The sequence below is a fragment of the Elephas maximus genome, chromosome 1, assembly GCF_024166365.1.
Source record: "Elephas maximus indicus isolate mEleMax1 chromosome 1, mEleMax1 primary haplotype, whole genome shotgun sequence".
NCBI classification, from domain to species: domain Eukaryota; kingdom Metazoa; phylum Chordata; class Mammalia; order Proboscidea; family Elephantidae; genus Elephas; species Elephas maximus.
Genome location: NC_064819.1, coordinates 77,297,694 through 77,586,051, shown reverse-complemented (window position 1 = coordinate 77,586,051; position 288,358 = coordinate 77,297,694). Strand labels below are relative to the sequence as shown.

Genomic DNA, 288,358 nt, shown 5'->3' with positions numbered 1-288,358 from the left:
TTGTCAAGTTCCTGAGAGTCAACAAAAATGAATTGAGTTGGGTGCCATCCTAGCTGCAGCAAACAAAGCAGAGTCCCTCTCCTTCAAGAAGCTTACATTCTCAAGTGAGAAAGAGATATATAAATAACATAATTTCAAATACTTGTACTGATAAAAATTATGAAGAAAATAAAATAGGGTGGCAATAGAGAATGATTAATGGTGTGTGATTCTGGTGAGGGAGGTCAGGAAAGGCCCTTCTGATGTGACATCTGAACTGATTTCCAGTTACTATGGTTGTATAACAAATTAGCCCAAAACTTAGTGGCTTAAGACAATGATTTATGATGCTTATGGATTTTGTGGATCAGGAATTTTTAGAGGGGATAGCTAGTCTCTGTTCCACAATGTCTGGGGCTTAGCTGGAAGATTCAAAGACTGAGGTTGGAATCATCTCTAGGTTCACTCACTCACATATCTGGCAGTTGATGCTGGCTGTCTGCTGAAAGCTTAGTATTGCTATTGGCTAAAACACTCATAGGTTGGCACTCCAGGTGGCCTGAGCTTTCTCACAGTATGATGACTGGGTTCCTGAGCGAGCAAGAGCCAAGTACTGAATGACTTCTCACCTTTTAGTCTTGGAAGTCACACAGTAGCACTTCTGCCAAATTCTGTTCATAGAGACAGTAGTAAAATCCCACTTGAGTTGGGATTGGGCTGGGAGAATAGGCTCTGCCTCTTGAGGGAGAGTGACACAGTTCTGGGAGAACATTTGAAACTGGAGATAATGCCGTGGCCATTTTTTAAAAATAGGAGAGGTAACCCTAGAGAGATCTGGGAGGGGGGAAGAGCTTTCCAAGCAGAAGCCACAGAGGAGCCCTCTCTTGCTCCAGCCTCTACTTGCATAACAGAAACTGCCTGTCATCCTCACTCTTGATCCTTTGTTGCATGTGCCATAAAGCAGGGCTGCCTTCTTTACCTTCAAGGGCTAATAGAGATTTTTGTGGAAATATCTCTTTGAAGAATTTTACTTGATCTTTATTACTGTTCCTCTAAAATTCAGATAGCTGAGACAGAGGATTGTGTAAGTATCAGGCAGCACGTGGTACTCAAAATCATCCTTTACCTCAGCCACTGGCCCTCTGTCCTTGACACCTGATACGTATCCACCCTCACCTCCCTTAGGATGAAGTTCTTGACCCTTCATGCAGAAACCACTTAAAGAATCTGATATCATTTTTGATAGTTGACTGCTGACAGCTTTCAACCCTAATCACTCCTCTTCCTCTTTAGTCCTATATCTGGGCAAGCATATAAGAAAGGCTGGGTGACCCATTCTTTGGTGTTGGGGGGGTGGTGGTGTCAAACCATGCGAGCCCTGACTCGCACTCTGAAACTCTTATCCCAGTTGCTAACCATCATAAAATCCCAAGCTAAGAACCCCTCCTGGCTTGCATGCCATTTTCAGATCAGTTTGGGAGCCTGCCCTGGTCTCCCCAGAAGTCTCACCATGTGTGTAATAAGCCTTTTCATACCTTCGTGGTGCAAGTATGGTGTCATCAGTCTTGATACCTGTACCAAATTTTGGGTGAGGGATCCATTCTGCCTCTGTTGGGTGACCATACCACCACCCCAGTCTGACTTCTTGGGTGAACGCAGCTCAGGTTTTCAATCAGCAATCATCATGCACAGGGGTTAGGATTCAAATAGTTTCCCTGTAGAACTTCTGGCTCTACAACACAAACACACTTTAAAGTTAAAGCCAAGCCTGCTTGCTGGATTGTAGCAGCACAACTGTTAAGCCAAGCATAATTACATTGCTCCTTGTTCTTTTATTCTGTGGTCTGTCCGGGCTGGAAAGCATTAGCAGTTACCAAAGGTTTAAGAACAAATATGGAAGAACAAGTTAACACTGAGAAAAAAAATTTAGTCCATTAGTTTTTTTTCTCCTATAAATTGCAAATATTACATTTTAGTGGCAGTCCAGCCAGTGCTGGAGTATGGTTCCCAGGAAAAATAGTTTGACAAAATGAAAGTTTAGATAAACTGATCTCTCTCTGATTTGGTCCATGTAATGATGGTGTGTGTGGTGGGAGGAAGGAGGCAATGTGAATGACTTCACAATGGGACAGGAGCTATGTTCTAGAACGTGTTTTGGACATACTCTGCCTCAGGTGGGCTTCCACTGGATGGATCTATCCCTGGACAGAAGTGAGAGGATTCACCTTGATCTTGGACCAGCAAGAAAGCACTGGGGTTCAAGGACCACCAGGCCCAAGAGAATGTAACATTACCTAGGCCTCTGAGAACTGTAGTTCTGAGCAGGATACTGCAGGACAAAGGACATCTGGACAGTGGAACCCCAGCATCTAGTAATTGTAGAAAAACATTATCACCTGTGATGGTTAATTTTATGTGTAAACTTGGCTAGGCTGAGGTGCCTGGTTGTTTGGTAAAACACTAGTCTAGTTGTTTTACAAAGTAATCACATGTGATTAAATCAGCTAGCTTCAAGGAAAGCAGATTATCCTCCATAATGTGGGCTGTCCTCAATTAGTCAAAGCCATAAAAAAAAAAAGGAAGTTTCCCTAGGGTGTGTTCTGCCTCCAGACTATCAATAGACATTTTTCCAGAACACTCTCTTCACTCTTTTTCTCACCTCTCCTGCAGATTTGTGTTGCAAGCCTGTAGGAGTCTTCAGCCTGTCATCTGACCTACTTCTCAGCCCTCCACAATCACAGAAGCCTATTCCCAATCTTTCTCTTTCTCCTTGTCTCTCTCTCTCTATATATATCACTGGTTCTGCTTCTGTAGAGAACCCTAAAACATCTTGATCCTGAGGAAGCAAGGGAAGAAGAGTGTATTAGTTTCCCATGGTTTCTGTAATAAATTAGCACAGACTTGGTGGTTTAAAAAAAAAAAAGAAAGAAAAACATTTATTTTCTCTCAGTTCTGAAGGCCAGAAGTCCAAAATTGGTTTCATTGCATCAAAACCAAGGTGCTGGCAGAGCTGCACTTCTTCCGGAGGTTCTAGGGGAGAATCTTTTCCTTGTCTCCTCCAGTTTCTGGTGGCTGTCAGTATTTCTTGGCTTGCGGTTATTATCACTCTAATCTCTGCCACCATGGCCACATTCCCTTTTCATCTTCTATGTAGGTCATCAAATTTCCTTCTGCCCTCCTCTTTTAAGGATACATGTGATTATCCCAATAATCCATGCTAATCTCACCAACTCAAGAACTTTGATTTAATTACATCTGAAGTTCTTTTTTTTGTCATATAAGTTAACATTCATAGGTTCCAAGGATTAAGATATGGATATCTTTACCACAAAGAGGGACAGTGTGACCAGACCCAGCAAAGGAATAATACTCTGGCCTCTCTCTTCCTTCATCCTCTGATATTCTGCTGGCACCACACCCAAGCCAGAGGGCAAGACTGGGCTGGTGATGCAACCCATAGAGATCAGCCTTTTGGCGGGGCTCAGAAGAGGGTACAGAATGCACATGGAGGAACAAATCAAGGAGAAATAGTGCACAGCTGCAGCTGGGTATTAAGGAAATGCGGCATAGCAAGAGTGTCACTGAGGCAATCTATTGTCAGGCAGTCATTTACTTAATTTCTTAACATTTATTAAAACCTTAGTCTGACTGTACCAGACACCAGAGAGTTACTGACTGATGTGATTTCAGCACACAAGGAGCTTGCAGCACAGTATGGAAAAAATAAGCTCAAACATGGTACAATGTGACATCTCTACAGATTGTGGAAATGAGCACCAAGGTCAATGCTGCCAGACTCATAGGAGGAAGAAGAATTTGCAGCCAAGTTGAGAAACCCTGCCTTAGACCAGGTGAGTTCTACCATGACTTTCCAGCTCTGCCCAGTGCCTGTATGATGAATGCAATAAAGTGGATGCAAGTTAGTGGACTTCAGTTCCTCACAAAAGGGGAAGAGGCAAGGAACAAGATCTCTAACAAGTGTTTTAATTTTGGAGAGAAATTCTGACTGCATTTCTTTGGGTCCTCGTGTGTTTGTGTGTGTATGTGTGCACCTGTGCACATAACCACGACAATGCACTGGGTATTCAGTGCAAGTGATTCAAGAAAGAAAGCAAGGAGGAAATGGCAATGCCTTTTATGACCTAGCCTCTGAATTCACACTGTCACTTCCACTTTTTTCCAATTTATTAGAAACAAGTCACTAAGTCCACCCTAGACTTGTTTAAGATGATAACGGGATGAGCCACTAGAAAAGGTGAGACTGAAAATTGAAGAGTGTGAAAGCAAAGTCACAGAGCAGACAGAAATATTTCTGGCAAAATTGGGATGGATGGGCGCTAAGTAGTGGGTGTGAAAAGTGTGAAGGACAGAAGGTTGTGGGTGGGGAGCAGATGGCAGGTGGCTTTTAACAGCAGAGGAGGAGGAGAACTTTTGGATCAAGAATTTTAAAAGGATGGCTTTGATTCACCGGTGGGAGGAGAAAAACACAGGCAACAGATGCTGCATTACCCACAGGCCTTCTTGCTTGCCAGAGCCCAGGGTACCAGGTAAAAGGCAGAATGTTTGCAGGATGATTCATCCACGTGGATGTTGATTCATTCAACAAATACTATCTATCTTGTTAGGTACTGTCATGGATTGAATTGTGTCCCCCCAAAAAATGGGTATATCAATTTGGCTGGGCCATGATCCCCAATATTGTGTGACTGACCGCTATTTTGTCATCTGATATGATTTTCCTATGTGTTGTAAATCCTCCCTCCATGATGTTAATGCAGGGGGATTGTCGGCAGTTGTGATGAATGTTGTGATGAGGCGGGACCCATCTATGGGATTGGATTGTGTCTTGAGTCAGTTTCTTTTGAGATATAAAAGAGAGAAACAAGCACAGAGATAGGGGACCTCATACCACCAAGAAAACAGCACTGGGAGTACAACATCTTTGGACCTGGGGTTAATGCATGGAGAAGCTCATGGTCCAGATTGATGAGAAGGACCTTCCCCCAGAGCCAACAGAGAGAGAAAGCATTCCCCTGGAGCTGACGTCCTGAATTTGAACTTTCAGTCGACTTCATGTGAGGAAGTAACTTTCTCTTTGTTAAAGCCATCCACTTGTAGTATTTCTGTTATAGCAGCACTAGATAACTAAGACAGGTACATTAATGTCACCTAGGATGAACTGAGACATGAGGTAGAGTGGAAAGCCATAAGCCAGATGTCAAGGTCATGTTCTATGTGAGAGATCAGGAGGTGAATAGGTGATGGTGACAAGGGGTGATAAAGGAGGTGACAGCCAGATGGTTTACTCCTCCATGTGGCTTATGCCTTAAGGCTTATGGCAGTTTTAGAAAACTAGTAGAAAAAAAAAACAGTGTGTTTGAAACTGGTAAAGGTGACCAGTGCTGATCCCACCACAGGGTCTTTGGATTCAGGAGAATAAGAACACTGATCTTGTTAAGGACGCAGAACCTGAAGACAGCGAAATCTGGGGGGTGGCATGGAAGTAGAGGGGATATTCTAGGAATAGCTGATACGTACTTTAGTTTCAGCAGTGCTGTGGAAAACCTTAGAGTAATGAGAGGATAGAGCAGAAAAGGAATCACTGAGCAGTGTAGAGATGACACTGGAAAAGCATTTGAGCAGTGTCCAAGGATGACTTGAATATGAGGCAGGAATTTCTGACCTCACTGTTTCAAGAGGAATGCTGATATAAAGGTTTTTTTTTTTAGTTACAGAAAATTTCAAATAGACACAAAATAGTATAGTATAGTGAACTCCCATGTATCTACTTTTACCCAGCTTTAACAAGTATCAATAATTTTCCAATATAGCTCAGCAATCCTTCCACCTTTTATTTACTCCTGGATTATTTTAAAACAAATCCCAACCATCATATCATTTGATTTGTCAGTATGTATCTCTTAACCAATAAAGACTTTTTTGCTTTTTTAAACATAATCATAATGCCATTATCACAACTAATAAAATTAAAAATGATATTATAAAGTGTTTTGACAGTAGCAAACTGAAGCATTTTCCAGGGATTAAACAAACAAAACACTGGTGAGTAGTTAGGAAGCCTGCAAAGAAATACTGATACAGAAGACAGGATTAGTTCATTCCTTAGATGGTACTATTAAAAATTATAATATAAAATAATATTAGCAAGAGAAAATGTTCGTGATCAGTGTGTACAATAAACATTTTGTTAAGTATGAACTGTGTATAACATCTTTGTTCTGCATAAACATATTTGCATATAATCTATGCATGAAGCATAGTGACCCTACAAGACAGAGTAGAGCTGCCCCATAGAGTTCCCAAGAAGCACCTGGTGGATTTGAACCACCAACCTCTATGGTTAGCAGCCATAGTACTTAACCACTACACCACCAGAGTTTCCTGAAGCATATATAAGGACATGTACGGGGGAGTAGGGCTGAAGAACATACACTAATATGTGCAGGGATTATCTGGGTGGTGGGACAAGTATCTATTTTTTGCTTTTTATCAATTATGCTTTTCAGGGTGTATGTGGATGGATGTGGCAGAGTGTTGGGGAAGGGTCGTGGCCTCTCTGATGGGGCTGAATTAAAGCACTGATAGCGAAAATTTTTTTCTAGTCGTTCATCTTTCTTCAATTTCACTACCCACAAATCTGAAATTCCACAAATCAGAATACACAGTAGGCGCAGAAAATGCATGTTAAATGAATAAAATCTAACCAAAGACGATGAAAGCTTCATTCTGATTTATCACTTGGTTAGAAAAAGTCACAAGAGTTTCAGGCTAGTCTGGCTACCCTTAACAAGGACCACCTCCACCTCTAGAGCGTTCAGCACACCGCCGCCCAACCCACAGCTCTCAAGATTCCCAAGACCTTAGCCAATAACGTCACGTGGGGTTCTCAACCGCGGTAGGGAAATCTGCCCTAAAACCTCTAGGGAGTGGAATCTGGATGCTGCAATGCCTGCGCAGCTCGAAGGTTTCTAGGAATTGTAGTTCCCAGGCATAGGCTGCGTTTGGGACCAGCCACAGCAAGGCGCGGTTGCTGGGAGGATGCCCCGCATTGTCCTTCTGAGGACGCCTCTGCTTTTGGAGGAGGGAACTGAGGATTAACGCGCTGTCGCCTGGTACTAAAGGCAGTGAGGGGCCCAGGCCAGGGTTGCGATTATTAGCCCCATAAGGGCAGCGACTGAATTCAGAGGACTGGGAGAAAGCTCGATATACCCGGGTGTTGATAAAGTCCGGTATACTAAAGTTCTTGTGTCAAACTGTATCTAAAACTAGGTTTGGAGCCCTTGTTTGACAATAGCAACAAGCGCAGCCTGTTGTGAAGGGTCTGGGTAGCACTGTAGGGATGGGGGGTCGGGGGTAGGACCAAGGTGCTGGGACGACAGCATCCATGATACTCTGTAGTTTTTGGGAAACAAGAAACTCTACCAGGAAAAACACACCTATCCCGGAAGCTTTCAACCTGAGATTTTGAGAAGCAGCAGGAGAATCACATGACATCCTAAAGCTGCTGGGATTGAACCTTTCTGTGCCTACTGTTACTTGGTGAAAACTCCAGGTTCTGCTTGGCATGTCTTCTATTGGCCAATAAAGAGAGACCCAGATGGGAGAGAGGAAAGGTACCTTTATTTCGCTGTGCAAGGAAAGGAAGCAGTAGGGGCTGCTGCCTCCAAGACTTTTAAGGGGTTTACAAGTAGGGAGTTCACACAAGTTACACATCAGCAACATTCTTAATGATACTACACAGGCGCAACGGGGTTTACAAATAACTTCATGCATTGCCAGAATTTTAGTGTAAAGTTACCAGGCAGGCCAAGCAAAGGGACTAGGATTCTAATGCAGTTACGGGGCAGGCCAAGCAAAGGTACTAGGATTCTCATGCAAAGTTACAGGGCAGATCAAGCAAGCTGCCTGAGGCAGTAGGATTTTCTGCAGCCTTGGGACCTCTGTCTTATTACTAGGGAATACTGTTGTTAGGTGACATTGAGTTGCTTCTGACTCATAGCGCCCCATGTACAACAGAATGAAACACTGGCCAGTACTGCACCATCCTCACAATCACTACTGTTTGAGCCCTTTGTTGCAGCCACTATGTCAATCCATCTCATTGAGAGGCTTCTTCTTTTTCACTGACTCTCTACTTTACCAAGCATGATGTCCTTCTCCAGGAACTGGTCCCCCCTGATAACATGTCCAAAGTACATGAGATGAAGTCTCTGCATCCTCACTTCTAAGGAGCACTCTGGTTGTACTTCTTCCAAGACAGATTTGTTTGTTCTTTTGGCAGTGCATGGTATATTCGATATTCTTCGCCAACACCACAATTCAGTCTTTCTTATTCATTGTCCACCTCTTGCATGCATGTGAGGTGACTGAAAATACCATGGCTTGGGTCAGGCGCACCTTAGTCCTCAAAACGACATCTTTGCTTTTTTAACACTTTAAAGAGGTCTTTTGCAACAGATTTGCCCAATGCAATACGATGTTTGATTTCTTGACTACTCTTTCCATGGGGGTTGATTGTGAATCCAAGTAAAATGAAATCCTTAACAACTTCAACATGTTCTCCGTTTATCATGATGTTATTGGTCCAGTTGTGAGGATTTTTGTTTTCTTTATGTTGAGGTGTAATCCATACTAAAGGCTGTAGTCTTTGATCTTCATCAGAAAGTGCTTCAAGTCCTCTTCATTTTCATCAGGTGAGGTCATGTCGTCTACATATTGCAAGTTGTTAATAAGTTTTTCTCCAATCCTGATGCCACGTTCTTCTTCATATAGTCCAGCTTCTTGGATTTTTTCTCAGCATACAGGAAAGGTTAAGACTAAAGTAAAAATTCAAAATCCCCTGTGAATATCAAATAGGCAGTATTTTTTTTTCTAGTTTTAAAGCCTCAAAGAAGGATATGGATTACAGAAAGATTAGGTTCATGAGGAGACAAAATCAGTCTTCAAAGGGTGGAAAAGCAGAAGACAGACATCTCAGAAATGAACTCTTAGGCAGACAGCTGGGAAAAGGAACTCTCATCTCAGGCCACAGTGTCAGCCAAATGAGTGGGACTGCTATACTGTCACCCTCACATGAGGTCACCCAGACCACTTCTCTCATTTTGGCTCTGCTGTGTGGGTCAAAGTGATCACTGAAATTCGAGGGAAAACACTTGCATTTGCCTCCTCTGATGGTCCAAGGGAAAGGATCATGCAATTACCAAACCCATTTAGAGTCCACTTTCCAAAGGTTTGTGCTCTCTAAGGGCAGTAGCATAGAAAAATGTGTGCCCCAGACCCTGACTACCTAGGTTTAAGCCCAGCTCTGCCACTTACTTGCTGTGTGACCATGATAGAGATAATATCCCAGGCCTCTATCCCAGAGTTTTATAAGAATTAAATGAGTATGATGGTTAAGGTGGTATGTCAACTTGACTGGGCCGTGATTCTCAGTGGTTTGGCAGTTATGATGTAGTTTGGTAGCTGTGTAATGATTTAATCACCTCCATAATGAGATCTGATGTAATCACCTCCATGATGAGATCTGTTATAAGCAGTCAGTTGAAAGGATGCTTCCTTGGGGATGTGGCCTGCATCCAATATAGGTGGACTTTCTGGCAAAGCTCTTTGGCTTTTGCTCGCTCTGATCCTGCAGCTGGCTCTTGTTCATCTGACCTCTGGACTTCAGCTAGCAACTTACCTGCCAATCTTGGGATTCATCAGCCTCCACAGCCGATGAGCCAGAGGCCTGCTGTCTGACCTACTGATCTTGGGTTCACCAGTCCCCGTAGCTATGTGAGTCAGGAGAAGCCTCTAGCTTGACCTATGGACTTGGGACTTTCCAACCTCTACAACCGTGTGAGTTATTTCCTTGATATAAATCTCTCTATATATCCCTGGTTTTGCTTCCCTAGAGAACCCAGCCTAAAACAATGAGTTAATTCTTACAAGGCTTTACAACAGTACTCAATGTTAGCCATCAACTTTATTGTTATATTATTATTAAATTAGAGGTGCTGAGCATTTTTGCCCAAGTACATTCATGTGTTTTTAATTTCTTATCAGAGGAGTCCTGTGGGACAAGTAGAAATAATAGGGAAACTGAGAATTGTGCCAAATGACCGACTTAGTTTTGTCCAGGGAGTAAGTGACATTTTTGGGAACAACAGTCTCATCTAAGGGATAGTCCTTTTTACCATCACCAAGTCATCACCTGGTAATATACTTATAGCTTGTATCTATGAAGCTTTGTCAAACTTCCTGCCGGACAATTGTGTTCACACTTTAGAGTCAGGTGAGGGGCTGGGAATTCAGTCAGTCTTCAATTTATAAACAATCTATTTGACCTTTGTATGGGCAGCAGAGAAATTTGAGTCCCAGGTTGTTCTTTGTGTGTGTCAGAACATCTAAGGAGAAAGTTAACTTAAAATTTATTTTCATTTATATATGCATGGGATTACGGACAGACATTTCTATGGAAAGGTAGGATGTTGGCCTGGTATTCTTTCCCTGTACAACATTGAGCCTCAATCCAAACCCTTGCTGACTTAACTGCAGCTAAAGAAGCAGAATGCACTGAGAAAATGTTGAGGCCTCGTGTTCACATCTCAGAATACATTTTTCTCACATTGTTATAAATAATACTGATGTGTGAGCCAAACACATCAGGTATAGTATCCATTACATAATATTTTAGGATATGATGTAGCATCCTAGCTACCAAGCATTATTTCCTTGGAACACAGTTTATAAGTTGCTGACCTTTGGAATTTAACTTGTTGGTAAAAGAGAGATGCCTGTATTTTTTTTTTCTTTCAATTTGGTGTGACAGTGACTAAGGCTCAGAGAGATTCAATCATTCATTTATTCAGTAAGGTTTCCTTGAGTAACTATGTACCAAGCAGTTTTTGGAACTAGAGGAACAAAGTAAGCAGAACATCCAAATTATCTGCCCTCATATTTGATTTGGCTAGGATGTCTGGTTTAAAAGTTTGGTAAGGGAGACAGACATTAATTAAATAACCATAAAAGCTATAAATTGCAAAGGTTCTGTGAGGAAAAAGTGACCCACTCTGAGATCAAAGAAAGCTCTCCTGAGAAAGTGACACTTGAGCTGACATCTGAAGGATGAGAAGGGAGGACTTTGTAGGTATAGAAAACAAGGGAGTGTTTTTCAGATAAAAAGCCTGAGACAGGTGACTGCATGGTAACTCTGAAGAACCATGAGAAGGCCAGGGTAGCAAAAGCATGGAGGTCTGGGAAGGCAGGGAGAGGAGGCTGAAGAGGTTGGCAGAGACATTTACTGAATCTCATAGGCCATGTTAAGGATGCTGATCTTTATTCAGATTGAGAACTGTGATTTTAGTTCCAGTCCTACAAAAAATAGACAATAAGTGACAGAGGAATATGTGGCTTCTTTCTCTGATGTTGGTGGGGAGGACTGTTAGGGTGGGCATTTCCATTGGGTGAGTCTGGCAGCTGCATGGCATGGTATTTCCTTCATTTATTTTGTTTTTCCCTATTTTTGTCTCCTTGGAAATTTCTCCTTCTATCAAGTAGTATAAAGGGCAGGAAATGGTTAACATTCTTTTGCTGAGACCCAAATGCCATGTGGATTTCTGGAGTGGTCACACATTTCTTTCCCTTGTCCTGGACCATCTTTTCCTCATATATCCCCAACTAAGGACAGAATTTTTCAATGTAGAGTTGGGGTATTGGTAGAAGAAACAGTAGTAAAAGACAATGGTCAGTTTCAAGCTTGAGAAATGGCTGTACCATTAACAGAGAACAGAAATCGGGGGAGGGGGTTGATGGAAGAATCTAGATTATAAGACAGAAGAGAAAAAGTTTTCTTTTTTTATTCTTTTTATTGATATAAAAGAGAAAAAGGTTCTAAGAATAGAAGGAGTTACCAATAGTAAAAGTTATGAAGAGATGAAGAAGATAATGGAGAAAGGTTGTAGTCTGCCAATTTAGAGGTTATTTGTTGACACTGTTCTTTGGAAAGAACAGGAGGGATTAGACTGAGAAAAGATCAGGTGGTGAAAAGACCAGGTTACCTAGGAAGCTCTACATATTTGAAAACATGATTAGAGAGGGAGCAATTACATATTGGCGATAAAAGAAAATGAAATAATGGCCATGAATGAACTTAGAAATAAGGGAAAATTCTTATATATATATACTCTTATATATATTGAATAGGAGTTTGTCATGGATTGAATTGTGTCCCCCAAAAATATCTGTCAACTTGGCTAGGTCATGATTCCTTTGTATGATTGTATCATTGTCTACCATTTTATCTTCTGATGTGATTTCCCTATATGCTGTAAATCCTATCACTATGATGTAATAAGATGGGTTAGTGGCAGTTACATTGATGAGGTCTACAAGCTTAGGTAGTATCTTAAGCCAATCTCTTTTGAGATATAAATGAGAGAAGGGAGCAAAGACATGGGGACCTCATACCACAAAGAAAACAGCTGGGAGCATACCACATCATTTGGACCTGAGGTTCCTATGCTGAGATGCTCCCAGACCAAGGGAAGACTGATGCATCACAAGGACCTTCCTTCAGATCCAACAGAGAGAGAAACCCCTCCCCTGGAGCCAGTGCCCTGAATTTAGACTACTAGCCTACTGTGAGAGAATAAACTTCTCTTTGTTGAAGCCATCCGCTTCTGGTATTTCTGTTATAGCAGCACTAGATAACTAAGACAGAGTTGTTTACTTGGAATTCAAGGACCTCATGCAGTTGAAGGCACAATTTTGTATATATGTGCAATTTGTGCAAAAAGTTGGTGACTCCAAACAGGTTAAGAACCACTATAGATATGAGAAAAGTATCTATTTTAGAACTCACATCAGATGACCTTAATCTAAGTAAAACAGAAGGAATGAACAACTTGTTTTAAATTAGAGAAGGAGTTTAGCTGTTTAGGTATAAAAAATAGTCAAGATAAATTCTGGAGAAAAGGAAAAAGGGACTTCACCTGCACTGCTAACGCTGATTTCTTCAGCTAGATGGTGGATAACATGTGTTCATTCTGTTAACGTAATACTTTGAATGTCTTGGATATTTCCTAATAATTTTTTAAAGTGTACGTGGACCAACAAATTAGATAACTTGGAAGAAACGGACAAATCCCTTGAAACACACAGGCTCCCTACACTGACTCAAGAAGAAACAGTGAATCTCAACAGACTCATAACAAGTGAAGAGATTGAATCAGTCAGTAATCAAAAGCTTCCCAACAAAGAAAAGTCCTGGACTAGATAGCTCCACTGGGGAATTCTACCAAACATTTATAGAAGTACTCCAAACCTACTTAAACTTTTCCAAAAAATAGAAGAGGACGCACTACCTAACTCAATCTATGAGGTGAGTGTCACTTTGATACCAAAGTGAGACAATGAAAACTACAAACTAATATCCCTAATCAATATAAATGCAAAAATAGTCAACAAAATACTAGCAAACCAAATTCAAAAACATATTCTCCAGGACAGTCCTTCAGTTATGGACAATTGCCATCAAGTCCTAGGAACTGACTTGAAACTTCAAAATGAAGGACATAAATGTATTCACTCAGGAAAGTAACATGATATTTTTATGAAAATGTAATGAAATCTCGACTCACTGAGATCTGGATTTATTCATTCCTTTGGACACTATTTTCTCCTCTATGCTCCGTCTGAGAAATGGCAGATTCCTGAAAAGGCAAGGCTGGAGGAGAAAAGGACAAGCCACCTGGAAAATTCTCATACCCAACCTCCGTGTAAGCATTATTCTTCTGAGATAGCAAGAGACCAAATGGAATCCAGGTAAAGTCCCTCTCCCTCCCATAAAACAGTATTGTGAGGTGTGGAATCACCTTGCAATTTGGCCTTTGTTCTGGGTTCCCTAGAGCTGACCATGAGGTTAATGAATGGGGGCTGACCAAACCAAGAGGGACCACGGGTGGGCTTGATGTTGACTAAGCCTCATGCATGACTGTAATCAACTATGGCCATGTGGTGAGGTCAATAAAAGCCCTGCTTTTATTGAGCCCCAAGGCTCAGATGAGCTTCATTGCTAGTGACCTATAGGGTCGCTATGAGTTGGAATCGACTCGATGGCATTGGGAAAATTGGGAATGCAAAGGAAAGGATAGCATGTCTCTCTTTGGGACTTGGAAGATCTGCACTGTGATCCCTCACAGACCTTACTTTATGTGTCTTTTTGTGTCCTTTTTGGTTGTAATAAATCTGTAGCCGTAAGTACGGTATAATAAAAAAAAAATCACGGTATACTAAATTCTGTGAGTTGTTTCAGGGAATTAATAACCCACGGGGCAGTGAGGGCCTGTAGAGGCTGGCATCTATCTGCCTTTTTGGCAGTCTGAAAGAAGGTATCCTTTTAATGTGTGAGCTCTGACCTTGCTCTCGGGGTTAGGGTCTGAGAAATGCTGCATGAGCAGCTGCTCTGAAAGACTGTGTCCATCTAACTTGTGAGTTCTGAACTAGCTCTGTGTGGCTAGGGTCGGAGAGAGTATGCCATGGGAGCAGCTGGCAATGAGGATGAAGAAGTAGAAAGGTGACGACTGGATCCACCCCACATTTTGGAGATTGGATTCATGGTGATCCTCAAGATGCAGTTAGCAATACATGTGGGATGTACTCACTGTGCCCCTTGCTTAGTGCAAGTACCAAGGGTACAGCTGTCTAGGGCCTTATCTATGTCCTTCAAAAAATTCTAGATGTTTGTTCTAGAGATGAAGACCCACAATTTCACATGGTTTTCACCACAGGCTTCCTTGTGTTTACTCAGTAATCTGTAGTGCACAATTTCACATGGGTTTCATGTGGTGGTGAAATTGTGCACTACAAATTAGTAAGTAAACACAAGTAAGCATGTGTGTACACTGCTTACTGGGTAATCTGCCCCTGATTACTGTATTCCCATACTCTAGCCAAAGTGGTCCTAAGGTTTTCATGGACACAGTCAGCCCCAGTAGCTTAGGAAGGTCTTCTCTGACCAACTTCCACTCCAGGTTAGATCATTTTGTCATATTCTTCTTGGGCTCTGTACTTCTCTTGCATAGCATTTACCTCAATTGTACTTACATAATTAAAACAAATATAATATTTATATCTTCCTCTCTAGACTCAGTGGCAGTGGGTATATATATCAACTTGGTAATCCTGAGTTTCCCTCAACTCCTTTACTTCAATTTTTTCATTCTACAATTGTCTCTCCTTTCCACTGTCTTCCTTTCTTTTTTTTCATTTCCTTCAATTTTTAAAGATATCATGTGTTGGGAGAGAAAAGGAAAAAGGTGGTACGGAAAGATAGAAATGGCTTTATCCAAAATCAAACCAAACCCATTGTCGTTGAGTCAATTCCGACTCATAGTGACCCTACAGGACAGAGTAGAAGTTCCCCATGGGGCTTCCAAGGCTGTAATCTTTACAGAAGGAGGCTGCCACATCTTTCTCCCACAGAGAAGCTGGTAGGTTCAAACCACTGACCTTATGGTTAGCAGCCAAGCACTTAACCACTGTGCCACTAGGGCTTCTCTAGAAATGGCTTTAATGGGATGTAAAAGTTAAATTTACCACCAGCTGCTGCTTCCATCTCTCAAAACCTCATAAAGAGCCATCAACTAGAAATCAGGGCAAAGGGTTATTCTTCAGTAACTTCCAAGTACATGTTGACAACATTGCAGACACCCAGATTTCATAACTACCAATGGTCTTTTATCCATCTTTATTCCCTATGACTTCTCTGAAACATTTGGTTCTGTTCACCAGCCCTTGTTACTTAGATTCCTCAGTCCTCTCCTAAATGGAAACAAAGTCCTTAACTCTGTTCTGTCTTTTCTTGCTTGTCAATCACATCTCAGCCACCCTTGCTGCTTTAACTAGTACCTTTAATAAAATGATGCTGGAATCTTAGCCTCTCCAACTATCCACTCCTTTAAGCTCTAAAGCCACATTTCTAATTTCCTTTTGGATATGTCCTCCAGGATGTTTGCTATACTTTCAATTTAGGCTGACAATAACTGAACTCACCCCAAATGGTAACTAACAACTCCCCTGACTTCTCAGTTTCTATTAATGGAATGACTATCATTTTTCCTTGTTACTCATGTTGAAAATCACCCTCTCCTTTGTCCCACATATAGAAACAGTTGCTCAGTCCTACTGCCTCTGACTTCTTAACCTCATATTCATCCACGAGTCCTCTCTTAAAACATTAGCTCAAAGAGACTTGGTCAAAATCAAACTGGTTGAAAATAAATTGGTCCAAAGAATGAACTGGTTGAAAATGAGTGGCAGTCCCTGGAAACTCTGTCTATTATGGTTCTAAACCTGTTGCAGTTAACTCTGACTCATGGCAACCCCATGTGTGCCAGAGTAGAACAGTGCTCCAAAGGATTTTCATGTTTGCTTACTGTGTCATAGCTTCTTGCTTTGTTTTGTTTTGATATGCCCAAATCGGTTCCATGAGTGAGCTAGCTTGATTATTTTTGCCTTTGGAGCCCTGATATCCTGTCCCCAGATGGCTAGAGCTGTTATCAGGTATATCAGTCTAGGAGTCTATTCACTTTTCTTGTATGAATTCAGCTCAGGTGTCCAGGTGGCTGATCATCAAGTGTGTGGTACAGGCTCTGTCCTGCAGTCTTAGAGCAGCAGGGGTGATTGGTATAGGTACCGGTATCTGGTTGCAGCAGGGGGTCACACTCTAAACAAGGCAGGGGGCTGAGAATCATCCCCAACGTGTCTCTGAGGAAAGCGTGTCCCTGTTTCCTAGAATGTACAGGTGGGTGGGTTCTGCAGACAGACCATGGGCACCCAACGTTGTTGGTTGCAAGAGCTGGGAGGTACCAATTATCCTTGGACCCTTGTCATGGGTGGCTGGGTGACCTGAGTGGAGCTACCAGTCCTTAACCCCAGATGTGGGTAGGTGAGGCAAAGCAATGTCAAACATCAAACACCCACATCTCCACTGCACAGCTGAAACAGTTGGAATCTGCCAACAAGGGCCTATTCTCCTGAAATAGGCCCACACAGGTCCATGTAGAGGGGAAAGGTATTCAAAGTCCACAGACCATTTATGCCTGGACAGGAGCCGCTTCTGTCCTGAGCTCCCCCAGTTAGTGGAGCTGGCAAATAACTGCAAATTTATTCCTTCTCCAAAGCTGGCAGAATGGCTCTAGGCGCTCAACCAAGCCTATCTCAGGCCCAGGGGAATCAACAGCCGCTGAAGCAGGCTTGGGGGCAGGCTGGTAAAATATACGCAAGTACGTAGCTTTTGCCGAGAGCACCGTTATTCTCTGGTTCCGGAGGTGTGAGCAGGCTGTGTGGCTGGCTGCTTCTCCTTGAGGAAACTGCAGCCGAACACTAGTACCAGCCTGCCGCGGCGGCCTCTCTGGGAATGGTACCTGAGGGCTCCCTGCAATTCAGGCCCAATAACTCCTCTCCGCTTCTGAACTGTCTCTTCCTCCTCCTGCCCCTCAGTTCATTTTCTAAGCTTGCCTTTGATGTTCAGGGCTCCTAGCTTGTCATAAATATACTTGTTTCACTTGTTCAGGTCTTTGTTGTAAAGAGGGCTCACCTGAAGCGTATGTCTATTCCGCCATCTTGGCTCCGCCTCACAATTGCTCCAAAGAATTTTCAGTGGCTGCTTTTTTGGGAGTAGATCATCAGGCCTTCGTTCTGAAGTGCCTCTGGGTGGACTGGAACCCCCAACCTTTTGTTTAGCATCCCAGTGTGTTACCTGTTTGCACCACCTAGGGACTCCATTATAGTCCTACATATGTTACTTTAGTCACTGAAGCTGTTGCCCAGTCCTCACAGTTGGCAAGAGATTCTCATCTCCAAACTGTCACCTCATTTTTACCTTTTCTGGGGCACTTACCATTATGCCTCTTATTACAGTTATTTGTATATTTATTATCCTGAGATGAGAGGGAAAAGCAATTGGTAAGTTCTGTAACCAAATACTTTACTTCTTTTGTCTTTGTATTCCCATAGTGCCCTACATATAGAAGTTGCAAAAATAGTTGTTACATGCAGTAGTCTTCAAAACTTTTTTCAGTTGGGTCCTCCATGAGTAACAGAATTTTGAACAAGTCAGTTCGTTCTGTCATACATAAGGTTGCTATGAGTTGGAACCAACTAAATGTCACCTAACAACAAAAATGAATTAATAAATGTACTAGTGTATTATGGATATTTTAGTACATTTTATGTGTATAGTATTCTGTATGTTATAAAAATATACAAAATAGAAAATTTTAAAGTGTAATATAAAGACAAAATAAACCATATTTAAAATAGATATGAAAAGTGTTAGTGGTAAAATAAAACTTGACTATACCTATTTATTGTTTTTAATACTGTTTTAATGCTTTTTGATCGCTATGAGTCGGAATCGACTCGACAGCACTGGGTGGGCTGGGCAATGCTTTTTGAAACTGCAATTTGGAGGTCTGATTCCAAATTCAATTTATTTTGAAACGTGGTTTCAATTTAAAAAAGTGCATTGTTGCCTATACTTACCACATCAGTATGCTAATTTTCCAATTCCATTTGTAAGCAGAGATTTGTGTGGAGATTCTGCCAGTAAATTTCTCTTTCCTGGTGTGAATTAAGTTGCTCTTGCAAACCAATCAGAAGGTGTTGAATTTTAATAGTTTTTACAGATAGGTGCAGGCTCCGCAAAAATTCTTTATTTAGAAGTTAATTTTTGTTTTAATGTTTTTAAATTGCATAGAGTTTTTGTAGGTGACACAGTTTAATGGCTTTTGGCAACAAAGCTACCATATGTTTCCAAACATTTTGTTAAATAACCACTTTCTCAATCTTTGTTAAAACGTCACCTTTACGTTGTTTATTACTTTTTTAATCTTCTAAATAACATACCACCCTCAGCCACTTTTCATTCAGAAGTTAGTAAATCTGAAGGAATAGTTCTCTTGTAAAATAAAACCGCACAACTCACCTGCTATTCCCATAACTCTGTAGTAACTAAACATTTCCTCCTTCTCACAACAAGGTGGCGTACTATTCCGGGTCTCGCTTTACGGTTGCCCCAGCTGCATTCACGAATTAAGCCGTGTTCACACCCTTTCTCACGGAAGGTAAAGCCAGAACTAGAAGCCACATGTGCCGACCCCTAGTTCTGTACTCTCTTAAAAAAAATAGTAAGCTATTGGTTTAGAAAACAAAGCGAGTCCAGTGGTAGGCGAGGCACTCACCGGCCCGGCTCGGCCCTCAGCCGCGTGCACCCAGGGGGTGACCTCGCCGACTCTGGGTGACGCTTGTACTCCGGCGGTGCCGTAGACCGGCGGGCCAGTGGGCCGGCCGCCGCGTGGGGAACCTAGTTGGACCACGCTCCGCAGGCGACGCAGCACCGGTCCCCTCCGAGCTCTTTAGCGAATTTTGCTTCGGAGCACTCCCCCCAACTCCCAGGAAGCGGGAAAACGGAGTTTGGGAAGGCCGTCCGCCCACGTCCCAGTGGCTTCTAGCAGTAACCCTCGCGGCCATTGTGACTCGCGGCTGCACACGACAGTCTCCGTCTGCCTACGGCGGCCGTGAAAGGACAGGAGCACCTCCACGCGTCTCCTTACTCCATTGCGAATCCCGAAGGATGGGTGGGGCAGGTGGGTATCAGGCAGCAAAGAGGAACGGAGGCGGTGGGCCTCAACCAGTGTCTTTATCTGGCTACTCCCGAGGGCTCGCGGAAAAGCGCCTAGATGGGAGGCCTCTAATGTAGGGGATTATTTTGAAGAGGCCCTGCTTCAATGTGAGCTGCTTGTTGTTAGGGGCCGCGGAATGGATCCCCGACTCATAGCGACCCTATATACAACAGAAGGAAACACTGCCCGGTCTGGCGCTATTCTCACAATCGTTGCTATGTTTGAGCCCATTGTTGCAGCCACTGTCTGTGTCAATCCATCTCCTTCAGGGTCTTCCTCTTTTTTGCTGACCCTCTACCACGGATGATGTCCTTGTCCAGGGACTGGTCCCTCTTAAGCGTGAGCTTAATCACAGTGATTTTGGCTGCATCTGTTTCTCCTTAAAATAGGACCGCCCACTCCGCATCTCTCTTACCTTCTCACGGGACTCCATTACCAGAAATTCCATCATAAATTTTTGGTTCTCCTTGTTGACTTGTTAAAGGTGCAGGTAACCAGCCATTCAACCTGGACTTTTGTGTTTTTGACTAACTGGTGCGTGTATATCAGAAATCCCTCCCTGGCTGCACTAGTAATTTACATGAAAATTAAGTAACAATACCAAATAAGGAATGTAGCCACTGGTCCCTCTCCTTCATTATCCGTATTTAGTCACCAATTTCACTAGCTCTTTCCTTCATTGTTTCCTCATCTGTGGCTGCTCTCCATTCCCCAGTATATTCTAAAACTCTGCTTCCCACCTAGTTTCTGCCTACTATCTCTCACTTCTAAACCATCTTGTCTCCTGTACCAGATTTTTGCCAAACTTAATTACTGTGATTAAAAACCTCCTGTCATTCCCTCGTAGTTATCCAATTCCAAATCAACTTTCACACATTTAACATCGTTAACACCCTGCCTTAGGCAATTTAGTCTCTTCATCTACTGCAACACACCGAGGGCATTTTCTCATCTTTATGCCTTTTTTTTTTTAATGCCTTTACTGACACAGTTCCTTTTCTTTTCCAGCTCTTGCCCAGCTGCCAGGGTTCAGCTAAAGAGGTCCAGTACTTAAATCAGAAGAACTGGGGACAAATCCTGGCCCTTGGTGGGGCAGTGGTTAAGAGCTTGGCTGCTAACCAAAAGGTTCAAATCCACCAGCCGCTCCTTGGAAACCCTATGAGGCAGTTCTACTCTGTCCTATAGGGCGGCTATGAGTTGGAATCAGATGGCAATGGGTTTGGTTTTTTGGTTTTAAACTTCAAGTAAGAGCCCTGGTGGTGCAACAGTTAAGCTGTCAGCCACTAGCCAAAAGTTTGGTGGTTCAAACCCAATCAGTGGCTGTGCAGGAGAAAGAGCTGGCGATCTGCTTTGGTAAAGATGACAGCCTAGAAAACCCTATGGGGCGGTTCTACTGTATTATATGGTGTCGCTATGAGTTGAAAATCAACTCGATGGCAGCTAACAAAAACTGCAGTTTCCACATTCTAACCTGTGGTGACTCAAATATATGCAAAGAACTTATCTTCTGCCACCTGGTAACACTTGATTATCTGATATACTCTACAACCGCTGCTCCTTCTAACCTCTGGGCCTCTTTGGGCCTTCTACTATGAACTAAATATTTATTCACTGGAGAACCTACGGTTTCCTTGATGTTGTGGAGGATATATAATTTGTTTACTACTGAGGGCATTGTGTAATTACTGTATGAATATAAAGGCCAGTGGAGAAATTTATCTTAAATCTAAATATTAGAAAAAGTTATGCTTTCCTTGAGGAATGGACCCCCCCTTTTTTTTAACAACATAAATTATCTCCTGACTTTGGTTGCCAGAATGCTCAGCTTGTATCTCAAACTGAATAAATGCGTCAGATACCATAGCTTATCCTGATCTTGAGCTTCTTGGCATTTTCTGCCTTCTCTAATGCTGATTTGTATGTGTTTTTGGTTTTCTATCTTATTGTACTTATAAGCTGTCTTCTATAAATTTCAATACCGTTTAGTTATCAAAAAAAAAAAAGACAGCTATTACTTACTATGACAGTTAGGGGAGGTACCTTTTAATTTATTTCATTGGTCCTAGTTTCCAGTAATTACTGGTAATGGAGTCAAAGACCTGCAGACAAAGAGGTAAAAGGCTACTGGTAGATGTGAAACAGTGGAATCATAACAACTTAGCATTTATTGAGCACTTACTATATGCCAGGCACTGTTTTCATCACTTCACATGAATAAACTCACTTAATCCTTACAACCCCATGAAGAAAAAGCCAAGGGGTCAGCATCCCTTGAACTCTAAAGAAGAATCCGTCCCAAGAGTAAGTGTTGTTAGGTACCATTGAGTTGGTTCTGATTCATAGCATCCCTATGTACAACAGAAGGAAATTCTGCCTGGTCCTGTGTGATCCTCACAATTGTTGCTATATTTGAGCACACTGTTGGCAGCCAGTGTGTCAGTCCATCTTGTTGAGAATCTTTTTTTTTTTTTCATCCTCGTAAGTAATGTACATAATTCAAGGTAGGACAAAAGAGCCCAAAATATTTATGAGATTTTCTTGCCATTCAAAAGACAGAAGAAATAGCACTGTTAAATCAAACCTTCCTGGTTTAGATTAACATAAGAGTCCAAGTCTGCATGGTATTATGTATTTATTACTGGCACTTATATTTAAGACAGTTTCTAACTTCAAACCAGCTTATGGAATAGCACACCCGAAAGAACCTGAGAACAGAATAAGAAAATGTTGAATGAAGTAGAATAATGCAGAGCATCACTGCAAAGGATCTCTAAGAAGGTGTGAGACTGAAAGTATCACAAAGGAGTCAGGACTTGAGCAGGGCCTTTTAGAAAGGGTGAATAGGACTTCTGGAGGTACAAAGGAGAAAGTAGGACATGTAAAAGGGTGCCATGGAATAGTTTGAAAGAAAGCCAAGTGTAAGAAGAGGGACAAAGGATAGGCCTGACCACATGTGCAATGTTTTTGTTTTGAAGAGTAATGGAAAATAAAGGTAAATAGATCTAACTGTGGACGGCCTTGAAGATAAAGGAGTTTGAAGCTTTTCCTGAGGACACTGGGCAGCTGTGGACTATTTCTGAATAAAGTGGTAGCTTAGACAAGCGGTTAGATAAAGGCAGGGATATAAGGACAACAACAAATGCATTTACTGTAGTAATCTAGGCCCAAAGTCCTGAGGACTTGACAGCAGCAGTAGGAATAGAGAGAATGGAATCAGTTATTGAGCCATTTCAAATAAAGTCAAGCAAATTTATTACAGGAGATAAAGAGGAATCAGTAAACACTAATTACAGGGCATTTAGTGTCTACTCAGCACTCTGTGATATTTTATCCCATTGCCTGCTGAGTCAGTGGCAACTCACAGCGACCCTATAGGACAGAGTAGAACTGCCTCATGGGGTTTCTAAGGACAGGCTGGTGGATTTGAACTGCTGACCTTATGTTTAGCAGCCAAACTCTTGACCACTGCATCATGAGTGCTCCACTAATACAGCGGTGGTTCTCAAAATTTATTGTATCTAAAACAAGATTTCTGCCTTCAAGAAGGTTATAATCTAGTTGAATAACCTCAAGTATTATAACCTGGTAAAATGAGATTATTCTGGTCTAATCCTTGCCCAAAGTCACAGAGCTGATCATTTGTAATTATAGATGTGCTGGGAGGTAGAAAAAATGGTGGATACCAGGAAAAGATCAAGTTTTAAGGCATGTAAGAATAGCCAAGAAAAAAAAAAAAGTGGCCAAAAGTGCCATTTTTTTTTTTTACTTTTCAATAACAACTTCATTGAAATGTAATCCACATACTGTACAGTTTTACCCATTTCATATGTACAGTGAAGTAGTTTTTAGTATATTCACAAGATTGTGCAACCACCAGCACAATTTTTTTTCCTTATTTCTTTTTAACGAAAGTGCCGATTTTATTCAAGCTGGAAGAGGATTGAGAAATAGTCACTGAGTTTGTCTTTCAGAAATCAGCTTTACAAGATTAGTGAGGGTCAAAGCCAGAGGGTATATGTTTCATGAATTCTGTAAACAAAACCAAAAAGCCTGTCACCATCGATTCTGACTCATAGTGACCCTATAACAAAAGAGAGATTTAAAAAAATAAAGTAGCAATTGGAAGCATTTTTTTTTTTTCAAGATAATGGAGGAAATAAACATTGCTAAGATTTTTAGGACATACTTGATAATGATGTGATAAAATAACACTAGGATTAGTGTGAGTTATACTTTAATGAATATATGATATAGCAAAAAAAAAAAAAAAAGTGCGGTACAGAGGAAGAAGAGAAAAATTTGTCCTTATAAGTTTGGAAACTGAACTTGTCTCAACACTATTATCCCCAAATTGGTGATCCTGCGCTGAAGGCTACTCCTTTTCTTCTGCTACTGGGGTCAGCAAGTATGAAAACACACACACATACACATACAAGATTTAAGGGAAGGAGCTGATGTGGTTGGGATACAGAGGGTTCACTGGTTGTTTGGGGAACCAAACCAGACCAGTTTTTGTTGAGTTGATTCTGACTCAGCTATTCTACAGGACAGAGTAGAACTGCCCCATAGAGTTTCCAAGGCTGTAATTTTTACAGAAGTAGACTGCCACATCTTTCTCCTGTGGGAAGGCTGATAGATTTGGACCACTGACCTTTCAGTTAGCACTGAACCACTGTGCCACCAAGGCTCCTTTTGGGGAGCTAAGACCCAAGACAAGGTAAGGAACTGCAAGATACCTGTGAGGCAGTTCTATACTCTAAGGGTGGAGCCCTCCAGAATGTGACATTCAATATGTTAGGTTTTTAAAGTCATCCCCTTGATGTATTGATCACTCAGTTAAAAAAAAAAAAGTTTGAAACTGGCTTATACTTAGTAAAAAAGAAAAAAAAAATTTTTTTTTATAGTTAGTAGGAAAGGAAAATTCAAACAAGTTTTTTCCATCTGTGGGAGGCTATGGATATGTGCTCTTGTGCTAACATTAATAAAAGCTCAGGTATTATATTACTCTTTAGTGTGAAGTTGCTGATGTCTGATTAGAGTTGAACTCTGACTGAAGGCTTTCCCACAGTCATTACATTTGTAAGGTTTCTCTCCAGTATGAATTCTCTGGTGAATAATAAGGGATGAGCTTCGACTGAAGCCCTTTCCACACTCCCTGCACTCATGGGGCTTTTCTCCAGTGTGGATTCTCTGATGTTCAGTAAGTGATGAGCTTCTACTGAACACTTTCCCACAGTCACTGCACTCATATGGGTTCTCTCCAGTGTGCATCCTCTGATGTTCTATAAGAGATGAGATCCAACTGAAAGCTTTTCCACATTCACTGCATTCATAGGGATTCTCTCCAGTGTGTATTCGTTGATGCTGAATTATGGTTGAACGGTCACTGAAGGCTTTCCCACATTCACTACATTTGTAAGGTTTTTCTTGAGTATGAGTTCGCTGATGTTGATTAAGGTTTGTGCTCCGGCTAAAGGCTTTTCCACATTCACTACATTCATAAGGTTTCTCTCCAGTATGGATTCTCTTATGTAGACTAAGGTGTGTACTTCGGCTAAAAGCTTTTCCACATTCACTACATTCATAAGGTTTCTCTCCAGTGTGAGTTCTTTGATGTTCAATAAGGTGTGTACTTCGGCTGAAAGTTTTCCCACATTCGTTGCACTCAAAAGGCTTTTCTCCACCATGGATTCTACTGTGTACAATAAGGTCTGACTGGTAGTTAGCTTTTCTACATTGATCGCATTTACAAGGTTTCTTTTGTGGGAAGAGTTTCTGGTGTTTAATTGAGTCTGAATTATCTTTGGAGTTTTTCCTAGATATGTGGGATCTATCTCCCTTTGGAATTTTTTGTTGTGTATCTGTGTTTGAGCTCAGAATAAATTCACTGGACTCTGAGCCTCTCTCTCCAGTGGAAATTTCCTTGAGGGTCATTGATACTTTTTTGATCTCTGTTTTCTCAAAAGAGGACTTCATCTGTGCAGGACTTTGTGTATGCCTTGATAACTGGCCCTTAATTTTACAGGCTTCTTCATTCATATTCCCTCTGAGACTTTCTATTGCTGGCTGTGAAAACTTGAGTTCTTTAGGAATAGCCTGATTGGTGTCAATGCTTTGGTTTCAGTTCAAATCTCCCCTTCTGAAAGACATTTAAAGTGTAAAAATCACCTGTATCCACTGTGGAAAACAAGGGAAGCAAACTAGAATAAAAAGGACAACTAATTTGCAATTTATACACACTAGAAACTTTTATCTGGGGAGAAAATAAAAAGGGACAGTGGAAGAGACATGAACAAGGCCAGAAGAGATAAAAATACAGAGTTTTTGCAGTGGGTGAGCATAAACACATCAAGAAATATGGGAGGACTGGGTAATATGCTAAGCCCCTAACCCCCAAAATGGAAATGAGCAGATATACCATCTGATGAGCAAAGAGTAGGGGATGAAAAGTTAGAACAAGCTGTTATTGTACCCAATTCATCATAGGAAATGAGAGAAAGGAAAGGGATTAGAAAAGTAAAGACTCTGAAGTGCAGAAAAGATGACTCCTCAAAAAGCAAGTAGTGAAGATGTCTCTATCAAGCTTGAATGCAACCATTTTCTTGGCATGTCTGAGAGAGGACAAAATTTCATAAATGCTATTTACAACACTGTGACCCCCACCTACCCCTTAATCCTTCTTTTTACTAGTTCAGTTATTCTTCTAAACAAATTTATAATCATAGACCATCAGAGGTTTTACAGAACTTAGAGCTCATCTAGGCCAACTCCCACACTTGACAGACAGAAAACCAGTTGAGTAACTTGCCCAGGCCACAGCTAATTATAAGAGCTGAGACTAGAACTCAAGTCTCATAAATATCAATTTGGTGGTCTTTTTATGTCACAACTCACCTAGACAGGTATTTCTGGGCCCTGTCCTCTTCAGCTCCATGAAGATTCAGTATCCACCATTGTTCTCCCTCCAACTGGGTGATCATGTCCAATTCACGTGCTTGGATTCCTACTGATTGGAAATGATTTAACACAAGGCTGTTGCTGCTGGAGACACAAAGCTATTCTGAGCTCAGTCTCAATGCTTTGATATATAAAAAAGGTAGGGCGTAGTTTCCCAGGAGCTGCGGTAGGAAGGACTCAAGAAAGTGGGTATTTGAAAGGGGCTAAAATTGGATTCCAAAAGATAGGTTACATTCCCCACCCCCCACCCCAAATGAAAAACCACCTATAGAACTTGTTACTCCAGATATCTGGGCTTTACCTCAGACCTAGTAAATCTGATGGAGCCCAGGAAGCTGTGCCTTAAAAAGTTTGTGTGACTTGACAAGCTGAATTGTCCAAAAACAGCCTTAAAAACTTACTCTGGGTTGCCTAGACAATGTGCTAGCTGGGACCAGCCTCCCCACCGACATTCCTCTCCTAGCAGAAGAGTCTAAACACAAACTCAGCTTCCCATAGGCCCGGTGGATTCCCTCCTTGTCAAAGGGGCCAAAACTTCCCATGGATATTAAGATTCCCAGATACTAGACACATATGGTAGACACAGAGACTCCACTGAGAAAGTTTATACCTTCAAAAAAAAAATTTTTTTTTGAACCCTAACTCTGAAACTTGGAGGTGCAGTATCTGGAAAAAGCCCTTCTTTGGCCTGCCTGTAAGCATTTTATTTATTCATTTTCTATTGTGCTTCAGGTGAAAGTTTACAGAGCAAATAAATTTTCTCATTAAACAATACACAAACTGTTTTGTGACACTGGTTGCTGTTCTAAGAATTTATAAATATTAACTTATTAATTCCTCACAACAGCTTGGTGCCCCTTGGTTTGTCGTACTCTGGGGGCTTGTGTGTTGCTGTGATGCTGGAAGCTATGCCACTGGTATTCAGATACCAGCAGGGTCACCCATGGAGGACAGGTTTCAGCTGAGCTTCCAGACTAAGACAGACTAGGAAGAAGGACCCGGAAGTCTACTTCTGTAGAGTAATAGCCAGTGAAAACCTTATGAATAGCAGTGGAACATTGTCTGATATAGTGCTGGAAGATGAGCCCCCCAGGTTGAAAGGCACTCAAAAGATGACTGGGGAAGAGCTGCCCCCTCAAAGCAGAGTCGACCTTAATGACGTGGATAGAGTAAAGCTTTTGGGACCTTCATTTGCTGATGTGGCATGACTCAAAATGAGAAGAAACAGCTGCAAACATCCATTAATAATCGGAACCTGGAATGTACGAAGTGTGAATCCAGGAAAATTAGAAATCGTCAAAAATGAAATGGAATGCATAAACATCAATACTCTAGGCATTAGTGAACTGAAATGGACTGGTATTGGCCATTTTGAATCGGACAATCATATAGTCTACTATGCTGGGAATGACAGCTTGAAGATGGTGTTGCATTCATCGTCAAAAACATTTCAAGATACATCCTGAAGTATAACATTGTCAGTGATAGGATAATATCCATACGCCTACAAGGAAGACCAGTTAATACGACTATTATTCAAATATATGCACCAACCAATAGGGCCAAAGATGAAGAAATAGAAGATTTTTATCAGCTGCTGCAGTCTGAAATTGATGAACATGCAATCAAGATGCACTGATAATTACTGGTGATTTTAATGCGAAAGTTGGAAACAAAGAAGGATCAGTAGTTGGAAAATATGGCCATGGTGATAGAAACAATGCTGGAGATTGAATGATAGAATTTTGGAAGACCAACGACTTCTTCACTGCAAATACCTTCTTTCACCAACATAAACGGCGACTATACACATGGACCTCGCCAGATGGAACACACAGAAATCAAATTGACTACATCTGTGGAAAGAGATGATGGAAAAGCTCAATATCATCAGTCAGAACAAGGCCAGGGGCTGACTGTGGAACAGACCATCAGTTGCTCATATGCAAGTTCAAGCTGAAACTGAAGAAAATCTGAGCAAGTCCACGATAGCCAAAGTATGACCTTGAGTATAGCCCACCTGAATTTAGAGACCATCTCAAGAATAGATTTGACGCATCGAACACTGGTGACCAAAGACTGGACGAGTTGTGGAATGACATCAAGGACATCATCCATGAAGAAAGCAAGAGGTCACTGAAAAGATAGGAAAGAAAGAAAAGACCAAGATGGATGTCAGAGGAGACTCTGAAACTTGCTATCGAACGTCGAGCAGCTAAAGCAAAAAGAATTGGTGAAGTAAAAGAGCTGAACAGAACATTTCAAAGGGCAGCTCGAGAAGACAAAGTAAAGTATTATAATGACATGTGCAAAGAGCTGGAGATGGAAAACCAAAAGGGAAGAACATGCTTGGTGTTTCTCAAGCTGAAAGAACTGGAAAAAAAAAAAAATTCAAGCCTCAAGTTGCAATAGTGAAGGATTCTATGGGAAAAATATTAAATGATGCAGGAAGCATCAAAAGAAGATGGAAGGAATACACAGAGTCATTATACCAAGAAGAATTAGTCGATATTCAACCATTTCAAGAGGTAGTATATGATCAGGAACCAATGGTACTGAAGGAAGAAGTCCAAGCTGCTCTGAAGGCACTGGTGAAAAACAAGGCTCCAGGAATTGATGGAATATCAACTGAGATGCTTCAAGAAACGGATGCAGTGCTGGAGGTGCTCACCTGTCTATGCCAAGAAAGCTTCCTGGCCAACTGACTGGAAGAGATCCATATTTATGCCTATTTCCAAGAAAGGTGATCCAACCAAATGTGAAAATTATAGAACAATATCATTAATATCACATGGGAAAAAAATTTTGCTGAAGATCATTCAAAAACGGCTGCAGCAGTGTATCGACAGGGAACTGCCAGAAATTCAGGCCAGTTTCAGAAGAGGACATGGAACCAGGGATATCATTGCTGATGTCAGATGGATCCTGGCTGAAAGCAGAGAATACCAGAAGGATGTTTACCTGTGTTTTATTGACTATGCAAAGGCATTTGACTGTGTGGATCATAACAAACTATGGATAACATTGCAAGGAATGGGAATTCCAGAACACTTAATTGTGCTCATGAGGAACCTTTACATAGATCAAGAGACAGTTGTTCAGACAGAACAAGGGGATACTGATTGTTTTAAAGTCAGGAAAGGTGTGCGTCAGGGTTGTATTCTTTCACCATACCTATTTAATCTGTTTGCTGAACAAATAATCCAAGAAGCTCGACTATATGAAGAAGAACGGAGCTTCAGGACTGGAGGAAGACTCATTAACAACCTGTGTTACACAGATGACACAACCTTGCTTGCTGAAAGTGAAGAGGACTTGAAGCACTTACTAATGAAGATGAAAAACCACAGCCTTCAGTATGGATTGCACCTCTACATAAAGAAAACAAAAATCCTCACAACTGGACCAATGAGCAACATCATGATAAATGGAAAAAAGATTGAAGTTGTCAAGGATTTCATTTTACTCGGATCCACAATCAACAGCCACGGAAGCAGCAGTCAAGAAATCAAAAGACGCATTGCATTGGGCAAATCTGCTGCAAAGGACCTCTTCAAAGTGTTCAAGAGCAAAGATATCACCTTGAAGACTAAGGTGCGCCTGACCCAAGCCATGGTATTTTCAATCGCATCATATGCATGTGAAAGCTAAACAATGAATAAGGAAGACCAAAGAAGAATTGGTGCCTTTGAATTGTGGTGTTGGTGAAGAATATTGAATATACCATGGACTGCCAGAAGAACAAATAAATGTGTCTTGGAAGAAGTACAACCAGAATGCTCCTTAGAGGCAAGGATGGCGAGACTGCGTCTTACATACTTTGGACGTGTTGTCAGGAGGGATCAGTCCTTGAAGAAGGACATCATGCTTGGCAGAGTACAGGGTCAGCGGAAAAGAGGAAGACCCTTAATGAGGTAGACTGACACAGTGGCTGCAACGATGGGCTCAAGTATAACAACGATTTTAAAGATGGTCCAGGACCGGGCAGTGTTTCGTTCTGTTGTGCATAGGGTCGCTATGTGTCGGAACCGACTCGACAGCGCCTAACAACAACAAGAACTTGATGACAGGGTACTAGTATTATTCCTGTAATACAAATAAAGAACTTGAGACACAAAGAGGTTAAGTAATTTGGTCCAAGGCCAAGTGATAAATCTTGAACTGAAACTCACTACACTACACAGAATTGATTGCCTCTCAACAGGAAAAGAAAGAACACCTACATCACACTGTCCATTCCTGTTGCCCCTAAGTGGCCAAGAAACTAAACTCAACTGATTCCTGCAGGTAGCCCCTGGAAGGCTGCAGTAAGCACCCCTGTCTATATAGTCTAAGAATTAAATTCTCCAAGCCCCACTTAAGTGCCACCTCAGTGCAAGCGGCTTGCTAGCACAATTCAATGAACCATCAGATGAGGCCCCATGATATAAGCATTGATTTGAAAATCTGGATCTTGGTCATAGCTCTGTTGGTAGATATACAGAAACCAGGGAAAAACAACCAATCTGGGTTTCATGCCACCTCATTTGTAAAATGAGGAGACTGGACTTGATTGTTTAGTCCATAGCTATCTGATTCCTGTCAGTTTAATTTAAGATCCTAAACTCTGAGACACATGCCCATCTGGCTAGACTAGAATAAGGATAAGACTAGGGAATAAGGAATAGAATAGGGATAAGACTAGAATGAACCTACTGTTTTTCAGATCCCCAGAGACATGTGATAAACCTCCATGTTTCAAATGAAACCAAGAAATAGGTCAATAAGGCTGTTTTCTTCAATCGCCTAATGATGAAACAGAGCGAGGGAGGGTGGAGGAAGATACTAATAGCAGTCTGCAGGCAAATAGGAATAGCCCACACTGGAAAAAATTTGGCAGACTCACTGAAGAAGGGAAGTTTTAGGGAAAGAAAGAAATGTGTCTCAGCTTGGCAAGATGACACAAACTTTCAGAAAAGAGGGAAGAACCCTAAACTTGTGTGGGATGTATATCTTATAGTGAAGTAGACAGTGACCTTTCCCTCTTCAGCCTCCTCTTGGTCAAAGGCAGAGCTAGTGAAAGAGGAAAGACTGTCTTATCCTAAGACATTCAGAGTCACCAGTCTAGTAATTCCACTTTTGGCTAGCTGAATAAAACCTGAAGGATTAAGAGGTAAGATGAATACCTAAAAGTCCCATCCACTCCCATACACAAAGAAAAGGACAATGGACATTCATGTCTGGGTTTAAGTTCCTAGTTCTTTGATTATGAAAGGGAAAGGGGATGGTTTGGGGCCAAATCCCTCCAAACTCCTTAGGCGATCTGAGGCATATAATTAAGCCTATTTGTCAATTTCCTCACATGTGGTAAGAGTTCAGTGTATGACAGTAGTAGTCCCTTTACTTCCTCCTGAAGGTCAAAACACAAGGCAGCTGACACTGCTAGAAGGCAGGTGGTGACACTGCTCCACCACCATAGGGCTGTGCATCCTGGGGAAAGTCACTCGCCTTTCACAAAACTTGGCCCCACTTTGTAACGGTATTAGAGCCAAGAAAACCCTATGGAACAGTTCTACTCTGTAACACATGGGGTCAACATGAGTTGGAACTGACTTGATGGCAATGGATTTGTTTTTTTGTAAAATAGCCTTACTAGTACTTGTCTTTTCTCACAAAATTTTGTGAACACTACAAGTTAAAAGATGGCACAGCATTTCAAAAAAATGAGTATCATTTTTTGAAAATATAAGGAATATATTATTGCTGAGGTCACCTCAAAGCAATTAATTTGAAAATTGTGATGGTGTACATTTAAGGATGACCCCCTGTTTGTCATACTGTGATGGCTTGCATGTGGCTATGATGCTGGAAGCTATGCCACTGGTATTTCAAATACCAGCAGGGTCATCCATGGTGGACAGGTTTCAGTGGAGCTTCTAGACTAGGACAGATTAGGAAGAAAGGTCTGGCAAAATACTTCCAAAAATTAGCCAATGAAAACCCTATTGATCAAAACAGAATATTGTCTGATTTAGTGCTGGAAGATAAGCCCCCTAGGCTGGAAGGCACTCAAAATACACAGTGGCCACAAAAATGGATTTAAGCATACCAATGAATACGAAGATGGCTCAGGACAGGGCAACGTTTAGTACTATTGTACATGGGGTCACCATAAGTTGGAGCCAACTTGATGGCAACTAACAACATTTAAGGAAGGATGCCCTCAGAGAATTTGTGAAGTTGTCTTTAGTAGCTGCTGGACTAAAGCATGGGCAGATGCTTTCCTTTTCCTTGCTTTGGAGGATGCATATGAAATGGGGAAGGAAGGGCTGATGTATGTGACAGAAGTCTCAGGGAGAGCCCCCAGATACATATTGAAGAGGCCAGGAGGCCACTATCTCCACAAGGTCAGGGTCATTCCCTTATCCAGATTCCAGCCAAAGGGTTTATTCACCATGATGTGGAAAGTTTTCTTTCCTTTCTTCATCTTTTAGTTATTTGGGTCGCCACTTCCTTAATACTTTACAGATACTATATCCTCACCAAAGCATTACCGTCTAAGTAAAGTGATCACAAAGTGCTGCAACAACAGCAGACACTATCTGCTCCTTTATATGACTCTAACTTTCCAGCCCTGGCCACCTCCTGTTACCCTAACCATCTGAAATTCTTTTGATAGTGCCACTTCCTCCTATAATCAATTCTTGATCCAGGAAGAATTCTCCCTTATTTCCTGCCCTCTTCAGTCTGAAGAAATGACCTCAGTTGGAAGGAAACATGTTCTGAAGGCTCTGAAATAGCCCTTCTCCCCGTGCTTTGCTTTGTGGCACTGGGATGACTCCTTTCTGAGCCTTTGCCAACTTAAAAAAGAATCAGAAGGAGGCCTTGGTAGCCTCAGTTCAAACCCTACAACAGAGTTCCAGCTCTACCAAAAGGTTATCTTCAGGCAACAACGCTCACGAAAATTGGTTCAAAATAACAATAACATGCACCCACAGAGATCTACAGAATTTGCTAATGCATCCACCAACAAATAACACCTACAATATTTAAATGCCATCCTCCATCATCAGAACCATAAAATACAGACTACCACATAAAGTAAAGGCTGGGTAACTTCAAGGAAGGTATTTCATCTCTGTGTGCCTCAATTCCTTATCTGTAACTTGAGGATAATTACCCTACATTATCTCATAGGGTTGTTGCGAGGATTAAGTGAGTTAAATGAAGGTAAAAACTCTTGAGGCAGTGCCCAGCACACTGTAAGCACCTGGAAACACTCATCCTAACCCGGGGTACAGAAGCCTTTCCTCGACCAGCTAGAGGACGGCGGAACGCAGTCCCGCTCTTTTCCATCCACCAGGGGCACACCCGGGAAACACCACGGGCTGTCACAGCAGCGGAGAGACTAGACTGAGCCCGCCCGCGCGACTGGGGCTAGGCGCTGCCGGGAGGCGCTGAGCAGCGTCCCTGCTGGGGGAGGCGCCTCCCGGGGGGACCTACAACCCACACCTCCCGTGGCCCCCTCACCCGTCTCCTTCGAAGGAAAGGGTGCTTCTGCACGACCACTCCTCAGATCCTCTAGGTCCACCCGCCCGGGCGCCGGGTCCCCCGCGCGCGGCCTCTGGCCGTGCGCACGAAACTCCGAACACATCTCGGGCGGGACCCGCGCCCGGAGCGGAACCGGAGCGCGCAGCGTTTGTGGAAGCCGGAAGGATTAAAGGGAAACCCACGCGTCGACCCGCTGCTCGGTCTAAAGCCCACCAACAATCTCAGGGTCACAGACATTCAGGTCCCTGATCACCCCTGCTCCGTATGCGGGGCCAGTTATTGCCCGAGCAACGGCTGGGACCGGATAGTACTGGCGTAAAGGGTTGTAGAGCAGAGTTGATACCGAAGGTCCGCAACAGACCCGCAGCCGAGACTCTGCGCCTGCGCCTGCGCCTGCGCCGAAGAGCCCTTGTCCTGCTAGCAGTGCTCTGACTCGCTTTCCTGGAGGTCTTTGCAAATTGATTAAGTATACTATGGCTGTTAAAAAGTCAACAGTTCGAACCCACCAGGCACTTCTTGGAAACTCTATGGGACAATTCTACTCTGTCCTTTAGGGTCGCTATGAGTTGGAATCGACGGCAACGGGTTTGGTTTTTTTGGTTTAGTGTGTGAGAAGCTGAGAAGTTGGTTCTGGAGGCCTGAGAAAGCGAGTCTGCGAGAGCTTCTGAACACCTTAATAACGCTCTGCCAAATATCACCCGTAACAGTGGTTTGTAAAAAGGTTTTTTAAAAAATTAATAGGCTTTATTTTTTAGAGCAGTTTTACGTTTACAGAAAAATTGAGCAGAACATTCAGATTTTCCACATTACTCCCCTCTCCGTTTCCCCTATAGCTAAGATCTTGCATTGGTGTAGTGTATGAATAGTTTTAAATGGCCTACACAAATAAACCACCTAGAGAACTTATTAAAATACAGATCCCCAGGCTTCATATTCAGCGATTGACTCACTTACCTGAGAGGGTCCCAGGAACGCTGCGTTTTCAGTGGGCATCCCAGCTAATTCTGATGCAGGTGATCCCAGGCCATTCCTGGAGAAACAGATGCTTCTTTGCAGTCTAGGTGCTTAAATAAAAATTAAGTACAGGAGACTTCTCCAATTCCATCTGGAGACATAAAGATGAATAACATCAGGATTCTACCCTAATCTAGTAGATTAAAGAAAAAAAAAGACATTTCTACAGATATTAATATAAGATAGTGTAGTAACAACAAAAGCAATACAGTTTGCTCCGGGAGTTCAGAGGGGGAAAACCTATGGTATGAAGGACAATTGGAGTGGTTTGGTTTAGCGAAGGTTTAATGGAAAACATAACAAACTGCAACCCTAAAAAAAAGTAATGAACTTGAAGAGTGGAGGCCTGTGCAAAGCCGTGGGTCTGGATATGACAGCTGTGTTCAAGTAGGGTAGAATGATCCAGTTTTACAAAAACATGAGGTGAGTATAGAGGAGCAGGATCCAAAACATAAAGCTAGAAGGGACCCTGGATGCGATCTAATTTTATCATTTCCTTTTACAATTGATGAGGTGACACCCAGAAACAAGACTATTATTTAATCTTACGTTCTTTAAGGGAGAAGGAATTGCCTAGATGTAAGGAGTTTAGCAGCAAAAGGAGACCAATTAGTTGGAAGAAGAGGGACAATAAAAAGTTTTGTTTTAAAGACAGGAGATATGCTGTTTATGACACTTAAATTCCATCATTCTATGTGACCTCTAGCCTTGGTGGCACAGTGGGTAAGGCTTGACTGCCATCCAAAAGGTCGGCGGTTCAAATTCACCAGCTGCTCCTTGGAAACCCAATGGGGCAGTTCTATTCTGTCCTATAGGGCAGTTGTGGGTCGGAATTCACTCTACGGCAACGGATTTTATGTGACCTCTTGGAGTGTTTATTTATGTTTAAAATTTGGGGGCTGCAGAGAGAGACATTTGAAACTATTTGAAAGCAATTTCTGTGAATCGTAAAATGGAACTTTATGAACCTTTGTCAAACTTTAAGATTTGTCCTGTTAATCTGTTCCTTCACAGGAAAGAAAAAATTTGAAATTAAACTTAATATAATGGTTTTCACTCAACAATGGAGATGATAGATTGACAAATCTGCCTATTCTGTCTCTTGGAGATGAATATGCCACGAGGATCAATTTTGCTAGAAGACTGGAAAATAGAAGCTATTATGTCACTCTTCATTAACTGTGACAATAATATGTAGGTATACGGTTTTTTGTTTTGTCTTTTTTCAAAAATGCAGTACTGTGATTAAAAATATCAATCCATTATTTTTAAACTTTTTTGGACTACAATATTTATTTTAAAACTTTTACTGGCATAATTATATATACAAGAAGTTCAATTAAAGGACATTTCTATTATTTTTTCTGTTCCAGAATTATTACTGAAAACACTTTTCTTGTATAGAGGAGAAAAGTGTTAAAAATTATCCACTTTGTATGTCAAATGTGCTTGGTTGAGGGTACCCAGGTTATCTTCCTAATTAAAGTTAATGGAACCTGAGACTATTCTGTCTGATGCTAGTCGTTATCCCATGCGGCAGAGGCCAAAGGCATGATGGGGAGGATAACCCAAGACCCGCCGCTAGGAGAAAAAGGAGCTTCCCCAGTGTTCCCAGCGCTTCTCTCTGTTCCTGGGTCGCAGCCGCGGAGTCTCCCCGAGAGCTGAGAGACCCATCCTGGGAATGTCGCCAGGAGCGGTCGCCATGGAGACGCCCGCCCCGCCCCGTCCCCCAGATCCGCGGCGCAGATCCCGCCTTTTGGAGAGGATGAGGCGCACAGTCTTCCCCGCGCAGCGCCTCTTGTTGCGTCATTTCCCGTCGCCAGCCTCTATTTTCGGACGCGTCGGCCCGTGTTACCTGGAAGGGTATGTGTCCAGTGGTGGTCTGGTTAGTATCAGCCGGAGTCCTGGTTTACGGTCACCTTTTCCTACGTTAAAACGAATTTTCAATGGAGAATGTCCCACTGTTGGACTCGAGGTGGCGGCACTGCCGCACTCGGGACGGAGTGGCGGGAACGTCTGGATGGGTCACGACGCTCGAAGGCTTCCGCGCGCCTCCGTTTGTCGTCTCGGGTCCTTTCGCCAGTGTCCGGATTGGTTTGGGCCCGGTGTGCTAACTTGTTTCCTTATCAGTTGTCCACCTTTTCCTTTTTCTTTGTCGGTTTTCCTAGAGTGTGGGATCAAGTGCTTGAACCTCCGTCAGGAGTTTAGCACCGAAAGGTGGGCTCCATGTCGTTCTCTGATAAGGAGATCTGTTGGGAAAAACTAAGTGTGCCTCTTTCTCTTTGAGTGGTTTAGGGGAATCATGCTTATTCTTCAGTAACAACACCATGCACCTGCTTTGCGTCCTTAAAATGGGCTCAGCCATTATTACGTCCTGAAGTAGGAAGAACTTGAATCTTTTTTCTAGCCGCGAAGTGAAGATACTGGTTGGGCAATTTCTCATTGTTTCGAATCTCCAAATCCCAGTCAGGACCATGGGAATAAAACGGGTCCACAGAGTGAAGGCATGGAAACTATTTTCAAATAAAATAGGAAATATCACAGTAACATGTGTAGAAAGGGGATGTGTTGTTTCATAAAGCTTCTTTGTTTTTACTTGTGTGTACTGGGCTGTAAAATGTTTGTGGTGGTCAGAAGTTAAAAAGATGCTGGTGGTGTTTCCAGTGAATTACAGGAAGAGACACATAAGACCCGGAGACCACCCTTTGTCAGAGTTTCGGGAGATGTCCTTTGTAAAACAGAATTGAGTCATGGAATTACTGGCAGATGGACAAAATCAGCTGATGCTGAGGAACACTCTGTCTTCCCAGGGAAGATTAGCAATTGGATCGGGGCATAATACCCAGGGATTAGGGAAAATGCAGTGAGTAGTGTTTACAGACTTCGGGACCCCTGTGAAGTATGAAATCAGTTTAGTGGTTTGCAACAGTATTAAAAGAAATAGCAAATATGTCTGTTAGTAGCTAATACATACACATAATGAGAATAACACATACAGTAGCAAACATATACCTGTAGTAAAAATAACTATGTTTTTGTAAAACTTTTGTCCAGTTAGACATACAGACATGCACACAGACGAGTTTGTAGGAGGTATAAAGTAAAATGACTTCTTTCTGTATGGCAAAAAAGTACCTCACTAGTAGATGATTAAACTGAAATGCTTGAGGGAACAAGGTGAGGATAAATAAAACATGAGAGAAAGGGGCTGATGTTCTCGAAATGAGTAAGATGTGGACATTTTAGGGATTGTGGAAAAAAACAACTTATTGCTGTTGAGTCAATTCCTACTCATAACAGCACTATAGGACGGAGTGGAACTACCCCGTAGGGTTTCCAAGGCTGTTAATCTTTACTAACACTGCCACATCTCTACCACATCTTTCTTCCACAGAGTGGCTGACTCTTAAATTGAAAATCAGGGAAATAAAAGTAACCCTAGTCTTAGAATGTGTCTTTTGTCAGTAAGTATCGCACCTCCATATTTTTCAACATTTCTATATTAGCCACTCAGTCCCTTGGTTTAGAGAGGAAAACAGTAAATGAGAGGAGAGTTGGTAAAAATTATATACAATTTTTAGGTTCTCTCTCCCCCACCTCTCCTCTAGTAGTATGTCTTCTCCTGAGGAGGGAATTATCCTTTCATTAATCTTAATTAAGGTTTCAATTATTATGGAGAGTTTCCAATACACAAAAGTACAGAGCTTTGTTCAGTGAACCCCCTTATACCAGTCACTCAGCTCCAACAACCAACAACTTTTTGCCATTGATTTTTTTGTCTTCATAAGTGTTGCTGAGATTGGGTAAATCCTATAAAAGGAAATTGAGACATTATCATGTCTCATTTTAGAAAGATAGCCTGAAGTCAGAGGGGCAGAGATGAACCTATAATCTGGGTCTTGAGAGCCTTCTTCCAATCTTTCTATGGATCATATATCTGTGTTTGTATCATATTTTATCAGTCACTTTATTTAAAGAAGTCAGAAGTTTTGTTTCATTTCCCCATTTTCTTGTAGGGTTAGAATTGGAGTAGTAGACATGGGGAGAGAAAATATTCAGGGCCGTATTAAGTAAATTAAATGAGGCATAGAAAAATCTGTTCTTGCTATATGTGCTTGATTTCTTGTGTAGAGTAGGGAGGTCTCTCAGTATCACTGCTTCTTTGAGGTTATCACTTCTGATACTGTATACTTTCAGCCCCTTCCCTGAAGCCAGGGCCATTAACTACCAAGTCCCAGTCTGTGGTCAATGTTTTGGCATTTATAGTTTCATACTGATTTTGTCTGTGAAGGCCTCTTTTCCCCTCTGCATTTTCTTGAAGCCTTTTCAGCCTGGCCTCCTACTGCTTTCTGCATCCATAGGCTTGCAGTGGTAGTAGGTGGTCTTTGGGAACTCTCCTAGAATTTGTTTCTTATTTCTCCTCTCATTATTTCAAAGTTGGTAGTATAATGTTGAAGTCATGGGTCCTGAATGGTTTTTATTTGTTCTTGTTGACTTTGTGGTATTTTGGGAGGGTAACAGGGAGATTTGGGATTTGGCTACTGACCTTGTTCTCCAGACCCAGAAGTTCCAGAAAACGTTTTTGGTAAAATTTAATATACATTCATGACAAGAACACTTAGTAAGTTAGGATTACAAGGGCACATAGTTAATTGCATGATGGGTATTTACAAACAAAACAAAATCCACAACAAGCAATATACCTTGATGTTGAAATGTGTAAGATTTTCCTTTGAGTTCAGGAACAAGACAAAAATTGTTTCCTATAGCATCACTTCTATTCAGCCTTGTGCTGGTGGTCTTAGCTAGTATGCTAAGGCAAGAAAAAAATACAAACATTAGAAAAGAAGGGATAAAATTATTCGTGTATGATTAGATTGTATACATAGAAAATCCAAAAGAACAAATTATTAGCATTAATAATTGAGTTTAGCAAGGTTTCTGGACACATCATCAGTGTACAAAAATGAATTACACTTCTGTGTACCATCACCAAGAAATTACAAAATGAAATTAAAGGATGCTATTTGTAACCAGGAAAGTACTGAAAACCTGGTAATAAAGCTAATAGAAAATGTTTACGATCTCTGTTCAGAAAACCATACAATGTTATTGTGAATAATTAAAGAGGATTTAAAAATAGATGAGGGGTTATATTCATGGATTGGAAGTGTTAGTATTGTAAAAATATCACTTCTCCCCCAAATGACCCCAAACTGGAGTGCAAATCCAGTTTGAACCTTGGTGCAGTTTTATGGAAATTCCAAGATGATTATAAAATTCATATATGCCTGTTGCCATCAAATCAATTCTGACTCATAGCAACCCTTTAGGACAGTAGAACTGCCCCATAGGGTTTCCATGGCTGTAATCTTTATGGAAGCGAACTGCTACATCTTTTCTTCGCTGAGCGGCTAGTGGATTTGAATTGCTGACCTTTCAGTTAGCAGCCAAATGCTAAACCACTGAGCCACCAGGGTTCCTCTTAAATTTATATATAGATATGCAAAATCCAATAAATGCAAAAGTGAAGAAAATTGGGAGAACTTGCTCTACCATCCAACACGATTTGTTATAAAACTACATTAATTAAGGTGGTGTTGGCACAAGGATAGACAAATAGATCAATAATGTAGAGAGCCCAGAAATAAACCCATGTACATATGGCTACTTGATTTATGACCAAAGTGATACCACAAACAGAGGGAAAAGGCCACTCTTTTCAATAAATGGAGTAATTGGAGAGCTAAATGAGGATGAAAAAAGAAACTTACCATTTCACATCATAATCAGAAATCAATTCTAAGTGAATCGTTACACTAAATATGGGATGGAAAACAATGAAGTTTCTATTTCTAGTACATCAAATAGAATATCTTTATGACTTTCATACAGAGAAAAACTTAAACAGTACCGAAGAAATCACTAATAGTTAAATTGGACTGCCTTAAAATTAAGAACTTTTCTTTATCAAAAGACACCGTTACGAGGGTGTGAATACAAGTGCAGAGAAGATAATTTTGCAGCACATAGTACCACGAAAAGACCTATGCTCAGAACGTATAAAGAACTCTAACAAGTTAGATAACCCAGTAGAAAAACGGGCCAGAGAGTTGAATAGGTACTTTATTTAAAAAGATGCGCAAATAGTCAATAAACATGAAAAAGCTGTCAACCTCATTAGTGATCAAAGAAGTACTAGTTATAATCACAACAAAATACCACTACACATCCCCTTGGAATGCCTAAAAATAAAAATGCTAATTACCATTGGCAATGATATGAAGCAACTAGAACTCTGGTGAGATTTTAAGTTGGTACTGTGATTTTGGAGATACATTAGACGTTAACTTTGTTGAAGATACACATATTTTATGACCCCATGATTCCATTTCTAGGTAAATTCTCAACAGAAATACATGCACAAATGCACTAAGAGCCATATACACGATTATTCATAGCTGAATTATTCATACCAAAAAGCAAAACACAAACCAGACCAGTTGCCCGTCGAGTTGATTCTGACTCATAGCGACCCTATAGAACAGAGTAGACCTGGTATCCAAAACGTGGCTGGTGAATTCGAACTGACAACCTTTTGGTTAGCAGCTGAATTCATAGGAACCTAAAACCAGAAACAACTGTAATGGCCAAAAATGAGTAGAAGAGATAAATAGTGATGTAGAATACTACATCCACCTTTTTGTGTTTTATGACTAACAGTTTTGAAGAGTGTAGGTCAATTGCTTTGTAGAATGTTTTACGCTCAGGATTTGTCTATTTTCTTATAGTTAGAATCTAATTAAAGATTTTTGGCGGAAGTACCACACAGGTGATGTGTACCTTCCATTGCATCGCATGAGAAGGCACATAATTGCACTTTGTCTCATTATCTGTTATTTAAGTTTGATCCCTTAGGTTAAGGTGGTATGTATCAGATTTCTCTATTGTAAAGGTACTGATAGATAATACTTTTCATCAGTATTGTGAGCTACGTGCTCTTTTAAAAAATTCAACATGTTATTCACCATTACTGTTATCATTATTTTGATGCTCAAGTTGTCCTAAATTTTGCTAGTGCGAGATCTGCTTAGCCAGCTTCTGTGTCTTTTTGTTGTATCTTCATCAGTCTTTAAGACATTCCTTGCTTTTTGGTGTAACATGCTTTCTGCTCAATTCGTATATTCTTGGCCTGAGACTTGGAACCAGCCTTTTCTTGAAAGAGCCCTTTTTTTTTCAGTTGGTTTATTTGAACTAGGGAGTCCCTGGGTTGTGGAAAGGTTAAACCTTTGGCTGCTAAGGTGTAACCGAAAGAGTGGTGGTTCAAATCTACACAAAGACAGCTTTGAAGAAAGGCCTGGAGATCTACTTCCAAAAAATCACAGCCATTGAAAATCCTGTGGAGCATAGTTCTACTTTGACACACATGGGGTTACTATGGGTTGGAATCCACTTGATGGCAACTAGTTTTAGGTTATTTGAAGTAGAGCCAAATGAAGTCCACACATTACACTAAGCCTCTCACTTTTTTTTTTTTTTTTTATTATTAATTTTTATTGTGCTTTAAGTGAAAGTTTACAAATCAGGTCAGTCTCTCATACAAAAATTTACATATACCCTGCTATACACTCCTAATTGCTCTCCCCTTAATGAGATAGCACAGTCCTTCCCTCCACTGTCTCTCCTCATGTCCATTCAGGTAGCTTCTGGCCACCTCTGCCCTCTCATCTCCCCTCCAGACAGGAGATGGCAACATAGTCTTATGTGTCTACTTAATCCAAGAAGCTCGTCTTCACCAGTATCATTTTCCGTTCCATATTCCAGTCCAATCCCTGTCTGAAGAGTTGGCTTTGGGAATGGTTCCTGTCTTGGGCTAACAGAAGGTCTGGGGACTGTGGCCTCTGGGGCCCTTCTAGTCCCAGTCTAACCATTAAGTATGGTCTTTATACGAGAATTTGGGGTCTGCATCCCATTGCTCTCCTGCTCCCTCAGGGGTTCTCTGTTGTGGTCCCTGTCAGGGCAGTTATCAGTTGTGGCTGGACACCATCTAGTTATTCTGGTCTCAGGCTGATGTAGTCTCTGGTTTATGTGGTCCTTTCTGTCTCTTAGGCTCATAATTACCTCGTGTCTTTGGTGTTCTTCATTCTTCCTTGCCCCAGGTCAGTTGAGACCAATTGATGCATCTTAAATGGCCGCTTGCTAGCGTTTAAGACCCCAGTGCACTAAGTCTCTCTTAAATGAACTTTTTATTTTAGAATAGTTTCAGATTAACAGAAAAGCTGCAGAGATAGTACAGAAAATTTCCATATACTCCTCATCCAGTTTCCTCAACTACACCATCTTACATTACTGTGGTACATTTGTCACAACTAAGAAAAACAACATTTGTACATGTCGACTAAACTCTATACTTTATTCCCGCTAAAACCTGTCTACCATGGGTGGCCCTCCTGGTATTTGAAATACCAGTAGCGTAGCTTTCAGTATCAACAACACAGAAACCACAACAGTACAAAAGACTGACAGATGTATAGTGGTTTCAGCTGAGCTTTCAGACTAAGACAGACTTGTAGACTGGTGGTCTATTTCTGAAAAAACTGGCCAGTGAAAACATTATGAATAGCAGTGGAACATTGTGTGATGTAGAATTGGAAGATGAGCCCCTCAGGCTGGTAGGCTCCCAGTATATGACTGAGGAAGAGCTGCCTCCTCAAAGTAAAATCAACCTTAATGATGTGGATGGAACGAAGCTTTTAGGACCTTCATTTGCTGATGTGGCATGACTCAAAATAAGCACAGTTGCAAACATCCATTAATTGGGATGTGGAATGTATGAAGTATGAATCTAGGAAAACTGGAAGTTATCAAAAATGGAATGCAGAAAGATTGATCTCCTATGCATTAGTGAGCTGAAATGGACTCTAATTGACCGTTTTGAATTGGACAGTCATATGCCAGGAGTCACATTCATTGTCAAAAAGAACATTTCAAGATCTAGAAGTACAGTGCTGTCAATGATAGCATAATATCCATACACCTACAAGGAAGACCATTTAATAAGGTGATTATTCAAATTTACATGCCAAATACTAATGCCAAAGATGAGGAAATTGAAGATTCTTATCAACATCTGCGGTCTGAAATTGATCAGACGTGCAATCAAGATGCATTGATAATTACTGGTAGTTGGAATGCAAAAGTTGGAAATGAAGAAGGATCAATAGTTGGAAAATATGGCCTTGGTGATTGAAACGCCAGAGTTTGCACGATAGAATTTTGCAAGTTGAACGACTTCATCATTGTAAATTTCTTTTTTCGACAACATAAATGGCGACTATACACGTGGAGTTCCCCAGATGGAAAACACAGAAATCAAATCAGCTACAACTGTGGAAAGAGATGATGGAAAAGCTCAATGCCCTCAGTCAGAACAAGGCTAGGGGCCGACTGCGGAATAGACCATCATTTGCTCCTATGCAAGTTCAAGTTGAAGCTGAAGAAAAGTAAAACAAGCCTATGAGATCCAAGATATGATCCTGAGTATATCCCATCCCTTGGATACCATCGCAAGGATAGATTTAATGCATTGAACACTAATGACCAAAGGCCAGACGAGTTGTGGAATGACATCAAGGACATCACACACAAAGAAAGCAAAAGGTCATTAAAAAGACAGGAAAGAAAGAAAAGACCAAAATGAATGTCAGAAGAGACTCTAAAATTTGCTCTTGAATGTAGAGTAGCTAAAGAAATGATGAAGTAAAAGAGCTGAATAGAAGATTTCGAAGGAAGCCTCAAGAAGATAAAATATTACAATGAAATGTACTAAGACCTGGAGTTAGAAAACCAAAAGGGAAGAACACGATCAGCATTCTGAAAGTTGAAAGAAATGGAAAAAAAAAAAAAATGCAAGCCTTGAGTTGCAATAGTGAAGGATTCTATAGGCAAAATATTAAACGACACAGAAAGCATCAAAAGAAAATGGAAGGAATACTCATAGTCACTGTACCAAAAAGAATCAGTCGATGTTCAGCCATTTTTAGAGGTAGCATATGATCAAGACCCAATGGTATTGACAGGAGAAATCCAAGCTGCACCAAAAGCACTGGTGAAAAACAAGGCTCCAGGAATTGACGGAATACCGCTGGAGATGTTTCAACAAGTGAAAGCAGCGCTGGAAGTGCTTACTCACCTATGCCAAGAAATTTGGAAGACAGCTCCCTGGCCAACCAACTGGAAGAGATCCATATTTGTGCCCATTCCAAAGAAAAATGATCCAACCAAATGGGGAAATTATTGAACAATATTATTAATATCGAATGAAAGTAAAATTTGCTGAAGATAATTAAAAAACAGTTGCAGCAGTACATGGACAGGAAACTGCCAGAAATTCAAACCAGATTCAGAAGAGAACGTAGAATGAGGGGTATCATTGCTGATGTTAGATGGATCCTGGGTGAAAGCAGAGAATACCAGAGAGATGTTTACCTGTGTTTTATTGACTATGCAAAGACATTTGACTGTGTGGATCATGACAAATTATGGATAATATTGTGAAGGACCAGAATTCCAGAATGCTTAATTGTGCTCATGCAGAACCTGTACATAGACCAAGAGGCAGTTGTTTGAACAGAACAAGGGGATACTATATGGTTTAAAGTCAGGAAAGGTGTGTGTCAGGGTTGTAGCCTTTTACCATATTTATTCAATCTGTATGCTGAGCAAATAATCCAGGAAGCTGGACTATATGAAGAAGAACACAGCATCAGGGTTGGTAGAAGACTCATTTACAATATACAATATGCAGATGACACAACCTTGCTTGCTGAAAGTGAAGAGGACTTGAAGCACTTAACAGATGAAGATCAAAGACTGCAGCCTTTAGTATAGATTACAATTTAACATAAAACAATCCTCACAACTTTATCAATAAGCAACATCATGATAAACAGAAAAGACTGAAGTAGTGAAGAATTTCATTCTACTTGAATCCACAGTCAATGCCCACAGAAGCAGCAGTCAAAAAATCAAACGATGTGTTGCATTGGGCAGATCTGTTGCAAAAGACCTCTTTAAAGTGTTGAAAAGCAATGATGTCACTTTGGAGTTCACGGTGCACCTGGCTGAAGCCATGATATTTTCAATCACCTTATATGCATGTGAAAGCTGGGCAGTGAATAAGGAAAACCAAAGAATTGATGGCCTTGAAATTACAGTGTTGGCGAAGAATATTGAATCTACATACCATAGAGTGCCAGAAGAACAAACAAGTCTGTCTTGGAAGAAATACAGCCAGAATGCTCCTTGGAAGCCGGGATGGCAAGACTTCGTCTCACATACTTTGGACATGTTATCAGGAGAGCCATCATGCTTGGTAAAGTAGAGGGTCAATGAAAAAGAAGACTCTTGTCAAGATGGATTGACACAGTGGCTGCAACAGTGGGCTCAAACACAGCAGCAATTGTGAGGATGGTGCAGGACCAGGTAGTGTTTTGTTCTATTGTGCATAGGGTGGCTATGAGTTGGAACCGACTTGAGGGCACCTAACAATAACAACAACAACAGCACACTTTGTTCAGATTTCACTGGCTCTCCTCATGTTGTTTTTGTTTCAGAGTCACATTTAGATGTCGTGTCTCCTTCACCTGCTCTTGTCTATGACAGTTTCTTAGACTTTTGTTGTTTTTCATGACCTTGACGGTTTTAAGGAGTACTGACGGTTTCAGATATTTGTAGAATGTCCCTCAATTTGGGTTTGTCTGATGTTTTTCTCATGACTAGACTGGAGTTATGGATTTAAGGGTGGAAAAGTACAGATTTGAAGTCCCATTCTCATCACATATCAAGGGTACATGCTATTAATGTGACTAATTACTGATGATGTTAACCTTGATCACCTGGCTGAAGTAGTGTTGCCAGATTTTTCCCCTGTGAAGTTGTTACCCTTTCTCCCCCTCCCCATACTCTTTTCTTTGAAGTAAGTCCCTCAAGGAGTGGAGGGGAGGGGAAAATTTAGCTTCACCTCATGGATGAAGGAGTAGCTACATAAATTGTTTGGAATTCGGTAAGGTAGGTTTGTCCTTCTCCCTCATTTATTTATCCAGTTACTTTTTTATGTCAATATGTACTCATGGATACTTGTTTTATGCCTTGTGTTATAGTGGTATTTTGTTTTTCAAATTGTTCTAGCTTTGGCCATTGGGAGGTCTTGTATGTTGGCTTTGGTATTAGGGTAATAGTGACCTTATAGAATGAGTTAGGCAATGTTCCTCTTAATTTCTCTGAGCTTTTCTTCCATGGAGCCACTAGAGATTTCAAATCAAAAATAAAAAAATTTTGTAAATGAGGTCCATTCTTCTCCCTCCAGTACTGGCATCTGCACTAGGAGTAGGGGCTGTTATCTTTAAGGCCACTGCTAAACTGGGGAGCAGGGAATGGGACCAGGGTAAATTAAAAATATCACAAAGCTTGCCCTTCTTACCAATATTCAGGGTCTTTATTTCTTTGATTAAGCATTCCTCCGGTTGCTGCAAGCTTTTGGTTTGTTTCCACAGTTCCAAAAAAAAGTTTATTCTGACAGTTTTTGCCAGAGTTGCTTTTGTTGAGGGACAACTTGTGAATTTCCTTACTCCACTATTTTCACTGACAGCATTTAAGTCTTTTAGTCTATAATAGTCTCTTTTTTTCTGCCCGTGTCATGTATTTGTTGAAGAAACAAGGTCATTTGACTTGTAGAATTTCCTCTGTTCTGGAATTGAATAATTGTATCTTGGTGGTGTCATTTATTATGTTGTTCTGTCCTCTGTAATTTCTATAAACCAGTGTTTGTATCTAGAGACTGTATTAGATTCAGGTTCAATTTTCTGGCAAGAATATACCTACTGCTTTGTTCTTATTGCATCACATTGGGAAGCATATGATGGCTTGATGTTTCACTGTTATGATCAGTGAGTTCCAGTGTCATCAGTCTGATTTATACATTATAAAGATCCCCATCAATCTTCCCCCTAATATTTTATGTCTTTTAATTTTTTAATTTAATTTTGTTGTTGTTATTGAGAATATACACAGCAAAACATACAATTCCAACAGTTTCTACATGTACAATTCAGTGACATTGATTACATTATTTGAGTTGTGCAATCATTCTCACCCTCCTTTTTTGAGTTGTTCCTCCTCTGGTAACATAAGCTCACTGCCTCTAAGATTCCTATCTGTAGAGTTGCTGTTGTCAGTTCGATCCCATATAAATAGTTCTTAAAGGAGTATAATGCTCAAGGCAGACATATTTTACTAGTTAAGCTAAATAACGTCTTTTAATTTTGGAAACCTGGTGTCCTTTAAGGAGCCCTGGTGGCGCAGCTGTTAAAGTGGTTGACTGCTAACTGAACGGTCAGCGATTCAAAACTACTAGCAGTTCTTTGGGAGAAAGATGTGGCAGTCTACTTCCGTAGGTATATGCTGGAAAACCCTACAGGGTGGTTGAAATTGACTTGAAAGCAGTGGGTTTGGTTTTCTCGGTTTGGTTTTCTCGGTTTGGTGTCCTTTACAAATTACTCTTCAGTAAATGTTTGCCTGAATTAATAAGTATGAGGTTGAAACTTGGGCCCATTTATTGTGTTTCTGCCCGCAGGTTCTCTTGATAGAGGCCCCAGCTTGAGGCTCCAGAGTTTAAAAGAACAACCCAAATGCCAGGGATGGCTTCAACTTCCAAAGAAGTTGCATTTCTGAAGAGAAGCTGAAGTTTGAACAGAAGCTTTAGCCTCCAGCTCCTTTCAGATATCTTCTTAACAGCTATGTGGAAGAAAAGCCAGTCACAAGGGATCAGTCAACAGACAAATAGGAAAACCTGACCCAGAGGTTTTTTTCCATAGTATTGGCACTGACAAGATCAGAATATCCAAGAGATGGTGGAATTACTGGCACAAAAGCAGTATCAGACCTTCATGAACAAAGAGTTTAAAATTTGTCTCAAAACTCCGAAAATAATGAAGATGCCATAGTTCTGGAGGACTTAACCCAAATGAGGAGATAGTTACAACTTACAGACAGAACACACTAATGGCACTACGTTCAGAAGGAGGCAGTCTGAAAAGAAAAGTAGGAAAGGTAAGTTTTCGTTACTCCTCTCTGAAAACCCTGGTGATGTAGTGGTTAAGACCTATAGCTTCTAACCAGAAGGTTGGCAGTTTGAATCCACCAGGCACTCCTTGGAAACTCTATGGAGCAGTGCTACTCTGCTGTAGGGTCGCTATGAGTTGGTATTGACTCGATGGCTTTGGGTTTGGTTTTTGCTCTTTACGTGTAGGGTCAACCCAAGGTAATTTTATTTCTGTTATTACACAAATATAACAATAATGGCAAGGGGAAAAATCAACCAGAATCTCACTTTTATAACATATCAAACTGTATTTTTCACACTTCTTTCCAGTCCTTGCATAGATTAATGCATAATTTTTACTTAATTTTAAAATAGATGTCATTTTAAAAATGACATCTGGTTTTTTCATTCTGTCATAAGCATTTTATATGTTGGTTGTTGTGATGGTTAAGATTGTGTGTCAACTTGGCTTGGCCACAATTCTCAGTGTTTTGGCAGTGTAATGCTGTGATCACTTCACTGTTGACATTTGATATGTGATTATCCCCATGATGGGATCTGCTGTGAGTAACCAGTGAGTTGAAGGGGAGTTTTCCTTGGGCGTGTGGTCTGCATCAAGTGTGGGCGGACATTCTGGAAAGGCTCCGGGGCTTTTGCTTATTCTGGATTCTACAGCCGGCTGCTGTTGTCTGACCTCCAGTTCTTGGGACTTGAGCTAGCAGCTTACCTGTGGTCTTGCCTGCCGATCTTGGGATTCATCAATCTTCACAGCCTGTGAGCAACAGCCCTGCTCACCAGCCTGCTGATTTTGGGTTCACCAGACCCTGCGGCTGCGTGAATCAGGAGAAGCCTGTATCCTGACCCACGGACTTGATGTCACAGCCTCTACCAACCATATGAGCCACTTCGTGATACAAATCTCTCTCTCTCTATGTATGTATATTTGTATACTTCACTGGTTTTGCTTCTCTAGAGAAGTCAGCCTCAGACAGTTGTATAGTTGTCATAATTACTTCAGTAGTGGTGTGCTCTTCCCTCAGGTGTGCTGTAGGAATCATCATTTAGCATAAGCTGTTTTTCTGTTTTTGTTTTTAAAAAATGATTCCCTTGTAACTGATTGCTAAGGGTACTATTACTACAACAAAAAGCTGAAAATTTGTGTGATTTGAGTAACCCAGTTGCTTTCCAAAGAGGCGAGAACAATTTACACTGCTTGATTACCTTAAATGAAGTTTCTCCTTAATACTCTCATCTTCCTTTTTGTACATCATCACTACCTCCTAGTGTTCCCCAGCCCAGGCAGCCTACATCCTCGTGCTCCCCTCTCATTCCTGCCCCCAGCAGTATCTAGATATCTGTTCCCTGCAACCCACTCTGATCCCAGAGATCAGAATACCATCCTTCAGCCCTTCTTTGATTCTTGGGAACTGGGAATTAATATCTAATCTTATGCTTCCTTTGATGGCTTTCTTTGGAGAGCATTTGGGGGTGGGGTCATATCCATTGTTCTGAGGGGATGGCTGAACAGTGGATTTTTCTTCAGATTCTGTTCTTCTTATATTTCTGTCTTCCTAGGATCTCCCCTTCCTCAAAAAGGGACCCAAAGGAGAGAAGATGGCCACCGTGCCAGGTGAGTGTGAGTTTTATCCCACCAGAAATGCCATTCTGGTGTTCAAAGCATTAGCATGTTTTATTCTCTCACCTTGAAATTTATCTTCCCAGATATGTAATTCTGAAATCAAATCTTAAATTATTTGGCTTATTGTGGTAAATTCGATTCTGTAGAAAAAGCACCCTCACACTAGTATTGTTCCCTAATTTTCATACTCATTTGTTCATCTATTCATCAAACATTTTGTAGTGTCTTTCTGTTGCGTGTAAACAGAGAGTAGGGGTAATGTTTGACCTCTTCCAACCCCACAAGGGGAAAGGAGAACCAAGATCAACAGTGCAAGTCTGATGCACATGAGGCAGAGGCCAGACAAGCCTCCTCTCTCTGCCATCTTTACTAATTCTGATACCAGCCGTCCCTCGCACAGCACCCTCTGCTCTTCTGCTGGGTTTGATAATTCATTGCAATGGCCACATAGAACTCACAAATCATACTCATGATTATGGGGTTTATTAGGGAAGTAACAGTTATTTCAGGCTGAGGAACACTCATGATACAGTTCTTTAATCAGGACAGCCTCTTCCCAACTGTGCTCGTGGGCATGCCTCTCCTTGGCCCTAGGTCTCTCTCCAAAGGCACTCATTTTCTCTCTTTGTGGGCTAGGAAGCTCACTGCGCCCTCTCCTGCTGCCAGCTTTCTGCTGCCAGGTCTCTCCTGCCACCGTTTCTCACTGGCTTCAGGGTTACAGCTTGCTCTCTATCTCTCCCCAACCCCCCCGCCCCCCATCTCCTGCCACCAGGAGCTTCTCAGCACAGGGATCCCTGGTCCAAAGGACACACTCTTCACTCCTGGCTGTTCCTCCTTGGTGGTGGTAGGATCCCCATCTCTGCTCTGGAATTGGCTCTCTTTTAAGGCAAAACTGACCAGTCCCCTTGGTAGGCCACAATTACCCTATCATACAGTCCTGCCCAGTTACCTGGGTGGGAATTATAAGACCATGGCTAGAAAGGCCACACACAAAAGTAATTAATCCACTGTGCTGCATAACATAATACACAAACTTAGCAGCTTAAAAATACGTCTATTTATTATCTCACATTCCTGTAGGTCATAAGTAGAGCAGGACTCAACGGGGTTCTCTGCTTAGAGTCTCACTAGACTGAAATTAAGGTTTAACTGGGGAACATGATGTCATTGACGCTTGAGATCCTCTTCTAAACTCATTCTGTTTGTTGGCAGAATTTAGTTCTTTGTTGATTCTAGGACTGAAGTCCTGTTTTCTTGCTGGCTGTTGGCTGAATATTATTCTCAGCTCCTAGAGGCTATCTTTAGGTTCTAACCACATGGCCCATTCACAGCATGGCAACTCATTTATTCAAAGTCAGCAGGAGATTCTGCTACCATAGAGTCTTCTATAACATAACCTAACCAGGAGAATAGAAACCCCAGTGGCATAGTGGTTAAGAGTTCGGCTGCTATCCAAAAGTTCAGCAGTTCAAATCCACTAGGCACTCCTTGGAAACCCTGTGGGGCAGTTCTACTCTGTCCTGTAGGGTCACTATAAGTTGGAATCTACTCTATGGCAACGGGTTTTTTTTTTTATTTTAACCAAGAGAATGACTATCCCTTCATAGTCACAGGACCTGCCCACACTCAAAGGGAGGAGATTAAACAGGGTGTTTTTTATATACAAGAGGTCAGGAATCTTGAAGCCATCTTAGAATTCTGACAATCATATATTTATGGGGCACTTAGTAATTAATTCAAGCACTGTTTATTAAGTGTTCACTATATGTTTTCTTGAAGTTATTAGAGAAGTATGAAATAGGATTTCCATCTGAGAGCTTGGCATCTGAATGGACAAGCCAGATAAGTGAGTAACACCACTGTAACAGTGTTAGGTTACAAAATCATTAGTACTTTTGAAAGAAGTGGTTCAGAGAGGGAGTGCTTTGAAAACTCTGAGATAGAAGGTTATCAGTATGGGTATTAGTAGATTAGGGAAACCTTCAAGGGACAGATGGATTCATGTTGAGACATGAAAGATGCGTGTTGTTGTTGTTAAGTGCCATCAGGTGGGTTCTGACTCATAGTGACCCTACATACAACAGAACGAAACATTGCCCGGTTTTATGTCATCCTCATAATTGTTATGCTTGAGTGCATTGTTGAAGCCACTGTGTCGGTCCTTCTTGTTGAAGGTCTTCCTGCCTTACATTGACCCTCTACTTTACCAAGCATGATTTCATTCTCTAGGGACTGATCCATCCTGATAACATGTCCAAAGTATGTGAGACCTAGTCTTGCCATCCTTGCTTCTTCTAAGGAGCATTCTGATTGTACTTTTTCCAAGACAGATGTGTTCGTTCTTTTGGCAGTCCATGGAATATGCAATATATTTCCCCAACATCGCAATTCAAAGGTGTCAGTTCTTCTTTGGTTTTCCTTATTCATCGTCCAGGTTTCACATGCATATGAGGCAATTGAAAACACGATGGCTTGGTTCAGGTGCACCTTAGTCTTCAAGGTGACATCTTTGCTTTTCAGCACTTTAAAGAAGAGGTCTTTTGCTGCAGATTTGCCCGTGCAATATGTCTTTTTGGGTTTTTTTTTTTTCCTCTTTTCATTTCTAACTTTAGGTGGAGGTTTAAAGAACAAACTAGCTTCTCATTAAACAATTAGTACATGTATTGTTTTGTGACATTGGTACTAACCCCATGACATGTCAACACTCCCACCTTCTTGACCTTGGGTTCCCTGTTACACGTCTATTGATTTCTTGACTGCTGCATCCATGGGCGTTGATTATAGATCTAAGTAAAATGAAATTTTTGACAACTTCAGCCATATCTCAGTTTATCGTGATGTTGCTTATTGGTCCAGTTGTGAGGATTTTTGTTTTCTTTATGTTGAGGTGTAATTCAACTGAAGGCTATGGTCTTTGATTTTCACCAGTAAGTGCTTCAAGTCCTCTTTGCTTTCAGCAAGCAAGGCTGTGTTATCTGCATAATGCATGTTGTTAATGAGTCTTGATGCCCTGTTCTTCTTCATATAGTCCAGCTTCTCGGATTATTTGCTCAGCGTACAGATTGAATAGGTATGGTTAAAGGATACAGCCCTGACGCACACTTTTCTTGACTTTAAACCACCCAGTATCCCCTTGTTCTGTTTGAATGACTGCCTCTTGATCTATGTACAGGTTCCTCATGAGCATGACTAAGTGTTCTGGGATTCCTGTTCTTTGCAGTGTTATCCATAATTCGTTATGATCCACACAGTTGAATGTCTTTGCATAGTCAAAAAAACACAGGTAAACATCTTTCTGGTGTTCTCGGCTTTCAGCCAGGATCCATCTGACATCAGCAGTGATAATCCCTGCTTCCATGTCATCTTCTGAACCTGGCTTAAATTTCTGGCAGTTCCCTGTTGATATACCACTGCGTCCGCTTTTGAATGATCTTCAGCAAAATTTTACTTGGGTGTGATATTAATGATATGTTCGATAATTTCCATATTCGGTTGGATCACCTTTCTTGGGAATAGGCATAAATGTGGATCTCTTCCAGTCAGTTGACCAGGTAGTTTTCTTCTGATTTTCTTGGCATAGACGGGTGAGCACTCTCCGCACTGCATTCGTTTGTTGAAACATTGCAATTGATATTCCGTCAATTCCTGGAGCCTTGTTTTTCTCCAATGCCTTCCATCCAGCTTGGCCTTCTTCTTTCAGTACTTTTGGTTCCTGATCACATGCTACTTCCTGAAATGGTTGAACATCAAGCAATTCTTTTTGGTACAGTGATTCTCTATTCCTTCTATCTTCTTTTGATGCTTCCTGCATTGTTTAGTATTTTCCCCATAGAATCCTTCAACTGTTTCAATTTGAGACTTGAATTTTTTCTTCAGTACTTTCAGCTTGAGAAATGCCGAGCATGTTCTTCCCTTTTGATTTTCTATCTCCAGATGTTTTGCACATGTCATTATAATACTTTAATTTGTTTTCTCAAGCCACCTTTGAAATCTTCTGTTCAGCTCTTTTACTTCATCGTTTTGCTTTATCTATTCGATGTTCAAGAGCGAGTTTGAGAATCTCTTCTGACCTCTATTTCCTGTCTTTTTAGTGACCTCTTGCCTTCTTCATGTGTGATGTCTTTGTTGTCATTTCATAGCTCGTCTGGTCTTCAGTCACTGGTATTCACAGCATCAGATCTATTCTTGAGACAGTCTCTAAATTCAGGTGAGATATACTCAGGGTCGTACTTTGGCTCTCGTGAACTTGTTCTAATTTTCTTCAGTTTCAACTTGAACTTGCCTATGAGCAATTAATGATCTTTCCCGCAGTCGGCCCCTGAAAGATGCATAGAATTTGGCAAATTTGGAAAGTATGAGAAACAATATGGTGGAGACTGTTTGTCACCCAATACCCATATTCCTTTTCTTCCTCAGTAACAGATCCACATGGCCAGCAAGAATAAAGACATTTTCCTGTCTCTTGGTGGCGCAGTCCTTAAAGCACTTAGCTACTAACTGAAAGGTTGACGGTTTGAACCCACCAGCCACTCTGTGGGAGAAAGATGTGGGAGCCTGCTTCTGTAAAGATTTACAGCCTTGTAAACCCTATGGGGCAGTTCTACTCTGTCTTATAGGGTGGCTATGAGTTGGAATTAACTTGATAGTAGTGGGTTTGGGTTTTTGGTTTGTGTAGCCAAGTGTTCCATGTGAGTTCACTTCTTGTCAGTGGGATGTATACAGAAGTGTCAGATTGCAATTTCTGGAAAACTTTCTGAAAAAATGGCTGATATGCACCCTTCTTTTATCCCTTCTGCCATACTGCAGCTATCTTGAATTATGAAGTCAAGTCCATACATTGTGGGCTAATAAGATAGAAGCGCCTGGGTCTCTGACACTTTGGAACGTCCTAGCAGCCCTCACCATCTGTGTAGACTTTTGTGTGGTCCATGGTTAAGTCATGGTTATTTTGAGTTAGTTATAACCGAACTGAATCCTAATTAATAAATAAGTGTATCTCCAGCAAGCTGAATGGTACAATTAGATTCTGTCCTAACTACTCATCTCTGCCATCGTAGCACTATAGTAGCAATAGATAGTATATAAACAAATGAGTTTGACTGTTCCAGTGAAACTGTATTTACAAAAACAGGTGATGGGCTATATTTGGCCTGCAGGCTATAGTATGCCAGCTCCTGCCCTAGACTATGGTTTAAACTACTATTAGTTTAAGTGTTACTTTACGTGCAGTTGAGAGCATTCTTAGCTGATACACTGCCTTAATAAAAAAATAAATAAAATGTCTCTCTCACCAACTTCAATATATATCTCACTCTGTTAGATAACATTATTATTTTTGTTAAATGGATTCCCGAGATTATTCTCTTCTCTGGTGAATATTATTCAGATTTTTCCTCAGTCTCCTCCACACTTGTGTTAGGCTACGTTCTTTAGAGAAGCAAAACCACTGAAGTGTGTATACACACACACACACATATTTACATATATAGAGAGAGATTTATATCAAAGAAATGGCTTATGGAGTTTTAGAGGCTAGGAAGTCCCAAGTCCGTGGGTCAGGTGTCAGGCTGGAGGCTTCTTCTGACTCGTGTAGCTGCAGGGGCTGATGAACCCAAGATCGGCAGATCAGACGGCACTCAAGTCCCATGAACAGAATTTCAGATGATGGTGAGCCTAATGCAGGATCCAGAGCAGAGCAAAAGCCGGTGAGCTTTGCCAGAAAGTCCGTGTATATTGGATAGGCCATACACCCAACAAAGCTCCCTTTCAGCTGATTGGCTGCTCAAAACAAATCTCATCATGGAGGAGGTTACATTATATCAGATCTCATCACAGAGGTGATTATATCATCACATAACTACCCTAACTACCAAACCACTGAGAATCATGGTTCAGCCAAATTGACATAACAACCTTAACCATCACAACACTCTATACTCACTGCGAATATATAATAAATAAATGGTCTCATCTCCTACTACATAAATAAGCTTGGAACTGTATATCAAAAGCACCTAAAAGCACCTAAATATACTCTTATCTCTTCAACATACTTCAGCCTACTAGGAATTTTTTTTTTTTTTGGCAGACCAAAAGATTTATTCTTTGTAGAACTGGAAACGTATCACTTTCCCAGGCTACTTCTAAGGCTCATTCTCTGAGGTCACAATTTCTATCTATCTACACCCACTTCTTTGTCCTTATTCTTTTCTATTTCTCTGCTGAATTTGATGACATCCTTCATATCTTGAGACCCATTCATCTTCCAGGGACTCCTCTTCCCTTTAATTTGGCTCTTCTGTCTATCTGATTCCTCCATAATATCTTTTCCTTTTCGTGCTTTTTATGGGAGTGCTTCTCAAGGCTCAGGCCTTGGGCTTGGCAATTCTCCCTATATTCAACTTGTTTCAGCTATTAGCAATCTTCCCCTAAATAAAGAACTGACACCTTGAACTCTAGTTCTAAATATCCAGCTATCTGTAAACCAGCTCACTGCATGCTCTTATCTCAAGTACATCGTCAAAGCTAACTTTACCGCCCATTCTAAATATGTCCCTCGTTCCTCCATTTCTCAAGGGTGCCAGCACATTATTTTCATTTCTTTCCTTCACTTTATATACCCATTCATTTACAGTTTCAGTCACAAACATTATATACCCTGTAGACTTTTTCTCTTTAAAGAAAAAAACTCCACTGGCTCTCATTTGTATCTAGGATACATTTATACATTATTCATCTGGGCCATTATGCTCCATTGGCTCCAGTCTATACTGTGTGGTCGCTTAAAGTGCTTCTTTCCTCTTCATTAGGGAGCAAAAGCTTTCCTAGAAGCACCCATCAATGCCCTTAGCTTTTCATTGGCCAAAAGGATGATACACTTTGAAAAATATTGCTATATACAATACCCAAGTGGTGATAGTTCTCTCTCCCTAAGGTCCTAAAGTTCATATTTCCAGGATTTTGGGGGCAAGTAGAGGAAAAGGAACACACAGAGGCATAGGAAGAGCAGTCCTTCAGGTACAAAAAGTAGTGGAAGTGGGAGGTGTTGAGGAAGACAAGGGACTAGAGAGTTAGAAGAAAGAACTGCAACCTAGCAGAGATTTTGTAAGATAAGGACTGAAAAATGCCTGTGATATTTGGCAATCAAATGGCCATTAGTGACGTTAGTCTTTGCAGCAGGGCAACGAGATCAGAAACCAGACTGAAGTTGGAAGTGAGGAAGTCAAAAAGTAAGTAAGAGGAGGAAGAAAAAGATTGAATGAACGGTAACTGGAAGGGGGATATAGGTGAAGGTTAGGAAAGTTTAGGCTGGGAAATGACCTGAATATTTTCAAAGGACAAGGGGAAAGAGCTATTTGAATCAAAGTATTGAGGATATAAAGAAAAGAGTGGGACTGCTGAAGTGAGATTCCAAAGGAATCAAGAAGGGATGGGGTCAAAGATACAGAAGGCGATGTGTCATGGATTGAATTGTGTCTCCCCCAAAATATCTGTCAACTTAGCTGGCCCATGTTTCTCAGTATTGTGTGATTGTCCACCATTTTATGTGATTTTCTTATATGTTGTAGATCCTATCACTATGATGTAATAAAATGGATTAGCGGCAATTATGTTGATGAAGTCTACAAGATTAGTAGTGTCTTAAGCCAATCTCTTTTGAGATATAAAAGAGAGAAGCAAGCAGAGAGACAGGGGAACCTCATACCACCAAGAAAGCAGTGCTGGGAGGAAAGCAGGTTCTTTGGACCTGAGGTTCCTGTGCTGAGGTGCTCCCAGACCAAGGGAAGACTGATGACAAGGACCTTCCTCCAGAGCCGCCAGGGAGAGAAAGCCTTCCTCTGGAGCCGGCGCCCTGAATTCAGACTTCTAGCCTACTGGACTGTGAGAGAATAAACTTCTCTTTGTTAACGCCGTCCACTCGTGGTATTTCTGTTATAGCAGCACTAGATGACTAAGACTTGAGATTGAAGGGGTACTTTATTCACTGGGGTTGAAGGAAAACAGGTGAAGCTATATGTAGAAATAAGCAAAAGTACCAGTTTGTATGCTTTCACATGCTGGTAACAGAATACTAATGAATGGTGTCTTAAACAGGACATCTTTAATCACACACAAAAAATCAGAGGTAAGTAGTTTTGGGATTGATTAATTCAGCAACTAAAGATTGAATGTTCTAGAATGGTTTCTTTATGATTCTCTTAGCTTTTTCTTCTTGGTAACTCCAAGTACCATTTCCTCCCTTGACAATGTGCAAAGGTGGGTGGGTGGGAGTTTGTCTCTTTCCACGTCTTTTTTTTTTTTTAACTTTATTTGGATGTTCAAATCTACCGAAAAGTTGTGATAATAGTACAAATAACTCCCATACACTTTTATCCAGATTCAGCAATTGTTTATATTTTGTACCATTTGTTTTTTAACTTTGTGTGCATATAATTTTTCTGCATCATTTCTGTGCATGTTGATATGATGCTTTTTACCCTCAAATGTTGTTAACCGCTTGCTCCATAGGGTTTTCAAGGCTGTGACTTTTCAGAAGGTAACAGTAACAACAGCAGAACCACTTGCATTCATCTTGTTCATTTCTCTAAAACTTCTGGTGAGCAGGTATTTGTTTTTTTAGGAACTAGTGACTTTTCAAGATGTAGCTATGTACTTTACTTAGGAAGAGTAGAGGCACCTGGAGCCTGCTCAGAGGGACGTATATAGAGATGTGATGCTGGAGAACTACAGAAATGTGGTCTCTTTGGGTAAGCTCAGTTTCCTCTTGAGACTCAACATTGGTCTAGTAGAGTATCTTGGGTGGTTAATAGCTGTGGTATATAGAAATGGCCTATTTAAGCTGTGATTTGGAATTCATGCATCATAGATGCCATCTTTTTTTTAGGTTGAGTAATAGGGTATTTCTGTTCCTCATTCCCAGGTGAAAAGTGTACAGTTAGTAGAGTTGAAAATAGGCAGCAGGGCAGGTACCACCCATGTCCTTAGCTGCCCCAGGGATTCTCCCCCAAGCAGCCCAAGTAGATGGGGTGAGAGAGCCCTTTTCCAGTAGCAGGACAAGTGATAAATGAATCTTCCTGGGTCCAAATGACCTCTCCAACATAGTCCCCGTCCCTTCCTATGAACATAATGCTGGCTCCCTCCCTTCCCTTACTCTCTCTGCTACCTTCAAAAGAAATCCTATGAGCTTCCTTCCAAACCTCCCTGTATTTGTTCATGAAATAATCAATGGTTTCATATCTTATTATGTATACCGCTAACTGCCAGTTCACATGCCTTTTTTATTATGAGTAGGAATGCCGGTTTCCAAGCCTGACATGATTGCTTTCCTGCAATAAGAGAAAGAATCATGGCTACTGAAGAAAGAATTTCCTACAGATACCTGTTCAGGTGAGTGAGGCCCGTGGAAGTCGATGGAAGAAGCAACCAGTCCTTTGGTGAGGGGCAGCATTTCTGAGATACGTTGGGGCCACTCATGGCCTAGCAAATCCCTCTTTCCACGTGTTATCACACAAGTGTTTCTGGTCTCTGAGGGAGTCATGTTCTTCCTTAAAGCTAATTACCACCCCCCACCCCCACCCCGCTTAGTTCAGGATCCCACCTCTTACGTGTTTTCTTGGGACCTGTCTAGCGCCTTCCTGGGCACCCTCAGTGTTTCTTTTTTGTATGCTTCTATCCATGTGCCTTCAAATACATATTTGCCACTAATAGCTACTCTTCAACTTTTTTTCCTTTCTTCCCTTGACAATCTCCAGGTTTATGTGATATGTACATCGGTTACCTCCCTTCCTTATCAATCATTTTCCTCCTCCTTTGTAATTTGACTTTCATTCATTATACTAAAACTTAGCTTCAGAAAGGTGTCTGCTCACTTTTTTATTTCTACCTCTTGTGATTTTATTCATTTACTTATTACCTTTTATCCCCATTCCTCATTCCTATTTTCATCTTCCTCCACAGACAGCATTTTGTTTTTAAGGTTCATTCATGGTGTTGTGTGTATCAGCATTTGGTTCTTTTTTTTGCTGTGTAGTAATACATATTTTTTGTATGTATTGTTATAAAATGTGTATGGTTATTTTGTTTACGTGTACTTTTTATTTACCTAAATATCTTATAAAGCTCATTCTATTTTTTAATTTCTTTACTCAATACTGTGCCTCTGGAGGTTGCTCTGAATATATTTGTTGCTTCTACTTGCTGTGAACCCATCACATTTCCCCATGATGGACATTCAGATTGCCTCCAACATCCCACCAAAGTCACACTGCAATAAAATCATTTCGCTATTGACCTGTGTGAGAATTTCTTTACCGTGTACACCCACAACCTGTTCACATTCGTTCTACTCACATTCATGACCTTTTTTTCCTCTCTGTTTTTGACACAGTGGACCAAATCTGCTTACCTATCTCCATTTCCCCTGAGCTTTTTTCATCATTCTTCTTTCTAATAGTGTATCTGAATTATTCTTTTCTCACACCTTTGCTTCTCTGTGCCAGCAGTTTTCAACTAAGAGTGGTACTCTACTCTTAGGGACACTTAGAGGTCTTTGGAAATTTGTGGGGACGTTTTTGGGGTGGAGGCACTACTAGAATTTAGTGGGAAGTGCCTAGGGTTGTTAAGCATTCTGCAATGCATGGAACATCCCACACAATGAGGAATTGCCCACCCAACATGTCCATAGCGCCCCGTGGGAAACCCTGCATGCTGATAACTTGGCTTCGCCTCTCCGGCTCTAACCTCTCACCTTCTGCCCATCTTCTTTTATCATAGTCCCATGTGTGTGACTGTCTTAGTTATCTAGTGCTTCTATAACAGAAATACCACAAATGGATGGCTTTAACAAACCAGAAATTTATTTTCTCATTGTTTTAGGAGACTAGAAGTGTGAATTCTAAGTGCTGGCGCTAAGGGAAGGGTTTCTCTCTCTCTGTCCACTCTGGAGGAAGGTCCTTGTCTCTTTGAGCTTGGGCTCCTGGGTGATCCTCATGTGGCTTCCCCTCTCTGCTTGTTGACTTGCTTGTTTAACCTCTTTTATATTTCAAAAGAAACTGACTTAAGACACACCCTACACTAATACTGTCTCAGTAACATAACAAGGAAAACCCATTTCCAAGTGGGATTATAACCACAGGTCTGGGGGCTAGGATTTACAACACACATTTTGGAGAGGACACAGTTCAGTCCGTAACAATGACTGACCTTTCCCATAAGCTCCACTTTGCTAAAGTCTAGCTAATTTTTTAAAATCTCTTCTCTTTCCAACATCCCATTTCTTTGAATTTCCTTTTAATTTTTATTTAAAAAATTAATATGGAAAATTTCAAACATTCACAAAATTTAACAGGATAGTATAATAGAACCCCACGTGCCCATTATCTGGCTTCAACAATATTCAGCGTATGGCCAGTCTCATTTTATCTACACCTAACCCACTTCCCCACCATTTCCTTATTTTATTATCATTCAGGTTGAACACTATTGAATCATGATCCTTTACTATCTTATTCCTTTATTAAGGTTCCCGCCATGTCCTGTAGATTCTTTTAAAGTGTGTTAGATTAATCCCTAACTTCCAAGACATGTGGTAGTATTCATTGATTTGTCTGCTTAAAAATATTTTTTTGAGTGCCTAATGTATGTCAGGCACTCTTCTAAGTGCTGTGGTTGCAGTGGTGAACAAAACAGACAAAAATCTCTGCCCTGTTGAACAGAGTTTTTATAGTGGTGGGAGTCATTTAACAAAGAAGTCAACTATATAGTATGTTAGATTTTGATAAGTCTTATGGGAAAAAAAGCAGCAAACGGATAGGGAAGGCCAGGGTGGAGAAGCATAGGAATTTTAACTACAGTGGTTAGGGAAGGCTTCATTGAGAAGGTGATATTTAAGCAAAGACATAAAGGAAATGAGGTATAGGAATATTGGGGAAAAGAACAAATCAGACAGAACAATGTGCCTGGTGTGTTTAAGGAGAACCTAGGAGACCAGTATGCCTGGTGTATAGTGAGCAAATGAAAAAGAAGTAGAAATCAATGTCATAGAGTAATGGTGGGCAAGATCGTTAGGGCCTTGTAGGCCATTGTAAGGATCTTGGCTTCTACTCTGAAAAAAAAACTCTGAGGTAGGAGATATTTCAGAGTTTTGAGCAGAAGAGTGACATGACTTGTTTTTTAACCACACACTTTGCCTTCTGTGCTGAAACTGTGGAGAACAGATTGGGAGCATGTGCATGGTTGCAGTGAGATGCAGCCAGCCATGAGATTGGCCAGGAGACTCACGTAATTTTTGCACAAAGGCTTGGATTTTAAGATCAGATTATTTCCCATAATTATTGTACATCTGCATTTCAAGTAGGCTAGGGGATTGGTGGGAAGAGCTATCCCTCTCCTAAAAAAGACAAACCCTCAAAGTTTCTAAAATAATTAGCTAAATATCTCGAAAATTGGGGGGAATGTGGTGAACCCACAAAGCAGGAGCAGATGCAGCACATCTCACCATTCAGACATCCTATAGAGGCCAGGGACTTTGGTGACACTGTTTTGCACAGGGTGGGGTCTTCAGGTCACAGAAGTGTGGCTTTTTTATGTACCATGCAGTTTTAAATTTGGGGTATTCTTCACTATCCAGGATGCTTGGTGCTTTCATTTAAGGAAATATTTACTCAAATTGGATTTTCCTGGTTCTGGTATTGAACACACCAGCAGGGGTCATATTTTCACTTGAGGGTAAAAAACAGTCAATGGCCAAGCATCTCTGAACAATTGCTCTGCCTCTAGCTTTCCGGTACTGTCCGCCTCCCCAAAAGAAAAAAAAATTGTTTTTCTGCAAATCTCATGACTATTTTGTTTTTACCTAGTCTGTCTAGCTAATTTCCCATGATGCTTCCAACTGAACCATCTTCCTTTTTCTCTCACATTTTGAATTCTACATACAGATTGATGTGGCCCCCTTTCCCACAACTCTTGTCCCCGTCCACCTTTTTTCCTACCTCATATTTCAGAGTTAAAGAGCTTTGTGAACATACGTAGTTTCATGATTTCACTTTATCTTCACTAATTTCCTATCACCCAACACGAAAGAGATTTTAAAAATTTCTTTCAGCCTGGAAAAATAATCTGGAGACCAAGGAGTCGGTTGAAAATTAGGATGTTCCTGAAGAAGACTCAACCTTGGGTGCAATAATAGAAAGATTCTCCAAACATGGTCCTTGGGATTTAAACTTGGGAGAAGATGAGGAATGTGAGGGGAGGTTGGAGAGCCAAGAGCTAGAGCAGCAAAGAGTATGGAGCCAAATACTGGTTGCTAATAAGAAAATACCCAGTAAAGAGAAGGGCCAGGCAAATAGATATTTGCAGAAACATTTCTTGATACACAACAGAAAATTCCTATAGGAGAGAAACTGCTTAAATGTGATACTACCAAAAATATTTCCAAGCAGAATACAGAACTAAACAAACATAAAATATGCAGTATAGAAAAAGCATACAAATGTAAGGAATGTGGGGAAACTTTGAGTTGTTGTTCCTTTCTTAATCACCATCCAAAGATTCATCATTTATCATCTCATTCCAGAGTGAAATCTTCTGAATGTAATGGATGGGAAGTCTCCAGAGAGACTCTAACCTGTACTCAGAGTCAGAAAATCCATAGTGGAGAGAAGCACTTTAAATGCAATGACTGTATGAAAACTTTCAGCCAGAGTTCATGTCTTATTAAACATCAAAGAACTCATACTGGAGAAAAGCCCTATGAATTTAATGAGTGTGGAAAGTCCTTCAGCCAGAGCTCATCACTTCTTTATTAAACATCAAAGAATACACACTGGAGAGAAACCCTATGCATGTAAAGAATGTGAATAAGGCTTAGGAGACCTGTTAGCTTTTATTCAGCATCGGCGAATACATACCAGAGAGAAACCCTAAATGTGGAAAACCCCTTTGGCCAAAGATCATCCATTACTCATCATCAGAGAATTCATCATGGAGAAAAGCTCTATAATTGTGTTGAATGTGGGAGGCCACATGGAGACCATTCTGTTCTCAGAAGTCATTATAGAACTCACACTAGAGAGAAACCCTACCAGTCTAGTGAATGTGGGCAAGCCTTCAGTCAGAGTTCACACCTGACTATACATCAAGTAATCCACACTGGAGAGAAGCCTTACGAGTGAAATGAATGTGGGAAGGCCTTTAGTCAGAGTTCATACCTCCCCAAACATCAAAAAACTCACACTGGAGCGAGGCCCTATGAATGTAGCCAGTGTGGGAAGGCCTTCAGCCAGAGTTCACACCTTACCACATATCAGATAACCCACAGTAGAGAGAAGTCTTATGGGTGTAATGGATGTGGGAAAGTCTTTAGCCAGATTGCAAGTCTCACCGAGCATCATGAGAATGCACGCTGGAGAAAGACCCTATGAATGTAGTCAGCATGGGAAAGTGCACAAACATTTGCTATCACACTTTACCTAGAATCTGTGAATGTGAAGAATGTATTAATGACTCTGGTAAGATGAACCATTCCCAGAGATGCAAGATTTCACTGGTAACACAAGGAAAGTGTCATTAAGACTTGACATTTTATGAAAGGTAGGCAAGTTAATGTCATAAGCAAAAGACCACCAAATAAATTTTGTAAGATACTTAAAGACAGGTATTGTGTGATTCTGATACTCCTTAGTAACTTTTCCCCTCTTAGCAGTTTTTTATTAAGTCTTTGTACAGAGAGTTCATAGTAAATGCTTGTGTCATTCATTGATACATTTTTTTTTTTTTAATCAGATTTGTTACCCTCTCGTTCTCAGAAAATTTCTGAGGCTTTTTAAGATAGGAATGCAACAACTGAAAATAGATCCTCACCCCCCCACAAGAAAGAATTTTTTTTAATGTTTTTGATTGAGCAGTGCATCCCAAATTCTGTATAAGTTCTATTGAGAGAAGCCAGAAATCTAGGTTTTTATCACATAGGTCTTTTCAAGCATGATACAGACAGTATGAGAGGACCAGTAGGAGCAAAGGGTACCTTTTAAATAACTGATCCCTTTAAGAGAGAAATTCCGTCACCATTGTTTTTTTCACTTCCACATCCTCAACACCAAAAGATGTTTTTCTAAGGGAAAAAAGACACATGGAAAGAGAGTGATTTTCAAAATTTGTTTCCCAAGAATAAATTTCTGTGGGATGCAAACACATACTCTCTGAAGACTATTTCCTCTCCTTTGAACATACCAGGGAACAGTCAGGAAAAGATTACAGAAAACAGATATTTCAGAGCCTGTTTCTTATTACTTGACACTTGGTTTACAAAATGAATTAATCCTAGTTATCCATATTAAATGAGATCATGTCAAGAGATTGGGCCTTATGTCCAAAGTTGAGATTATGATAGAGTTTCCTAGAGATACTTACACCATAGTATGAAGCCATAAATGACCTAAACATGATGGAACTGGGAAACTTGACTTATTTTCCTGTCACAGAAATGTTCTGCCCCCCACCCTTTTTTATTTTATTTAGTTGTAGTTGACCCGTTAATCAATGTAAGTTTAAATCCAATTTAAAATATACTGTAAATTTTATGGCACTTTATTTACAACAGTTATAATACAGCCAAACATTGGTAATAGTTATAGCAACAGTATACTGAAATTATTTTGAAATCTTTAGATCAATATACAGTGATAATAAATGACAAATACAGATCAAACTTCAGTTAACTTCTAAGCCATCCATTCATGGGTTAATTTCATTTTGGTTCTTTTGGTACAACTCTTAACAGCTGGTGATCTGGGCAGCTGAAGTATATGAAAGTCAATGCTGGTTTTCATTTTCAGAATCAATTAAAGTTTGTTACAAATGCCAAGTTAGTTGTAAATAAAGTAATTATATACATTTTCATTATAGAATCTAGATTCAAAAATATTTTTCTTTAATAAAGTATTCCTTATTTCATATATGTAATGGGAAATCATGAAAATGTTATGTATAGGAATGTTGACTGCAAAAGAACACAAGAGCTTCCTGGGGAAATTTAAATGTTCTATATCATGCATGTGAAAACTGGGCAATGAATAAGGAAGGCTGAAAAAGAATTGATGCCTTTGAATTATGGTGTTGTCGAAGAATATCAAATATACCATGGCCTGCCAGAAGAACAAACGAATCTGTCTTGGAAGAAGTACAGCCAGCGTGTTCCTTAGAAGCAAGGATGGCGAGACTTTTTCTCACATATTTTGGTCATGTTATCAGGAGGGACTAGTCCGTGGAGAAGGACATCATGCTTGGTAGAGGGTCAGCAAAAAAGAGAAAGCTCCTCAAGGAGATGGATTGGCTCAGTGGCTGCAACAATGGGCTCAAGCATAGCAACAATGGTGAGGATGGTGCAGGACTGGATGGTGTTTTGTTTTCTTATACATAGGGTTGCTATGAGGTGGAACAGACACACAGCACCTAACAACAACAACAGTATCATAACTGGGGTTGGTGGTTATTCGGGTGTATACATTTGTCAAGTCATCTACCAGTATACCTAACACATATACAACAATAAAGTTAGTATTTGAAACAAATATAAATGGCCTGTTCAATAAGTTTCTATTATTTTTGAGATCATGTAATTTTTTTGGAATCTGTACACTTTGAGAAAGGTTTGAAAGTTTGAGTTCACCCAGAGGTGCCTGGGGAAGAAGGGCCTGGTGATTTACTTTTGAAAAATTGGTCATTGATAACCCTACGGAAAACAGTTCGACTTTGATACACATTAGGTCACCATGAGTCAGAGTCTACTGGATGGCAACTGGCTTTTTTAAACTCTATCTATTTGAAAATCTACAAGATCTAGATTCAAGTTCAGGAGCTGCATTTATTTCTTTCACCCCTGCACTCTTTATATACACATGTGTGCGTGTGCGTGCATACACACACACGTATATACGTTTTTCCAACTCTTGCTGCATCTTTGAAGGTTGTGAACTTAAAGCAGGAACCAATAACTTTCCTCTTGGATTAAGACGTCTATTAAGCACTAAACTGCTGATACTGTTTCCATCACCAGGTGGTGCCATATTGGTCTTGCAGTGAGAACCAGTGGCCATCCAGTAGACTCTGACTCATGGTGACCTAATGTGTATCAAAGTCGAACTGTGCTCCGTAGGGTTATCAATGACCAATTTGTCAGAAGTAAATCATCAGGCCTTTCTTCCCAGGCACTTTTGGGTGAACTAGGACTTCCAACCTTTTGGATAGCTGCTGAGTGTGTTAACTGTTTGCACCACTAGGGACTCCAAACAAGTTGCTAGTCAACTGTAACTCATGGCAATCCCTTATGTGTCAGAGTAGAACTGTGCTGCATAGGGTTTTCAATGGCTGATTTTTCAGAAGTCAATCAGAGTGCTGGGTAATTGTCATTGTTTCCACGTGAGGAGTTAGACAACCTGGCCACAGCTCTCTGCTAGTCTTTCATTAATCCTGCCGAGTTTATTTGACAATAATTTTCAGTTTTCTAATTTTTCCGGATAGAATTGCCTGGTTTTTTTTTTTTTTTTCTTTGATTCTGTTGTGTTTGAATTTTCATGGGAATTTTTCATATGGAACATTGAGATTCTAGATACTATTCTGAGTTCCATTTGACTCTTTTAACAATGTGTCAAATGTCAGGCTGTGTTCTCAACAGCATTACCTTATTAACTCATTTAATCTTTACAACCACCTGTGGAAGGAACCACTGAAGAACAATCTGAGATGCACTGAGGGAGATTAGGGGGCACCAGGCCCTCCCTGGTAGGTCTCAAATTCTGTCCCTTATTAACCAGAAGATTGTGAGGTGCTAGTTTAGATATAAGGATGGAGCAATGTAGAGAGCCATCCAGACAAATTTATTGATGTTAATTTTCTCAGGCTTGTCCATTTAGAGAGGGACTGAAGAGTTTAAGACATTTTAAGAGACGGAGATGCAACAGAACTTATTTAGCACCAAACAAAAAAAACCAAACCCATTGCCATTGATTCCGACTCATAGCAACCCTATAAGACAGAGTAGAGCTGCCCCATAGGGTTTCCAAGGAGTGGCTGGTGGATTTCAACTGCCAACCTTTTGGTTAGCAGCCAAACTCTTAACTGCTGTGCCACCAGGGTTCCAGGCACTTTTTCCATGCGCTACTGGCCTCACAACAGCTGATAGCTTCACAGTGCTAGACCCCTTGGTATTTTTCACTGTTAGAATCAACAACCATTAACATCAAGGCTGTATCTTACCAATGGATGAATCCTGATTTACTTTCCATTTTAAATACAAAAGTGCTGGATCTCAGAGATGCTGTCATTGGTAAATATATAGAAATGTGTACAAGGGCAGGTAGTTGAGGGAAATTGCACATATCTGTATGCATGTGCTCTAAAACCCAACTTCCCTCCCCCTCCCCCCAATTCTACAGTGAGGTAGTATAGGAAAGAACTGGACTGGGAATAGACAGGACTGTATTTCTAATTCAGCCATCTACTAGTTGTGAAACTTTAAGCAAGTAACATCTTGGTCCTGTTGCTTTTCATTTGGAAAGTACTAGCACATAGTACATAATTAAGAATGTGAGCTCCTATAGCCAAATCCTGTGCATCACCTTGGATGGGTTTCCTTTGTGCCTCAGTTTCCTCATCTGTCAAATGAAGTTCATAACAATTACTTCAATCACTCATTCAATAAATATTTGATTATCTACAATGTGCCAGTCTTTGTTGGAGCTTTAGTTTTGAGGTTATGTGTGTTAAAATACATTTGGTAAAGGCTACCAGGGATAAACTTGTAGGCCAACAAAACTAGGTTTATTAACTTGCTTTAACAAGGTAGACTATCACCAGTGGAAACATAAGGCATTTCACAAAGGACAAAACAGGCTTAAAGTTTTGAGGAAGAATGGAATCTGGGCAAAATTTAAAAGAAGCAATATTTTGATAGGATTAGGGCAAAGCAGACGTGCACTAAGACGTGGACTCAGGGTCCTATTTCCTTAGAAGTCTCAACATTAAGGTAAATGAGTCTGAAAACTATCTGAAGCTCTGCACCTGGGTTGGGCATAAAGATTGCATTTCTGTATCAAAGATGGCGCAGATCCTCTAGGCAAGAGTGAGGTGATGTTCCTTTTATTCTGATATGATTTCAAGTAACAAAGCTTCTGAGTCTATGATTTTAAAAAACAATATTTCGCAGTAACCTTTTTGAACGGGAGCAGAGGAATCCCACTGTGTCCACCTCACAGCGACCCGATAAGACAGAGTAGAAGTGCCCCATAGCGTTTCCAAGGAGTGACTGGTGGATTTGAACTGCTGACTTTTTGGTTGGCAGCCCAGCGTTTAATATCATCATGATAAACTAAAGAAATATTTAAGTTGGATTTCATTTTATTTGGATCCACAATTAACACCCATGGAAGCAGCAGTCAAAAAATCATTGCATTGGGCAAATCTGCTGCAAAAGATCTCTTTAAAGTGTTAAAAAGCAAAGATGTCACTGTAAGGAGTATGGTGCGCCTGACCCAGGCCATGGCGTTTTCGATTGCCTCATATGCATGTGAAAGCTGGATGATGAATAAGGAAGACCAAAGAAGAATCGATGTCTTTGAATTGTGGTGTTGGCAAAGAATATTGAATATACCATGAACTGCCAAAAGAATGAACAAATCTGTCTTAGAAGAGGTTCAGCCAGAATGCTCATTAGAAGTGAGGATGTAAAGACTTTGTCTCACATACTTTGGACATGTAATCAGGAGGGGCCAGTCCCTGGAGAAGGACATCACGTTTGGTAGAGTAGAGGGTCAGCGAGAAAGAGGAAGATCCTTGAAGAGATGGGTTCACACAGTGGCTGCAACAGTGGGTTCAAGCATAACAGCGATTGTAAGGATGGTGCAGGACCAGGCAGTGTTTCATTCTTTTGTACATAGGGTTGCTATGAGTCAAAACCAACTTGATGGCACCTAATAACAACAACAGCAGGGGAAAGGTGAGGATGTCATTCATAAGAAAGCAGGAATTATTTAAAGAGGGTCATTATAACACTTTACATCTGCAGCATGATCTTGGGAGAAATATTATTTACTATTAACTTTGCAGCAGGCTTAATAAGTGTCAATCAGAATCTGGTAATGGCAGGGCTAATTTTTGATTTCTCAAATGAGAATGAATGTAAAGTGCTTAGAGGAGTGCCGGGCACACAGTACGTGCTTATTTATTATTGGCTATAGAAAAAAAAAATTTTTTTTATAGACTATTGGCTATGTTATTATAATGAAATGTGTCTGATTTTCTTGTGGCCTTACGATTTTTTAGTTGTTTAATGCCTTAGTCTGGGTTCTTTAGAGGAGCAAAACCAGTGAAGCAAATATATATAGAGAGAAATATATATAGAGGAAATGGCTGATCTAATTGTGAGGGCTGTCAAGTCCCAAATCCATGGGTCAGGCAACAGGCTGAAGACCTCTGCTGACTTACAGATTGCAGGGTTGGTGAATCCAATCTGCAGGTCAGGTGGCAGGCAGGAGATTTCTGCAGGCTTAAAGGTTTCAAGAACCTGAGGTCAGGCCATGAGAAGAATGAAGAGTGGAGAAAGCAGGCTTTGCTATAACATCCATTATATATTGGAGGCAGACCACACCCCCCAAGGAAACCCCCCTTTCAACTGATTGGCTGCTTACATCAGATCACAAAATGGATGGTGATTAAAACCAAACCCTTGCCATCCAATTCCAACTCAGCAATCCTATAGGACAGAATAGAACTGCCGCACAGGATTTCCAGGAAGTGGCTGGTGGATTGGAACTGCAGACCTTTGGTTGGCAACTGAACTCTTAACCACTGTGCCACTAGGGGCTCCAGAAGATGATTAGGTACCAAAAACAAAAAGGAAACAAAGCACAACTAGCCATACTGTCGATTCTGACTCATTGCGACTCCACAGGACAGAGTAGAACTACCCCATAGGGTTTCCAAAGCTGTAATCTTTATGGAAGTCAACTGCCATATCTTTCTCCCACAGAGCTGCTGGTGGGTTTAGAACCACCAACCTTCTCTTTTGCAGCCAAGCACTATAACCACTGTACCACCAGGGCCCCTCAGTGATTACAGTGTCTTCCATACCACTGAGAATCATACCCTAGGCTGATACAGCATTAACCATCACAGTGTCTACATGTTCTTTTTAAAAAGAGATAATAGGAATTTGCTTTTGTCCTTACCGGAGAGCAGTCACTGTTCTAATAGAGAGGAACTTTGCTGCGTGCAAATTATACACATTCACCCCCATCACGGTGGAGGTGCCACATAATTCAAGACAGTGGGGAAGACTTCTAGGCTAGTTATGCTCTCCAGTGGCTATGCTTAGACCCAACTGGGATCACTTGGTCCGGCTTTAGCCCAGGCCCAGCCCCTGCCACTGTGGCGGCACAGCCCCCGGCGTTCCTGGGAAATACAGTCGGGTGGAGAGCGAGCCACGCCATAGCGCGGACAGAGCAGGCGTAGTTCCGCTGGGATTGGGTAACTCTTTGTCAGTGCGCTCCATGCGCGCGGGGTCTCAAGTGCGCCTGGATCCGGGCAGGTGAGTCAGGCCTGGCTGGTCGGAGAGCTTGAAGCTTCGCGGGGGCTGGGTCTTGCTCCTTGGGGAGGAGGCTGCCCAAAGGAGCGGGGTTACGGGAGCCCTGGAGAGATGGGGGCGCAGGCTCACCTTGATACCAAAGGCGGCCACTGCCCACGAGTGGCTCGGGGGAGTCCCGGGCGCGCCCTCTAGGCCAGTGAGCATCGAACTGTGTCTCCCCGAGTACCTGAGCCGGTGCTGGACGGTGCCTCGGAACCTCGAGGTCGGGGTGGTGTTTGAGCGCAGGAGCAGCGGCGATGAACGTGGCTGCTGTCGCTAGTAGACTCCCTGGGCGACTTGGGCTTTTGTGCGGGACGATCCAGCGGGTGACAGCAGCTAGTCGCTACCCTAGGAGCCCTGGTGCTATGATAGGAGGCCTAACCCAGTCCCCAGAGGTGCCCTCTCAGAAATAGGTGGGTGCCTGAAAGGGTGCGACGGAGGCGAGCTCCCTCAGTCCCACGTACCAGAAGAGACGCCACCTGGCTCGGGACCAGGGAATGGATCAGAGCGTCCGGGGGAGACCGAGCATCACCGAAGAAACAGAACCATCCTTGGTTCCAAGAACAGAGCCAGCATGATGTCACAAAGGCCAAAGAACAGCAAGGAGACGACGTCTTTGCCTGAAGAGAGAGGTAAGTAATAGACCAGGTCGATGAAGGGGCGACCTGGTATTGAAGTTGAAGGAGAGCTTTCCTTTCCTCAGCTTGAGGGGTGAGAAAAGAACACAGGGGAAAGCAGCTTTGGTGTGAGAAGGCATGAGGAAGGCTTCCATGCCTGTGATGGGGCTGCATGGAAAGGAATGTCTGGAGCCTGGACAAGACCTCTCCTTGTGTCGCCTTCTGTGTCACTTTTTGACCAGCCAGCCTTTTCTCCAGCATGGTACAATGGAAATGGCCTGGTTCTTTATTCTAAAATTATCATACTGTGAAATTAACTTTCTAAAAGGAGGGTGTATCCACCACATATCAGAAGAGTTGTGTATCCCTCCAAAAACCTTCCTTGTGCTATCCTTTATAGTCACCCTTTCCCCTCCCCTTCTTAACTCCTAGCAGCTACTGATTGTTGTCCATCTCTATATAGTTTTCTTTTTTCCAGAATGTCATATAAAGTGAATCATACAGTATGTAACATTTTGAGACTGGCTTCTATCAGCACAATGCCTTTGACATACATTCACGTTGTGTCTGTATCAGTTTTTTTCTAATTACTGAGTAATATTTCAGTGTATGAATAAACGATAATTTTTTTTTAATCCATTCACCTGTTGAAGGACATTTAGATTGTTTCCAGTTTGGGGTAATTATGAGTAATAAATACCTCAAATGTTCATGTAAAGATGTTCGTGTGTACATAAGTTTATGTTCAGCCGGGTTTTTAAAGGCAAAAGAGCCTGAATTTCAAACCTGACTTTGAGATGTATTGGCTCTATGACGACTTTGGGCAAGTTATTTAACCTTTTCGAATTATCATCATCAGGGGTTGTTATGAGGTAATAACCAAATGTATGTCAGTGGTTCTCAATTCATTCAGATCCAACAGGCCCTTTTTATAACAAATATTTTATAATGCCCCATTTCTATCCTGAAATGAAATTCATTAAATTGGTAATAAAACTAATGTGCATACAGAATTATTTTAAAGATGTACAGTGCCCTAAGCCATTATGAAGGAGCAATAAAAGGGAGGAGCAATATTTCAGTATATAAATACTTAGAAACGGTAGCAGTGAAGGGAAAATGAAAAGTCCAACACTTGTATTTATTTATAATGAATAAGTTTGAATTTAATAGAAGACAGTATTTAACTAAACATTATTGCTTTTCTATGATATGACATTTTGAAATAAGGGCCAAATAGAGTAATTATGTGTACGTATGTATAGTATATGTGTGTGTATGTGTGTGTATGTGTGTAATTAAAATCACAGTGCGCCAACTGAATTTAGGCTGATAAAATGACCAAATATTAGTAAAATTCAGAACAAAATACCTTGATTTAGACCATAGCTGCCTTTATAGAAAAATTTGTATATAATACTACCAAAAAAAAAAAAAAAACTAAACTAAGACTATGGTTGTAAAAGGAGTAGGTTCTAAGCTATGATAATTATCAACCGGCTTTTAACTCAGGCGAATGTTCTGCTGGACATTTAAAAGCTATGTAGGGCATCTAGCATCCCTGACCCCCATACATTAAATGCCAGTAGCACCCCATTCCTTCAGTCAGTATGAGGACCAGTTCCTGCCCATTGAGATCTTATGGCTTATGTGAAGCTTTCTGGGTATTTACTGGCTCATGGCAGCTGCAAACAACAGTCTGAACTTCCAAGAGGGAATTCTTCATCGCTTGCATGATTCAGGGACTGGCTCAGTCATTCCACCTTCATCTTAACAAGTGCTTCTCAAACTTGAGCGTGCATCAGAATCACCTGGAGGATTTGTTAAATCACAGATGCTGAGCTCTCGGCCAGAGTTTTTGATTCAGTAGGTCTAGGGTAGGATCTAAAAATAGGCATTTCTGGCAAGTTTCCAGGTGATGCTTATGATGCTGGTCTGGGGTCCGCATTTTGAGAACCAATGTTCTAAACTTCTCCCTTCAAATGTTTAAATTCAGTGGGTGTTTTTTAAATTTTACATCTGGCTTGATCTTCACAAAGTTCTATAAACCAAAGGGAGCAGGTACTCTTATTCCTATCATTTCCTTATTAAAGAAATGAAGACTCAGGGAGGTTAGTGACTTGCATAATTTTGCAATATTTTACTCACTCAGATATTATAATTCAGAGTTCTTTATCCCTGAGTTTTTTTCCAGAGGCAACACTACCTCTATAATAAAGGTAATATGACCCATGAAGCCATATTATTGAATTTGCCAAGCAACTTAAATCCTTGAAGAACCAAGGGAGATGGTATTATTTTGCATCACTCGATGATAAATTCGTGGTTTCTTACACTCTCTTCCTAGCTTACTATGCTTCAGCCACACTGGCTTCCTTGTTCTTCTCAGAGCATGACAAGGATATTCCCACCTCAGGATTTTGGTATGGAGACTTTACACTTGCTATTCTGTAGCTTTGCCCTCAGATACTTTATGTCACACTCCCTCCTTTTACGCAAATCCCTGATCAAATGTTTCCTCCCCAGAAAGGCTTCCCCTGGCCATTCTATCTAAAATAAAGTCTCCCTTATCCCCTTTCCCTACTCTTTTGATAGTATTTATCACTACCTGAGGTTATATTTGGAAACCCTGGTGGTGTAGAGGTTAAGTGCAGCTGCTAACCAAGAGCTTGGCAGATCAAATCTACCAGGTGCTCCTTGGAAACTCTATGAGACAGTTCTAGTCTGTCATATAGGGTCCTTTGAGTCAGAATCAACTCATTGGCAGTGGATTTGGTTTTTTGGTTTTTGCTTTGAGGTTATATGTGCTGGTGTGTATTTTTTTCTCTGCCCTTTATTCTGTCTTGTCATTGTTGCATCCCCGGTGCTTAAAAGAATCCTTAGCATAGAGCTGAATGAATGCATCACTCCAGTGTGTTAGAAACTAAATAACGAATCCAACACAAATTTCAGCCCGGTCTATTCAGTTCAGCAAACACATGTTGAGCAACTACCGTATGTCAGGTATAGGGTTGGTATTAGCAATGTAAAGACGGGTAAGACTTGATTCCTGCTGGTAGTGGCAAAAGGCACTCAACAAGATAATTTCAATATAGGCAGTAAGTGCTATGATGAAGATTAGGTTATTGCTGTTGTTCTTCATAACCTACTTTGGCTGGGGGTGCAACCCAGGACTAAGGCAACAATGCCTATGGCCCTTCCATGGTCATGGGATAGCAAAGAATTCTGGTGCCTTTATTCCTTGGAGCTGAAGATTGGGTTTGTTCTCACAAAATACCACATATGGTATTTCTAGATCAGTTTTATACAATAGAACTTTCTGTGGATATGTTTTATATCTGCACTATCCAATATACTAGCCACTAACCATTGGCTACTAAGTGCATAAAATGTGTCTAGTGAAAATGAGGTACTAACATTTTGATTTTATCTAATTTTAATTCACGTAAATATAAATTTAAACAGCTGCATATGGCTAGTGGCTACCGTATTGAACAGTTCAATTTTCAAGTGCCAAGTATGGTAGCTGTAGCCATGAACTGACTTCATCGTAGCTCCTCTCTCTTCCCTCAGCACCACTATGTCAAGACTCTGCCCTTCCTCAAGAGAAGAGCCTACAAGAGAAGGGAATAGCTTCTAGGTCCTCGATGGGCAGGTACAGGGTGAGTTGGATTTCCTTCCTGTTTCTTGAAATGTCATCTTACATTTCCTCCTGAGCTCTTCACAATCTGCTTAGAGATAATGTTGTGCCACGTCATATAAACTGTGGAAACTTTATAACCACATAGGTCCATTGTCATACCATATCCTGTTCTTCGTGTTCTAGTTGTTATATATATTACATCTACATGTGTTATAAATTGTACAAGACAGTGTTATAATTTTTTACTTTTAATAGTCACATATATTATAAAGAAATTATGACAATGAAAGCAAACATTTTAAAATAAATTTTAGTTTACCCAGATATTTACCATTTCTAATGTTCTTATTTCTTCTGTGGGACTTGAATTTCCATCTGGTATCATTTCCTTTCAGCTTGAAGAACTTTCTCAATCATTTCTGCAACAATAAAACAAAACAAAAAGCCTGATACACTCGGTTGTCTTGCTGAAGGGCAACCCAACTATTCAGTCAGTTATCTACCTTCACAATCCTCTCTCTCTTGTCTATTTAGTTTGTCACCAAGCCCTGTCAAATTTACCTCTTAAATCTATTACAAATCTATCACTTCTTTCTATCTCTACCACTTTCCAGTCCATTCCCCCATGTAAAAATGACACGGAGGAGGTGTCTGGCCTCCTCCAAACCCACAAGGGGGAAGGAGAACCAAGACCAAAAGCCCAAGGCTGATTCCTATGAAGCAGAAGTCAGACAAGCCTTCTCTGTCTACCATCATTACCAACCTTGACACCAATTGTCTCTCACATAGCTCCCTCTACTCCACCATAAAATTCATTGCAATGGCCACATAGAACTCACAGGCCATACTCACAATTATGGGGTTTATTGGGGAAGTAACAGTTAAAATTCAGGCTCAGGAATACTCGGGATACAGTTCTTCCATCATGATAGCCTCTTCCCATCCGTGCTCGCAGGCACACCTCTCCTTGGCCCTCAGTCTCTGCGCAAAGGCATTCACTTTTTTTTCTCCATGGGCCGGGAAGCCCACTGCACTGTTTCCTGCTGCTAGGTCTCTCTTGCTTGTCAGTCCTTCTTTGGTGGTGGTGGGCTCTTCTCCTCTGCTCTGGAATTGGCTCTCTTGTAAGGCAAAACTGATGAATCCCCTTGGTAGGCCACAATTACCCTATCACACAGTCCTACCCAGTCACTGGGGTGGGAGTCACAAGACCATGGCTAGAAAGGCCACACTGAAGCAATCAATCAATAATCAATCACACCACACCCCATCATTTATTTTTCCTTTCCTTTTTTTCTTTTTGAGCCCATTGTTGTAGCCACTGTATCAGTCCATCTCACTGAAGGTTTCCCTCATTTTTGCTGACTATCAAATGTGATATCTTTTTCTAATGATTGATCTTTCCTTTTTTTTTCTTCTGGAAGTCTTCACTGACCTCCCTTTCTATTAATTACGTAATTTTATTTGTTTTATTGTTTTTCTTAAGAATATACACAGCAAAACATATACCAGTGCAACAGTTTCTACATGTACCATTCAGTGACATTGATTATATTCTTTGAGTTGTATAACCACTTTTACCCTCCTTTTCTTAGTTGTTCCTCCACCATTAACGTAACTCTAAGGTTCCAATCCCCTACATGTCTGTCAGTTTGTTGTACTGTGGGGGCTTGCATGTTGCTGTGATGCTGGAAGCTATGTCACCAGTATTCAGACACCAGCAGGATCACCCATGGAGGACAGGTTTCAGCTGAGCTTCCAGACTAAGACAGACTAGGAAGAAGGACCCGGAAGTCTACTTCTGAAAAGCATTAGCCAGTGAAAACCTTATGAATAGCAGTGGAACATTGTCTGATATAGTGCTGGAAGATGAGACCCCCAGGTTGGAAGGCACTCAAAAGATGACTGGGGAAGAGCTGCCTCCTCAAAGTAGAGTTGACCTTAATGATGTGGACGGAGTAAAGCTTTCAGGACCTTCATTTGCTGATGTGGCATGACCCAAAATGAGAAGAAACAGCTGCAAACATCCATTAATAATTGGAACCTGCAATGTATGAAGTATGAATCTAGGAGAATTGGAAATTGTCAAAAATGAAACGAAACGCATAAACATCGATATCCTAGACATTAGTAAGCTGAAATGGACTGGTATTGGCCATTTTGAATTGGATGATCATATAGTCTACTATGCTGGGAATGACAACTTGAAGAGGAATGCTGTTGCATTCATCGTCAAAAAGAACGTTTCAAGATGCATCCTGAAGTATAACGCTGTCAGTGATAGGATAATATCCATATGCCTACAAGGAAGACCAGTTAATACGACTATTATTCAAATTTACGCACCAAACACTAGAGCCAAAGATGAAGAAATAGAAGATTTTTGTCAGCTGCTACAGTCTGAAATTGATCGAACATGCAATGAAGATGCATTGATAATTACTGGCGATTGGCATGCAAAAGTTGGAAACAAAGAAGAAGGATCAGTAGTTGGAAAATATGGCCTTGGTGATAGAAACAATGCCAGAGATCGAATGATAGAATTTTACAAGACCGATGACTTCTTCATTGCAAATACCTTCTTTCACCAACATAAACGGAGACTATACACATGGACCTCGCCAGATGGAACACACAGAAATCAAACTGACTACATCTGTCGAAAGAGATGATGGAAAAGCTTAGTATCATCAGTCAGAACAAGGCCAAGGGCCGACTGTGGAATGGACCATCAATTGTTCATATGCACGTTCAAGCTGAAACTGAAGAAAATCAGAGCAAGTCCATGAGAGCCAAAATATGACCTTGAGTATATCCCATCTGAATTTGGAGACCATCGCAAGAATAGATTTGATGCACTGAACACTAGTGACCAAAGACCGGATGAGTTGTCGAATGACATCAAGGACATCATCCATGAAGAAAGCAAGAGGTCACTGAAAAGACAGGAAAGAAAGAAAAGACCAAGATGGATGTCAGAGGAGACTCTGAAACTTGCTCACGAACGTCGACAGCTAAAGCAAAAGGAAGAATTGATGAAGTAAAAGAACTGAACCAAAGATTTCAAAGGGCCTCTCGAGAAGACAAAGTAAAGTATTATACTGACATGTGCACAGAGCTGGAAATGGAAAATCAAAAGGGAAGAACAAACTTGGTGTTTCTCAAGCTGAAAGAACTGAAGAAAAATTCAAGCCTCGAGTTGCAATAGTGAAGGATTCCATGGGGAAAATATTAAACGATGCAGAAAGCATCAAAAGAAGATGGAAGGAATACACAGAGTCATTATACCAAAAAGAATTAGTCGATATTCAACCATTTCAAGAGGTGGCATATGATCAGGAACTGATGGTACTGAAGGAAGAAGTCCAAGCTGCTGTAATGGCATTGGCGAAAAACAAGGCTCCAGGAATTGATGGAATATCAGTTGAGATGTTTCAACAAACAGATGCAGCGCTGGATGTGCTCATTCATCTATGCCAAGAAATATGGAAGACAGCTTCCTGGCCAACTGACTGGAAGAGATCCATGTTTATGCCTATTGTCAAGAAAGGTGATCCAACTGAATGTGGAAATTATAGAACGATATCACTAATATCACACGCAAGCAAAATTTTGCTGAAGATCATTCAAAAACGGCTGCAACAGGTAACTGCCAGAAATTCAGGCTGGTTTCAGAAGAGTACATGGAACCAGGGATGTCATTGCTGATGTCAGATGGATCCTAGCTGAAAGCAGAGAATACCAGAAGGATGTTTACCTGTGTTTTATTGACTATGCTAAGGCATACGACTGTGTGGATCATAACAAACTATGGATAACATTGTGAGGAATGGGAATTCCAGAACACTTAATTGTGCTCATGAGGAACCTTTACATAGATCAAGAGGCAGTTGTTCCGACAGAACAAGAGGATACTGATTGGTTTAAAGTCAGGAAAGGTGTGCGTCAGGATTGTATTCTTTTACCATACCTATTTAATCTGTACGCTGAACAAGTAATCCAAGAAGCTAGACTATATGAAGAAGAACGGGGCAACAGGATTGGAGGAAGACTCATTAGCAACCTGCGTTATGCAGATGACACAACCTTGCTTGCTGAAAGTGAAGAGGACTTGAAGCACTTACTAATGAAGATCAAAGACCATAGCCTTTAGTATGGATTACATCTCAACATAGGGAAAACAAAAATCCTCACAACTGGACCAATGAGCAACATCATGATAAACGGAGAGAAGATTGAAGTTGTCAAGGATTTCATTTTACTTGGATCCACAATCAACAACCATGGAAGCAGCAGTCAAGAAATCAAAAGACGCATTGGATTGGGTAAATCTGCTGCAAAGGACCTCTTCAAAGTGTTGAAGAGCAAAGATGTCACCCTGAAGACTAAGGTGCGCCTGACCCAAGCCATGGTATTTTCAATTGCATCATATGCATGTGAAAGCTGGACAATGAATAAGGAAGACTGAAGAAGAGTTGACGCCTTTGAATTGTGGTGTTGGCGAAGAATATTGAATATACCATGGACTGCCAAAAGAACGAACAAATCTGTCTTGGAAGAAGTGCAGCCAGAATGCTCCTTAGAGGCAAGGATGGCGAGACTGCGTCTTACATTTTTTGGACACGTTGTCAGGAGGGATCAGTCCCCAGAGAAGGACATCATGGTTGGCAGAGTACAGGGTCAGTGGAAAAGAGGAAGACCCTCAGCAAAGTGGACTGACACAGTGGCTGCAACAACGAGCTCAAGCATAACAAGGATTGTAAGGATGGCGCAGGACCGGTCAGTGTTTCGTTCTGCTGTGCATAGGGTCGCTATGAGTCGGAACCGACTCGACGGCACCTAACAACAACAACAAGGTTCCAATATAATCTTTTGAATTCCTGTTGTCAATTTGATCCCATATAGATAGTTCTTAAAAGTGCTTAATGCTCAAGGCAGACATTTTTCACTAGTTAAGCTAAATTATTTTTTGGTTTTAAGAAGACTTCAGGGGATATTTTTGATTTAAGGTTTAAAGATTATTTCAGGGCAGTGGTTTCAGGGGTTCATCTAACCTTTATGGCTTCAGAAGGTCTGGGGTCTTCAAGAATTTGAAATTCTGTTATGCATTTTCCCCCATGTGATCAGGATTCTTCTACGGAAACTTTGATCAAAATGTTCAGTAAAGGTATCCAGGCACCATCAAGTTCTTCTGGTCTCATGGCAAAGGAGGCATTCAATTGTTCATGGAGACAATTAACCACACATTCCATATCCTCCTCCTATTCCTGACTCTACTTCTTCCTCTGTTGTTCTGGGTGAATAGAGACCAATTCTTGTGCCTTGGATGGCTGCTTGCAAGCTTTTAAGACCCCAGGTATTATACATCAAGCAGGGAGGTAGAACAGAAGCACTAAACATGTTATTAGGCCAATTGACTGGGATGTCCCAGGAATCCATGACCCTAAACCTCCAAACTAAGAAAGTGATTTCCATGAGGCATTTGGTTGTACATAAGCAGCCTCAGCAGCTACTTTTTGTTGTTGTTATGTATATATCTATCACACAACTTTTGCCAGTTCAACTTTTTACAGGTGTACAACTTATTGACAGCAATTGCAATAATCAGTTGTGCAACCCCAGCCTTAATCCTTATGATATTTCCATCACCATTAACTCTCCTTTCCCCTTCCGTCCCACCCCTGGTAACCACTTACAAACTTTATTCTCTATACATTTGCCTTTTCTTGTCTTTTTATATAAGTGAAGTCATACAATATTTGTCGTTTTGTGATTGACTTATGTCACTCAGCATAATGTCTTCCAGCTCCATCCATATCGTAGCATGTTCCAAGACTTCATTTCACCTATTGGCAGAGTAGTATTCCACTGTATGTATGTATCACATTTTATTTATCCGTTCATCTGTTGATGGACATTTAGGTTGTTTCCACCTTCTGGTTATTCTGAATAAAGCTGCAATGAACATTGCTGTACAAGTTTCTTTGAGTCTCTTCTTTCAAGTCTTTTGGGTATATACCTAGGAGTGGAATTGCTGGGTCATAGGGTAGTTCTATTTTTCGTTTTTTGAGAACAAGTCACGCTGTTCTTCACAATGGCTGCACCAGTTTGCAATCCCACCAGTAATGGGTAAGGGTTCAAATTTCCCCACATCATTGCCAATATTTGTTATTTTCTTTTTTTTTAAATCTTAGCCATGCTAGTGGGAGTGAAATGGTATCTCATTGTGGCTTCAATTTGCATCTCTCTGATGGCTAATGATGCCAGGCATCTTTTCACATGTTTGGTGGCCATTTGAATGTCCTCCTTGGTGAAGTGTCTATTCAAGTCCTTTGCCCATTTTATGACTGGGTTATTTATCTTTTTGTTGTTAAGTTCTCAAATTTTCATATATATTTTAGTTATTTGATTCTTGTTGAATATATGGTTTCCAAAGATATTCTCCCAGTTGGTACTTGCCTTTTCACTTTTTTGGTAAAGTCTTTTAACGAACAAAACTTTTCGATTTTTATGAGGTCCATTCATTTTGTCTTTTGTTGTTTGTGCTTTTGTTATTATATTAAATAATCCACTGTCCAAAGCTAGGCCTGACAGCATTGCCCCTGTCTTTTTTTTTTTTTTAATTGTGCCTTAAGTGAAAGTTTACGAAACAGGTCAGTCTCTCATATTAAAACTTATATACACCTTGCTATATACTCCTAGTTGCTCTCCCTCTAATGAGACAGCATGCTCCTCTCCACTCTCTATTTTCGTGTCCATTCAGCCAGCTTCTGACCCCTCTGCCCTCTTAGCCCCCTCCAGACAGGTGCTGCCCACATAGTCTCATGTGTCTACTTGATCCAAGGAGTTCAGTCCTTACCAGTATCATTTTCTATCCCATAAAAAAAAAAAAAAAAAAAAATCCCATAGTCCAGTCTAATCCCTTTCTGAAGAGTTGGCGTTGGGAATGGTTCCTGTCTGGGGACCATGACCTCCAGGGTCCTACTAGTCTCAGTCAAACCATTAAGTCTGGTCTTTTCATGAGAATTTGAGGCCTGCATTCCACTGCTCTCCTGCTTCCTCAGGGATTCTCTGTTGTGTTCCCTGTAGACAGTCATTGGTTGTAGCCGGACACCATCTAGTTCTTCTGGTCTCAAGCTGATGTAGTCTCTGGTTTCTGTGGCCCTTTCTGTCTCTTGGGCTCATGATTACTTTGTGTCTTTGGTGTTCTTCATTCTCCTTTGCCCCAGGTGGGTTGAGACCAATTGACGCATCTTAGATGGCTGCTTGCTAGCATTTAAGACCCCAGACGCCACTCTCCGAAGTGGGATGCAGAATGTCTTCTTAATAGATTTTACTGTGCCAATGGATGTAGATGTCCCCTGAAACCATGGTCCCCAAATCCCTGGCCCTGCTATGCTGGCCTTCAAAGTGTTCAGCTTATTCAGGAAACTTCTTTGCTTTTGGTTTAGTCCACTTGTGCTGACCTCTCCTGTATTGTGTGTTGTCTTTCCCTTCACCTAAAATAGTTCTTGTCTACTACCTAATTAGTGAATACCCCTCTCCTTCCCTTATTCCCCACTCTGGTAACCATCAAAGAATATTTTCTCTTCTGTTTAAACTATTTCTCGAGTTCTTATACCAGTGGTCTCATACAATATTTGTCCTTTGCAACTGACTAATTTCACTCAGCAAAATACCTTTTGTATTCCTCCATGTTATAAAATGTTTCACGGATTCATCATTGTTCTTTATCTATGCGTAGTATTCCATTGTGTGAATATACCATAATTTATCTATCCATTCATCCGTTCATGGACACCTTGGTTGCTTCCATCTTTTTGCTGTTGTAAACAGTGCTGCAGTGAACGTGGGTGTGCATATATCTGTTCGCGTAAAGGCTCTTATTTTTCTAGGATATATTCCAAGGAGTGGGATTGCTGGATTGTATGGTAGTTCTATTTCTAACTTTTTAAGGAAGCGCCAAATCGATTTCCAAAGTGGTTGTACCAATTGACATTCCCACCAGCAGTGTAGAAGTGTTCCAATCTCTCCACAGCCTCTCCAACATTTATTATTTTGTGTGTTTTGGATTAATGCCAGCCTTGTTGGAGTGAGATGAAATCTCATTGTAGTTTTGATCTGCATTTCTCTAATGGCTAATGATCGTGAACATTTCCTCATATATCTGTTAGCTACCTGAATGTCTTCTTTAGTTAAGTGTCTATTCATATCTTTTGCCCATTTTTTAATTGAGTTGTCTTTTTGTAGTTGAGTTTTTGCAGTATCATGTAGATTTTAGAGATAAGGAGCTGATCAGAAATGTCATAGCTAAAAACTTTTTCCCAATCTGTAGGTAATCTTTTTACTCTTTTGGTGAAGTCTTTGGATGAGCATAGGTGTTTGATTTTTAGGAACTCCCAGTTATCTAATTTCTCTTCTGGTGTTTTTACATTTCTAGTAATGTTTTGTATACTGTTTATCCCATGTATTAGAGCTCCTACTGTTGTCCCTATTTTTTCTTCCATGATCTTTATTGTTTTGGATTTTATATTTAGGTCTTTGATCCATTTTGAGTTGGTTTTTGTGCATGGTGTGACATAGGGGTCTTGTTTCATTTTTTTGCAGATGGATATCCATCACCATTTGTTAAAGAGGCTGTCTTTTCCCCAATTAACAGACTTTGGGCCTTTGTCAAATAACAGCTGCTCCTATGTGGGTGGATTTATGTCTGGATTCTCAATTCTTTTCCACTGGTCTATGTATCTGTTGTACCAGTACCAGGCTGTTTTGACTACTGTGGTGGTATAATATGTTCTAAAATCAGGTAGTGTGAGGCCTCCCACTTTGTTCTTCTTTTTCAGTAATGCTTTACTTATCTGGGACCTCTTTCCCTTCCATGTGAAGTTGGTGATTTGTTTCGCCATCTTATCAAAAAATGTCATTGGAATTTGAACCAGAATTGCATTGTATCTATAGATGGCTTTTGGTAGAATAGACATTTTTACAATGTTAAGTCTTCCTATCCATGAGCAAGGTATGTTTTTCCACTTATGTAGGTCTCTTTTGGTTTACTGCAGTAGTGTCTTGTAGTCTTTGTATAAATCTTTTACATCTCTGGTAAGATTTATTCCTAAGTATTTTATCTTTTTGGGGGCTACTGTAAATGTATTGATTTGGTGGTTTCCTCTTCAATGTTCTTTTTGTTGGTGTAGAGGAATCCAACTGATTTTTGTATGTTTATCTTGTATCCCGATACTCTGCCGAACTCTTCTATTAGTTTCAGTAGTTTTCTGGAGGATTCCTTAGGGCTTTCTGTGTATAAGATCATTTCATCTGCAAATAGAGATGCTTTTACTTCTTCCTTGCCAATCTGGATGCCCTTTATTTCTTTATCTAGCCTGATTGCTGTGACTAGGACCTCCAGAACAATGTTGAATAAGAGTGGTGATAAAGGACGTCCTTGTCTGAATCCCGATCTCAAGGAGAATGCTTTCAGACTCTGTCCATTTAGGATGATGTTGGCTGCTGGCTTTGTTTAAATGCCCTTTATTATGTTGAGGAATTTTCCTTCTATTCCTATTTTGCTGAGAGTTTTTTTCATGAATGGGTGTTGAACTTTGTCACATGCCTTTTCTGCATCAATTGATAAGATCATGTGATTCTTGTCTTTTGTTTTATTTCTATGATGAATTACATTAATTGTTTTTTTAATGTTGAACCACCCCTGCATACCTCGTATGAATCCCACTTGGTCATGGTGAATTGTTTTTTTTATATGTTGTTGAATTCTATTGGCTGGAATTTTGTTGAGGATTTTTGCACCTAAGTTCATGAGGGATATAGGTCTGTAATTTTCTTTTTTTGTGATGTCTTTACCTGGTTTTGGTATCAGGGTTATTCTGGCTCCATAGAAGGAGTTTGGGAGCATTCCATCCTTTTCTACACTCTGAAATACCTTTAGTAGTAGCGGTGTTAACTCTGAAAGTTAGGTAAAACTCTCCAGTGAAGCCGTCCAGGCCAGGGCTTTTTTTGTTGTCGTTGGGTTTTTTTTTAATTACCTTTCCAATCTTTTGTTATGAGTGTATTTATTTGTTCTATCTCTGTTTGTGTTAGTTTAGGTAGGTAGTGTGTTTCTAGGAATTCATCCATTTCTTCTAGGTTTTCGAATTGGTAGGAGTACAATTTTCATAGTAATCTGATATGATTCTTTTAATTTCGTTTGGGTCTGTAGTGATATCACTTATCTCATTTCTTATTCGGATTATTTGGTTCCTCTCCTGTTTTTCTTTTGCCAGTTTGGCCAATGGTTTATCAATTTTGTTGATTTTTTCAAAGAACCAGCTTTTGGTCTTGTTATATCTTTCAATTGTTTTTCTGTTCTCTATTTTATTTAATTCTGCTCTAATTTTCATTATTTGCTTTCTTCTGGTGCCTGAGGGTTCCTTTTGTTGCTCTCTTTCTATTTGTTCAAGTTGTAGGGATAATTCTTTCATTTTGGCCCTTTCTTCTTTTTGCATGTGTGCATTTATTGATGTAAATTGACCTCTGAGCACTGCTTTCACTGTGTCCCAAAGGTTCTGATAGGAAGTGTTTTCATTCTCATTGGACTCTATGAATTTCTTTATTCCATCCTTAATGTCTTCTATAACCCAGTCATTTTTGAGCAGGGTATTGTTCAGTTTCCAAGCATTTGATTTCTTTTCCCTGCTTTTTCTGTTATTGATTTCTACTTTTATGGCCTTATGGTCAGAGAAGATGCTTTGTAATATCTTGATGTCTTGGATTCTGCTAAGGCTTGCTTTATGTCCTGATATATGATCAATTCTAGAGAATGTTCCATGGGCACCAGAAAAGAAAGTATATATGGCTCCTGTTGGATGGAGTGTTCGGTATATGTCTATGAGGTCAAGTTGGTTGATTGTGGCATTTAGATCTTTTGTGTCTTTATTGAGCTTGTTTCTGGATGTTCTGTCCTTCGCTGGATGTGGTATATTGAAGTCTCCTACTATAATTGTGGAGCTATCACACTTTTCAATGCTGTTAGAATTTGTTTTACTTATATCGGAGCCCTGTCATTGGGTACATAAATATTTAATATGGCTATATCCTCCTTTTATATTATCCCTTTAATCATTATATAGCGTCCTTCCTTATCCTTTTTGGTGGATTTAACTTTAAAGCCTATTTTGTCAGAAATTAATGTTGCCACTCCTGCTCTTTTTTGATTGTTGTTTGCTTGATATATTTGTTTCCATCCTTTGAGTTTTAGTTTGTGTCTCTAAGTCTAAGGTGTGTCTCTTTAGGCAGCATATAGACGGATAGTGTTTTTTTAAACCCATTCTGCCACTCTCTCTTTATTGGTGCATTTAGTCCGTTTACATTCAGCGTAATTATGGATAGGTATGAATTTAGTGCTCTCATTTTGATGTCTTTTTTAATGTATTGTTGACAGTTTCTTATTCCCCCTTATTTTTTGTGCTGAATGGTTTATTGTTGTTGATCTTTTTTCTGCTGTGTCTCTATTTTTTTCTTGTATTTTATTTTGATGAGTAGGATTATTAGTCTCCTTTGTGGTTACCTTAATACTTACCCCTATTTTTCTATGTGTAAACCTAACTTTTATTTCTTTATATCGCCTTGATTTCCTCGCCATATGAAAGATCTATGACTACTTTTCTTAGTCCCTCTTTATTGTTTTAATGTTGTCTTCTTTTGCATAATGACATTGCTGTTTCCCTGTTTTGAGTGTTTTTTTTTTTTTTTTAAATCTTGATTTATTTTTTTGATTTCCCTGTCTGGGTTGATATCTGGTTGCTCTGTCCTGTGTTCTAGTCTTGGATTGATATCTGATATTATTGATTTTCTAACCAAAGTACTCCCTTTAGTATGTCTTGTAGTTTTGGTTTGGTTTTTACAAATTTCCTAAACTTCCGTTTATCCAGAAATGTCCTAATTTCCACTTCATATCTGAGAGACAGTTTAGCTGGATATATGATTTTTGGCTCACAATTTTTTTCCTTCAATGCTTTATAATAGTCATCCCATTGCCTTCTTGCCTGCATGGTTTTTGCTGAGTAGTCTGAGCTTATTCTTATTGACTCTGCTTTGTAGGTGACTTTTCATTTATCCCTAGCTGCCCTTAAAATTCTCTCTTTATCTTTGGTTTTGGCAAGTTTGATTATAATATGTCTTGGTGACTTTCTTTTAAGAGCTACCTTATGTGGAGTTAGATGAGCATCTTGGATAGATATTTTCTCATCTTTCACGATATCAGGGAAGTTTTCTACCAACAAATCTTCAACAATTCTCTCTGTATTTTCTGTTCTCCCTCCCTGTTCTGGTACTCCAATCACTCATAGTTTATTTCTCCTCATAGAGTTCCATGTGATTCTTAGGGTTTTTTCATTTTTTTTAATTCTTTTATCTGATTTTTCTTCACATATATTGGTGACAACTGCTTTATTTTCAGTATCACTAATTCTGCTTTCCATGTCCTGAATTCTGGTCCTCTGACTTTCTATTATGTTGTCTAATTATATAATTTTATTGTTAATCTTCTGAATTTCTGATTTCTGTCTCTGTATGGATTCTTGCAGCTTATGAAATTTTTCATTAAGTTCTTAAATAACCTTTTTAATTTCTTCAACTGGTTTATCTGTGTGTTCATTGGCTTGTTCTGCATATTGCCTGATCTCCTTCCTGATCTTGTTCCTGATGTCTTGAAGAGTTCTGTATATTAATCTTTTGTATTCTGCATCTGGTAATTCCAGGAAGGCACCATCATCCAGAAAATCCATTGATTCTTTGTTTTGAGAGCTTATTGAAGTGATCATGGTCTGCTTCTTTATGTGATTTGATATTGACTATTGTCTCCGAGCCATCTATACATTATTGTATTAGTTTATTTTGTGTCTGCTTACTGTATCCTAGCTTCTTCCTTTGTTTTGTTTTGATATGCCCAAATAGGCAGCTTGAGTGAGATACCTTGATTATTTTCACCTTTGAAGCTCTAATGTCCTGTCGCCAGATGGCTAGAGCTGTTATCAGGTATATGAGCCATGGAGTCCATTCTTTTTTCTTGTGTGGATTCAGGTCAGGTGTCCAATTAGCTGGTCATCAAGTGTATGGTTCAGGCTCTGTCCTGCAGTCTTAGAGGGGCAGGGATGTTTGGTGTAGGTACCGGTATCTGGTTGCAGGAGGGGGTCACGCTCTGAACAAGGCAGTGGGCTAACAATCGTCTCCCGAGTGTCTGTGAGGATATTGCGTTCTTGTTCCCTAGAGCATACAGGTGGGTTGGGTCGTTTCTGCAGATGGACCATGGGCACCCAGTGCTTTTGGTTGTAAGGACTTGGAGGTACCAGTTATCCTTTGACCTATCTCATGGGCCAGGTGATGTGGGTGGAGCCACCAGTCCTTAGGCCCCTGATGTGGGTAGGTGAGGACCCTATTTAACAGGCAAAGCTGTGTCAAACATCAAACATCCATCTCTCCACCACATGGCTGAAACAGTTGCAGCCTCCCAACAAGGGTCTATTCTCCTGAAATAGGCCCACACAGGTCCGTGCGGGGGGGCAAGGTATTCAAACTCTATGGACCATTTATGCCTGGACAGGAGCAGCCTCTGTCATGAGCTCCCAAGCTTAGTGGAGATGCCAAATTATCTTTTCCCCCAGTTGTGAATGTGTTCCTTCTCCAAGGCCGGGAGAATGGCTCAGGATGCTCAGTAGGACCTATTTCAGGCCCAAGGAAATTGACAACTACTGAAGCCGGCTTGGGAGTAGGGGGGTGCAGGAAAATACATGTAATTGCTTAGCTTTTGCCGAGAGCACAGTTCTTCTTTGTTTCTGGAGGTGTGAGTAGGCTGTGCGGCTGGCTGTTTCTCTCTGAGGAAACTGCAGCCAAAGGCTACTACAAGCCCACTGCAGTCGCTCCCAGGAATGGTGCCTGAGGGTTCCTGGCAATTCAGGTCTGGCAAGTCCTCTCTGCTTCTGAGCTGTCTCTCCCTCCCCCTGCGGCTCTGTTCATTTTCTAACTTTGCCTTTCATGTTCGGGGCTCCTAGCTTGTCATAAATATGATCATTTCACTGGTTTTTCAGGTCATTGTTGTAAGAGAGATCACTGGAAGCATCTGGCTATTCTGCCATCTTGGCCCCACCTCCCTTTCTATTGTTTTTGTTTTCGATTTTATTTATTTATGCTCTTATCTTTTTTTATTTCCTGTCTTCTGGTAGGTTCAGGCTTAGTTTTCTCTTCTCTTTGTAGTTCCTGGAGTTGTCAAGTTAGGCTGCTAATTTGTGATCCTTATTCTTTTTTCGTGTAGGTATTTATTGCTATAAGTTTCCCTCTGTGTACCACCGTCACTGCATCCCATAAGTTTTGGTATGTTTTGCTTCCATTTCATTTGACTCTAAGAATTTTGTAATCTCTCTTTTGATTTCTTCCTTGACCCATTGGTAGTTTAATAGTGTATTGTTTAACTTCCATGTGTGTCTTATTTATCTAGTGCTGCTGTAACAGAAATACCACAAGTGGATGGCTTTAACAAACAGAAATTTGTTCTCTCACAGTCTAGGAGACTTGATGTCTGAATTTAGGATGCCAGCTCCAGGGACAGGTTTTCTGTGTTGGCTCCTGGGGAAAGTCTTTGTCATCAATCTTCCCCAGTTGAGGAGCTTCTCAGCACAGGGACTCCAGGTCCAAAGGATGTTCTGTTCTCTTGTCTCTTGTTTATTGGTGGTATCGTGTCCTCTTGTCTCTCTGCTCACTTTTCTTTTTATATCTCAAAATATATTGACTCAAGATACAGCCTAATCTTGTATATTGAGTCCTTCCTCATTAACATAACTGCCTCTAATCCTGCCTGATTAACATCATAGAGGTAGGATTTACAACATATAGGAAAAGCATATCCAATAACAAAATGGTGGACAGTCACACAATACTGGGAATCATGGCCGAGCCAAATTGACACACATTTTGGGGGGACACAATTCAATCCATAACAATATGTTCGTGTATTTTCCAGGTTTTTTTTTGTTGTTGTTGTTACTGTTTTCTAGCTTTACAATGTTGTGGCCAGAGAAAAATACTTTGTATGATTTAAGTCCTTTAAAATTTATTAAGACTTGCTTTTTGACCTAAAATATGGTCTATTCTGGAGAATGATCCATGTGCACTGGGATAGAATGTATATTGTACTGTTTTGGGTGGAGTGTTGTATATCTGTTAAGTCTAGTTTATAGTGTTCATTCACATCCTCTGTTTCCTTGTGGATCTTCTTTCTAGATGTTGTTTCCAATATTGAAAGTGGTATACTGATGTCTGTAATTATTATTGTAGTACTATTTATTTCTCCCTTCAGTCTTATCAGTGTTTGCTTTATATATTTAAGTGCCCCGATATTGGGTGCATTTTTTTTTTATATTTATGACTGCTAAATCTTCTTGATTTATGGATCCTTTTATCACTATATAATGTCCATCTTTATCTCGTCTAACAAATTTTGTCTTAAAGTCTACTTTGTCTGATGTTAAGTTTGCCACCCCAGCTGTCTTTTGGTTATTATTTACATGGAATTTTTTTTTCCACCCTTCCAGTTTCAACCTATTTGTTTCCTTGAATTTAAGGCATGTCTCTTGTAAACAGCATATAGTTGGATCATGTTTTTTGGAGCATTTAGTCCATTTATATCCACTGTAAGAAGTGCCTTCTACCATTTTGTTATTTGTTTTTTAAGCCTCTGTTGTCTTTGTCCTTTACTACTGCTTGCTTTTGTGTTTTGTTGGTTTATTGTAGTGAGCTTTTTGGTTCCTTTCTCCTTTTCTTTTGTGTATGTTTTTAATTTCTTAATTTTAAGAGCTTGTATTTATAACATTCTAGGGTAAGTTGGTACCAACTTAACTTCAGTAACATATAAGAAATTCTGTATCATTCCTTTCCCCTCTTTTGTTATCACTAATTATACGTTTATATTTCTTGTGCTGTGTAACATAATTTTATTCTTGCTTTTTGTATATTTGCTATTAGAAACATGAAGGTCCAACACATTTAGAATTACCAAGCATGAATACGTTATTACTAGTTCTTATACTTGCCCATGCATTTCACTTTATTTGGGATCTTTCTTTTTTATGTACATCTTTGAATTACTTTCCAGTGTCTTTTACCTTCCATCTACAGAACTCCCATTACTATTTTTCTGTAGGGCTGGTCTGGTGGATATGAACCCTCTCAGTGTCTGTTTGTCCGGAAAGGTTTTAATTTCACCCTCATTCTTGAAGGATAGTTTCCCTGGGTATAGTATTCTTGGCTGACAGTTTTTTTTTCTTTTGGCACTTTAAATATATCATTCCACTGGCTTCAGCATTGAGGAGAAATCGGTACTTAATCCTGGGTATCTTTTGTATGTGACTGCTTCTCTGTCACTGCTTTCAGGATTCTCTATCTTTACTTTTTGAGAGCCTAGCTATATGTCTTGGTGTAGATCTCTTTGGGTTTATCCTGCTCGGGGTTCTTTGAAATTCTTGGATTTTTAGATTCATGTCCTTTGTTAGGTTGGAGAAATTTTTTGTCATTATGTCTTCAAATATTTTTTTCTGTCACTTTCTCTCTCTCTCCTTCATCTCCTTCTGGAATTCCCATGATGCATATATTAGGTCTTTTGCTGTTGTCCTATAATTCTATTAAACTGTACTTGGCCTTCTTGAGCCTCTGTTCTTGTTGCTCTTCAGTGTTTGTAATTTTAACTATCTCATCCTCTAATTCATTGATTCTTTCTTCTGCCTAATTAATTCTGTTGGTAAGTGCTTCTGTTGTGTTTCTCATTTCAGTTATTGTCCCTTTCAGTTGCAATATCTCTTTTTTTAGATCCATATTTTGTTCATGTGTTGTTTTCCTCATTTCTTTAACTCTTTGTCTTTGTTTTCCCTTAGTTCTTTCATTATGTTTAGTGTTGTTATATTCTTCCATTTTAAAAATTATTGTCATTCCTAGATGTGCTTTCATTCCCTTTGTCATGTTCGTTTGCATGGACCGTTATTTTTCTATTCTTTGTGTGGCTTGTGATTTTTTGTAGGGCTACTGGAATTTTCGAGGGTGTTAACTTTCTCAGTTATCCCCAGTATTTGGTGTTTTTGCTTATACTACTTTATGCAAAAAACTCTTAGGCACACAGAGCCTTTGGCCTGTGCTTACCATTTCCTCTTCCTCTCTGTGACAGCTCCTTCTCCCTCCCTGGTTTAATTAGGATTCAAAATTTCCAGATCTCAGTTTTCAACTTTCAGACTTTCCCAAACACATCAGAGAACATGCTGGTCAATCTGTCCACCAGGGGACACTGCCAATCAGGTGAAATATAGCGTACTAACAAGTCTGACCATGGCGGGGGGGAATGCAGTCCTCTCTCTCTCTGGCTATTACTCCCTTTCCTTCTCTGTTTCTACAACCACATTTTTAATCAGAAAACTCACCCCCAGCGAGCCCCCTTTGGGGTTAGTGTCACCCTCCAGTTTTGCCTGAGGCTTCCTTCACTGTTCTGTGGGGGGTGCTTATATCTGAGCTGGAATTCAGGGGAAGCACAGGCAGACTTTCTTCCATTTCAGGAGGAGGAAGTTGTTGGTTACAGAGCCCCAGTTACCCTGTGGTGTTTGGGAGAGCAGTCTCCACTTAGGTGACCCACCTCCTGACTCCACTGTAAGGAACCTTCTGTAGTTTATATCAATCCAGCAGCCAACAGTTACTGGTTGGAGTGGGGTTGTCACACTCCAAATGGACCCTGAGAGAGGTCTGCCTTGTTCCTATCAGAGCCCCCACTGTAGTATGTTTGCTGTGGGTGTAGCCTCTACTAACGATGCCTGCTTCCTAGCACACAAAAGCCTCATTCAGCAGTCCTCAGTGCCAACTGGATGAGGAAGTACACAGAACCAAACTGATCCTCAGGGAAGTCTGCCCTCTTGGTTTCAGAGGCCTGAGCTATGGGGTGCACAGAGAAGCACAGAGTTCTGACTATGGGAGCAGACTCCACTTCAGGGACCTTCTGTATCAGCTTGCAACAGCCTGGCAACCAACAATTACCAGGTGGGGGAGGAGAGTGTCATGCTCTGGTCAGATCCCCATGGAGGTCTGCCTTGTTACTGTCACATTTCCCCTGGTAGATTGTTAGCTGTGTGTACAGCCTCCAATCAAGACTTCTGCTTCCTAGCACACAGCAGCCCCAGTCAGGAGTCCTCAGTGACAACTAGAAGTGGGGGCAGACTAATCCTAATTGATCCTCAGGGAGGTTTGTCCTATTGGTTTCAGTGGACAGAGCTATGGGATCCACAGGAAGGGAGATTGAGTGCTGACTATGAAAGCAGACTGCACTGCAGGAACATTCTGTAATAATTCACAGCCACCTTGCAGGTGACAGTATCTGGGTGGGGGGGTTGTCATGCTCTAAATAGATCCACAGGGAGGTTTGCTCTGTTGCAGTCAGAGCTTCCCACTACCCTGCCATAGTATGTTGGCTATGGGTATTGTTTTTAGTTGTTAAGTGCCATCTAGTTGGTTCCGACTCATAGCGACGCTATGTACAACAGAATGAAACACTGCCTGGTCCTGCGCCATCCTCACAATTGTTGTTATGCTTCAGCCCATTGTTGCAGCCACTGTGTCAGCCCATCTCATTGAAGGCCTTTCTCTTTTTTACCAAGCATGATGTCCTTCTCCAGGGACTGATCCCTTCTGACAACATGTCCAAATTATGTGATACATAGTCTCACCATCCTTGCGTCTAAGGAGCATTCTGGTTGTACTTCTTCCAAGACAGATTTGTTTGTTCATTTGGCAGTCCATAGTATATTCAATATTCTTCTCCAGCACCACAATTCAAAGGCCTCAATTCTTCTTCAGTCTTCTTTATTCATCATCCAGCTTTCACATGCATATGAGGCGATTGAAAACACCATGGCATGAGTCAGGCGCACCTTAGTCTTCAAGGTGATCGCCTTGCTTTTCAACACTTTAAAGAGGTCTTTTGCAGCAGGTTTGCCCAGCGCAATGCATCTTTTGATTTCTTGACTGCTGCTTCCACAGGTGTTGATTGTGAATCCAAGTAAAATGAAATCCTTGACAACTTCAATCTTTTCCCTGTTTATCATGATGTTGCTTATTGGTCCAGTTGTGAGGATTTTTGTTTTCTTTATGTTGAGATGTAGTCCATACTGATGGCTGTGGTCTTTGATCTTCATTAGGAAGTGCTTCAAGTCCTCTTCACTTACAGCAAGCAATTTTATGTCATCTGTATATCACAGGTTGTTAATGAGTCTTCCTCCAATCTTGATGCCTCGTTCTTCTTCATATAGTCCAGCTTCTCAGATTATTTGCTCAAAATACAGATTGAATACCTATGGTAAAAGGATATAATCCTGACACACACCTTTCCTGACTTTAAACCATGCAGTATCTGTTCTGTTCGAATGACTGCCTTGTTCTGTTTGAATGACTGCCACTTGACCTATGTACAGGTTCCTCATGAGCCCAATTAAGTGTTCTGGAATTCCTGTTCTTCTCAATGTTACCCATTATTTGTTATGATCCACACAGTCAAATGCCTTTGCATAGTCAATAAAACACAGGTAAACATCTTTCTGATATTCTCTGTGTGATGGTTAAGATTGTGCATCAATTTGGCTGGGCCAAGTATTTTGGCAGTTGTATAATGTTGTGATCACTTCCCTGTTGAAATTCGATATGTGCTCACCCCCATGATGGAATCTGCTGAGTGGTACTGGCAAGGGTGGGGTCTGTGGTGGCTTACCACCCCCTCAGCCTTTATCTTTTTGCATTCCGCCACCTATTCCTTCCTGCTCACCATGAAAAGGTTGTTGGCTTCTTCTGGATCCAGCGGCTGTCTCTTGTCTCACCTCTGGTTCTTGGGACTTAAGCTAGCAGCTTACCTGTCCATCTTGGGATCTGTCGATCTTCACAGCCTGTGAGCAAGAGTCCTGCTCTCCAACCTGTCTATCTTGGGTTTCCCAGCCCCTGCAGCTACATGAATCAGGAGAAACCTTGTGGTCTTGCCTGCCGACCTTGGGGATTCCTCGACCTTCACAGCCTGTGAGCGGGAGCCCTGCTCTCCAACCTGTGAATCTTGGGTTCACCAGCTTCTGTGGCTCCGTGAATTGGGGAAGTCCTCTATCCTGATCCAGGGACTTGGGATGTTCCAACCCCTACAATAGTGTGAGCTGTTTCCTTGATTTAACTCTCTCTCTATATATATATTTATATGCTTTACTTGTTTTGCTTCTCTAAGATACACTGCTTTCAGCCAGGATCCATCTGACATCAGTGATGATATCCTTGGTTCCACATCCTCTTCTGAATCTGACTTTAATTTCTGGTAGATTCCTTTTGATATACTGCTGCAGCCACTTTTGAATGATCTTCAGCAAAATTTTACTTGTGTGTGATATTAATGATATTGTTTGATAATTTTCACATTCAGTGGGATCACCTTTCTTGGGAATAGGCATAGATATAGATCTCTTCCAGCCAGTTGGCTAGGTAGCTGTCTTCCAAATTTCTTTGCATAGACAAGTGAGTACTTCCAGCACTGCATCCATTTGTTTAAACATTTCAATTGGTATTCATCAATTCATGGAACCTTCTTTTCCACCAATGCCTTCAGTGCAACTTGGACTTCTTCCTTCAGTACCATTGGCTCTTGCTCATGTGGTACCTCCTGAAATGGCTGAACATTGACCAATTCTTTTTGGTATAGTGACTCTGAGTATTTCTTCTGTCTTCTTTTGATGCCTCCTGAGTTGTTTAATATTTTCCCCATAGAATCCTTCAATATTGCAACTCGAGGTTTGAATTTTTTTCTTCAGTTCTTTCAGTTGAGAAATGCAGAGCATGTTCTTCCCTTTTGGTTTCCCACTTCCAGGTCTTTGCACATGTCATTATAATACTTTACTTTGTCTTCTCAAGCTGCCCTTTGAAATCTTCTGTTCGACTTGTTTACTTCATCACTTCATCCTTTTGCTTTAGCTAGTCAACATTCAATAGAAAGTCTTGGAGTCTCTTCTGACATCCATTTAGATCTTTTCTTCCTTTCCTGTCTTTTTAATGACCTCTTGCTTTCTTCATGTATGATGTCCTTGGTGTCGTTCCGCAACTCCTCTGGCCTTCTGTCATTAACGTTCAACATGTCAAGTCTATTCTTGAGATGGTCTCTAAATTCAGGTGGGATATACTCAAAGTTGTACTTTGGCTCCTGCGGACTTGTTCTAATTTTCTTCAGTTTCAACTTGAACTTGCATATGAACAATTGATAGTCTGTTACAAAGTTGGCCCCTGGCCTTGTTCTGACTGATGATATTGAGCTTTTCCATCGTCTCTTCCTACAGATGTAGTTGATTTGGTTCCTGTGTATTCCAGCTGGTGAGGTCCAAAAAAAAAAAAAACATATATAGTTGCCATTTATGTTGGTGAAAAAAGGTATTTGCAATGAAGAATTCACGGGTCTTGCCGAATTCTATCACATGATCTCCAGCATCGTTTCTATCACCAAGGCCATATTTTCCAACTACCAAACCTTCTTCATTGTTTCCAGCTTTCCCATTCCAATCTCCAGTAATTATTAATGCATCCTGATTGCATGTTCAATCAATTTCAGACTGCAGAAGTTGATAAAAATCTTCAGTTTCATCTTTGGCCTTTGTGGTTAGTGTCTAAACTTGAGTAATAGTCATATTAACTGGTCTTCCTTGTAGGTGTATGGGTATTATCTATCACTGACAACATTATTCTTCAGGATAGATCTTGAAATGTTCTTTTTGACAGTGAGTGCAACACTATTCCTCTTCGAGCTGTCGTTCCCGTCATAGTAGACCATGTGATTATCCAATTCAAAAATGGCTAGTATCAGTCCATTTCAGCTCACTAATGCCTAGGATATCAACGTTTATACATTCCATTTCATTTTTGACGACTTCTAATTTTCCAAGATTCATAGTTCGTACATTCCACATTCTGATTATTAATGGATGTTTGCAGCTGTTCTTCTAATTTCAATTCATGCCATATCAGCAAATGAAGGTCTCGAAAGCTTGACTTCATCCGTGTCATTAAGGTCCACTCTATTTTGAGGAGGCAGCTCTTCCCCAGTCATTTTTTGAGTACCTTCCAAGCTGAGGGGCTCATCTTTCAGCACTATATCAAACAATGTTCCTCTGCTTTTCATAAGGTTTTCACTGGCAAAATCTTTTCAGAAGTAGACTGCTGCGTCCTTCTTCCTAGTCTGTTTTAGTCTGAAACCTGTCCTCCATGGGTGACCCTGCTGGTACTTGAATACTGGTGTCATAGCTTCCAGCATCACAGCAATATGCAAACCCCTACAGTTCAACAAACTGACAGATGCGTGGGGGCTATGGGTATAGCCTCCACTAAAGATGCCTGCTTTCTAGCACACAGCATCTTCAGTCAGCAGTTCTTCAGCACTGACTGAAAGGGGGAGCATACGGACCTCAGTTGACTCTCTGTGAGGTCTGTCCTGTTGATTTCAGAGCCCTGAACTATAGGGTACACATGGAGGCAGGCAGTGCGTTGACTATAAGAGTAGACTTCACTGCATGGGCCTTCTGTAGCAATTCACAGTAGGCTTGCAGCCAACAGTTTCCAGGTGGCAGATGTGCTGGCGCACTCTGAAAAGGTCCCCAGGGAGATCTGCCTTGTTGATTTTAGAGTAGAAGCTTGGGGTCCTATATCTTTGTATAGGCTCCTTCTAACCTGTAGTGAATTGAATGGTGCCCCTCCTAACCCCCAAGAAAATGTGGATGTCCACTAGAAACCCATGACTCTGATGTTAGAAAGAGGGTTTTTGCAGATGTAATTAAGCCAGGATCTCTAAAAGTGATCATCCTGGATCACCCAAAAACTAAACCCGTTGCCACTGAGTCAGTTTTGACTCATAGTGACCATATGTTGTTGTTGTTGTTGTTAGGTGCCACTGAATCTACTATTCAGTATCAGCCATTCTCTTCTCCACATGTACATTCTGTGCTTTATCTACACTGGCCTCCTTTCAATGTCTCATCCTCCTCACTCCCCTGTAATGATGGTATCTTTGCACATGCTATGTCTTTGCTTGGTGTGCTTTTCTTTACCTTCATCACCAAGGCAACTCATAGTCGTCCTTCCAAAATTAGTTCAGGAGGTGGCTCCTCAAATAAGCCTCCACTTACTCCTTGAACAAATCAGATTACCTTATTAAAGGTTTTCAGAACACCATGTAAGTCTTCTTCATGGCACTTGTCAGTCACAGTTTTATATTTGTTTATGTGATTATTTGATTATTATTTTTAAAAATGACGTGATGGAGGCATCTGACCTGTAACTTCACAAGGGGGACAGAGAATCAAAATCAACAGCCCAAGCCTGATTACTATGAGGCGGACGTCATACATACTCCTGTCGACAGCCCTTTTACCAATTCTGACAAAAACCGCCCCTCCCACTGCACTTTCTCCTCCTCTGCTGAGTTCAGTAATTCGTTGCAATGGCCACACAGAACTTACAGACCATACTCACAGTTATGGGGATTATCAGGGAAGTAAGAGGTTACAATTCAGGTTCAGCAACACTTGGGATATAGTTCTTCAATCAGGACAGACTCTTCTCAGCTGTGCCCAAAGGCACACGTATTCTGGCCCTTCAGCCTCTCCCCTGCTCAGGCAAGTATTACAGAGCTCTTTTAGCTCTGCCAATAAGTGTAGTAAGCCTAGGCCTGAAGGTGCTCAGCTCTAGCTCCATGGGTCAGCAAACCTAGCTACACCAAGTGCTCAGAGGCACCCTACTCTGCTAGCAGACCTCCTGCCAGAACTCACTCAGGTTTCTCACTCCATGGGCCAGGCCATCTCCTGCTGGTCTTCTGGTTCTGCTGCCACTGTTTCTCTGCCACTGTTTCTTGCCATCTTCGGTGTTACACCTCTTTCTTTCACAGTTTCCTGGTTCCAGGAACTTCTCAGCACGGGGATCCTAGGTTCAAAAGACACACTTCACTTCTGTTTCTTCTTTCTTGGTGGTGGTGAGATCCTCTCCTCATGCCTCTGTGATGGCTCGTTTTAAGCATAACAGGGTGGAAAAACTAACCATTCCCTTTGTTAGCGTTCAATATACTTTACTTGCACAGTCCCACTCAATGATTGTATGTGACTCACAAAGACAATGACTAGGAGGGCCATATTAAGCAATTCATCACACTACATATTTATCTACTAGACCCTCAGCATCATGAGGTCAGGTACCTTGTCTGTTTTTGTTTATCACTTGCCTTAAGCTGGGTCCTCTTGAGAAGCAAAACCAGTAAAGTGTATAAATATATATATTGGCTCTTGCGATTGTAGAGGCTAGAATGTCCCAAGTCTGTGGATCAGGATAGAAGCTTCTCTTGACTCACGTACCTGCAGGGGCTGGCGAACCCAAGATTGACAGGTCAGATAGCAGGGCTGTGGCTTGCAGGCTGTGAAGATGACAAATCCCAAGATCAGCAGATAAGGTGAAAGCTCAAGTCCTAAGAACTGGAGGTCAGATGAACAGGAGGCAGCTACAGGATCCAGAATGAACAAAAAGTCAGAATGTCTGCTTATATTTGGATATAGGCCACACCCCCCAAGGAAACTTCACTTCAACTGATTGGCTACTCACAGTAAATTCCATCATAGGAGTGATCACATATAAATAAGCTAGAGTAGCACACCCAGATGAGGAATGTGTTGCCCCTGAAATCCAAAGAGGCCCACTAGGCATTGTGCCTCCTTTTTAGTTGCGGGAGCAGCCAGATGCAATAACTTTTCCTTCACTTTAGAAGAAATATTTTTGACACACCCCACACGAGTGGACCCCTTGAAATTTCACTGAGGTGGAAAGTGCCTGAATTTTTGTGGAATTAATTTTGCACCCTCTATTTTTTTTTTTTATCACACAAATGTTTTACCAATAAGTCCAAAGTCATTGATATATCTTCCTTACTATATCGAATCAGCATAATGTCATCAATGTAATGGACCAGTGCGACATCTTGTGGAAGGGAACAGCTATCAGGGTCCCTGCGGACTACATTATGACATAGGGCTGGAGAGTTGATGTAGCTCTGATGTAGGCAAGTGAAGGTGTATTGCTGGCCTTGCCAGCTGGAGGCAAACTGCTTCTGATGGTCCTTTGAAACAGGTATGGAATAAAAGGCATTAGCCAGATCAATAGCTGTATACCAGGTACCAGGAGATGTATTAATTTGCTCAACAATGAAACTACATCTGGATCAGCAGCTGCAATTGGGGTTACCACCTGGTTAAGTTTTCAATAATCTACTGTCATTCTCCAAGATCCACCTGTTTTTTTGCACAGGCCAAATAGGTTATTTGAATGGGGATGTGGTGGGAATCACCACCCCTGCATCCTTCAAGTCCTTGATGGGGGCAGTAATTTCTGCAGTCCCCAGGAATGCAGTATTGGTTTTGATTTACTATTTTCCTAGGTAGGGACAGTTCTAATGGCTTCCATTTGGCTTTTCCTACCATAATAGCTCTTGCTGTATTTGTCAAGGATCCAATGTGGGGGTTCTGCCAGTTGCTGAGTATATCTATTCCAATTATGCTTTCTGTAACTGGAGAAATTACTACAGGATGGGTTTGGGGACCCACTGGAGCTACTGTGAGATGAACATGATCCAAGACTCCATTAATAACCTGACCTCCATACGTCCGCACTCTGACTGGGGGGCCACAGTGATGTTTTAGGTCTCCTGGAATTAGTGTTATTTCAGAGCCATTATCCAGTAATCCCCAAGAAGTCTGATTATTTCCTTTTCCCCAGTGAACAGTCACTCTTGCAAAAGGCCATAGATCCCTTTGGAGAAGGCTGGGAGAAAGATTAACAGTAAAAATTTCTGGCAGTGTATTGGAGTCCTTCTTCAAGGGGACCCGGTCTCCCCTTTATTCAAGGGGTTGTAGGTCTGTAAACCAGCTCAACTCACTCAAATCTGATAATTAATTGAGGGCCCCTGACTCCCTATTCCAGCCATTCGAGTTAGACTGCTGTTCATCTGACCTAGAATTCATCCATTTGTAGAGATCAAGTAAATGTTTAGTAGATTTCCTATGTATTTTACTGCTAGGAACACCGTGACTAAGTAGCCAACACCGTGAGTCCATAGGAGTTAGGCTGTTTTAATTACTGCTTTGACTGCACTGTCCATTACTGTAACCACGCCCACCTTGTCTTTGTCAGTTGAGTGCAGCCAGTTGGCCCCTACTACCACAGGGTCCAATCAGCCCCATTGTAGTTAGTTGTCTTAATTCAGTTAGGGCAGTTCTCACTTACAAATCTGATTTACATAAAATAGCAATCACAGCAGTCTTCAGGGATGCTGGAGTTCCTTCAAAAATTTGTTTCTTACAGTTGTGGTAAAAGATGTGTCCCCTGGGCACTCCACGTGTGGCTCTGTGGATCTAATCTGATAAATCCACTCTAGCATGCCAATTTCCCTAGGCCTTTGGATACCTTCTTCTACAGTGTACCAAGGCAGGTCTGGTATTTCAACTTGATCTAGTGCAGGCCACTTCATAATCCATGCTTCAGCAACCCAACCAAATAAACTATTAGATCCTTTCCTAACTTCTCAAGCTGAAGCATTGAAGAATCTGTGCTTAGTGGACCCATATCAATAAAATCAGACTGATCCATCTTTATGTTCCTTGCACCATTATCCCACACCTTTAGTAGCCATTCCCACACATATTTTGCAGGTTTCTGTTTGTACATATTAGAAAAGTCAAAAAATTCTTTTGGAGTGTAGCATACCTCCTCCTGGGCCACACTTTGCACTTCACCTTTTGGGGCTTGCTGGGACTTAAAGTGTAGTAATAGGTCTAGAAGCCAGAATCCATAGTGTGGAATTGTTTTGAGAACGTTCAGCGTTGTCTTGTAAAGCATCTGCCTCAGGCAATGACTCAGGCAAGGGCTCTTTAGAGGCAGCTGGGCTAGGGCTAATCTCATTAGATGGGAGTGGAGGTTTTTCTGGGCAGAGTGGTTTAGCAGAGAAACATGAAGAAATCTCTTCAGATGGGAGTGGTTCTGCTGGCAGGAGTGGTTGAACAGAATTGAGGGGCTCAGTGTCGCCAGCTTCCTGATTATCTGTCCATATGTCCCCATCCCAAGTTTTAGTATCCATTTCTTTCCAATCAATGCCCTTACTTTAACTTCAGACACCTCTTGAGGTTGGTAATTGAGCTGGCATTTTAAGTCTGCCTCTTTTACAATAAGACTCTGGGTTTGGTTTTCAGCTATTTCAGCTCTGTGACTACAAGAAATAAGTCCTTCCTTCAAAGCAGAAGTGGAAGCCTTGAGGTCATTTGTGCAGCACTTGATCCTTGACTCTGAAGCCCTGAACATATCTCTTTTTTTCAGCACTTCGTCTAGCAAAAGTAGGACCAACCACCCAGATTTCTTATACTTCTCATTCTGACAAAACTCTAGAAAGATATCACACGTGTTCACCCAGCACCTCGCCTTTTGCCAATACGTGATCTACTGGTGGTGATATTTTGTGTATTTGTAACACCACCTCATGCCATGAATTAGTGGTGCCATTTTCACTGCTGGAAGCAGAGTCATCAGCATCTTTAAGACTAACCAGACTTGAGAACCAATTCATAAAACTTATCCTTACAATTTTGTTTCTTTAGAACCACTCTGGGTACCAAATATCTAGGCTGGGTTTTCTAGAGAAGCAAAACCAGTGGAATGTATAAATATATAGAGAGATTTATATCAAAGAAATGGCTCATGTGATTGTAAAGGCTGGAACATCCCAAGTCTGCGTATCAGGATAGACTTCTCTTGATTTATGTAGCTACAGGGGCTGGTGAACCCAAGATCGGTAGGTTCGGCAGGTTGGAGAGCAGGGCTCTCGCTCACAGGCTGTGAAGCTTGATGAATCCCAAGATCTCAGATAAGCTGATAGCTCAAATCCCAAGAACTGTAGGTTAGTCAAACAGGAGGTTGCTGCAGGATCCAGAGTGAGCAAAAAGCCAGAGTGTCTGCTTATAATTGGATGCCGGCCACACCCCAAGGAACCTCCCTGTCACCTGATTGGCTACTCACAGCAGATTCCATCATGGGAGTGATCACATATAAGCACTGAGAATTACATGTACGGCCCAGCCAAGTTGACACGCAATCTTAACCACCACAGCACTGTATCATCAGTGCCTAGCACAGTGCTCAGTAAATATATTGAATGAATAAATGTTTATTAAGTCATTTATTCAGAATAAAGATATCCTAAAAATACTTTGATAAAGATTATCAGTAGACATTGCTATAACTGCAAAATTTGCTTTTTCTTCATAAAATTGTTCAAATTTAAATACAAATGCTTGATTCTCTGTCACTCAGTGCTGTTTATAAACTCAAGAATGTTGCTGCCCAGGAAAATATTTTTCTCTGTGCTTCAAACTGGCAATTTGTGATTCTTTTTTTTTTTTTTTTTGGCAATAAAGATACCCATGTTGTTGATATATTTTCCTTTAACAAAACTTACATTTTCTTCATAATACTCAATGCGTTTGAGTACATAATACGTGTAATACCTGTTGTTGTTATGTGTCATCAAATCAGTTCTGACTCATGGTGACCCTGTATACAACAGAATGAAACACTGCCCGGTCCTGAGCCATCCTCAAAATCTTTGATATGTTTAAGCCTATCGTTGCAGCCACTGTGTCAGTCCATCTCTTTGAGGGTCTTCCTCTTTTTTGCTGACCCTCTATGTCCTACTCCAGGGACTGGTCTCTCCTGATAACATGTCTGTCATAGATTGAATTGTGCCCCCCACAAAAATATGTGTCTACTTGGTTAGGCCATGATTCTCAGTATTGTGTGGTTGTCCTCCATTTTGTGATTGTAATTTTAAATTGAGAGGATTAGGTGGGATTGTAGCACCACCCTTTCTCAGGTCACCTCCCTGATCGAAGGTAAAGAGAGTTTCCCTGGGGTGTGGCCTGCACCACCTTTTATCTCTCAAGAGATAAAAGGAAAGGGAAGCAAGCAGAGAGTTGGGGACCTCATACCACCAAGAAAGCAGCACCAGGAGCAGAGTGCGTCCTTTGGACATAGGATCCCTGTGCCTGAGAAGCTCCTCAACCAGGGGAAGATTGAGGACAAAGACCTTCCTCCAGAGAGGACAGAGAGAGAAAGGCTTCCCCTGGAGCTGATGCCCTGAATTTGGACTTGTAATCTACTAGACTGTGAGAGAATAAATTTTTCTTTGGTAAAGCCATCCACTTGTGGTATTTCTGTGGTGGCAGTACTAGATGACTAAGACAATGTCCAAAGTATGTGAGATGAAGTCTCGCTATCCTCCCTTCCAAGGAGCAGTCTGGCTGTACTTCTTCCAAGACATATTTGTTCGTTCTTGTGGCAGTCCATGGTATATTCAACATACTATGCCAACACCGTAATTCAAAGTTATCAATTCTTCTTCAGTCTTCCTTATTCATTGTCCAGCTTTTGCATGCATATGAGGTGATCGAAAATATCATTGCTTGGATCAGGTGCGCCTTGGTCCTCAAAGGCACATCTTTGCTATTAAACACTTCAAAGAAGTCTTTAGCAGCAGATTTTCCCAACACAATACGTCATTTGATTTCTTGACTGCTGCTGTTATGGGCATTGTTTGTGGATCCAAGTAAAATGAAATCCTTGACAACTTCAATCTTTTCTCCCTTTATCAGGATGTTGCTCATTGGTCCGGTTGTGAGGATTTTTGTTTTCTTTATGTTGAGGTGTAGTCCTTACTAAAGGTTGTAGCCTCTGACCTTTATCAGTAAGTGCTTCAAGTCCTCTTCACTTTCAGCAAGCAAAGTTGTGTAACCTGCATATTGAAGGTTTTTAACGAGTTTTCCTCCAATCTGGATGCCATGTTCTTCTTCAAATAGTCCAGCTTCTCTGATTTGCTCAGCATACGAATTGAATAAGTATGGTGAAAGACTACAACCCTGACATACACCTTTCCTGATTTTAAACCATGCAGTATCCCCTTATTCAGTTAGAATGACTGTCTCTTTGTCTATGTACAGGTTTCTCATGAGCACAATTATGTGTTCTGGAATTCCCATTCTTTGAAATGCTGTCCATAATTTGTTATGATTCACAAAGTCGAATGCCTTTGTATAGTCAGTAAAATAGAGGTAGACATCTTGCTGGTAGTCTCTGCTTTTACCCAAGATCCATCTGACATCAACAGTGACATCCCTCATTCAGTGTCCTGTTCTGAATATGGCTGGAATTTCTGGCAGTTCCCTATTGATGTACTGCTGTAGCCGTTTTTGAATTGTCTTCAGCAAAATTTTACTTGCATGTGATAATGATGATATTATTCGATAATTTCCGCATTTGGTTGGAACACCTTTCTTTGGAATGGGCAAATATGGATTGCTTCCAGTCGGTTGGCCAGGTAGCTGTCTTCCAAATTTCTTGGCACAGACAAGTGAGCACCTCCAGCGCTGCATCCATTTGTTTAAACATCTCAATTGGTATTTTGTCTCAATTGCTGCAGCTTTGTTTTTCACCAATGCCTTCAGTACAGTTTGGACTTCTTCCTTCAGAACCATCAGTTCGTGATCATGTGCTGCCTCCTGAAATTATTGAACATGGACTAACTCTTTTGATGCTTCCTGCGTCATTCAGTATTTTGCCCATACAATCCTTCAGCATTGCAACTTGAGGCTTACATTTTTTCTTCAGTTATTTCTGCTTGAGAAATGCTGAGTGTGTTCTCCCCTTTTGGTTTTCTAATTCCAGGTCTTTTCACATTTCATTATAATACTTTACTTTGTCTTCTTGAGCTGCCCTTTGAAATCTTCTGTTCAGCTCTTTTACTTCATCGTTTTTCCATTCACTTTACCTACTCCACATTCAAGAACGAGTTTCAGATTCTCTTCTGACAGCCATTTTGATCTTCTTTCCTTCCTGCTTTTTGATAACTCTTTGTTTTCTTCATGTATGACGTCCTTGATGTCATCCCACAACTCATCTGATCTTCGGTCATTAGTCTTCAGTGAGTCAACTCTGTTCTTGAGATGGTCTCCAAATTCAGGTGGGATATACTCGAGGTGGTATTTTGGCTCTTGTGGACTTGTTTTAATTTTCTTCGGTTTCAACTTGAACTTTAATATGAGCAGTTGGTGGTCTGTTCCACAGTCGGGCCCTGACCTTATTCTGACTGATTAGATGGAGCTTTTTCATCATCTCTTTCCACAGATGTAGTCCGTTTGATTCCTGTGTTTTCCATGCAGTGAGGTTCACCTGTATAGTCACCATTTATGTTGTTGAAAAAGGTATTTGCAGTGTGTAAGTTGTTGGTCTTGCAAAATTCTGTCATGTGATCACCAGCATCCTTTCCATCACCAAGGCTGTATTTCCAACTACAGATCCTTCTTCTTTGTTTCCAACTTTTTCAGTCTAACCACCAGTAACTTTCAATACATCTTGATTTCATATTTGATCAATTTCAGACTGCAGATGTTGGTAAAAATCTTCAATTTCTTCTGGTGCGTAAATTTGAATAATAGTTGTATTAACTGGTCTTCCTTGTAGGCATACGGATATTATCCTATCACTGACAGCATTGTACTTCAGGATAGATCTTGAAATGTTCTTTTTGACAGTGAATGTGATGCCATTCCTCTTCAATTTGTCATTCCTGGCATAGTAGATCATATGATTGTCTGATTCAAAATAGCCAATACCAGTCCATTTCTGCTCACTAACGCCTAAGATGTCGATCTTTATGCATTTGTTCCATTTCATTTTTGACGATTTCCAATTTTCCTAGATTCATACCTTGCATATTCCACATTCCTATTGTTAATGGATGTTTGCAACTGTTTCTTCTCATTTTGAGTTGTGCCACATCAGCAAATTAAGGGCATGAAAGTTTTACTCTATCCACCCTACTTCCCCAGTCATATTTTGAGTGCCTACCAGCCTGAGGAACTCATCTTCCAGCACTCTGCCAGGCAGTGTTTCTTTACTATTCATGAGGCTTTCACTGGCCAATTTTTTCAGAAGTAGACTGTCAGGTCCTTCTTCCTAGTCTGTCTTTGTCTGGAACCTCCACTGAAACCTGTTCACCATGGGTGACCCTGCTGGTATTTGAAGCACCAGTGACATAGCTTTCAGAATCACAGCAACACACAAGCCACCACAGTATGACAAACTGACAGATGAGTGGTAGTGTAAAACCTAATACTTTTGTAAATGCTTTTGTATTATACAAATAATATCTGTGTTTAAAGAACAGGTCATGCAGTGTATTTTAGATCCTATGTTGCTGCCCAAATACAGACTGAAGAAAAGTCATTTATTCAACCACGACTCATTGTACATTTTCTGTGTACCAGGCATTTAAGTGTGCCAAGACACTTCTTTGTGTTAATATGTCTTATATATTATCTGTATTCTGTCTGACATTCCTGGTGAGGGAGACACACTCTTATTTTTATATGATTCTGAGAAGTTTCCCAATTCTCTTGTTCAGTGTTTTTCACTGCTTTAGGAAAACTATTTTGCTTAGCAGTTTTTCCTGGTATTATTTGTCATATCCAGTTAAACCACATTTGGTCTTCAACACAATTAGGTGGTTGCTGTATATGTATGTTCTCTTATATCTGTTGAATCTGAGGTTTTATAGTAAGTCCATCTGTTTCTTCTGGCACACACCTCCAGTTTCTACGCCACACTATTGTATTTGTTGTTATTGTTGTTGCATGCTGTTGATTTGATTTTGACTTATAGTGACCCTACAGGACAGAGTAGACTGCCGCACAGGATTTCCAAGCCTGTAAATCTTTACGGAAGCAGACTGCCACATCTTTCTCTTAAAGAGCGGCTGGTAGGTTCACACCTATGACCTTTTGGTTAGCAACCAAGCGCTTTAAGCACTACACCTCTAGGATTGTTATTTATAAAGCAGATTTATCTTCCCTTCTCGTATTACATGTAGAGTTAACATTTTCTGGCATGAGGGAAAGTCAATTCTCTCTCTTTTTTGGATGGAAAGTGGACAATTTGGGATCATTTAAAATATATGAAATAAAAGTGTTAATTGCTCTTGCAGAGATAAAGTCACTTTTATAAACTTGGGAACATATGTATACTTTAATTGGTTTATAAAAATTACAAGTATAGGGGGGCCAAGATGGCTGACTAGGTAGACGCTACCTCGGATCCCTCTTGCAACAAAGACTAGGAGAAACAAGTGAATCGATCACATACATGTCAATCTACGAACGCTGAACAACAAACACAGATTTAAAGAGTTGACCTGAGTGACAGAGAAGGAGAAGGAACAACTACGGGGAAGCAGAGACTATTTTCGGAGCCTGGAGCCAGAGTCCCAGTCAGGTAACCTTGGCGCCGGGCTTAAGACTGAGCGCAGGGGAGCTGAACACAACATCCTGTGAGGCGCAAACACACGGCGCAGCCCTACCCCCCTGAACTGACCTCGGGAGGGGGCCCAGCAGGTCAGCAGGGGGCTCCGCGACGCGGCTGGCGGGAGGAGAAGTCGCAGGAGGCAGCGACTGGTTTTGGAGCCCGGAGTGCAGCGTCCCAGCTGGGGAACCTTGACGCTGGGCTTTGGACTGGCAGCGGAGGAACTGACCACGGCTTCTGAGACAGCGCAAGCATGGGACGTGGGCCTGACCCTCGGGGGCAATCTCTACCCAGCCAGCACACATAAGCGAGAGGCTCCTCGGGAATCTCAGATAAAATAGTCATCCCAAGCAAGATAAGTAACTTTGGCTATATTCTGGGGTGCTACTCTCTCCTGTTTTTCTGAACCCTCCCCTGCCCTTCCCAGGCGGCTTCATTAACATTGGAATTCCCTGAGCCAGAGGGAGAACTACTCCCCGGCTTTTCTTTTCCCTGTTTTTTTTTTTTTTTTTGGTCTTTTCCTAACCCATTCTTCCGGCCTGAGAGAAGCAACCACAAAAAGCCCAGGGACCAAAAATCCTTCCCTAATTGGACTAAAAACACAGAACCAGCTCCAGCCAAGCATATGTGATCCATATCTCAGGCTTTCATCCCTACAGGGAACAAGGTGGCTATTATAATGCAAAGGCATTTCTGATAGGGATCTGACTGCATTTTTTTTAGCGGATTTACTGGAAAAACAAGTTTCCCAGGTCTGATATCTCTGCGTATTCAACAGAGCCCTAACTGACCCACAACAGGGAACTGAGGGCTGAAGCTCCCCCCAGGCCACCTAGCCTTCTGCCTTAGGGGTCTAAGTAGGGTGACACCTACCAATCTGTAGGGGTACTTGCATTGGGGGCCTAAGGTACAGCTGCAGAGCCCTCCCACCAAGGTGCTTTAGGAATAGAGACACACCTACCTCACTGACACTAGGGGGAAGCCTGTCAGCAACCTGCCCCTCTTGGAGTGTGAACCCCAGCTGCTAATAGAATCTGGTGCACACAACTATCACCACTACTTCTCAAGGTGGATAGGTGTTAGGGTGCATCACACACTTGATGACCCAAAATCAGATTCTACTCAAGAATAGTGAAGGGACTCAGGCATATATATCTGGCAACAGCCCAAACCAGCTGGTAATAGGTCATAAGTAAGTCAAGGGCTACAACAATCAAGACAGCACAATCTAGTAGCCCATCCACGTATATTGAAAGAAAACAAAACAAGATAAGACTCATTGAGCAAATATAGAATAAATCACTACAATATCTTAGTGATGGCTCAGAGAGAGCAGTCGATATCAAACCACATAAAGAAGCAGACCATGACAGCTTCTACAACCCCCCAAACAAAAGAATCAAAATCTTTCCCAAATGAAGATACAATCCTGGAATTATCAGATACAGAATATAAAAAACTAATTTACAGAATGCTTCAAGATATCAGGGATGACCTCAGAAATGAAAGAAGGCAGAATTAACAAAGCCAAAAGCTGGTTCTTCGAAAAAAATTAACAAAATTGATAAACCATTGGCCAGACTGGCTAAAGAAATACAGGAAAGGAAACAAATAAGCCAAATAAGAAATGAGATGGACCACATCACAACACACGCAACTGAAATTAAAAGAATCATATCAGATTATTACGAAAAATTGTACTCTAACAAATTTACAAACCTAGAAGAAATGGATGAATTCCTGGAAAAACACTACCTACCCAAACTAACACAATCCGAAGTAGAACAACTAAATAGACCCATAACAAAAAAAGAGATTGAAACGGTAATCAAAAAACTCCCAACAAAAAAAAAGCCCTGGCCCGGATGGCTATACTGCAGAGTTCTACCAAACTTTCAGAGAAGAGTTAACACCACTACTACTAAAGGTATTTCAAAGCACAGAAGATGATGGAATACTACCTAACTCATTCTACAAAGCCACCATATCCCTGATACCAAAATCAGGTAAAGACATCACAAAAAAAGAAAATTACAGACCTATATCCCTCATGAACATAGATGCAAAAATCCTCAACAAAATTCTGGCCAATAGAATTCAACAACATATCAAAAAATTAATCCACCATGACCAAGTGGGATTTATACCAGGTATGCAGGGCTGGTTTAATATTAGAAAAACCATTAATGTAATCCACCATATAAATAAAACAAAAGACAAAAACCACATGATCTTATCAATTGATGCAGAAAAGGCATTTGACAAAGTCCAACACGCATTTATGATACAAACTCTCAGCAAAATAGGAATTGAAGGAAAATTCCTCAAGATAATAAAGGGCATCTATACAAAGCCAACAGCCAACATCACTCTAAGTGGAGAGAACCTGAAAGCATTTCCCTTGAGAACGGGAACCAGACAAGGATGCCCTTTATCACTGCTCTTATTCAACATTGTGCTAGAGGTCCTAGCCAGAGTAATTAGGCTTGACAAAGAAATAAAGGGCATCCGGATTGGCAAGGAGGAACTAAAATTCTCTCTCGTTGCAGATGACATGATCTTATACACAGAAAACCCCAACGAATCCACCAGAAAACTACTGAGACTAATAGAAGAGTTTGGCAGAGTCTCAGGTTATAAGATAAACATACAAAAATCACTTGGATTCCTCTACATCAACAAAAAGAGCATCGAAGAGGAAATAACCAAATCAATACCATTCACAGTAGCCCCCAAGAAGATAAAATACTTAGGAATAAATCTTACCAAAGATGTAAAAGACCTATGCAAAGAAAACTACAAAGTACTACTACAAGAAATTAAAAAGGACCTACTTAAGTGGAAAAACATACCTTGCTCATGGATAGGAAGACTTAACATAGTAAAAATATCTATTCTACCAAAAGCCATCTATATATACAATGCACTTCTGATCCAAATTCCAATGTCATTTTTTAATGTGATGGAGAAACAAATCACCAACTTCATATGGAAGGGAAAGAAGCCTCGGATAAGCAAAGCATTACTGAAAAAGAAGAAGAAAGTGGGAGGCCTCACTCTACCTGATTTCAGAACCTGTTATACAGCCACAGTAGTCAAAACAGCCTGGTACTGGTACAACTGGCACATAGCCCAATGGAACAGAATTGAGACCCAGATATAAATCCATCCACATATGAGCAGCTGATATTTGACAAAGGCCCAGTGTCAGTTAATTGGGGAAAAGATAGTCTTTTTAACAAATGGTGCCGGCATAACTGGATATCCATTTGCAAAAAAATGAAACAGGACCCATACCTCACACCACGCACAAAAACTAACTCCAAGTGGATCAAAGACCTAACATAAAGACTAAAACGATAAAGATCATGGAAGAAAAAATAGGGACAACACTAGGAGCCCTAATACAAGGCACAAACAGAATACAAAACATTACCAAAAATGACGAAGAGAAACCAGATAACTGGGAGCTCCTAAAAATCAAACACCTATGCTCATCTAAAGACTTCACCAAAAGAGTAAAAAGACCACCTACAGACTGGGAAAGAATTTGCAGCTATGACATCTCCGACCAGCGCCTGATCTCTAAAATCTATATGATGCTGTCAAAACTCAACCACAAAAAAGACAAACAACCCAATCAAGAAGTGGGCAAAGGATATGAACACACACTTCACTAAAGAAGATATTCAGGCAGCTAACAGATACATGAGAAAATGCTCTCGATCATTAGGCATTAGAGAAATGCAAATTAAAACTACGATGAGATTCCATCTGACTCCAACAAGGCTGGCATTAATCCAAAAAACACAAAATAATAAATTTTGGAGAGGCTGCGGAGAGATTGGAACTCTTATACACTGCTGGTGGGAATGTAAAATGGTACAACCACTTTGGAAATCTATCTGGCGTTATCTTAAACAGTTAGAAATAGAACTACCATACTACCCAGAAATCCCACTCCTCAGAATATACCCTAGAGAATTAAGAGCCTTCACACAAACAGATATATGCACACCCATGTTTATTGCAGCTCTGTTTACAATAGCAAAAAGCTGGAAGCAACCAAGGTGTCCATCAACGGATGAATGGATAAATAAATTGTGGTGTATTCACACAATGGAATACTACGCATCGATAAAGAACAGTAACGAATCTGTGAAACATTTCATAACATGGAGGAACCTGGAAGGCATTATGCTGAGCGAAATTAGTCAGAGGCAAAAGGACAAATATTGTATAAGACCACTGTTATAAGATCTTGAGAAATAGTATAAACTGAGAAGAACACATACTTTTGTGGTTACGAGGGGAGGAGGGAGGGAGGGTGGGAGAGGGTTTTTTACTGATTAATTAGTAGATAAGAACTGCTTTAGGTGAAGGGAAGGACAATACTCAATACATGGAAGGTCAGCTCAACTGGACTGGACCAAAAGCAAAGAAGTTTCCGGGATAAAATGAATGCTTCAAAGGTCAGCGGAGCAAGGGCGGGGGTTTGGGGACCATGGTTTGAGGGGACTTCTAAGTCAATTGGCAAAATAATTCTATTATGAAAACATTCTGCATCCCACTTTGAAATGTGGCGTCTGGGGTCTTAAATGCTAACAAGCGGCCATCTAAATGCATCAATTGCTCTCAACCCACCTGGATCAAAGGAGAATGAAGAACACCAAGGTCACATGATAACTAAGAGCCCAAGAGACAGAAAAGGCCACATGAACCAGAGACCTACATCATCCTGAGACCAGAAGAACTAGATGGTGCCCGGCCACAATCGATGACTGCCCTGACAGGGAGCACAACAGAGAACCCCTGAGGGAGCAGGAGATCAGTGGGATGCAGACCCCAAATTCTCACAAAAATACCATACTTAATGGTCTGACTGAGACTAGAGGAATCCCAGCGGTCAAGGTCCCTAAACCTTCTGTTGGCCCAGGACAGGAACCATTCCCAAAGACAACCCCTCAGACATGAAAGGGACTGGACAGTGGGTAGGAGAGAGATGCTGATGAAGAGTGAGCTATTTGTAACAGGTGGACACTTGAGACTGTGTTGGCACCTCCTGCCTGGAGGGGGGATGGGAGGATAGAGAGAGTTGGAAGCTGGCAAAATTGTCACGAAAGGAGAGACTGGAAGGGCTAACTCATTAGGGGGAGAGCAAGTGGGAGTACGGAGTAAGGTGTATATAAACTTACATGTGACAGTTTGACTTGATTTGTAAATGTTCACTTGAAGCTCAGTAAAAATTAATTAAAAAAATTACAAGTATAGGTTATTATGAGTATGGCTTATTAGAAGTATAGAATTACAACTGTGAAAAATACAAGTAAATTACAGTATGGATTAGTCCACCATATAAATTTACCAAATTTGATTTTGTTTATTGTTATAGATAGAGCTCTAAACTGCTAAACTCTGAGAAAATTAATGCCTAATATTTCACAGTTCACCAGAAGGAGGTAGAAATTTAAGGATGGAAAGTCATTGATATTATAATAAATTATACATTCATTCAGAAAGGGGTTCCAAATGAGATTTTTAAGTAGTCTAAGGGATCGTTGATTCTTGAAGACAAGAATCACATGATGTACCCCTGAAGCAATAAATACTATAAAATATTGCACTACATAGAAAGTTTTCTGGAGTCGGCCTATTACAAAAGAGATATCTTAAGACACAGTATAGGCTGGCCTGAATTCCTTGGAAATGGTAATGAGTTGGGTTTTAGGATTAGGGTAAGATGCAGATGGAGTTGGAGGTGGAGATAATGGTGATGCAACTCAAGAATCTTTAGAGTGGGATAAGTTGTTATCCTTCTCATCCAGGGAGGTAAATCTGGAATGTGAGAATTAAGAAGCTAGTTCTGGCGGTGGTTGAAAATCCTAGTACAGTTTGCACTACTGCATACCTGAGATATATGTTCACTGTTCTATATGTAATGGTAACTCAGTATGACATCAGTTCTGGGGGAGGAAGAATCTGAGGTCAGAGCAAAGAGGGCCCTTGAGGAATCACATCAGAATTTGACTACGGGGAGGTTAGGAGTGGTGTAGTTGCAACACTCACAGGATTATACAAGCTACTTTCTGATACAGCTTGTCTTCTTTAAGATCTTGAGAGTTATTGGGGGACATCTAGGTCAATTAGCATAACAAAGTTTCTTAAGAAAGGGTTCTACACAATGATGAATCTGTGAAACATCTCCTAGCATGGATGAATGTGAAAGTCATGATGCTGAGTGAAATTAGTCAGTTGCAGATAGACAAATATTGAATGAGAACACTGTTATAAGACCTCAAGAGAAGGATTAAACACAGAAGAAAACATTCTTTGATGGCTACAAGGGTGGGGATAGAGGGAGAGTGTATTCACTAAATAGATAAAAAACCCAAAACCGAACCCGTTGCCGTCGAGTTGATTCCGACTCATAGTGACCCTATAGGGCAGAATAGAACTACCCCCATAGAGTTTCCAAGGAGCACCTGGTGGATTCGAACTGCCGACATTTTGGTTAGCAGCCGTAGCTCTTAAATGCTACGTTACCAGGGTTTCCAACGAGATAGTAGACAAGAATTATCTTAGGTGAAGGGAAGGACAACACCCAAAACAGAGGAAGTCAGCACAACTAGATTAAACCAAAAGCTCAGAAGTTTCCTGAATACAACCAAACATTTCAAGGGACATCGTAGCAGGGGAAGGGGTCTGGGGACCATGTTTTCAGGGGACATCTTAGGTCAATTGGGATAACAAAGTTTATTAAGAAAATGTTCTGCGTCCCACTTTGGTGAGTGGCATCTGGGGTCTTAAAAGCTAGCAAGCGGCCATCTAAGATGCATCAATTGGTCCCAACCCACCTGGAGCAAAGGAGAATGAAGAACACCAAAGAGTCAAGGAAAATATTAGCCCAAAAGACAGAAAGAGTCACATAAGCCGGAGACTCCATCAGCCTGAGACCAGAAGAACTAGATGGTGCCCGGCTACCACCAAAGACCACCCTGACAAGGATCACAACAGCGAGTCACTGACAGGTCAGGAGAAAAGTGGGGTGTAGAACCCAAATTCTAGTAAAAAGACCAGACTTAATGGTCTAACTGAGACTGAAGGAACCCCAGAAGGCATGGCCCCCAGACTCTCCAATAACCCAGAACTAAAACCATCCTTGAAGCCAACTCTTCAGACAAAGATTAGACTGGACTATAAGACATAAAATGATACTTGTGAAGAATGTGTTTCTTAGTTCAAGTAGATACAGGAGACTAAATGGGCAGTTCCTGTAAGGAGGTGAGATGAGAAGGCAGAAATGGACAGGAGCTGGTTGAATGGGCATGGGAAATCCGGGATGGAAAGGAGGAGTGTGCTGTCATATTATAGAGAGAGCAACTAGGGTCAAATAACAATTCATGTATAAACTTTTGTATGAGAAACTAACTTGAACTGTAAACTTTCACTTAAAGCACAATAAAAAAAAAAAAAAAAGAAGAAGAAAATGTTCTACATTCCACTTTGGTGAGCGGTGCCTGGAGTCTTAAAAGCTTTTGAGTGGCTATCTAAGATCAGTCAACTGGTCCCATCCCACCTGAAGCTAAGGAGAATGAAGAAAACCAAAGACACAAGGAAAATATTAGCCCCAAGGACTAAGGACCACATGAACCAAAGACACCATTCTCAAAGCCCACTCTTCAGACAAAGATTGTTGTTGTTGTTGTTAGGTGCCGTCGAGTCGGTTCCGACTCATAGAGACCCTATGCACAACAGAACAAAACACTGCCTGGTCCTGCGCCATCCTTACAATCATTGTTATGCTTCAGCTCATTGTTGCAGCCACTGTGTCAATCCACCTCGTTGAGGGTCTTCCTCTTTTCCACTGACCCTGTACTTTGCCAAGCATGATGTCCTTCTCCAGAGATTGATCCCTCCTGACAACATGTCCAAAGTATGTAATACGCAGTTCTCGCCATCCTTGCTTCTAAGGAGTATTCTGGTTGTACTTCTTCCAAGACAGATTTGTTCCTTCTTTTGGCAGCCCATGATATATTCAGTATTCTTTGCCAATGCCACAATTCAAAGGCCTCAATTCTTCTTCGATCTTCTTTATTCATTGTCCAGCTTTCACAAGCATATGATGTGATTGAAAATAACATGGCTTGGGTCAGGTGCACCTTAGTCTTCAAGGTGACATCTTTGCTTTTCAGCACTTTCAAGAGGTTCTTTGCAGCAGATTTACCCAATGCAATGCGTTGTTTGATTTCTTTACTGCCACTTCCACGGCTGTTGATTGTGGGTCCAAGTAAAATGAAATCCTTGACAACTTCAATCTTATCTCCATTTATCATGATGTTGCTCATTGGTCCAGTTGTGAGGATTTTTGTTGAGGTGTAATCCATACTGAAGGCTGTGGTCTTTGATCTTCATTAGTAAGTGCTTCAAGTCCTCTTTACTTTCAGCAAGCTAGGTTGTGTCATCTGCATAACGCAGGTCGTTAATGATTCTTCCTCCAATCCTGATGCCCCATTCTTCTTCATATAGTCCAGCTTCTCGGATTATTTCCTCAGCATACAGATTGAATAGGTGTGGTGAAATGATATAACCCTGGTGCACAGCTTTCCTGACTTTAAACCAAACAATATCCCCTTGTTCTGTCTGAACAACTGCTTCTCGATCTATGTAAAGGTTCCTCATGAGCGCAATTAAGTGTCCTGGAATTCCCATTCTTCACAATGTTATATAATTTGTTATGATCCACACAGTCGAATGCCTTTGCATAGTCAGTAAGACACAGGTAAACATCCTTCTGGTATTCTCTGCTTTCAGCCAGGATCCATCTGACATCAGCAATGATATCCTTGGTTCCATGTCCTGTTCTGAAACCAGCCTGGATTTCTGGCAGTTCCCTGTCAACATACTGCTGCAGCTGTTTTTGAAAGATCTTCAGGAAAATTTTGCTTGCATGTGATATTAATGAAATTGTTCTATAATTTCCACATTTGGTTGGACCACCTTTCTTGGGAATAGGCATAAATATAGGTGTCTTCCAGTCAGTTGGCCAGGAAGCTTTCTCGGCATAGGCAAGTGAGCACCTCCAGCGCTGCATGTGTTGAAACAGCTCAGTTGATATTCCATCAATTCCTGGAGGCTTATTTTTCACCAGTGCCTTCAGAGCAGCTTGGACTTCTCCCTTCAGTACCATCAGTTCCTGATCATATGTCATCTCTTGAAATGGTTGAACATCGACTAATTCTTTTTGGTATAATGATTCTGTGTATACCTTCCATTTTCTTTTGATGCTTCCTGCGTCATTTAATATTTTCCCTATAGAATCCTTCACTATTGCAACTCAAGGCTTGAATTTTTTCTTCAGTTCTTTCAGCTTGAGAAATGTTGAGCATACTCTTCCCTTTTGGTTTTCTATCCCCAGCTCTTTCCACATGTCATCATAATACTTTACTTTGTCTTCTCAAGCTGACCTTTGAAATCTTCTGTTCGGTTCTTTTACTTTATCATTTCTTCTTTTGCTTTAGCTGCTTGACATTTATGAGCAAGGTTCAGAGTCTCCTCTGACATCGAGCTTGGTATTTTCTTTCTTTCCTGTCTTTTCAATGATCCCTTGCTTTCTTCATGTCCTTGATGTCATTCCACAACTCGTCTGGTCTTCAGTCACTAGTGTTCAATGTGTCAAATCTATTCTTGAGATGGTCTCTTGTAGAAACAGGCAATTTGATGTAAGACAAGGATTACACAGGACTATTAAACAAAATAATATGCATGAGGAATGTCCTTTTTAGTTCAATCAGATATAAAAGACCAAATGGGCAGCTCCTGTCCAGAAGCAGGATGAGAAGGCAAGAAGGGACAGGAACTGCTCAAATGGACACAGGGAACCCAGGACACAGGAGGAGTGTACTGTCACATTGTGGGGATTTCACCTGTCACAAAACAATATGTGTATAAATTTTTGAACAAGAAATTAACTTTAGCTGTATACTTTCACCTAAAGCACAATGAAAAAAAAGGTCTCAGGAGTTAGAATAACTACTTTTTATACTAAAGCATTTTAAAAAAGATAAAATCGTTCTTTTATCTCAAACTAAGCTGGCAGTCCTACTACCTACGTAATCCTTCTCAAACTCCACTGAGCAGATTAGTTACTTACAGACCTTGATTAAAATGTAGATTTGGATTAATTATGTCTGGGTGAAGCCTGGGATTCTGCATTTCTAACAAGCTCCCAGGTGATGCTGGAACTGTTGATCTGTGTACCACACTTGAGTAACAAGGAATTAGAGTACTGGTTTATCCAGTGTTACTTTGTAATCAGAATATCCATTTAGGTGTTCTTTTCTGAGTTGTTTTTTTGTTATAAAAGACACACACACATACACAAAAGAGAGAGAGAGAGAGATGCACTGTTTGGGTTAGAGAAACTTTTGTTTCTCGTCACAGGTGCACAGAAAACAAATATTTGGATTGATATAAGCTTGAAGTTTTGATAGGCATATGTTCTGAAAGGAGAATAGGGCAGAGTAGTTTAGGATTTTGATAAAGGAGTGTTTGAAGTTACCACTATTAAATTTATGTGAGAGCTGCTGACATTTGTTGAGCACTTGCTGTGTGCCAGGCATCATGCCAAGCACTTTTCATGCATCAAGTTGCTAAAAACTCATGATAACCCAGTGTGGTATATGTATTTTTATTATTAACGCCAGTTCATATGTGAGAAAATTGAGATTTAGAATGAGTTTAGCTAACTTGACTAAGTTCACCGATAACAACTTAAGGGTGGAAGAGGTTGAGGAGAGTGACGCTTCAAATTCAGGGAGAAAGAGGGAAATGATGAATCAGTTAAAATGTGTGAGTCAGTGGCCTAGCAATCCTGGAAAGCTGAAGGTAATGGAATTGGTAACCTAGAGAAATAGGAGGCTGTGATCAGAATGTGTGCATTGTCTGTGAGAGTGAATTTCAGAGATTTAGCATTCTCCAGATGGCACTCTTACAGGAGACTTTGGGAATGAGTACAAGAAGTACATTGAAAAGTTAGAAACAGAAAGGTTAAATAAAATAAGTGGGAAGATCAAACATGTCACTTATTACAAAAACAGTAAATTGGAATATAAGGTGGGCTCTCAAATTGTTCATGTTTTGGTTTATGAACCAAAGTAATGCAGAAAGATTTAAAATAAAAGATGGAGAAGATATAAACAGAAAGGAAGCTGAGCTATGTAGTTATTTTAAGGTAGAATTTATGGCCAAAGAAAATAAGACAAAAGGATTAATTTTAAGATTATGACTGTTTATATTTACTTTTTGAAAAGGTAATACATGCCATACATATGGCTATATATAATTCCATTTTTCTGACCAGTCAGTCATCTATTAAGGAACATTTGAGGTTCTGGACAATGCTTCAGTGAATATCCTCCTAGTGTATAAATTCACCAAAATAGCATTGCTAGATAAAGGTTTTTGTACCCATAATTAAGATAAATATCAAATTACTTCCATGGATGCTTTTCAATTTATACTCCCATCAGCAAGGTATGAGTACGTCTTTTCTCCTTTGTCAAGATGAGAACTTTTTTTTTTTAGTTTGGAGGGCTTAATCAACAATAAAGACATGTCATAATCCTTTCTGTGATAAATAGCATAGCATTAAAATATACAAATAAAATACTACAAAAATACAAATGAAATATTGACAGACATACAGTGATATAATACCTTTCCCACTATTGGACAGAATCAAGCAGGCAAAAAATAAACAAAGATGCAGAATGTCTGGATAATTCATTACAGTTGGTTTTTGTATCTCTACAAATGGAGAATACATTTTCTATCAAGTCCAGTAAAATTTGCAAAGTTAATCATATATACTAGGCAAATGAAAAAACTCCAATAAAATTATTGAAAAATTTCAGGTTAAATGATCTGTTATCTGAATCTCATGCTTATTTTAGTCTTAGCCTCTTACATGTACTTCCACCTACCATGCATGCTTCCTTTTTTTTTTTCGTGGTAGGTATTCACAAAATTCCACTGGATGATTCACAGAAGAACATTATTTATGCTAGTATTATATATTTAGCTGAATTAATTATGATATTCATGATCTTGATACAAAATTTAATCTTAAAATATAACTGAGTCAATTTATATCAAAAGACTAAATAGTACAATGGTACTCAGTTATGGCAAAAATGGTGGCTGATGGTACTTGATGGTATGATGACTGAAGCTTGGGAAGCATTGCTTACTAGTATTTTTCAAACATTATTTTTGACAGTTATCTACACTAAGATACACATTTTACATTAATCCACAGTATACACACATAAATGAAATGGAAGTTTTATGAAATGCTTCCCATGTACAATACACTCTTATTTCCCATTCTACTCTTTCGTTAAAATTAATGTTAACTTTTAGATAGCACTTACTGTGTTCCTGGCTCTATTCTAAGTGTTTTACATATTAACCTCATTTAATCCTTGTAATAAATTTCATTTTACTTGGATCCACCATCAACAGCCTTGGAAGCAGCAGTCAAGAAATCAAAAGATGCATTACACTGGGAAAATCTGCTGCAAAGGACCTCTTCAAAGTGTTGAAGAGCAAAGGTGTCACCCTGAAGACTAAGGTGCGCCTGACCCAAGCCATAGTATTTTCAATCTCATCATATGCATGTGAAAGCTGGACAAAGATTAAGGAAGACTGAAGAAGAGTTGACGCCTTTGAATTGTGGTGTTGGTGAAGAATATTGAATATACCATGGACTGCCGAAAGAAGGAACAAATCTGTCTTGGAAGAAGTACAACCAGAATGCTCCTTAGAAGCAAGGATGGCGAGACTGCATCTTACATACTTTGGACATGTTGTCAGGAGGGATCAGTCCCTGGAGAAGGACATCATGCTTGGCAGAGTATAGGGTCAGCAGAAAAGAGGAAGACCCTCAATGAGGTAGATTGGCACAGTGGCTGCAACAATGAGCTCAAGCATAATGATTATAAGGATGGCGCAGGACTGGGCAGTGTTTCATTCTGTTGTGCACTCGACAGTACCTAACAACAATAACAACAATAAGCCTGGGTGGTAAGATTGGTTATTGTCCCCATTTTACAGATGAAACACAGAGTTCAATTGCTCCAAATCATACAGCTCGTAGGTGACTGAGCTGGGATTTGAATACAGACAATCTGGCTCTAGAGTCTGAACTTTTAAGCTCGCTACTCCACTACACCAATTTCTTGATCTACTGATGGGTCTCCCTCAGAAGTTTGAAAAAGACTGCTTATGGTCTCTTTGGTGGCTCTTCTTATGTTTTGATTCCTCTTTGAAGTCCTCCCTTATTCAGACAGATACAGGGTGATCTTAGTACTTACTGTTTTAATCATATAATTTGGAATTGGTTTATATTATTCACTAATTATCTTGGGTCTATAAGTCTTTTCTTGTATAAAACGTTAAGATTAAGGCCAAGGATTATGTCTCAAACTTCTTTTATAGTTTCAAGAAAATTGAATTATAGTATATAATACACAGATGTTGCTCAACCAATATGTGATGTGACTTGATTCTCTTTCTTCCATTTCCCTCAACTCTGTCACCTTCATCCATGACTCTGGGCAGAAACCAGTATAGCCTGTTCATGCATTAATGCAGTGTATTTGGTTTTCAGTTACTAAAGACATTGGAAAAAGTCGCTATGGGCAACTCCTGGGAGAAGTGGGAACAACTCAGCCCTGCTCAGAAGTACATGTTCAGAAACATGTTGTTTGAAAAATATAGGAACCAGATTTTTCTAAGTGTTATTTTCTCCCTGTGTCTTACAGTATTTTGTCTTCTCTAGTTGTTAATAAAAAACCCAGTGCTGTCGAGTCGATTCTGACTCATAGCAGCCCTATAGGACAGAGTAGAGCTGCCCCATAGGGTTTCCAAAGAACGCCTGGTGGATTCGAACTACCGACCCCTCAATTAGCAGCCATAGCACTTAAACACAGCTATGGCTGCTAACTAAAAGATCAGCAGCTCAAATCCATCAGGTGCTCCTTGGAAACCCTATGGGGGCAGTTCTACCCTGTCCTATAGGGTCTTTATGAGTCGGAATCGACTCGGCAGCAATGGATTTGGTTTTTGGTTTAGTTGTTAATAGCCAAGGGACAATATAATATGGTGGTTCAGGATGTGGGTTTCAGAGCCAGGAGACCCAAGTTCAAGTCCTGGCTCTACTACTTACCATCTTAAAGACTTTAGAAATGCTTTTTAAACTTTCTGAAACTATTTCTCCATCTATAAAATAGGACTAATAATAACACTTAACTCATACAGTTTCTTACTATTGTTATTACCATTATCATCATTATTATTCAGACGCTTTACTGAGTTTGGCTTGGAGCTAAAGGATCAGGTTTGTTTCAGAGTTCTTCTGTTCCCTGTTTATGGCAAAATATGTGGACTACACAGAATTGGAAACCAATTGCTAGAATGTGCTTTGCTTCTCTGATCCCTGCTCCCTAGGCTATTAGCACCTCTTCCCTATCCCCACCAGATTTCTAATGTTACTAATTTATGGAACTGAAAAAGTGATTTGGACCCAGATCAACTTCCAGATTTCCGTGTTTAGCTCCATCCTTTTTCTGTTTTGAATTTTGTGACCCCTTCAGTAGTCCTTTGTGCTTTATGTTTCCTGCATGACAAGAGGCTAGAGCTTTCTATTGCTAGCCCATTTGCTCCCAGGTGTGCAAAGTTTTCAGTTTTCATATCTGATATGCTCTCTCATGTGGAGGAACAGAAAGAGTCAAGCTACTGAAGTTAAATGTTCCAGGAGCTACCTTCCCAGGCGAGTGAGAATCATGCTGAAGACAGCCATTAGAAGCAGCCTTCCTGCTGTTCAGTGAAGGGTTGGATCACTATCTTCAAATCTCCTCAGGGATTCAAGATCATCTAATATGACTTTCTTTTTATATTTTTTGACCTTTATTTCAATAGCCAGTTCTCATTTTACCTCCTACTCTTGGAGAAGAATGTAGTCTTCATCTAAAACTGATCCATCTGTATTCAACATTCATACATTTGTTCAGTAAACATGGATTCTTCCTTTTCTATATCTTCCTGAATCTAAGATCAACCCTTCCTTTCTTTTTGAAACATGTAGGATCTTTCCCCTTATCCCCACAGAAACTCCCTCAGCTACTTTTTGAGCGTCTATTATTTTTCTTTACCCTATCATTTGTGTTAGTCCCTGCCACTGTATCATAAATATGCTCATGAAGGGCATCATTCCTTTCCTTTGAAGAGAATCGGGTGGCCTTTTTTTTTTTTTTTTAGCCCTTTTTCATTTTTGCAGATAAAATGGATCAAATTCATTGTTCTTTATGCTACACATGACAGTGTAAAGCTCTGATTCACTAATTTCCTGACTAATCCATGACTCCTTTCATAGTTTTTGTTCCTGCCTCTTAATAATGGGTATCTGTAAAAAGTTATCTCTGCAGTGGTTGTTTTAGTTTACAGATTGAATATCCCTTTTAACATTTATCCTGTAATTATTTAAAAAGTAAATACTCAAGTATCAATATAGTGGCTTTAATCTCACTTTTTGCTTTAAATAGTTTCCAGAGCTAAGATCAAAAAAAAAAAAAAAAGAGGTGGCTGAGCTAACCTCATAAAATCACTGTCATTATGGTATTTTCATTAAATATGTATATACATTATATATATACCATCATTTGTCCATTCAGCAAACATTCATCAAGAATTTTCTATGTGCCAGATATTGTGGCATAAGCTGAGGACTCAAAGGTGAAAAACTTTAGTCTCTCATCTCCAAGCACTCAGAGTTTAGTGTAAGAGACTGTGATAAGTGCTAAGATGGAGAATATACTGAAAAAACATTAGAAATAGTGGTGAAGAAAGTTAGCTGTTTGGATTGAACCCTGACTCTTCCACTTACCAGCTGACTAGAGTCCAGCACTGACCAAAAACAATATAAGCTACATATGTAATTTTAATTTTTCTACTAGCCATACTATTTCATTTCTCAAAACATAATGAGAAAGGGTGAAAATAATTTTCATAATATATTTTATTTAAGCCCGTATATCCAAAACATACTTTCATCATGTAATCAGTATGAAGGTTATTAATGAGACATTTTATGTTTCTTTTTTGTACTAAGTCTTTGAAATCTGGTATATATTTCACATTTACAGCACAGCTTAGTTTGGACTAGCCACATCTCTAAAGTTCAATAGTCATATGTGACTAGAGGTTACTGTATTGGATGGTACAGCTTTATGTCCTATTTCCTCATTCATAAGTGGGAATAATAGTAGTTTCTACATCACAGAGTTGTGGTGGAGAAATATATGTTAAGTGCTTGGAACAGTGATGGGTATATGATAAAAAAAAAAGTATGATAAGCACTCAATAAATGTTAGCTGTTATTATTTGTAAGAATAATAATTACCATATTATTATTGATGCTGTGAGAATATAGATAAGGAGCCTAGCAGAGGTGATGCTAGAATTGAATTCTGAAGAATGAATAGGTAGTGACAGGGGACTTGTAGGGAGAAAGATAAGCACATACAGAAAGGCATAAGAAATTTGATGAGTTCTAAGGAGTAAAAACACATCGGTCAGTTTGCCGTACCGTGGGCGCTTGTGTGTTGCTGTGATGCTGGAACCTATGTCGCTGGTATTGAGATACCACCAGGGCTACCCATGGAGGGCAGGTTTCAGCTGAACTTCCAGACTAAGATAGACTAGGAAGAACGACCTGGCAGTCTACTTCTGAAAAGCATTAGCCAGTGAAAACCTTATGAATAGCAGCAGAACAGACATATATAGTGCTGGAAGATGAGTACCCCAGTTTGGAAGGCACTCAAAAGATGGCTGGGGAAGAGCTGCCTCCTCAAATAGAGTTGACCTTAAAGTCAGGAAAGATGTGCATCAGGGTTGTATCCTTTCACCATATCTATTCAATCTGTATGCTGAACAAATAATCCGAGAAGCTGGACTATATGAAGAAGAATGGGGCATCAGGATTGGAGAAAGACTCATTAACAACCTGCATTATGCAGATGACACTACCTTGCTTGCTGAAAGTGAAAAGGACTTGAAGCACTTCCTAATGAAGATCAAAGACCACAGCCTTCAGTATGGATTACACCTCAACATAAAAAAAACAAAAATCCTCACAACTGGACCAATGAACAACTTCATGATAAACGGAGAAGAGATTGAAGTTGTCAAGGATTTCATTTTACTTGGATCTGCAATCAACAGCCATGGAAGCAGCAGTCAAGAAATTAAAAGATGCATCCCATTGGGTAAACCTGCTGCAAAGGGCCTCTTTAAAGTGTTAAAAATCAGGGATGTCACCTTGAAGGCTAAGGTGCGCCTGACCCAAGCCATGGTATTTTCAATCACATCGTATGCATGTGAAAGCTGGACAACGAATAGGGAAGACCGAAGAAGAATTGACACCTTTAAATTGTGGTGTTGGTGAAGAATATTGAATATACCATGGACTGCAAAAAGAAAGAACAAATCTGTCTTGGAAGAAGTACAACCAGAATGCTCTTTAGAAGAAAGGATGGCGAGACTGCGTTTTACATACTTTGGACATGTTGTCAGGAGGGATCAGTCCCTGGAGAAGGACATCATGCTTGGCAAAGTACGGGGTCAGCGGAAAAGAAGAAGACCCTCAACAAAGTGGATTGACACAGTGGCTGCAACAATAAGCTCAAGCATAACAACAATTGTATGGATAGCGCAGGACTGGGCAGTGTTTCATTATGTTGTGCATAGGGTTGCTATGAGTCGGAAGCGACTCGATGGCACCTAACAACAATAACAAGAAGTAAAAACAGTATGGTTAAAGCATAGGGTGTGTGTGAGAATGACAAATGGTGAGAAGGCTTAATTAGTAGGTGGATCAAATCATTAAGGACCTATATCCCAAATGTATGGCAGGAATTGAAGTATTTGATCTGAATTTTTTTGTATTTGAAAGATCACAGTAGTATTAGTATAGAGATTGGAAAAGAGCCAAGTGGGAGGCCTACCCTGTCACGTAAATGGTAGAAAAGCTGGGGTTTAAACTCAGAACGTTATGATTCTTTAGCTCTTAGCATTTCTACCACATCATACTGCTTCCTAGGGCAGTAGAGTTCCAGACTAGACTCTGGAATTTGGCAGATCAGGATCCAAATACTGCCAATATAAAATCTTGGGTGTGTGACTTCAGCTCTCGGAACTTCTCTTAGAATGGAGATTGTATATCCTTTTCACAGGATTTTTAGGAGGATTAAGTATATTAATATTGTGAGTCAGCCTAGCATAAACTTAATAAATATGAGCTACACAACCAAAATGATCAAAGTTCCTTTCCCTTTCCTCAAAATCTGAAATTATAACTCCAGAGACAACATATGGACACATGAAATAGTAAATAAACCATGCAAGATGCTGCTTTTAAGTGCTGAAATTAGAAGTCAAAACAGTAATATTGTGGGAGGTGAGGGAAACTAAGGAGTTAGAATATTTTAAGACTAGTGTAATTATTGGGATTCTTAAGTATGAATTAGATGGACTTTTTGGGCAGGGGAAATAATAAGAAATTAGAGTCAGAATAAGGAATGAGGATTCAATGTTAGGAGTACATTTAACAAAATTAATAATTGCTCATGTTCAATGTTTACTTATTACATGCCAAGATCTATATCCCACCCCCTCCCCAGGCTAAAGGTTCAAATATTTCATTCTGAGGAAACTAGTCAGGGCAAGATAAAAGACCTGTAGATGCCAAAGTTTTTGATCCTTGAATGAACCCAGGACCTGGTGTCCAGTCATCCTGGAGTGAAATACATTATTTATTATTCTTACACACTGACACTTAACTTTCAAAAAACATATTAGTAACTCACTGTTAAGTATGGATCAAGAGTGGAGGGTAATTTTGTGGATATGCTCAAAATAAGGGTCATCCCTCTTTGTCCTCTATGCTTAATGTTTCTTACCTTTCCATTCATGGCTGAGAGAGAAAAATAAGGTAGGTTTGTCATTATAAAACCTTATGAGTCAATTTTTCATTTCAAAAAAGCAATTTCTCCTCTTTTCATCCTGTCTGTAGACCTAGTTTCTGCTCTTCTTATATCAAATGGCCCTTTACCAGTTATTTGAAAAAGATGAGTAAAAGTGTTACTTCTTGCAAGTAAAAAAAAAAAATTCTAATAGAACAAAAAACAGTTTATTTAAAATGCATTTAAAAGCTTTTAATAGGTTTTAAGATAATTTAAGTGATTATTGTGTAGTTTTCAAACAAGATAGTTCCTGAAAGACCATCTCTCTCTGAAAACAGTTTTTCTTTCTTAATCTCTGTTCATCTTCATGTTTTTGTCCTTTCTCATCTCCACTATTTAGCCTTTTCCCTAATCACCCTTCTTACATTATAGAGTTCTTCCTTCATTTTTTTTTTGTTTACATTTTGCCGTGAATCAGACCCTTTCACATCATTGGTATTTCCATCTCACCCCCCTAGACTACTATGCCGTATTTATAGCCCCTGTATTTTATGTTCTCAGTATTTGCAATTTCATTATCCCATGCCTAATATGATAGCTATTTTTCTCCCAGAAAATAGAAGGGTGCATACTACAGTTATATTTTTATATCTTTTAGATGGGACGATTGTACCTGAGGCCAAGAAGTCAACAGTTGAAGAGCAGAACATTTCCAAAGAAGGTTCATTGCAAGGAATTAAGATGGAAGAACTTACAATGAAAAAGTCTATATTGGGAGAAACATGGAAATCTGGAGGCCAGTTTAAGAATCAGCAGCTAAACCAGGAGAAATATCCAGAGCAAGAGATAGTCACCTGCATGACAATTCCTACTGAAGAAAGAGCTATAGAATCTAATGAATTTGGAAAAAGTTTCAGTATAAAATCAATTCATGATACAGAGCACAGTGATCCTATAGAAGGCAGTTTTTATAAATAGAGTGCACATGGAAAGAGGTTCAAAAAAAGTTCAGATTTAATTATACAAAAGAAACATGAAGGGAAAAAACCTTATAAACGTGAATGTGGGAAAACCTTCAGCAGTCACACTATGCTTGTTCAACATCAAAGAACTCATACTGGAGAGAGACCCTATAAATGTAATGAGTGTGGAAAGGGATTTAACCAGAGTTCCAACCTAACAAACCATCAGAAGACTCATACTGGAGAAAAATCCTGCAAATGCAACAACTGTGGGAAGGCCTTCAGTTATTATTCAGTTCTTATTCAACATCAGAGAATTCATAGTGGAGAGAGGCCTTAGGAGTGCACTGAATGTGGCAAGACATTCAGTCGTAGTACATACCTTACTCGGCATTAAAGAATTCATACTGGTGAGAAACCCTATAAATGTCTTGAATGTGGAAAGGCGTTTAGCCAGAGAATTCATACTTGAGAAAAACCTTATGGATGCAACGAATGTGGTAAAACCTTTAGTCAGAGTGCACATCTTACTCAACATCAAAGGATTCATATGGGAGAAAAATGCTATGAATGTAATAAATGTGGGAAAATCTTCAGTGATGATTCAGCTCTCACTTGACATCATATCATCCATACTGGAGAGAAACCCTATGAATGTAATGACTGTGGGAAAGCTTTTAGTTACTGTTCAGACCTTATTCAACACCAGAGAATGCATACTGGAGAGAAACCATACAAATGCAATGTATGTGGGAATACCTTCAGTGATTGTTCAGCCCTTTTTCAGCATCAAAGAACTCACACTGGAGAGAAGCCCTATGAATGTAATGAATGTGGGAAAGCCTTTGGTAACTACTCAGTTTTTATTCGACATCAAAGAACTCATACTGGAGAGAAACCCTATGAATGTAAGGAATATGGAGAAGCCTTCAGCAGAAGCACGTACTTCACTCAACATCAGAGAAGTCATACAGGAGAAAAACCATATAAATGTAAAGAATGAAAGAAAAGGTTCAGCCAGAGTTCATTCCTTATACAACATATGAGACTTCATACTGGAGAAAAGCCCTTCAAATGTAGTGAATGTGGGGAAGCTTTTAGTGGCCACTCAGGGCATATTCAGCATCATGAACTCACATGGGAGAAAAGCCCTATGAATGTAATGACTGTGGGAAAACTTTCAGTTTCTGTTCAGTGCTTATTCAACATAAGAGAGTTCATACTGGAGAGAAGCCATAACAACGTAATGACTGTGGAAAAGCCTTTAGTGATCAGTCAGCACTTATTCAACATCAGAGAACCCACACTGGAGAGAAACCCTATAAATGTAATGCATGTGGAAAAGCATTCAGTCAGAGTACAAACCTCACAAATCATCAGAAAACTCACACAGGTGAAAAATCCTATAAATGTAATGAATGTGGAAAGCCTTTAATTACTGCTCAGACCTTATTCAACACCAGATCATTCATACTGAAGAGAAACCTTATGAATGCAGTAAATGTGGCAAAGCCTTCAGCCAGAATACAGATCTTACAAAACATCATAAAACTCATACTGAAGAAAAATCCTATAAATGTAATGAATGTGGGAAAGCCTTTAGCCAAAGCACATATCTTACAAAAACACTAGAAAATTCATAGAGGAGAGGAATCAAATCTACATAATGAGTGTTGAAAACCTGTAGAGAAAACTCTTCTGTTCAACATGAAAAACCTCACACTGGAATGAAATCCTCTGAAAGCATTATGAGTTTGGTTAGGTGCGGAAATCCTTCCCAGGAAAACAGAAGGATCACAAAAACCATCAACTACCTAGGATGGTTCTATGTTTCTAGGTTTTAGAAGTCCTGGATTATATTGTCACCTCTGCCACTAACTAGGCCTTTTTATTTTGGGGATAAATCGCTTTACCTCTCTAAGCCTTAAGTTCCTCACATGAGAAATTGGAAGGCCTAATTATTTGAACTTTAGGATCCACATTTATTATATCTACTACTATGCAGGTTTCTATACATGTGGTTTGTAAATTGTGACTTATTTATTCTAAATCAGATATGAATCACAATATGAAGATATGTCATTAAGTATTAAATAAAAATACCAGGAATGCTTTTTATTGCCCCTGCATTGGTTCTCCAAAAGTGTATGTGTCATGAATATTGAAGACAAGAGATTAAATACTAAAAGTTCTATGAATTATTGTAGTAGAAAGGTTGGGCTCTTTTTTTGATTCAATATATGGTATTGGTAAAACCTCAGAATAAAGGAATGACTCAAATTGTAGGTGGATGACCTAGATTCCATCCAAACGGCTGCCTCATGTCCCATATGAAAAGGAACTGGAAAACAAACATGAATTAAGTAGATGAAAGATGAAATTGGAAAGTGCATTTGTCATTTCAACACCTAAACATATAATGGGCATGTGAATGAGAATAAATTTTGAGATTCCGTAGGTCTAGAAAAGTCTATTGTCTGACTTTTTTCTATGGTTACAGGGACAATGGTCTGAAAATATGAAAGGTTATTTCAAAAGTCTATTATTTTAAATTCACTAGGTTGCAGTAGGAAAAAGGCTCTTGAAATGGGACTTATCCTGTGTATAGTTTTGGAGACTAGTTCAGACTTACTGATTCTGGAGTTCATTTTGGTGCCCACAAAGACTGTTCACCCATAAGGTAAATTAAGATGGACTTGCTACACAAGCCTTAGAAAAGCCTGGACTTAAGGCATTGGTGTTTAAGCTTTTCTAAATGTATGTATCCCTCTGAAAAACAAATGAATGCGTGACATATTGACACAATTTTGAGAGCAGTTACAAAATAAATATATATAAAATCAGTGTTTATGTATACTGTACTAATAATAATCAACTTGAAAGTGTAATGGAAAATAGATTTTATTCATAATAACTATATCCGCCCATTGTCGTCAAGTCAATTCTGACTCATAGCTATCCTATCAGACAGAGTAGAACTGCCCCCATAGAGTTTCCAAAGCTGTAAATCTTGATGGAAGCAGACTGCCACATCTTTCTCCCATAGAGTGGCTGGTGGATTGGAACCACTGACCTTTTCGTAACAGCTGATCACTTAACCACTGCACCACCAGGGCTCCTAAATACTATAGAAATATAAAATATTTAGGAATGATACTAATAAGAAGTATGCATGACAAAAATGAAAAAATCATAAAATATTTTTATAGTAACAAAAATTTGATCAGAACACAAGGAATCTGTCACAAACCTGATATGACAAGAGTCAATACTGTGCCATAATCATATTAATTTGTAAATTTAATGCCAAGTGATTCTAAATTTAATATAAAAGAAAAAAATGAGATGATAATAGGCAAATTATTTTCAAAATAATGCTGGGGGACGGGAGATGCAAAACCAGTTGATAGATTAATAAAAAAGAAAAGAAAACCCTGAGTAAGGCACCATAGATAAAAAGAATTTAGCATATGACATTCCAAATCAGGAGTGATTGGATAATTCATTAACAGTTTTCAGACAAATAACTGATCTTTACAGCAAATAACTTTCCCAAATAGATTTAACACTAATTGTAAAAATTAGCTGTAAGAGATGTAAGTAAATATTTGTATGATCTTGAACTGTGGAAGCTTTCTAAATAGTCACACACACACACAAATCCCTATCTATCACTACCAAAAAAGCAGCAGTGGCAGCCTACACTACCAGAAAGAGCCTGGTCTTTGGCTTTAGACGGAGCTGAGAAGACTTTATTTGCAAATTGTCTCTGTCTGTTCTAACCTGGCTGGGGGCCATCTGAAGGACCAAAGCAAGGCACTCATCTTGGCTTCTTCTGTCCCAGGGCTCACACAGGGCTGAGGAGCGACAAGCAATGTCCGAAGGGTGTAACCACTTGAAACCACTTGAGGTTAAAGGGGGCAATTAAGGCATATGATAGGTGCCTAAAGACAGGAAGGAGAAGCCAGGGAGAGAGTTTGTCTTAGATTTTAGACTTGCAAAACATCATGTATACATGGGAATTGAGAAAGCCACAAGAATGTGCAGGAAGACACATGCTCAGAAATTACCTGAAAAGACCCTGTGCTTTCACTTTAGGCTGATCCCTGGGCTCAGTGCAAGCCTGGCTAAATGTTGAAGGAGGGCCCCAGCACAGACCCAATTTGCAAAGATTGGGAGAGGGTCTTTATCGTTTATTTGTTTTTATCTATTAATTTATTTTGTTCCCTGGCTTTCAAGGAAATCTCTCAGAACATTAGCTGACCATAGCTAAGGAACAGAGAATTCATTGAGAACTCTACGTAAGTCCAGTAAATCAGTCTGAAAATTTGTTAGGGGAAGTGTTATGGGTTGAATAACACCCATAACGCCCCAAATATGTGTTGTAAATCCTATCCCTTATACTTGTGGATACAGTCCCCTTTGGGAATAGGGTTTTCTTTGTTATGTTAATAAGACCATATCAGTGTAGGTGTGTCTTAAACTTAATCACTTTTGAGATACAAAAAGCAGATTGGGCACAGAAGCAAGCAAGCATGAATGGGGGAAAGATAGATGCTATGTGGAGATCTCCCAGGAACTGAGGTATGCAGGGCTAGAGAAGAAGAAACAAGAACTTTCTCTCAGAACAGGCAGAGAACCCTCCCCTTGGGGTAATGCCCTGAATTCAGACTTCTAGTCTCCTAAACTGTGAGAAAATAAATTTCTGTTTGTTAAAGCAGAAATACCCACTTATGGTATTTCTGTTACAGCAGCACTAGGTAATTAACACAAAATTTCATATTGAGAAGTGGGGAATATTGCTTTAACAAATACCTAAAATATGGAAGTGGTTTTGGAATTGGGTAATGAGTAGACTATGGAGGAATTTTGATGAGCTTCATAGTAAGGCCCTCGTTTGTCTTGAAGAGGCTATTGGTGGAATTATTAATATTAAACTTGATTCTGAAGAGGATTCAGGAAGAATTGAGAGCTGTGATAAAAACTTCTACTGTAGTGAACAGAACGTTACCAGAAATGTGGACATCAGATGCACTTCTGTTGAGGCTTTAAAAAAAAAAAATTTTTTTTTAGGAGGAAATTATGAACATGTCATTGGACATTGGAGGAAAAGTGATGTTTTTTATGCATTGACAACTTGTCTGAATTATGTTTGAATATTTTGTGGAAGGTAGAACTTTTAAGTGAGTAACTTGGATGTTTGGCTGAGGAGATTTCCAAGTGAAATCTTGAAGGGGCCATGTTATTTCTTCTTGCCGTTAATGGTTAAATGCAAGTGGAAACAAATGGACTTAAAAATGAACTGTGAGTAAAAATAAAATTTCAAACAAGAGCTGTAAATGCACAGATAGCAGAAGACAAATTAGATATCAAGGGCCTCATAAAAATTAAATACGTATGCTTTGTCAAGAGAGTAAAAAGACAACCTACAGATTGGGATAAAATCTTCATGAATGATGTATCTGATAAGGGTCTAGCGTATAAAATATATAGAAAACTTCAACAACACAACAACAAAAAGACAAAAGTCAATTTAAAAACAGGCAAAGGATGTGAACAGACACTTCACCAAAGAGGACATTCAAGTGGCCAACAAACATAAAAAGATATTTATGATCACTAGTTACTCCAAGCTCAAAACCTGATGTCATGGAGTCAATTCCAACTCATAGCAAACCCCACAGAAGACGGTGCAACTGCCCCACAGGGTTTCCAGGGGATGGCTGGTGGATTCAAACTGCTGACATTTTGGTTAACAGCTGAGCTCTTAACTACTGCACTACCAGGGCTCCCACTTTAGAGAGATATAAATCAAAACTATAATGAAATATCTCACACCTGCTAAAATGGCATTGATCAAAAAAAATCAGAAAACAACAAACGCTGGTGAGAATGGGGGGAGATTGGAACACTGCTGGAGGGAATGTAAAATGGTACAACCACTACGGAAAACAGTATGGCTCTTCTACAAAAAGTAGAAATAGAACTACCTTATGATTCAGCAATCCCACTCCTAGGTATATACCCTAGAGAGCTAACACAAGTGACACAAACAGACATATGCACACCTATGTCCATTGCAGCACTATTCACAATAGCAAAAAGATGGAAACAACCTAAGTGTCCATAAATGGTTGAATGGATAAACAAAATGTGGCACATATATACAATGGAATACTATGAAGCCATAAAGAATAATGATGAGTTCTCAAAACATCTTGTAACATGGATAAATCTGGAAGACATCATACTGAGTGAAATGTCAATCACAAAAGGAAAAGTACTGTATGATCTCACTTTTATAAAAAGAAAAGAATAGGTATTCATACAGAAATCAATGTTTGTTGGTGGTTACCAGGTATGGAATACAGGGAGGGAGGAGAATCACTTTCTCGATAGTAAAAAAAAAAAAAGATAGTAGATCCGTGTTATTTTTGGTGACGGGAAAGGTAGCACTGAAGGTGGGTGAAGTGTGCAGAACTTTACCAAGGTAAATGAGGTAACTAAAAACTATACAAGAATGAGGGACTTTTTTGGAAATGTTATAGCGTAAGTAATTTTGCAAAAACCAAAAAACACGTGTGTGGTTACATATGTAGGTACGTATGCATATATGTGTATAGGTACGTATATGTGTTTATATACATGTGCAAGTATAGGTGTGTCTATATGCATAGTACATGCATGTATGTGGGTGCTGCATATATATTCATACATAAAATAAAGCAAGGAGCCCTGCTGGCACAGTGGTTAAGCACTCAGCTGCTAACCTAAAGGTCAGTGGTTCAAACCCACGGACCACTCTGTGGAAGAAAAATGTGGCAGTCTGCTTTCATGAAGATTACAGCCTTGGAGACCTTATGGGTAGTTCTACTCTGTTCTATAGGGTCACTATGAGTCTGAATCAACTCAATTGCAATGGTTTTTTGTGTGTGTGTGTGTGTGTGTTATATGATAAAGCATGTAGAGAGCACAAGTATGGATTTACTGGGTTTGAAGGCTTAAGACCATAGTCTCATGGACCAACTTGGACAATTGGCATAATATAGTTTATAAAGTTTATGTTCTACATCCTAGTTTGGTGAGTAGCATCTAGGGTCTTAAAAGCTTGAAGGTGGCCATCTAAGATACAACTATTGGTCTCCATTCATCTGGAGCAAAAGTGAAAGAAGGAAACCAAAGACTAAAAAATGAAACTTGTCTCCAGGACTAATAGACTACAGGAAACACTGCCTCATCTACCCTGAGACCAGAAAAACTAGATGGTGCCTGGTTACCGGTATTTGACTGTTCTGACTAGGGACACAATAGATGGACCCTGATAGAATAGGGGGGAAATGTAGTACTAAACTTGTTATTATTATTTTTTATTTTGCTGTTGTTGAGAATATACCCAGCAAAACATGCAGTAATTCGACTGTTTCTACACGCACAATTCAGTGACATTGATTACATTCTTTGACAAAACTCAAATTTTCAAAAAGTCCAGGATTACCGGACTTGTTGAGACTAGAGGAACCCCTGAGACTATTGCCCTGAGATACCCTTTAAACTTTGAACTGAAACTACTCCCAGAGGTCTCTTTCAGCTAAATAACAAAGTGGCTCATAAAATAAACAGTATTACCTGTGAATACTGTGCTTTAAAAGATTATCTGTATGAGATCAAACGGTCAATATTTACCATAAAGAAAAGACAAGAAGGTAATGAGGGCATGGAAACTAGATTAATGGAAACAAAATAAATAGAAATAATGAGGATTTTGGCACATTGTGAAAAATGTAACAATGTCACTGATCAATTTGTATAGAAATTGCTAAACGGGAACATAAGTTGCTGTGTAAAATTTCACTGAAAGCGCGATAAAATATTACTTTAAAAAATTAACTGTGCAAAATGAAACCAGAACTTAAAGATTTGGAAAATTCTATTGTACAAACTAAGGAAATGTGTTCTTGAAAAATTTTCACAAAGTATGTGGCTACTAAACCTTTTCTAAAAGAGGTTAAGCCCGTGACTGATGGATCTAATCAGTCACCATAGTAGAAATCCCATCCACTCAGACTGAAAGGGACTAAACAGCACAAAATGAAGGAAAACTGCCTTCAGTGATGGCGGCGGTAACCAGCACCGCACTAGGGGTGAGGCACCATGACCCAGTTCAACTCTGCATTCAAAAAGCCCAAGATTGAAGAAGAAAGATAAGAGACGTTATATAACCTGGAAAAAGGCACATCTCTGGACCTTTCTTTTTATCCCAGTAACCTTTTTAAGTATCATTGAGTGGAATTGATTTCTTCAACTTATTCTACCTGTTGTAACTTCCACTAAGAAAATGACTGCGGCTGAGACAGGGACATACTTGATTATCCATGACCCTGAGCAAACAACTGTATTAGTCATGATAACTACCCTATTTCTTCCTCTTACTTCTTTCTCTGGTAGCCCAAATTATGGGTGTGTTTAACTTTGGTCTCATGTATGTCCTCAACCACATAGAGGAACTCTCAGGGCCTGCACAGATGTCACAATGGCAGTGATGTTGTGGTTAGCTTATTCTTCATCCATGTAGCTGGGCTCACAGGGTTTTACATGGTGCTGGAGGATAGGGGGTGCCCAACTCATGAATAGGTTACAGGACATTTCCAAGGAGATGTGATCCCCTTCACTAATGGCTGCTGTAACAATGTCAGGCAGGTACTGTGCAGTTCCCTAGCACCCAGGTATTCAGGAGACCAAAGGAAGAAAAGACAATTGTAATCTGACCTCACTTCCTTTGATCAGAAGTAACAGATGGACAGATAACTCTGAAGATTATGGACAGCAGTATCCAAGGAAATCTGAGGAAAACTAAGTCTAAGGGGAAAGAGGAGAAATCAGAGAACCGGTCCACAGATGTTGAATCTCCAATTCCTTCTAAGCCAGACCTGAGCCACTACACAGGGCTATGAACACACCTCAGCCTGTCTACTACTGAAGATAGCAGCCTCTTGGGTAAGGGAAGCTACCTTACACCTACCATGTACAAGTATCAGCCAGGCTACACTAACAGCAGTGTATCAGCTGCCATACCTCATTTCTCCAGCACCAAGTTGAGTTGTGGGGACAGCTTGAAGGAGCTAACCTCAACTGCAGAGAGCAGCTGCCATCCCATCTACTACTCAAGAGCCCAGCTTTGAGCCAGCTTCAGTTCTCCTAACTTTGGCAAAAATTCACTTTGTTACACTACCCAGTGGCTCAAGCTCCTCCAGCCCCAAGTCAGCCCAGGACACAGTGTTTGAGCTGGGTTAGGTGCAGTCCATTCATTCAGATAATACAACCTCCACCTCCTATAACTCCTATAACAGCCTGGCCAACCAGACAGAAAGTGAAGATCTATCTTGTGAGAGCCTACTTACTTCTTCAGATAGCCCTGATTTCCAGTCAGAGCAGGCAGGGTCTGAGCCAGACCTGCCTTTATGCTACACCTCTGCCTGTCAGCCTGGCTTGCTGTCTTGGAATGGACTGGTAATATGAAACCTGCCTCCAAAAATGGAGGGTGCTGAGAGACCGAAGAAAGAGGTGGGCAACTCCAGGGAAGCAGCAAAAGAGTTTATTAGGGAGAATTACATACAAGGTAGGTCCTGGGTGGCAGAAGGACCAAGCAGATCTTCACATCCTGCAGTGGGAAGGCAGGGGTTTTATAGTGGTGGTGAAGAATAATGGCTACATGCTACCGATGCCTCTGGACTTACATAAACCTGCTACAGCAAGAATTATATAAAAATGACTTAGAAAATGGCAGTGACCTAGTGGAAAGCATGAGGGTGCCTGTGTTCAGCCTTGCAAAGCCTGTTTCCGTTTCATTGTACTCCTCGAGGCTGGCTCTTACAATCTGGCACATTCCTGCTCTTCCTCAAGGTCCCTGAGGGCCCCAAGTGGAGGTGTTATACCTTTTCAGGCAGGCATAGACAGTACTGCTGTAGCTGGAGGCACAGACTGCCCTGGCAGTATAGACAAACACAGCAGAAAAACCCCATACCCAGGAAAAGATCAAGACCCAGCAAAAACTTCACCAGTCAGAAGGGAAAGAGGAAAACCAGGCAGCCACAGCAGACCAGCCATCAGTTGTGTCCAAGGCATCTATCTGTTTCTTCATATGGCCTAACAAATCAGTTATGTTCTGATGGTAGTCTGGTATATAGGTACAACATTCAGTTTTTACTATGGCACGTGTCCCACATTGAGCAGCTGTTAAAATGCCTGGAGCCATTTGCTTCCTAAGGACTACCTTCCTCATTTAGGTGGTTTCAGCAGTTAATAGTTGCACGCTTTCTCTGCCTTCATTCAAGACCCGTGTAGTAAAATTAGATAGAGCTTTTATTTGTCCCGTTATTTCTAAGGAGCCAACAGGGGAAACAAAAACAGTTAAAAGGAAATTACACCAGTGGAAAAGACTATGCTTGGTCCACCTGGATTTTACTATGGGGTAATTGAGAGGTTTTGGTAGAGTTTTTCTAACAGTTACTGTAGCATAAGGTAACCCCAAAGTGCAGCCCCCTATCCAATTGTATTGTAACCAGGGCCACAAATAGTGTCTACACAGCCATCAAGTGCCATTAGGAGCAAGGTACACTCCTGCAGTCCTGTTGGGGTTTTTATACTGCAACCATTCAGTGGTATTAGGTGTTATCACCCATTGGCAGTGGGATGCAGAAATCTAGCCCATTCTGCTGAAGGAGTAATTAAAAGGAGATGGGGGAACCCATGGAGTTTTATTTGGTTCAAAACAGACAGAAGTGGGTTTTCCTAACACACTCTGCTTAGGTACCAACCAACCTAATCCATCCCAGACATGGTAAACACCCTGTCGTGACTACAACTGAGAGGTGTTGAGGTCTCTTACGAAGATGCGATGTCGTGACAGTCTGAGTCCAGGAAAACGTGATGTTGTCCCCTCCTCTTGTTATACTGCAATTAGTTAAAGAGGCTTTAATGCCCCCATGTCTCCCACAGAGCTCTAGTGGTGCAGTGGTTAAGAGCTCGGCTGCTAACCAAAAGGTTGGCAGTTTGAATCCACCAGCCACTCATTGGAAACCCTATGGGGCAGTTCTACTTTGTCCCATAGGGTCTCTATGAGTCAGAATCAACTCGATGGCAACAGGTTTGAGTTTTTATTTATTCATTTTTAGTTTTTTTAATGTCTACCACAGCTGCCCAGTCAGCTCTGGCCAGGGGCTCCACACTCCAACACATGCCATTGGCACTTGAGAAGGGGAATTGTCCACAGACCTAGTGGTGCTTTTGTTATGGACTATGGCAAAGTTTTGAGTCCACTCTAGGAAGATGTTGGCAGCCCTGAAGGGAAGAAAGCAGAGTAGGCCATACCTATGGTCGGGAACGCAGGTTTTTAGTAGGTTCCAAGAGGGGTAAATCTTCCCCTTCTATTAGGATCATATTAGTGGCTTCCCCTCGGGTGGAGAGAACAGCTGCTGCTTTAGGCATTTTTCCTGGCTAAGTGTACCATATGTGCTGCCCTGGGGAGGTCACTTGAGGCGTTGTGCGTTAAGTCACTCATTTTGCTGTATGCCAGAAAAGGAGACCCACTTCCGTCCCTCGTAGCATTGCCATCATTCCTTTCCATGTAAAGCGTGACTGTTGAGGCCCTCTATGCAGTAGGATGATGGGCTCCTACATTAGGCTGATCAGTTTCTCCACCTCTGGTATGATAACCCACAACAAACACCAATAGATAGTTCCACTTCCTGGCACCAGATCCTGAGGTGTCTGGAGGACCATACTGTTCTGTTCTGGTAACAATCTTGGTGGATATGCTTTCTGAGCCTGTGAGATCACTTGTATCCTTTTTGGAGGGTTAGTTGGGGCTCCTTGTCTGGCATATAGGGCTAAAGCCCCAGTGGGAGCCAAATGTATCAACCTTAAAGCCTCAGGCAGCACTTTCGTCTACACTGCCAGGGAAGCCTTGCCAGTAAGGGTTCGTTTTGTTGTTTTAGGACACTGTACTTCCTTTCCACCGGACCCATGGCCTGGGGATTGTAGGGCAGGTGGTAATGCTGTTATACCTAACACTTTCACTTGTGCAACCAACATCTTCGCCTTCTCAAAAGCTTGCTGCTGTTCATTAATCCAGTCTCAGGAGGCACCGTTTTTTACCAGTGAATAGAGTTGTCTCAAGCACTGGGCAAAGTGGGGAATAAATACTTCCGATACCCCAAAAGACCCACAAAGGACTGCACTTCTTTTAGTGTCCTGGGGGGGGTGATCTTGTATCTTACCGACTATGGCTTCAGGCAACATACAGGTCTTGCCTGAGCAGAAAAGATCTGGGAATTTTACTGACATTCCCAGCCCCTGCACCTTTTGGGGATTCACAGCCCATCCTCTTCCCTGTAGGTGGAAGATTAGGGCATCTAGACACTCCGGTAACAGAGAAACATCTTCAGCAGTTAACATGCTGTCATCAATGTAATGAAACCAACGGACAAGAGTGAGGAAGGGGAAAAGAGTCAGATCCCTAGCAATCACACTATGGCAAATGGTGGAACTATGTAGATACCCTTGCGGTAGCACCTGAAACGTCCATTACTGTCCCTCATGAGTGAAGGCAAACTGGTACTGAGCAGACGGGGCTAGAGGGATGCTAAGGAATGCATTAAAAATAAATAAATAAACAAACCAAACCTATTGCCATCGAGTTGATTCTGACTCATAGTGACACTACAAGACAGAGTAGAACTGCCCCATAGGGTTTCCAATAAGCAGTTGGCAGATTCGAACTGCCAACTTTTTGTTAGTAGCCATAGCTCTTAACCACTGTGCCAATGAGGCCCAACACAGCATGATACGTGTCTAGGTCTCTACTAAGGGTTTCCAACAAGGAAGTTATGTTTGGGACTGCAGCATACATAGGAGGGGTCACCTTGTTAAGCTCTCTATAATCCAGGTTCATACACCAGGACCCATCTGGTTTCTTCACAGGCCATACAGGGCTATTAAAAGCACTGTAAGATTCTTGAAGGATACCTACCATTTTAAATTCCAAAATGGTTTCACTGATTTTCTAATATCCTCTGCACAACAAATATTGTCTGGTATCTACCACTCTTTGTGGTGGGGACAGGATCACTAGTTTCAATGCTGGGTTCCAGCTCAAGACTACTTTTACCACCCTCACACTCAGTTGAAATTCTCTCACAGATGTGGTCAAATCGGTTCCATAAGGACATCCAACCTTAGAATGTATTCCAGTACTGGGAAGACCTGGTGGCATAGTGGGTAAGAGCTATGGTTCCTAACCAAAAGGTCGGCACTTCCTATCCACCAGGCGCTCCTTGGAAACTCTATGGGGCAGTTCTACTCTGTCCTGTAAGGTCACTACGAGTCGGAATCTACTTGACAGCAACGGGTTTTTTGTTTGTTTTGGTTTACGGTTTAGGGGAAGTACGTCCTATTTGTAGGGTCAGGAATACCTGACATACATGGATGGACTTTCCACCGTACCTGTCAATTGCCAGGGAGAGTCCTCAAAATCGTTCAGGAATTCCAATGAGAAGGGTATATTCTGCCTTTGTAAAAAAAAAAAAAAAAAAAAAAATTTTTTTTTTTTTTTATCAACCAAAGCTTGCACCCACTGCTTGTTTGTTCTGGACCAATGTATTTTGACCTCTACAAGGAGCTTCCAGTCCCCTGGCAGGGCTTTGATCTTTGGGTGACCTCGGCCCCACCCCTAGTCCCTAGGGATTGGTAGGGTCCACCCTGTGACTAGGGGCACTTCATTGAAGGGGGCAATAGGACCCAGAGGGCAGTATTGGTGCTCCAGCTTCAGATTCTTCCAGAGGTTGACCAAAACTGCATTTGGTTGTTTATCTATCTTGTCTACTGCTGTCCTGGCAGCCATTAAATCCACCCACATCTGCTTTCAAGTTACTTTCAATGGGTCCTTGGACGTTATCTTACAGGGTTTTCAGCCTTTCTTTTCTCTCTTCCCATGGCTTGCATCCCTTTCTGTTTAGCCCTCTCAGTTTCACCCAAGTCAGCTATGGCTTGTCCCACCTAGTAGGCTGTCTGGCCCACTAAAGAACTAATTATAAGCACCAGCTTGCCACACTAGGAGGGCGGGCCACTGTAGCATCTCTGCTTTCATTCCTGCAGTAAAGAGTTCATTGCCTAGTCCCCAGGAGTGCTCAATATAAATGGTGTGGCACATTCCTAGCTCCCATATTGGTTCCTGTAACTGCTCTATGGAAGACCACTTCCCAACCATACTGGGAAGATCCCCATCATTTGGCCATTCCCTTCTACAACACAAGATGATCCAATCTGTGTTGTGAACTGTGTTGCGAACTGTGTGTAAATACTGCTGGAGGGTGGGGTGGGTGGTTATACTATGTACTCTTTTTTTTCTGCCTTGGCTCCATTGAAAGAGACATCATCTTCCCCACAGATGTAATAACCAAGTTGCAGTGGTTTCCTTTCCTTTATGTTGGAATTTCCCACACAATTCAATCAACTCAGTGGGGGGTATATTCCCACATTGTCATAGAACTGGCAGGCAGAGTTTCTTGTGTATGGTCATCAGGTTCATGGATAGCTTTCATTTTATGGTTGATGAGTGGACATGCCAGAAGGCACCGCTCTGCAAAGCCAGGCTCATCCTCTACTATCACCTCCACAACTGGGTAGCTCTCGCAAGGATTCCACATTTTTGTGTCCCAGTGACCTTTCATCAACATTGCCCTGATCTTTGCCTTTGGCACTTTCCTTTCCCCCATCTTTACAAATCTGCAGGTGAGTGTTTCTAGTTGCTCATCCTGTTCACAGATGTGGCTGCTCAATATATCAGTCATGGCCACACATCCCTTTCCAACTGTAACTCTTTCGGCAAAGCTGTTACGTGTGCTTCAGTGGCTAGCTGAGCATCGTTGGCCAGCTGAACAGCCCAGAGCAAAGCTGCTACTGCTTTCCTAGCTTACTTTCCACAAGTCTGAAGTTATGTGTCTTCTCACAACCAAGCTATGCCACTTGGCATTTTTGAGGCATCCCTGTACTCATACAGTGGTCCACACACATCAGTATACAGGCCAAAACTCTCCACATGGAGGTTGCTGGCCACCACAGGGCTTCCTCCGCAGAGGCCTCACTCCCACTTATCATTTCCTCAGTCTCTTGGTTGGCTTGCCAATTGTCGGAGCATGCATCAGTAATGTGAAACTTGCCTCCAAAAATGGAGGATGCTGAAAGACTGAAGAAAGAGGTGGACAAATCTAGGGTGGCAGCAAAGAAGTTTATTAGGGAGACTTACATATGGGGCAGGTCCTGGGTGGCAGCAGGACCAAACAGAACCTCCGCGCCCTGCACTAGGAGAGCAGAAGTTTTGTAGTGGTGGTGAACAATAGTAGCTACATGCCAGGGATGCCTCTAGACTTACATAAGGCTGCCTCAGCAAAAATCACTTAAGACTGACTTAGCAAATGGCACTGAACTAGTGGAAAGTGTAAGGGCAGCTGTGTTTAGCTTCACAAAGTCTGTTGCCCCTTCACTGGCTTACCAATGGAAAGTTGAGAGGTACCCACATTTGGTCCCAACTGGCCCATCAAACTGACAGTCTTCACCAGTTCAGTACAAAAATCTGTATACCACATTGTAGCCACCCTCCAAGAACAAGAGAAGGTGCTCCACCTGTTACTCCACTCCTAGACTGCAAGGAAGAATCAGGCTCCCTTCCTTTCCTGGTCATTTTTTAAATCATTTATTCCAAGAGGATGAGAAAATTTTTAAATAATGAAGTGTGTTTGGAGGGTCAGAGAGTTATGACCTTTGAGACTGGGTTAACAACCCTCCTTCCATCTTTTGAGACCTTCCCTTTCTTAACCACAGGACCAGACTCAATGGTCTTTTGTGCAATTGTTTGCTTTGGAGGAAACCAGATTATTTTTCAACTAGAAATGTTTTTTATTGTTGTTATGGATTTTATTCTTTTCCTCCTCTGCATTACCAGGTCTGTTTCTCTGTCTGTATAATAAACATCAAAGATGGGAAAATAAGGGAAGAATATGGGATATGCATAATGGGGGTCCTTTTTTACTCTTAGTAGTCATACACCAAAAAAAAAAAAACAAACCCAGTGCCATCGAGTCCATTCCAACTCACAGCGACCCTATAGGACAGAGTAGAACTGCCTGATAGAGTTTCCAAGAAGCGGCTGGCAGACTCAAACTGCTGAACCTTTCGTTAGCAGCCATAGCCCTTAACCACTACACCACCAGGGTTTCCTACTCATACCAGCAGGAAAAGAGGGGACACACTGAAATCTTCCTTTTCTCAGTAGTTTTTTTACCTAGAAAACTGAAGAGAGTAAATTGAAACTGTAACATAAACAATGAGAAGATTTAGTAAATTTTCAGGATACAAAATTAAACCCAAAAAGCAATATACTTCATTTATAACTATAATGAAGAGGAAAATTTACAATAACAAAAACAAAAAATAAAGGACCTAATAAACGTAACAGAAGTGTGCCAAATCAACATGAGCAAAACTGTCAAATCTTCCTGAAAGCTACAAAACATGCCTACAAAAGATGCCTTCATGTTGGTCCCAACTCACAGTGCACTGTGTGCAACAGAATGGAACACTGCCCTGTCCTGTGCCATGTTCACAATCATTGCTATATTTGAGCCCATTATTGCAGCCCCTGTGTCAATTCATCTCATTGAGATCTTCCTCTTTTTCACTGACCCTCTACTTTACAAGCATGATGTTCTCCTCCAGGGACTGATCTTTTCTGATAACATGTTCAAAGTAAGTGAGATGAAGTCTTGCCATTCTCGGTTTTAAGGAGCACTCTGGCTATACTTCTTCCAAGACACGTTTGTTTGTTCTCCTGAAAGTCCATAGTATATTCAGTATTTTTTACTGACACCATAATTCAAATGCATCAATTTTTCTTTGGTTTTCCTTATTCATTGTCAAGCTTTCACATGCATAGGAGGTGACTGAAAATACCATATGTCTTAGTCATCTAGTACTGTTATAACAGAAATATCAAAAGTGGATGGTTTCAACAAAGAGAAATTTATTCTCTCATAGTCCCGTAGGTTAGAAGTCTGAATTCAGGGTGCTGGCTCCAGGGGAAGACTTTCTCTCTCTGTCGGCTCTGGAGGAAGGTCCTTGTCATCCATCTTACCTTGGTCTGGGAGCACCTCAGCACAAGAACCTCAAGTCCAAAGGACGTGCTCTGCTCCCGGCACTGCTTTCTTGGTGGTATGAGGTCCTCAACTCTCCGCTGGCTTCCCATTCTTTTTATCTTTTAGGAATAAAAGGTGGTGTAGACCATGCCCCAGGGAAACTCCCTTTACATTGGATCAGGGAGGTGACCTGAGTAAGGGTGGTGTTACAATCACACCCTAATCCTCTCAACATAAAATTACAATCACAAAATGGAGAAAAGCCACATAATACTGGGAACCGGGGCCTAACCAAGCTGATACACACATTTTTGGGGGGACGTAATTCAGTCCATGACACCATGTCTTGGGCCAGGCACATCTTAGTCCTCAGACTGACATCTTTGCTTTTGAACACTTTCGAGAGTTTATTTTTGCAGGAGATTTGCCCAGTGCAATGTGTCGTTTGATTTCTTGACTGCTACTTTCATGGGCATTGATTGTGGATCCAAGTAAAATGAAATCTTTGACAACTTCGATATTTTCTCTGTTTATCATGATGTTGCTTATTGGTCCAGTTGTGAGGATTTTTGTTTTCTTTATGATGAGGTGTAATTCATACAGATCGTCATACTTTGATCCATACTTTGATTTTCATCAGTAAGTGCTTCAAGTCCTCTTTGCCTTCAGGAAGCAAGATTGTATAATCTGCATATCGTAGGTTCTTAATGAGTCTTCCTCCAATCCTGATGCCCCATTCTTCTTCAAATAGTCTAGCTTCTCGTATTATTTACTCAGCGTACAGATTGAATAAGTATGGTGAAAAGATACAACCCTGATTTTAAACCATTTCTGATTTTAAACCATGCAGTATCTCCTTGTTCTGTTCAAATAACTGCCTCTTGGTCTATAGTACAGTTTCTGCATGAGCACTATTCAGTGTTCTAGAATTCCCACTCTTTGCAATATTATCCATAATTTGTTACAATCCATGCAATTTAATGTCTGCATAGTCATATTGACTGCAAAGTCAGTAAAACACAGGTAAACATCTTACTGGTATTCTCTGCTTTCAGTCAAGATTCGCCTGACATCAGCAATGATATCTCTCATTCCATGTCCTCTTTTGAATCCAGCTTGAATTTCTGGCAGTTTCCCATCAAAGTACTGCTACAACCGTTTTTGACGTATCTTCAGCAAAATTTTACTTTCATGTGATATTAATGATATTTTTTGATAATTGTGAATTCCATGGATCACCTGTCTTTGGAATGGGTACAAATATGGATCTCTTCTAATTGGTTGGCCAGGTAGCTGTCTTCCAAATTTCTTGGCATAGGCAAGTGAACACTTCCAGCATTGCATCCATTTGTTGAAGCATCTTAATTGGTATTACATCAATGACTAGAGCCTTGTTTTTTGCCAATGCCTTCAGTGCAGCTTGGACCTCTTCCTTTACTACCATTGGTTCTTGATCATATGCTGCCTTCTGAAATGGTTGAAGGGCAACCAATTCTTTTTGGTACGGTGGTTCAGTATATTCTTTCCCTCTTCTTTTGATGCTTCCTGCGTCGTTCAGTTTTTTGCCCGTAAACCCAGTACCCACCCATAGAATCCTTAAATATTGCAACTCAAGATTTGAATTTTTCTTCATTTTTTTCAGCTTGAGACATGCCAAGTGTGTTCTTCACTTACAGTTTTATAACTCCGGCCTTTGCACATTTTCTTATAATACTTGGTCTTCTTGAGCTGCAACTTGAAATCTTGTGTTTGGCTCTGTCGTGGATTGATTTGTGTCACCCCAAAATGTGTGTTGACTTGGCTAGGCATGATTCCCAGTATTGTGTGATTGTCCACCATTTTGTCATCTGATGTGATTCTCCTATGTATTGTGGATCCTGCCTCTACAATGTTAATGAGGCAGGATTAGAGGCAGTTATGTTAATGAGGCAAGACCCAATCTGCAGGGTTAGGTTGTGTCTTAAGTCAACCTCTTTTGAGTTATAAGAGAGAGAATTGAACAGAGAGAAGAGGGACCTCATTACCGCCAAGCAAGAAGAGCCAGGAGCAGAGTGTATTCTTTGGACCTGTGGTCCCTGCACTGAGAAGCTCCTAGAACAGGGGGAGATTGATGACAAGGACCTCCCCCAGAGCCGAGAAAGAAAAAGCTTTCTCCTAGAGCTGGCACCCTGTATTTGTATTTCTAGCCTCCTTAACTGTGAGAGAATAAAGTTCTCTTTGTTAAAGCCATCTACTTGTGCTATTTCTGTTACAGCAGCACTAGATAACCAAGACAAGCTCTTCTGTCATTTCTTCCGTTCACTTTCCCTACTGTGCGTTCAAGAACATGTTTCAGACTCTCTTCTGACATCCATTTTGATGTTTTCTTTCTTTCCTTTTTTTTAATAACCTTTGGCTTCCTTCATGTATGTTGTCCTTGATGTCATCCCACATCTTTGGTCATTAGTGTTTGTCTTAGTAACCTATCCTATTCCATCTGAGTGGTGACTCCATCCCCACAGCCATAGCAGGCCGTTTCTTCTGCCCCTTGGGCATGGTAGCCCCACCCTCTCAGCTTTGGGCAGCAGATCTGAACTCATCCCTCTGGCACTAGTGAAAGGCAGTCCCATGCTCCAGAACCGAGTTGGTGAAGATCTGACACTTTGAAAAGTAGGAGGCCATGGTCCCACTCTTTGAGACCCCACAGACCATGGTTCCACCCTTTGAGACCACACGGGTTGTGGCCCTACCCTTTGAGACCAAGGTAACTCTGCTTCCTGTAATCCTTGTACTCTGCTCTGTCTCCTATGTTACAGCTCTCCTCATTTCCTTCTTTTTTTGTTTTATTTTTTATTGTGCTTTAGGTGAAAGTTTACAGCACAAATTCATTTCTCATTAAAGAATTAATACACAATATGTTTTGTGACATTGGTTCCCAACCCTGCGATGTGTCCACACTTTCCACTTCTCAAGCCCAAGTTCCCCATTTCCATTTGTCCATTTTTCCTGTCCCTTCCTGCCTTCTCGTCTTTGCTTTTGGAATGGTATTCTCATTTAGTCTCATATACATGGTTGAACTACATGTATTATTGTTTGTTTTATAGGCCTTTCTAATCTTCGGCTGAAGGGTGAACTTCGGGAGTGACTTCAGTACTGAATTAAAAGGATGTCTGGAGGCCATACTCTCTGGATCTCTCCAGTCTCTCCAATCTCTGTTAGACCAGTAAGTCTGTACTACACTTTTCCCCTGCTCTCTCTGGGACCCTCTATTGTGATCCCTGTCAGAGCAATCAGTGGTGGTAGCTGGGCACCATCTAGTTGTCTTGTACTCAGTCTGGTGGAGACTGGTAGTTGTGGTCCATTAGTCCTTTAGACTAACTTTTCCTTTGTGTCTTTGGTGTTCTTCTCCTCACTTCCTTCGGAGTCTTCACCAGGATTGTCTTCAATGTCCATAATTCCACTAACAGTCTCTTTAAAGCAATCTAGACTTTTACTGTCAGCCACTTTCAAACTCTCCCAGCCTCTACCCATTCACATTTTCAAATCTGCTTCTATATTTTAGGTATCTGGTTTTTTTTGTTAGAGCAGCACCCCACTCTGCTGGTACCAAATTATGTCTTAGTTATTTGGTGCTGCTGTAACATAAATAGCACAAGTGGATAGCTTTAGCAAAGAGAAACTTATCCTGTCACAATTTAGCAGGCTAGAAGTCCCAATTCAGGATGCCAGTCCAGAGGAAGGCTTTCTTTCTCTTTCTGCTCCAGGGGAAGGTCTTTGTCATCAATCTTCCCCTGATCTGGGAGTTTCTCACCGCAGGGACCCTGGGTCCAAAGAGCACACTCTACTCCTAGCTCTTCTTGCTTGGTGGTAATGAGGTTTCTCTCCTCTCTGCTCCATTCTCTCTTTTATATCTCAAAAGAGATTGACTTAAGATACAACTTAATCCTGCAGATTGAGTCCTCCATCATTAACATAACTGCCTCTAATCCTGCTTCATTAACATCATAGAGGTTAGGATTTACAACACATAGGCTAATCATATCAAATCACAAAATGGTGGACAATCACACTACATTAGGAATTATGGATTAGCAAGCTGATACACATTTTTGGGGGACACAATTCAATCCATAACAGTGTTCAATGTGCCAAATCTATTCTTGAGTATTCTCTAAAGTAAGGCAGGATATACTCAACAACATCATGCATGGTAAAGTAGGAGGCCCGTGAAAAAGAGGAAGATCCTCGGTGAGATGGATTGGCACAGCGGTTGCAACAATGGGCCCAAATACAGTAACGACTGTGAGGATAGCACAGGACCAGGCAGTGTTTTGTTCTGTTGTATTTAGGGCTGCTGTGAACTGGAACTGATTTGATAGCACCTAACAGTAACAACATATTCAAGGTCGTATTCTGTCTCTTGTGGACTTTTTACGATTTTCTTTAGCTTCAACCTGAACATGCATATGAACAACTGATGGTTTGTTCCACAGTTGGCCCCCGGCCTTGTTCTTACTGATGATATTGAGATTCTCCAACATCTCTCTCCACACATGTAGTCTATTTAATTCCTGTGTATTCCATTTGGCAAGGTCCACATGTAGAGTCTTCATTTATGTTGTTCATAAAGGCATTTCCAACGAATAAGTGATTGGATTTGCCAAATTCTATCCTTCAATCTCTAGCCTCATTCCTATCATCAAGGCCATATTTTCCAACTATTGGTCCTTTTTTTTGTTCGTTTGTTTCCAACTTTCACATTCCAATCACTAGTAATTATCAATGCATCTTGATTGCAAATTTGATCAATTTCAGACTGCAGAATTTGGTAAAAATCTTGAATTTCTTCATTTTTGGCATTAGTGGTTGGTGTATAAATTTGAATAATAGTCATATTAACTGGTCTTCCTTGCAGGAGTATGGATATTAGTCTATCACTGACCGTACTATACTTCAGGGTAGATCTTGAAATGTTCTTTTTGATGATGAATGCAATGCCGTTGCTCTTCAGTTTTTCATTTCCAGCATAGTAGATGGAGACCCTGGTGGCGTAGGGGTTAAGTGCTATGGCTACTAACCAAAAGATCGGCAGTTCAAATCTACCAGGTGCTCCCTGGCAACCCTGTGGGGCAGTTCTACCCTGTCCTACAGGGTCGCTATGAGTCAGAATTGACTCAATGGCAATGGGTGGGGTGGCAGAGTAGACCATATGATGGTCCAATTCAAAATGGTCAATACCAGTCCATTTCAGCTCACTAATGCCTAGGATATCAATCTTTATTCATTCCATTTCATTTTTTTTCTGATATCTAAATTTCCTTGATCCATATTTCATACATTCTACTTCCCAATTACTATTAAATGTTTGCTGCTGTTTCTTATCATTTTGTGTTGTGCCACATCAGCAAATGAAAATCTGAAGAAATGGAAAAATGTTCCTTGTTGTTGAATACTATGAGTCAACCTCATGAAGATGTCTTTCTTCCTAAGTTTATGTTGTTTATGTAACAGAGTAATCCTTATGAATTTTAAGGCAATCCCAACAAAAAATACAAACTTTCTTTAGGTAGAAATGTTGATTTCAAAGTTGATATGAAAAAAATAATTAAAAGTGTTATAAAAATTAAACAGAGTGTAATGAAGAGGTTCTTGCTCTACTGAATATTAAAATATACCTGTAAGATGAAGACAATGTTGTTATGATGGTTAAGGTTGTGTGTCAGCTTGACTAGGCCATGATTCTTAGTGGTCTGTCAGCTTCGATGCAGTTTGGCAGCCATGTAATAATGTAATCACCTCCACAACGAGATCCGATGTAATGTAATCTCCTCCATGATGACGGGATTTCCTTGGGGGAGTGACCTGCATCCAATTCAGGTGGACTTTCTGGGAAAACTCATGAGCTTTTGCTTGCTCTGGATCTTGCAGCTGGCTCCTGTTCATCTCATCTCTGGTTCTTGGAAATTCAGCTAGCAGCTTACCTGCTGTCTTACCTGCTGATATTGGGATTTGTCGGCCTTCACAGTCTGTGAGCCAGAGGCCTGCTGTCTGACCTCTCAATCTTGAATTTGCCAGCCCTTGTGGCTACATGAATCAGGAAGAGCCTCACCTCACCCACGGACTTGGGACTTTCCAGCCTCTACAATCGCATGAGACATTTCCTTGATATAAATCTCTCTTTCTATATATTTATACACTTCTCTAAAGAACTCAGCCAAATACTTTTGTATTCATACATGAACAAACCAATAGAACATAATAACCAAAACCAAACCCAGTGCCGTCGAGCCGATTCCGACTCATAGCGACCCTATAGGACAGAGTAGAACTGCCCCATAGAGTTTCCAAGGAGTGCCTGGTAGATTCGAACTGCCGACTCTTTGGTTAGCAGCTGTAGCACTTAGCCACTACGCCACCAGGGTTTCCAATAGAACATAATAGAAAGTCCAAAAATTGACCCAAGTACACATGGAAAGTTAGTATATGATAAAAATAATTTTTCAAATTGCTGGGGGAAAAGATGGATTTTTAAACAAATACTGGAGGGACAGCCAGATAACTACTTGTAAAAAAAAAAGATAAAATTGAATCTATACCTTACACTACACCAAAATCAATTTCAAATTTGTCTTAGTTACCTGGTGCTGCTATAATAGACATACTGCAAGTGGGTGGTTTTAACCAACAGCAATTTATTTTCTCATAGTTAGGAGGCTAGAAATCTGAATTCAGGGTGCTGGCTCTAGGGAAGGCTTTCTAATTCTGTCAGCTCTGAAGGACAGTCCTTGTCTCTTTTGAGCTTCTGCTCCTGGGCGATTTTCATGTGGCTTGGCATCTCTCTTCCCGCATTTCTGCTTGATCGCTTGTTTAATCTCTTTTATATCTCACCCTATGCTAACACTGCCTCATTAACATAATAAAGAAAACCCATCCCCAAATGGGGTTATAACCACAGGTATAGTGGTTAGGATTTACAACACATATTTTTGGGGAACAAAATTCAAGCCATAACTTTGTTTTACTTTCTTAATACTGCTGTAACACAAGTACCATTAGTGGGTGTCTTTAAAGAACAGCAATTTATTTTCTCACAATTCTGGATGCTTACAGTCCACACCAGGGTCTCAGCCATATACATTAATTCCTTCCTTGTTAGTAGTACCAGGTATTCCTTGGCTTGTAAACGATCCTCACATGTCTGTCTTCCCCAGCTTGTGTGGAGTGAACTTCTCACTAAGCATCTTGCCATGTAGTTCCTAAAACATAACATGCAGAGGCAGCTTCAAATAGCAGGAGCTTTGTTGTCCTGAGGCTCCTCAGAGCCTTGTTCCCTGAGATAAACCCCCCCAAAAGAATATTCTGTTTTAAAACAAAGGAATCCCTAGTCTATGTCAAAACAGACCTAAAGTTTATCCTATCAGAATCGTGGTTTTTCTATGCTAACTTGAGCTGTACCAACCAACCAACAAGTTGCTGTGAAGTGGCCTCCAACTCATGGCCACCCCATGTGTGTCAGAGTAGAACTGTGCTCCCTAGGATTTTCAGTGGCTGATTTTGAGGAAGTATATCACCAGGCATTTTCCGAGGATGGACTCCAACTGCCAACCTTTTGGTTAGCAGTTAGCAAGTTATGTGGCTCTTCATTCCAGGGTCCTGGTTCTTCTGAATGTCTAGCTCCCATGCAGACAAAGAGAAAACAGAGATTTATATAGCAGCTGGTTAAGACATTTCTGCCTGGAGGGTAGACTTGATGACTTCACAGCTCCCCAGAATCTTTGGCAGAATGGGAAATTTCAGACTTGGGGGGAATGCTGGAGCCATCTGGTTCTCAAGGGAGCCAATCTTAGAGAAGCTCAGAGAAGGGAGAGGTGAATGAGGAGGGAAGAAGGAAAAAGATAGATGTGGAAAAGAAAATGAAATCATCCTCATGTTGGGAAACCTAACTGTGGTAACAGAACTGAATATTAGTGACAAATGTTAATCTACAAACAAAATGGTGCTGCGGAAACAAGGTGGCCTCCTAACTAGAGATCAAAGGATAGAGCTATCCTCTGCTATGGGATTTTCCAGCAACTCTCTTCTTGCTTTAGTACTCAAATCATGCTTTGCAGGCAAAGAGATCTTGAACTAAATAAATTCCTAGATCTTCCAAGCTTAATGTTTTCCACGAAAAACCTTTTCCTAAAATTCTTCTGCATGAGAGTTGACCTCAGAAGTGTGGCACACAAGTCCCTCTTTCCCACCTTCATTGGAAAAATCTCATCCATAAATTAAGACATTTCTGATAAATAAAGAATCGTCTGACTGTGGCACTTTGTTCTGGGATATAAAAATTATCTCCTCCCAGGTGCCTGACATTGGAACAATTGGAAATATTGATTCAGAAATGCTTTCTTCAATTGAGGTGGTCTTGTATACTGTTCACAATTTCATAGAGGAGGGGGGTGACAAATTCCCCCATGTACTTCCATTACATCTTGCAGTAAAGGGGTTCTCAAATTGTTATCTACTTATGACATTTTGATGGATTATGTATTAAAAAAAAAATGTAGGTACAAATATAACTCAATCCAGAAAAATTACTGTTAATACAAATTTAGGGCCATAAGAAAGAGTATAACATCAGAATTCAATTTTTATACCTACATTTCTTGCAGAGAAGTATGGTAGAGGGATCAAGAAAAGACTAAACACAGACATTTTATTGGGATAAAATTCTATGAGGGACAAAGAATGGGAATACCAATTCAAGGAGATAAAGGATCAAAGTAAAATCTTTCACAATTAAAGAAAGACGTGCTTATCTCTCTTTTTTAAAAAAGGATATTGGTATTCAATTGTTATAGTTTTTTAGATTATTTTTATACAAGTCATTACATTCTTCAGAAGAATTTAGACTTATGATGAAAAATGTTAGCCATCCACTAAAAAAATGTCGGAGAGTATTATACACTGAACTGTGTTCCCCCAAAAGAAATGCAGAATTCCTAACCCCTGGTGACCTAGTGGTTAAGCGCTACGGCTGCCAACCAAAGGGTCGGCAGTTTGAATCCCCCAGGCCCTCCTTGGAAACTCTCTGGGGCAGTTCTACTCTTTCCTATAGGGTCGCTTTGAGTCGGAATCGACTCGATGGCACTGGGCTTAGTTCTTTCTTGGTTATGGCGTAGTGGTTAAGTGCTATGGCTGCGAACCAGAAGGTAGGCAGTACGAATCCGCCAGGTGCTCCTTAGAAGCTCTACGGGGCAGTTCTACTCTGTCCTATACGGTCGCGATGGGGTCACTATAAGTCCGAATCGACTCCATGGCAGTGGCTTTTGTTTTGGTGGGTGGCACAGTAGGAAACCCTGGTGGCTAGTAAGGAATCGACTCGAGGGCACTGGGTTTAGTGGTTAAGAGTTCAGTTGCTAACCAAACTCTCAGCAGTTCGAATTCACCCAGTGCTCCTTGGAAACCCTATGGGGCAGTTCTACTTTGTCTTGTAGGGTCGCTATGAGTCAGAAAGGACTCGACCACAACGGGTTTGGCTTTGTATTTTGGTGCCACAGTGGTTAAGAACTCGGCTGCTAAACCAAATATCGGCAGTTCGAATCCACCAGCCGCTTCTTGGAAACTCTATGGGGTACTTCTATTATGTCCTGTAGGGTCAGTATGAGTCGGAATCAGCGGGTTTGGTTTTTCGGTACCTGTAAATATAACCCTGTTTGGAGGTAATACCAGAGTAGGACAGGTCCTAAACCTAATCACTTCTGAGCCGTACCTTATAAAAATTGCAGAATAGACACATGCGCACACACACAAGGAAGGAAACAGACTCCAAGGAATTCCCGGGGCTATAGACAAGGAAGGACCCTCCTTTGGACCCGATGTCTTGATTTGGCTTTCTAGCCTCCAAAACTATGAGGAAATAAATTTCTGTTCTTTAAAGCCACCCACTTGTTGCAGCAGACAAAGGGCTACCCAAGACTGTAAAAATTCTTTTAGGCTGTAAGAACACCCAAAAGGCAGTGAAGTTGAGGGCGCAAAGCAGGAGTACTCACACTCACCACGACATTCCCTTCCTTTTTAATGACTCACTTATTTCTTGCACCAAGAAAAAATTTGACAGATTTTACCAGATTTGGCGGATTCTTACCATTGTTCTCCACTGGTTGCTTTTCACTTCTGTCTTGTTTGTTCCCCTTATGTCTTTTTTTTTTTTGGTCTTTTCCTGGTGCCAGGTAAATAGGACGGTGCCTGACAGATTTGATTAGGCATTCTATAAATATTTATTGAGAGCAATCAGATGATTTCTTGCCTTTATTTTCCCCTTTCACAAACCGCACAAATAAGGATTGTTTTCTCGAAGCCATGTAAATACATTCCTTCTATACAGACCTGCAGAAAATACAAACAAGTGCTGAGTGAATTAACTCCATGGAGGTTAAACATCCGGTCAACTGCCTTTCTTGAATACAAGAATGCATAATACCATTGAGCAGTTGTGCTATTCATTGACCCTATTGCTATGTGTGAAGACGATTTCCCCTCGCGGGCCTGGGTAGCTCAGTCGGTAGAGCATCAGACTTTTAATCTGAGGGTCCAGGGTTCAAGTCCCTGTCCAGGCGCTATAATCTCTAGTCTTTGGTAAAAAGGTTTTATTTTCTTTCCCCTTGCTTGAAGAAGAAAATTTAGGTTAACGTTTGGCAACTTTTACTTGTCTTGACTGAAGAAACACCCAGAAGTCAGTTGCCTTCAGCCTTAGCTAGTTGGCTAAGATTTGCCTTTCTACGCCCAGCGGAAGACGACTTTAGCAAGTTGTTAGTCACTAGACTTCTTGTAAATTAGGGAATAATTGCATTATTAGCCAGCAGCATTTTAGGCGAGATACACACACTACAAAGGGCTTACAATTCACGTGTAATTAGTTCGAGAGAATTCGGGCCCCAACAAAAAACTTGTGCAACGATAACTCATGTCTTTTCTTCATCATCCCCTAATTCTCATCGACAGCCGCATGTAGGGGCGGTCCCCCACAGTGGGAGGTCTGCCACAGGCAAGTGAAAGAGGGAGCCACCAGAAGAGGAAGATGACATAAAAACTCCTGGGGAAGAGGAGAAGGGGCGCGATGTCATCTTGCAGCAAAGTGAGGAGCCTTTGGGTTAGCGGGCTCCAAGGAGGCAGCACCTTAGAGTCCCTATAACTACAGGATTGTCTCTTATCCAGCGAGAACAGATGTTGGGTGCAGTTTCGAGGGGCAGGTAAAGCAGGCAGGTTCTGAGTGGCTAAAAATCTGCTTATTCGGGCCATTTTAAAAACAATTGGATATGTACGATTTTGAGTTGATGGGCTAGAGGGGGCTTTTTTGGGCTAAAAGCCTTGGCTTGCTGTGAAGAAATAAACAACCTGGAACCAATACACAGAAGACTTTTTTGACTCATTTATATAATACCAAGGAAGATGAGCTTTCTTCTAAAGTGCTATAAACCTCCCCACCCCCCTAATTATATGTATTCAGTAAAATATCCATAGTGTCGAAACCAAGGCCTTCAGTTTTTCTCTCTCACAAATGAGCTACTTGAACAGATAAAGGAAACTGCTCGACCAGATCGTGGTGATGTCACACTCTAGTGACGAGCGCAAACGGTAAGAAATTATTTGACAAGCATTGCAGTACGGTCTTGAAGTGAAATATCAACCTACCCAGAAATGTCTGCACACATTACCATTCATGCCTGTCATTTTTGTCAATTGTGTGTTGATGATGCAGTTGATGTTCAGTGGATTGAAGTTTTCTTTTAAAACACATGTGCTCTCCTCCCTTTCTGTCCAAGGATTGTATTTCCCTTTTCATTTGCAGACAACATGGTTGTCTACATAGAAAACCCTAAGGAACTTACCAAAAAAAAAAAAAAAAAAAACTCATATGTGTGTTCAGCAAAGCTGCAGAATACATGATTAAAATATAAAAATAAATTGTATTTCTATATACTAGCAATGAGAACATGGACACTGAAACTAAAATACAGTACCATTTACAATCACTGAAAAAAGAAGAAAAAGAAATATTTAGGTGTAAATCTAGCCAAATATGTACATGCTGAAAACTATACAACTAATGAAAGAAAAATAAAAGAAGGTCTAAATAAATGGAGAGATATTCCATGTTCATTGATTGGAAGACTCAACATAGTAGAGTTGTCAATTTCCCCAAAATGATATGCAAGTGTACACAATTCCTATTAAAATCCAGGCAAGATTTTTGTTTTTGTAGATAGATAAGATTATTCTAAATGTATATGGAAAGGCAAATTAAAATAGCTAAAACAATTCTGAAAAAAATAATAAAGCAGGAAGAATCACTGTACCCAATTTCAAGACTTATACAGAACTTAAGGGGCAGTGTGTTTACGTCACTGGGAGAGGAACAGCTCAGAAAAAGAAGATGAGAATGGTTGCACAGCTCTAAGAATGTAATCAATTGTACATGTAGAAACTGCTGAGTTCTACGTTTTGGCTGTGTATATTCTCAACAAAACTACAAAAATAAATTAAAAAATGTGTGTTATACAGCTACAATAATCAAAATTGTGCAGTATTAGCAAAGGGTTAAACACATAAATCAATGAAACAGAATAGAGAACCCCAAAATTAACCCACACAAATAAAGCTAAGTGATTTTTTTTTTTTTTTTTACAAATGTGTAAAAGCAATTCAATGAAGGAATGGGATAATAGCTTTTTTAAAATAGTATTGGAGCAATTGGAAGTCTATAGGCAAAAAAAAAAATTAATCTCAATCAAAACCTCACACTTTATACAAAAATTAACTCAAAGTGGATCACAGGTTTAAAGAAAACATAAAACTTTCAGAAAAAACAAAAAATTTGGGGGACCTTGTAGTTGGGAAAGAATTCTTAGACATGACACCAAAATACAATCCATAAAAGAAAAACATTGATCGATTAGATTTCAGCAAAATAAAAAAATTTTGCTTTGCAAAAGCAACTATTAAGAGGATAAAAAGACAAGCTACAGGCTGGAGAAAATATTTGTATGCCACGTATCTGACAAAGGACTCGTATCTAGACTATATAAAGAACTCTCAAAATCAACATTAAACAAAAAAACAAGCACTCCAACTAGAAAATGGGCAAAAGACATGAAGACAGATTTCATGAAAGAGAACATACAAATGGTAAACAAACACATGAAAAGATGTTCAACCTCATTAGCCATTAAGAAAATGAAAAATTAAGACAACTATGAGATAGCAATACATATCTATTCACAGAGTAAAAATAAAACTAAGGCTGAAGAGGATTCAAAGAAACTGGATCTTTCTTGCATTACCGATAGAAATATAAAATAGAATAGTCACTCTGGAAAGTAATTTGTCCATTTCTTAAAAAAAAAACTAAACATACTTGCCATACAGTTCATCACTTGCTCTACTGGACATTTATTCCAGGAAGATGAAAACTTATGCCCATACAAAATCTGTATATTATTGTTCATAGTGGCTTTTTTTGTAATAGCCAAACACTAGAAAAAATCAAAACGTTCCTCAATAAATGGTCCATCAAACAAACTGCAGTACATCTATACTATAGAATTGTTGCTGTTGTTATTAGGTGCAGTGGAGTCATTTCTGACTCACAGTGACCCTACAGGACAGCTAGAACTGCCCTATAGGGTTTCCAAGGAGGGGCTGGTGGATTTGAACTGTCAACTTCTTGGTTAGTAGCTGAGTTCTTACCCACCATACCACCAGGGCTCCATATAACATGGAATATTTCTCAGCAATAAAAAGAAAATGAACTATTTACACATATAGCAATTTAGATGGATCTCAGGGGTTTTGTACTGAGTGAAGAAAAGCCAGTCTCAAAAGATCACATACTGTATGATTCAATTTACATGTATTGTTCTCAAAATAACAAAATTATAGAGATGGAAAACATGTTAGGAGTTAGGGATGGTGGGGAGCTGCGGTGGGTGTGACTATACACAGGTAGCACGAGGGAGATCTTTGTGGTGATGGAATACTTCTGTATTGTGAGTGCAACGGTGGTTATACAAATTTATACATGGGATAAAATGACATAGAACTATACATATACATTGTGCCAACATCACATTCCTAGTTTCAGTATTGCACTATAATCATGTAAGATGTGGAAACTGGGTGAAGGATACATGATCTCTCTCTGCACTATCTTTGCACCTTCTTGTGAATCTATAATTATTTCTGAATAAATTAAAAATACATATACGTACACTTCCTCTCCCTCTCTGCTGAAGTATTATACTTACCATTCATTGATACAGGGCTTTGTCATGTGACTTGACTTGAATAATGAGATATGAGTGGAAATAACCAGTGTGGCAAATCAGAAAAGCCTTAAGGAGCATTATAAGGAGAATTATGGGGGGGGGGGTGGAAGCCCTTGTTAATTGAATCACTTGTTCATAGATAGGTGAGCTCTGTATGTTGGTGTGAGCTAAAAACTGTTGCACAACCCCCAACTCAGTGGTGACACTGAAAAATAGTGGTGAAAGGAAATCTTTAGATGGTTCATTTGATCACCCAGTTTATCTGGAGAGAGAAGTGACCTGGGGTAAGACTGTGCATAGAATCCTAGGCAGTGAGGAATGACTAACAGATGGTCAAAGACCTGAAACGAACAAGATTTGAAGATTGGTGACAAGGAGGTATTGAGGAAAGGCATGTGGATTGACCTATCTGAATAGTCACGATGTTTAGAGTCTTATTATTATGTATTAATACCTACCAGATACACATCTACTTCAGAACAGGCATTAAACAATCAGGTGGACAGATCAACTCATCCAGTAGATGTCAGCCCTTCTCTACCTTTAGTCACCCAAGGACTTGTACAATGGGCCCATAAAGCCATGGTGGAGGAGGTGAAGTCCATGCACAAGCCCAATAGCTGCTACTGCTACTGAATACTTGAACTATCAGCTAGAGATCAGTGTTGACCTCTAAATAAAGTCCTATCTTTTGAGGAACTCAACCAGCCCCTTAGTGGCAAGTTAATGATATTGGACTCCTACCCTGAAAAGGCAGCAATTTTTCCTGATTCAGATTAACATGAATTCCAGGCATGAGTTTACCATTTCTGTCTGCAGCCTTGGCCAGCACCACAATCTGAGTCTAATTAACCAAAATAGTATGACACATAGCATTGCTTTTTACCAAGGGACCTACTTTATAACAAAGGAGTAGTGACAATGGGTGTGTGACAAAGGGATGTACTGATCCTATTGTATATTACAATACCCAGAAGATGCTAGCCTGATAAAATATTGGAATACTTTTGAAACATGTGGCTGAAGGACTAGTTTGAAGACGATAAGCTGCAGAGTTGAGGTGCTGTCTGTCCTTCAAAAAGTGAAACATTTCTGATCAGCACCTGATCTCTAAAATCTACATGATACTGCAAAAACTCAACTGCAAAAAGACGAATAACCCAATTAAAAAATGGACAAAAGATATGAATAGACACTTCACTAAAGACATTCAGGTAGCTAACAGATATATGAGGAAATGTTCACGATCATTAGCCATTAGAGAAATGCAGATCAAAACTACAATGAGATTTCATCTCACTCCAACAAGGCTGGCATTAATCCAAAACAAACAAAATAATAAATGTTGGAGAGGCTGTGGAGAGATTGGAACACTTCTACACTGCTGGTGGGAATGTCAAATGGTGCAACCACTTTGGAAATCGATTTGGTGCTTCCTTAAAAAGTTACAACTAGAGCTACCATATGATCCAGCAATCCCACTCCTTGGAATATATCCTAGAGAAATAAGAGCCTTTACATGAACAGATATATGCACACCCATGTTTATTGAAGCACTGTTTACAATAGCAAAAACATGGAAGCAACCAAGGTGTCCATCAACAGATGACTGGGTAAATAAATTACGGTATATTCACACAATGGAATACTATGCTTCGAAAAAGAACAGTGAGGAATCTGTGAAACATTTCATAACATGGAGGAACCTGGAAGGCATTATGCTGAGTGAAATTAGTCAGAGGCAAAAGGACAAATATTGTATAAGATCACTATTATAAGAACTTGAGAAATAGTTTAAACTGAGAAGAAAACACTCTTTTGAGGTTAAGAGAGGGGGGAGGAAGGGAGGGTGGGAGAGGGGTATTCACTAATTAGATAGTAGATAAGAACTACTTTACGTGAAGGGAAAGACAGCACACAATACAGGGGAAGTCAGAACAATTGGACTAAACCAAAAGCAAAGAAGTTTCCTGAATAAACAGAATGCTTCGAAGGCCTGCGTAGCAGGGGCAGGGGCCTGGGGACCATGGTTTCAGGAGACATCTAAGTCAATTTGCATAATAAAATCTATTAAAACGTTCTGTATCCCACTTTGAAGAGTGGCATTTGGGGTCTTAAACGCTAGCAATCAGCCATCTAAGATGCATCAATTGGTCTCAACCCACCTGGATCAAAGGAGAATGAAGAACACCAAGGACACAAGGTGATTACGAGCCCAAGAGACAGAAAGGGCCACATAAACCAGAGACTACATCATCCTGAGACCAGAAGAACTAGATGGTGCTCGACTACAAATGATGACTGCCCTGACAGAGAACACAACAGAGAACCCCTGAGGGAGCAGAAGAGCAGTGGGATGCAGACCCCAAATTCTCATAAGACCAGACTTAATGGTCTGATTGAGACTAGAAGGACCCCGGTCATCATGGCCCCCAGACCTTCTGTTGGCCCAGGACAGGAAACATTCCAGAAGCCAACTCTTCAGACATGGATTGGACTGGACAATGGGCTGGAGAGGGATGCTGGTGAGGAGTGAGCTTCTTGGATCAGGTGGACACTTGAGACTATGTTGGCATCTCCTGCCTGGAGGGGAGATGAGAGGGTGGAGGGGGTTAGAAGCTGGCGAAAAGGACACGGAAAGAGAGAGTGGAGGGAGAGAGCAGGCTGTCTCATTAGGGGGAGAGTAATTGGGAGTGTGTAGCAAGGTGTATATGGGTTTTTGTGTGAAAGACTGATTTGGTTTGTAAACTTTCACTTAAAGCACAATAGAAATTATTTTTTTAAAAAACTGAAACATACCTTGAACATTACATGTTTCTGTTTACATTACAGGTGGAATATATGCGTGCCAAGACTGAGAGGTAGAAGTGGGAGTGACCCCTTTCACTTCATTCCCAATGGCTCATTGTCTTTCCCATTCCCACAACTTTAGGTTTGGTGCATCTAGAGGTCATTTTTCCTAGAAAGAATATGTTTCCATGAGGGTTTACAGTAAGAGTTCCACTGAATCTAAAGCTACACTGTTGTCATGATTTGAGGTTTGTCAAGCCAATGAACTACGCAAATAAAGGAGTTTCTATACTGGCAAGGGCAGCTAACTCTAATTTTCAAAAGGAGGTAGAGTTTTTAGTATGAATGGAGGCAGGGAGGAGACTGTCTGAAACACAGACATCTACAGGAATTATTGATAATATGTTGATGTGATATTGATTTTATTTTTTTCTAAAAGTGTTCTAATCTATAAGAAACCCACAATATTTACCATACAAAATTGAATAAAGCACCGTACTCCTAATTGTGTTTTTCTTTTTTATGGTTTTTATTTTTTTAGCAAAAACATGTGAAACCAGTTGAAAATAATGTTAATGTGTTCAATGATATAGTTATAAAAATTGAATTGAAGGTCAACAAACTTGAATTCAACCCTAAGAAATTAATGTTACACCCCTGAGGATCAATTCCATAATCTGTACAATGGACTTTGCCAAACCCGGCTTAGATATAACAGGGTTATATCTCAAATGAATAACGTATGTGAAAATGCTTTGTAAACTAAAACACACTCTGTAAAATGTGGAGATGGTCACTAGACAATCAGTAAAAATTTCTTATAGATTCCATAATCACAAAAATATAAGAGGTGATTATTTTGATGATACACAATTCAGTAACAGGAGCATTGAAATCCTTGATTAGGGCTAGTATGCCCATTGAGAATATCCATTGATATATGCAGGTAACTAAAATGTTTATACTTCCACTTCTTTACCTGCACAGTGAAAGAGCTGGAATTATATAATTTTCAAAAATGATTGCAGCTCTGATATTGCTAGAAAGACCAATTTAAAAACTGTGTGTGTATAAGCCATGAAAAGGCTTAGCTTCATGTTTAAAGTAGTTCTATCTAGAACTAGGCATTAATATCTGGCTTGCATTGGGTATAACTGAAGGTTCAGGACATTCTTCCAGCTCTTTAAATCATCAACAAAGGCCAGCTTGTATGTGGTGATAATTTTGAAACCTTTAGCTCAATCTCATAAAAACCTGTGTTTTATAACCAATAAATGGATAACATCAAATTTACTAATTTACTGATGATGGTTCCTGTGTCAGTTGGACTTTGTGCCTCTTCTAAATGGGTACTCCCATTCTCAAATTAGTTTAATTGCTTCCCTCAGATGTAAATGATGAATACTGATATTGTGGAAACATCTGGTTTTCCACTTCTTTATCTATACAATGAAAAAAGTTCTCCAGAGCCATCAAATCTTCAACACTGGTTTCACGGATAATAGAAAGTACCACCTTCCCTCCACCCTGCCCCAAATCCATGAATCTACTTTATGTACTCAAGGTCACCTTTAGTTCTGAGTTCCTGTGACTTACTGATGACTTAATTGAATCTGAGGCTCATCTCTATCCTGTGTGTTCTTTCTATTCTACCCGACATCCATTTAGGAAACTAATTCTTCCTTAGTTTAAAACAAAAAAGACTAAGTCATGTACATGTGCAGCATACTATCAGAAGAGGTAGATTGGTTGGTGACCAGGTTGGTTGTGGAAATATGAACACTGAAGAGTCCAGCTCATGGCTAAAACTTATGTGTGATTTTTCAGGCCTGACTACAAGGGGCAGTTCGGAGTTTACTGCAGTCTGGTTCCCGGTCTCTGGGCTTCCTCCTCTTTCAATGGTGGGAAAACATCTCAGAATTCAAGGCCATCTTTGTCCTGGTCTTGGCTTGAAGAAATCTTCGCTAAGCAGAAGTCCATTCCACGTGGTCTGCCTTCCAAAAAAAAAAAAAAAAACTATTGCCATCTAGTCGATTCTGAGAGTAGAACTGCCCCATACAGCTTCCAAGAAGTTGGTGAATTCGAACTACCGTCCTTTTAGTTAAAAGGCATAGCTCTTAATTACTGTGCCACAGGTCACCGTCAGGAGGTCGAAATCAAAGGCTATTTCAAATGAGTGCCCCCTTGTTGGAACAGAAGAAAAAAAAACCCAAAACCCGTTGCAGTCGAGTCGAACTCATAGGGACCCTATCGTAGAAGTGCCCCCATATGCTTTCCAAAACGCGATTGGTGGATTCGAACTGTGACCTTTCGGTTTGCAGCCAGATCCTTAATCACTGCGCCACCAAGGGTCTATCGAGAGACCTGACTTGGCCGTAATGTGACCAATGAGATTTCTGCTCTGTCTGTCTCGCAAGGAGGCGCGCGTTCCAAATATTCAACCTGCTGTCTGAGACCGCACAGAACCTTGAGCAGGGCCGCCGCTGCGCGCGCCAGCAGCAGCGCTTAGGAAGAAGGTTCTGTGTGTGGTCGGAATTGGAAAGAGGGTCCTCGGCTCTGTAAGCAGCTACGCTTGCCTCTCTACTGAGAAAGAAAACACTGTAGAGACTTCTCAAGTTTTATCTGAACGGGAAAAAAAAAAAAAAAAAAGCCGTGTGACCCAGTGAAGACAGTATGTTCACCATCCAAAAACTTACCTTTCATCAAAAAGGTTTACATTCCAGATTATCCCCGAGTAACATCATCACAAAGGAAGTTGCAAACAGGACCCCTGGTGTGCGGAGATTTCCTAAAAATCCTGTTGCCTGATATAAGTCACGGAAGTCTTTATGAAGTTTGCTGTTTGTTATCTCTTTGTTTTTTTCAAAACACACCCAAACGGGAATCCAATCAAAGTTGTCTCAGTTATGTAATAACTTGAGCTATAAATTGGGTTTATACTCTATTCCAAGAGGCACCGGCCTTTTGAAAATCTTGCGGCCTTGCAAGAAATTTTTTTTTAAGTGTTTTTCATCTAAATGATTGTTTGAAATTTTTTGACAGAAACGAATAAGATGGTTAATACCATTCCTCTGCAGTGGCAGCGGAATTGGCTTCACGGCTACCCATATTCTGCACTGAGGATTTTGCTCAGCCGGCTCTTCTTGGGATCTCTCTCAGCAACGAACGGCTCCTGGTAAAAGCATTTCCGAGCTCTGACACTCTGGCAAGTTGGGAAAGCACAGACCTGAAGGAGGTACGCTGGGGCCATTTGTCCAGAGACAGCATCTCCAAGAGGGCTGAGGAAAGGGGGGGCGGGACCCACTGGCAGAGAGGAACTGAAATATATACACAGGATAAAAACCTATTTTCTCACCATGGAAAAACCGATCTTCATCTTTGAATAGATGAGCAGTTGCACTAACGTGCCAGCTAGCAGAGTGGCGCAGCGGAAGCGTGCTGGGCCCATAACCCAGAGGTCGATGGATCGAAACCATCCTCTGCTATTTGTTTTACAACTACTTCTCTCTCCATAAACTGCATTCACACTAGGCTACGGGAACTAACATTAAATCAAACTCTGAAATTCTCATTTTCCGTATTTAATCTTTCCTAAAGTTCACCTGCCTGAGAATTCAATTGCTTTAGAAGTAGATCCTTCCTGAATCTTGAACCTTGAGCCTTAGAAATCCTGCAATTCTCCCAGTAGACAAATCTAAGATGCTTTTCCTATTCATCTGACAGGCACATGGCCCCATCGGAAAAATCCTTTCCTCCACGTGTCCAACACGGGGATAACTGAAAATATTGAGTCGGAGATGCCTACTTCAATTGAGGTAGTCTTGTATATTGTATGCAGTTTCACGGAGAAGATGACAAATTCCACATTGCATCTGTTGCCTCTTCCAGTAAAAGAGTTTTCAAATTTATTATCTACTTATGATGTTTGATTGATTACATACTACAGTAAATGTAAATATAACTCAGTCCAGAAGAATTAATTAGCACATATTTGTGGTCCCAAGAAATAAAAAAATTCCAATGTTTAAACTAGATTTGTAGAAGTATGGTAGGATGATCAAGGAAAGATTTTATGCATAAAAATATGGCATAAAATGCTGTGAAAATACAATTTAAGTAGAAGGATCAATATAAAATGTCCAATTGTTAAAGAAGGGCACATTCTTCTATTTTTCAAAGAGATATTGGCAGCTATTAAGTCGCTATGGTTTTAGAATCCATTTGATTCAAGAGTAATGGTAATCTTCAAAAATATTTAAAACTTTATCATATACCATCCTTTGTAAATATCTAAACTTATGAGGAAAAATGTTAAGTATCCACTGGAACAGTTTGTGAGGGGTTCCAAGTTGGTGAATATTCCTTCAGGAAGCGAAAACACCTCAAAGCTAATGAAGTCAATGGCAAAAAGGAGGATTATGCTCATCAGGCCACCTTTCACCTGTCAGTTTGTCATATGGTGGTGGCTTGCGTGTTGCTGTGATGCTGGAAACTATGCAGCTGGTATTCCAAAAACCAGCGGGGTCACCCAGGGTGGGCAGGTTTCAGTGGAGTTTCCAGACTAAGACAGACTAGGAAGAAGGACCTGGTGATCTACCACTAAAAAAAATTGGCCAGGGAAAACCTTATGAATAGCAGTGGAACATTGTCTGATACAATGCTGGAAGATGAGCCCCTCAGGTTGGGAGGCACTCAAAATAAAACTGGGGGAAGCTGTCTCTTCAAAGTATAGTCGACCTTAATGACGTGGATGGTGTAAAGCTTTCAGGACCTTCATTTGCTGATGAGCATGACTCAAAACGAGAACAAACAGCTGCAAACATCCATTAAATAGGAATATGGAATGTATGAAGTATGAATCTAGAAAAATAGGAAGTTGGCAAAAATGAGATGGAACACATACAGATCAATATCCTAAGCATTAGTGAGCTGAAATGGACTGACACTGGCTGTTTTAAATCAGACAATCATATGATCTACTACACTGGAAATGACATCTTGAAGAGGGTGGCTTTGCACCCATCGTCAAAAACAACATTTCAAGATCTTTCTGAAATTACAACACTGTTAGTAACAGGATAATATCAATACACTTGCAAGGAAGAAGAGTTCATAAGACTATTTACGCACCAAGCACGAAGGCCAAAGATGAAGAAATTGAAGATTTTTACTAACTTCTGCAACCTGAAATTAATCAAACATGCAATCAAGATGCATTGATAATTACTTGTGATTGGAATTCCAAAGTTGGAAATAAGGAAGAAGGATCGGTAGTTGGAAAATATGACCTTGGTGATAAGAAATGAAATCCAAGGTCTCATGATAGAATTTCACAATACCAACAACTTCTTCATTGCAAATACCTTTTTCAACAACATAAACGGTGACTATACACATGGACCTCGCTAGATGGATACATAGGCATCAAATCTACTACGTCTGTGGAAAGAGAAGATGGAGAAGTTCAGTATCATTAGTCAAAACAAGGCCAGGGGCTGACTGTGGAATGGATCATCAATTGCTCACGTGCAAGTTCAAGGTGAAGCTGAAGAAAATTAAAACAAGTCCAGAGAGCCAAAGTACGACCTTGAGTATAGCCCACCTGAATTTATAGACCATTTCAAGAATAAATTTTATGCATTGAACATTAATGACTGAAGACCAGACAAGTTGTGGGATGGCATCAAGAAGAAAGCAAAAGGCCATTAAAAAGACATGAAAGAAAAAAAAGACATGAAAGAAAAAAAAGACCAAAATGAATGTCACAGGAGACTCTGAAATTTGCTCTTGAACATAAAGCAAACAGCAGAAATGGTGAAGTAAAAGAGTTGAACAGAAAATTTCAAAGGGCAGCTCTAGAAAACAAAGCATTATAATGAAATGTGCAAAGGCCTGGAATTAGAAAACTAAAGTGAAGAACACACTTGGTATTTCTCAAGCTGAGGGAGCTAAAGAAAAAAAATTCAAGCCTTGAGTTGCAATATTGACAGATTCTATGGGCAAAATATTGAACAATGCAGAAAAGAATCAAAAGAAGATAGACGGAATACAGAGTTACTGTACCAAAAAGGATTGGCCAATGTTCAACCATTTCAGGAGGTAGTGTATGATCAAGAAAGATGATGGTATTGAAGGAAGAAGTCCAAGATTCACTGAAGGCATTGGCAAAAAACAAGCCCAGGAATTGACGGAATACCAATTGAGATGTTTCAACAAATGGATGCTACTCTTGAACTGCTCACTCATCTATGCCAAGAAATTTAGAAGACAGCCACCTGGCCAACCGACCAGAAGAGATCCATATTTGTACCCATTCCAAAGAAAGGTGATCCAACAGAATCCTGAAATTATGGAACAATATTATTATTATAAAAAAATTAACATAAAATTTTGTTGAAGATAGTACAAAAGCTATTGCAGCAGTACATCCACAGGAAACTGCCAGAAATTCAAGCCAGATTCAGAAAAGGAGGTGGAATAAGGGATATCATTGCCGATGTCAGATGGATTTTGGCTGAAAGCAGAGAATTCCAGAAAGATGTTACCTGTGTTTTATTGACTTTGCAAAGGTGTTCAACTGTGTGGATCATAACAAATTATGAATAACATTGCAAAGAATGGAAATTCCAGAACACTTAACTGTGCTCCTGTGGAACCTGTATATAGACCAAGAGGCAGTTGTTTAAACAGAACAAGGGGACTCTGTATGGTTTAAAATCAGGAAAGGTGTGCATCAGGGTTGTATCCTTTCACATACTTAGGCTGTATGCTGAACAAATAACCTGAGAACCTGAACTATACAAAGAATACAGCAACAGGATTGGAGGAAGATTCATTAAAAACCTTCAATATGCAGATGACACAACCTTGCTCTTTGAAAGTGAGGAAACTTGAAGCACTTACTGATGAAGATCAAAGTCTACAGCCTCCAGTATGGATTACACCTCAACATAAAGAAAGCAAAAATCCTCACAACTGGACCAATAAGCAACATCATGATAAACAGAGAAAATATTGAAGTTGTCAAGGATTTCATTCTACATGAATCCACAGCCAATGCCCATGGAAGCAGCAGTCAGGAAACCAAAGGACATATTGCTTGGGTAAATCTGCTGCAAAAGACCTCTTTCAAGTGTTGAAAAGTAAAGATGTCACTTTGAGGACTAAGGTGCCCCTGACCCAAGTCATGGTATTTTCAAATGACTCATATGCATGTAAAACCTAGACAATGAATAAGGAAGGCTGAAAAAATGACACCTTTGAATTATGGTGTTGGTGAAGAATATTGAATACACCACAGACTGCCAGAAGAACAAACACATCTGTCTTGGAAGGAATACAGCCGGAATGCTCCTTAGAATTGAGATCGCGAGATTTCATCTCATGCACTCTGAGCATGTGTCATGGATTGAATTCTTTCCCCCCAAAAATGTGTGTACCCATTTGGCTGGGCCCTGATTCCCAGTATTGTGTGGTAGTCTTCCATTTTGTGATTGCAATTTTATGTTAAAGAGGATTAGGATAGGATTGTAACACCTTTACCCAGGTCACATCCCTGATCCAATGTAAAGGGAGTTTCCCTGGGGTGTGGCCTGCACCACCTTTTCCCTCTAAAGAGATAAAAAGAAAAAGGAAACAAGCAGAGAGGGGGACCTCTTTCCACTAAGAAAGCAGTGCTGGGAGCAGAGCATGTCCTTTGGGCCCAGGGTCCCTGCGTGGAGAAGCTCCTAGTCTGGGGGAACATTGACGAGAAAGCCAACAGAGAGAAAGCCTTGCTCTGGAGCTGATGCCCTGAATTTGGACTTTCAGCCTACTTTACTGTGAAGAAATAAACTTTTCTTATAACAGCACTAAATAACTAAAACAACATGTTATCAAGAGGGACTAGTCCCTGGAGAAGAATATCCTGCTTGGTAAAGTAGAGGGTCAGTGAAAAAGAGGAAGACCCTTAACGAGATGCGTTGATACAGTGACTGCAATAATGGGCTCAAACATAGCAGTGATTGTGAGGATGGTGCAGGACAGGGCAGTGTTTCATTCTGTGGTACATGCGGTTGCTGTGCATGGTAACCAACTCGACGGCACCTAACAACAACAACGTTAACCAGGATATTTTCTTCTTTATAAACAATTTTCTTTTTTTCTTGCATGAATAAATATTGATGGCAAAATATTAAAATTCTAGCTGTTGCTCTCAAGTGGTTGCTTTCCACTTCTCCTTTGCTTGTCATTGCTTTTGTTTTTTCTCTTTGTCATCAAAAAGTTAATTTTTTTCATTTCAATGCCCAGGGAACAGGAGAGTGCATGGTACATAGTAGGTGTTTCATAAATATTTACTGAAGACAATTAGTTGGTTTCACCTCTTGATTCTCACTTCTACAAACTATATATAAATAAATAAGGATTGTTGTGCTGATAGCATTTACATTCCTTCTATATAGACCAGCACCTTTTTTTTAGACATAGTGCAAATGGAACATATAACAGTTTATTGGTGAATGCCAAGTAACACTTGAAATACATGAATAAACTTCTGTTCAATGAATTGACCCCATGAAGTTTAAATTATCTCTTCAGCTATCTCTACTGAGTCCAAGAATTAATTTACAATACCAATCACCAACAGCAATACTCACTGAAACCATTTCTGGGTATAGATAGAAATTTTGTTCTAGGGCCTGTGTGAGTCAGTTGGTAGAGCATCAGATTCTTAATCTGAGGGTCCAGGATTAAGTCCTTATTTAGGCGTGATGGTGTCTCCCCTTTGCTGCAGGGGGGGTCCTTTTCTATGTGCTTGAGTGGCTATACCTTTGGAACACCCAAGGTGTCCCATACACAAGTGGATGTGATTTTAATGGTAAAAGGCTGAGGCTGGTGGGAACTCTTGGGAGGGGGTGAGTGTATCTTACATGTGGGAGGGACATGAATCATTGGTGGCCGGCCAGAAGACAGACTTTTGTAGGCAGCTTCTAAGAAGTCCTCAATAATCTCTACCTCCTGATATTCATGCCCTTGTGTAATCCCCTACCTTGTTGATTCAAAGTTAGTGGAAGCCAGCTACTATGTTATAAGCAGCCCTATGAAGTGGTCCAAGTGGGAGGAACTGAGGCTTCCTGCCAACACCCACTAGAGAGTTTGGAAGAGGATCCTCTAACTTGGATTACCAAAACAGAGAGTTACAGCCACAATTCATAGACTTGAGAGTCAGTTTACAGACTCAGAAGCCCTTGAACAAAGGGGAGGCCTAGAGAAGGGATCCTGAAACACTGCCAAAAACTTATATTGCTAATTTTCTACCAACCTTCCCCAAAGGAACCTACAGCCTTTTCCTAGAGTGACTGTGTATTGGGGAAAAGGAAATAATCAGACATTTTGGAGATTACTGCACACTGTCTCTGAAAATGACACTAATTCCAGAAGACCCAAAATGTCTCTGTTTCCTTAGTCAGAGGATGGGCTTATGGAAGTCGGGGGATCAGTGCGCTTTAACACAGATTCATCTAACAGTGAGTTCAGTGGGTCCTGAATATACCCTGTGGTAATTTCTCTAGTTATGAAATACATAATTGGAATAGATATACTCGGCAATTGGCAGAATCCCCACATTAGTTTTTGGACCTGGGGAAAGGAAAGGCCAAGTGGCAGCCACTAGTATTGTCTCTACCTAGGAAAAAAGTAAACAAAAAGCAATACCACATTCCAGGATTAGCAGGGATTGCAGAGGTTAGTGTTAACCATCAAGGACTTAAAAAATAGAGTGGCGGTGCTTCCCATCACATCTCCACTCAACTTGCCTATTTGGCCTGTGCAGAAAACAGATGGATCTTGGAGAATGATGGTAGGTTATTGTAAACTTGACCAGATAGTGACACGCTTTGCAACTGCTGTTCCACATGTAGTTTCATTGCTTGAGCAAGTTAACACTCCCCATGGTACCTGGTATGCAGTTATTGATCTGGCGAATGCTTTTTTTTCTCATTGCCTGTTAGGAAAGGCCACCAGGAGAAGTTTGCTTTCACCTGGCAAGGCCAGGCATATACCTTCACTGCCCTACCTCAGGGGTATATCAACTCTTCTGTCCTGTGTCATAATTTAGTCTGTAGTTTGAGTTCACCTAGAGGCACCTTGGGAGAAAGGCCTGGAGACCTACTCCTGAAAAATCTGCCATTGAAAACCCTATGGAGCACAGTTGTACTCTCACACACATTGGGTCACCATGAATTGGAGTTGGCTCCACAACAATTGTTTTTTGCTGTTGTTGTTGTTAGCTAATCTTAACCTACCTCTATCAGCAGCCACTGACATCTACAAAAAGAATTAAAAAATTGTACATAACTAATCTTATTTGGGCCATTTCACGTTGTACACTCTTCTCATTGTCTGTCCCAACAACCTCAAGTACAGTACTTCTTTTATGGTCAGTGTAAGGAAATGGAGAAGGCAGATTCTGGGACAGTTAACAGCAGTAATTTCAGTGAAAGGTTGTGAATATCCAAATTGCCTCTGGCTCCTACGAAAGGTTACTCTCAGTTGTATAATGCCAAAACCACGGCCTCAATTTCTGTAGACCCTAGGCAAGGAATGGCTAAGAAGCTTTCTCACCTACTAAAAGGAGATCTTAAGTAAACCAACAGATAAAAACCTGCTGCCACCAGGACCACTCTGTATTAGCTATCAAAATGCTGTGTACATCCTTTGCCTTAGTAATCCTGTTTTCAGAAATTTACCTAAGTGATTATACCAAATGGAAAGATATATGGGATCAGTATATTTCTCCCAAACCTATTTCTTCTAACGGTGTTGGGAGGATAGTCTGCCTGTATGTCACCCATTTGGGCTGCCTAAGCAGAGGCCTTAGGTCCAGAACAATCTCTGATACGGAGGCTGAGAATTGGGTTTCTCTTTCTCTCCCTCAGTCTTTTCTCCTTATCAGAGAAGCCTTCCTCTCTTTTCTGGGCACACAATAACTTTCTTGGTCTCTTGCTTATGTGTGGGCACCACACAGCACTCGCCAACACTACTTCTGTATCTGTTCCTGATAGGGAAGGAATGAAGTCTTTTCTTTGAACAGGGCATGACAAGCATGTAAAGGCAACATCTTCCTTGTACAGGCTGTAAAGGGGTACTTGCTGGCCATGGGAGACTGGTGCCCACAACTGAAGCTGATTTCACTGTCTCTTCTCTATGTGAGTAAAGCATTGTCCCATGCACTGGTAGAGCATTTGGTTTGTGTCTTTTGTTGGCGACCCTGACCCTCAGTACAACTTGCAGAAAACTGGATAGAGCTAAGCGCTCATCAATGGGAAATAAGTTTTTAAAATGATGGATTTACCCAATGGACTACAGTAACAACAGACAAGAAAAATGGTGGAAATGTATATTTAACATGAATTGTTCACAAAGTATTATGTGGGAAAAAAAGGGAACAAAACAGCCAATTATACTATGATCTTTTTTAAATAAGCGTATTCATAAGTATATATGAAAGAAACAAATCTTCTGTATGTAATCACAAATAAAACATATAGGATCACAGTACTCTAAAATCATATGTATTAGGTCATTTTTCTACACTGTTCTTTATTTCTGAGTTGTATGACTAAAAGAAATGCTTGGGTGATAAAAAAAAAAAAAAACCACGAAGTTTATTTCAGATCTGCCCATAATTTCCAACTAATTTTAACCTAGATATTTTAATTTTCACATTCATTGATCTGTGGGTACAGAAGGCTAGAAATGAGGACGAATCTTCTGGTGTTTGATGGTGTGGAAAAAAAAGTTTTTTTTTATTGGAGCAATAGATGACTTGAGAAAGTTGCTCTCCCAGAAGACTTGCCAAGCACTAGCCAGAAGAAATGAAATGGTGTCAGCACATTTCACTGGGCTACTACAGGGCTCTCACTTCCAGGTTTGGATAAATCTGGACAAGAAAAGTTCTGATAAAATCTGTGAAAACCTAGATCTTAGAAGGTTGAGAGATGCAAAAATTTGGGGAAGAAATTGTGAAGATGTACACCCTACACCCCTCCTAATCATTTCCCCTCTTCCAATTTTCAGAAAGTAACTAAAAGTATTTTTTTCCCCCTGGAGGGTACTATTGTGTATATGAATACATGTGTAAAATAATCTCTCTGTTGGCCTTCTCATCAATCTTCCCCAGCCTAGGAGCTTCTCCAGGCAGGTACCCTGGGCCCAAAGGACGTGCTCTGCTCCCAGCACTGCTTTCTTGGTGGTAGGAGGCCCCCCTCTCTGCTCTATTCCCTTTCCTTTTTATCTCTTGAGAGGTAAAAAGTGGTGCAAGCCACACTCCAGGGAAACTCCCTTTACACTGGATCAGGGATGTGACCTTAGCAAGGGTGTTACAATCCCACCCTAATTCTCTTTAATATAAAATTACAATCACAAAATGGAGGAGAACCACACAATCATGGCCTAATAAAGTTGACATATTTTTTTGGGGGGGGCGGAACAATTCAATCAATGACACTGGGTTTTCTTTTTGTTTCTTTTCTTTATTATTCCCCCACCCCAAATTTTCAATCCTTCAAGAAAGAAAGAGAGGGAGCGAGGAGGGAAGGAAAGAAGGAAGGAAGGCTATTTCATTTTTACTTTCTCCTAAGAAATCTCCCAAGGACTCACCCCTGGCCTGTGCCCTGCCCTCCTCCCCACCATCTGCCTAGCCTGCCTTTTGGTAACTGATCCAGAAGCCCAGTCTCGAGGTCTCTGCTGGGACCCCACTCTGGCTGCAGACATCTTTGAAGATGAACTACTGCCCTTCGTTGGAGTCTGGAGACGTTGGAAGCCATAAGCCCTCTGGGAAGCCATGGTCAATGTCATATTTGGAATCACCTAGACCTCTCTGGGCACCCAGCAGAGGCCGAGAGCAACTTTGGACCAAAGGAAACCTCTATCCCCTCCTTTGTTTTCAGAAATCCCCGCCTCTCGTGTCTTCTATGTTAAAAACTTGTACTTTTTACTTGTGGAATAGGAAGAACTATCTTTTCTGGGGAAAGAGACGATGGAAAAGCTCAATATCATCAGTCAGAACAAGGTCAGGGGCTGACTGTGCAATAGACCATCAATTGCTCATATGCAGGTTCAAGCTGAAACTGAAGAAAATCAGAGCAAGTCCACAAGAGCCAAAATATGACCTTGAGTATATCCCACCTGAATTTAGAGACCATCTCAAGAATAGATTTGATGCATTGAACACTAGTGACCGAAGACAGACGAGTTGTGGAATGACATCAAGGACATCATCCATGAAGAAATCAAGAGGTCACTGAAAAGACAGGAAAGAAAGAAAAGACCAAGATGGATGTCAGAGGGGACTCTGAAACTTGTTCTTGAGCGTCGAGCAGCTAAAGCAAAAGGAAGAATTGATGAAGTAAAAGAACTGAACAGAAGATTTCAAAGGGCCTCTCGAGAAGACAAAGTATTATAGTGACATGTGCAAAGAGCTGGAAATGGAAATTCAAAAGAGAAGAACACGCTCAGCGTTTCTCAAGCTGAAAGAACTGAAGAAAAAATTCAAGCCTCGAGTTGCAATAGTGAAAGTTTCCATGGGGAAAATATTAAACGACGCAGGAAGCATCAAAAGAACATGGAAGGAATACACAGAGTCATTATACCAAAAAGAATTAGTCGATATTCAACCATTTCCAGAGGTGGCATATGATCGGGAACCGATGGCACTGAAGGAAGAAGTCCAAGCTGCTCTGAAGGCATTGGTGAAAAACAAGGCTCCAGGAATTGATGGAGTATCAATTGAGACGTTTCAACAAATGGATGCAGCGCTTGAGGTGCTCACTTGTCTATGCCAAGAAATATGGAAGACAGCTTCCTGGCCAACTGACTGGAAGAGATCCATATTTATACCTATTCCCAAGAAAGGTGATCCAACCGAATGTGTAAATTATAGAACAATATCATTAATATCACATGCAGGCAAAATATTGCTGAAGATCATTCAAAAATGGCTGCAGCAGTATATCAACAGGGAACTGCCAGAAATTCAGTCCGGATTCAGAAGAGGACGTAGAACCGGGGATATCATTGCTGATGTCAGATGGATCCTGGTTGAAAGCAGAGAATACCAGAAGGATGTTTACCTGTGTTTTATTGACTATGCAAAGGCATTCGACTGTGTGAATCATAACAAACTATGGATAACACTGCGAAGAATGGGAATTCCAGAACACTTAATTGTGCTCATGAGGAACCTTTACATAGATCAAGAGGCAGTTGTTCCGACAGAACAAGAGGATACTGATTGGTTTAGAGTCAGGAAAGGTGTGCGTCAGGGTTGTATTCTTTCACCATACCTATTTAATCTGTATGCTGAACAAATAATCCAAGCACCTGGACTATATGAAGAAGAATGGGGCAACAGGATTGGAGGAAGACTCATTAACAACCTGCGTTATGCAGATGACACAACCTCGCTTGCTGAAAGTGAAGAGGACTTGAAGCACTTACTAATGAAGATCAAAGACCACAGCCTTTAGTATGGATTACACCTCAACATAAAGAAAACAAAAATCCTCACAACTGGACCAATGAGCAACATCATGATAAACGGAGAGAAGATTGAAGTTGTCAAGGATTTCATTTTACTTGGATCCACAATCAACAGCCATGGAAGCAGCAGTCAAGAAATCAAAAGACGCATTGGATTGGGTAAATCTGCTGCAAAGGACCTCTTTAAAGTGTCGAAGAGCAAAGATGTCACCCTGAAGACTAAGGTGTGCCTGACCCAAGCCATGGTATTTTCAGTCACATCATATGCATGTAAAAGCTGGACAAGGAACCTAAGGAAAACCGAAGAAGAGTTGACGCCTTTGAATTGTGGTGCTGATGAAGAATATTGAGTATACCATGGACTGCCACAAGAATGAACAAATCTGTCTTGGAAGAAGTGCAGCCAGAATGCTTCTTAGAGGCAAGGATGGCAAGACTGCATCTTACATACTTAGGACGTGTTGTCAGGAGGGATCAGTCCCTGGAGAAGGACATCATGCTCGGCAGAGTACAGGGTCAGCGGAAAAGAGGAAGACCCTCAACGAGGTGGGTTGACACAGTGGCTGCAACAATGAGCTCAAGCATAACCCGGCAGTGCTTTGTTCTATTGTGCATAGGGTCGCTATGAGTCGGAACCGACTGGAAGGCACCTAACAACAACAACATCCTTTCTGAGGGCCTTGGAGCACAACCTGAGGTCGCAGGGAGCGAGGGGTGACCCTGGGGAGTAGATTTACTCACTGAAAATCACGAAGAACTCAGGAACCGGCAACGTCGGGAACTGGACCCAACAAGAATTTTCTCTCCGGCCTGTCACTCCAGTCTCTCCTCCCGGGAACTGAAGGTGGTAGTCTCCCCGCTTTGCGCGCCGCAGCCAGCAAGGTCCCTCTACCTCCTGCTCCTGAAGTCTCGGAAGCTGGGGCAGGGAAGCCCGACCGGGCCAGCCGGAAGGAGATTGGCCTCGAGGCCTCTCCCACCCTCTTGTTGCCCTGCCTGGAAGCCAGGTCCCTTCCGACCGCCCACCTGACCAGGGACCACCTTTGAAAAAGGGGTTTCGACCTGAACGTAAAGGCCTGGATGGGGGAGGAAGAGGCACTCTGTACACACTAGAAGGAGGTAGGGAGGGTGGAGACAGTGCATCTGGGTCTGGCCCGGCTTAGGAGACCTGACCCTCCAGTGACGGTGTCGTAGAGTGCAGTGACAGAGCCGGGAAGAGAGGTCGCGTGTCGCTTCCGCAGGTGTCAGTTAGATAAACCCTTGACTCGGACTCTCTTCTTCTGGCCTCGTGAGTCCACAGACTCGAAGTGGAGTCAGTGCCAAGAGCACCTGTAACCCCAGAACTGTCCTCACCACCGGGAACCAGCTTTAAGACCTTGGATGTCTCATTTACAAACACGAGCTCTCTGAATACAATCACATATTTCTGAGAAAGAAAATGAAATACGTTTATATTATTAAATTAAAAAAAAAACAAAGGAAATACATTAACTAAGTTTAACTGATTTACGGATACATTCTCAAAGAAGACAATAAAAGGGTAAATTAATTTTTGTCTAAATTCTCATTAAAATTAGAAAATACATCATCTGCAAAGGAGGAAGGGAAAGCCGTCTAACTTGGATACAATTATTATGTTGTTGTTAAGTGTCATCAAGTCATTTCCGATTCATAGCTACCCCACGTTTGACGGAAGGAAACACTGCCTGATCCTGCACCATCCTCACAATTGGTGCTATATGTGAGCCCATTGTTGCAGCCACTGTGTCCATCCATCTCACTGAAGGTCTTCCTCTTTTTCCCTAATCCTCTACTTTACCAAGGTTGATGTCCTTTTCCAGGGACTGATCCCTCCTGATAAGAAGTCCAAAATATGTGAGATGAATAATTGTATGTCACAATAATTACAGACCAACCAAATAATCGATTTTCATAAGAAACATTGTAAGGCCTAATTTAGTTTGTGGATAAATGTTTATGCCAACTAGGGTGATAATATTCTGAAAATTTCAAAAACAAATAACTTTTAAAGATGACTCCTTCTAATAACAATAAAATCACAGATTGAACGTGGCTTTTTCAAGAAAGGCCATAAAGGTCATGGGAAAAGCCACCCTGTCCAAAAACGGATCCAGACGTCTCACGTTTTTGTCTTCCCTGGGCTGAGTGGGGACGGTGGAGTGAAGACCGAAGGGTAGCTAGAGCTTGTGCCTGCCCGCCGAGGGCGCTAACTGAGTGGGCAGACGTCATATCCGGTAGCTATCGCCCCGCCACGCCCTAAGCGCGAACTACACAAGGGCTACCTGGATTCTGCCTCTGGGAGGCGCTGAGAGGGTGGCTGCGTCCGGAACTCGTCCTCTTGGCGGATGACTGGCATCTACTGGCGGATTTAAGTGCGGCAGAAAAGAGAGGAGCGGGGATCCTCAATCAGCAAACCTAGTCTTTAGGCCCCAAGACCGCCCGCGCCGCCAATGAGGGCCTGGGCTTTCCCGGTTCACTCTCCGGGTTTCCAGTCTTGCTCCCCGGCAAGCGCCGCTCCCACTCATTCAGGGACTCGGATGGCACTCCTTACCCTGACTCCGAGGGACCGCAAGCCAACCGACCCTCGCCGGGGCCCTGAGTCTGCCCCCTCCCCACCCGGAGACCGAAGGTAGCGGGAACCTGATCCCAGCTCTTCGCAACTCAGTGGACCCCGGCCACGTGGTCCCCGACGGTCGCGGCGGACGCCCGGGTCAGGGGCCGAGGACTTCCTCTCTGCGGCCCTCCCCGCTCCACGCTACAGCCGGCAGCAGGGAGAGTAGAGGCTCCGCTTCGGCCCCAAAGTAGCAGAGTGCCCTGAGCGGACTGTCCAGGGCCCACGTGACCTGTGATCCCGAAGCCTGGAAGGTGCTAAGCGCTCCGAGACCCTCGCGCTTTCGTCGTGCCCGGATCCCAACCGTCACCCGAACACTGAACGTTTCGGCTCCGGCTACAGACTTTGGAAGCCTTGGGAGCTGAAACCCGACTCGAAGTCACCGACCCTGCTTCATCGCTCCTTATGGGCAGTTACCTGAGCAAGCCAGGATCCCAGCGGTCGTCCCCTGCCAAGGCGCGCGCGGACCTGCCTGAGAGACCTGTGAACCGCCGGGCCGCTCAGCACCTTCACCAAGTCCCCCGGGTTCAGCACATCCACCGCGTTCAGCGCGTCCACCGTACCCAGCAAGTCCACCGAGCCCACCCAGGCCGGAGGCGCAGACCTGCGAGGAGGCAGCCAAACTGGGGTCCAGCCAATCCCAGCGCGTGGATGGTCAACGAGGCTTGGAGGCGCTTTCCCATGAAGTTGCCCAAGAATTCCATCATGGGGCCTCTACCCTCAGACTGGTGGGAAAGTTACTCCAAGCGGAATATTTGGTCTCTTCGCCACCCCAGGGCAATGCGGAGCCCGGTGACAATCAAGATCGCTCCTCCTGAACGGAGAAAGACCCTTTCCACGTCCCCTCAACAGGTAATCAACTACCCAGGGCCCCCACCCTCTGAGGAACTCCCAGATCCGTGTGCAAAGGAGACAGTACTGAAGGCCCTCAGAGAATGCAAGAAAGGGAAAATGAGGTTGAAAGAACCAGTATTCCCTGAGAGCCCGGACAGTAAAAGAAGAAGCCCAGAGTCCAGAACATCTGCATTTAGGCCCTTGATGAAAAATGGAGTCTTCCCTTCCTTTGTGCCCAGACCTGGTCCTCTGAAGAGAAGTTCCTTGAGCAGTACAGACACATGTGGGCCCCTCAGCTCTAAAAGAAATGCCATTACAAGCTCTTACAGCTCTTCTAGAGAGCTCTCAAAACCATGGAAGAGGAGTCCCAGTGCATTACTCCAGATACCAGAGTGGCCAGTAAAAAAGAAAGAAAAAGGCCATTGGTCTCATTTGCCAGCCCCACTGGTATCAGACAAGGAGTCCCCAGGAGCATCTTGCAGTTCTGGGCAGCAAAATCACAAGATTCCACTGCTTCTGTCTAGCCCTGCGAACCTGCTGTCCATGACCTCACCTCCTCAGCTTGGTTGTTCAGTCCTTACTGAGGACCTGGCCTTGGAGAAGAAACCTGGGCTTCAATGGAGCAAAAAGGCCAGAGAGAATAAGACTGAGGCCACCATGGACTCTGTCACTGAGAGTTGGCCTGATATTCAGCCTTCTGTGTCTCTCACCCTGCCTTCTGCAGGGACAGCTCCAACCCAAGACACAAATCCTCAGCTGGAAAGCTTAAAGAAAATGCAAAAGTCTTCAGGTCTATTGACCTTCCCACAGTCTACCAGAGAAGCAACCAATGTGGCTAATTTGTCTGTGAAGATACCCAGCCTGCTGGCCCCAGCTGGGTCCTTACAGTCAGAGTCTCTTCCAGGCACCTCTTCAGACTCAAAGCTGACAGCTACTGTCATCCTACTGACCACTACTTCTCCCACATCACAGATCACTGACACCAGCAGGCCACCTCTGACCTCTCAGGCCGACAGGTCTGCGATGCCCCCAGACCTTCCAACCATTACTCATGCAACACCCACCATGCCAAATACATTGTTTGGAATGATGAGTAGCCCAGCTCCCCATCTTCCCACATCTGCACCTGGTGCTGCAACTTCTGCTTCCCCCATGTTGAAACCCATTTTTGGGCCTCCAAATAATAGTGAGATTGGAGGTACCTTATATTCCAGAATTTCAGTCACAACTGCAGCATCTTCCAGCTCTTCCATTTCCACAACTCCAGACATCTTAACTCCCACCTTCAAGCCTATCTTTGGTAGCATAGGATCAACTATGCCCATGATATTTCCTTTATCCTCCAAACAGATCTCTCCTTCATCCACCCCTGCATCTACTTATCTCTTCCATGGTCTGACCAAGGCCACCTCTGTAGTCATGTCCACCACCCCACCCAGCACATCCAAAGACTCTGCTTACAAGTTACCTTTGGATATTGGCGTAGCAAATGTTATCAGCACTACAAGCAACACTTCCTCCATCCCTTCTACTTGTCACACTTTTCTTCTTGGGACTACCTGTGCCTTCAGGTCCAATTTCTCCCCAGCCACAGGCTTCATTTTACCCTCACACAAGTGTCCAACCATTCCTACTGTACACACAGTCACAATCTTTAACCAGGTTCTTCCCAGTGCTGTCCGGATATCCCCCAAAAGCAGCACTGCCAAATTTAGGGGCATGGACGGCCCTCTGCCATCCTCAACCCTAGAAACTACAAACCAGCCTGCATTGGCATCCAGCAGCTCCACCCCAACCCCAGCACCCACAATTCTCTCTGGGTCAAACTCGAGACTATCTTTTCCACTATCCACAGGAACCACTCCCCAATCTACATTTGGAGCTAGGGATGGACAGAAACAAGAGGTCCCCCAGCCAGCCCTTGCCCCAAGCTTTAGTAGCTCTTTCCTTTTTGGAAACTCAGCAGTGGCACCCTCAACCCCAACTCTAATTCAACCAGTCTCCAGCAGTACCACACAATCCAACTTTGGGGGCTTGACACCCTCAGCCTCCACCTTCCAGACCTCTGCCAGCATCCAGCTAGGCTTTACCAGCACTTCAGCAGGTTTTCCTTTTGATCAAGTTACTACATCAGGCTTTGGAGTTGCCACCCAGACCCACCAGATTGGGGCTTATGGCTTAGTGTTTGGCAGTACAGCCCCACGCCCCTTTGCCTTTGGGGGGTCAGTGACCCCTATGGACTGTGGAGAGTCTGGGATCAGCATAGCTGCTGCAAACATGAATTCCACCCCTGGAGCATTCAGCGTTGGACCAGTACCAAGTGGGAACACCAGCAGCATCACTCCCTTTGGAAAAGAATGGAATCAGAACACCCAGGGCCTGCCCAGCCAGAATGCACCTTTTACTTTGGGGAGGGCCAGCACTTCTGCAACAAAGACTATGTTTGGAGGCCCCATTATGGCTCCCTTTGCTCAGAGTACTCCTGTCCCTGGACCAGTTAAGGCAAACAGCAGCCTTGGCTTTGGGATGCCCTCTCCACCTTCCCAAGGATCTATTGGGAGAGGACTTTTTAGATCATCAGCCCCTTCATTTTCCATTGGTACAAAATCAAAAACCCCAAAGAATCGGGAGCAAGGGCATTCCCGAAGACATCATGCCCACAAGAAATAGCCTGTGTTTCCTGTCGCCCTCATCCTGATTTGGACCTCAATATTGCTGTGAAGAGCCTCAGTCTCTTCAAATGGCTAAACAAACATACCCCAGATCTAAAGCTGGGGCTTTAGATACTCAACCTGTGTATCCTTGAGGAAGGTCTTCACCAAGGCATCTAGTGGGAATAGCAGAATGAGGCTAGGTGGGATCAAACCTATTGAACTTGAACAGAACATTGCCTTCCATACCCTGACCACTCCTTTCTATGTCAGGTGTGACTCAGGACACTGTTCCCTGGGAACAGACATACCAGGAAAGCCTGCCCATGCATCTTTAGGAGGAGGAATGGATTCTCCCTAAATCCTAGCCTTCTTTTATACAGCTCTAAGAAGTGGTTCCCTTTCTCTGGTCTCCTACAGATCCTGATTCTTCATTTCTTGCTGTTTCATTCTCAGTGGGTTCTTGGAGAAGTTTTTGATATAAATTGACCTTGAATCCAGCTTTTCCTTGGGGATCATTGGTTAACCCTTGAGGGCACCTGTGTGTGCTGCTCTTGCTGTACCACTTCTTCCCCACTTAGCCTTTTCCCAAGAGAAGTGATATTCCAGCTCCACCCTTCTTTCTGTAAAATTAGCCTCTAAAAGCTTGTTGAGTCAAGATTCAGTCTGTCAAACCCCAGAGGTCACTCTTCATTCCAATAAAGGAAAGTTCTTGGACAGTTTCCCTCCAGTATTGGAACAGGCCATTTGGCCTTTCCTGCTTGTCCCTTCTTCATTTGTCACCTTTCCCATTTGTCTCTGGTGGCACAGTGGTTAAGAGCTCAGCTGCTAACCAAAAGGAATTTTACTCTGTCTTATAGGGTCACTGTGAATTGGAATTGACTTGATGGCAATGGATTTGGTTTTGGTTCACACACACACACACACGTGCACACACACACATATATAGGGAGATACTTATTCTCTTTGCTTTGTCTGACACTAATGTATATTTTGTGCTTTCAATTGAGTTTGGAAGAATGAGTTGTAGGAGTCGTGCTATGTTGGTATATAACTGTGTAAAGGTTTGTGGGGCCTGGATAATCGGATGAAGCAAGCAGCACCATTTACTGGCTACACGTGCTGACTTCTGAATTTACAATAGTGTTTTTAAGGGATAGCATCTCAGAAATTAGAGTTAGGAGAGGGGAGGACAGGGTGATGTAATCTCTCACAATAGCATGATCTCTGTAGTAAAAACTAAAAATTCAATTTAATTTAAGTATCAAACCTTTAATTTTTTCTTTTAATTTAAAACCCAACCCATTGCTGTTGAGCTGATTCTGACTCCTGGCAACCCTATTAATTTAGACCTCATAAAATCATCGCTTCACACTCGCTCTTCTCCCAGAAAGGGCAGAAAGCCTTCTGGGCCTGAGAACAGAAGAAAGATGGGGACAGCAGGTGCCTAAGCAGACTACTGCCCTGTAACCAATGGTAGGTCTATGACAAGACTGTTACATATCCCTTAGCACTTATACCATCCTGATGGTAAAAAAAAAAAAAGAATAACTCCCCGAGTATACTTTAGAGGAGGCCTAATTGGAAAAATAAGCAATCTTAAATTGATAGAATAAAAAGAAATCATCGAAATAAGTCTATGATACAGGAATTCCTATCAATATAGAAGCAGAAAAATGTTAAGAAACTTGCCTAAGGCCACTTAGCTAGTAGACAGATTCAGGAGTTAAACTTGAATGATTCCAGAGTCTATGCTCATTTCTCCCTCACTAACCCACTGCCCTCACTATGTATAGCAAATTACCAAATTCGAATTTTAATCCAGGTCTACCCATTGTTTTCGAGTCAATTCCAACTCATAACGGTTCTATAGAACAGAGTAGAACTGTCCCGTAGGGGTTCCAAGGAGTGTCTGGTGGATTTGGACTGCCGGCCTTTTGGTTAGCAGCCAAACAGTTAACCACTGCGCCACCAGGGCTCCACCCGACTCTAACCATGCTTATTTCACTATATGTAGGTTGCCAAAAATTCAACTTTTTAAGGCATCACGTAACTCAAAGTTGCCATCTTAAAGATGGGGGAAAGAAGGAAATTATTATGCATCGTCTACTGGTCTTTGTATGATAATTTATTTAGCATTTGTCTAGTGATAACCACATACATTATACTGTGCTGGGCCCTGGAATTCAAAGCTGAAGGACAACAATCATTATAAAGATTATGATATAGTAGGGAGATTGGTAAGTCAATGATTCCAGCAGAAAGGACAAGTGCCAGGAGTATGGGAGCAGGGCAGAGGAACATCTGAAACTTGAAGTTTGAATTCTGCCTTAATGTGTGATAACTAGGCACCAAATGGAGAAGATCATTGCAGACCAAGGACAAAACATATGCACATGCAGGTAAGGAAGATAGAACAGGATCTACTGGAACTATTTCCAAGGAAGCATGGCTGAAGATGAGGCCGAAGGGCTCAGCAGGGGCAGATCATAGATAGGCTTATAAATGATGGACTATAGACTGGATGGAAACCCTGGGGGTGCAGTAGTTGAGTTTGGCTGCTAAACAAAAGGTTGGCAGTTTGAATCCACCAGCTATTTCTTGGAAACCCTATGGGGCAGTTGTACTCTGTCCTATAGGGCTGCTAGTCTGAATCAACTCGACAGTAATAGGTTATGGTTTTATAGACTGAACAGTGTCTTAAATACAATGGAGAACCGTGGAAAGATTTTAAGTAGGGAAGACAAATTTATACTTGGGTTTTAGATTGCTTTGGCTGTGAGGAAAAATCAAATGAAGACAGTCTAACCTGTTGCTGTCAACTTGATTCCAACTCATGGTGACCCCATGTGTTACAGAGTATAACTGCTTCATAGGGTTTTCTTGGCTGTAATATTTATGGAAGTAGATCACCAGGGCGTTCTTCTTCAGCACCACTAAGCCAAAAAAAAAAAAAAAAAAAAAAAAACCCAGTGCCATTGAGTCGATTCCAACTCATAGCAACCCTATAGGACAGAGTAGAACTGACCCATAGAGTTTCCAAGGAGCACCTGGTGGATTCAAACTTCTGACCCTTTGGTTAGCAGCCATAGCACTTAACCACTATGCCACCAGGGTTTCCTCAGCACCACTAGGTGGGTTCAAACCACCAACCTTTAGTTTAGTAGTCAAGTACAAGTTGCTTGTGCCATCCAGGGAAATGAGGGCAGACTAAACCAAAAACCAAACCAAACCCAGTGCTGTTGAGTCGATTCCGACTCATAGCGACAGACTAGAGGCTTGGAAATGTTCGGGGAACTCAGCAGAAACACCAGCAAACATTAAAGATTCTTGATGGAACCAGGTAGTTCACAGTGGTTGTTAACTAGGTAGTTAAAAGTGGGCATAAGGGGGCAGTAGGGAGAGAAGAGATTATAAGCAGGACACTATGGTGAGACATTGCAGAGGCAATTTTCAGGGTGAGAGTAAGAGGTAGTTGAGGGAAATGGACATAATTTTGGCAAAAAATTAATACATTGAATTTTGTATGGGTTGAGGGTGAAATGACTGTGGTGCAAGGATATATTCAATAGGCTGTTCTCAAAAAAGTACTGAATACCTGGGGCATTCCAGATACTGTTCAGGATATATTAGTTACAGACAAAATTCCTGCTGTCGTGGTACTTATATTCTAGTGGTGGGAGGGGAATAGAAAATAAACAATAAACACAATAGAAAACAAATATTATATATAAATTATATGGCAGAAATATAGGTAGAACAGGGGGATGGATTAAGATTGGGCTACAGTTTCATTGTAGGTTTTATGAGAATTTAACACCTGAGCAAAGGTTGGAATTCAGTGACAAACTTGGCCATGCCATTGTATGAGGGAAGAGGATTCTAGGCAAAGGGAGTAGATAGTCCAAGGCCCCAAGAAGCAGTGGAGCCAGTGGAGGCTTAGAGTCAGAGGACATGATCTGATTACATTTAACAAGATCTTTCTGGCTGCCTGTTAAAGAGCAAGACAGGAACCAGGCTGGGGAAGAGGGTGCTGCAGGAATCCATGTAAAATGGTGGTCTATACTAGGGTGATTACAGTGGAAGAGGTTGAATGTTGTATATAATTTGAAGAATTTGCTCTGAGATGAAGAGAGGAATCACCAATAAAGCAAGGTTTCTGGTTTGAGCAAATGATAAATGGAATGTGTGATCAGGACTAGAAAAAAATTTGAGCATAATCAACATACATTAGCTATTGAAATCTTGGAAAGAAATAAGATCCCTCAGGGGAAAGATATATAATAACAAAGCAAGAGGGCTGAATAAATCTTTTTAGATTAGCAAGGATTTAGTGGGCTTAACAAGTGTGGTCAGTATAAGTAGGTACACAATAGAAAAAATAATATTGCCTTGCCTCTTACAATTAATAAAAATTCCGGACGGGATTAAAGACCCTAATAGTAAGAAACAAAAGTATAAAACATAGGACAAGGAAAGCCTTCTTAAAACCAAAAATAAAATAAATTACTCATTATTCTGACTACATGAAAATTCAGAGCCTTTGTAGTAAAAATGCCATAAAGTTAAACACGGTTGTGAAACTGGGAGAAATATTTGCAGCAGATAAAGAATATTCACAATATATAAAGTATGTCGCCAAGTCAAGAAGAAAAAAACAATAGAAAAATGGGAACATAAATATAAAATTCAGAAAAGAGGCAATGCCCAGCAAAAATATAAAAGATTCTAAACTAATAATTAGTAAGTACAAATTTAAAATATGATACCACTTAAAAATTTTGACAATACAAAAAGCAGGCAAGTATGTGAGGGAGAAGTCATTTAGATATGCAGAAGGTGGAAATGTATGTCGATCTCATGAAATGAAGACAATAACCTATCTGCCTTGTGCCAGAAGAAAGAATGAATTATTCTGAAGGAAATGGTCCACATCCAGCCAATGGAAACAAACATAAAACCACCACCAAACCCACCAACACCAATAAAACAAACGGGAATTCAAAAAGCAAGCTCTGTCAAGGTTTGTCCAGTACTGTGCCAGAGAAGAAGCAGCTCTGAGCCTGGGAAGAGCAATATTAGTCACTAGTGATACATAAAATGTTTTGCGGGCAGGGACACATTGCCAGGTCCATCAAAGCCTGGATGAATCCTCCCTTAAGATTCTTCTCCCATGGCTCCAACAAGCAACCTTCTCTTTCCTAATTAGATTGTTTTGGTACCTTAAAACTTGGACCTAGGGGAGTGCAGTGGATCCCATTAGTTATTTCAGTGGAGAGGTATGGCCCCTACTAATGCTTGAAAGTATATCTCAAAAGAGTGTTTTGTGGTTTGTTGTATCACGAGTTGTCCCTCAGAGCCTTATCAACTTCTCTGACAGCCTCATCACCTTCCCTAAAAAAGTTCCTAATTTCTGGCCCTGCAAGTAGATTATGACCTACAAATCTGAGTGTCTCACTTCACGAAGCCTGGTTGTGTTAGTTTTCTGTTATTGCATTACAAGTTACCACAAATGTAGCAGCTTAAAACAACACACATTGCCTCACTTTCTGTGAGTCAAGAGTTTGAGCACAACTGAGCTAGATTCTCCGGCTAGGGTCTTACAAAGTTACTAACAAGGTATTGGTTGGGGCTATAGTCTCATCTGAGGCTTAAATGGGGAAGGAAACACTTTCCAAACACACTCAAATTGTTGGTAGAATTCAGTTCCTTGTTGTTGTAGAACTGAGGTCTTCAGTTTCTTACTGTCTATGGCCACAGTTCTTTGCCATGTGGGCCTCCTAATAGAGGGAGCTCACAAGTTTCACCTTGTTTTATCAAAGCCAGCAAAGGAGGGAGGGAGAGAGAGAGACTCCAGCAAGACAGGTGCTACTATCTTATGCAACTTAATCACGTAATCACATACATGTAATCACACACACCCTGTCGCTTTTGCCATATTCTATTCATTAGAAGAAAATCACAGGTTCTTCCCACATTAGAGGGGAGAAGACCATGCAAGTCATGAATACTAGTAGGCAGGGATCCTGGGGACCATAATAAGAGTCTGTTTACTACACTGGTCTATCTGGTCAGCCCATCTCTACCTATGACACTTGTGTGTCATGTCCTATTGTATCAACATTAGGGAAAACTAAAAAAAGTGCTGTGCTGGGAGTGGATGGGCATCATCCACTCAACAGAAGGCACTCAGAAAAGATTTATCAAAATAAAAACTAATTTTAGTTTATAAAGGGAATATTTTATATACATATAAACATATGTACATATATGTACCTTAATGTTATTTTATATTTAACATTATACTTATGCACATTTTTCTACAACAATACTCTTAGAAAATATAATTTTAAAAGTTGCATATATTCCATCCAAATGGAGGGCACTTATGGATCATAAGCTTCATATTTGTTCTGTGCCCACAATAGTAAACAAATTAAGCTCTCAAAGATTTGCTTCATTAAATTGAGGATCACAGTTTATTTGTACATTTCTATATTTTGAAGTTTTGCTTTGTCTTAAGCTGGGTTCTCCAGAAAAGCAAAACAAGTGAAGCTTGTATATATACATATACAGAGAGAGAAGAGAGAGACATTTATATAAAGGAAATGGTTCACATAGTTGTAGAGACTGGAAACCCCAAGTCTGTGGGTCAGGCTGGAGGCTTCTCCTGACTCAAGTAGCTGCAGGGACTGAGGAACCCAAGATCAGCAGGCAAGACGGCAGGCCTTTGGCTCATAGGCTGCGGAGGCCAATGAATCCCAAGACTGGCAGATAAGCTGTTAGCTCAAGTCCCAAGAACCAGAGGCCAGATGCAGGATCCAGAGCAAGCAAAAGACCAGGAACCTTGTCAGAAAGCTCATATACATTGGATGCAGGCCACACCCCCAAGGAAACTCCCTTTCAGCTGATTGGCTGCTTATAGCAGATCTCATCATGGAGGTGATTACATTATTACCCAGCTGCCAAAACTACATTGTAACTGCCAAACAACTGAGAATTGTGACCCAGACAAGTTGACACACAACCCTAACTAGCACATGCATTTTTTTAAAAAGTTTTATTGTGCTTTAAGTGAAAGTTTACAAATCAAGTCAGTCTATCATACAAAAGTTTATATATGCCTTACTATATACTCCTAATTGCTCTCTTCCTAATGAGACAGCACACTCCTTCTTTCCACTCTCTACTCTCGTGTCCATTCGGCCAGCTTCTGACTCCCTCTGCCCTCTGCCATCCAGACAGGAGCTGCCCACATAGTCTCATGTGTCTACTTGATCCAAGAAACTCACTTCTCACCAGTATCATTTTCTATGCCATAGTCCAGTCCAATCCCTGTCTGAAGAATTGGCTTTGGGAATGGTTCCTGTCTTGGGCTAACAGAAGGTCTGGGGACCATGACCTCGACCTCCGGGGTCCTTCTAGTCTCAGCCTGACCGTTAAGTCTGGTCTTTTTACAAGAATTTAGGATCTGCATCCCACTGCTCTCCTGCTCCCTCAGGGGTTCTCTGTTGTGTTCCCTGTCAGGGCAGTCATTGATTGAAGCTGGGCACCGTCTAGTTCTTCTGGTCTCAGGCTGATGTAGTCTCTGGTTTATGTGGCCCTTTCTGTCTCTTGGGCTCATAATTACCTTGTATCTTTGGTGTTCTTCATTTTCTTTGGTCCAGGTGGGTTGAGACCAATTGATGCATCTTAGGTGTCTGCTTACTAGCATCTAAGACTCCAGATACCACTCTCCAAATTGGGATGCAGAATGTTTTCTTAATAGATTTTATTATGCCAGTTGACCTAGATGTCCCCTGAAACCATAATCTCTCAAACCCCCGTCCTTGCTATGCTGGCCTTTGAAGTGTTCAGTTTATTCAGGAAACTTTTTGCTTTTGATTTAGTCCAGTTGAATCACATGCATTTTTTTCCAAATATTTTCCCTTAATAACACTGAGATGAACATCACTGTATAAATCTCTACACTTACATTTGTAACTATTTCCTTAAAACGGGATCATTGGGTAAATATGATGGCACACTTTTAGACCCTTGCTGTATGTTACCACATTTCTCTCCAAATTGTTTGCCCTCATATCCCCTGCCAGGGTTGTTACGAGGAGCAAATGAAATGAAATGAAATGTCCTTGACCAATAAAATATCTTTTTTTTTCTTTTGCCTGGGAAGCTCATTTTCTTTTGCATTGTCTGTTTTTTTTCTTATGGATTATTTAGAAGTTTTTTTCCTCACCATGAATCCTTTGTATTTTAAGCATCTTCCCTCACTTGAAAACTTATATTTCACCCTTTTAATGGATGATCAGAAGTTCTTCATTTCTTTTTAACTTTTTATTGAAGTATAATTTATGCATACAAAAAAGTACACTGAACATCAGGGTATACCTCCCTGAATTTTCCCACATTAAACACATTCATGTGACCAGCATTATTTTCCCCAAAAAGTCATGTTGATGTTCTAACCCCTGTACCTGTAAATATGACCTGTTTGGAAAGGGTTTTATTTTGTTATATTAATGAGGTCATGGTGGGTCCTAAACCTAATCACTTCTGACTGGTATCTTATAAACAGGGCAGAATAGACACAAAGAAACACACACAAGGAAGGCAGACTCCAAGGAATGCCAAGAAATGCAAAAACAAAACAAAACAAAAAAACTCTCAGGGTTACTGACAAGAAAGGACTCTCCCCTAAAGCCAGTGCACTGATTTAAACTTCTAAGAAACCGAAAATATGAGAAACTAAATGTCTGTTCTTTAAAGTCACTCCCTTGTGGTATTTTTTGTTAAGGTAGCACTAGAAAACTAAGACAACCGAGAAATCCCCTTGTGCTGCTTCCTTCTAGTTGTTTCCTCCAGCTCCCAGGTGTAACCCTATCTTGACTACTAAGAGTAATTTTTCTTGTTATTTAAATTTATACAAATGGATTTATATAACATGTATAATTTTGTGCTTGGCTGCTTTAGCTCAACATTTGGGATTTTTCCAGTTTTAAGTTATTACAGTTGTGCTACTTTGAACATTCTTTGAACAGTCTATGATATGTCTTTTGGATAATATATGAACATGTTTCTGTGGATAATACAACTAGGAGTGAAATTGCAAGGTCATAGCATTTCCATATGTTAATTAAATTAGATACTACCAAAAGGTTAGCCAAAGAGGTAGTATTTTGCACTCCCTCCAGCAATGTATGAGAGTTCTTTCTTCTCCATATTCTTGTCAATGTTTTATTTTCTGACTTTTCAGTTCAGCTGTTTTGATGGATATCATTGTAGTTCTGGTTTGCATTTCTCTGGGGACTAATAAAGTTGAGCATATGTTTGTTGCCATTTGTACCTCCTATTTTATGCAGTGTTTTATTTTTCTACGGGGTAGTCTTTTCCTTCTTACTGATTTGCAAGAATATTCTGAATGTAGGTTCTTTGCCAGATGTCTTAGTTATCTAGTGCTGCTGTAACAGAAATACCACAAGTGGATGGCTTTAACAAACAGAAGTTTATTTTCTCACAGTCTTGTAGGCTAGAAGTCCAAATTCAGGGCACCAACTCCGGGGAAGACTTTCTTCCTCATTTGGCTCTGGAGAAATATCCTTATCATCAATCCTCCCCTGAACTAGGAGCTTCTTCTCGCAGGGACCTTTGGTGCAAAGGACACACTGTGCTCCTGGTGCTGCTTTCTTGGTGGTATGAGGTCCCTCTGTCTTTCTGCTCGCTTGTAGATTTTATATCTCAAAAGAGATAGGCTCAAGACATAATCCAATCTTGTAGATTGAGTCCTGCCTCATTAACATCATACCAAAAAACCCCTTGCTGTCAAGTCTATTCCAACTTATAGTGACCCTGTAGGACAGAGTAGAGCTGCCCCACAGGGTTTTCAAGGAGCACCTGGAACAATTTGGTTAGCAGCCATAGCTCTTAACCACTATGCCACCAGGGTTTCCATTAATATCATAGAGGTAGGATTTACAACATACAGAAAAATCACATCAGGTGACAAAATGGTGGACAATCACACAATACTGGGAATCATGGCCTAGCCAAATTGATACACATTTTTTTTTTATTATTGAACTTTAGATGAAGGTTTACAAACCAAACTAATTTCTCATCAAACAGTTAATACACACATTGTTGTATGACATTGTTTAACAACACCATGACATGTCAACACTCTCTCTTCTCAACCTTGGATTCCTAAATGGAAGACCTAATCCTAGACTGGAAAGAAAAAAATGCTGTAAAGGACATTCTTTATTGAGTCAATTTACAAGATTGAAATACAGATGAGAGATTTTTAAAAAACCATTGTATCCAATGTTAAGTATACTGAATTGATAATTATGTTATGGTCTTATAAAAGAATAAACTTATTTTAAGAAAATACTTAAAAATCTAAGAGCAGAGAGTAGTGATTCATATAATTTACTCTTAAATGGTTCTGGGGAAAAAAAAATGCCAGGGGGAGGATGCACAAACAGGATAAAATGTTAGTAAGTGAACCCTGGTAAAAGGTTTATGGGTCGTCTTTGTATTATTCTGATTCTTACAAATTTTCTGTATTTTTAAAAATTATTTCCAAATAAAAAGTTTAAAAACCTTTTAATGGAAATTTGAAAAAGTAAAAAGAATAGTACAATGAACACTCAAATTCCCATCAACCAGCTTAAACAATAACATTTTGTCGATATTGTTTCCTGTATTATTTCCCAAAAACCAACTAGTATTTAAGCAAATCCAAGATATTATGTTGTTTTATAGATAAATATTTTAGTATGTATATCTAACAGATAAGAACCAAAAACAACAATAAAAAACAGTATACTGTTTTTAAAATATAATTATTTAATTTCAAATAATAACTCACTTCCAGGACTTCATGAGCTTGAAATTCCAAGTGCGTTCAACCATACCAGATTCCCCAGGGTCAGCTTAATACTCTAAATTCCATATATTCAGCCTTTAAATTAAAATTACAATAACTGGAGATAGCCAATGCTACAATGGCCACAGACCATGGTTGACGTGAAAAATGTGATGAATGAAAACCGTTGAGTTTAAAGCACTTTACCTTGACAATAAACAAAGAAAGCTAAGAATTACTGCGCCGTGAGGAAATGGAGAGAAAGGTAATACGCAAACTTCTGTGAATTGTTCAGAGAAGGAGAGGGATAACCAAGGTCTGACCAAAGCCTTTTCTAGCAGGATAAGACAAATTCACTTTGGAATTTGAAGCACGATATAGTTGTTAACCAGAAGATCGGCAGTTCAAATCCACCAGCCGCTCATTGGAAACCCTATGGGGCAGTTCTACTGTGTCCTATAGGGTTGCCATGAATCGCAATGGACTCGACGACAATGGGTTTTTTGTTTTTTTTTTGGTTTATGATTGGTAGGAGGGATTGAGTCATAGGGACACCTCTAGGTCGAGGTAACAGTCGCAACTCATGTGGTGGATGCAGCAAGATAAACGAATAAGCAGCAAATTCTTACTCTAACCGTAGAGAGACAGCAATTTCACTCAGTCAGACAAGCAAGAACACTGGAGCACCTGGGAGGAAAATGAAACTATACGACGGGTGGGAGAAGTTGGTGAGAGGAATCGGAGCAGGAAAGTTATAGAAAGTGCAAGTTTTCTTCCAGCACCTTGGAGCTAAGGGCAAAAAAGGTAAATAAATAAAAATAAAGCCTCCAACTTTACGAGCCAGAGAGCCACTATCGACGAGGATGGGATTCGAACCCACGCGTGCATAGCACAATGGATTAGCAGTCCATCGCCTTAACCACTCGGCCACCTCGTCCCACGAAGAACGTGTTTTCAAAGACTTACTTTTGGTGATGTTTTACACTTTCGATCCTGGTGCTATGCATTGTTTTTCAAGTAGTCCCTGTGACTCAACAGTCAAGTGCTACACTGCTTAACCGTAAAGCTAGGCGGTGCTAACTCATCCTAGATACCTGCTTCGGAAATATCATGGCGCAGCTTTACTCTGCGACACATGGGTGGCCATTAGTTGGAGTCGACTGGAGGGCCAAAACCCGTTGCCGTGGAGTCGATTCCGACTCATAGCGACCCTATAGGACACCGTAGAACTGCCTCATAGGGTTTCCAAGGAACGCCCGGTGGACTCGAACTGCCGATGTTTTGGTTAGCTGCCGAACTACGCCACCAGGATTTCCAGACTGGAGGGCAGTGTTTTTTTTATTTTTTCTAGAGAATTCTCATACAGGACAAGTCCTTTCACCTTCCTCAGGGAGCCCTTCACACTTCGTTGTTTAACCTGCCCGTATCCTTCCTCCCTATTGTCACTGTTCCTCAGTACCCACTGTTAAAAATAATCAAAACTCACCGAAATTTGAATATAGGTTTATTCTGAGCGATTATTCTATATGCGTATAGGTAGACCATTTTGATTCCAGAAAAAGCAAATGACTCGAAGAAGCTAGGTACAACGAGGCTTATAAAGAGAAAAACCCATTGCCCATTGACGTCGAGTCGATTCCGACTCATAGCGGCCCTATAGGAGAGGATAGAACTGCCCCCATAAAGTTTCCAAGGAATGCCTGGTGTGTTTGAATTGCCATCCCTTTGGTTAGCAGCTATAGCACTTAACCACTGCTCCACCAGGGTTTCCATAAAGAGAAAAGGAAGGAGAAATAATGATTGAGAGAGCCCTACTCAGAAACCCCAGTGGTGTAGCGGTTAAGAGATCCTGCTGCTTACCAAAAAGTTGGCAGTTCGAATTCACCAGGCGCTCCTTGGAAATTCTGTTGGGGCAGTTCTACTCTGTCTTATAGGGTCGCTGTCTGTGAGCTGGAATCGACTTGACAACGGGTTTAGCTCCCCCCCCCCCCTTTACTGAGTTAACTTCTGGCCTGGCTGCTAATAATTTGACTCTCCATCCGACGGCACTGGGTAGATCCACCTGCAGCCATGAGACTTTTTGAGATTTAAATTAGGGAGTAATGGTTTGACAACTATCCTTTTCTAGCAGGATAAGACAAATTTACTGTGCCCAAAGATAGCTGAAGACCTTGGTGGCGTAGTGGTTAAATGCTTGCGGCTACTAACCAAGAGGTCCGCTCTTCAAATCCGTCGGGGGGCTCCTTGGGAACTTTACGGGGCAGGTCTTCTCTGTTATTTACTTTTTTGGTTCTAGGGTGGCTACGAGTCGGAGTCGACTCGACAGCAGTAGGGTAGAGCAGTCTCTGGCAGGCATTTGCAGTTTGGATTAGGCTTCTTGTGGTTAATATTTGGTTTCGTGGATAATACAAACCTTAAAATCAAAGTAAGACGTCTGTTATTAATTTTCCCTTCCAACACCACACACTTGGCTTCCAGGCACCAGCCACAGTGGAATTCTTCCTATTCTCCCCAAACTCCATACTCTCCTCATTTTCTACCTGCCATCTTCTTTAGCCCTCCCCACTGCCCTCTCTTCACCCGCCCTAGTTCTCATTCCTCAGATCTCAGTTTAGGCCTTACATTCTTACTGAGGTTCAACAGGTGAAAATTTTTGTGATCCTTTTTCTCTTGCAAACCTATTTCCATTTCATGTCTGTCACAGAATTTTATTTCCTTGTTATGTATTTTTAGACTGAAAGACTGTTATTGATAATCCTATCAGCCCTTCTGCAACAGAAAATAGTTTTATAAATTGAAGTCTGATTTTTAGTTATTTCCAGTGACCATAATCTCTAAATTTTATAAGCACTTTTCTTCTGGCTTGAATTATCTTTACATTTAATAGTAGCAACCATAAAAAATAAATAATTTTATGAGTAAGCTATTATATACGAAAAATAGAATTGCATTGGAAACATGTCTTAGAGGGAAAGAGTTGGGAATATTTCTTTTCCAATCAATTCATGTGTCCTCGGATAAAAACTTCTGCCGGCTGGAAAGAGAAGAGGGGTGGAAATTAACAGCACAAATGCCAGTAATTTGTGGTTTTGAATAAATGCGAGGCTTACATAAGGTGTTTTCATGAGTATTATTTACAGCAGAATCTTCCATACATTTCTATTAAGTTTATCTAAATCTTATAAACAATAGGGATAAATAAAAGTAACAGAGAACAGGGGACTCCCCACCACGTTAAAGATAAATATAGTTTTACCAAATCTGGAAATCTATGTCCTTTGGCAAAAGGTCGGTAAAAAAAATTTTTTTCTTACGACTCGGAATAAAGGTTAAAAATTTGAAACACTAGCTTTCAAGGACGTATAAATGTATGTTCCCTTTCTTTGAAAAAGTAATGTTATCGGTTACTTCCTTCTCCATGAAATCGTGTAAAATATGCAACCCAGACGCATCCCAGTGTCTTGTTTGCAGGAGACTTCGGAGACGCTAATATCCACCAATTTCTCTTTTTTTGTCATCAGAGAATATCTTTACCCCCTTGGCAATGTTGTATGAAAAGTGGTCGAACGACGTGCTTCGCAAGAGAAGGTGCAAGTAGAGACCATTCACATCCATAGGGAGCTAGTGGGTCGTCAGGAAAGTTTTAGCCTAATCGATCGTGGGGTCACTGGCTCTTCTCTGATTTTCCTTAGCACTACAGCTGCTTTCTCCTGTCCACGTTTCCTTTCTTCTCTCCTCACCCACCGCTTCCCTCTCTCATCTCGGCCTCTCTCCAAAATTGAACGGCTCCAGCAATTTGGGCCACTGCACTTTCCAAATCTGCCTAAGAGGGTCCCAGCTCTGAAGCCCCTTACCCAACAGCTGCTCTGCACTGCGAGGAGGAACTGCAGCGAGAGTCGAGGAGGAAGGAGCACACCTGGCAAAGCCTTGAGAGAAACCTCACTACGAACGTCCAGGAGGCATAGGGCAAACACCGCTGTGTCGGGGAAGAAGTGTGTTTATCAGTTTATTTCCCTGCTTTCCTTTTCATGTAAAAGCTTGTTCCAGCAAACTCGAAGCAACATCTCTATTGACTATCGATTCATTTGTTACCAGTTTTATGTTTCCGGGCATCTGGCCTGTTGGCTCGGACCTCAGAAGTTGGGCGTCGATCCCTTTGTGGTCTTATCTGCGAAGAGTTTTCTCTTGTCGCCTCTCCCAGACCTATTGCCTGGGTAAGCTCTTTTCTAGATTTCCATCCCAACTTCTCTCCGTCCACGGTATCACCAAATTTCCTCTCGTTCTTCTCACCAGCCGCCTTCTCCTGCCTCAGACGTCTGCGGATCTTCTCTAGAGACTTTGATTTCCAGTCCCAGCAGGGCTCATGCATTTCCTCAAAACTCGTGTAATCCTCAAGAGATTTCTCTATCCCTCGGAAACCCTTTTAAGTCAGTACTGAAGTCACTCCTGATGTTCACCCTTCAGCCAAAGATTAGACAGGCCCATAAAAAAAAACAATATTAAATGGGCACACCAACCCAGGGGCAAGGACGAGAGGGCAGGAGGGGACAGGAAAGCTGGTAACGGGGAACCCAAGGTCGAGAAGGGGAGAGCGTTGACAGGTCGTGATGTTGGCAATCAATGTCCCCAAAACAATATGTGTATTAATTGTTAAAAAAGAAACCAATTTGCTCTGTAAACCTTCATCTATAGTACAATTGAAAAAAAAAAAGTTTCTTCCTTTCTTTTTTGAGAAACAAATTGTGCACAGCAAAAATCCAGTTGTCCCTTAAATGGCGACTGCACACACTGGGCTCAGCAGATGTGACACGGATATATTAGGGATAAAATTGGGCGCAGCGATTTGTGTGAGCAAGGTTGATTGTAGAGAGGACATGGGGGAAGGGACAAGTAAAAGCTCGAGGTCCCACCGAGACTTGAACTCGGATCGCTGGATTCAGAGTCCAGAGTGCTAACCATTACACCATGGGGCCCGACTAGAAAAGCAAACTTTCTGATGTCTTTAATAACATACTTTACCCTTCCTCCTTCCAAGTTCTTGGATTCGATTACCTAAGAGGTAAATTGCACACGTGCTTTTCCTCTTGTGTGAGTAAGTTATGAACACTTCCTTGCCACAGCCTGCGCCCAACACCGTTTAGACCTGAGTCTTAAAGGAAAGCTTTGACTTCCAAGCGTCAGGAACCCTCCCCTTCACTGCCCCACGCTCCCTCTTCACCCTGCGCTCAGCCTTTTCTACCAAGTGGTTCAGGAACTTGGCGCCTCTATTTCCTCTCTGGAAAACGAGTGACGTCGTTGAAATAGACTGATCTCTTACCTGTGCCAGGGTTTATAACAAGTGTTTTGTATTCGTTACCACACCTGTGACTCACAACAACCCTATTTGACAGATGAGGAACCTGGGGCAGAAACCTGAGAGCCTTCATTCTGCTGCGTTTTTTTTTTATAGGGTCCTATTTGCTTTCAAGAAAATAACTAGGGTGGTATCTGGTGCTTTCGTGGACGCTTTATGGAAAGATTTTACCAAAGGCACAGGTTAGACTTTGGTGCTTACAAAAAACTGAATGTGTTCAGACGATGAGACCGGAGGAGTCGTCCAGCGGCCCTGGGAGCTCAACTCAGGGAACTGAGGGGCAGGGGTAAGGGAGGCCCTAGGGGGTTTGTAGGGAAACAACGTCCTAGATCCACTCGGAGCGCTCTGCTTTTAAGTGGAACTTCTCCTTGATTCCACTGAGGTAGAGGCTCACAGCCCTGAGCCAAGCCTTGGCCAGAACGTGCGGCTTCCAGCTTCTCGCAAAGGCGCGGCACAGCATTGATCCCACAGTGGAAGCGCCTTGAGTGGACCAGGGTGATGGTAGCATTGAGGGAAAGGACGGGCATTAAAGGCACGTATCCAGTGGGCTCTGCCCCCACTGGAGGCTCCCTGAAGAATCTTGTTCTTAGCTCCTCCTCCCCGCTCTGTTGCTGTTGTTAGGTGCGGTCGAGTGGGCTAAGACTCACAAGAGACCTTACGAACAGAACTAAACATTACCCAGTCCTGTGCCATCCTCACAATAGTAGGTATGTTGAGCCCATTATTGCAGCCGCTGTGTCAATTCATCTCGTTGAGGGTCTTCGTCTTTTTCATTGACCCTCTGCTTAGCGTGACGTCCTTCTCCAGAGATTGGTCACTCCTGATAATTTGTCTAAAGTAAACAAGATGAAGTCTCACCATCTCTGTTTCTAAGGGACATTCTGGCTGTACTTCCTCCAAGACAGATTTGTTTGTTCTTCTGGCAGTCCAATATTCAATATTCCTTGCCAACATCACAATTCAAAAGCATCAATATTTCTTCGGTCTCATTGTCCAGTTTTCACATGCACAGGGAAGGAATTACCCAATAAGCAAAGTAAGCTGCTTAGGGCATCAACAAAACAGGGGCACCAGTTGTCCAAAGAAAAGATCCATAGATGTCAAGCAGACAGGACACAAGGAAAAGTTAGTGCATAGTGGAAGGGAACTGGCAGGGCACTAAATTTAATTTAAACCATTTTATAAATTTTGTATACTATAACTGTTATATTTTCCTTTTCATTTGGACTGATCCAGTATAACCTCACATTCAGTTCTGTCTCATCCATGACCACTAAAGAAGGCACCAGTAGCGTTATAATCAAGTGACTTGTGACTTACTGATCCTGCACACACACACACACACACACACACACACACAACAAACTAGTTGCCATGAAGTCGATTCCAACTCACAGCGACCTGCACAAAAAAAAAAAAAAAAAAAAAGCGAACCAAAAATCCTCTTCAGATTGAGAAAACCCCTGTGTTTGTATCGTGGCTCTTTGCAATGGCTCCGCCCCCCCCCCCCCCCAGATATCTGCAGTGGTCCAATGAATTGTGAAGATGCAGCATCAAAGGACAGAAAGTGAGTGCGCAAGGTTTCAAGTATTATTTCACCACGAAAGACATCTGCGAAGGGCACGCCAGCAAACATCTTACCCAGGATAAAGGAATGAAATTATTTCCGACTGTCGTTTCTGGACTATTTATTTCGACTATCTCAGACCTAAAGAACAAAATTCCATGTTCCAAATCAATTTTTTTACTTACTAGTTTTCACATATAAATTTTTGTTAATGTTCAAATTCAAACGTAATTTTATTTTATTGAATTTATTTTCAATTATTCACATTTATTTGTTATGATAGAATCAAATTTTAAAAGTGACATAATTTTATATCCAGGTAAAATGAAACAGCAATAACCAAGTGGAGCACAAAACCAAAAGCTGGCAGAAGATAAAAAGAAAAGGATTTGTGAATCCCTTAAGATAATTCCAAAATTAACTTCCTTTATAAAAAGCAATGAACCAGAAGAGACTTCTTCCTTCCTTTCAACGCTGGAGTTGAATGGGTGCAAATCATTGTACAGCTAGTGCTGAAATTACTAATAGCAATATGAATACAGCAGAATTTGTTCCAAAAGTCTGCATCCATTTCTTGCTGTAGTAAAAAAAAAAATTTATAAGGGTGTAGAAAGTAAAACTATTTTAGAATCTGTAATTGTTGCATCTGCAGACCCCATAAATAACAGAAATATAGGTGCTGCTTTGAGGAATGAGTTTTCTTCTAATATAAGTTTTTAGATTCAAAGAGGACTAAGTGTCAACATCACAGTGGACCATTTGAAAATTTGTGTGCAAAATTTCTGGGTGGTAAACACACAAGGTTCTGGAGCCAGAATATATCTCTAGGGTGCAAAGTTAATGATGAAAATTATAAGAGAGATTGGTTACTGTATTCTCCATCAGTCAGCTTTATATATTTTCTTTGCAAACTCTTCAGTCCTAAAACATTTAAATCTCAATTTTATTATGGATGGATTTAGCAATGGTACAACTCAAATATGATTGATAAACAGGAAAACGGTTCAATTCACAGAGATTGTATGTTCTCATATTTAAACTGAAGACATGGTCTTGGCTTAACTCATGAACTGGAAACTCAAGTTAATAAAGAACATCAGTATTGGAAAGCTATTTTGCAATGCATTGTTGCTGTTATTATGACAATCTCGTTGAACGTGGGCTATCTTTTTCAGGAAGAAATGAAGTGTTTGGTCCAAACAAAGTGGAAATTTTGGAAGTTTACTTGACCTTGATGCTCACTTCGATTCATTTCTTAACAGGTCACATCTCAAAATACGGTAACACAAGAAAAGGACAACCGATCATATATGTCTAAAATAACGTGTGAAGAATTAATAGGCTTGAAAAGTGATAAAGTTTGATCAACTATTTTCAGTGAAATTAGTATAGGTCTGTATTTCAGCTTGTCTGTAGATTCAACTCCTGGTCTTTTTAATACAGATCAGCTAAGTATTGTTTTGAGATATGTATCTCCAACAGATGGAAAACCTGTCCAGTGATTATCACATTTACTACCTTCAAAAGTCATACCAGTGAAGAAATTGCAACAACGGGCTCAAGCATAACAAGGATTGTGAGGAAGGGACAGGAGCCGGCAGTGTCTCGTTCTGTTCTACTAGGGTCGCTATGAGTCGGAACCTTACTCGACGGCACTTAATAACAACAAGTATGACATTTTTACTTACTTGGAAGTTAAGGACATTTGGAAGTCAACTGGAAATTAGTGGACTGTCCAACTCCAGCATGTTACAGCACGTCCACCACCTCTGGTCTCAGCCAGTAAAATCCAAAAGAATCAGCCAATCGTGATGACAACCAAATATTCCCACGAATTTCTACAATATCTCAATACCACTCCTATTGATACAAATAGTGCTCTGTTACACATTGTAGAAATAACTCAGAGTGAAAATGGGAGACGTGAAATGCTTTCTAGAAAGTGAGGAATTGGATAAAATTGGTATCTTGAAAGCTTCATAAAAAGAGTTGGAAAGGCTACTTCCAGGCTGAAAATTTCTATAAGGCTGGAGACGGTTGGGGGATGGAAGCAGAAAGATGAAATTTTTTGATGAATCAGCTGATTGTGAAATATTAGAATGGCTACATCCTGGTCCAAGTAAAGAGGTTCCACAATTTAAAAAAAAATGTAGATTTTAAAAATTAGCAATAAACTACACATCCGAGTTGTAAGTAGGTGACAAGTAGAGCTTCACTGTTAAAAAAGGAAGAAAGGAAAGAGAACTCTGGCCGGTACGGGGATCGAACCCGCGACCTTGGCGTTATTAGCACCACGCTCTAACCAACTGAGCTAACCGGCCCGGACGCTGACTTTTTGCTTCTCTTCTCCTTTTCAATGGTTAATTCCTGCAGTATCGCTTCAGTGACAGCAGTTTTCTGGTTTTTGTATATCCTTACCAAAATTTGTTATTTTCTGTCTTTTATGACATTCTTGTGAACGTGAAGGGACCTTTCATTGTGGTTTTTAACTTGCATTTCCCTAATGACAGTGTTGTTGCGCATCTTTTCATGCGCCTGTGGAAATTCCTGTGTCTTCACTGGTGACACATCTATTCAAATTTCTGGCCCATTTTTTATTCGGGTTATTTGTTCTCTTATTATTGAACGATAAGAGTTTTTTTAAAAATACATTCTGATTCCAAGTCCGTTATTGAATATTTCATTTGTAAATATTTTCTCTCAGTATGTTGCTTGTCTTTTTACTTTTTAAATAATGTCTTTTGCAGTACAAATGTTTTAAAATTCTGTGAAGTCCAATTTGTCAATTTCATCTTTTACATTTTGTGTTTTTGGTGTGGCATCTAAGAAATCGTTGTCTAACCCAAGGTCACAAAGATTTACTTTTATGTTTTCTTTAGAGTCTTATAGTTTAGCTCTTACATTTTTACTTACTATCCATTTCGAGCTAATTTTTTATAATTTACGAAAGTTAGTTACAAATCTAACTCAATTCAACGTGAGGTATATTCATCTTTTTGTATGTGGATATCCAATTTTCCCCACACTATTTGTTGAAAAGACGATCCTTCTCCCTTTTGAATCTCCCCGGCACTTTTGACGAAAGTCAACAGACCATACGATAAAACTAATTGTTGCCGTCGAGTTATAGCACAGAGACCCTACCCGACGAAGTAGAATTTCGCCCATAGTTTCCAAGCAACGGCTGGTGGACCTTTCGGTTAGCTACCAAGCTCTTGACCACCACACCACCATATCTCCTTATACGGAAAAGGATATTTCTGGTCTCTCACTTCGGTTCGGTTAACCTATAATGTCTATCTATCTTTATGGCTGAATATATTGTCTTGATTATGGTAGCTTTGTACAAAACAAGTTTTGAAATTGTAAATCTTCCAAATTTGTTCTGCTTTTTTGCAAGACTGTTTTGGCTATCCTGGATTCTTTGCGTTTCCATACGAATTTTAAGATCAGTGTTTCAGTTTCTGCAAAAGAAGCTAGCTGGGATTTTGATAGGGATTGCCCTGGATTTATAGATCAATTAGGAAAGTAGTGTCACATGAACTGTATTCTTATCACGAACATAGGCTGCCTCATTATTTGTCTAAATCTTCTTTAATTCCTTTCGGCTTTTTTTTTTTTTTTTGGTAATTTTCGGCGAGAAGAAACTGCTCTCCAAGTCCTGGGGAGGGTCCTTGGGTCAAGTTTAGCGGTCTGCCTGCTGCGATCTGAAACCTTTTGAGCAGCGTTTGGGTCGTTCAGAGAAAGAGGAAGGAAGCTCGCTTGAGGTCATTTCTGTCTTTCTGGGTCAGATTCGCAAGGTTTGAGAAAGGCGAAATTTCTTGGAAAGTGAGGCTCATTCCTACCGAAAGGAGGGCTTTCTCTCTTTCGTCTTTTCTATTCCTGGTTAATTAAACCAAACCAAACCTACCGGAGTCGAGTCGATTCCGCGTCTTTCTCCCCCGAAGCCTTTGGTGGTTTTCAAGTGCCAACCTTTCTATTAGCAGCCGAGGGCTTTAACCACTGCGGACTAGTGCTCCTCCTGGTTGATTGGGAACAGTGGCTTCGGAAAAATAACAAAGGTTTCCAGCTTTCGCCGAACTGCACGAATTAATTCCAGAAAGGGAAAATAAGAAATGCTTCCGTTTGCGGAGTGGCCGGTTGGCTCAGTTGGCTAGGGCGTGGTGCTAATAACGCCGAGGTCGCGGGTTCGATCTCCCTAGGGACTAGAGTGTTTATTTGTTTTTTGCAGTGAAACTCAACTTGTCACTTACTTACAATTTGGATTTGCAGTTTATTGCTAATTTTTAAAATCTACATACTTTTTTTTTTAATTGTGGAACCTGTTTACTTGGACCAGGATATAGCCATTCTAATATTTCACAATCAGTTGATTCACCAAAAAATTTCATCTTTCCGCTCCATCCCCCCATCCTTCTCCAGACTTACAAAAATTTTGAGCTTGGGAGTAGCCTTTCCAACTCTTTTTATGAAGCTTTCAAGATACCAATTTTATCCAATTCCTCACTTTCTAGAAAGCATTTCACGTCTCCCATTTTCACTCTGAGTTATTTCTACAATGCGTGACAGAGCACTATTTGTATCAATAGGAGTGGTATTGAGATATTGTAGAAATTCGTGGGAATATTTGGTTGTCATCACGATTGGCTGACTCTTTTGGATTTTACTGGCTGAGACCAGAGGTGGTGGACGTGCTGTAATATACTGGAGTTGGACAGTCCACTAATTTCCAGTTGACTTCCAAATGTCCTTAACTTCCAAGTAAGTAAAAATGTCATACTTGTTGTTATTAAGTGCCGTCGAGTAAGGTTCCGACTCATAGCGACCCTAGTAGAACAGAACGAGACACTGCCGGCTCCTGTCCCACCCTCACAATCCTTGTTATGCTTGAGCCCTCACAATATCCTTGTTACAGTTGCAGCCACTGTGTCAGTCCATCTCGTTGAGGGTCTTCCTCTTTTTCGCTGACCCTCTACCTTACCAGGCATGAAGTCCTTTTCCAGGGACTGGCCCTCCTCCCCCCCATAACATGTCCAAAGTATATTGAGAGAAGTTTTGGCTATTCTTGCTTCTACGGAACCCTTTGGCTTTATTTCTTTCAAGTGAGATTTGTTCGTTCTTCTTACAGTCCATAGTATATTCAATTATTCTTCAGCAACACCATAATTCAAAGGCATCAATTCGTGTTCCCTCTTCTTTATTCATTGTTAAGCTTTCAAAGGCACATGAGGCGATTGAAAACACCATGGCTTGGGTCAGGCATACCTTAGTCCTTAAAGTGACATCTTTGCTTTTTTTTTTTTTTTTTTTTTTAAACACTTTAAAGAGGTCTTTTGCAGCAGATTTGCCCACGCAATTGGTCATTTGATTTCTTGACAGCTGCTTCCATGGGCGTTGATTGCGGTTCCAAGTAAAATTAAATCCTTGACAACTTTAGCCTTTTCTCTGTTTATCATGACGTTGCATGTAAGTAAAAATGTCTTACTTACCTGAGCCTAAAACTGAACTCTCTATGCATATTTGCATGATAATTTCATAACATGGCAGATAAATTCACTAGAACATAATTTCCAGGAGGATAGGTGCAGTGCCTGGTTTTGCTGATCAATGAATCCCCACCGTCTATTGCAGTGCATAGTACACAATGGGCACACAATAAATGTTAGTTGAACAAATCTGTGAACCCTTACCACGATCCTACAAGGTAAGTGTTATCCTAATTTCGAGATGAGCTGAGGTTCATGGCGATTAGTTAATTGTCCAAGATGCAGAGTTAGTAAAAGAGTTATAACTCCCTATTTTTCTTGGATTCGAGGGCATATCATCTGCAGGAAATGTGGAAATATATAACTTAGAAGATAAAAAGGAATTAAATTATTCCCCTTAAGAGAATGGATATAATTAAAAGGATTCATCTTCAGACAGGAATGGAAAAATACACAGATTGATGTTTTCGAATGGGGTTTTCAGAATCATAATAGTGAGATTTAAATTATGTAACTAAATAAGCAAATTGAATACTCTGTAGGAAGGGGCCCAATAGAAAATAGAACATTTTCATTTTAGACTGATAGAAATGCCCCAGCAGAGTTGAAGGTCACTTCATAGCCCAGGCACCAAGAGGTTGACTACCTGGTCAAGGTCATTTAGCCAAATGGTGGCAAAATTGAGACAAGAAACCTTTGCATTCTGGCTTCTAGTTTGAACTGTTAAGAACATTACTATACCACCTCTCTCTCTCGAAGATCAAGGACTTCTCTCTTAGAAGCAGATTTTTATCTTGAGGTGCCTATTATTACGTTTTTTTTTTTTTTTTTTTTACTGTTACGCTATGAGTCGGAATCAGCTTGATGGTACTGGGTTTTGGTTTTTTACTATTATGCCTGCTTTAAAAATGGAAAACAATAATAATAACTAATTTGTCTAATCATGTTTGTATTAAATTAATTTTGTTAACAAATCAATTCCTAGATTCCAACATTTTATGTCAAATATGATTTCTAGAATGTGTGTGCACCTTTATTGAATTCTTGCCTCATTTTTCCTTTGGTGTTTGTTTTTGCATGCCTTTATCTGTTGCATGATTTATCACACAATTTTGCAGTGCTTCTCTCCCTCAGTGAGTTATTGCTCCCTTAACAGTAAAAGAAAAAATGTAATTCAAAACCAAATGCATTTCATGTACTTTATTTTATAGCATTTAATTTAAAATAATATGAAGTAAAAACTCATTACTAATTCACACATGCAGCATCAGTACCCAACATAAGTCCATAAGGAAATATAATGAAGGTGGAAGTAGTGTACATGATTAACAGACTGCAAAAAATAGCGAAAAGCTCACAAACTCACCCATAAAGAGAAAGACCAGGGCCAGATTAAGGCATGAGAGGGCCCTAAGCACTGATAATCTGTGATGTCCCCTCATCTAGTTACTTACCCATTCAAATGGGATATGTGAGTTATATATTATATACACATATATTATATATGTGTGTGTGTGCACACATGTGTACATGCATATGTGTCTTAGCTATTCATGATGTAACTTTAAAAAAAACATAATATTGGCGATTGAATGCAAAAGTGGCATATGCATTTTAGCAAAATGAGATGAACCGAATTATAAAAGTTTTATTGCGTGTAAGAGACAAAGATTTTTACTACATACTGCATTTTCTATGAAGAGAATATTCCACATATTCTACAAAAAAGAAAAGGAGTCAGCGAACTTAGTTGTTTCAACAATCAATGTAAAATTCTGTTGGTCTCCCACAATGAAAAATTGACTTTCACCAGTTTTGATTTAAATGGCTCATACTTCAATTCTGATGTCTGTTTTGTATTAAATGCTATAATAATAAATGGACAAATGAAGAAAAGTCAAAAGAAAATAATCAGAAAACAAATATTACAATGAATTACTCTTTTATTACATTTCTATTCTTTGCTCTTAAAATTCTTCAGTGATTTCATCACAGTTAAGCTGCTGAAAAAACATCTACTTCCATACATAAGGATAATGAATCGAGTCTTTCTTGAATCATTGTTCTACGCTGAGGGATTTTAATCTCTTCAGGGATGAATGTGAGTGTTCTGCTGTGCAGTTTGTGATAATTTAAGTTGGGAATACACGTAAAGCCATTTTAACATCAAAAAATACGTGTTGTATTTTGTATTTTGTCTTCTATTATAGAATCACACATGGCTGGCTACATGAGTAAAATTTGTCTGTCCTGAGTCTGTAAACTTAGTTCTCATTTAAGAATGAAATTGTTGCACTTCTCCATAAAGGTTTATATTTAAGTCATCAGGAGAAGCCTGCACTAGTTTCTTGGATGCCTTTATGGATTCTTCATCAGGTACATATACACTATTTAAGAAGGAAAACCTATTTGAAAGAACTTCACACACTTTCACCCTTCTTTTCATGCAAGATTGGAGTATGTCAATGATGGTGTAGTATGTGATTAAGCGAAATTGATCTCTGGCACTCAGTGATACTTCTGGAGCACTTCTGTCATTTACTTGTTTCTCTCTAATGCTCTGTGAAGGTGAATTGTTTGGTAATCAGTATTTGGCAATATTTGTTTTGTGTTTTCAAAATTTTCTCTTAAATTATGTAAATATCCTGTTGATGATTTATAGAGATCTGTGCATGTCTTTAAGTTTACTCCTGGATCTTGGAGAGCTTTACTAGTCCGACAAAAATGCTGCAATGTATTATTCCACACAACCAACATAAATATATGCTCTAGTGTTTGAATTTTGTTGGCGATGTTTTTGGCTTCTCTTTGGTATCTCCTTTTTGTGTCTGGTCTTCAGCAATATTTCTAAGGCATCTAGAATCTGAGAGTAAGATTCCAGGATTGCACGCATTGCTACAGCATAGGCTTTCTTACGCGTTTTACAAAGACATTGTAATACTCTATCATTGCCTAAATACGTTTTAAGAACTGCTCATTGGCGAGTAGAAAGAAAACAAAAAAATCTGTTGCTGTGAAGTTCATTCAGATTCACAGCGACCCTATAAAACAGAGTAGAACTGCCCCATAAGGTATCCAAGGAGCGGCTGGTGGATTCGACACTGCCAAACTTTGTCTAGCAGCCAGATACAACCATTGCGCCACCAACAGCCAGGCAAAAAACATGTAGAGTAACTGAACAGTAGGAAAAAAATCAACTGCTTCCGGACAACAATCTATTGTGCTGCATCCTACAAGATTAAGTGAATGCTCAGCACATGGTATGGAAATGGCATATTCATTAAGTTCTGAAATTTTCTGTTGTGTGTCTTTATAAAGCCCTGACATATTGGCAGCATTGTCATAGGACTGGCCTCCGCACTTAGAAAAATCAATTTTGCAAAGTTGACCTAAATAGTGAAGTATTTGATTTGCAATTTCTTCACCAATATGACTTTTTAAGCTTATAAACATGATAATCGCTGGACAGGTTTTCCATTTGTTGGAGATACTTATCCTGAAACAATACTTAGCTGATCTGTATGAGAAAGATCAAGAGTGGAATCTACAAACTGAAATATACAGCTATACTTATTTCACTGAAAATAGTAGAATGAACTTTATCATTTATCAAGTTTATTAATTCTTCAAGCGTTGTTTTAGACTTATATGATGGGTTGCCCTTTCCAGTGTTACCATATTTTGAGATTGGACCTGCTAAATATGCATCAAACTGAGCAACAAGTTCAAGGGAGCCAAACATTTCATTTCTTCCTCAAAAAGATAGTTCACATTCAGTCATTCAGTGATTGTTATAATGACAGCAACAACATTGCAAAACAACTTTCCGATACCGACATTCTTCATTAATTTGTATTTCCAGTCCATGACTTAAGTCAAAATCATGTGTTTGGTTTAAATATGACAACATACAGTCTCTGTGAATTGAACTGTTTCATGTTTATCAATCATATTTGAGTTGCACCAATTGCTAAATCTATCTGTAGCAAGTCAAGACTTAAATGATTTAGGACTGAATAGTTTGCAAAGAAAACAATATACAGAGCCGACTGACAGAGAATACAGCAGCCACTCTCATAATTTTCACCATTAGCTTTGCACCCTAGAAATATATTCTGGCTCCAGAATTTCGTTTGTTACCATCCATAAATTTTTTTTTTTATTAACTTTTATTGAGCTTCAAGTGAACGTTTACAAATCAAGTGAGACTGTCACATATAAGTTTATATACACCTTACTCCGTACTCCCACTTGCTCTCCCCCTGAGTCAGCCCTTCCAGTCTCTCTTTTCGTGACGATTTTGCCAGCTTCCAACTCTCTCTATCCTCCCATCCCCCCGCCAGACAGGAGATGCCAACACAGTCTCAAGTGTCCACCTGATATAAATAGCTCACTCTTCATCAGCATCTCTCTCCTACCCACTGCCCAGTCCCTTTCATGTCTGATGAGTTGTCTTCGGGAATGGTTCCTGTCCTGTGCCAATAGAAGGTTTGGGAACCATGACCCCCGGGATTCCTCTAGTCTCAGTCAGACCATTAAGTCTGGTCTTTTTATGAGAATTTGGGGTCTGCATCCCACTGATCTCCTGCTCCCTCAGGGGTTCTCTGTTATGCTCCCTGTCAGGGCAGTCATTGGTTGTGGTCGGGCACCAACTAGTTCTTCTGGTCTCAGGATGATGTACGTCTCTGGTTCATTTGGCCCTTTCTGTCTCTTGGGCTCTTAGGTATCGTGTGACCTTGGTGTTCTTCATTCTCCTTTGATCCAGGTGGGTTGAGACCAATTGATGCATCTTAGATGGCCGCTTGTTAGCATTTAAGACCCCAGACGCCCCATTTCAAAGTGGGATGCAGAATGTTTTCATAATAGAGTTATTTTGCCAATTGACTTAGAAGTCCCCTTAAACCATGGTCCCCAAACCCCTGCCCTTGCTCCGCTGACCTTTGAAGCACTCACTTTATCCCGGAAACTTCTTTGCTTTTGGTCCAGTCCAGTTGAGCTGACCTTCCATGTATTGAGTATAGTCCTTCCCTTCACCTAAAGCAGTTCTTATCTACTAATTAATCAGTAAAAAACCCTCTCCCACCCTCCCTCCCTCCCCCCTTGTAACCACAAAAGTATGTGTTCTTCTTAGTTTATACTATTTCTCAAGATCTTATAATAGTGGTCGTATACAATACTTGTCCTTTTGCCTCTGACTAATTTCACTCAGCATAATGCCTTCCAGGTTCCTCCATGTTATGAAATGTTTCACACTTTCGTCACTGTTCTTTATTGATGCGTAGTATTCCATTGTGTGAATATACCACAATTTATTTAACCATTCATCCGTTGATGGACACCTTGGTTCCTTGAGCTTTTTGCTATTGTAAACAGAGCTGCAATAAACAAGGGTGTGCATGTATCTGTTTGTGTGAAGGCTCTTATTTCTCTAGGGTATATTCCGAGGAGTGGGAATTCTGGGTTGTATGGTAGCTCTATTTCTAACTTTTTAAGAAAACGCCAGATAGATTTCCAAAGTGGTTGTACCATTTTACATTCCCACCAGCAGTGTATAAGAGTTCCAATCTCTCCGCAGCCTCTCCAACATTTATTATTTTGTGTTTTTTGGATTAATGCCAGCCTTGTTGGTGTGAGATGAAATCTCATCGCAGTTTTAATTTACATTTCTCTAATGGCTAATGATCGAGAGCATTTTCTCCTGTATCTGTTAGCTGCCTGAATATCTTCTTTAGTGAAGTGCATGTTCATATCCTTTGCCCACTTCTTGATTAGGTTGTTTGTCTTCTTGTGGTTGAGTTTTGACAGAATCATATAGATTTTAGAGATCAGGCGCTGGTCGGAGATATCATAGCTGCAAATTCTTTCCCAGTCTGTAGGTGGTCTTTTTACTCTTTTGGTGAAGTCTTTAGATGAGCATAGGTGTTTGATTTTTAGGAGCTCCCAGTTATCGGGTTTCTCTTCGTGACTTTTGGTAATGTTTTGTATTCTGTATATGCCTTGTATTAGGGCTCCTACCGTTGTCCCTATTTTTTCTTCCATGATCTTTATCGTTTTAGTCTTTATGTTTAGGTCTTTGATCCACTTGGAGTTAGCTTTGTGCATGGTGTGAGGTATGGGTCCTGTTTCATGTTTTTGCAAATGGACATCCAGTTATGCCAGCACCATTTGTTAAAAAGACTATCTTTTCCCCAATTAACTGACACTGGGCCTTTGTCAAATATCAGCTGTTCATATGTGGATGGATTTATATCTGGGTTCTTAATTCTGTTCCTTTGGTCTATGTGCCTGTTGTTGTACCAGTACCAGTACCAGTACCAGGCTGTTTTGACTACGTGGCTGCATAATAGGTTCTGAAATCAGGTAGAGTGAGGCCTCCCACTTTCTTCTTCTTTTTCAGTAATGCTTTGCTTATCCGAGGCTTCTTTCCCTTCCATATGAAGTTGGTGATTTGTTTCTCTATCACCTTAAAAAATGACATTGAAATTTGGATCGGAAGTGCGTTATATGTATAGATGGCTTTTGGTAGAATAGACATTTTTACTATGTTAAGTCTTTCTATCCATGAGCAAGGTATGTTTTTCCACTTAAGTAGGTCCTTTTTAATTTCTTGTAGTACTGCTTTGTAGTTTTCTTTGTATAGGTCTTTTACATCTTTGGTAAGATTTATTCCTAAATATTTTATCTTCTTGGGGGCTACTGTGAATGGTATTGATTTGGTTATTTCCTCTTCGATGTTCTTTTTGTTGATGTAGAGGAATCCAAGTGATTTTTGTATGTTTATCTTATAACCTGAGACTCTGCCAAACTCTTCTATTAGTTTCAGTAGTTTTCTGGAGGATTCCTTAGGGTTTTCTGTGTATAAGATCATGTCATCTGCAAATAGAGATAATTTTACTTCCTCCTTGCCAATCCCAATGCCTTTTATTTCTTTGTCTAGCCTAATTGCTCTGGCTAGGACCTCTAGCACAATGTTGAGTAAGAGCGGTGATAAAGGGCATCCTTGTCTGGTTCCCGTTCTCAAGGGAAATGCTTTCAGGCTCTCTCCATTTAGAGTGATGTTGGCTGTTGGCTTTGTATAGATGCCCTTTATTATGCTGAGGAATTTTCCTTCAATTCCTATTTTGCTGAGAGTTTTTATCGTAAATGGGTGTTGGACTTTGTCAAATGTCTTTTCTGCATCAATTGATAAGATCATGTGGTTTTTGTCTTTTGTTTTATTTATATGGTAGATTACATTAATGGTTTTTCTAATATTAAACCAGCCTTGCATACCTGGTATAAATCCCACTTGGTCATGGTGGATTATTTTTTTGATATGTTGTTGAATTCTATTGGCTAGAATTTTGTTGAGGATTTTCGCATCTATTTTCATGAGGGATATAGGTCTGTAGTTTTCTTTTTTTGTGATGTCTTTACCTGGTTTTGGTATCAGGGAGAGGGTGGCTTCATAGAATGAGTTAGGTAGTATTCCGTCAATTTCTATGCTTTGAAATACCTTTAGTAGTGGTGTTAACTCTTCTCTGAAAGTTTGGTAGAACTCTGCAGTATAGCCATTCAGGCCAGGGCTTTTTTTTTGTTGGGAGTTTTTTGATTACCGTTTCAATCTCTTTTTTTGTTATGGGTCTATTTAGTTGTTCTACTTCTGATTATGTTAGTTTAGGTCGGTAGTGTTTTTCCAGGAATTCATCCATTTCTTCTAGGTTTGCAAATTTGTTAGAGTGCAATTTTTCATAATAATCTGATATGATTCTTTTAATTTCAGTTAGGTCTGTTGTGATGTGGCCCTTCTCATTTCTTATTCGGGTTATTTGTTTCCTTTCCTGTATTTCTTTAGTCAGTCTGGCCAATGGTTTATCAATTTTGTTAATTTTTTCAAAGAACCAACTTTTGGCTTTGTTAATTCTTTCAATTATTTTTCTGTTCTTTTTTTAAATTCATTTAGTTCAGCTCTAATTTTTATTATTTGTTTTCTTCTGGTGCCTGATGGATTCTTTTGTTGCTCACTTTCTAATGTTCAAGTTGTAGGGACAGTTCTCTGATTTTGGCTCTTTCTTCTTTTTTGTATGTGTGCATTTATTGATATAAATTGATCTCTGAGCACTGCTTTTGCTGTGTCCCAGAGGTTTTGATAGGAACTATTTTCATTCTCGTTGCATTCTATGAATTTCCTTATTCCCTCCTTAATGTCTTCTATAACCCAGTCTTTTTTCAGGAGGGTATTGTTAAGTTTCCAAGTATTTGATTTCTTTTCCCTAATTTTTCTGTTATTGATTTCCACTTTTATGGCCTTGTGGTCTGTGAAGATGCTTTGTAATATTTCGATGTTTTGGATTCTGCAAAGGTTTGTTTTATGACCTAATATGTGGTCTATTCTAGAGAATGTTCCATGTGCACTACAAAAAAAAAGTATACTTAGTAGCAGTTGGGTGGAGAGTTCTGTACAAGTCAATGAGGTCAAGTTGGTTGATTGTTGTAATTAGGTCTTCCATGTCTCTCTTGAGCTTCTTTCTGGATGTCCTGTCCTTCTCCGAAAGTGGTGTGTTGAAGTCTCCTACTATAATTGTGGAGGTGTCTATCTCACTTTTCAGTTCTGTTAAAATTTGATTTATGTATCTTGCAGCCCTGTCATTGGGTGCATAAATATTTAATATGGTTATGTCTTCCTGGTCAATTGTCCCTTTTATCATTATGTAGTGTCCTTCTTTATCCTTTGTGGTGGATTTAAGTTTAAAGTCTGTTTTGTCAGAAATTAATATTGCTACTCCTGCTCTTTTTTGCTTATTGTTTGCTTGATATATTTTTTTCCATCCTTTGAGTTTTAGTTTGTTTGTGTCTCTAAGTCTAAGGTGTGTCTCTTGTAGGCAGCATATAGACGGAGAGTGTTTCTTTATCCGGTCTGAGACTCTGTCTCTTTATTGGTGCATTTAGTCCATTTACATTCAGTGTAATTATAGATAAGTAAGTGTTTAGTGTTGTCATTTTGATGCCTTTTTATGTGTGTTGTTGACAATTTCATTGTTCCACTTACTTTTTTGTGCTGAGACGTTTTTCTTTGTAAATTGTGTGATCCTCATTTTCATAGTATTTGACTTTATGTTTGCTGAGTCGTTACGTTTTTCTTGCTTTTTATTTTGAGTTATGGAGTTGTTATACCTCTTTGTGGTTACCTTAATATTTACCCCTATTTTTCTAAGTAAAAACCTAACTTGTATTGTCCTATATCGCCTTGTATCCCTCTCCATATGGCAGTTCTATGCCACCTGTATTTAGTCCCTGTTTTTGATTATTGTGATCTTTTACATATTGACTTCAATGATTCCCTGTTCTGAGCATTTTTTTTTAATTAATCTTAATTTGTTTTTGTGATTTCCCTATTTGAGTTGATATCAGGATGTTCTGTTCTGTGACCTTGTGTGGTGCTGGTATCTGAGATTATTAGTTTTCTGACCAATTTCCTTTAGTATTTCTTGTAGCTTTGGTTTGGTTTTTGCAAATTCTCTAAGCTTGTGTTTATCTGTAAATATCTTAATTTCGCCTTCATATTTCAGAGAGAGTTTTGCTGGATATATGATCCTTGGCTGGCAGTTTTTCTCCTTCAGTGCTCTGTATATGTCATCCCATTGCCTTCTTGCCTGCATGGTTTCTGCTGAGTAGTCTGAACTTATTGATTCTCCCTTGTAGGAGACCTTTCTTTTATCCCTGGCTGCTTTTAAAATTTTCTCTTTATCTTTGGTTTTGGCAAGTTTGATGATAATATGTCTTGGTGTTTTTCTTTTTGGATCAATCTTAAATGGGGTTTAATGAGCAACCTGGATAGATATCCTCTCATCTTTCATGATGTCAGGGAAGTTTTCTGGCAGCAGATCTTCAACTATTCTCTCTGTCTTTTCTGTCCTCCCTCCCTGTTCTGGGACTCCAATCACACGCAAGTTATCCTTCTTGATAGAGCCCCACATGATTCTTAGGGTTTCTTCATTTTTTTTAATTCTTTTATCTGATTTTTTTTCAGCTATGTTGGTGTTAATTCCCTGGTCCTCCAGATCTCCCAGTCTGCATTCTAATTGCTCGAGTCTGCTCCTCTGACTTCCTATTGTGTTGTCTAATTCTGTAATTTCATTGTTAATCTTTTGGATTTCTGCATGCTGTCTCTCTATGGATTCTTGCAACTTATTAATTTTTCCACTATGTTCTTGAATAATCTTTTTGAGTTCTTCAACAATTTTATCAGTGTGTTCCTTGGCTTTTTTTGCAGTTTCCCTTATATCATTTCTGAGGTCATCCCTGACGTCTTGAAGCATTCTGTAAATTAGTTTTTTATATTCTGTATCTGATAATTCCAAGATTGTATCTTCATTTGGGAAAGATTTTGATTCTTTTGTTTGGGGGGTTGTAGAAGCTGTCATGGTCTGCTTCTTTATGTGGTTTGATATCGACTACTGTCTCCAAGCCATCACTAAGATATTGTAGTGATTTATTCTATATTTGCTCAATGAGTCTTATCTTGTTTTGTTTTCTTTCAATATATGTGGATGGGTTACTAGATTGTGCTGTCTTGATTGTTGTAGCCCTTGACTTACTTATGACCTATTACCAGCTGGTTTGGGCTGTTGCCAGATATATATGCCTGAGTCTATTCACTATTCTTGAGTAGAAACTGCTCTTGGGTCACCAAGTGTGTGCTGCACCCTAACACCTATCCACCTTGAGAAGTAGTGGTAATAGTTGTGTGCATCAGATTCTATTAGCAGCTGGGGTTCACACTCCGGGGGGGCAGGATGCTGACAGGCTTCCCCCTAGTGTCAGTGAGGTAGGTGTGTCTCTATTCCTAAAGCACCTTGGTGGGAGGGCTCTGCAGCTGTTCCTTAGGCCCCCAATGCAAGTACCTCTACAGATTGGTAGGTGTCACCCTCCTTAGACCCCTAAGGCAGGAGGGTAGCTGGTCTGGGGGGAGCTTCAGCCCTCAGTTCCCTGTTGTGGGTCAGTTAGGGCTCTGTTGAATACGCAGAGATATCAGACCTGGGAAACTTGTTTTTCCAGTAAATCTGCTAAAAAAAAAAATTACAGTCATATCCCTGTCAGAAATGCCTTTGCATTATAATAGCCACCTTGTTCCCTGTAGGGATGAAATCCCGAGATATGGATCACATATGTTTGGCTGGAGCTGTTTCTGTGTTTTTAGTCCAGTTAGGGAAGGATTTTTGGTCCCTGGGCTGTTTGTGGTTGCTTCTCTCAGGCCGGAAGAATGGGTTAGGAAAAGACCAAAAAAAAAAAAAAAGAGAAAAGAAAAGCCGCGGAGCAGTTCTCCCTCTGGCTTAGGAAATCCCAATGTTAATGAAGCCACCTGGGAAGGGGAGGGGAGGTTTCAGAACAACAGGAGAGGGTAGCACCCCGGAATATAGCCAAAGTTGCTTATCTTGCTTCGGATGACTCTTTTATCTGAGATTCCCAAGGGGCGTGTCGCCTATGTGTGCTGTCTGGGTAGAGATTGCCCCTGAGGGTCTGGCCCGCAGAAGCCGCGGTCAGTTCCTCTGCTGACAGTCCAAAGCCCAGCGTCAAGGTTCCCCTGCTGGGACGCTGCACTCCCGGCTCCAAAATCAGTCCTTGCCTCCCGGGAACTTCTCCTCCCGCCAGCCGTGTCGCAGTGCCACCCCTGCGGACCAGCTGGGCCCCCTTCAGGGGTCAGTTCAGGGGGGTAGGGCTGCGCCCTGTATTTGTGCCATCACAGGATATCCTGCTCAGCTCCCCTGCGCCCAGTCCTAAGCTCGGGGCCAAGTTTACCTGACTGGGACGGTGGCTCCAGGCTCCGAAAACAGTCGCTGCTTCCCCATAGTTGTTCATTCTCAGTCTCTGTCACTCAGGTCAACTGTTTAAATCTGTGTTTGTTGTTCAGGGTTCGTGGATTGTCATGTATGTGATCTATTCACTTGTTTTTCGGAGTCTTTTTTGCAAGAGGGATCCAAGGTAGCATCTACCTAGTCAGCCATCTTGGCCCCCTCTCCCATCCATAAATTTTTGACACAAATTTTCAAAAGATCTACTGTGATGTTGAGAATCACTTCGCCCTTTTTGATCCAATAATTTACATCATTAGAAGAAAAATTATTCCACAAAGCAAGATCTATATTTCTCTTACTTATGGGGTCTACAGATGCAAAAATTTCAGATTCTAAAACAGTTTCATTTTCTACAGTATTATTAATTTTTTCACTACAACAAGGAATGGATGCAGAATTTGCAAAAAATTCTATAGTATTCTCAATGCTAATTTCAGGAGCCCTGATGGAGCAGCGGTCAAGCACTTGGCTGATAACCCAAAGATCGGCAGTTTGAATCCACCAGTTGCTTCTTGGCAAACTCTATGGGGCAGTTCCATTGTGCCTGTCGCACAGGAGTCAGAATCAATTCCAAGGCAACTCTCTTCTGATTTGTTACCTTTTCAAAAGAAAGTGAATCCTAGAGAAATAAGAGCCTTTACAAGAACAGATATATGCACACCCATGTTTATTGCAGTACTGTTTAAAGTAGCAAAAAGCTGGAAGCAACCAAGGTGTCCATCAACGGATGAATGGATAAATCAATTATGGTATATTCACACAATGGAATACTATGCATCAATAAAGAACAGTGACGAATGTGTGAAACATTTCATAACATGGAGGAACCTGGAAGGCATTATGCTGAGTGAAATTAGTCAGATGCAAAAGGACAAATATTGTATAAGACCACTGTTATAAGATCTTGAGAAATAGTATGAACTGAGAAGAACACATACTTTTGTGGTTACGAGGGGGGGAGGGAGGGAGGGTGGGAGAGAGTTATTCACTAATTAGATAGTAGATAAGAACTACTTTAGGTGAAGGGAAGGACAATACTCAATACACAGAAGGTCAGCTCAACTGGACTGGACCAAAAGCAAAGAAGTTTCTGGGATAAACTGAATGCTTCAAAGGTCAGTGGAGCAAGGGCAGGTGTTTGGGGGACTATGGCTTAAGGGGACTTTTAAGTCAGTTTGCAAAATAATTCTATCATGAAAACATTCTGCATCCCACTTTGAAGTGTGGCGTCTGGGATCTTAAATGCTAACAAGCAGCCATCTAAGATGCATCAATTGGTCTCAACCCACCTGGATCAAAGGAGAATGAAGAACACCAAGGTCACACGATAACTATGAGCCCAAGAGACAGAAAGGGCCACATGAACCAGAGTCTTACATCATCCTGAGACCAGAAGAACTAGATGGTGCCCGGCCACAACCGATGACTGCCCTGACAGGGAGCACAACAGAGAACCCCTGAGGGAGCAGGAGATCAGTGGGATGCAGACCCCAAATTCTCATAAAAAGACCAGACTTAATGGTCTGACTGAGACTAGAGGAATCCCGGGGGTCATGGTTCCCAAACCTTCTGTTGGCCCAGGACAGGAACCATTCCCGAAGACAACTCATCAGACATGGAAGGGACCAGACAATGGGCTGGAGAGAGATGCTGATGAAGAGTGAGCTACTTGTATCAGGTGGACACTTGAGACTGTGTTGGCATCTCCTGTCTGGAGGGGAGATAGGAGGGTAGAGAGGGTTAGAAACTGGCAAAAAGGTCATGAAGGGAGAGACTGGAAGGAGGGAGCAGGCTGACTCATTAGGGGGAGAGTAAGTGGGAGTATGGAGTAAGGTGAATATAAGCTTATACGTGACAGACTGACTTGATTTGTAAACTTTCACTTAAAGCACAATAAAAATTATTTAAAAAAAAAGGAAGTGAATTTCATAATTGCCTTTGAAAAATAAAAATTGCCATCGAGTTGATTTCAACTTCTAGTGACCCTATAGGACAGAGTAGAACTGCCCCCCAGTGTTTCCAAGGAGTGGCTGGTGAATTCGAACTGCCCATCTTCTGGTTAGCAACCAAGCTCCATAGAGATTGCAGTCTTGGAAACCCTATTGGGCAGTTCTTCTCTGTATTATAGGGTCGCTATGAAGATGATGTAGGAATATAGATGACTTAAACCATGAAAATGGGTTCACCAGAGAGTGAGTGTATGTAGAGAAGAGGTTCAGGGACAAATCCATGAGACATTCTACTACAGAATAGATAAGGAGAGGGGAAACAAGGAAAGGATTCTGAGAAGGATGAGCCAGTGAGGTAGAAAGACAGTCAGGACAGCAGTGTCTTGAAAGTCCAAAGGGGGGAAAAAAAGTTTTAAGGCAGTAAGTGTCTTTATTGACACTGAGAAGTTGTCTTAGTTTCTTAGTGCTGCTGCAACAAACACCACAAGTGGTTTTCTTTAAGGAACAGAAATTTATTTTCCTACAGTTTGAGAGGTTGGAAGTCCAAATTCAGGGCACAGCTCTAGGGGAAGGCTGTCTCTCTATCAGTCCTGGGGGAAAATCCTTGTCTCAGTTACTGTAGCCCCATAGTTCCTGGGTTCCTGGGTGATCCTCACATGTGCTTCTGTCTTCCCCAGTTTGTCCTCCCTTGTCTGGGTGCCTAACCTGTTCTTTTTGTATCTCAGAAGTGATTAAATTTAAGACACACCCTACACTGATATAGCCTCATTAGCATAACAAAGAAACCCAGTTCCCAAAGGAGGTTAAAACCACAGGCATAGCAGTTTGGATTCCAACACATGTTTTGGGGGAACACAGTTGAATCCATAAACAGAAGTCAAGGAAAATAAGGTCTTGGAAAAGTGAAAAGAGGTCATTGGCAATCTTGACAGGAAGTTTTCATGAACTGGCTGTATAAAAAAAACAAACTAGAATTTAATGGATTTAAGAGCAGCAGGAGAGAAACTGGAGGTAGCAAATCTGGATAACTCCTTAAAGGAGATTTTGTTATAAAGCCATCAGAGAAATAGTGTAGTAGCTAGAGGGAAATGTTGGGTCAAGAGAAACCTTTTTAAGATAGGAGACAAATGGCATAGTTGAATGTTCATGGGAGTAACACCATAGGAGCAAATCTAGGGGTTTCACACATTTGCTCTGACTTTGGTACCATTCTAGGTTCTGGGGATTCAGAAAAGAAAAGAAAAAACAATCTATCTTCATGGGCAGAAATCATAGCAGAAGTCAATTGACAGCTTCAAAAAAAAAAAAATCATGCATTGTGTCTGACTGTGACTACTATAAAAGTAGAAGTATCAATTTCAGCCATAAGGAAGGGTAGTGCAGGAGGTGAGCAGACAATCAGGTGAAGAAGATAATCAGGTAGAGAAAGTGCTTGACAGTCACAGGGAAGCACAATGCATTGCACCCTGAAAAAAGGACAAGGAGGAGATGTCAGATGGACTATGGCCTCCATACACACACCTCATCCCCAAGGCTATACCCACTCCTAGCTTGATTTTCTTCACTAAAATTTCTAGCTTGAGGCTTTATGTCACTTGTTCCAAAAAACTGTTTTTTCCTTTTCTCCACCTAGCGTCCTTTTGAGGGAGAGCCAAAAGGGTAGATGTCAGTACTGAAGATTAAAGAAATAAAGTTGACCATCAATCCAGATTCATTGTCAGAGTGGATGTGAAGTGAGTGTAGCAAGGTTTTTTTTTTTTTCTCCCTCTCTCGAAAAAGATGTCAGTACTGAAGATTAAAGAAATAGAGTTGACAATCAATCCAGATTCATTGTCAGAGTGGATGTGAAATGAGTGTAGCAAGGTTTTTTTTTTTCTCCCTCTCTCGAAAAAGAAGTAGTCTTTTCTGGCCCGTACAGGGATCAAACCCGCGACCGTGGCGTTATTAGCACCACGCTCTAACCAGCTGAGCTAACCGGCCACTTCAACATAAGGGTTCTTTTACCTACACAAATTAAAAAAACTGTTCACTCCGCCGTCACCCGTCCAAAGAATACTCTTTTACATAACCTGAACTATGACTAAATGACACTATTGTTTCAAGTTTCTCTTTATGTTTTCTATTTCCCCTTTCCGCACTCCTGCAAAAAGCAAAAAAAAAAAAAAAAACAAAAACGCATAAACTATCTCCAGCAGAAATGAACTTCATTCCTCCTTTGCAAAATAAGAAGTTCTGGAGCTTGTCGGTTTCATCCTGAGAGACACATTCGCTAGAGAGACCTCCTTTATTCTACCCCAGTAAGCCTTTGAGAAGGATCCAGAGACGCCCGGGAAGGATCTGGTCCATCAGGGCGTGAGGATTCCTCTCCAGACTGGAAGGAATATCCCCAGTGAATCTACCCAGCCTGTCCCCAAATCCTGGGAAGTGCGCCTTCTCTGTTCTTCATGAAAGGCTCAAAACCTAAAAACCCAGTGCCATCGAGTCGATTCCGACTCATAAAGGCTAAAGTTGATTAGTTTCCTATTTAGGGCAAAATGTAATAGGCAGAGTACCTGTGTGAAAGCACCTAAAGAGACTTTTATCTCCTCAGCCTTGTATGGTCCATGGATCTTTAGACTGTCAGGACATTTGTAGAGGATAACATTGATTCACTATATTAATGATATATGATTAATTGCCACAAGAATAGAGAGTGATACAGCTCCAAAATCCCGTTTAGCATATGGTTTCTTCGACCACAACTGGCACAAGCTATATTCACATGCATTAGATATTTCTGTGCAGGAAGTTTTATTAGGGAATGCTCATGGGAACAACATCTGTGAGGGAAGCAGGATTAGAAGTGGAAAAGTTGACAAGCAGCAACAAAGGCCTGAGCTGATCCCATGAGGAGTTCTGGAAATGGATCCACCTTCAGAGTTGAGACAAGAGAGTCAGAACTTTATACGTATATATTCAGCAGTCAAAAATGTGGCCTGCTTTCAGAAAGGGGACATGACCTAGATAGAGGCAGTTCCTTTCAGCTGAGGACAATTCCTAAAGAACGCCTCAGCTTTGTGCCATGAGGGGCAACACTCCTGGCAGCTGGGAAAAGGAATGCCTTAGTACTGAAAGGAGGAAATCTGGGTGGCACAATCCAGCACACAACACAGAGAGCAAGGTTGGAAGCAGGTTTAGCAGGCAGCTGCTAACCAGCAGTTAGAAGGTTGTTAGGCTACTTGCAGTAATACAGGCAAGAGATGCAGGTAGTTTGGGTCAGATTGCTAGCAGTTCAGGAGTTGAGATTTTCTTATCGCTTTGAAGTAGCAACTAACAGGACATCCTGACAGGAAGAAGGGTTGTGATGCCTACATGAGAACTGTATTTTGCTGTCCTGCTTTTGATTCTACAGGATATGTGAATCATAAAACAGTATTATATTCAATTTATGATTAATATGCACATGAACTTTAATAATCAAAAATAATGGAAATGAAATTAGAAATTCTACCATTAATCCCATTCTTGAAATGTTCATAGGTAATGAAAACAGACAAATATAATCCCTAAAATTATAATCATGCTATGACTATTTTTTATATAGAATTTTGAAATATGGAAGTTATTTACTATATTAAGATAATAATTTCAGGTGAATATGGTATTAGATGAATTGATTATTGTGCCTGTGGCTTGCTTTCATATAAAATGGTGGAGATTAACATGCCTCAATATTATTTTAAATGGCCTCTTTTCCTACAAGGAAGAATAAGGAATCCTTAGTCAGGGCAGTGGTGCAAAGGAAATCCATCTAACTATGGGTGAAGTCAATTTTGAAGACAAAATCTAAAGCAGCATCTGTTCTAACAGACTGTAGAACTCTGCTGTTCTTGATAAGCTATTTTAAAAACAAAGAGAAAAATATTGACAAAATTAAGCTAGTATTATTTTTAAGACCAAAAATATTTATTTTAGAAAGTCAAATCAATTTCTGTATACTAAAAGTAGAAATGAATTGTTTTTCTCTAATTAGCCAGTCAGAGTGAAACATAATCTTCTGATTCATAGCCAAGTGATGCTTTCTGACTTATAGTGACTCTTCTCACAAAAATACCGAGGCAATCAATCAACATGGAAAGGATAGTCTTTTCAACAAATAGTGCTGGGACAATTGGATATCCACATGCAAAAAGATGAATAATAGTCTTACCTCACACTGTACACGAACAGTAACTCTGAGTGGATCATAGACCTACATGTAAGAGCTCAAGTCATAAAAGTTTTAGGTGAAAACCGCAGAAAAATCTTTGTGACTTGGCTTAGGCAGAGTTCTTAGATATATAACACCAAAAGCTCTACCCATAAAGCAAAAAAATTGAATTGATAAACTGGATTTCATCAAAATTATAATCCTTCGCACTTCAAAAGATAGCATTAGGAAAACGAAACAATAAGTCATAGGCTGGCAGAAAGTATGTGTGAATCATGTATCTTATGAAGGACTTGGATACAGAATATGTAAAGAACTTTTACAAATCAATAATAATAAGATAATCAACCAAATTTAAAACAGGCAAAAGATTTGAATAGACGTTTCTCCAAAGAAGACATACAAATGGCTAACAAGCACATGAAAAGATGTTCAACATCATAGTCATTAGGGATGGACAAGTGAAACCACAATGAGATACCACTTCACACCTACTATCATGTCTGTAGCAGAAAATGCAGACAATAACTTGTGCTGTTGAGGACGTGAAGAAATTGGTACTCTCCTACAGTGCTGGTGGGAATGTAAAATGACACAACCACTTCAGAAAACAGTTTGACTGTTTTTTAAAAGATTAATTATAATTTTAACATACTGTTACAGACTGAATTGTATCCTCAAAAAATATGTTGTAAATCCTAACCCTTATACCTGTGGTGGAAACCCTGGTGGTGTAGTGGTTAAGTGCTATGGCTGCTAACCAAAGGTTCGGCAGTTCAAATCTGCCAGGTGCTCCTTGGAAACTCTACGGGGCAGTTCTACTCTGTCCTATAGGGTCACTATGAGTTGGAATCCACTCGAAGGCACTGGGTTTTTTTTGTTTTTTTTTTTTTAATACTTGTGGATGAAATCCCATTTGGGATTAGGGTTTGTTTGTTTTGTCACTGAGGCCATATCAGTGTAGGGTGTGTCCTAAACCTACTAGCTTCTGAGATACAAAGAGCAGATTAGACATAGAAACAAAGGAATACACACTGGAAGGAAGGCAGATGCTATCTGAAGACAACAGAGGCAGGTGAATCTACAAACAACCCAGGAACCTGTGAGCTGCTAAAAGCTGAACTTGGCTCCACTAGGGATCAAACCCAGGATCTTCTCCATGTAAAGCAGATGTGCTAGCCACTACATCATGGAACAACAAATAGACTACATGGGCTGCCAGAAGAACTAACAAAGCTGTTTTGGAAGAAGTACCGCCAGAATGCTCATTAGAAGTGAGGATGCCGAGATTTGTCTCACATACTTTGGACATTTCATCAGGAGGGACCAGTCCGTGGGGAAGGATATTATGCTTGGTAGAGGGTCAGCAAAAAAGTGGAAGACTTTCAACAAGACAGATTGACACAGAGGCTGCTACAATGGTTTCAAGCATAACAATTGTGAGGATGGCGCAGGATCGAGCAGTGTTTCGTTCTGCTGTAGGGTCACTATGAATCGGAACCAACTCCACGGCACCTAAAACAACAAAAAGCTGAACTAGACAAGGAAGGACCGCCCCCTAGAGACACATATTGAATCTGGCCTTCTGGCCTCCTGAACTGTGAGAAAAAAAATTCTGTTCTTTAAGCTACCCACTTTTAGTATTTCAGTCACAGCAGCTCTAGGAAACTAAAACATAATTACGTCATTATGTAATTACGTCATTATGTCAGGAACCACATCTATTTTGTCACCTTTGTATGGGTAGTGACTGGCATACATCAATACCTGCTGCCATCTATTCGATTCATAGTGACCCTATAAGACAGAGTAGTACTCTGTTCCATAGGGTTTCCATGGAGTGGCTGGTGAATTTGAACTCTGATCTTTTAGTTAGCAGCCGAGCCAAAGGGTTCTATAATCTCTATGCCAAAGGGCTCCTAGTACATCAATATCTCTAACTGTTGGAGGAAGGCCTTCAGCTGTCTTGGGTAGGTGAGGCTGACACAGAATTTTAGTGTGGTGTGAGGCCCACGAAGCTGTGGATAGTCTAAAGATTAAATCTTTCCCTCAGAAGCAATTCTTTGTGGGGCCAAGGATGATCCAATCTTCTCTCAGAATCAGTTCGTCATTGATTTGAAAGCCCATTTAACTGAACTTGTCTTTGGTCTGGGATAGAGTCATTACCCCAAAACTATGAAGGACAAGCAGTTAAGATGTTGGATTTAAAAACCAGCAGCATATAGGTGGAATTATGTTTTTGTGTGGCTATTTATCTTGTCTAAAATGCAGAAATAAATTGTTCATCAAATTGAATTGTTGTGAAACCCAAATCTTTCAGAAGAATGGTGGACTACCCCCAGTTTTGTTTTGAGTTCCTATGCTTATCAGGCCTCCTTGTCCTCATTCACCTCTGAACTGAGTCCAATCTGTTTAAATTGTATTTCCAACACCCTCAAAACTTTTATGCTTATATTGTGCAATTTTAGGTCAAAGAATCTGTGAGCTCCCTATGCACAGGGTGCTGATTTACCCTAGTCTCCTCAAATGGTCCAGTCTGCATGTTCAGAAATGCTGGATGTGATGTGAGAAAGTTGTTACACTTGATACCTGCTGATGAGAAAGCTGATCCCAAACAGTGTGAAGGAAAAAAAAAGTTAAAAAGCCTCTTGTGCTGATAGTAGAAACTAATCTGAAAGTGAGGGATGTCCTGGAGTAAAATCACCACAAAGTTATGGTAAAGCAAGAAGAAAGACTCCAGTTGGCATATGTTCAAAGAGGCAAGAGTGGGAAACAGACAAGCATGCTGCCAGAACCATGTCTGGTCCAGCCAAGAGATGTTACAGAATCATCAGTATATATTAGCATTACAAATGCATAAAATCAATAAAAATTTCACCTTTTCAGACTGGCTAAAAACTGCTAAATATATGATTCTACAATTTTAATTGCCTTATTTAATAATCGTTGGTAAAGATTTCAGTAATGACAGTCAGGAGGGTCTTCACTGGTCCAAAAAATCTTACTATTTTGTACATGCGTACATGCTAATAGACAAATGTAACAGTGGAAAATATGTGGGTCTTTTGTGCTCTATTTAAGACTTGTTTATGTTAAAGTTTCCCTAAAAGATGTTTTCCAAGATTGTCCTAGCTATTGTTTTTATACCTCAGGACCCAGTTGATATGTCCTTAGGAGTCCACCTCCAGCTAGGTCACATTTTTTATAATCAAGGGCAGGGAATAATGGCTCCAATTTTAATCCCTAAGTCAGAGTAACCCCATCCCCTTTACCTCTTCTGCCACCATACTTACCTACGATAACCTTGGTACAGTAGGAACCTGAGGCATGAAATTCAGTCACATCTGAACTTAATGCATTGTTATAGGAAAGGGAAAACCAATAATCTTTCTAGATCTCATTTTCATCATCTGCTAGACGAGAAATGTAAGCCAGAATGATCCTTAGAAGGTAGGATGGTGAGGCTTCATCTTACATTCTTTGTATATGTTATCAGGAAAGACTAGTCCCTGGAAATGGTCATTATGCTTGGTGAAGTAGAGGGTCAGTGAAAAAGAGGAGGACCCTCAATGAGATGGATTGACACAGTGGCTGCATGTGATAGTTAAGATTGTGTGTTAACTTGGCTGGGCCATGATTCTCAGTGTTTTGGCAGTCGGGTGATATTGTGATCACTTCTCCGTTGAGGGATGATATGTGATCACCCCTATAATGGAGTCTGCTGTGAGTAGCCAAGGGGAATTCCTTGGGCGTGTGGCCTGTATCAAGTTTGGGTGTAATTTCTGGCAGGGCTCAGGGGCTTTTGCTCTTTCTAGATTCTGCAGCTGGCTCCTGTTTATCTGGCCTCCAGTTCTTGGGACTTGTGCTAGCAGCTTACCTGTGGTCTTGCTGGCTGATCTTAGGATTCATTGATCTTCACAGCCCGTGAGCAACAGCCCTGCTCTCTGACTTTCCGATATTAGGTTCACCAGCCCCTCAGCTGTGTAAATCAGAAGAAGCCTCTATCCTGACCCATGAACTTGGGACATTACAGCCTCTACAACTGCTTGAGCCATTTCCTTGAAACGAATCTCTATATATTTATACACTTCACTGGATTTGCTTCTCTAGAGAACCCAGCTTAAGGAATTTAGTATGAAGAGTGGTTCTAGGGAAACAAAATTGTAAGGATGAATTTTCTAAATTGGTTCTCAAGACTGTTCAGTCTTAAAGATGTTGCTGACCTGCTTCAAGTAGTAAACAGTGCACTGTTAATCCATGGTGTGAGGTGGCAATTGTAATACCCAAAATATCATCACCAATAGATCAGATATTAGTGAAAGATGAGGCTCTGGGTAATTGCATGTATGATACCTTTCGACAATTTTGTCATAATGAGAATAAGGAAGCTCGTTGGTTGGTCCTACTTTTGCTAGACAAACTATTGAAAGAAAGAGATGAGCTCAGGGCTTCAGAGTCAAAGCTCAAGTGCCACATAAACAAGCCCAAAGTTTCCACTTGTGGTTTGAAAGAAAGCCTTATTTCTTGTAGTGACATAGCTGATATTGCCAAAAACCAATCCCAGACTCTTATTGTAAGAGTAGCTGAATTACAGCACCAACTCAACAGCCAAACTTGAGAGCTGTCTGAAGTTAAAGTGAGGGCATTGATTGGGAAGAAATGGGATCCTGAAACCTGGGATAAGGACATGTGGGCAGGTAACCAGGAAGCTGGGCAGATAATCAGGAAGCTGGAGACACTGAGCCCCTAAATTTCGTTGACTCACTCCTGCCAACAGAAGCATTAGTCCCTCTACTCCCCTCTAATGAGATTAATGCAGCTGCATCTAAAGCAACTTTGTCTGAATAATTGCTTGGGATTTCACCTGAGGCAGACGCTTTATAAGACAATGCTGAATGTTCTCAGAACATTCCTGATTTTGGCTTCTTGACCTATAACTAGACTTAAGTCCCAGTAAACCCCAAAAGGTGAAGTACAAAGTGTAACCCAGGAGGAGGTATGCTACACTCAGAAAGAACTGCTTGACTTTCCTAATATGTACCAACAGAGACATGAGGAACATGTGTGGGACTGGCTATTAAGGGTGTGGGATAATGGTGCAAGGAACATAAAGATGTATCAGTCTGAGTTGACTTATATGAGCTCACTAAGTACACATTCTTCATTTAATGTTTTAGCTCAAGAAGTTAGGAAAGGATCTAATAGTTTATTTGGTTGTGTTGCTGAAGCATGGATTATGCTGTGGCCTACACTAAATCAAGTTGGAGTACCAGACTTGCCTTGGTGTACTGTAGGAGACGGAATCCAAAGGCTTAGGGAAATTGGCATGCTAGGGTGGATTTATCGGGTTAGACCCACAAACCCACCTGTGGAGTGCCCTGATGGTACGGAACACATTTGTGAATTTTCCCTAACTGAATTAAGACACCTAACTACAATGAGGCTTACTGAAGTTCATGGTGGTAGGGGCTAAGCGGCAGCACTCAATTGACAAAGACAAGGTGGGCATGGTTACCATAATGGACAGCAGAATCAAAGCAGTAATCAGAATAGTCTGAGTTGTATGGACTTCTGGCATTGGCTACTTAGTCATGGTGTCCCTAGGGGTGAAATAGATAGGAAATCTACTAAATATTTACTTGATCTGTACAAGAGGATGAATTCTAGGTTAAGTGAGCAGCAGTATAACTTGAATCACCAGAATAGAAAGGCACAGCCCCTCAATCAATTCCCAGACTTGAGTGAATTTAAAGACCCAAAACCCCTTGATTGAAGGGAAGGCCAGGTCCCATTGAGGAAGGACTTCAATACACTGCCAAAAACTTATACTGTTAATCTTTCTCCTAGCCTTCCCCAAAGGAATCTACAGCCTTTTACAAGAGTGACTGTTCATTGGGGAAAAAGAAATAATCAGACTTTTCAGGGATAATTGGATACTGGCTCTGAGCTGACACTAATTCCAGGGACCCAAAAAGTCACTGTGGCCTACCAGTCAGAGTGGGGGCATATGGAAGCCAGGTTGCTAATGGAGTCTTAGCTTATGTAAGTCTCACAGTAGGTCCAGTGGGTCCCTTAACTCATCCTGTAGTGATTTCCCCAGTTCCAGAATGCATAATTGGAATAGACATACTCAGCAACTGGCAGAAGCACCACACTGGATCCCTGACAAATGAAATAAGGGCTATTATGGTAGAAAAAGAAAAATTGAAGCCATTAGAACTGTCCCTACCTAGGAAAATAGTAAACCAAAAGCAATACCACATTCCTGAGGAATTGCAGAGATTACTGCCACCATGAAGGACTTCAAGGGTGGTGATTCTCATAACTTGCCTATTTGGTCTGTGCAAAAACAGATGGATCTTGGAGAATAACAGTGGATTATTGAAAACTTAAGCAGGTGGTGACTCCAATTGCAGCTGTTGACCCAGATGTAGTCTCATTGATTGAGCAAATTAATACATTTCCAGGTACCTGGTATGCAGCTATTGATCTGGCCAATGCCTTTTTCTCCATACCTGTTTCAAAGGACCAGCAGAAGAAATTTGCCTTTAGCTGGCAAGGCTAGCAATACACCTTCAGTTGCTTACCTCAGAGCTACATCAGCTCTCCAGCCTATGTCATAATTTAGTCCAAAGGGACCATGATCGCCTTTCCCTTCCACAAGACTTAACACTGGTCCATTACATTGATGACATTATGCTGATTGGACCTAGCAAGGAAGCAGTGTCAATGACTCTGGACTTACTGGTAAGACATTTGTGTGCACAAAAATTCAGGCATCTTCCACCTCAGTAGAATTTCTAGGGGTCCACTGGTGTGGGGCATGTGAGATATTCCTCCCAAAGTGAAGAAAAAGTTAGGGCCTCTGGCTCCTCCCAAAACTAAAAAGGAGGCACAATGCCCAGTGGGCCTCTTTGGATTTTGGAGGCAACATATTCCTCATCTGGGTGTGCTACTCTGGCCTATTTATCAAGTGACTCAAAAAGCTGCTAGTTTTTTGTGGGGCCTAGAACAAGAGAAGGCTTTATAGCAGGTTAAGGCTGCTGTGCAAGCCACTCTGCCACTTGGGCCACATGATCCTGTGGATCCAATGATGTTTGAAGTGTCCGTGGTAGATAGAGATGCTGTTTGGAGTCTTTGGCAGGCCCCTGTTGGAGAATCACAACGCAAACCCTTAGGATTTTGTAGCAAAGCCCTGCCATCCTCTGCAGAGAACTACTTTCATTTTTAGAAACATCTTTTGGCTTGTTACTAGGCCTTAGTAGAGACTGAATGCTTAACCATGGGACTCCAAGTCACCATGCAGCCTGAGCTGCCCATCACGAACTGGGTGTTGTCTGACCCACAGTGTCATAAAGTTTGACATGCACAGCAGAACTCCACCATTAAGTGGAAGTAGAATATGAGATCAGGCCCGAGGAGGACCCGAAGACACAAGTAAGTTGCATGACGATGTGGGCCAAATGCCAACATGGGTCTCCACTACTGTCACATTACCTTCCATCTCCCAGTCTGCACCTATGTCCTCAGGGGGAGTTCCTTATGATCAGTTGGCTGAAGAAGAGAAAACTTGTGCCTGGTTTATAGATGGTTCTGCAGGCACTACTCAAAAGTGGGCAGTGGCAGCACTACAGCCCCTTTCTGGGACCTCCCTGAAGGACAGTGGTGAAGGGAAATACTCCCAATGGGCAGAACTTTGAGCAGTGAACCTGGCTGTTCACTTTGCTTGGAAGGATAAATGGCCCTTTGTATGACTGTATATTGATTCATGGGCTGTGGCCAATGGTTTGGATGGACAGGGACTTGGAAGGAATATGACTGGAAAATTGGAGACAAGGATTTCTGGGGAAGAGGTCTATGAACAGACCTCTCTGAATGGGCCAAAGAAGTGAAGATATTTGTGTCTCATGTGAATGCTCACCAAAGGATGATCTCAGCAGAGGAGGATTTTAACAATCAAGTAGATAGGATGATGCATTCTGTGGAAACCACTCATCCTCTTTCCCTAGCTACTCCTGTCATTGCTCAATGGACTCATGAACAAAGTGGCCATGGTGGCAGGGTTGGAGGTTATGCATGGGCCCAGCAACATGGACTTCCACTCACCAAGGCCGACTCGGCTATAACCACTGCTGAGCGCTCAATCTGCCAGCAGCAGAGACCAACACTGAGTTCCCAGTATGGCACCACCCCTTGAGGTGATCAGCCAGCCACCTGCTGGCAAGTTAATTACATTGGACCACTTCCATCATGAGAAGGGCAGTGTTTTGTTTTTATTGGAGTAGACACTTACTCTGGATATGGATTTGCCTTCCCTGTATGCAATGCTTCTGCCAAAACTACCATCTGTGGACTTACAGAATGCCTGATCCACTGTCATAGTATCCCATACAGCATTATTTCTGATCAAGGAACTCACTTCACAGCAAATGAAGTGCAGCAGTGGGCCTGTGCTCATGGACGTCACTGTTTTTTACCATGTTACCCATCATCCTGAAGCAGGTGGCTTGATAGAAAAATGGAATGGCCTTTTGAAGACACAATTATGGAGCCAGCTAGGCAGCAATACCTTGCATGGTTGGGACAATGTTCTCCAGGAGGCTGTACTGTATATGCTCTAAACCGGCATCCAATATATGGCCCTGTATCTTCCACAGCCAGGATTTGTGGGTCCAGGAATCAAGAGGTGGATATGAAAGTAGCAACACTCACTATTACCTCTAGTGATCCACTTGCAAGATTTTTGAGTCCTGTTCCTACAACCTTATACTCTGCAGGTCTAGAAGTCTTAGTTCCAAAGGGAGGAATGCTTCCACCTGGAGACATATCATTAATTTCATTGTACTGGAAGCTAAGAATGCCATCTGGCCACTTTGGACTCCTTGTGTCTCTGGATCAACAGGCAAAGAAGGGAGTTAACATACTGGCTGGTGTGATTGATTCCAATTACCAAGAGGAAATCGGATTTATATTACATAATGGAGGTAAAGAAGAGTATGTCCAGAATGCAGGAGATCCCTTAGGGCATCTCTTAGTACTACCATGCCATGTGATTAAAGTCAAAGGAAAACTACAGCAACCTAATTCTGACATGACTTCTAATGGACCAGGAATGAAAGTTTGGGTCACCCCACCAGGCAAAGAACCACGACCAGCTGAGGTGCTTGCTGAGGGCAAAGGGAATACAGAATGGGTAATGGAAGAATCCCCCCCCAAAAAACCAAACCTGTTCCCCTTGAGATAATTCAGACTCATTGTGACCTTATAGGACAGAGGAGAACTGCCCCGTAGAGTTTCCAAGGAGAGCCTGGGGGATTTGAACTGCTGACCTTTTAGTTGGCAACCATAGCGCTTACCCATTACGCCACCAGGGTTTTCACAGTGGAAGAAGGTAGTTCTAAATACCAGTTACAAATTTAACAGGCTGCAAGAATCAATAGATAGATAGCAAATAGAAATCCAAAAGATTAACATTAAAACTTCAGTATTAGACAACTCAATAGAAAGTCGTGGGAGCAGAATTGAGGCAATGGAAGTCAGAATTAATGAGATTGAAGATAAAGCACTTGACATCAGTTTGAGAAAAAATCAGGTGAAAGAATTAAAAAAAAATTAAGAAACCCTAAGAATTATGTGGGACTCTACCAAGAGGAGTAACCTACAAGTGATTGGAGTACAAACAGGGAGGGATAACAGAAAATACAGAGATAATTGCTGAAGATTTGTTGGCAGAAAACTTCCCTGATATCATGAAAGACGAGAAGATATCTATCCAAGAAGCTCATTGAACCCCACACAGGATAGATCCCAAAAGAAAGTCACTATGACATATTATAATGAAACTTGCCAAAACCAAAGGTATTGAGAAAATTTTAAGAGAGGCTAGGGTAAATGAAAAGTCATCTGCAAAGGAGAGTCATTAAGACTAAGCTTGAATTACTCAGCAGAAACCATGCAGGCAAGAAGGCAATGGGATGACATATATAACCCCTTGAAGGAAAAAAAAATTGCCAGCCAAGAATTCAGCAAATGTTTTCAGCAAAACTATCTCTCAAATATGGTGGTGGAATTAGGACAATTAAAATATTTTTAAAATGAGTCTTCCACATGTCGAATCAGTCTTTAGAATGTTCAAACCAAGCTTTGTTAAGAAACTGTGTTGAGAAAATTATTCACGTGTCATTTTAAAAATCTTGTTTCATTTTTCAATGAACTAGTGAAGGCCCAAAGCCCTGGCGGCTCAGTGGCTAAGAGGTCAGCTGCTAACCAAAAAGGGACAGTTCTACTCTGTCCTGTAGGGTCGCTATGCGTGGGAATGGACTCAACAGCAATGGGTTTTTGGAGAAGACCCATTGTGGAAGTGGGGATGTTTTTATTTTCTTTTCACTTGGAAACGATCCAAAGAGTTCAGTTTTCCGAACTAAATCAACTTCCCAATGGAGAGAAATACTGTCCCTTTGCTCTATAGATGGAAATCAACACGAGGACCTAAGACTGGAGGAAAGAAACTCATCAGGAATGTCTGATCAAATAAGTGTCTCAGTTCAGATCCTCTAAATTTCAGCGAGGAATTTCTCGCAGACTTTGATTGAGACCTTACCTCGGAGTGGACCTGAGACCGTGAGGGCCCTCGCCTAAGTAGAAAACCTAAACCAACCCACTTCCGTCGAGTCGATTCCGACTCATGGCGACCCTATAGGGCAGCGCAGAGCTGCCCGATTAGGGTTTCCAAGGCTGTAAGTCTTCACTGAAGCAGACTGCCACATCTGTCTCCCGTACCTGAGTATAAAGGGAATGAAAAAGAGAACCTTTCCAGCTTGGCCCGTACGGGGACCGAACCCGCGACCTTGGCGTTATTCGGGGACCGAACCCGCGACCTTGGCGTTATTAGCACCACGCTCTAACCAACTGAGCTAACCGGCCACACGTCGAACGTTGGTTTTCCTCTTTAGAGAATATAAACCACCACCAAACGGTATTGTCTCTTTAAATTTTCTGGGAAAAACAAACCAAAAAACCTAAAACAACAAAAAGGAAACTTTTTTTTTCTTTTAAATCTCTGCATTCTTCCTATTTCCACCTCCCCCGCCACGGGGAAAGGAATAAGAAAAAGAGAAAAGCTTTTCATTTGGCCGGAATGAACCCTGCCTCTCGCGGGTAAACTTAGTCTTTCCCAAACGGCCAATTCTGATCCGAGAATATTCAGATCAGCGTCCGGAACCCGGCTTCCTTCCTGCTCCCCTGGGGAGGCCCGGGGCAACGCGAAGCTGCTCTGAGGTCGCGGCGGGCGGTTCACGGAACTGGCTACGCACGCTCCGAGTACTCTGCTGCAGCCCCGGGGTGCGGATTATTCTCCGTTCCTGGAGAGCATTCTGGGAGGGTCCACTCGTCTGCAGCTTGGCCTCGGGGTGCTTCCCGGTCATCGCGACCCCGACATGCTTCTGGCCCAGGGCGGGAAGGTGAAAAGACTAGGGGACTGTCTCTCTCCTGAACTCTGACCCTCCCCTTCTGGGGGCAGAACCCAAACCCCCAAATCAAGGCCAAGTGTCGCCAGACTTACTGGTCTGACAGAGGCTGGAGAAACCCCAAGAGTATGGTCCAGGTCACCCTTTTAGCTTAGTAATGAAGTCACTCCTGAGGTTCACCCCTCAGCCAAAAATTAGTCAGACCTATAAAACAAAATGAGACTAAATGGGCACACCAGCCAAGGGGCAAGGACGAGAAGGCAGGAGGGTGATATGGAACCTAAGGTCAAAATGGGAGAGTGTTAACTTAGCGCGGGTTGGCAACCAATGTCACAAAACAATATGTGTATTATTTGTTTAATGAGAAGCTATTTTGCTCAATAAACCTTCATCTAAAGTACAATTTTTTTAAAAAGGCAAAGATGAGAAGATAAGGGGGCAGGGAGCTCAATAAACCTTCATCTAAAGTACAATTTTTTTAAAAAGGCAAAGATGAGAAGATAAGGGGGCAGGGAAACTAGAGTACTGGAAATGGAACAAACTGAACACAATTAAAGAGAATGTTGACACATTGTGATACATGTAACTAAATGTCCCCCCAAATTTTGTGTGGAAATTGTCAAATGGGATCCTGACTTGCTATGTAAACTTTCACCAAAAACTCAATAATGTATTATTAAAAAAAAAAAACAAAAAAAACCAAGACCAAGTGTCAACAGTAGCATCAAGAACCATCCCACTTCCCTACTTGTCTTTTCCTCCACCACTTCTGCCAACACACACACTTCCCATGATAACCTGGTAGTGCAAAAAAGAACTCTGGGAGTCATATTTAGATGAGTGGGTTTTTATAGGAGTTTTATGAACTTCGTCACTGTGAGATGGTTGATAACATGCTGATATTACATAGTTCTCATCTGCAAAATGGACTATAAAATTCTAGTTAATGTATTGATTAAATAAATATTTTTGAATGTCTATTAAGTGCCGGAAATCTGGTGGAGTAGTGGTTAAGAGCTACGGCTGCTAACCAAAAGATTCGCAGTTGGAATCCAGCAGGTGCTCCTTGGAAACTGTATGGGGCAGTTCTACTCTGTCCTATAGAGTCGCTATGAGTCGGTAATCAACTCGATGGCAGTGAGTTTGGTGACAGTTTGATTAAGTGCCAGATACTATCCTAGGTGATGAGGACTTAGAAGTAAATGGTAGACAAAACTCATTTTCTTTACGAAGCTTACAATTACACAGGATATGAAATAATTTAGAAGATTACACAATGTGAGAAATTACGAAAAATGCTTTGGAGAAAAATGAAGCTGGAAATGAAAAAGAGGAGTGCTGGGAATTACTGAGTTTGCTGTTTTCGGTATAATCTCTCTTACATCTGAAGAGCTCAAACCGTAATTCTGTAAATAAACATTGGTTAGAAAATGGCACAAAATACTTCTAACTAAAATGAGCTTAGGCAAGTCAGGAACCAAGTTCTGATGTATTGGAATCAGGTGCTGGTTATTTATTCAAAACTCATTGTAGACATGAAAATAAGAGTGTCACTGGTGCCACAATGTGGTGTCTTTAACATGGAAAAAAATCCTCCCTACTCAGTCTCCATGATTCGTTACTTCCTCCTTTTGGTGGCTGCTGCTTAGAATGATGAAACATGGCACTGTGGAGGTGGCTAAAACAGGCTAAGCAGGCACCCTTGAAATCAGGCCCACCCTCCCAGGAGCTGGGATGTCCCCATTAGGAAGGCTTGGTCAGAACCCAGGGTTGGGAGCTAGAAATGCCTGTGAGTGACTGATTTGACTATGGGAGGAAGGCTAAAAGAGAGTGTCAGAGAAGGACAAAGTTTGGGTGATGAGCAGAGGAAGGAATAGAGAGAGAAAGGAAGCACATCAGAGACAGGCAGAGCCTCAGGGAGGCAGAGAAACTGAGAAGACAATGAAGGAAAGCATTAGGGAAAGCCTTAAGAGAGGGAAATAGAGATAGAGGGTGACTAGAAGAGACACAGAGATCAAGAATGAAGGTGGAGAGTAGTGGAGATAGCCAAGGGCAGAGGAAGAGAGAGAGAAAGAAGGAAGAAGAAGGAGAGCGGAAGAGAAGTGAAAAGAGGAGAGGAGGGGTGAAGAGAAGAGGGGAAAGGAAAGGACAGAATAAGAGGGAGAAAGACACTGTGACTGAGCGACAGGCACAGAGACACAGGCTGTGAGACAGAGAAATAGACAGACTAAGACACACAGAGACAGAGACAAAGATAATCAGAGAGAGAGAAAGCAACTGAGAGAGACAAATAGAGATAGAGACCAGATAGAGGGGAAGAGACTGAGGGAGAAGGACACAGTGAAAGAACGAGTGAGAAGCAGAGGCCGGAGGCCGGGTTAGGGTCTGAGGTTGAGAGAGAGACACACACGGCAAAGGGACCAGCCCCGGAGCTGGAGTGGCAGGACTTGACCTGGAATCTGATTAGCAGGGGAAGGGCACCAGCATGAGAAGCCTCATTTCTTTGACATTTGACATTCAAAATAACAAATTTACCATGAGAATAATCATCAACTTATATTTATATAACTATTTGTTTATAAGAAAGCACTTTAGAGTTGGGAGTGAGGACTTCTGCAGACAGGATTCAGTTGTATTCAGAACAAGTGATGATTCCCAATTCCTGACAATTTCCTTCTTCAAAACAAGCTGTTTCCTTTTGTGGAATGAATGAATGCATCCACGACTGAAGTGGCCACACAGGAAGTGGCAAGGTTGTGAACCTCAGGCTCCATCCCTAACCTGGCTCTCCTTTGTCAGGGTCAACCAGGTCTGTAGCTGCTGGAAGATCTTCTGTGGGGAGAATTTTGAAAGTCAGACACCAGCACCAAGTGAGGGTCAAAACCCATTGCCGTGGAGTTGATTCCAACTCATAGCGACCCTACCGGACACAACAGAACTGCCCCATGGGGTTTCCAAGGAGTGGCTGGTGAACTGGAACTGCTGACCTTTTGGTTAGCAGCCAAGCTCTTAACTACTGAACCACCAGGGAGAGGGCAAATTAATATGTCAACGAAACACAAATTATCCAGAGCTTTCCTTCTCTCACCTGGCGTGCTAGACGGAGGCTGGGGGAGTCTGAGGGTCTCTCAGTTGCCATGTCCAAGCAGTGGGAGGCGTTAGGGATGAGAACGGCTGACTCGAAGGGTCCCAAAGACTGTGTTACACTTAGCACATGCCAGGGATCTGCGTCCCCTGAAAATAAAGGAGAAGATGGTGTGTTGAGCTGGGAATAGGTGTAGGCTTAGGAACCAGGTTCTGGTGGTATGCTCACCATTAACGAACAGTACTTGGGTGGCCCTCGGGGTCTGGCCACCATAGTAGGAATTCGTCTGGGCTATGGCCTGGGCTACTGATGAGGCTGAGAGGCCGAAGACCTGCTCACAAAGACCTAGCTGGGAGGGCAGTGCTGGGAGCTGGGAGAAAGGGCATCTCGGGTCCTCACAGGTGATATCTGTGGAGGAAGATAACTGTTAAGTATGTGGGAAAATGCCACTCTCACTTAATAATAATTTAAAGAGCTTTCCTCAGTGATGACCAAGAAAGCCCCCACCCCTCCTTTCAATGAGCTTATATTCCAAGGAGCGAGACAAACACACCCCAGACAGTGACAGCCCAGATGATCAGGGCTGTGCTAGAGAAAGGCCAGGCATCAGGTAACCCAGAGGGAGCATGAGGGGCTCAGAGTTGGCATCTTGCAATAAATAAGACCTTAAGAAATTAGCATGAGTGAGCCAAGCAAAGAGGGAGAAGTGAAAAGGCATAATAGAGGAAACAGCACGTGCAAGCGTCTGGAGGTAAGAGGGAGACTGAAGTGCGTAAAGCACAAATTGGGCCATGCCTCTCTTGCTTAAAATCTATAGCTCTCATGTGTTTTTAGGGTAAATCTAACCTCTTTAGCCTCACATTCATTCCTTCCTTCACCATTTATTGAGCACGTACTATGTGCTCAGCTATATGTTGGGCAATATTAGGCATACTATACGGTCACTATGAATTGGAATTGACTCGATGGCAATGGGTTTTTTTGGTTTTTATTAGGTACACAATGACAACCAAGACAGCCTCAGGCTCTGCTGTCACAGGACACAAGTCCAGAAGGGGAGATGAGCAATAAGGAATTTACGATGACAGACCATGGAAAGTAAGAAGAACGAGGAGACATTTTGTGTATGCATGTGTGTGTACACGTGTGTGTGTGTGTGCAAGCACGCACCTTAGCATGAGAGATCAGGGAAAGCTTCCTGAGGAGGGGCCATCTCGTGTTGAGACTTGAAGATGAATAAACTGTGTTAAGAGGGGAAGATGAGTAATCCAAACAGAGGGAACAACATGTGCAAAGTCTATGAGAGGTTAGGAAGGATGACTTCTTGTTGTATTTGGCCAAGTCAATTCTGACTCATAACGACCCTATAGAGTAGACCTGCCCCACAGGGTTTCCTAGGCTATAATCTTTATGGAGCAGATCACCAGGTCTTTTCTCCCATGGAACCCCTAGGTGGTTCAAACCACCAACCTTTCAGTTAGCAGCCAAGTCCTTAACCACTGCACCACCAAGGCTCCTTAATGACTTATTAGAGGGTTAAAATATGTAAAGCTTTATAATAATAATAACAGTAACAAAAGCAAGCACTTACGGAGAACTTAATCTACATCAGCATTATTCTAAGCATATTATATATATTACCTCCTTTAATCCTCAAAAAACCCTATGAAAGAAGCACTGTTATTTACCCCATTTTACAGATGTGGAAACTGAGGCATAGACAGGTTAAGTCATTTGCTCAAGTTTGCCCAAGGCCACATAGCTAGGAAATGGTGAAGCTAGAATTTGTACCTTTTGCTTTTAACCATCATCTTCACTGCCTCTAGGAGGTTTTGAACTTTACTGTGGGTTAGAGTGGCCAGATTTAGCAAATAAAAAAACAGGATGTACAGTTAAAACTGAATTTCAGATAAACAGCAACAAAACATATTTTTATTATTAGTACGTCCTGTGCAATATTTGGAACATACTTGTACTAAAAAGCTACTTGTTGTTTATCTGAAATTCAAGTTTAACTGGGCATCCTGTATTTCATCTGGCAATCCTACCCTGGGGTCACTGGTGAGCCATGTAAAGGTTTTGGAGCTGAGAAGGGACAAGGGCATATTTAGAAAGATCTCTCTGGACACTGTACAGAAGGTGGATTGAGGGGTAGAGTGAAAACCTGGAAACCAGGGAGGAGGCTGAGGCAGGGATCTAGGCAGGAGAGCATGGGGGGGATAGGAAAAGGCAAGGAGAGGACTGGAGAGTTACTTGGCATGCAGAGTGGGCAGGATTCAGTAACTGACAGGTTACAGGGGTAATGGGAAGAGGCATCCAAAACAACACCAAGGTGTCTAGCCTGGTGAGTGGGAGCAGACTGGGGCCATCCCCGGGATGGGGACACAGAAGAAGACAGGTTGAAGGGGAGATCATGCATATTGAGGCCTGAGCGTGTGTGTGGAGGCAGATGAAGGCTAAGTACACAAACACTAGTATGGCTGTCTGCTCTCCAGTCCCACACTAGCAGGCTATCCAAGGCCCAGGAGTCAGGCTGGTTTTCGTATGGAAATGATAGCGAGTCCAGACCACCTGTGAGGTGGTCCATCTGGGCATAGCACAGGATATATGCTCTGGGAATGGGGGTTGGACAAGTCACTCACAGAAGCCGAACTCCGTACATGTCTGGTACAACCACTGCCGGTCACCCACACCAGACCCTTGAGGTTCTGTGTTCTTCAGCTGTGCCACTGTCTCTGCTCGGGAAGTGCTTAAACACCTCTGTCCCAGGCTACGCATCACAATCTGAGGACAATATACACACACATACATACATATCCTGCTCCACCACACCCATCCCCAGGCTACACCAGGGTCTGGAGGCCTGGATTCCCACAAGTTAAGGACCATAAGTCAAAAGGTGGGTTCTTGGGTTCTCCTGGGAGTCAGTGGTCACAGGGGATGGGTTCCAGGGTCCTTGTGAGCCAAAGTACTGCTTGACTAGGACCCTATGATCTATGAGACCTTGAGTAAGTGATAGTATCTTGGACCTGTTTCCTTACCTGTAGGTGGTGATAATAGTGCCTATGTCCTAGAACTACCGTATGAATTCAGTGAAATAATACATGTGAAGCATTTGGCACGGCACCTGGCCCAGTGCCAGACAGTGACAGTTGGATTCCAAGACTGGGGGCCAAAGTCCCTAGGAAAACTCTGTCCCCAGGGCTACATTTTTCCGCGGAAGAACGACCAAAAACAAAAAAACCCCACCAAACATGCTGTTTATTCCAGCTCACAGCCTGTAAGACAGAGTAGAACTGCCCCATAGGGTTTTCAAGGAGCGGCTGGTGGATTTGAACGGCAAGTTATTAGCAGCCAAGTTATTAACCACCACGCCACCAGGGCTCCAGGAGAGAACAGATAACAGAATAGATAATCATAGATAAGATAATATAATCATAGGTAATAGTCATAGCCAAAATTAATATTTGCATACTGCAAGCCAGACTTCCTGATAAGCTCTTTACATACCATCTCATTTCACCTTCCGGAAGGCACCATTTCATCCCTATTCTACAGGTGAGAAAACTAAGGCTCAGAGGGGGTTTTCGCTTGCGCAAGATCACACGCCCGAGGGCAAGCAGAAAGCCTCGTCTGCAGACTCCTCTCTGCTGCCCCCGTGAGTTCTCACCTGCGCTGCCCTGCGCAGGCCGCGATAGGGTGCCGTGAGGCCGCGATCGGCCCCGCCCACGAGGAGTCCGCACAGCTGTCGCACGCTCAGTGGCGCCCCCGCCTGCCCGTTGTACTGCACGGTGCCCCCCACCAGCGCCTGCAGAGCCTCCAGCAGCTCCGCCTGGTCCTCAGCACGGCTCAAGCGTCCGCACGCGCCCAGCTCCGTCCGTAGCGCCGCCTGGGCCTCCCCGCCGGCGCGCAGCCGCCGCTCCGTCTCCGCGAAGGCAGCGGACGCCGCCGACCAGCACTACGGGGAGCGAGAGACGTGGCCAGCGAAGACCCGGGCCCAAGCCGAGGCCGGCCTAGGCCTAATGCGCCACCTTCCCTTCTGAGCCCCGCCCCTGTCGGGGAGCCTCCCGCTATGATGCCCCGCCCCCACTCCTTCTCAGACCCCGCCTCCTTCCAGGACCCGCCCACCTCCCGGGGATTCCCTCTATCCCGCAGCCCCTGGTGCCTCGGAGGCTTCACCTTTCTTCTATGGCCCCTCTCCCCGGCTTCCAACGCCTCTGCTCGCCCCAGTTCCCCTCGGACTAGTTCCTACATCCTACCTCCGGGGATCCGCCAATCGCTGTGTTCATTAAGCTTCTGGACACCACCTGTGGACGGACCTCTGGAGAAGGATCAGTGGACCGCAACTACTGGGACCCTCCTTCTCCTCCCCCATCCGCAGCCCGCCGTCCTTACGTTATTATACTCCGAGAAATCCAGCACCGCGCGCACAGGGGCCGAAGAGGCGACCGAGGCGAAAATGAGATGCGGGAACTGAGGCAGGAGAAAAAAGTCAGGCTGAGGGACTGGGACCCCCGTATCCTCCTTCCCCCACTGCGCCCTTCTGCTGTTTGGGCGGGGATTCTTTTTGAGTCACTCATTCGTTGTGTAATCTCAGACAAGCCCCTACCTTCCATGCGCCAGGTTCTTGCGAAGATAGCTTAAGGAAAGTTTTCTGGGGTGGGGGTAGGGTAGGGTATTCCTGTTATTTGACAGGAGGACCCCGGAGGCCGAGTTCCCTCCCCCCAGCCCTCCCGGAGAAGCCTGGGGGACCTTCAGCCGGGCCCAGGCGGCCAGGGAGCCTGCATAGGAGCCTCCAAAGCAGATCCAAGGGCTAGAGGAGGAGACGTTGAAGAGGCGGGAGAGTGCGAGGTGGGCAGAGGCCACGTCAGCCAACCTGGGATCAGAGGGAAGGATCGATTGGTCCTCACCCCTGGGAATCCCTGAAGATCCCCGTACTGTACAGGCCCGGAAACCAGAGACCCATAGACATGAATAGGAGGAGTTTGGCCAGAAGCCTGGATTTCCAGGACCCTCACGGTGTATTTCTGAGTATTCCCCACTCCCATATACTTCTCCGTATGTGTGCCTAGGCCAGGGGAGACCCTGCTGCCCTCTGGGAATCCTCTGCCCTCCTTCCCTTCCAGGCTAGGCGGGAGAGGGAAAGTCTCCAAGGCAATTTAAATGTGAACCTGGCAAATTTGGAGACGGATGGGAGCAGTCAAAGAGGACATCGAAGAGGAGGAAGAAGAGGAGAACAGATCCTAGGCTGGATAGGTGAGAAAGTATGGGGGGAAGGGAGAGACACAAACAGAAAGAACTAGAGATAGATGTTTGGATATGTCTAACATCCTCCTTCCCATCCTGAAGACTTTCTTTTCTACCCAGCTTTTCTGAAATGATTTTCAGTTAGTGTCATCCTGCTGCAGTTTGAAACCAGTATGGCTTGTGGAAAAGATTGAGACATGGAAAGAAAGAGCCATACAGGTAATGAGACACGGATAAGATAGTGAGATGGAGACAAGAAAGAGACAGAGACAGGCAGAGAGAAACTGAGACAGAGAGTTACATAGAGAGATACCAAGCAGGGAAGAGAGAGAGAGAAAAAAGTGCCACGAAGAACAATAAAGCAGACTGAGTGAAGAAGGAAAGGTGTGTGTGTGCGGGTGGGGTGGGGTGGGGTGGGGTGGGGTGGGTGGGGGGGTGGGGTGGGGGGTGGGTAGGTGGGTTAATATGAGTAGAGCGCATTGAAGAAGATAAGGGAGGGAGCCATGTGACTATCTGGGGTTAGCCCATTCCTTACAGAGGCAAGAGTTCAAAAGCTCAAGGCAGGAATGTGCCTCTAAATTTGGAGAACATCAAGGATTTCCTGGGAGTGTGAGAGAATGAAGTCAGAGAGTTAACTGGGGGGCCAGAGCCAATCCTATCTATGGCCACTGTAAAGACTTTGGCCTTTACTCTGTGTGAGATAAGAGACACGAGAGAGATTTGAGTTAGGGAGGGTCACAATCTAGTTTCCAGTCTAACAGAATCACTTGCACTTCAGTGTGGAGAACAGACTGAAGTGGGCAAGGGCAGAAACAAGGAAACCCGTGAGGAGGCTATAATCCAGGTAAGAGATGCTAGGTGGTCTGGACCAGTCAGCCACAGTGAGAAAATAGCCTATTTCAGACAGTGAGACAGAAACAGACATGATACAGTTTAAGAGGAAGATACAGACAGGGAGAGACAGAAAGAATAAGACACCATGAAAGAAAGAAGACCGTACCAGAGGCTCAGGGATAGACTTTGGGCAGTGGGGAAGAGAGATACAGATGCAGAGATGCCAAGATATAAACATCCCCAGTTCTGTGATCCCAAAGACTTGCCCTACCCCTACTCACGCATGGCGACTGGACAAGAAGCGGAGCTGAGCCATGTCCAGGCCCCTGACAGGTATACTCAGGCCATAAAATCTGTGTTCCAAACCTACCACCAGGGCCCCCAAGGCCGGGGCCAGGGCTGCAGGGTGACCTGTGAAGAGTGCAGGAGAGGGCGGGGGAGATGCCAACTGGGTGTAAGCCCTTGCACCCCACAGGTCTCACAACATTGCAATACGCAGCTCCCCTGCCTGGCCCCACCAACTTCCCCAGCCATATCTTTCCCCCCTTACCTCTCATCACTGAGCCAGGTCCAAGACTGCCCTCACCCCCAAGATACAGGAATACGGGTCCATCCTGGCCAGTCCAGTGTTGGTCATTCACCCAGTACCGCTAACAGGTGGAATAGGGAGAAAGAAATGGTGTTGTGAGAGTCCTGACCTATTCCCACCCCCTCATTCTGGCCTCTCACCCTAACAGATCTCTCTTTACTTACTAAGTAATTTGTGAAATGGGCTTGTTTATTTATGTGTTTGCTTCCTTCCTGTTTATCTCCTCATCTAGAGTGTAAGATTAATATTAACAGATATTTTTGTCTACTTTTTTACTAATATCTCCAGGATTGAGCAGAGTGGCTGGCACATGGTAGGCACTTGCTAATTATTGAAATAATAATTGTAGAATAAGTAACAAATGAGGATAGATTTAGGAGTAAGGCCTAGGTGGGATGACCTCTGGAGACTGTATGAAGTACACACTGAATGATGGTGAATTTGTTCATTCATTCAGCAGATATTTTGAGTGCCTGTTGTGTGCCGGTCTGTGTACTAGGAACTGGAAGAAGTGGCCAGAATCAACGCTAGGCAACTGCTTGATTGGAGGTTACAGTTTAGAGGGGGAGATGTGCAATAAATATAAATATAACAATAAATATAGTAAAAGACTTCTTCCTGGTAGTGGGTACCAGGAAGAACATAACAAGGTAATTCCATGGAGAGGGACTAAGTGTGTAAAGAAACTACATAGAATGGTCAGAGGGGATACTTGAGCTGAAATCTGAAAAATGAGTCAAATTCAGCTATGAGAAGATAAAGGGAAGTGCACACCAGATAGAGGGGACATCAAGGGCAAGGTTCTGAGGCTGGAAAGAGTTGGCGTGGCCCAGGTAAAGGAAGGACTTGCACGTGTGGGCCAAGTAAGCTTTGGGGTGGTGGTGAGGAAGCAGGCAGGGATGAGCTCAGAGAGGCTGAGGTAGAAAAAAAGGGAAAGAAAATAGAGAGTGATGGATACTGAGGGTCAAAGAGAGAGGAGACTGAAAGATAGAGTGAGGAGGAGACTGATGGCCAGTCTAGGAGAGGGCAGAGGAGACAGTGGACTCTACCCCCCACTCCTGGCTTCACCTGCAGGAAAGATCGTCTATCAGATGTGTTGAAGGGGTCCAGCAGCTGCTCCAGCCAGCCCTCTTTTGGGAGGGCCTCAGCACCCTGGCCCAGGCTCAACCCTAGGTTTGGGCCAGAGCTCTCCTGAAGCTGCTGAGTGTGCTCACCCAGGCGCCTAAGAAGGGAGGCTGTGGGACACGGAGGGGAGGAAGTCAGGCCAGGCCCTGTTAGCATTCCAGGCCTGCCTCCTCTTCCTCCTCCTACCTGAACCTGAGGGTCCCAAGAAGGAAACCAGGAGCAGAAAGCCCAGCCACAGAGCAGGCCCGACAGCCATGCTGTTCAGTCCTCTCTGCAAGGGCTTCAGGTGCTTTGTTCTGCCCTACCCACTGGGGGCTTTTATCACATCCTCAGAGGCTGGGCTCTAAATTCATCATCTTTCATCAGGAGTTCAGATTTCTTTTCAGACGCCTCCAGGGCAGGTCAAGCTTCTCTAGGAACTGCTAAAGCGGGACAGGGACGCCAGGGATGCTGATGAGGCACCGGAATATCCAGTTTCTTCTCTCTGCTCCTGATTCTCCCAACTCTCTGCCCCTGATTCTCCCAACTCTCTGCCCCTCAGCCTGTCTTCCCTCTGTCCCTTAGTATGCCCTCACTCTCCTTCAGTCTTCTCCCTCTTTTCCTTGGACTTCCCTTTCTAGCCTAATTCTGCTCCTCATTGTCCTTCAGTCTCCGCCTCTCCTTCAGTCTCTGCCTCGGTACCTCTTCTTGGACCCACAGTTGCCCACTTACTCTCAGACTTCCTTTCTATGCCCCTCGGCATACCTTCAGTACCCCTGCTTGCCATAATAGTCTCTCCTCTCTGTGTTCCCCAGTTCTTCCACCTCTCTTTAACCTTCTCTCTACTCCAGCCTCTCTCCCTGTTCCGAAGTCTCTCCCTGTCTATTTTGCAGTCTCCCTATTTTCTGTTCCTTATCACTGCCCCTCACCCCCTCTAGCCCACAATCTCACCATTCTATTTAGACTCCTTATGGTTCTTTGAACACACCAGGCTTGCTCCTGCCTCAAAACTCATACTCTTGTTCCCACTCTCTGGATTGCTATTTCTCCATGAATCCACATGGCATGCTCCATCACTTCAATCATATCTTTACTCAGGTTTCATCTGTCCACAAAGGTCTTCCATGATCATCTTTTTAAAAATTGCCAAACTGGTGCCCTCCTCTATTCCTCTTCTTGCTTCATTCTTCTTCACAGCGCTTATCACTATCAGATATATTATGCATATTTTATTTCTTTGTGTGGTTCATCATCTGTCTCCCTGACTAGAAAGTCAGGTCATGAGGGCAGGGGTTTTCATCTCTTCTGCCCTTTGCTAAATGCCTAGTTCCTATTTACAACACGTATATTTGGGTGACACAATTCAATCCACAACAACATGTTAAAATTATAACTAATCTTTTAAGAAACTTCAAAATGTTCTCTAACATGGTTGTATCATTTTACATTCCCACCAGCAGTGTATGAGAGTACCAATTTCTCCACATCCTCAACATCACAGGTTATTATCTGTGTTTCCTTGTAGGTGTGATGTGGTATTGCATTGTGGTTTCATTTGTACATTCCTAATGATTATGATGTTGAGCATCTTTTCATGAGCTTATTAGCCATTTGTATGTCTTCTTTGGAGAAATGTCTATTCAAACCTTTTGTTTTAAATTTGGCGGTTTATATTATTATTATTGATTTGTAAAAGTAGCATTATGTATTCTGAATATAAGTCTTTCGTGAGATACATGATTCACAGATATTTTCTCCCAGCCTGTGGCTTATCTTTTCATTTTACTAATGGTGTCTTCTGAAGTGCAAAAGATTTTAATTTTGATTTAGCCAAGTTTGTCAATTTTTTGCTTTATGGATAGTGCTTCTGGTGTTATATCTAAGAATTCTGCCTAACCCAAGGTCACAAATATTTTCTCCAATGTTTTCACCTAAAACTTTTATAATTTAAGCTCTTACATTTAGGTCTATGATCCATTCTGAGTTAATGTATGCTTTAAGGTAAGGCTTTAAACTCATCTTTTTGGGTGTGGATATCCAATAGTCCCTGTACTGTTTGTTGAAAAGACTATCCTTTCCATGTTGAATTACCTGAGCATCTTTTTTTTTCTTTAAATAATTTTTATTGTGCTTTAAGTGAAAGTTTACAAATCAAGTCAGTCTGTCACATATAAGCTTATATACACCTTACTACATACACCCATTTACTCTCCCCCTAATGAGTCAGCCCACTCCCTCCTTCCAGTCTCTCCTTTCATGACCATTTTGCCAGTTTCTAGCCCTCTCTACCCTCCCATCTCCCCTCCAGACAGGAGATGCCAACACAGTCTCAAGTGTCCACCTGATACAAGTAGCTCACTCTTCATCAGCACCTCTCTCCTACCCACTGTCCAGTTCCTTCCATGTCTGATGAGTTGTCTTCAGGAATGGTTCCTGTCCTGGGCCAACAGAAGGTTTGGGGACCATGACCGCCGGGATTCCTCTAGTCTCAATCAGACCATTAAGTCTGGTCTTTTTATGAGAATTTGGGGTCTGCATCCCACTGTTCTCCTGCTCCCTCAGGGGTTCTCTGTTGTGCTCCCTGTCAGGGCAGTCACCTGGACATCTTTGTAAAGAAAAATCATCAGTTGGTTATGAATCAGAAGATTCTATGTTTCACTCTGACTGGCTAAGTATCTTAGAGGAAAAAAAATTAATTCCTAGTTGTCATTTACAGAAATTGATTTGATTTTCTAAAATAAATATCTTTGGAGGTAAAAAAAAAAAAATACTATTAGCTTAATTTTGTCAATATTTTTTCTTTGATTTATCCTTTAAAATGTTTTTAAAATAGCTCTTTATGAACAACAGAGTTCTACAGTCTGCTAGGACAGATTCTGCTTTAGACGTTGTCTTCAGTTGACTTCATCCATAGCCAGATGGATTTCCTTTGCATACTGGCCCTAAATAAGAGGTACTTATTCTTCCTTGTGGGAAAAAAGCTGCTTAAAATAATATTGAGGCATATTAATCTCTGCTATTTTATATGAAAGCAAGTCAGTGGCACAGTAATCAATTCATCTAATATTACATTCAAAATTTTTTTCTCAATATAATAACTTCCATATTTCAAATTCTATATAAAAGAAATAGTCAAAGCATGATTGTATTTTTAGGGAGTATATTTTTCTATTTTCATTACCTATGAGCATCTCAAGAACTGGATCAATGGTAGAATTTCTAATTTCATTTCCATTATTTTTGAGGATTAAGGTTCATGTGCATTTATCAACAGTAAGTTGGATATAATATTGTTTTGTGACTCACGTATGCTCTAAAATCAAAAACAGGGCAACATAATACAGTTCTCATGTATGCATCACAACTTTTCACTCTTCCTTTCAGGATGTCCTGTTGGTGCTACTTCAAAATGATACAAAAATCTCAACTCCTGAACTGCTACCAGTCTGGCCCAAACTACCTGCATCTCTTACCTGAATTACTGCAGTAGCCTAACAACCTTCCTACCGCTGGTTAGCAGCTGCCAACCTTGTTCTCTGTGTTGTGTGCTGGGTTGCTCCTTTCAGGACCAAGGCATTCATGTCCCCAGCTGCCCCAAGTGCTGCCCCCTGATGGCATAAAGCTAAGGCACTCTCTAGAAACTGCCCTCAGCTGAAAGGAACTGCCCTAATCAAGACCATGTCCCCCACCTGAAAGTAGGCCACCGTAATGACTGCTCAATAAATGACTATAAAGGTCTGACTCTCTTGCTTCAACTCTGAAATTGTCACAGTGATGGTAGATTTCTTTCACTCACACTTTTTGCGTATTAAAATTAACAACCAGACTGCATTACTCATAACAATCAAAGTCTTTGCTCATGGATCCAATTCCTTAACAAACAAAGGCAGGCTGGCATGGGGGAATGGAAGATTTGATTTCAAGAAACTCCTCAATATTGTCCCATGGTAATTTCTCTTGTGTATGCCTCTCTAGTGACAGAAAATTACACTTTAGGAACCAGGCCCCCAGGCTCTCAGGACTGAACTCCACGAGACCCTTTGGTTCGCACTTGGGGCTGGGCAGCTGCAGGGATATGACCCGAGAATGTCAAGCTGCAGGGCCAGATACATGGGGGTGTAGGTGGTTTGCAAGACTGGGCTCTATAGAGTCCATCCCTGTGACATTAAACACCCTTATAATCTGCCTCACACATGTCTAATGCTTTGAAATGTGTCTGCAGTTTCCTTGTTCCATTTACTTGGTTTACTGGAAGAGAATGAAAACTCTGATGCATTTTTCTTCTATTTCTTCTTCCTTCCCTTTTCACTACCTTCCCTTAACATATCTTCTTTTGCTTAGCTACAAGCAAGCTGCCTTTTTCCAGATTCAGCCTTATGCCTTCACTTGGTATGGCCGACTTGCACTCTGCGCTAAGTCTAGAGACGGCAGTTGCCCCCAGATGAGTAGAGAGAATATGGTGGTGCCTGCACTTCTCCACCCAAGAGTCCATTTTTTCTGGGGGTGGCTGGGACAGAGAGAGCAATTTCACACTACGAAATAATTTGAGAGTGGTAACTTCCACTCTTTGAATATTAAAAGTAATAATTAAAAGAGCACATTTGCCAGCTAGCAAAATCTAGAAACCCAAAACCAGAACCCATTGTCATCGAGTGAATTCCAACTCATAGCGTAGTGTAGAACTACCCCACAGGGTTTCCAAAGGCCACTGGTGGATTCCAACGGCCGACCGACCCCTTGGTTAGCAGCCAAACTCTTTTTTATTTTTTTTTAAATATTTTTTATTGTGCTTTAAGTGAAAGTTTACAAATCAAGGCAGTCTCTCACACAAAAACCCATATACACCTTGCTACACACTCCCAGTTAAAAAAAAAAAAAAACTCTCCCCCTAATGAGACAGCCTGCTCTCTCCCTCCACTCTCTCTTTTCGTGTCCTTTTTGCCAGCTTCTAACCCCCTCCACCCTCTCATCTCCCCTCCAGGCAGGAGATGCCAACATAGTCTCAAGCGTCCACCTGATCCAAGAAGCTCACTCCTCACCAGCATCCCTCTCCAACCCATTGTCCTGTCCAATCCATGTCTGAAGAGTTGGCTTTGGGAATGGTTCCTGTCCTGGGCCAACAGAAGGTCTGGGGGCCATGACCACCAGGGTCCTTCCAGTCTCAATCAGACGATTAAGTCTGGTCTTATGAGAATTTGGAGTCTGCATCCCACTGCTTTCTTGCCCCCTCAGGGGTTCTCTGTTGTGTTCCCTGTCAGGGCAGTCATCGGTTGTAGCCGGGCACCATCTAGTTCTTCTGGTCTCAGGATGATGTAGTCTCTGGTTCATGTGGCCCTTTCTGTCTCTTGGGCTCGTAATCACCTTGTGTCCTTGGTGTTCTTCATTCTCCTTTGATCCAGGTGGGTTGGAACCAATTGATGCATCTTAGATGGCTGCTTGCTAGCATTTAAGACCCCAGATGCCACTCTTCAAAGTGGGATGCAGAATGTTTTCTTAATAGATTTTATTATGCCAATTGACTTAGATGTCCCCTGAAACCATGGTCCCCAGACCCCTGCCCCTGCTATGCTGGCCTTTGAAGCATTCATTTTATTCAGGAAACTTCTTTCCTTTTGGTTTAGTCCAATTTTGTTGATCTCCCCTGTATTGTGTGCTGTCTTTCCCTTCAACTAAAGTAGTTCTTACCTACTATCTAGTTAGTGAATACCCCTCTCCCACCCTCCCTCCCTCCCCCCTCTCGTAACCACAAAAGAATTTTTTTTCTCAGTTTAAACTATTTATCAAGTTCTTATAATAGTGGTCTTATATAATATTTGCCCTTTAGCGACTGACTGCCTCAGCATCATGCCTTCCAGGTTCCTCCATGTTATGAAATGTTTCACAGATTCCTCACTGTTCTTTATCGATGCGTAGGATTCCATTGTGTGAATATACCATGATTTATTTATCTATTCATCCATTGATGGGCACCTTGGTTGCTTCCATGTTTTTGCTATTGGAAACAGTGCTGCAGTAAACATGGGTGTGCATATATCTGTTCATGTAAAGGCTCTTGTTTCTCTAGGATATATTCCAAGGAGTGGGACTGCTGGATCGTATGGTAGTTCTATTTCTAACTTTTTAAGGAAGCACCAGATCGATTTCCAAAGTGGTTGTACCATTTTACATTCCCACCAGCAGTGTAGAAGTGTTCCAATCTCTCCACAGCCTCTCCAACATTTATTATTTTGTGTGTTTTGGATTAATGCCAGCCTTGCTGGAGTGAGATGAAATCTCATTGTAGTTTTGATTTGCATTTCTCTAATGGCTAATGATCGTGAACATTTCCTCATATATCTCTTAGCTACCTGAATGTCTTCTTTAGTGAAGTGTCTCTTCATATCTTTTGCCCATTTTTTAATTGGGTTATTTGTCTTTTTGTAGTTGAGTTTTTGCAGTATCATGTAGATTTTAGAGATCAGGTGTTGATCAGAAATGTCATAGCTAAAAACTTTTTCCCAGTCTGTAGGTAATCTTTTTACTCTTTTGGTGAAGTCTTTGGCTGAGCATAAGTGTTTGATTTTTAGGAGCTCCCAGTTATCTAATTTTTCTTCTACGTTCCTTATAATGTTTTCTATACTGTTTATGCCATGTATTAGGGCTCCTAACTTTGTCCCTATTTTTCCTTCCACGATCTTTATTGTTTTAGATTTTATATTTAGGTCTTTGATCCATTTTGAATTAGTTTTTGTGCATGGAGTGAGGTATGGGTCTTGTTTCATTTTTTTGCAGATGGATATCCAGTTATGCCAGCACCATTTGTTAAAAAGACCGTCTTTTCTCCATTTAACTGTTTTGGGGCCTTTGTCAAATATCAGCTGCTCATATGTGGATGGATTTATGTCTGGATTCTCAATTCTGTTCCATTGGTCCATGTATCTGTTTTTGTACCAGTACCAAGCAGCCAACTCTTAAATCACTACCTCACTAGAGCCTTTATTTTTCTACGACCTGATCATCAGCAAACATGATTTTCTTTATGCTTATTCCCGTTCGTGCACTTAAATTGTTAAGCAACTCACCCTGCTGTGCTACACCGGGGATACCAAAGGAATAAAGAAAGGGAGACAACACACTCGTCCTTAGGGAACGGAAAGAGGAACATAAGCAATGAATGGCAATAAAATCGCAAAATGGACCAACAGAGATCTACACTGCAGGGCGTTTTCACCGAGCACAGAGAAGGGGGAACAGGCAGGGCAGATGCGTCAGGGACGTTCCTTCCTGTCTGGAGGGAATCTCCACGCCCTGAGCCGGGACAAAATCGACCAGATCCTTCCCGGGGGTGTGTGGATCCTTCTCAAAGGCTTCCGCGGGTAGGATGAGGGAGGCCTCTTTAGTGAATATTTCTCTTGGGACGAAATCAAAGAGCTCCAGAACGTCTTATTTTGGAACAAAGAGCAAAATTCATTTCTGCTGGAGGTAGAGTTTTTGTTTCTTTTCTTTTTCCGGTAGTGCGGAAAGGGGAAATAGAAAACAGAAAGAGAAGCTTGAGGAAATAGTGTCATTTAGTCATAGTTAAGATTATGTAAAAGAAATATCCTTTGATGAGTGGAGAGGGACTGAACAATCGTTCTACCTTATGAAAGTAAAAGAAGAGCGTTGAGCTGATAATGCCAAGGTCTCGGGTTTGATCCCTTTGCGGGTCAAGAGTATGTCTCACGTATTTAAATGTTTTTTTTTTTTTTTTAATATATTTAAAAACAATATCTTGCTGCCCTTACCTCACACTCAGCTGTACTGTCCTTACTTCACAGCTGTTCTTTGAAAATAGCTTCTGTGGTATCAAATCTGGATCAAATGTCTACTTTATTTCCTTAATCCTCAGAAGTGACACATACACCCTCTTTGCTCCTCCTCAAAAAAGGCGGGGGGGGGGAGGGGAGAAAAAAAACAAAAAACAGATTTTTGGAACAAGTGACATGAAGCCTTAAGATAGAAATTTTAGTGAAGAAAACCAGGCTAGGAGTGGGGATGGTCTTGGAGATGGGGTGTGCCTCTGATGGCCACTGCCCATTTGAGCATCTCATTCTCCTTGTTCCTTTTTCAGAGTCCAGTCACTGTCTCTCAGTGTGGTGGTCAAGCACTTTCTCTACCTGATTATCCCCTCTGCCTGAGTGTCTACTCATCACTTACACTGTGCTTTCCTACTCTTGAACATAATATTTCCAGTTGTTAAAATAATCACAGTCAAACATAATGCATATTTTCATTTTTTTAAACTACCAGTTGACTTCCACTATAATTTCTGCCCATGAAGACAGATTTTTTTTTTTCTTTTTCTGGATCCCCAGGACCGAGAACTGTGCCAAAGTCAGAGCGAGGGTGTGAAAACTTTGGGTTTTCTGCTGACTGTCATGTTATTCCCATGAACATCCAAATATGCTCTTTGTCTACTGTCTTAAAAAGGCTTCTCTTGACCCGACACATCCCCTAGCTACTACCTTGTTTCACAGATGGTTTATTAAAAAAAAAAAAATCTGCTTCAAAGAGTTATCCAGATTTCCTATACCCAGTTTCTCTCCTGCTGTTTTGAAAGCCACTACATTCTGTTTTCTGACACCACCAGTTCATGGAAACTTCTTGTCAAGATCACCAATGTCTTCTCATTTTTTTAAGACCTTCTCTTCCTTGACTTCTTCTGTTTTCTGACACCACCAGTTCATGGAAACTTCTTGTCAAGATCACCAATGTCTTCTCATTTTTTTAAGACCTTCTCTTCCTTGACTTCTATTATAGATTCAATTGTGTCCCCCAAAATTTGTGTTGAAATCCAAACTCCCTGTACCTGGGTATTTAATCCCATTTTGGAATCAGTTTTCTTTGTTATGTTAATGAGGCCATAACACTATAGGGTATGTCTTAAATTTAACCGCTTTTGAGATGCAAAAAACACAGATTAGGTAGTGAGACAAGGAAGGACAACTGGGAAAAAAAGAAGCATGTGTGAGGATTACCAAGGAACTCAGGAACTCTGGGGCTATACAAACTGAAATAAAGATCTTCCCCCAGGGCCAACACAGAGACAGCATTCCCCTAGAGCTCTGCCCTGAGTTTGGACTCCCAGCTTCTTAAACTGTGAGAAAACAAATTTCTGTTCCTTAAAGAAAACCACTAGTATTATTTTGGTTGCAGCAGCAATAAGAAACTAAGGCAACTTCTCAGTGGGACTAAACATACTGTCTTAAAACATTTTTTTTTTTCCACTTGATTTCTAAGACACTACTGTCCTGACTGTCTTTCTACCTTACTGTCTCATCCTTCGCAATATTCTGTGTTTATTTCACCTCCCCTCACCCATTCTATAGTAGAATGTTCCACAGATTGGTCCTTGGACCTCTTCTCTATAAACACTCACTCCCTGGTAATCTCATCCATTCTCATGGTTTAAATCATCTGTATGTCTACAACATCTCATAGCAATTTTATAGGACAGATTAGAGCTGCCCCATAGGGTTTCCAAGGTTATAATCTTTACGTGAGCAGATTGCCACATCTTTCTCCCGTGGTGGGTTTGAACTGGTGACCCTTTGGCTAGCAACTGAGCCCTTGACTACTTGACAAAAAAGAGTTTCGTTTTTTGGTTTATATGCCTACAACTCACAAATTTGTATCTGCAGTCTAGACCAATCCATTAACCTCACGTCTTGTATGTACAACTGATTCCTTGGCATTACTACTTGGGTGTTTTAGACTAGGCATCTAAAAGTTAGCACATCTAAAACTGAACTCCCATTTTTCTCTAATAATCCTACTACTTCCAATCTTCCCCATTTTGGTTAATGGCAACTAAATTCTTTCACTCTTTCAGGCAAAAACACCTTGAAGTCATCATTTCTTTCACTCTTTCTCTCATATGTCACTTCCAGTTTGTCAGGAATTTGACTTCTCTCTGTCTTCAAAATACATCCAGACTTTGACTACTTCTCACTACCTTGACAGCCACCATCTTGTCTGGCATAGGGGAAAAAGACCCCAGAATCAAATTTGATCAAAAGAGATTTTTGTTGAGCAAAGACAAAGATGATCATTGCCATGAGAGACTCGCCAGTGTGCACCAGACACAAGAGAATAGCATTTTCTGCATCAGGAGAGACCTACCAGCAAAGATCCCACTCACACCTCCAGAATCAGTGAAAAGCAATGCTCTCAGCATAAGGTAAATGCTTGCATCTAATCTACTGGGCCAACCAAAAAACAGTCCTTTGGGAAAAAACTCTCTCCCATTTAACTGACCCCCTTTCGGCTCTGCACTGGGTCCCAAGCCGACTTCAATGACAGCTGCTTTCCCTGGGCTGGAAGTAAGACCTGTCATGTGCCCTGAGCCACCCTTCCAGCCTTGCAGAAGGAACAAACTAACAAGCAGAGGAAAAAATAATCCTCTGGCTCCCCTAAGCTGAGAACTCAGAGTGGAAACAGCTTCTTTGCCTAGGCACAGGCTTAAGCAGTCCACAGATTTTGAATGCCTTTCGCCACTGTATAGACCTGTGTGGGCCCATTTCAACAGTGTAGGCTCTCATTAGCACAGTACTACAGGGTATATACCTGAAGTTTAACTTCAACTGTTTCAGCTATATGGTGGAAAAACAGGTTTGTGATGTTTTCACTGCTCTGCCTAATAAGCAGGGTCCTCACCTGCCCACATCTGGTGCCTGAGGGCTGGTGACCTCACCTACACCATCTAGCCACTGTCGACAGGGGTCCAAGGGTAAGTGGTACCTCCCAGTCCTTACAGCCAACAGCATTGGGTATCCATAGTCCAGCTACAAAACCCACCCACCTAGGGGATCTGGGGGACAGGGACACACTTTCCTCACAGACACTCAGGGGTGCTTGCCAGTGTCCTGCCTTACTCAGTGCATGACCCCCTACTGCAGCCAGATACCAGTGCCTACACTAATCACCCCTGCTCATCTAAGACTGTAGGTGAGAGCATACACCACACACCTGGTGATTGACTACCTGGACACCTGAGCTGAACCCATGTAAGAAAAGTAAATGGATTCCTGGGCTCATATACCTCGTAACAGTTCTAACCACCTGGTGACAGGATGTTAGAGCTTCAAAGGCCCTAGCACTCAGACTAACTCACTCAAGCAGCCTATTTGGGTATATAGAAACAAAACAAAGCAAGAAGCTAGGACAAAGTAAGCAAACATTAATTAAATAAATAAATACAACAAATACGACTTATTGATCGCTCGGAGACAGCAGTCAATATCAAATCACATATAAAGGCAGACCATGATGGCTTCAGCAAGCTCCCAAAACAAAGAATTAAGAAATCCTCCAGATAAAGAGAATTTCCTGGAACTACCATAGGTAGAATACAAAAGATTAATATACAGAACTCTTTAGGAGGTCAGACAAAATGCAGAACAAGCCAAGGAAATCACAGATATAGCATGGGAGGAACTTAAGGAGATTAGAGAAGAGCATAATGACAAATTAATAGCCTGCAAAAATTCATAGAGAGACAGCAAACAGAAATCCAGAAGATTAACAATAAAGTTACAGAATCAGACAACTCAATAGAAAGTCATAGAAGCAGAATTGAAGCAATGGAAGTCAGAGTTAGTGAGACTGAAGATAAAGCACTGACACCAATATATTTGAGGAAAAATCAGATAAAAAAATTAAAAAAAAATTGAGAAGCCATAAGAAGTATGTGGGATTCAATCAGGAGAAATAACCCAAGAGTGATTTGAGTACCAGAACAGGATGGGATAACAGAAAATACAGAGAATTGTTGAAGACTTGTTGGCAGAAAACTCCCCTGATATCATGATAGATGAGAAGATATCTATCCAAGATGCCCATCAAACCCCACACAGGGTAGATCCCCAAAGGAAGTCACCAAGACATATTATAACTAAACTTACCAAAACCAAAGACAAACAGAGAATTTTAAGAGCAGCTAGGGATAAATGAAAAGTCACCTACAAAGGAGAGTCAATAAGACTAAGCTAGGACTACTCAGCAGAAACCATGTAGGCAAGAAGGCAATGGGATGACATACATAAAGCCTTGAAGGTGAAAAAATTGCCAGCCAAGAATTATATATCTAGCAAAACTGTCTCTCAAATATGAAGGTGAAATTAGGACATTTCCAGATAAATAGAAGTTTAGGGAATTTGCAAAAACCAAACCAAAATTACAAGAAATACTAAAGGGAGTCCTCTGGCTAGAAAACCAACAACATCAAATAGCAACCCAAGACTAGAACACAGGACAGAGCAACCAGATATCAACCCAGATGGTAAAGTCACAGAAATAAATCAATGCTAAAACACTGAAAACACGGAAACAGAGATGTCATTATGTAAAAGATGACAACATAAAATAAAAAAAAGAGGGACCAAAAAATGTAGTCATAGATCTTTCATATGAAAAGGAAGTCAAGGTGATATAAAGAAATAAAAGTTTGCTTTAAACTTAAAAAAATAGGGATAAATATTAAGGTAACCACAAAGGAAACTAACAATTCTACACATCAAAATAAAAAACAAGGAAAACATAAACTCAGAAAATAAGAAAGCAAAACAATGAAAAAGAGGAAAAGACAATATATAAATAAAAAATATTCAGCACAGAAAATTAAGTGGAAAAAAGAAACTGTCAACAACACACACAAAAAGAGATATCAAAATGACGGCACTAAACTCATAAAAAAACTCATACCTATCAATAATTACACTGAATGTAAATGGACTAAATGCACCAATAAAGAGACAGAGAGTGGCAGAATGGATTAAAAAAAAAAAAACAGAGCCCCTTTATATGCTGCCTACAAAAGACACACCTTAGATTTAAAGGCATAAACAAACTAAAACTGAAAGGATGGAAAAAATATATATCAAGCAAACAACAATCAAAAAAGAGCAGGAGTGTCAATAGTAATTTCTGACAAAATAGACTTTTAAAGTAATATCTACCACAAAGGATAAGAAAGGGCACCATATAATGATTAAAGGGGTCATATACCAGGAGGACATAACCATAATAAATATTGACACACTAACAGCATTGAAAAGAGAGATAGACAACTCCACAATAATAGTAGGAGGCTTCAACAGACCACTTTTGGTGAATGATGAAACATCCAGAAAGAAGCTCAATAAAGACAGGTAAGATCTAAATGCCACAATCAACCAACTTGACCTCATAGACATATACAGAACACTCCACCCAACAGCAGCCAAATATACTTTTTTTTCTGATGCACAGGGAATATTCTCCAGAATAGACCACATATGGTCATAAAGCAAGCCATAACAGAATCCAAAACATAGAAATATTACAAAGCATCTTTTCTGACCATAAAGCCATAAAAGTAGAATTCAATAACAGAAAAAGCAAGGAAAAAAAACCAAACACATGGAAACTGAGCATCTTGCTCAAAAACTACTGGGTTATAGAAGAAATTAAGGGCAGGATAAAGAAATTCATAGAATCAAGTGAGAATGAAAACACTTCCTACCAGAAACTTTAGGACACAACAAAAGCAGTGCTCAGAGATCAATCTATATAAATAAGTGCACACATACCGAAAGAAGAAACGGTGAAAATCAAAGAATTATCCCTACAACTTGAACAAATAGAAAGAGAGCAGCAAAAGAAGCCCTTGGGCACCAGAAGAAAGGATTTAATAAAAATTAGAGCAGAATTAAATGAAATAGAGAACAGAAAAACAACTGAAAGTGTTAACAAGACCAAAAGGTGACTTTTTGAAAAGATTAACAAAATTGAGAAACTATTGGCTAAAATGACAAAAGAAAAAGAGGAGAGGAAGCAAATAACCTGAATAAGAAATGAGATGGGCAATATCACAACAGACCCAACTGATATTAAAAGAATCATAACAGAATGCTGTGAAAAATCATACTCTAACAAATTTCAAAACCCAGAAGAAATGGAAAAATTCTAGAAACACATTACCTACCTAATCTTACACAAACAGAGATATAACAACTAAATAAACCTATTAAAAAAAGAAGAGATTGAAAAAGGTTATTAAAAAACTCTCAACAAAAAAAGCCCTGGCCCTGATGGCTTCACTGGAGGATTCTACCAAACGTTAAAAGAGGAATCAACGCCACTACTACTAAAGGTACTTCAGGGCATAGAAAAGGAAGGAATACGCCCAAACTCATTCTGTGAAGCCAGCATAACCCTGCTACAAAAACCAGGTAAAGACACTACAAAAAAAGAAAATTACAGACAAATATCCCTCAGGAACTTAGATGTAAAAATCCTCAACAAAATTCTAGCCAATGGGATTCAACAATGCGTCAAAAAAGTAATCCACCATGAGCAAGTGGGATTCACACCAGGTATACAGGGATGGTTTAACATTAGAAAAACAATCAATGTAATCCATCACATAGATAAAAGACAAGAACCACATGATCTTATCAATTGATGCAGAAAAGACATTTGACGAAGTCCAACACCCATTCATGATAAGAGCTCTCAGCAATATAGGAATAGAAGGGAAATTCCTCAGCATAATAAAGGGCATTTATACAAAGCCAATAGCCACCAACATCATCCTAAATGGAGAGAGTCTGAAAGCTTTCCCTTTGAGAACGGGAACCAGACAAGGATGCCCTTTACCACCGCTCTTATTCAACAATGTGCTGGAGGTTCTAGCCAGAGCAATTACGCTAGAAAAAGAAATAAAGGGCTTCACAATTGGTATGGAAGAGGTAAAAGTATGTCTATTTGCAGATGATCTTATACATAGAAAACCCTAAAGAATCCATAAGACAACTCCTAGAACTTATCAAAGAGTTCAGCAAAGTATCAGGATACAAGACAAACACAAAAATCAGTTGGATTCCGCTAAACCAACAAAAAGAACTTCAAAGAGGAAACCACCAAATCAATACCATTTACAGTAGCCCCCAAGAAAATAAAATACTTAGTAATAAATCTAACCAGAGATGTAAAAGACCTATACAAAGAAAACTACAAGACACTATTGCAAGAACCGAAGAGACCTACGTAAGTGGAAATACACCTTACTCATGGATAGGAAGACTCAACATTGTGAAAATGTCTATTCTACCCAAAGCGATCTACAGATACAATGCAATCCTGATCCAAAGTTCAATGGCATTTTTTAATGAGATGGAGAAACAAATCATCAACATCGTATGAAAAGGGAAGAGGCCCTGGATAAGTAAAAGCATTACTGAAAAAGAAGAACAAAGTGGGAGGCCTCACACTACTGGATTTTAGAACCTATTATACTGCTACCGTAGTCAAAACAGCCTGGTACTTGTACAACAGCAGATATATAGCAATGGAACAGAACTGAGAATCCAGACATAAATTCATCCACCTATGAGCAACTGATATTTGACAAAGGCCCAAATTCTGTTAAATGGGGAAAAGACGGTATAACAAATCGTGCTGGCATAACTGGATATCCATCTGCAAAAAAATTAAACAAGACCCATACCTCACACTATGGATCAAAGACTAAACATAAAATCAAAATGAATCAAAGACCTAGATATAAAATCTAAAACGATAAAGATCATTGAAGAAAAAATAGAGACAATGCTAGGAGACCTAATACATGGCATAAACAGAATACAAAACATTACTAACAATGCATAAATACCAGAAGAGAAACTAGATAAGTGATTTTTAGGTGCCCCTGGTATGGGAGCACCTAAGATTCAAACACTTAGGTTCATCCAAAGACTTCACCCAAATAGTAAAAAGAAAACCTACAGACTGGAAAAAATTTTTGGCTACAGAAAATCTGATCAGCTTCTAATCTCTAAAATCTGCAAGATACTGCAAAAGTCAACAATGAAATGACAGCTCAATTAAGAAATGGGCAAAGGATATGAGCAGGCACTTCACCAAAGACATTCAGGCAGTTAAAAGACACATGAGGAAATGTTTATGATCATTAGCCATTAGAGAAATGCAAATCGAAATATAATGAGATACAATCTCACCCCAACAAGGCTGGCATTAATACAAAAAACACAAAATAATAAATGTTGGAGAGGTTGTGGAGAGTCTGGAACACTTGTACACTGCTAGTGGAAATCAATTCGGCACTTCCTTAAAAAGCTAGTAAAAGAACTACCATAAGGTCCAGTGATCCCATTCCTTGGAATATATCCTAGATAAATAGGAGCCGTCACACAAATAAGTGTTCATTGCAGCACCATTTACAATAGCAAAAAGATGGAAACAACCAAGGTGCCTATCAATGGATAAATGGATAAACAAATTACAGTATATTCACACAATGGAATACTACGCAACGTAAAGAGCAATGATGAATCCTTGAAATATCTCATAACATGGAGGAATCTGGAAGGTATTACGCTGAGTGAAATTAGTCAGTTGCAAAAGGACAAATATTGTATGAGACCACTATTACAGGAACTCAAGAAAAGGTTTAAACAGAGCAGAAAACATTCTTTGATGGTTGCAAGGGTGGGGAGGGATGGAGAAAGGTATTCACTAATTAGATAAAAAAAAAAAAATTTTTTTTTTTTTTAATTAGATAGTAGACAAGAATTATTTTAGGCAAAAGGAAGGACAACACACAATACAGGGAAAGCTAGCACAACCGGACTCAACCAAAATCTAAGAAGTTTCCTGAATACAACCAAACACGTCAAGGGACAGAGTAGCAGGGACAGGGGTCTGGGGACCATGGTTTCAGGGGACATCTGGGTCAACTGGCCTAACGAAGTGTATTAAGATAACATTCTGCATCCCACTTCGGTAAGTGTCGTCTGGGGTGTTAAAAGCTAGCAAGCAGCCATCTAAGATGCATCAATTGTTCTCAACCCACCTGGAGCAAAGGATAATGAAGAACACCAAAGATGCAAGGAAGACATGAGCCCAAAAGACAGAAAGCCACATAAGCCAGAGACTCCATCAGCCTGAGACCAGAACAACTAGACAATGCCTGGGCTACCACCAATGACTGCCCTGACAGGGAACAAAACAGAGAATCCCTGATGGAGCAGGGGAAAAGTGGGATGCAGACCTCAAATTCTAGTAAAAAGACCAGACTTAAAGGTCTGACTGAGACTGGAGGAACCCCAAAAGACATGGCACCCGGGCTCTCTGTTAGCCCAAAACTAAAACCATTCCAGAAGCCAACTCTTCACACAAAGATTAGACTGGAGTATAGGACGTAAAATGATACTGGTGAGGAGTGTGCTTCTTAGCTCAAATAGACACGTGAGACTATGTGGGCAGCTCCTGTCTGAAGGCACGATGAGAAGATAGAGGCGGACAGGGGCTGATTGAATGGACATGGGAAATACAGGGAGGAGAGAAGGAGTGTGCTGTCATGTTGTAGGGAGAGCAACTAGGGTCGCATAACAATATGTGTTTAAGTTTTTATATGAGAAACTGGCTTGAATTATAAACTTCCACTTAAAGCACAATTAAAAAAAAAAAACGTATCTTTGTATAATCTTGATATATCCTATTTAATATTATGTCCCAAGATTATTACATGTTATACCTAAAACTCTTTGAAATTAAGGTTAATCATTTTTAACAATATTTTTACCTAAAGATTTTTTAAATTGACTTTGTTTAACCGTGCATTAGTTATATAATTAATTTCCATCAAGTCTATCACTTTTTAGAATTATTATTATAAGTCATCCATAGTCATTTTTAAGTTTGTCATTTGCAAGTAAAATTTACTTTGCTAATTCAGTGAAAATGCTTGACCATTGTATTTCAACCAAATTTTACTATATAGTATTTATGAAAAGGACCATAATTAGTTTTCCTCACCATTCCATATATAATCAAACTACAAAAAATTAAACCTTAGATCTATTTATCTGAATTTAAGAAAGCCAAAGATATCTCTTTGGACAAACCATCCCTTTGTGGACTTAAAGTTTATTTCCAAAGGCCCAGGGGCCAGAAGCAGACTATATCTGAAGCAGACAACTACTTCCAAGATCAAGGAATGAGACCTCATGCATGTTGCTGAATTTTAAGGATTTTGTTTAGTGTTTGTCTGTGCCATTGCTAATACTTCTTATTATGACTAGGTAAACACTACAAGGAGAAATACAACAAAATATCATAAAAATTCCCCAAAAAGCTACTTAACTTTATTCAATGCCTCCTGTGCCTGATATTTCTTTTCTTAATGTTTTTGTTAGTTATGTAATAATACCTGCTTTTAGTTGCATTCTTTATTACTGATTGGTTTAATTACCTTAATCACATATACTGCTTTTTTTTTTTTTTAACATTTGTAATCTGTTTTCCCAGCAATGCATTAAAAAAAAAAATTTCTCAAAGAGAAAACAAATTCGTAGGGAACTCTAGTTTCAAAACTTGAGTTAGTGTTTTGGAAATGCCATGTTATTCCTCCAAATGTGGCCTTGCTGTACATATGTCCCCAACCAGAAGATCACAGAAACGGAGTATATGAGCTATGGCATGGTAAAGCAGGGTGTCTGTATATGATATATGTACAGAAGGAAAACATTCATAGAGTACATCCATGCAAAATAAAAGAAAACAAAAACACCCAAACCCATTGCTGTTGAGTTGGTTCTGACCCAGAGCCACCCTACAGAGTACAACTGTCTGATGGGGTTTCCAAGGGGCAGCTGGTGGATTGGAACTGCTGGCCATTTGGTTAGCAGTCAAGCTAACCACTGCACCGCCAGAGCTCCATGGAAAAGAAAGCACTCTTATAATGGTGTCAAGAAATCTCTGTGGAGATTCATGATCAGAAGGGGTATATGTGAAAGAGCACCTTAAAACTGAGGTTACTGGCATAACTGTGACTGACACAGGTTTGAACCGAAACTTCCCTTCGTGCCTTAACCTTTTTTTCTTCTGCTTTCAGAACATGCGAACCCCACCTTAAGTGAACAACTATGTAGCCGTATTATAAAAATGTTTTTGTTCTCAGAAAGAACACTTGTAACTGATGCATGACAAAGTTGTGGTTTATACACAAGCAAGTGATAAGAATGTTCCAGAAAGGGAAAGAAGAGAATATTCCCCAAAAAGATGTTTATGTATGCCATTTGCCCCCGGAAATCTGTGATCATTAACTGACATTATGAAAGGATTATTTGTGCCTCATATGTATCTCATGGGGCCTTGGTGGTGCAACGGTTAAGAACTTGGTTGCTAACCAAAAGGTCAGCAGTTAGAATCCACCAGCCCCTCCTTGGAAATACTATGGGGCAGTTCTACTTTCTCCTATAGGGTCGGTATAAGTCTGAATCGACTTGAGCAACAGGTTTGTGTATCTCATGTGTAGCCCCCCACGCCCACATGTATAAAAATCCTTCTCTGCTTTCAGAATTTGGAGCACCTCCCAGTGATACCCCTACCTGGGATGTCACTCTTGTTATCTATTCTGCAATAAAGCACTATCATTAGTCTTCTTACAGAGTTCTCCTTATTTTTACACTTTGACAGGCCTGACAAGCCTCCACTAGATTTGTCTGTTTCTGCTACTCTCTCCAACTTGCTCACTCTACTGCAGTTACAATTGGCTTCTTGATGCCCCTTGCATACAGCAGTCACACTGCTGTCTCAGGACCCTTAACTCTGAGTTCTGTGCCCAGAACTAACGGGGACCTCGCCTCCTCCTAAGGATAACTACTGCAGCAGGGGCATCATCTTTTCTAACCTAATGGAAAACCTAGGACCTGATAACCCGACGTGGGTGCACAAGAAGGCAAGTCTGCTACAACATTCTAATAATTTAAAGTCTGGGATTGTAAAGGCAACGTGAAGGTTAGGGGCTTGGCTGAAACGTAAGCATATGCAGATGAAGAGTTTCTGGAGCAAATTCAGAATTCACAAGAAGAACGACCAGTTTGTTTCTGCCCGGTTTTGAACCGGAGATCTTTCGCGTTTTAGGTGGACGTGATAACCACTACCCTACGAAAACTTACTTGTGGTAATGCCTTTCGGTGTCAAAGACCGTAAATCTGCAGTTTATGCTTTTCTTCAGGATATTTTCCTGGATGAAGAGCATTTTTTTTCCCCTTACACTTTCCAGTTCTTACAATCAACAATATCAAAACAAGATAAATCATAGCCAAGCAAATGCTACTTCCAATGACCCAATTCCTTCCCAAGCACAAGATAGAAAATTCTCGGGCGAGTTCCAAGAGATATCTTGATAAGTTCTAGGCTCGTTTCTCTGCCGGTGCAAGAAGCAATTATCTTTACCTCCCAATGACTGAACTTGAACCTTTAGAAACTAGTAAGAACCATCTGAGCTCAGGAGGGAGCAACCGAGGGGCACAGGATATGGGTTTCAGGTTGTGCCCAGTTCTGTGTCAAGCAAGGGTCGTGGGCGCGGTGGGGACTTTGTGGAAGTGAAATGTGTGGCGAGTGAGTCTATCAGACGTCAAATGAACTTCTCTTCAGTTCCATATCACTGATGTTTTCTCCTCTGGAACTTGTAAATTCGGTGTCCGCTATCCTTTAATCTGTTTTCTAGCAGGAAGATGACCATTGTAATGTACCTGACTCTTCTTTGTTATTCATTCGATTTCGACTGTCTTAAGTCACTGTCCTTACCCCGGTGGCTAGAAGCAACCTGCCTTTTACTAATTTTTTAATATTGAACTTTCCAAAGGCTGAGTCTGGATGAAGGTACTTAGCATCGAAAATGTGCTTCTTCCCAAAGTATTAGAAACGGGCGACAAGAGAGAGTTCTTAGCCTCGGAGGAAGGTCACACTATGTCTCCCTCTTGTGGCAGCTAAAACACGACCTCATGAGAATATTGTGAGTAAAGAAGGAGAAATGTATCTCTCTTATTAGCACAATCTCAAGCCTGTCTCTATTTTGTTTTGAGATCAGATCAGCAGTATAAACAGAGATTCCATGTAATACATATGTTTGTTAATCTTTCTCAAAAATTTGCTTTAATATTTATTTTAAAGCAACAGTCGAGCAGCCCAATCCCATGGTGGTCACTGGAAGTACCTGATGTCCTTAGGGAAACGATAAACTAGAAAGAGGGAAGGGTCAACTAAACTTATCATTATGACAAATTTTCCCATAGTAATTTAGTTATAATAGAATTCATGAGTAGAATGACATAAAAAAACACAGGGCTTCCTTACAGGAGCACAGAAAAGGGGCATCACCTGCAGTCCTTAATGATCACAACTTGCTGGGGAAATTGGTGGGTAATCTATATTTTAGTTTATAAAAAAAAAATAAGTAAAGTTGTTGAAGAGCAGTTGAATGGAGGGAGGATTCTGGCCTCGGGTGAATATGGAATAGAGAGTAAGTGGAATGTGGGGAGCTTCAGTCATAGATTTGAATCAGAGTGTGCAGAGAGAGAGGGCAAGTGGGATAATATGTGCAGGAGCAGGGAGGTCAGGGAGGGTCCTCCACAGTTTGGAGGTTAGATTTTAATTTGAATGTGCTGAGTAGGAAAGAAGTGACTGTTTTAAACAGGAGCATGACATTGCCCATTTTGATCCAAAGACCTCTTTGGCTTTTGGGTAAACACTGGAATGTCTCAGAACTGAATCATTAGGCCTCTTCTCTTCTCTATTTGTCATTCCCTGGCTAAGCTCATCATCTCATGGTTTACATTTTACATGGTCTTCATCTGAGTACCATTGTGTATATCTTAGCCTGCTGGTTATTTTCTCTTAGAACTCTTACAGTAAATATCTTAAACTTAACACAACCCAAACTGGAATTCATATCTATCCTCTGAAACGGTTCCAACCATATTGATCCCTATCTCATTTAACTGCAACTCCATCCTTCCAGCTGTTTAGGACTAAGAATTTGGGACCTTCATTGACTCCATTTTTGCTCTATTTCCCATATCCAATCACTCAGGAAATCTCTGCTTTATCTTCAAAATACATCCAGAATACTGCCAGTTCTCAACACTTCCATTACTACTACCATGACCCAAGCCATAATATTCTCTGATGTAGAATATTATTATTGTCTCTTAACGTGTCTTGAGTTTTTCTCCATTTCCTTTAACAAGATGCTTTCTACAGAACGTTTAGGAGGGTCATTTTTAAAACCCCAAAAAGGACTCCTTATTGTACTCACTGCTTAAAATCCAGCAATGGCGTCTTAATGCGCTTAAAAAAAAATTCTTATGGTGACCTACAAGGCTGTGCATAATCTCCCTGCTCCCCACTCAATTTCCTCTCTGACCTTTTCTCCTACAACTCTCCCCATTGCACTGTGCTGCAGTTATTATTGACCTTCTTGCTCTACTTTAAATACACCAGACATCATTCTGCTATATAATACACCAGATGTCCTTCTCACTATATTAATAACATCATGTTAATTAGACCAAATGAACAAGACATTTGACAAGAAGAGAAAAATTGATGGAGACCCCTAATGACATTTCTTGACCCTGGAGGTCCTTAGCGTTCGGTTTGGAAGAGGAGTCCTTTCCTGCTAGAATTTGAAATCTTCACTTGCCAGAAAGCAGTAGATCCCACTTCCTGGATTCTGAAGGGGGCTTGATCCACCCGCTCCATGCGGACTGGGATTTATGGGGCAGGTGGCTCGTTCCATTGATGCCTGCCTCTACCCACTTGGAATCCACGAGAAACAGAGAGAAACGGAGGAGGGGAGGGCCTGGCCCACACTGGAGGTGGTGCAAACACCCCCGTGTCAACGTCTCTAGGGAAACAATACCACGCTTTCAAGATTGCAGAGGATTGCAGAGAGGGCATGAGGTTTTTTGTACGTTGGTCAAAATATACTCACTCTTACATGTTGGGTTAGAAGGGAAAATCTCCCATACAAAACTAATTCAATTCTAACTTTCGAAAAACAGACATTTTCCCACCTGCTTTCAAGACAAGGCCTTTCCTGCATTGGGCAAACGCGATAACCTCATCTACGGTGAAACTTGTCTACAGTCACAAGTTGCCTCCACAGGATAAAATAGAGTTTTTCTAGATGCCCCAGGCTGGATAACCTTGAAGCCTTCTTTTCCTGAAGGAAGTAGTCACGGTGACCATCCGTTTCTTTCACTCATATTACCTGTGTATTAAAATTAACAACCGAATGTCATTATTCATAACAGTCAAAGTCTTCGCTCAACTCCCCAATTCCTTTACAAACACAGGCAGGGTGGCATGAGAGAAAGAAAGATTTGATTTCAAGAAACTCTTCAATATTGTCCCTTGGCAGTTTCTGCTGTGTATGTTCTCTAGTGAAAGAAAATGATCCTTTAATAACCAGGGCTCAAGGTCCTCAGGACTGAACTCTGAGGCCTGTGGGTCCACACTTGGGGCTGGGCAGCTGGAGGGATGTGACCTCAGAATGTCAAGCTGCATGGGGTGGGGTGGTTTCCTAGACTGTACTCTATATCGTCCATTTCTGGGATGACAAAAAAAAATCCTCGTATTTTGCCTCACACACGCCTAATTCTTTGAATTGTGTCTGCAGTTTTCATGTTCCATTTATTTGATTTACTGGGGGAGAATGAAAACTCTGATATATTTTTCTTTTCTTTCTTCTACCCTTCCTTTTCACTATCTTCCCCTGACATTTCTTTTCTTTCTTTTGCTCAGCTAGAAGCTAGCTGCCCTTTTCCATGTTCTTCCTTAAGCATCACTTGGCACGGCGGACCCACACACTTTGTGTTGAGTTTAGAGATGGCAGTTGTCCCCAGAGCAGTGGGAGATGGTGGTGATGTTTCTGCTTCTTCATCTCAGAGTCCCTTCGTTTCTGGGGGTGCCTGGGACAGAGAGAGCAGCGTCACACCTCCCAAATAATCTCAGCGTCGTGAACTCCACTGTCTCAATATTGCAGGTAATGATTGAAAGAATATATTTTCAGGTTAGCAAAATCTAGAGACTTTTTATTTTTCTAGGACTTGATCATCAGCAAACATGATTTTCTGTACGCTTTTTCCCGTTCGTGAACTTCAATTATTGAGTCAACCACTGTGCTGTGCGGGCACAGGGGCTACCAGAGGACGAAAGAACGAGACGACGCAGTCCTCGTCCTCCAGGAAAGGAAAGAGGAACATAGGCAGTTAATGACAATAAAATCGCAAAATGGACCAACAGAGATCCACGCGGCAGGGCGTTTTCACAGAACACAAAGGTGCATCACCCTAGGGTATAGGAAGACGCTGGGCAGATCCAACGGGGGATGTTCCTTCCCGTGTGGAAAGAAATTCTCACACCCTGAGCGGGGACCAATTGCACCAGATCCTTCCCGGAGGTGTCTGCATCCTTTTCAAAGGCTTCCTGGGGTAGGATGGGGAGCCCTCTCTAGCGAATGTTTCTGTCGGGATGAAATCGATGAGCTCCAGAAAGTCCTATTTTCCATAGGAGGAGGAATTCATTTCTGCTGGAGGTAGAGTTTTTGTTCCTTTTTCTTTTTGCGGGAGTGAGGAAAGGGAAAACGGAAAACCTAAAGAGAAGTTTGAACACAGTGTCATTTGGTTATAGTTAACATTCCGTAAAAGAGAGTGACCTTTGGAAGAATGACGAGGGAGTGAGCAATCTTCGAACCTTGCGAATATGAAAGGATCTTTTGCGCAAGCGGCCGGTTAGCTCAGTTGGTTAGAGCGTGGTGCTAATAACGCCAAGGTCGCGGGTTCGACCCCCGTACGGGCCAAGAAAAGAAGTTGGTTTTTGGTTTAAAAAAAACCTTCGGTTATACCTAGCTGCAGTTTGAAAATAACCTCTGTGACACCAATTCTGGACCAAACTTGGACTTTATTTTCTTAATCCACAGTAATGACGACTATACTCCCTTTGCTTTAGAGGGGAGCAAAGGGGTATGGGGGGGCGGGAAAAGAACAGTCTTTTGGAACAAGTGACATTAAACCTTAAGATAGAAATCTTAGTGAAGAAAACTAGGCTAGGAGTGGGGATGGTCTTGGGGATGGGGTGTGCGCCTCATGGCCGCTGTCCATAAGAGCATCCCATTCTCCTCGTCCCTTTTTCAGTGTCCAGCGCACTGTCTACCATGTGGCCCTCAAGCACCTTCTCTGATTATGTCCTCTACCTGATTCACAACTCATCCCTTGCGCTGCCCTTTCATAATGTTGAAATTGATACTTTTAGCTGTTAAAATAATCACAGTCAGACATAACGCATATTTTCCTTTTTTAAAATTTTGTCTACCAGTTGGCGTTCACCATCATTTTTGTCCAGGAAGTCAGATTTTTTTTTTTTTCTGGATTACCATTACCTAGAATTGTCCCAAAGTCAGATTAAATGTGTGAAACCTCTCAATTTGTGCCTATTGTATTATTCCCATAAACATTCAAATATGCTATTTGTCTCCTGTCTTAAAAGGGTTTCTCTTGACCCAACATACCCCTCTAGGTACTACCCTGTTTCTCAGATGGCCTTATAAAAATCACTTCTGAAGGGTTATCCAGATTTACTGTCTCCAGTTTCTCTCCTTGTGTTTTAAATCCACTACATTCTGGTTTTTTTTTTTTTTTACACCATCAGTTCATAGAAACTCCTTGTCAAGATTACTAATGAATTCTTCTCACTTTTTCAAGACCTTATCTTCCTTGACTTCAGTTACGGATTCAATTATGACCCCCAAAATATGTGATAGAATCCAAACCTCCATACCTGGAGATTTAATCCCATTTTGGAATCAGTTTTCTTTTTTATGTTAAAGAGGTGGTATCAGTGTAGGGTATGTCTTAAATTTAATGACTTTTGAGATACAAAAAGAAGAGACTGGCACTGAGATAAGAGAGCACAAACTGAGGAAGAGAGAAACACACCTGATGATTACTAAGGAACCAGGAACTCTGGGGGTATAGAAACCAAGAGGAAGATTTTTTCCCAGGGCTAAGAGGGAGAGAGCATTCTCCTACAGTAGTGCCCTGAATTTGGACTTCCAGCTGCTTAAACTGTGAGAAAATAAATTTCTATTCCTTAAAGAAAACCACGTGTGGTATTTCAGTTACAGCAGCACTAAGAAATTAAGACAACTTCTCAGTGTCAATAAACATACTTACTGTCTTAAAAGTTTTTTTTTTTTTTTTCTTAATTTGGCTCTCAAGACACTACTGTCCTATCTTTCTGTCTCTCTGGCTCAACTTTCTCAATATCCTGTGTTTCTTTCCCCTCTCCTCACCCATTCTATATTAGAAAGTCCCACAGATTCGTCCTTGAACCTGTAATTTATATACACTCACTCCCTGGGAATCTCACCCGTTCTCATAGTTTAAATCATCTGTATGCCTACATCATCTCCTAGTAAGCTTATAGGACAGAGTAGAGCTGCCCCATACGGTTTCTAAGGCTATGATCTTTAGAGAAGCAGACTGCCACATCTTTCACTCATGGAGTGGGTGGTGGGTTTGAACTGGTGACCTTTCGGCTAGCAGCTGAGCCCTTAACTTCTTCATCAAAATGGGTTTGGCTTTTTGGTTTATATGCCTGCAACTCACAAATTTGTATCTGCAGTCTAGACCTCTCCATTAACCTTGTGTCTTGTATATACAACTGATTCCTTGGCATTGCCACTTGGATGTTTTGTCCTAGGCATCTAAAAGTTAGCAAGCCTAAAACTGAACTCCCACTTTTCTCTGACAATCCTACTACATCCAAGCTTCACCATTTCAGTTAATGACAGCTCAGTTCTTCTAGTCTTTGAGGCAAAAAAACCCTCGAAGTCATCATTTATTTTACTCTTTCTCTCATACCTCACCCCAAGTATGTCAGAAATTTTTCTTCTATCTTCAAAATATATCCAGACTGTGACTATTTCTGGCTCCCTTGACAGCCACCATCTTGTCTGTCATAGGAGAAAATGACCCCACAGTCAAATTTAATCAAAAGAGATTTTTATTAAACAAGGACAAAGATGATCATTGCCACGAGGATTTTGCCAGTGTGTGCTGGGCACAAGAGACTAGCAGAATCCACTGAGTCACAATCAGGGAGTCTCCAATATACAGTTACAGAAGGAAGTAAATTAAGAAAAGTTACATGATTGTCAAAGGTGGGAAACATTACCTATGGGAATACGTGATTGATTTAAGGAATCTTTGTTGGCTAGATTCCATTTCCTTGGGAACAGCCTGGCAACATCTATTCTTGGTTGGGTGACTTTCAACAGGTTCTGAGGGCAGGCAAAAGGAAATTACAATAAGCTCCTTTGTGAGAGCATAACTTCCCTGTGGCACAGTTCTTTGTTGGTTAAGATACAGTACCCTTCATGGAACAGTCCACCCCTAGGTACAAAAACAATGAAAATAATGAGTTTCAGCTTGTACTGTTATTCCTTTCTGGAGCTTTCCATACTGATTTTAACAAACACTCACACATAGTCGTTTCCAGCATTAACTATGACTGCTTACCAAACTTGTAAATAAAAATAGATTTTAGTCTATGCAGCCTGCTTCAGCCTCACTACTCTTGGCCAAGCACGTACATACCTTTAAGATCCCCTATTTCATGTCCGGGAAACCTGGTGGTGTAGTAAGGTGCTATGACTGCTAAGCAAAAGGTTGACAGTTCGAATTCACCAAGCGCTCCTTAGAAACCTTGTGGGGCAGTTCTACCCTGTTGTATGGGGTTGCTGTGAGACAGAATTGATTCCATGGCGAAGAGTTTTTTTTTTTTTAATTTTAAAATTTGTTTTATTTTTGGTTTATTTCATGTCCAGAGCCTTGGTGGCAGTTTGCTTAACAGCTTGGTTTTTATCCGACACGTCAGTAGTTCGAATCTAAGAGCTACTTTAGGAAAATTAATGGGGGCTTTTTTTTTTTTTTTTTATGTTGAGTCCCATAGCGTCTCTGTGAGGCGTAAGTGACAAGACGGAACTTTTTTTTGTACACAGCTGCCACTCTATTGTCTCAGGACTCTTCACTTTGAATCCTGTGCCAGAGAACGATGGAGACCTCCCTTTTCTACCGGGTGCAGAAACTTTTGTAACCCAGTGGGAAATGGAAAACCTGAAAAGCGTCCGGGGGTGGGCGAGGAGGCAAGTCAAGCACATTATTCTTTTAATTTAAAGTCAAGTGCTACAAAAGGAAAACGAAGGTTAAGGGGTTCGTTGAAACATGTTCGGATTAAGAGTTTCTGCCATGAAATTCAGAACTCACAAAAGCAATGCCCAGTTTGTTTCCGCCCGGTTTCGAACCAGGGACCTTTCGCGTGTTAGGCGAACGTGATAACCACTACACTACGGAAACTCGCTTGTCTACATTGCTTTCCCGTTTGCAATTGATTGATAGGAAATATGTGCTTTCCTTCAGGATATTTTCACGTTCAGAAATGTTTTTTCCCCTTGTACTTTCCCATTCTTATAATCAGCAGTATCAAAACTCGAGAAATCATAGTTAAGCAAATGCTACTCCCAGGGTCCCAATTCCTTTCCAAGCACCAGGAAAATCACGGGCAAGTTTCAAGAAATTTCTTGATAAATTCTGATCTCATTTCTCTGCTGGTGGAAGACGCAATGATCTTCATCTCCCCATGACTGAACGTGAACCCTTAGGAAATATTAAGAAAGGACTGGTTTCAGTAGGCCCTCGGCAATTTGTGCCTCGGCACTAGCGAGAGAGACCGAGGAGCAGAGGGTGTGGGTGTCGGGCTGTGCCCAGTTTTCTGCTATCCGAGGGTCGTGAGGGTGGTGGGGATCTATGGAAGTGTAATCTGTGGCGAGTGAGTCTATTAGACGTCAAATGAAGCTCTATTCTGAGCATCAAACCAAGTTCTATTCTGTATCACTCATAAATTCTGTTCTGGAACGTGTAAACTCTGTGTCCGAAACCGTTAAATCTGTTTTATAGCAGGAAGATGACCATTGTGATGTATCTGACTCTTATTTGTTATTAATTTCATTTTTGCTGTCTTGAATCAGTGTCCTTCCCTTGGAGACTGGAAGCAATCTTCTTCTGTTGTTCCTGTCAGGTGCCGCCCTGTCGTTTCTGACTCACATGGACCCTATAGGACAGAGTAGAACTGTTCCATAGGGTTTCCAAGGAGCCGCTGGTGGATTTGAACTGCTGAGTTTTTGGTCAGCAGCTGAGCTCTTAACCACTACAGAACCAAAGCAAAAAGGCAAACCCCTTGCTGTCGAGTAGATTCCGACTCATAGAGACCCTATAGGACAGAGTAGAACTGCCCCATGGAGTTTCCAAGGAGCGCCTGGTGGATGTGAACTGCTCATCTTTTTGATTAGCAGCCCCGGCCTAACCAATAAACCACCAGGGCTCTAAAATTAAACTTTCCAACGGTTGAGTCTAGGTCCAGGTGTTCAGCAGCGAAAATGTGCTTGTCCCCAAGTATTAGAAATTTTTGACTAGAGAGATTTCTCAGTCTCTGAGAAAGATCACTTTATGTCTCCTTCTTTGGCAGCTAAAAAACAACCTGATGAAAATACTGGGGGTAAAGGAGGCGAAAAGCATGTTTCTTATTAGCACAATCTCAAGCTTGACACTATTTTCAGATCCGATCTGCAGGTTAGACAGCGATTCCATTCAACACCTATGTTTGTTCATTAACCTTTCTCAAAAATTTGCCTTAATACTTATTTTGAAGAAATTATTGAGCAGCCCAATCTCATGCTGGTGAATAGAAGTACCAGATGGCCTTAGGGAAATGAAATGCTAGAAGGAGGAAAGGGGTACCTAAAGTGATCATTATGACAAATTTTCCCATAGTAATTTAGTTACAGTAAAATTGGTGAGTAGAACAACCGATAAAAATCACAGGGTTTTCTCAGAGGAGCACAGAAAAGGGGCCTCACCCCCAGTCCTAATGATCACGACATTGGTGGCTAAACAAGACTTCAGTTAATTAAAAAAAAAAAAAAAATGAGTTGGTTGAAGAGCAGTTGAATGGAGGGGGGATTCTGATCTTGGGTAAACAGGATAGAGAGTAAGTGGAGTACAGAGACCTTCAGGTGTAGGTTTGAATCAGAGCCCTCAGAGAAGAGAAGGTAAGTGGAATAACAGGTGCAAGAACAGGGAGGTCAGGGAAGGTCCTGTACAGTACGGAGGTTAGATTTCAATCTGAATATGATGAGTAGGAAAGAAGTAACTGCTTTAAAGAGGAACACAGCGTTGCCCATTTTCATCCCAAGGCTTCTTTGGCTTTTGGGTAAACATTGGACAGCCTCAGAACTCAGACCTCAGACTTCTCCTCTTCTCTATTTATTCTAATATCATAAAAGCTAAGGTCATCATCTTGTGATTAATCAGCTTATTATCTCAACATTTTATATGAAAAGAAGCCAATTGCACTGTAGTCAATTCATCTAATATGACGTGCACCTAAATCATTATCTTAATATAGTAAATAACGTCTGTATTTTAACATTCTACATAAAGAAATAGTCATAGCATGGTTATATTCTTAGGGATTATATTTTTCTATTTTCATTACTTCTGAGCATTTCAAGAATTGGATCAATGGTAGAATTTCTAATTTCATTTCCATTATTTTTGAGTATTATGGTTTGTGTGCATATTCAATGACTCAAGTATTCTGTAAAATCAAAAATCAAAAGAAATACACTTTTCACGTGGGCATCACAACCTTTCTTCCTGTCAGGATGTCCTGTTGGCGCTACTTCAAAATGATACAACATTCTCAACTACTGAAGTGCTATGAATTTGGCCCAAACTACCTGCATGTCTTGTCTGAATTATTGCAGTAGCCTAACAACCTTCCTCCTGCTGGTTATCAGCCGCCTGCTAAGCCTGCCTCCAACCTTGGTCTCTCTGATGTGTTGTGCCACTCAGGTTTCCTCCTTTCAGGAGCAAGGCATTCATTTCCTCAGCTGCCATTAGTGTTGCTCCCTCATGGAACAAATTTGAAGCCTGCTCTAGGAATTGCTCTCAGGTGAAAGGAACTGCCTCTTTCAAGGTCATGTCCCCTCTCTGAAAGCAGTCCACACTAATGACTGCTCAATACATGCCTATAAAGGTCTGACTCTCTTGATTCAACTCTGAAGGGCCATCCTATTTTCAGAGCTCCTCGAGGGATCAGCTCCGGCCTCCATTGCTCCCTGTCAACTTTTCCCCTTGTAATCCTGCTTCCCTCACTCCCTCACAGGTGTTGTTCCTATAGCATCCCCTAATAAAATTCCTGTGTACAAATATCTAACCCATTTGCATACAGTTTGTTCCAGGAGTGGTCCAAGAAACCATACACTAAATGGGATTTTGAAGCTGGATCGCTCTGTATTCCTATGGCAATTAATATAGTGAACCCATGGTATCCTATACAAATGTCCAGACAGTCTTAATAGCCAAGGACAATATAAGGCTCATGAGATAGAAGTCTCTTTAGATACTTTTACAGAGGTATTTTGCCTATTACATTTTGCCCTAAATTGTAATTAATCAACTTTAGCCTTCCCGGAACACAGAAAAGGGGCATCTCCCCAGGATTTAGTAGCAGGTTGGGCTGATCCACCTGGGACATTCGGGAGAGGAATCGTCATGTCCTGAGCTGCCGCCAAATCCAACAAATCCTTCCCAGGGGTCTCCGAATCTTTCTCAAAGGCTTCTTGGGGTAGGATGAAGGAAGCCTCTCTAGTGAAAGTTTCTCTCGGATGAATTCCATGAGCTCCAGAACGTCTTATTTTGTGACGGAGGAGCGAAGTTCGTTTTTGCTGGAGGTACAGATTTTGTGTTTCTTCTTCTTTTTGCAGGAGTGTGGAAAAGGGAAATAGGAAACAGAAAGAGAAACTCAAAAACCTAGTGCCATTTAGTAATAGTTAAGATTGGGTAAATGAGAGGCTTCTTTTGATGAGTGATGAGGGAGTCAACATACTTAGCAGTTTCTAAATGTAAAATAACTTTTTTACTGGTGGCGGGTTAGTTCAGGTGGTTAGGAGGTGCTAATAAAGACAAGGTGCCCAGTTTGATGCCCATGCTGGGTCAAGAAAAGATGTTGCTGTACTCACTTCACACCCAGCTGAACTATTGAAAATAGCCTCTTTGACAGAAAACCTAGATCAAATGTCAACTTTATTTCTTTAATCCTAGGTAGTGACTCCTACCCTCTTTGCTCTCCCTCTAAAGGGGTGGGTGAGGAGAAGAAGAAAGAGGTTTTTGAAACAAGTGACATAAAGCCTTAAGATAGAAATTTCAGTGAAGAAAATGATGCTGGGAGTGGGGATGGCCTTGGAAGTGGGTTGTGCGTGTGATGGCCACTGTCCATCTGACATCTTGTTCTTCCTGTCCCTTTTTCAGGGTCCAGTGCACTATATCCATATGAGTGTCAAGCACTTTCTCTACCTGATTATCTCCTTATCTGACCTCTTTGGCTTTTGGGTAAACATTGTAAAGTCTCAGAGCTCAATCCTCAGGCCTCTTCTGTTTTTGTTGTCATTCCCTGGCTAAGCTCATCATCTCACAGTTTACATTCTACAGGGTCTTCATTGGAGTACCATTGTGTATCTCTAGCCGACTGATTATCTCCTCTTAGAAGTCTTACAGTAAGCATCTTAACCTGAACATATCCCAAAGTGGAATTCATATCTATCCTCTGAAACTGTTCCAAACATATTGATCTCTATCTCATTTAACTGCAACTCCATCCTTCCAGCTGTTTAGGACTAAGAATTTGGGATCTTCACTGACTCCATTTTTGCTCTATTCAGCGTATGCAGTCACTCTGAAAATTGTCCTTGCTTTATCTTCAAAATATATCTGGAATATGGCCAGTTCTCAGATACTCCCATTACTATTAGCTTGGCTCTAGCCATAATATTCTCTAATGTAGAGTATTATTACCTGTTGCCATGGAGTTGATTCCAACTCAGGGTAATCCTATAGAATAGAGTTGAACTGCCCCATCGCATTTCCAAGTAGCTGGTGGATTCTAACTGCTGACCTCTTGGTTAACAGCCAACGAGCTCTTCACCATGCACCACCAGGGGTCCAGAAATTATCAGTATCTCTTATTATGTCTTGAGTTTGCTTCCATTGCCTTTAACAAGATACTTTATACAGAATATTTAGTACCCGACAATGGCTCCTTATTGTTCTCTACTAAAAATGCATCATTGGATCCTTACTGTACTCAGAGGAAAAAAAAAAAAAAAAGGCAAAATCCTTGTAATAATCTACCAGGCTCTACATAATGTCCCTGCTCCCTAATCAATTTCCTCTCTGACCTTTTCTCCTACTGCTCTCCCCCTTGCTCACTCTGCTAAAGTTATTATTAACCTTCTTGTTGTACTTTAAATACATTAGACATCTTTCTGCCTCAGGACCTTCGCACTAGCCACTGCCTTTGCTTTCAACACTCTCTTCCAGATACGTGCACTAACTCTTCTTCTTCAAATATCACATTATTAGTGAATCCACCGTGGACTTCCAGAGTTTCACTACTCCTGAACACCTTATCCTCATTCCTGATTTTTTTGTGAATATATTTATGTACATCTAATAAACTATGTAATTTACATAATCATTTTGCATTCTGCCTTTCTTTATCACTGGAACGTAAGGTCTATGAGGGAAAAGACTTTTTTGTGTGTTTTTAAAAATGTTTATCGTGTTTTAGGTGAAATTTTACACAGCAAATTAGGTTCCCATTTTACAATTTTTGTACAAATTTTCCACAACATTGGCTACAGTTTTTGCAAGATGTCAGCATTCTCATTATTTCCATTCTGTTTGTTCTATGTCCATTTATCTAGTTTCCGTACCCATTTTTGCCTTCTCGTGTTAGGGTAAATGTTGACCATTTGGTCTCGTATAGTTGATTGTTTGAGGGAGCACATTCCTCACAGGTGATATTTATTTTCTAAGCCAATCTATTATTTGACTGAAAGGAGGCCTCTGGAGGTGACTTCAGTTCCAAGTTAAAAGAGTGTCTTAGGGCAATAGTCTCAGGGATTCCTCTAGTCTCTATCAGTTCAGTAAATCTGGTCTTGGTTAGGAATGCCGGTTTTGTTCTACATTGAGGGAAAAGTCAAAAGACTTTTTTTGTTCGTTTACTACTGTAGCATTTGTTACTAGAACCGTGTCTGGCACAGAAAGTAGTTGTTCCTGTTAGGTGCAGTCTTATAGTGACTCCATGTACAACAGAATGAGACACTGCTTGGTCCTGCACAATCCTCACAATCATTGCTATGTTTGAGCTCAGTGTTGCAGCCACTGTGTCAATCCATGTCATTGAGGGTCTTCCTCTTTTTTGCTGACTCTCTACCTAGCATGTGACCTTCTCCAGGGCCTGGTCCCGCCTGATAACATGTCCAAACATATAAGACAAAGTCTCAACATCTTCCCTTCTGAGGAGCATTCTGGCTTAATTTTTCAACTAGCAAATGATGAAAATGAGATCTAGAAAGATCACTGATTTTCCCTTTTCTGTAACAATGTAATAAATATTATATGGAAACAGATGTGACTGGATGTCATACCTCGGGTTCCTTCTACTATACCAAGGTTATTGACCTCCAATAATTGTGTTTGCCGAAGAGGTGAAGGGACACGGTCCTAGTGACCTAGGAGTTCAAATTGGGGCCATTATTCTCTGTCCGTGAGTATAAAGTGACCTAGCTGGAGCTGGACTCACAAGGACAGATCAACTGGGTCCTGAGGTATAAAAGCAATAGCTAGGAAAACCTAGAAAGCATCTTTTAAGGAAAATTTCATATAAACAATCTTAAACAGAGCACAAAATATCCACGCATTTTCAACTCTTTTCTTTGTCTTTTAGCATTTAGTAAATAGTAAGATGTGTTGAACCAATGAAGACCTTCCTGACTGCCATTACTCAAATCTGAACCAATGCTTCTGAAGAAAGACAATTCAAAATGTAGAATCATGTATATTTAGCAGTTTTTAGCTAGTTTGAAAAGGTGAAACTTTTAATGATATTACCCATTTGTAATGTTAATATATACTCGATTCTGTAACATTCCTTGAACTCGGGCAGACGTGGCTCTGGCAGTTTGCTTGTCTATTTTCCGTTTCTGCCTCTGTGAACCTTTGTGGAATAGACTCTTTCTTCTTGCTTTATTATAATTTTGTGATCATTTCAGCCCAGAACATCCCTCACTTCCATGTTAGTTTCTATTATCAGAAAGAGAGTTTTAACTTCTTTTAACCTTCACACTGTTTGGGGTCAGCTTTCCCATCAGCAGCTATCAAGTGTAACAACTTCATCATATCACAGCCAGCATTTCTGAACATGAAGGCTCTACTATGTGGGGAGGCTAGGCTGAATTAGCACCCTGTACATCGGGAGCTCACAGATTCTTTGACCTAAAAGTACACAATAAAAGTGTCAAAGTTTTAAGGGTGCTGGAAATACAGTTTGAAGAGATTGAGCTCATTTCAGAGGTGAATGAGGATAAGGAGGCCTGATTAGCACAGGAACTCAATCCAAAACTTGGGATGGCCCAACATCCTTCTGAAAGGTTTGTGTTTCACAACAATTCAGTATGAAGGATTTATTTCTGCATTTGCAGACAAGATAAATAGCCATATAAAAACATAAGTCCATTGAGATGCTGCTGGTTTTTCAACCCAACAGCTTAACTATTTATCCTTCATACTTTTGGGGTAATGTCACTGTTGTTGTTATTTGCTCTTGAGTTGGTTGTGACTCATAGCGACCCTATGCACAACAGAACGAAGCACTGCCTGGTCCTGAGCTATCCTTACAATCGTTGTTATGCTTTAGCTCATTGTTGCAGCCACTGTGTCAATCCACCTCATTGAGGGTCTTCCTCTTTTCCGCTGACCCCGTACTCTGCCAAGCATGATGTCCTTCTCCAGGGACTGATTCTTCCGGACAACACGTCCAAAGTATGTAAGATGCAGTTTTGCCATCCTTGCCTCTAAGGAGCATTCTGGCTGTGCTTCTTCTAAGACAGATTTGTTCGTTCTTTTGACAATCCACGGTATATTCAATATTCTTCACCAACACCACAATTCAAAGGAGTCAATTCTTCTTCAGTCTTCCTTATTCATTGTCCAGCTTTCACATGCGTATCATGCGATTGAAAATACCATGTCTTGGGTCAGCACACCTTAGTCTTCAAGGTGACATTCTTCCTCTTCAACACTTTGAACAGGTCCTTTGCAGCAGATTTACCCAATGCAATGCATCTTTTGATTTCTTGACTGCTCCTTCCAGTGCTATTGATTGTGGATCCAAGTAAAATGAAATTCTTGACAACTTCAATCTTTTCTCCATTTATCATGATGTTGGTCATTGGTCTAGTTGTCACTATCCCAGACCAAAGACAAGTTTAGTTCAATGGACTTTCAAATCAGTGAGGAACGGATTCTGAGAGAATATTGGACACTGCTTGGCCCCACGAGAATTGCTCCCGAAGTAAAGATTTAACCTTTAGACTAGCCATAGCTCCATGGGCCTCACATCATACTAAAATTCTGTGCCTGCCTCACCTCCCCAAGACAGCTGAAGGATTTCCCTCAACATGTAGCAGATACATTGATACAGAAAGCCCCTGCTGGCATTGAGGTTAAGAGGTCAGCTGCTAACTAAAGTGTTAGCAGCTGCTCCACAGAAACCCTATGGAAGAGTGAATTAGCTTGATGGCAACAGGTATTGATGTACTATTTTGTGCCAGTCCCTGACAATACAAAGGTAGCAAAACAGATGTGGTCCCTGACATAAAGATGTCTTAGTTTCTTAGTGCTGCTGTGACTGAAATACCATTGGCTCCACTGGGGATCAAACCCAGGATCTTGTGCATGTAAAGCTGAGATGCTAATCACTACACCATGCAACCACAACAAGTACAGTCCCATGGACTACCAGAAAAACTAACAAAATGTCTTGGAAGAAGTACAGGCAGAATGCTCATTAGAAGCGAAGATGGTGAGGCCTCCTCTTAGATGCTTTCCACATGTTATCAGGAGGGACCAGTCCTTTGGGTGGCTTAAAGAACAGGATTTTTTTTTTCTTTCTTTCTTTTTCACAGTTCAGGAGGCTAGAAGGGCAACTTCTGTATGTGTCTCTGGAGGGAGGTTCTTTCTCGTCTAGTTCAACTTTTTGATTTTGTTGTTTTTCGGTGCCATGGAGCTAGCTGGTTCTGACTCACAGCAGACCCTATGAGAGAACAAAACACTGCCAGCTGTTGTGCCATCCCCACAAACATTGTTATGCTCGAGGCCATTGTAGCAGCGCTGTGTCAGTCCATTTCATTGAAGGTCTTTCTGTTCTTCACTGACCCTCTGATTTACCAAGCAGAATGTCCTTTTCAGAAGGCTGATCCCTTGTGATATCACGTCATATGTGAGAGGACGTCTTGCCATCTTCACTTCTAGTGAGCATTCTGGCTGTACTTCTTCCAATACAGATTTGTTAGTTCTTCTGGATGTCCATGGGACTATACTTGTAGTGGTTCCATCGTGTAGTGGTTAGCACATCTGCTTTACATGCAGAAGATCCTGGGTTCAATCCCCAGTGGAGCCAACATAACCTTTTAGCAGCCTGCAATCCTTCTTTCTGTACTGCTTTATGTGCTTCTACGTAGATTCACCTGTGTGTGTTTTCTGGTAGCACCTGTCTTCCACCCAGTGTGTGCTCCCTTGTCTCTGAGTCTAATCTGCTGTTTTCATCTCAAGTGTTAGTAGGTTTAGGACACACTCTACACCGATATGGCCTCACTGACAGAACAAACAAATCCTATTGCCAAATGGGATTTTGTACACGGATATAGGGGTTAAAATTTTCAACACATATTTCTGGAGGATTCAATTCAACCTGTAATGACAATATGTTAAAATTATTATTAACCTTTTTAAAAACAGTCAGACTGTTTTCTAAAGTGGCTGTGTCATTTTGCATTCCCACCAGCACTGTATGAGAGTTCAAATTTGTCCACATCATCAGTAACACAGGTTATCATCTATGTTTTGTGGTATAGGCACAGAGTAATTGTGAAGTGCTATGTCAATGTGGTTTAATTTATACATCCATGATGACTGTGAGTAGTACTGGTTGTATAGTGGTTAAGTACTACAGCGGCTAAGTAAAGGTCTGCAGTTCAAATCTACCAGCTGGTCTTTGGAAACTCTATGGGCACTTCTACTTTCCTATGTGGTGGTTATGTGTTAGAACTCGACAGCAAAGAGTTTGGGCTTTTTTCTTTTTTGGTTTTATAACTATGATGTTGAACATCTTTACATGTGCTCATTAGCCATTTGCATCTCTTATTTGGACAAATGTGTATTCAAATCTTCTGTGTGTTTAAATTTGGTTCTTTATCTTAGTATTATTGATTTATAAAATTTCTTTACATATTCTGGATTCAAGTCCTTCATGAGATATTTGATTCAGGGATATTTTCTCCCAGCCAATGGTTTGTCTTTTCATTTTCCTAATGGTGTCTTTCGAAGTGCAAAAGATTTTAATTTTGATTTAGTCCTGTTATTCAGTTTTTTTCTTTATGGATAGTGCTTTTGGTGTCCAAGGTCACAAAGATTTTCTTCAGTGTTTACACCTAAAACTTTCATAATTTGAGGTCTTACATTTTGGTCTATGATGGATTCTAAGTTAACGTTTGTGTATGGTTTGAGGGAAGGCTCTAAATTCTTCTTTTTGTGTGTGGATATCCATTTGTCCCAGCACTAATTATTGAAAAGCTATCCTTTTTGTCTTGGTTTGCCTGGGTATTTTTCTGAAAAGGGTTCCTATGAAACGGAAAGCACCACTTGGCTATGAATGAGAAGATTCTATGCTTCGCTCTCACTAGCTAAATAACTTTGGGGAAAAAATCCATTCCTACTTTTCATTTATAGAAGTTGATTTCACTTTCTAAAATAAATGTTTTAGGGCATAAAAAATAGTACTAGCATAATTTTGTCAATATTTTTCTTTGTTTTATTCTTTAAAATATTTTTAAAATAGTTCATTAGGGACCCAGAGTTCTACAGCCTGTTAGGAGAGATTCTGCTTTAGACACTGTCTTCAAAATTGATTTCATCCACAGTTACATGGATCTCCTCGGCACCACTGGCCCTGACAAAAGATTACTAATTCTTCCTTGTGGGAAAAGAAGCCATTTAAAAAAATATAAATTAATCTTTACCATTTTAAATGAGAGCAAGCCATTAGCAAAGTAATCAATTAATCTAATCCCACATTCATCTGAAATCATTATTTTAAGCTAGTAATAACTTCCATATTTTAAAATACTATATAAAAGAAATAGTCATAGCATGATTATAATTTTAGCTATTATGTTTTTCCATTTTTATTACCTATGAGCTTTTCAAGAATTGGATCAATGGTAGAATTTCTAATTTTGTTTCCATTACTTTTTAGTATGAAGGTTCATGTACCTATTATTCGTAAATTGGATATAATATTGTTTCATGACTCAAGTGTCCTCTAAAGTCAAAAGCTGGATAATGAAATGCACTTCTTACCTAGGCATCACAACATTTTCTCCTGTCGGGATGTCCTGTTGGTGTTCCTGCGACATGATACAAAATTCTCAGCTCCTGAACTGCTTCCAATCTGGCCCAAACTACCTGCATCTCTTGCCTGAATTACTGCAGTAACCTAACAACCTTCCTACTGCTGGTTAGCAGCTGCCTGCTAAGCCTGCCTCCAACCTTGTTCTCTGTGTTGTGTGCTGGGTTGTGACACCCAGGTTCCCTCCTTTCAGGACCAAGGCATTCATTTCCCCAGC

At 41.0% G+C, this 288,358-nt stretch overlaps 3 protein-coding genes, 1 long non-coding RNA gene, 10 other non-coding genes and 1 pseudogene across 16 annotated transcripts; 7 read left to right on the top strand and 8 right to left on the bottom strand.

Moving 5' to 3' along the window:
- Nucleotides 1–19,572: 19,572 nt before the first annotated feature.
- ZNF391 (zinc finger protein 391) lies at nt 19,573–34,508 on the bottom strand. 2 transcript variants are annotated; one of them, XM_049886019.1, is made up of 3 exons: nt 34,131–34,508; nt 26,559–26,670; nt 19,573–25,803 (listed from the first exon to the last, which is right to left on the bottom strand). In XM_049886019.1, the coding sequence occupies exon 3, from the start codon at nt 25,701–25,703 to the stop codon at nt 24,666–24,668; it is 1,038 nt and encodes a 345-aa protein (XP_049741976.1). In that variant the 5' UTR covers nt 25,704–25,803; nt 26,559–26,670; nt 34,131–34,508; the 3' UTR covers nt 19,573–24,665. The 2 variants fall into 2 exon arrangements, with proteins under 2 accessions (XP_049741976.1, XP_049741985.1); XM_049886028.1 differs by having other exon boundaries at nt 26,559–26,667.
- Nucleotides 34,509–36,949: 2,441 nt separating this feature from the next.
- LOC126077115 (uncharacterized) lies at nt 36,950–67,444 on the top strand. Of its 2 annotated transcripts, none has more exons than XR_007517660.1 (5): nt 36,950–37,028; nt 48,799–49,274; nt 50,842–50,896; nt 58,474–60,292; nt 64,479–67,444. It is a non-coding gene; the product is annotated as an uncharacterized LOC126077115 (long non-coding RNA). The 2 variants fall into 2 exon arrangements; XR_007517659.1 differs by having other exon boundaries at nt 36,984–37,050.
- Nucleotides 67,445–71,037: 3,593 nt separating this feature from the next.
- On the top strand, nt 71,038–181,797 carry LOC126060870 (palmitoyltransferase ZDHHC5-like; annotated as a pseudogene).
- On the top strand, nt 157,909–157,981 carry TRNAK-UUU (transfer RNA lysine (anticodon UUU)). The gene has a single exon. It is a non-coding gene; the product is annotated as a tRNA-Lys (tRNA).
- On the top strand, nt 167,893–167,964 carry TRNAM-CAU (transfer RNA methionine (anticodon CAU)). The gene has a single exon. It is a non-coding gene; the product is annotated as a tRNA-Met (tRNA).
- Nucleotides 181,798–182,033: 236 nt separating the features above from the next.
- POM121L2 (POM121 transmembrane nucleoporin like 2) lies at nt 182,034–185,132 on the top strand. Its single transcript, XM_049885967.1, has one exon. It carries the CDS (start codon nt 182,034–182,036, stop codon nt 185,130–185,132), a length of 3,099 nt encoding a protein of 1,032 aa, XP_049741924.1.
- Nucleotides 185,133–196,835: 11,703 nt separating this feature from the next.
- On the bottom strand, nt 196,836–196,917 carry TRNAS-GCU (transfer RNA serine (anticodon GCU)). The gene has a single exon. It is a non-coding gene; the product is annotated as a tRNA-Ser (tRNA).
- Nucleotides 196,918–200,881: 3,964 nt separating this feature from the next.
- Nucleotides 200,882–200,953, bottom strand: TRNAQ-CUG (transfer RNA glutamine (anticodon CUG)). The gene has a single exon. It is a non-coding gene; the product is annotated as a tRNA-Gln (tRNA).
- A 4,194-nt stretch (nt 200,954–205,147) lies between these two features.
- On the bottom strand, nt 205,148–205,221 carry TRNAI-AAU (transfer RNA isoleucine (anticodon AAU)). The gene has a single exon. It is a non-coding gene; the product is annotated as a tRNA-Ile (tRNA).
- An 18,854-nt stretch (nt 205,222–224,075) lies between these two features.
- On the bottom strand, nt 224,076–224,149 carry TRNAI-AAU (transfer RNA isoleucine (anticodon AAU)). The gene has a single exon. It is a non-coding gene; the product is annotated as a tRNA-Ile (tRNA).
- A 13,027-nt stretch (nt 224,150–237,176) lies between these two features.
- On the bottom strand, nt 237,177–237,281 carry TRNAI-AAU (transfer RNA isoleucine (anticodon AAU)). The gene is made up of 2 exons: nt 237,244–237,281; nt 237,177–237,212 (listed from the first exon to the last, which is right to left on the bottom strand). It is a non-coding gene; the product is annotated as a tRNA-Ile (tRNA).
- A 1,818-nt stretch (nt 237,282–239,099) lies between these two features.
- PRSS16 (serine protease 16) lies at nt 239,100–248,959 on the bottom strand. The gene is made up of 12 exons (XM_049857151.1): nt 248,890–248,959; nt 248,647–248,813; nt 247,540–247,639; nt 247,271–247,400; nt 245,661–245,784; nt 245,304–245,381; nt 245,168–245,215; nt 244,579–244,866; nt 243,551–243,692; nt 241,137–241,316; nt 240,912–241,057; nt 239,100–240,655 (listed from the first exon to the last, which is right to left on the bottom strand). Exons 1-12 carry the CDS (start codon nt 248,957–248,959, stop codon nt 240,587–240,589), a joined length of 1,542 nt encoding a protein of 513 aa, XP_049713108.1. The 3' UTR covers nt 239,100–240,586.
- A 24,319-nt stretch (nt 248,960–273,278) lies between these two features.
- TRNAI-AAU (transfer RNA isoleucine (anticodon AAU)) lies at nt 273,279–273,352 on the top strand. The gene has a single exon. It is a non-coding gene; the product is annotated as a tRNA-Ile (tRNA).
- Nucleotides 273,353–276,835: 3,483 nt separating this feature from the next.
- Nucleotides 276,836–276,908, bottom strand: TRNAV-AAC (transfer RNA valine (anticodon AAC)). The gene has a single exon. It is a non-coding gene; the product is annotated as a tRNA-Val (tRNA).
- A 9,153-nt stretch (nt 276,909–286,061) lies between these two features.
- Nucleotides 286,062–286,134, top strand: TRNAV-UAC (transfer RNA valine (anticodon UAC)). Its single transcript has one exon. It is a non-coding gene; the product is annotated as a tRNA-Val (tRNA).
- Nucleotides 286,135–288,358: the final 2,224 nt, after the last annotated feature.

Excerpts from the sequence above, each read along its gene's own strand:
- POM121L2 (XM_049885967.1), top strand. The coding sequence starts at position 182,034 with ATGGGCAGTTACCTGAGCAAGCCAGGATCCCAGCGGTCGTCCCCTGCC.
- ZNF391 (XM_049886019.1), bottom strand. The coding sequence starts at position 25,703 with ATGAATGAAGAAGCCTGTAAAATTAAGGGCCAGTTATCAAGGCATACA.
- PRSS16 (XM_049857151.1), bottom strand. The coding sequence starts at position 248,959 with ATGGCTGTCGGGCCTGCTCTGTGGCTGGGCTTTCTGCTCCTGGTTTCC. Across the intron at positions 248,814-248,889 it reads CTTGGGACCCTCAGGTTCAG|CCTCCCTTCTTAGGCGCCTG; the intron begins GTAGGAGGAGGA and ends CGTGTCCCACAG. Across the intron at positions 244,867-245,167 it reads CGATTGGCGGATCCCCGGAG|TGCTGGTCGGCGGCGTCCGC; the intron begins GTAGGATGTAGG and ends CGCTCCCCGTAG.